At 45.4% G+C, this 288,358-nt stretch overlaps 3 protein-coding genes and 3 pseudogenes across 9 annotated transcripts; 3 read left to right on the forward strand and 3 right to left on the reverse strand.

Moving 5' to 3' along the window:
• The first annotated feature begins 3,010 nt into the window (after positions 1-3,010).
• Positions 3,011-39,653, forward strand: ZC3HC1 (zinc finger C3HC-type containing 1). Of its 4 annotated transcripts, XM_010378777.1 has the most exons (10): positions 3,011-3,235; positions 5,689-5,800; positions 14,454-14,604; positions 15,976-16,059; positions 29,954-30,081; positions 32,052-32,206; positions 33,469-33,712; positions 34,232-34,444; positions 35,428-35,634; positions 39,209-39,653. In XM_010378777.1, the coding sequence occupies exons 1-10, from the start codon at positions 3,090-3,092 to the stop codon at positions 39,275-39,277; spliced, it is 1,509 nt and encodes a 502-aa protein (XP_010377079.1). In that variant the 5' UTR covers positions 3,011-3,089; the 3' UTR covers positions 39,278-39,653. The 4 variants fall into 4 exon arrangements, with proteins under 4 accessions (XP_010377079.1, XP_010377080.1, XP_030787697.1 ...); XM_030931837.1 differs by lacking the exons at positions 3,011-3,235; positions 5,689-5,800; positions 14,454-14,604 and adding exons at positions 7,188-7,628; positions 10,386-10,443; XM_030931836.1 differs by lacking the exons at positions 3,011-3,235; positions 5,689-5,800 and adding an exon at positions 12,134-12,178.
• On the reverse strand, positions 20,806-21,224 carry LOC115898135 (annotated as a pseudogene).
• A 74,233-nt stretch (positions 39,654-113,886) lies between the features above and the next one.
• UBE2H (ubiquitin conjugating enzyme E2 H) lies at positions 113,887-236,876 on the forward strand. 2 transcript variants are annotated; one of them, XM_010378773.2, is made up of 7 exons: positions 113,887-114,363; positions 183,451-183,527; positions 184,760-184,834; positions 206,424-206,463; positions 207,796-207,848; positions 228,249-228,377; positions 232,550-236,876. In XM_010378773.2, the coding sequence occupies exons 1-7, from the start codon at positions 114,311-114,313 to the stop codon at positions 232,672-232,674; spliced, it is 552 nt and encodes a 183-aa protein (XP_010377075.1). In that variant the 5' UTR covers positions 113,887-114,310; the 3' UTR covers positions 232,675-236,876. The 2 variants fall into 2 exon arrangements, with proteins under 2 accessions (XP_010377075.1, XP_010377078.1); XM_010378776.2 differs by lacking the exons at positions 113,887-114,363; positions 183,451-183,527 and adding exons at positions 114,867-115,377; positions 115,540-115,582.
• Positions 188,893-189,268, reverse strand: LOC115898137 (annotated as a pseudogene). The gene has a single exon (XR_004057852.1). The product of XR_004057852.1 is annotated as an ATP synthase membrane subunit DAPIT, mitochondrial pseudogene (transcript).
• On the reverse strand, positions 217,114-218,067 carry LOC115898136 (annotated as a pseudogene). Its single transcript, XR_004057850.1, has one exon. The product of XR_004057850.1 is annotated as a 60S ribosomal protein L15 pseudogene (transcript).
• A 10,354-nt stretch (positions 236,877-247,230) lies between the features above and the next one.
• Positions 247,231-247,778, forward strand: LOC115898138 (60S ribosomal protein L26-like). The gene has a single exon (XM_030931838.1). It carries the CDS (start codon positions 247,283-247,285, stop codon positions 247,718-247,720), a length of 438 nt encoding a protein of 145 aa, XP_030787698.1. The 5' UTR covers positions 247,231-247,282; the 3' UTR covers positions 247,721-247,778.
• The last annotated feature ends 40,580 nt before the right edge of the window (positions 247,779-288,358 follow it).

Consider the following 288,358-nt stretch of genomic DNA (forward strand, 5'->3'; position numbering starts at 1 on the left):
AACTTAAAACTGGCTCTGATTGCTGGTTGTTACCATGGCTAACTGTATAGTCAATATTTTCTTAGGAGTGTGTCATTAGCAGAAAGGAAGTATGGATAAGTGGAAGTGTTGAAGGTGTTTGAGGAAGGAGTTACACAATAGCCATCTATGAAGGCGGGTGCAGTGGCTCACACCTGTAATCCTACCACTTTGGGAGGACGAGGTAGGCAGATCACTTAAGGTCAGGAGTTTGAGACTAGCCTGGTGAATGTGGTGAAACCGTGCCTCTACTAAAATTATAAAAATTAGCCAAGTGGCCGGGCATGGCGGCTCATGCCTGTAATCCCAGCACTTTGGGAGGCCAAGGTGGGTGGATCACCTGAAGTCAGGAGTTCGAGACCAGCCTGGCCAACATGGTGAAACCCCGTTTCTATTAAAAATATGACAAATTAGCTGGGCATGGTAGCAGGTGCCTGTAATCCCACCTACTAGGGAGGCTGAGGAAGGAGAATCGCTTGAACCCAGGAGGCAGAGGTTGCAATGAGCTGAGATTGTGCCACTGCACTCCAGCCTGGGCAGCAGAGGGAGACTGTGTGGGGGAAAAAAAAAAAAAAAAAGTCATCTATGAAAAGTGGGAAGAGAAGTGGTCTAGATAAAGGTAGTATAATTACTGCGAAGAATTAAGGTCCCACTTGAAGTCAAGAATATAAAGAGACAAGAAGTTAGTTTGTCATTTATCTTTAGCCATATTTAGTTATATGGGTACAGAAGCAGTAATACAGAACTCACTTCAACTGCGATTGAGGTTTTGTCAAGTAAGTACTATTAAGCAAGAGAGGTTCAAGGAAATTCAAAGGGTATTCAAGAACATGTATTTTTTAGCTTATGTATTTTGCTTTTTATTATGATATTGTCAAACATACTTAATAGCAGAAAGAACAATATAATGAACCCCACAATTCTATCATCCAAGTCCAATAGTTTGAAATTTTGCAATCTTTTTTCATCTATTTCTCCACATGGTTTCTTTTCCTGGATAATTTCAAAGCAAATTCCAGACATCGTATCAGTTCACCTATAAATACTTCCAGATGCATTTCTAATAAAGAAGGGCTTTTAAGAACCGTAACTACAATGCTATTATTACATATAGTGAAATCAACAATGATTCCTTCATATTAACTAATTCTCAATCCATGTTCCAGTTTTGCAAAGGAATGATGGTAACAACCAGTAATGAATTTAAGCCGGCTAAGAAAAGAAGAAACAAGGGTGATGGTGGAGTTAGGAATAGCAGAAAAGTAATTGGATCAATATGTTGCAGGTCCTGCTGCTGGGAGCATTGATAGAGTCAGGAACCCACAGGTAGGGTGCTCGAAGGATAGGAGATGATCCCACTTTCCTCTTTGCCCATTGTTTAATCATATCAGTCTTCCAACCTGGGGGGTTAGAAGATTCTGTACAGATTTCTTCCCTTCAATCTCATCCATCTCAGCTCCAGCACCTGATTTTCTCAGGAGAATGTGCAAACTAAATTAGATTCTCCTATTACAACCTTGGTGCATCTTTGAAACACTTGTAATCATAATTTTAAAACTATAAGAAAATTTATTTGACATCTAACTCCACCAAGATCTACAGCTCCTTTGCTCATGACTGTCATTGCTAGTGCCTAGAGACTATTAACAGGAGGTTTTTGGCCCGGCACGGTGGCTCATGCCTGCAATCCCAGCACTTTGGGAGGCCGAGGCAGGTGGATCACCTGAGGTCAGGAGTTCAAGACTAGCCTGGCCAACATGGTGAAATGCCATCCCTACTAAAAATTTAAAAAAAATTTAAAATTGCTGGGCGTGGAGGCGCATGCCTGTAATCCCAGCTACCGGGGAGGCTGACCTAGGAGAATTGCTTGAACTCAGGAGGCAGACGTTGCAGTGAGCTGAGATCGCGCCATTGCACTGCAGCCTGGGCAATAAGAGCGAAACTCCGTCTCAAAAAAAAAAAAAAAGGATGCTTTCAATAAATATTTGTTGAACGAAGGAAGGAGTATCAATAGTCTCAAATGCCACAGACTTCTAAATCCATAACACAGTTTCCAACAAGGATTCTAAATTATTTGCTCTTACGAGAGGGACACCAGTTCCTCGCTTGTAAAAAGATGCAACTTAGTAGGGTCGTAAGAGTTATTTTTTATTTTTATTTTTAATTTATTTATTTTTTTTTTTTTTTGAGACGGAGTCTCGCTCTGTCACCCAGGCTGGAGTGCTGTGGCCGGATCTCAGCTCACTGCAAGCTCCGCCTCCCGGGTTCACGCCATTCTCCTGCCTCAGCCTCCCAGGTAGCTGGGACTACAGGCGCCGCCACCTCGCCCGGCTAGTTTTTTTGTAGTTTTTAGTAGAGACGGGGTTTCACCGTGTTAGCCGGATTGTCTCGATCTCCTGATCTCGCGATCCGCCCGTCTCGGCCTCCCAAAGTGCTAGGATTACAGGCTTGAGCCACCGCGCCCGGCCATTATTTTTATTTTTTAAAAGGAGTTTTCCTCTTGCTGCCCAGGCTGGAGTGCAGTGGCGCAATCTCGGCTCACTGCAACCTCCGCCTCCCGGGTTCAAGTGATTCTCTATCTCAGTCTCCCTAGTAGCTGGGATTACAGGCGCCTGCCAGCACGTCCAGCTAATTTTTTCATTTTTGGTAGAGATGGGGTTTCACCATGTTGGCCAGGCTGGTCTCGAACTCCTGACCTCAGGTGATCCGCCCGCCTCGGCCTCCCAAACTGCTGGGATTAGGCATGAGCCACTGTGCCTGGCCGTATTATTTAGCATTCGTTGAAAACTAAGTTAAGCCCCTCTTCCCTGCTGAATTTGGACAGAACGCGTTCTAAAATCTCTTATCAACCTAAATATGCTAGTTGATAAAGGAAATGATTAATCAAGATTGCCCTAAACACTGCAGCCCTCCTTAAGCTCGCTCTAAGGTTCTAAAATGAGCAAAAAAGGCGTGGACCACGCGGTTAGACTTTCCCCAACAGGCTGCCTCAAGAGGCGGATATTAACCTCTCAGGACGGAAGTTCCGGAGCCTTCAAACGCTCGGGGAAGCGACTCGGCAGCGCACCAAGATGGCGGCGCCCAGTGAGGGACAAGCGTTTGCCGTAGGGGTTGAAAAGAATTGGGGTGCAGTTGTTCGCTCCCCAGAAGGGACCCCCCAGAAAATCCGGCAGCTGATAGATGAAGGGATTGCCCCAGAAGAGGGAGGCGTGGACGCGTGAGTTCACGAGTTAGCCCTGGGTCCGGCGTTGGAAGATTGGAGAAGGCTTGGGGAGGGGGTGGCGTGTCGCGTGGGGGGTTTCCCTCGGTCGGCGACTCGGGCAGTGGGGATGGCTTCTTCTTAGGATCTGAAAGATACTCTGGTTACTATGTTTGATCGGCTTTGATCTTCCCGTCGGGATGTACCGGATTCCCAACCGCAGCCGAAATTTTGTCATCGGACATTATTTTTGGAAGGAAAAAAAGGACCCTTAACTGGATGAGTTCACCTGACTTCTCTTAATTGGGAATTCTTGACCTTTTTTGGTGCCGTGGACCCCTTTGGTTCTCTGGAGAAGCTTATTAACTCTCGTAATATTTTTAAATGCTTGAAGTAAATTACATAGGATTATAAAGGAAACCAGTTAGATTGGAATGTAGTTATCAAGAGAGTAAAAGGAAAAAGTTATGCAGTAACATTCTTTTTATTAAAGAGTTCATAATATCTAGTAGTATGTCTTGTCAACCATAAAAGGTATTTGAAAACGTGCGACCACCATAATGTGGGAATATTATTTCCATTGATGACAAATTAACAGGTACTAATACTACTATGGTGTTTTTACCCTCATTCATAATTGAAGAAAATGCTAAATCTTGTCATTTAATGAGAAATAAATGTCATTTTTACCCATCCAAGTTTATGGATGCTGTGAATTTTTTTTCTTGGGGAAAAAATTTTTTTTTCCCACACCGCCTTGAAGCTCTCTATGAATCTCTGAGAGTTTTAGAATAAGTTTCTTTCTTTTGAGCTATAATCGTTGACGTAATCCTATTTTTTTTCTTTTTTTTCTTTTTTTTTTTTGAGACGGAGTCTGGCTCTGTTACCCAGGCTGGAGTGCAGTGGCCGGGTCTCAGCTCACTGCAAGCTCCACCTCCCAGATTCCCGCCATTCTCTTGCCTCAGCCTCCCGAGTAGCTGGGACTACAGGCGCCCGCCACCTCTCCCGGCTAGTTTTTTGTATTTTTTTAGTAGAGACGGGGTTTCACCGTGTTAGCCAGGATGGTTTCGATCTCCTGACCTCGTGATCCGCCCGTCTCGGCCTCCCAAAGTGCTGGGATTACAGGCTTGAGCCACCGCGCCCGGCCTCCTATTTTTATTAAAATAATGCTTGTCGCCTGGCGCGGTGGCTCACGCCTGTAATCCCAGCACTTTGAGGAGGCTGAGGCGGGCAGATCACGAGGTCAGGAGATTAAGATCATCCTGGCTAACACGGTGAAACCCCGTCTCTACTAAAAATACAAAAAATTAACCGGGCGTGGTGGCCCGCACCTGTAGTCCCAGCTACTCGGGAGGCTGAGGCAGGAGAATTGCTTGAACCCGGGAGGCGGAGGTTGCAATGAGCCGAGATCGCGCCTCTGCACTCCAGCCTGGGCGACAGAGCGAGACTCTGTAAATAAATACATACATACATACATACATACATACATACATACATACATACATACTTGTCTTTCAGCAATTCCCCCAATTCCCCGAGCACTGTTGAAATGCCTTCCACTGAGAATGAGAGAATTCCTTTGCTGAGTTTTTTTCTCCCTGATTTTTTTTTTCATGAAATCTCCTGAAGATCTTTACTTTGATTCGAATTTTCTAATTGGTTCTTTTTTTTTTGGAAGGAGAGGGTATCAAAGGTCCCTCCAGGTAGAAATATCAAAATTGTTTTTTCAGCTGTTAAGAGTCGAATTTCTGCCAGGCGCAGTGGCTCATGCCTGTAATCCCAGCACTTTGGGAGGCTGAGGCGGGCAGATCACGAAGTCAGGAGTTTGAGACCAGCCTGACCAATATGGTGAAACCCCGTCTGTACTAAAGACACAAAAAATTAGCCGGGCCCACGCCCGGTGGTGCGCACCTCTAATCCCAGCTACTCGGGAGGCTGAGGCAGGAGAATTGCTTGAACCCGGGAGGCGGAGGTTGCAGTGAGCTGAGATCGCACCATTGCATTCCAGCCTGGGCGATAGAGCGAGACTCCATCTCAAAAAAAAAAAAAAAAAAAAGAGTCTAATTTCTGAAGAGATTCAAACTGTATAATGCATACCTGAAGTCTTGAGTCTTATTTTCTGTTTACTAAAGTTATGCAAAATACTTGTGGAGAACAGTGAATGAGTGAGGAGAATAGTTTGCTAGGATTAGCGGAGCACTGTAGAGGCAGAAATTGATTGAAGTTTAGATATGGGTAAACTGTAAAGAGTTTTGAATGCCAGACTGAAGAATTTGGATTTTATTTAGTAATTATTATAAAACCATTGAAAATAATAACCTGAGGAATGACATGAGTAAAATGACTTTTAGGAAGCTTAAAATCCAGCGTTGGTGTGATTTATGATACGATGTATAGAGAAGCTAGATAGAAAACATTTAAGCAGAGGGTACCGTGAAAGGTTTACCAACAGTTTTGCCACTTTATATTAGGAAGGACACGTCTGCCACTTCCCAGTCAGTTAATGGATCACCCCAAGCGGAACAACCTTCATTGGAATCTACAAGCAAAGAAGCCTTCTTTAGCAGAGTGGAAACATTTTCTATATCCTTTTTTAGTTCGTGTGAATTGCACTTTCTGCCTGCTTCTAGAATTCCTCCAACGTATTACACTACTTACTGTAATGTTTTAAACTTTAGAATCAAACCTTCGTAAGAAGTTATATAGGAAAGTCAGTGTCCTAATGTGTTATCACTCAGAGGGACAGTTGAGGTTATCTAACCTTTTCTTTTTACAGAAGAAAAAACTAACAGCCTGAGAAAAGAAGAAATAATAACTAATACTCGTATATAGTATGTTTTTGCGTATATTATCACATTCAATCTTGACCTTAAACCTATGAAAATAAGCATTATTATTATACTTGTTTTACAGAAGAGGAAACAGTTTGGGGCAGGTTATATGACTTGCCCAAGATGAACCTGTTAGCAAATGGCAGATCCAGGATTATAATCTAATGTTTTTTAGATTATTAGAGACTATACTACGATAATGTCTCTTTCTAGATTTTCCTTTGTATATTAGCTACCTATTGCTGCGTAACAAATTGCCCTAAAACTTAGTGATCTTAAAACAACAAACATTTTTTATTTCGTAATTTCTGTGGATCAGGAATCCAGGCATGGCTTAGCTGAGTCCTCTGACTCAGGGTCTCTCACAGGCTACGATTAAGATTGGTCAGGGCGGCCGGGCGCGGTGGCTCAAGCCTGTAATCCCAGCACTTTGGGAGGCCGAGACGGGCGGATCACAAGGTCAGGAGATCAAGACCATCCTGGCTAACACGGTGAAACCCTGTCTCCACTAAAAATGCAAAAAAATTAGCCGGGCGTGGCGGCGAGCGCTTGTAGTCCCAGCTGCTTGGGAGGCTGAGGCAGGAGAATGGCGTAAACCCGGGAGGCGGAGCTTGCAGTGAGCTGAGATCCAGCCACTGCACTCCAGCCTGGGCGACAGAGCGAGACTCCGCCTCAAAAAAAAAAAAAAAAAAAAAAAAAAAAGATTGGTCAGGGCACTGTCATTTCAAGGCTTAACTAGGAAAATTGTCTCAAAAGAAAAATAAAAACGCCAGGTGCGGTGGCTCACGCATGTAATCCCAGCACTTTGGGAGGCCAAGGCGGGCGGATCACGAGGTCAGGGGATCGAGACCACGGTGAAACCCCGTCTCTACTAAAAATACAAAAAATTAGCCAGGCATGGTGGCGGGCGCCTGTAGTCCCAGCTACTCAGGAGGCTGAGGCAGGAGAATGGTGTGAACCCAGGAGGCGGAGCTTGCAGTGAGCCGAGACTGCGCCACTGCACTCCAGCCTGGGCGACAGAGTGAGACTCCATCTCAAAAAAAAGAAAAGAAAAAAACAAAACGAAATTAGCCAGGTGTGGTGGTGCTCACCTGTAATCTCAGCTACTCGGGAGGCTGAGGTAGGAGAATAGCTTGAATCTAGGAGGCAGAGTTTGCAGTGAGCCAAAATCGTGCCACTGCACTCCAGCCTTGGCAGCAGAGCAAGACTCTGTCTCAAAAAAAAAAAATAGGAAAGGGTCACTTCCAAACTCAGTCATTGGCACACTGTTGGCAGGATTCATTTACTTGTGTCTGTTGGACGGAGGGCTTCAGTTCTATACTGGCCATTGGCCAGAGATGCCCCTCCTCACTTGGTTCCTTGCTATGTGGGCCTCTCTAAAAGAAAGTTCACAACTTGGCAGCTGGCTTCCATCAGAGTGAGCAAGCCAAAGAACAAGATACAAGCCAGCCTCATTTTGTAATCTAATCTCAGAAGTGACATCTCATCATTTTTGTCATATTTTATGCATTAGAAGCAAGTCACTAGGCCAGCCAGCCCATACTCTGGAGGAGCAGATAACACAAGGACAGGGATCGCAGGTAACACAAGGACATGAATACAAGAAGGCAGGGATCATTGGAGCCACCTTAAAAGCTGCTCACATCACCTTGCTTTGAGAGAAGTCTTTAGTAGCTCCACCTGCTTTTTTTCCTGCAAGTTTGCACCCCCACCCCAGTGTGTGTGTGTGTGTGTGTGTGTGTGTGTGTGTGTGTGTGTGTGTGTGTGTGTGTGTGTAGACAGTTCCTGTGTTGCCCAGGCTGGTCTCAAACTCCTGGTCTCAAGCAATTATGCTGCCACAGCCTCCCAGAGGGTTGGGATTACAGGCCTGAACCACCAAACCTGGCCCTGAATTTCTATCTTATAAACTATTAACAAGGTCTTGACCTAGGAATCAAAAATTAACAAAATTTCAGAATTTAAGACCATGAAATAAGCCAAATCACACACCTTTTTTTAATCCAGAAACTAATACTGGCTAGGCGTGGTGGCTTACGCCTATAATCCTAGCACTTTGGGAGGCCAAAGTGGGCGGATCACCTGAGGTCAGAAGTTTGAGAGCAACCTGACCAATATGGTGAAACCCCACCTCTACTAAAAACACAAAATTAGGCCGGGCGTGGTGGCTCACGCCTGTAATCCGAGCACTTTGGGAGGCTGAGGCAGGTGGATCATGAGGTCAAGAGTTTGAGACCAACCTGGCCGACATGGTGAAACCCCATCTCTACTAAAAATACAAAAATCAGTTGGGCATGGTGGCGTGTGCATGTAGTCCCAGCTGCTCAGGAGGCTGAGGCAGGAGAATTGCTTAAGCCCGGGAGGTGGAGGTTGCAGTGAGCTGAGATGACACCACTGCACTGCAGCCTGGGCAGCAGAGAATACTTTCTCAAAAAAAACTTATACTGGAATATTACCCAAATGAAAAAGTAAGCACATACCAGCTATCACATTGCATGTTTCAGGAAGAGACATTAAGCCTTATGTCATAAGTTTATTTACAAACATACCTCGTGTGCTATATGCCTGAGATCAAGAATTTGATCCATTGTTTTGTTTCCTTTTTTTCCTTCAACTTTTTTTTTTTTTTTGAGACAGAGTTTCATTCTGTCATCTAGGCTGGAGTACAGTGGCACCATCTCGGCTCACTGCAACCTCCTCCTCCTGAGTTTAAGCAATTCTCCTGCCTTGGCTCCCGAGTAGCTGGGGTTACAGGCGTCCACTACCGTGCCTAGCTAATTTTTTGTATTTTAGTAGAGACGGGGTTTCACTGTGTTGCCCAGGCAATCCGCCTGCCTCGGCCTCCCAAAGTGCCAAGATTACAGGCATGAGCTACCATGCCCGGCCTTTTTTTCTTCAACTTTTATTTTCAGTTCCAGGGTACATGTGTAGGATGTACAGGTTTGTTACATAGGTAAACGTGTGCCATGGTGGTTTACTCACAGATCAATCCATCGCCTAGATATATTAAGCCCAGCATCTGTTAGCTATTCTTCCTGATGCTTTCCCTCCCCCGACTCCCACCTCCAATAGGCCCCAGTGTATGTCCTTCTCCCCACGTGTTCATGTGTTCTTATCGTTCAGCTCCCGGTTATAAGTGAGAACATGTGTTTAGTTTTCTATTTCTGTGTCAGTTTGCTGAGGATAATGGCTTCCAGCTCCATCCACATCCCTGCAAAGGACATGATCTCATTCCTTTTATGGCTGCATAGTATCAAAGAGATTGTGAGCTCAAACATCCATCTTAAGCAGTTGATGTATTTTTTTTTTTTTTTTTTTTTTTTGAGTCTCACTCTGTCACTCAGGCTGGAGTGTACTGATACGATCTTGGCTCTCTGCAACCTCTGTGGTTCAAGTGATTCTCCTGCCCCAGCCTCCCAAATAGCTGGGATTACAGGCTCCCACCACCACGCCCAGCTAGTTTTTGTATTTTTAGTTTCACCATGTTGGCCAGGCTGGTCTCAAGCTCCTGAAGTCAGGTGATCCACCCACCTCAGCTTCCCAAAGTGCTGGGATTACAGGCATGAGCCACTGCGCCTGGCCCAGTTGATGTCTTATAAAGAAAAGTGCAGCAAATCAGATCCAAAGTACAAGTCATCATAATTAGTAATTGCCACTTGTTTTCCACTGAAAATGGCAAATTCTTCTCTGGGCTGTCATTTTGGCACCTATAGACCATAGACGTTGTGAAGCTGAGGAGACTCTATCCCAACATGGCCAACATGGTACTGACAGGTAGCTCTGTGAAAGGAGCAGAGACTGAAGGCAGAAGAAATGTGGTACCACACCAAGTCCTCCACTTTTCACTACTTTATTCCCTGTGTGCAAGGACAGAAAGACTTGGTAGTTTTTTATGTGAGTCTTAAAAATTTTTTAATTACAGACTTACAGAAAGGTTGCAGAGGTTACAAAGAACCTTTTTTCCCTGAGCTATTTGAAAGTAAGCCACCAAAGTGATGTCTTACTACTCCCAAGTATTTCCTACAAACAAGGACTTTGTCCTATGTAACCAGAATGCAACCATCAAAATCAGAAAATTGACATTGATAGGTTACTACCCCTCTAATCCTCAGACCCCAGCTTTTTCATCAGTTGTACTAATAACATTCTTTATAGTTGAAAGATCCAGCTGAGAATCACACAGTACAGTTAGTTGTCATGTTGCTTTGTTCTCCTTTAATCTGGAACGTTTCCTCCGTTTTTTCTTGAATTTCATGATCTTGATACTTTTGAAGATTACAGAACAGTTGTGGTGTAGAATGTATGTCAGTGACATTTGTTTGATGTTTCTTTGTGATTAGATTCAGGTTATGCAGGAGTGTCGTGAAGCAGTGCTGCATTCTCCTTGCATCCTGTCAGGTGACACATGATTTCTATTTATCGCTTTATGGTGATGATCACTTTGATCACTTGATTAAGGGAGTATCTGTCATTTCTGTTGTAAAATAACTCTTTCCTCCTTTGTAAATAAGAAGTACTTTGTGGGGAGTTTCTTTGAAACTATGTAAATATCCCATTCCTTGTCAAACTTTATGTAATTGATTTATTTGTAGCAATGTGGACTCATGATTTTCTTTGTTATTCAATGGGTTATAATTCATTACTATCATTATATATTTTGATACTCCAGTTGTTCCTTATTTAGTCAGTGACATCGCCCTCAGGTTGGCTTCTGTGGCCTTTTGACATGTCCCATAACCCATGACCTCTTTATTGCTTTCAGGAACAAGTTGTTCTCGGCTTATCTTGTATTTTTCTTGCCCCATCCCTGGAATCAGCCAATTCTACAGGATCCTTGGCTGTTTTTCAGTGGAGAATGTTATTTAAAAGCTGAGATCTGAACTGGGTGTGGTGGCACACCTATAATCCCAGCACTTTGGGAGGCCCAGGCGGGAGAATTGCTTGAGCCCAGGAGAGACCAGCTTGGGCAACATAGCAAGATCCTGTCTCTATATAAATGAATGAATGAATGCCAAGATCTGGGTGCAGGGAGAACTCATAGCTACTGGGATGCCACTGTTCTCAGGCCCTGTCAGAGGAAAAAGCTAGAGAATATATATGTTTATACACACACACACAGACACACGTTGACATGTATACACATCTAAATTTACATCCATTTTTCTCTTTTTTTTTTTTTTTTTTTTTTTTTTTTTTGAGACGGAGTCTTGCTCTGTCGCCCAGGCTGGAGTGCAGTGGCCGGATCTCAGCTCACTGCAAGCTCCGCCTCCCGGGTTTACGCCATTCTCTCGCCTCAGCCTCCCGAGTAGCTGAGACTACAGGCGCCTGCCACCACGCCTGGCTAGTTTTTTGTATTTTTTTTAGTAGAGATGGGGTTTCACCGTGTTAGCCAGGATGGTCTCGATCTCCTGACCTCGTGATCCGCCCGTCTCGGCCTCCCAAAGTGCTGGGATTACAGGCTTGAGCCACCGCGCCCGGCCCATTTTTCTCTATATTTTAAAAAACAATGAGTTCCTGCTGACATCTCCAGTTGCAATTGTATATCACAGGATTCATTCTAGTTTTCTCCTTTTCCCTATTTTTCCCTCCCATATTCAGCACTGTGAAACATAATTTCTGTCATCCTCAAAATATTTACTACTTTGATCAATCCCCTATATGCGCTTCACTTAATCTGCCATTTCTGCCATGCTGCCATCCTTTCTTGCATGAATCTCTCGTCACCCCATTTAGGCCCTAGCACTCCACACTTGGCTGCCCGCAAGTGAATGCCTGGTACATACCATTTTGGTTCTGACACCCTGGGCTAAGCCGCCTCTTCGCAGCCTCCTGGGTCAGACATCTTCCTTGTTCACCATCTAATGGCTTTAAGACTAAATTGCTCAGGAAAGGGAGGGTATTTTAACCATCCTTCTACCATTGTTTCTTGCATTAAATCTTGATTTTGATACAATATTTACATCCATATCCTTTTTGTTCATTGGCTATAAATTGATCACCATTTTGGATATAATGATTATTTAACCATTACTTTTATTCTAGATAATCATGGCTCCTTTAATATTTGTATCTAAATTTTGTTTTCCAGTCTTCATTCTTCCTTTGCTGATGTTGGAATGTTTTTCAAATTCCTATATCCCTTTATAAAAATGTAGAACTTTGCTGCATCTTCTTTCATATTTTATCCTTTTTTTTACTATGCTTTGTAAAATAAGAGCTCTTCAGGTAGAATTTTTTTTTTGAGACAGCATCTTGCTATGTTGCCCAGGCTGGAGTGCAGCGGTGCCATCTCAGCTCACTGCAACCTCCGCCTCCCAAGTTCAAGTGAGTCTCCTGCCTCAGCCTCCCCAATAGTTGGGATTACAGGTACGTACTACCACACCCAGATGATTTTTGTATTTTTAGTAGAGATGTTGGCCAGGCTGGTCTCAAACTCCTGACCTCAAGTGATCCGCCCATCTCAGCCTTCCAAAGTGCTGGGGCCACCACACCTGGCCCAGGTAGATTATTAAAAACTGAGGCTGGGTGAGGTGGCTCCCACTTGTAATCCCAGCACTGTGGAAGGCCGAGGAGGACCAGCCTGGCCAACATGGCAAAACCCCTTCTCTATTAAAATTACAAAAATTAGCAGGGCATGGTGGTGCATGCCTGTAATCCCAGCTACTTGGGAGGCTGAGGCAGGAGAATCAGTTGAAACCAGGAGGCAGAGGTTGCAGTGAGCCAAGATCGTGCCATTGCATTCCAGCCTGGGCGACAAAGCAAGACTCCATCTCAAAAAACAAAACAAAACAAACAAACAAAAAAACTGAGCATTTAATATTAAGGAGTAATAGATGTTTTAGGATACCTTTCCAAATACATACTTAACAGATGCTTTTAGCTATGTAAAACACATTCTCACACATCCCCATTGATACTAGCAATCAAATTTTGAAGGGATAATTTTATTGCCTTTATTCTTTGGAAAGTAAAAATGGATGGGGTTCAGTAGGAGAACATAGGTGAGTGGCAGAAAATATTTCCGTGTATTTGACTTTGACCATCTCTTATTGTTTAGGCATATCCCAGTACTTTCACTAGTGTCTTTAAGTTCCTAGTATTTCAGATTCAGTGAAAATTAACAGATGCTATATTCTACCAGAGAACCAATAATAAACTTTTTTTTTTTTTTTTTTTTTGTGAGACAGGGTCTCATTCTGTTGCCCAGGCTAGAGGGCAGTGGTGTGATCGTATCTTACTGTGGCCTTGATCTCCTGGGCTCAAGCCATCCTCCTCCCTCAGCCTCTCAATTAGCTAAGACTACAGGTGTGAACCACCACATCCTGCTAATTTTTTTATTTTCCGTAAAGATGAGGTGTCGCTGGGTTGCCCAGGCTGATCTTCAACTCCTGAGCTCAAGCAGTCCTTCCATTTCAGCCTCCCAATGTGCTGAGATTATAGGCATGTGCCACTGTGCTTGGACAATAAACATTTTAAACACCTAAAATACATAGTACTTCTTCAATAATAAGTTAATAACTTTTCCCTCCCACTTATTACTTAAATGACCTTCATCATTCTGTGAAGTATGGGCCTGTGCATTAAAAATAGTTTTTACCACTTTTCTCATTGCCTTTCTCCTTAATGTTTATTCCTATATACATTAAGAATGAGTTGGGCTGGGCCCAGTGGCTCACGCCTGTAATCCCAGCACTTTGGGAGGCCAAGGTGGGTGGATCACGAGGTCACAAGTTCAAGACCAACCTGGCCAAGATGATGAAACCTCGTCTCTACTAAAAATACAAAAATTAGCTGGGCGCAATGGCAGATGCCTGTAATTCCAGCTACTCGGGAGGCTGAGGCAGGAGAATCACGTGAACCCGGGAAGTGGAAGTTGCAGTGAGCCGAGACCGTGCCAATTCAATCCGGCCAAGGTGACAGAGCGAGACTCCATCTCAAAAAAAAAGAATGAGTTAAGATTGTAATTTATGACTTACTCGTTTTAATATACTTGCAGTGTTCACCTGTGATTCCAGCACTTTGGGAGGCCAAGGTGGGCGGATCACCTGAGGTCAGGAGTTCAAGACCAGCCTGAGGAACATGGTGAAACCCCATCTCTACCAAAAAATACAAAAATTAATTGGGTGTGGTGGCGTGCATCTGTGGTCCCAGCTACTTGGGAGGCTGAGGTGGGAGAATTGCTTGAACCTGAGAGGGTGAGGTTGTAGTGAGCTGAGATTGTGCCACTGCACTCCAGCCTGGGTGACAGAGTGAGACCTTTTCTCCAAAAAAAAAAAAAAAGTACATATATGTATGCACACACACACACACATACACGTATATTTATACACACGTGTATATATACATATACATACACACACACACATTTATATATATATTTGCGGTGTTGTTTTTCTTAACATGGATACTCTTTGAAATGGGCAGGTAAGCCCCCCGAGCTGTCTCCACTCGTCTGTGCAAAATATGGCTGGGTCACAGTTGAATGTGATATGCTCAAGTGCTCTAGCTGTCAAGCTTTTCTCTGTGCCAGTTTACAACCAGCTTTTGACTTTGACAGATGTAAGTATAAGGTACAAATTACATTTTTCTCCACACTCAAATATGTACTATCCTGGTTTTCTGGGGCGGGGAAAAGGTCGTTTTAGTTTGATCAAAAAATGCATACTTCAATCTTTTTTTTTTAATCTTTTTTTTTGAGATGGAGTCTTGCTTGTTGCCCAGGCTGAGTGAGATACAATAGTGCAATTACAACTCACTGCAGCCTGAATCTCCTGGGCTCAAGCAATCCTTCCACCTCAGCCTCCCAAGTAGCTGGGACTATAGGCGCAGTGCCACTACACCTGGCTAATTTCTGTTTTTTTTTGTAGAGGTAGGGTTTTACCATGTTGCCCAGGCTAGTCTTGAACTCCTGAGCTCAAGTGATCTGCCCACCTTGGCCTCCTAAAGTGCAGGGATTACAGGGGTAAGCCATAGTGCCTGGCCAGTCTTTTTATTTTTTATTTTTTTTGAGAAGGAGTCGGGCTCTGCCGCCCAGGCTGGAGTGTAGTGGTGCGATCTCGGCTCACTGCAAGCTCCGCCTCCTGGGTTCACGCCGTTCTCCTGCCTCAGCCTCCCGAGTAGCTGGGACTACAGCTGCCTGCTACCATGCCTGGATAATTTTTTGTATTTTTAGTAGAGACAGGGTTTCGCCATGTTAGCCAGAATGGTCTCGATCTCCTGACCTCGTGATCTGCCCACCTCGGCCTCCCAAAGTGCTGGGATTATAGGCACGAGCCACTGCACCCGGCCTTTTTTTTAAACTAAGCTAGCTACTGCAGCATGGACTTAATGTAATCTAGGTAACAGCAGCATGTTTACTTTATTATTCCAAAATTTATACTTCTAGACAAAGAGTGACAAAGGACTTTTATGAAGGCTCACATTTGGAATGCTCTGCTTTATGAGATACATGGGGGCTGGGCGCGGTGGCTCACGCCTGTAATCCCAGCACTTTGGGAAGCTGAAGTGGGTGGATCACACGAGGTTGGGAGTTTGAGACCAGCCTGGCCAACGTGGTGAAACCCCATTTCTGCTAAAAATGCAAAACACTACTCGGGTGACTGAGGCAGGAGCATTGCTTGAGCCTGGGAGATGGAGGCTGCCTTGAGCCGAGATTGCACCACTGCACTCAAGCCTGGGTGACAGAGCAAGACTGTCTCAAAAAAATAAAAAATAAAAATAAGATACATGGTATCTCCTTTGTTGATCTTTAGGATCTCAATTTAGAACCTGTTTTGTGGAAAATATTAAGATTATGTAGTTGATAATATTTTCACATTTTAAAATTCTCTTATTTGTATTTTTAGTTAAATCTCTGCTCTTAGAGGCCATTCATTGGATTCTGAATCTATATAGTGTTTTCTAAGGTGTTGCTGTTTGTGTGGATTTCAGATAAGCAACGATGTGCTGAGCTGAAGAAAGCCTTGTGTACTGCCCATGAGAAGTTCTGTTTCTGGCCAGACAGCCCATCCCCAGGTACTTATTTTTGAGAACTCCTGTTCACCATTTTCCTTCGTCATTGCATGTCTAATATTGTCTATTTGTTGGTGAAAACCTAGTCTTTGAAGTTTCTTTTTCTCCTTTTTTTGAGATGGAGTTCCACTCTTGTTGCCCAGACTGGAGTACAGTGGTGCGATCTTGGCTCACTGCAACCTCCACCTCCTGCATTCAAGCGATTCTCCTGCCTCAGCCTCCAGAGTTGCTGGGATTACAGGCATGCACCACCATGCCCAGCTGATTTTGTATTTTTAGTAGAGATAGGGTTTCGCCATGTTGGTCACTCTGGTCTCGAACTCTTGACCTCAGGTGATCCGCCTATCTCAGCCTCCCAAAGTGCTGGGATTACAGGGGTGATCCACTGCGCCGGCTTCTTTTTCTCCTTTCTATTTGCATTTTTCCAGAAAAACTTATATTTACTTGTGTTATTACTTACCTTCATTAAGTGCATTTGACATGCTTAAGGCTTTAGACATATGTATGCATTATCCCATTTAATCCTTACCGGGGCCCTGGGAGGTAGATATTATCAACTCGGTTCTTTTTGTTTGTTTGTTTGTTTGTTTGTTTGGGTTTTTTTTTTTTTGAGACAGAGCCTCGCTCTTTTGCCCAGGCTGGAGTGAAGTGGCACCATCTCAGCTCATTGCAACCTCCACCTCCCAGGTTCAAGTGATTCTCCTGCCTCAGCCTCCCGAGTAGTTGGGTGTGCACGCCACCACACCCTGCTAATTTTAAAATTTTTTTGTAGAGGTGGGGTTTCACCATGTTGGCTAGGCTGGTCTCAAACTCCTGACCTCAAGTGATCTGCCTGCCTCGGCCTCCCAAACTGCTGGGATTACAGGCATCAGCCACTGTGCCTGGCCATAACCCAGTTCATTTAGGTGAGGAAACTAAGAATCAAAGGTCTTAAAACCAACTAGAAGAAGCTATAACAGTTTAATCTGATTTCAAACCCTCGCTTTTTCCATCACACCAAGAAATGCCATATTCTACTTAGGCTTCCTGTAGAGGGAGTACTAATAGCAATTGTGGTGGAAGTTCATTTGCTAAAGAAGACTCATGGGACCCCAAGTGAGGGTGATCACAAATCTGCAGTTTATTACAGTAAAACAGTACACCAGCACAACAGCATTGAAGTAAGGGTGTCATCACAGCCACAGGCTGCCTGTCTGGGGAGGCCAGGCCCAACCTCCTATTTCCTGTCTACATAAGGGCCATAAGAGAACATACTCACCCTTGAATCAGGAACTACTGATGTGTGCACAGAACACTTTGGAATAAGAGAGCCCAAAATGTAATCTCAACTGGGTTTTTAAAAATATTTTGTTCATCGGCCAGGCACAGTGGCTCCCAACCATAATCCTAACACTGGGAGGCCAAGACAGGAGGATCGCTTGAGTTCAGGAGTTTGAGACCAGCCTGAGCAATAAGTACAGTAAGACCTCATTTCTATTAAAAATAAAAATTAAAAAATATTTCGTTAATCATGTAGGCATATTCCTGCTAAGTAAACAGCTTCAAAGCAGAGCCCTCTGGTGGGGAATCTAAGAGCAAGTATAAAAAATTATTTAGACCCATAGTTAAAAAAGCAACACTATTCATCTGTATATTTCATGCCTTGACCAGGAATCAGTGCCATATAGGTATATATTTTATTTCAGTAGGATGGCAGGCTAATTCCAGGGTCACTGATATCTAGGAATCTTCCATGATTTATCACTAAAAGGAAAAAATAGATTGAAAATAACCAGAGATTCCCCTCTACCTTTGATCAATGAAAGGGTGATAGAAAAGGGATTATTAAATAAAATTGTTAAAGTGAAGCTGATTGCATAATATAGATTTCTTGCTGTTGAAATAGCTAGGATTTACTAGTTATTTAACTGTATTGTATAACAAAACTTGGTCCCATGAGGATTTGAATCCATCCTTGTCTAGTGTACTCAGTCCAAGTTTGTTTTTGCTTTTTGTTTTTCATTTTTTTTTCTTGAGATGGAGTCTTGCTCTGTCGCCCAGGCTGGAGTGCTGCAATGACTCAGTCTAGGCTCACTCTGCTTCCTGGGTTCAAGCAGAACCTCAGTCTCCCAAGTATCTGGGACTACAGGCACATGCCACCACACCCAACTAATTTTTGTATTTTTAGTAGAGACGGGGTTTCACCATGTTGGCCAGGCTGGTCTCAAACTCCTGACCTGAAGTGATCCACCTGTCTTGGCCTCCAAAAGTGCTGGGATTACAGGCGTGAGCCCCATGCCTGGCATCTAAGTTTTTAAGGTCTGCCCAGGGCTCTATTTGTGGTTCACAACTCTTGTCACTATACATTTTGCTTTCCTGATCTCATTCGTAATTCAGCTACCACCTCGGAGACCTCTAATTCCTATCCAGACCTCTCTTTTGAGCTTGACTCATATTTTCATCTACCTTCTAAACATTTCCACTTAATATTATAGGTACCTGGAACTCAATGTGTATAAAACTGAACTCTTCCTCTTATACCTAAAACTTTCTCCATCTCGGCAAATATCCCTGACCTCCCATCCAGTTGTCCTAGCCAGAAACCTGAAAGTCACTTTAGATGCTCTTCTCTAACGTCACCCACTTTGACCTATCCATTCTACCTCCTAAATGGATCTTAGATATGACCTTTCAATTATACAATCCCTTGGTTTGGTTCTTTAACATTCAAAGAACATTTGTGTAGATAAAAGAACACTCAATTATTTTCACTTTATGCTTAAATTGATTAAGCAAAACTACTAATTTTGAAGGTAATTTTTTTCTAACATTTACCAATAGTTATAAACTAAATTAAATTTCTTTAAACAGTATTTTAGTTTAGTTTAGTTTAGTTTAGTTTAGTTTAGTTTACTTTAGTTTAGGACGGAGTCTCACTCTGTTGCCCAGGTAGAGTGCAGTGGCACAATCTTGGCTCACTGCAACCATCGCTTCCTGGGTTGAAGCAGTTCTCCTGCGTCAGCCTTCCGAGTAGCTGGGATTACAGGTGCCCACCACCACACCTGGCTGATTTTTCCCTCCTGAGTTCAAGCAATTCTCCTGCCTCAACCTCCCAAAGTGTTATTTTTAGTAGTGATGAGGTTTCACCATGTTGGCCAGGCTGTCTTGAACTCCTGACCTCAGGTGATCCACCTTCCTCTGCCTCCCAAAGTGCTGGGGTTACAGGCATGAGCCACTGCACCCGGCCTTACCTTGACTTTTAAAGCCAACTTTGTTCTTTCTCCAGCTTTTCCCTCGGATTGCACATTCATACAGAGTCAACAAGTGCCCCAAAGAAAAACCCCTGAATTGTGAAAAAAAACAGACATATTTCTCTCCAGAAAAATCAAAGCTAGAATGTTTAGCTATGAAAATGTCTCTCCCACTTAGGCTTAGATCAGATAGCTTCACTGTTGTGGCTCAGAAAGGGGCAGACTCCTTCCTTCCAAATCACCCCGTCACAGAACACCTGTTGCTAAGTACCAAGCCAGAGGGTTAGACTGAATGCCCCATAAGAGGAGACTTCGAAGTGTTGAGACCTTCAAGTATAGCCTGTGAAGGAAAATCTTAATCTGTGAGTGACAAAATAAGTGCTTCAGGACCACTTACTCCAAATCTACATTCTGCAATACAGTCTAAGAAATAAGGCAAAGTGGTAAGGTGTGATCGCTCACGCCTGTGATCTCAACAGTCTGGAAGGCCAAGGCGGGAGGACCACAAGGTCAGGAGTTCGAGACCAGCCTGGCCAATATGGTGAAACCCCGTTTCTACTAAAAATACAAAATAAATTAGCCGAGCGTGGTGGCACATGCCTGTAATCCCAGCTACTCGGGAGGCTGAGGCAGAATTGCTTGAACCCGGGTGGCAGAGGTTGCAGTCAGCCGAGATCCCACCATTGCACTCCAGCTTGGGCAACAGAGGGAGGCTCCATCTCAAAAAAAAAAAAAAAGAAAGGAAAAAGGCAAAGTATCTGTCCATCTCAAAGCCCTGGGCCCCATGACACTTAGCACAGTTGTCCCCACCAGATGGAAATGCTTTCCATGGCATACCTTCTCCCTGTCTCCCAGGTTAGGCACAATGCTCCCAAGGCTCTCTCAGTCATCAACACTCTCACCCTTTCTTTAAGAATTTCAAAAAATGATACTGGTTTAATTTTTCTTTTGGCATCTAGGTAAGAATGTTCTTTCCCTATAATGTTTACTGTGTTCTGGTCTAGTTTCAAAAAGCATAAACAGCCATGCATGGTGGCTCATGCCTATAATCCCAACACTCTGGGAGGCAGAGGTAGGAAGGGCACTTGAGCCCAGGAGTGTGAGACCTGCCTGGGTAACATAGTAAAACCCAGTTGCTAAAACAAAACAAAACAAAAGTATAAACACACTGAAATTAAAACATAAAATATTAAGAATAAAAGATGATGTAGAGCCAAAAACCACAGATGAGGCAGTCAACAACGTGACTTAAACACACCACGCTACCTTATCCTTCCTGGAGATACCCTGAGGAAGCCACAGGTTGCAACTGCAAGGCTGCTCCAAGATTACATGCCATTTTGGCCTAACAGTTATTTGAAACAGCAACCTAATCCAACACCAAGCTGGACCGTTCTCTCCAAAAGAATCCTAACTGTCTTCTGCAATGGGATTTCTGTGCAAGTCAGCCCCAAACTCTGGGAAAGTGGTGCTGTGCTGGGGCCGGGGTTCTCCCAAAGAGCAGAGTGTTGTTTGGAGATTAATACTGAAAGATGCGCTTTCTAAATATCATCAAGAATCTGCTGTAGCTCCTCATCTTCAAATCACCCTTCTAGGCTTGGGATTAGGGCCTTGGACTCCTCAGCAGTCTCTAGGCAAAAGTTGGCCAAGCAAGGCCAACCTAAACATATGAAGCTTTTCCTAGAGCAGTAAGCTATGAACACTGGCAGTGGTCTCTCTGTTTTTGAAATGGGCTGTGTGTAGTTAAACGTTTGCATGGAGACCTTTGAGAGTTTCTATTCATCCTCTTTACTCTTGTTCTATTGCTTTTGATGCTCCAGAAGCATATGAACTTCTGAATTTAGAAGTGTCTCAGCTGCCTCAAACTCTGGGAAGGATGAGCTGTGAGGCGTCCTCCCCTAAACCACCGGCCTGCGGATCACTGTTGCCGGCTGTCATCACTGCCTCGCACACCACCACCTAGACCGCTAGAGGTGGAAGCATGGAGCCCACAGCCTACATTTTCATACTGTTTAAGCCATTTGGTTACTTATTCTATTTCGTGTCTTCCTTCTCCATCCCTCCTCTTTTCCTCCTCCCTCCTTTTCTTTTTTCCTCTTCTTTCTTCATCCCCGTCAAAGCTTCCTGCATTCCAGCCTGGACAATAGAGTGAGACTCCGTCTCAAAAAAAAAAAAAAAAAAAGCGGCCGGGCGCGGTGGCTCAAGCCTGTAATCCCAGCACTTTGGGAGGCCGAGGCGGGCAGATCACGAGGTCAGGAGATCGAGACCCTCCTGGCTAACACGGTGAAACCCCGTCTCTACTAAAAATACAAAAAACTAGCCGGGCGCGGTGGCGGGCGCCTGTAGTCCCAGCTACTCGGGAGGCTGAGGCGGGAGAATGGCGGGAACCCGGGAGGCGGAGCTTGCAGTGAGCCGAGATCGCGCCACTGCACTCCAGCCTGGGCGACACAGCGAGACTCCGTCTCACAAAAAAAAAAAAAGAAAAAAAAAGCAAATTCAGCTTAGCCCAGGCTGGAATGCAGTGGCATGATCTCAGCTCACTGCAACCTCCGCCTCTCAGGTTCAGGTGATCCCCTTGCCTCAGCCCCCCAGTAGCTGGGATTACAGGCATGCGCCACCATCCCCAGCTAATTTTTGTATTTTTAGTACAGACGGGTTTTGTCATGTTGGCTAGGCTGGTCTCAAACTCCTGACCTCAGGTGATCCACCTGCCTCGGCCTCCCCAAGTGCTGAGATTGGCGGGGCGCAGTGGCTCATGCCTGTAATCCTAGCACTAGGGGATGCTGAGGTAGGAGAATCGCTTGAACACTGCACTCCAGCCTGGGCAACACAGTGAGACTCCATTTAAAAAAAAAAAAAATGCTGGTACATTTGGGGAATGCTGAATAGTTTCACAGGGTTCACTGCAACCTCCGCCTCCCAGGTTCAGGTGAGAAACTACGAGATTTTTTGAAGAAGGAAGCCACTTCACTCGGCGGGGTTTTTGTTTGTTTGTTTGTTTGTTTGTTTTGAGACAGGGTCTCACTCTGTTGCCCAGACTTGAGTGCAGTGGCTCCATCTCAGCTTACTACAACCTCCGCCTCCCCGGCTCAAGCAATTCTCCTGCCTCAGCACCCCCGAGTACCTGGGATTACAGGTGCACGCCTCTACTGCCTGGCTAAGTTTTGCATTTTTAGTGGAGATAGGGTTTCACCATGTTAGCCAGGCTGGTCTTGAGCTCCTGACCTCAAACGATCCACCCTCCTCAACCTCCCAAAGTGCTGGCAAAGTGCTGGGATTACAAGCGTGAGCCACCGCGCCTGGCTTCTAGGCTGAATTTGAAAGACCAACAACAGTGGGTAAAAGCAAAAGGCCAAAGGATGGTACATTTGGGGAATGCTGAATAGTTTCACAGGGCTGGCTCACAGTGTCCCTGTGGGGAGAATAGAGAAGAAGACTAAAGTGTAGACAGTGGCCAAACCATGATTTTATTAAATGTATGTGATGAGAAGCTATGAGATTTTTTGAAGAAGGAAGAGATGTTATAGATAACATGAACTAGGGTAGAGTACAAACTGTAAGGGGTAAGTCTCAAGGCAAAGAACTAAACTTAGAAGACATAAAAGGACTTAAAGTAATAACCCAGCCAGGCGTGGAGTCTCACGCCTGTAATCCCAGTGTTTTGCAGGGCTGAGGTGGGAGGATCACTTGCGGCCAGGAGTTTGGGACCAGGCTGGGCACCCTGTCTCTAAAAAGAAAAAAATATTTAAAATTAGCCAGGTGTGGTGGCATACCCCTGTCATCCTAAGCTACTCGCTAGATGGAGGCAGGAGGATCCCTTTAACCCAGGAATTCGAAGTTACAGTGAGCTATACTCATGTCACTGTGCTCCAGCCTGCATGACAGAGCAAGACCCTGTCTCTTAAAAAAAAAAAAAAAAAAAAAAGGAAATGAAAGAAAAACAGGATAGAATAATATGCAGCATTAAATCGGGAAAATAAATATAAACTCAAGATGTTAAAATAGAAATCTAGCAGTGATGGCTGCATGAATGTGCATGTCAAAACTTATCAAACTATATACCTAAATATGTGCAATTTATGTCAGTTAGACCTCAGTAAGGCTGTTTAAAAAAATATCTTTTACAGTTTTGTTATTAGAAGGGGCCCAAATGCAGTAACAGCAGCACTTCTGCCCACACTTGTTTGCATTGTTAGCAACCAGATTTTGGTCCCTCATTTTAGTCTAGTATGATTAAAAGGATCAGGCTCTTTGGAGAGTTGCTGATTCCATGTCTCGGAGCAAGGACGATAAATCAACTTGGATCAGAATATCCTGTTGCTGCTAGAAAGTAAGAATGTTTTCAAGAATGCTACAGACAGGCCAGGCGTGGTGGCTCACGCCTGTAATCCCAACAATTTGGGAGGCCGAGGCAGGCAGATCACGAGGTCAGGAGTTTGAGACCATCCTGGCTAACACAGTGAAACCTCATCTCTACTACAAATACAAAAAACTAGCCAGGTGTGGTGGCACGCACCTGTAGTCCCATCTACTCAGGAGGCTGAGGCAGGAGAATTGCTTGAACCCGGGAAGCAGAGGTTGCAGTGAGCCGAGATTGTGCCACTGCACTCCAGCCTGGGTGACAGAGCAAGACTCCGTCTCGAAAAACAAAAACGAATGCTACAGACAATGCTAAAAGAATAGAATAGCCAGCTTAAAGGAGATCCACTACCCCACTTATGAATGTCTGAAACTCAAATAAGAAAATAATCATTACAATTTAAAATGCAGCCAGGCGTGGTGGCTCATGCCTGTAGTCCCAGCACCTTTGGAGGCTGAAGTGGGCAGATTGCTTGAGTCCAGGAGTTCAAGACCAGCCTGGACAATATAGTAAAACCCCATCTCTACAAAAAATACAAAAAATTAGCTGGGCATGGTTACGCATACCTGTGGTCCCAGCTACTCGGGAGAGTGAGGTGGCAAGATCGCGTAAGCCTGGGAGGTTAAGGCTGTGGTAAGCCATGATTGCACCACTGCATTGTAGCAAAGGAAAAAGATGGGGTCTCACTCTGTTGCCCAGACTGACCTAGAACTCTTGGGCTCAAGTGATACCTCTGCCTAAGTCTCCAGAGTAGCTGGACTTACAAATGCCACCTGGCTAATAATAATTAATTTTTAAAATTGATTTTAGTAAGCAGGAGTCCATCCCTCCCTCTCTCCCTCCCTCCTTCCTCCTTCCCTTCTTTCCCTTCTTTCCCTTCCTTCCCTTCCTTCCCTTCCTTCCCTTCTTTCTTTTCCTTCCCTTCCTTCCATTCCCTCCCTCCCTTCCCTCCCTTTCTCACTTCCCCCCTTTTCCCCTTCCCCCCTTCCCCTCCCTCCCTGCCTCCCTCCCTTCCTTCCTTCTGTTTCTTCTATCAAGTACATGTTTCTCTCTCTCTCTCTCTCCCAGGCTACAGTGCAGTGGCATGATCATAGCTCACCCTTAATTCCTGGGCTTAAGGAATCCTCCTGCCTCAGCCTCCTGAATAACTGACTACAGGCATATGCCACCACATCCAGCTAATTTTTTTTTTGTTTGAGATGGGGTCTCACTATATTGCCCAGGCTGATCTCAAACTCCTGGCCTCAAGTGATCTTCCTACCTCAGCCTCCCAAAATGTTAGGATTACAGTCATGAACAATTGTGCCTGGCCTCAAATACGTGTTTCTTGTCTCAATCCATGTAGGATGTCTCCAGTGGGGATGGTGGAGGAAGGGCATCTGAAAATCCTCTATGAGAGCAAAAAGAACACTTGCAAAATTATCAAAATCAACTTACCTTTTTTTTAGACGGAATTTTGCTCTGTTGCCCAGGCTGGAGTGCAATGGCGTGGTCTCAGGTCACTGCAACCTCCGCCTCCTGGGTTCAAGCAATTCTCCTGCCTCAGCCTCCTGAGTAGCTAGGATTACAGGCGCCTGCCACCATGCCTGGTAAATTTTTGTATTTTTAGTAGAGACAGGGTTTCACCATGTTGGCCAGGCTGGTCTTGAACTGCTGACCTCGTAATCCGCCCACCTCGGCCTCCCAAAGCGTTGAGATTACAGGCGTGAACCACTGTGCCCAGCCTCAAAATCAACTTTCACAGGATGATTGAACAGAGATTTCTTTAAATGCCTAGAACAAATAAGTCCCCCAGTCTTGCCAAGGAGCTCTGTGTGGTGGGGGGAGCACACTTTCAGTAGTCAAGCAGGCAGTTAGCAACTCTGTGTCAGCCTTCACACAAGCAGGACCTCAGCATCAGCCAGAGGTGAGAGCTTAGGGCCTTTTTCAGGTCTTTCCTGGGCATGTGTATAGCTCTATACTTGCACATGTGCTTCTAGATTCCAAGGAATATGTCAGAGCCTTTCAAGCCTGCCTATGGACATTTCATTTCCCAGCTTTTAAGGTTTTTGGTCAGCTTATTATTTGTTCCAATTCATACTGCTGCCTCAAAGCAACTGTGATGTTAAACAGTTGCCAATGATCATTTTTGAAAACCTGTCTGGGGAAAAGGGTGTTCTCACTGGGACAGTATGATTTCCAGGCAACTGCCACACAGATCAAATAATGATGGTTCTCTGGAAGGGGGCTTTGGAGGAGCTCCATCTCTTTTCTGTGCTCTCCAGTGACTGCTAAGCTACTGGTTTTCACCATGATCGTGGGGATGTTGGTTTTCCTTTTCTCTTTTTTTTTTTGAGATGGAGTTTTACTCTTGTTGCCCAGGCTGGAGTGCAATGGCGCAGTCTCGGCTCACCAAACCTCCGCCTCCCAGGTTCAAGTGATTCTGCCTCAGCCTCCCCATAGCTGGGATTACAGGCATGTGCCACCATGCCCAGTTAATTTTGTATTTTTAGTAGAGACAGGGTTTCTCCATGTTGGTCATACTGGTCTCAAACTCCCAACCTCAGGTGATCCATCCGCCTTGTCCTCCGAAAATGCTGGGATTACAGGCATGAGTCACTGCGTCCGGCCGGGATGTGGGTTTTCAAGGCTACCACAGACCTGAGCTGGGGAAGGGAAGATGGAAACGACAGTTAAAACATCACAAAACGGGCCGGGTGCAGTGGCTCACACCTGTAATCCCAGCACTTTGGGAGGCTGAGGTGGGCGGATCATGAAGTCAAGAGATGGAGACCATCTTGGCCAACATGGTGAAGCCCCATCTCTACTAAAAATACAAAAAATTAACTGGGCGTGGTGGCGGGCACCTGTAGTCCCAGCTCCTTGGGAGGCTGAGGCAGAAGAGTTGCTTGAACCCAGGAGGCGGAGGTTGCAGTGAGCCGAGATCGCGCCATTACACTCCAGCCTGAGCCACAAGAGTGAAACTCCATCTCAAAAAAATAAATAAAATAAAAAATAAAAGCCGAGATAGCTTTATGTGTGCTCCTAGCTAAGACAAAAATTAAGAATTCTTATTTTTAAAAAAGTAAGAATTGCCGGGTGTGGTGGCTTACATCTATAATCCCAGCACTTTGGGAGACAGAGGCAGGCAGATCACATGAGGCCAGGAGTTCAAGACTAGCCTGGCTAACACGGCAAAACGCCATCTCTACTAAAAATACACACAAAAAAAATTAGCCAGGCATGGTGGCACATGCCTGGAGTCCCAGCTACTTGGGAGGGTGAGGCACAAGAATCATTTGAACCCAGGAGGTGGAGGTTGCAGTGAGCCAAGATCATGCTCCTGCACTACAGCCTAGGCAATGGAGCAAGACTGTCTCAAAAAATAAAATAATTTTAAAAAGAAAGTAGGATTCCTGCAGGGCTGGTAAATTTATTGGCTCAGACATAGCACTAAGGACCCAGTCCTTGCAAGAAGCATGTCATCTTGTTCTAAAACTAGTTCCTCTCAAGGCAGCAGTTTGAAGAGTCATGTGCAAACACCATCTAGCCTTCACATAGTCACAGAATCCCTCCAGCCCGCTACCTTTCCTGTCTATTGACCACGACTGGATCAAATACCCCTTCCTAAATGGGTCACTGTTAAGGAAAACGCTGCTGTTGGGATTGGTAGAGACAAGTCAGGAATTTACCCTATGGGAAAGATAAGACAACAAATAAAACCTTCCTTCTGCTAGCAAGGCAGGAGCAGGAGATAGCTGGGTGAACAGCTAACAGTATCTGCTGTATCCCTATTGTACAGTCTCATAATGGTCTCTCTTTACTGTTGTGATAACACTTATCACACTGTAATCGCATTGCGTGTCTGGCTTCCATATTAGATTATGAGTAACTTAAGGATGTTGAATGTGTGTCTCATCTTTGTAGCCTGCGGGGCTGCCTTATACTGCTGTTGAACAACTAAATGTTAATTTGAGGCTGAGAAAAGACCAGTGAGTTGAGTGGCTTCCTACTTTTTAGATGATCAGGTTAGGATGACATGTTCTTTCTTCACTTTTCCTATGAAATCTCTTCCAATATGTGTTTTCATTCTTTATTAAAGCTGATTCAGGGCTGGGTGTGGTGACTCATGCCTGTAATCTCAGCACTTTGGGAGGCCGAGGCGGGTGGATCACCTGAGGCCAAGAGTTCAAGATCAGTCTGGCCAACATGGTGAAACCCCGTCTCTATTAAAAATATAAAAATTAGCCACGCATGGTGGCAGGCGCCTGTAACCCATGCTACTCGGGAGGCTGAGGCAGGAGAATTGCTTGAACCTGGGAGGCAGAAGTTGCAGTGAGCCAAGATTGCACCATTGCACTCCAGCCTGGGTGACAGCAAAAACTCTGTCTCGGGGAGAAAAAAAAAAAAAAGCTAATTCAGTGTAGTTTCTACTTATCATTCTAGACCTACTAGACTGACCTCTTTAAGAAGTAGCTTGGCGGCCGGGCGCGGTGGCTCAAGCCTGTAATCCCGGCACTTTGGGAGGCCGAGACGGGCGGATCACGAGGTCAGGAGATCGAGACCATCCTGGCTAACAAGGTGAAACCCCGTCTCTACTAAAAAATACAAAAAACTAGCAGGGTGAGGTGGCGGGCGCCTGTAGTCCCAGCTACTCGGGAGGCTGAGGCAGGAGAATGGCGTAAACCCGGGAGGCGGAGCTTGCAGTGAGCTGAGATCCGGCCACTGCACTCCAGCCTGGGCGACAGAGCGAGACTCCGTCTCAAAAAAAAAAAAAAAAAAAGTAGCTTAGCAAGGCCTTTCTGCACTCATCATTTGCCTTTGTACCAGTATACCAAATATGCAGTAGATGAATTGGGTAATGCCAGAGATAATTATACTATAGTATATAATCAGTTTCCACACTGCTTAGATTTCAGACAGATTCTTTTCCAACTTAGGTATTACCAGTAGAATTCCTAATTGAATACTTTATTTACTCTGGTACCCAGTTATGTTTCACCTTATCATGTGAGCCTTTTTGAATCTCTTGTGTAGACTTTAGGAACATGCCACTTTTTTCATTCTTAGCTCACAGTAAATTATAACTTGGTAGTTGTTATAAAATGATGGTTCTTTAAGCCCTTTCGCCTACTTAAGTCTCCATCTTTACTAACTCTGTTTTGTTTTCTCCTTCTTAAGGTAACAATTTCAAACATACACAGAAGTACACGGAATAGTATAAATAATAAAACCCCATCACTCAACTTCAACAATGATCAACTCATGGCCGATCTTGTTTCTTCTGTATTCCTAACACCCTGCCCCTCTGCATTGTTTTGAAGTTCAGTCCCACATATTATGCCATTTTATCTGTAAATATTTCAAGATATAAAAGAAACGGATTCTACTTTTTAAACGTAGTCTCAGTAGTATCATTACAGCCCCATCAAAATGAAAATCAATAATTTCCTGACACCATCAAATAGCTCATCAATTTTACTACATTTCCTCAATCATTCAATACATGTTTATTTATTTTATTTTATTATTATTTTTTTTTTTTTTTTTTTGAGATGGAGTCGCACTCTGTCGCCCAGGCTGGAGTGCAGTGACCGGATCTCAGCTTACTGCAAGCTCCGCCTCCCGGGTTTACGCCATTCTCCTGCCTCAGCCTCCCGAGTAGCTGGGACTACAGGCGCCCACCACCTCGCCCGGCTAGTTTTTTGTATTTTTTAGTAGAGACGGGGTTTCACCTTGTTAGCCAGGATGGTCTCGATCTCCTGACCTTGTGATCCGCCCGTCTCGGCCTCCCAAAGTGCTGGGATTACAGGCTTGAGCCACCGCGCCCGGCCTGTTTTTTGTATTTTTTAGTAGAGACGGGGTTTCACCGTGTTAGCCAGGATGGTCTCGATCTCCTGACCTCGTGATCCGCCTGTCTCGGCCTCCCAAAGTGCCGGGATTACAGGCTTGAGCCACCGCACCCAGCCTATTATTACTTTTTTGAGACAGAGTCTCGCTCTGTTGCCCAGGCTGGAGTGCAGTGGCGCAATCTCAGCCTTATTGCAACCTCCGCCTCCTGGGTTCAAGTGATTCTCCTGTCTCAGCCTCCCAAGTAGCTGGGATTACAGGCGCACACTACCATGCCTGGCTAATTTTTTGTATTTTTAGTAGAGATGGGGGTTTCACCATCTTGGCCAGGGTGGTCTTGAACTCCTGACCTCAGGTGATACACCTGCCTCAGCCTCCCAAAGTGCTGGGATTACAGGCATGAGCCACCGTGCCCAGCTGTGTTTTTTACTTTTTACAGTTTATACCAATATAATCTTCCAGTTTACTTTTTCCACAGACCGATTTGGGATGTTGCCCCTGGATGAGCCTGCTATTCTTGTTAGTGAATTCCTAGATCGTTTTCAAAGCCTTTGTCACTTGGACCTCCAGCTTCCTTCCCTAAGGCCGGAGGACTTGAAAACTATGGTGAGTTTTTCCTGACTAGGCTGCAAGGGCTTCCAGTTGTTGCCAGCATTTATACCTGAAGCATTTCTTTTAATGACAAGAAGATGCAATTGCTGTGAAGAGAACTGCTTATCTGTCTCTCAGCTCACTGTTTCAGTCTCCACCAGGAAGGTGACTGTTGAGAGTTCCATTTGAATGTTTAGGTATGGTTTTTTAAATGGCATGGATTCAATTTAACATATACGTATATAAGCAGAGAGTTTATTTGGACCAAGTTTTAGGGCTATAGCCTGGAAGCATAGATTCAAGTTTATTCTGAATATATGCTTCCCATAAATTCTATTTTATCTTGATTTATTACTTAAATTATTATTATTTTGAGACCGAGTCTCTTTCTGTCATCCAGGCTGGAGTGCTATGGTGTAATCTTTGCTCGCTGCACCCTCCGCCTCCCAGGTCCATGTGATTCTTCTGTCTTAGCCTCCTGAGTAGCTGGGATTACAGGTGTCTGCCACCACACCTGGCTAATTTTTGTATTTTTAGTAGAGATGGGGTTTCACCATATTGGTCAGGCTGTTCTTGAACTCCTCACCTCAGATGATCCACCCACCTCAGCCTCCCAAAGTGCTGGGATTACAGGCATGAGCCGGCTCACCCAGCCTACTTAAACTATTTAACAGAAAATACTGAAATGTGACTGCATATGGTTTATTGCACATCATTTTTCAAAGAAAGTCCAAACTCCTTTCTCCTTGTGAGTAGAAACGTTTAAATGCTGTAGTCAGCCTGGGCACGGTGGCTCATGCCTGTAATCCCAGCACTTTGGGAGGCTGAGGAAGGCAGATCATCTGAGGTCAGGAGTTCGAGACCAGCCTGGCCAACATGGTGAAACCCAGTCTCTATTAAAAATACAAAAAATTAGCTGGGCATGGTGGTTTGTGCCTGTAGTCCCAGCTACTCAGGAGGCTAAGGCAGGAGAATTGCTTGAACCTGGGAGACAGAGGTTACAGTGAGCCGAGATCGTACCATTGCACTCCAGCCTGGGTAACAAGAGCGAAACTCGGTCTCAAAAATGAAATAAAGTAAATGCTCTAGTCAATTTGTACTTTGAAACTGAATATTTACTGTTCCATTTAATCACCCTGTGGGTACTCCATGAAGACAAGCTTTACTGTAGGAAATAGTAGCCTCTTCAAATTAAGAGAGTGGTACGGGTTTTAGCATCAAACTGTTAACTTCCCAAACTCCCCTCCAAGTACTAACCAGGCCTGACCCTGCTTAGTTGCTGAGATCAGACGAGATTGGGTGCATTCAGGGTGGTATGGCCTGAAATACCACCCTGAAACTGTTAACCTCTGATGCTTATTATGAATATAACCCTGTCCCGAGCCAAGGCAATTTTTTTTCACCTGGTCATAGTTCCTTATTTTTCTTAGAACAAAAATAAAGTCTAACAAGCTTTGTCATTCTGTCAAAAAGTAAATTTAGAGCCTGGGGCATGGTGATGTACGCCTGTAGTCCCAGCTACTCGGTAGGCTGAGGTGGGAGGATTGCTTGAGCTCAGGAGTTCAAGACCAGCATGGCCAACATAGTGAGACCTCAACTCTAAAATTTTTTTTTCTTTAATATTTAAGTAAATTTGGCATCAGGCTAAGACATAAGCAGTAATTGGTTTTCACTATTTGGGTTTGAAGTTTGCAGGTTTCAGGGAAAATCTGCAGCTGATAAATTGAAAACAATTTAGTACTAACAAGAGTTTTGGCAGTTCCAGGGAGACTCCGTCTTTCTCAGTCAGCAGATTCAGGGCAATTCAGAAAGCTGTGTGATACTGTATCCCTGTCCTGGAAGTATTTATTCTCTGTGAAGAGAACTGTCTTCATGTTTGTAATTTCCTTCCTGATTTTCCGCTTATACTATCTAGGTATGTTATAATGTGTAATTTTTCTTTTTATGGTAGTTGAAACGAAGTTTTTTACTTGGCTCCCTTGTAGTGCTTGACAGAAGACAAGCTCAGTCTTCTCCTACACCTGCTTGAAGATGAACTTGATCACCGAACTGATGAGAGAAAAACTACAATCAAATTAGGCTCAGACATCCAAGTCCACGTCACTGCCTGTATTCTCTCTGTGTGTGGCTGGGCATGTAGGTGAGTCAGCGAATTTTGCCCGGAGACATGAGCCATGACAACAGCATTACACTTGTATATATCAGTCACTTATCGCATTTAGGAATCACATGGTGTTTCCCGTGACAAAAAGAGACAAAGAGAAACTGGGTGAGGGATGGCAGCGAGGAGAATGGATAATAAGAATTAGTAACAAAACCAGAATTGGAATTCAGGAATTCTTGGTGTTCACAACTGAACTTTGTTTATTGTACGGTTGCTTCTCAACTGGGAATTTGTGTTCTATAAACAGTGAACCTCCTTTCGAAAAATAGAAAGAAAATAAGCTCTTTTCTATTTTTAAGAAGGAAAAATAGAAAGGAAGTTCTTTTCTATTTTTAGAAAGGAAGAAAAATCCACTTAATTGATAAAAACTACCATAGGAAACACCAGCTGGAGTCTTCTAGGCCCCCATGTTGCTATTTCCATTCCAGCTGCTCAATTTGGCATAGACTCCCACTATCCTTAATCTACCAAAGAGAGCATATTTAAAGTAAGATTGGTTCTGACAATAAATAAATCTTGATTTATTTTAAATATGCTCTCTTTGGTAGATTAAGGAATGTTTTTCGTCTAAAGGGAAAAGACTTTAAGAGGGACAAGAGAGGCCGGGTACAGTGGCTCACCTGGCCATCATGGTGAAAGCCGCATCTCTACTAAAAATACAAAAATTAGCCGGGCATGGTGGCAGGTGCCTGTAATCCCAGCTACTCAGGAGGCTGGGGCAGGAGAATCCCTTGAACCCGGGAGGCGGAGGTTGCAGTGAGCCGAGATTGTACCATTGCACTCCAGCCTGGGCAACGAGTAAACTCTATCTCAAAAAAAAAAAAAAAAGAAGGACAGGAGAAACCTTTTCATTGTTGTTGTTGGTCAGGCTGGTCTCAAACTCCAGACCTCAGGACCTCAGGTGATCCACCCATCTTGGCCTCCCAAAGTGCTGGGATTGCAGGCATGAGCCATCGCACCTGGCCGAGAAACTTTTAAAACATGCCTGCAAAACAGTCTTACCATAAAGAGCACACTAAGAACCCTAGGTCTTTCTATGGGAAATACGTGAGAGATGATGAAGTATGAAGCTGGGGTCCTGAGATTGGAGCTCAGAGGCTCTGACAGGCCATGGTTCCCTGTCCACTGGACTGTTCCAGAAATTGGATGATATAAAGCATACTTGCGAGACATTACACTTAGTCATTTGGAAATGTTACACTTTGAGAAAATTCTCTTTTTTTTTCATTCCTATCTAGTTCCTCTTTGGAACCCATGCAGCTTTCCCTGATAACATGTTCGCAGTGTATGAGGAAGGTGGGGCTCTGGGGCTTCCAGCAGATTGAATCATCCATGACTGATCTGGATGCATCCTTTGGCCTGACCAGCTCCCTGATCCCAGGCCTTGAGGGGCGACCAGAGCGCTTAGCTCTGGTGCCTGAATCTCCTCGGAGGATGATGACGCGGAGCCAGGATGCCACCTTCTCCCCAGGCTCAGAGCAGGTATGCACTTAGCTTGTTTGGGGTGGACTTTTAAACAACATTCTTAGCAAACATGTTATTGGTAGAAAGTTGGAAATTAATGTAGGTGGATAGGCTTCACTTCCCACTACATTGGTTACAATACCACGTAGTGTTTCTGTTCACTAATGGAGAAGCTAAATTCAGCCAGACCCGGTGGCTCACACCTGTAATCCCAGCACTTCAGGAGACTGAGGCAGGTGGATCACTTGAAGTCAGGAGTTCGAGACCAGCCTGGCCAACATGGTGAAACCCCGTCTCTACCAAAAATGCAAAAATTAGCTAGGGGTGGTGGCGGGCGCCTGTAGTCCCAGCTACTTGGGAGGCTGAGGCAGGAGAATCACTTGAACTTGAGAGGCAGAGGTTGCAGTGAGCCAAGATCGCCTCACTGCACTCCAGCCTTGGAAACAAAGCGAGATTCTGTCTCAAAAAGAAGAAGATTAAAGAAAGAAGTATCATTAATATCATTCGTTTACTTCCATTATCTCCCCTTTCCTTCAGGCTGAAAAGAGCCCTGGTCCCATTGTCTCTCGAACTCGGAGCTGGGACTCTTCCAGTCCTGTTGACCGTCCTGAGCCAGAGGCTGCTAGCCCCACCACCAGAACTCGCCCAGTGACCCGAAGCATGGGAACAGGAGACACCCCTGGAATGGAGGTACCATCTAGCCCTCTGCGGAAAGCCAAACGAGCTCGCCTCTGCTCCTCCAGCAGTTCGGTGAGTCCACCGTGCATGTAGCAGTGGCTGAGCAGAAACAGCATGTTGGGCTCTCCCTGGGCAGCACAGAGAAGCAGGCATGAGTCCTTCCGTGGTCCAATGCAAAAAGTAGACCCTGTGAATAAGTTTAAAGTTGGGTGACCAAAGGGGAAAAATGTCAGTCGTTTTTTGCTCCTTTTTGCTCCTTTGGGGTGGATTCTAGAGAAATAATAGGTATTTCAGGCAAATGGAACAGCAGTGTGATACAGGGACAAACCTGATATGGCAGTGGTCCCCAACCTTTTTGGCACCAGGGACCGTTTTCGTGGAAGACCATTTTTCCACAGACCAGGGTTGGGAGGATGGTTTCGGGATGATACAAGCACATTACATGTATTGTGTACTTTATTTCTATTATTATTATATTGTAATATATAATGAAATAATTATACAACTCACCATAATATAGAATCACTGGGAACCCTGAGCTTGTTTTCCTGCAACTAGATGATCTCATCTGGGGGTGATGGGAAACAGTGACAGACATCAGGTGTCAGACTCTCATAAGGAGCCCAAAGTCTAGATCCCTCACATGTGCAGTTCACAGTAGGGTTCCTGCTCCTGTGAGAATCTAATGCCACTGCTGATCTGACAGGAAGCAGAGCCCAGGTGGTAATGCAAACAATGGGGAGCAGCTGTAAATTCAGATGAAGCTTTGCTTGCCTGCCTGCTGCTCACCTCCTGCTGTGCGACCTGGTACCCATCCATGGCCTGGGGGTTGGGTATCCCTTATCCCTTGTGATAAAGTGTAGTTTGTTTAACACAAAAGGAGTGAAAAAAAATAAAGAAAATGCGAGGAAAATGTATAGGCAAAGTTAAAGGAGAGCATAAACACTTGAAGTATAGGCAGTTGTGAGATTCTGGACTTGAGGACTAATAGCAGTGTCTCCCTGAACTTACCTAGCGTCTACCCAAGAATGCTATTTCTTTTTCTCCTTCCTCAGGACACATCTTCCCGAAGCTTCTTTGATCCCACCTCTCAGCATAGAGACTGGTGCCCTTGGGTGAATATCACACTTGGCAAAGAAAGCAGGGAGAATGGTGGAACTGAACCAGATGCCAGCGCCCCAGCAGAGCCAGGCTGGAAAGCGGTGCTGACCATCCTCTTGGCCCACAAACAGTCTAGCCAGCCAGCTGAAACGGACTCCATGGTGAGATAAGCCATTGCCTTGTGTGTGGGCAGCACTTGCTGTGTATAGGAGGAGGAGCAGAGGCTAGTCCTGTAATTAGCACCCTGCCTGCCTTCAGCTCCCGTACATCAAATTATTTGGGTTTGTTTGTTTGTAAACAGTTTGTTTTCTGAGATGGAGTTTCGTTCTTGTTGCCCAGGCTGGAGTCCAATGGTGCAATCTCAGCTCACTACAACCTCCGTCTCCTGGGTTCAAGCAATTCTCCTGCCTTAGCTTCCCAAGTAGCTGGGATTACAGGTGCCTGCCACCATGCCCGGCTAATTTTGTATTTTTTAATAGATGGGGTTTTGCCATGTTGGCCAGGCTGGTCTCAAACTCCTGACCTCAGGTTATCCACCCGCCTCGGCCTCCCAAAGTGCTGGGATTACAGGCACGAGCCACCGTGCCTGGCTTACACGTCCAGTTAGACTCATTCTGCTTTAGTCCTAGGGAATAGGCATAGAACCAGTTCGTCTTTCTGCAGTTTAGCATATGGCATTCCATCAAGTTCTGATAAATTCTTTTGTTCTCCTAAATAAATGACTCCAAGTAGAAAAGGAGTACAGAAACAGAAATAGATGAATAGGCAGCTGCTCCGGCCTCATGTTGCAGACAGCTGCTTTTTCCTTCAGTTGCTATCACTTGCACTTGGAGCCTGGCCAGTTAACTTAGCTGTTTGGAGCACTGGGCTCTGACACCAAAGTGATGGTTTCATTCCGCACGCCGGGCACATTACTCTGTTCTACAGCCCAGACTGTGACTCTGCTAGCCATTGCAGCCATGACTGCTGTGGGTTACAAATGTGGGTGACAACTGAGAAGAAAAGTCAAGTGTTTGCTCTGTTTAAAGATTGGAAGTGATAAGCTGGGCAATACAGAATCAATCATGAAAACTGGGTTCTCTCCTTGGCTGGCTAACTCCCAGATTTTCCTTGTAGCTTGTAACAATTTCTGACCTGTATAACTTTCAAGGACAAAGTAAAATAATACTTGTCAGCAGATATTTATGAGCAGCACTCCTAGATTCATAGTTTTCTAGGGTTACAGGATTCCACTGGAGGGAACTATTGTAATGCTAAAAGTCCAACAATGCATGGCCGGCGTGGTGGCTCACGCCTGTAATCCTAGCACTTTGGGAGGCCAAGGTGAATGGATCACCTGAGGTGAAGAGTTTGAGACCAGCCTGGCCAACATGATGAAACCTCATCTCTACTAAAAATACAAAAAAAAAATGAGCCGGGTGTGGTGGCAGGCACCTGTAATCCCAGCTACTTGGGAGGCTGAGGCTGGAGAATCACCTGAACCCAGGAGGCGGAGGTTGCAGTGAGCCGAGATCGTGCCATTGCACTCCAGCCTGGGCTTGAGAGAGAGACTCTATCTCAAAAAAAATAAAAATAAAAATAAATGTGTATTAGTACCCTCAGTAAATATGTAGGTGAAGGTTTTCCAAGTTTTCACAAAAAAAAAAAAAAAAAAATCTGCATTTCTCTACCTAGATCTTCAGGAACTAGTACATTGGCAGTTTTCAGTAAGACTCCTCTCTCTCCCTGCGGTATGAAAAAGAAAGCCCATGGGGTTTTGTTTTTGTTTTGTAGTGGGAAAAGTTGGCTTCATAATTGGCCCTGGATTCCAGGACTTTTTTTTTTTTTTTTTTTTTGAGACAGAGTCTCGCTCTGTCGCCCGGGCTGGAGTGCAGTGGCCGGTTCTCAGCTCACTGCAAGCTCCGCCTCCCGGGTTTATGCCATTCTCCTGCCTCAGCCTCCGAGTAGCTGGGACTACAGGCGCCCGCCACCTCGCCCGGCTAGTTTTTTGTATTTTTTAGTAGAGACGGGGTTTCACCATGTTAGCCAGGATGGTCTCGATCTCCTGACCTCGTGATCCGCCCGTCTCGGCCTCCCAAAGTGCTGGGATTACAGGCTTGAGCCACCGTGCCTGGCCGATTCCAGGACTTTTAAGATCTTTTTTTTTTTCTTTTTTTTTGGTAGTGTCTTTTAACCTTCTGACAGCTGCTGCGACTGGATGCTAGAAAGTTTAATGAGACTGTGTGGTAAAGGATCCTGATGTTTGAAAAAAAAAAGTATATACCGAGGCCAGGTGCAGTGGCTCATGCCTGTGATCCCAGCACTTTGGGACTCTGAGGCAGGGAGTCACCTGAGGTCAGGAGTTCGAGACCAGCCTGGCCAACATGGCAAAACCTCGTCTCTACTGAAAATACAAAAATTAGGCAGGCCTGTTGGCATGCGCCTGTAGTCCCAGCTACTCCAGAGGCTGAGGCAGGAGAATCGGGAGGTGGAGGTTGCAGTGAGCCAAGATCGCGCTACTACACTCCAGCCTGGGCAACAGAGTGAGACTCCTTTTCAAAAAAAAAAAAAAGAAAAACGTGTATACCATTTTTTCAACTCATGTTTCTTTCAACTTTGTCATTCTATTAAATAATTTCCCTCAGTCATTAGTAAAAGTTCAAACTTTTTCCTCCTGGAACTTACTGAAACATCCTCAAAGAGGATAGATTTTTTAAAAACTGAAAGTGGGCTGGGCGTGGTGGCTCACGCCTGTAATCCCAGCACTTTGGGAGGCCGAGGCAGGCAGATCACAAGGTCAGGAGATCGACACCATCCTGGCCAACATGGTGAAATTCCATCTCTACTAAAAATACAAAAATTAGCAGGGCATGGTGGCACATGCCTGTAATCCCAGCTACTCAGGAGGCTGAGGCAGGAGAATTGCTTGAACTAGGGAGTCGGAGGTTGCAGTGAGCCGAGATCACACCACAGCACTCCAGCCTGGGTGACATTGAACATGTCATATGAGAAACTGGAGGTAACTGTGGATCATCTTGCTAGACATTCTTTGCACTCTCACCGAAGCCCTTTCTGCATGGAACATTTGCTCTTTATTGTGACGCTCAAAGGCAGACAGAACCAAGTGTTCTGATTCACCAAGAGCTTTTGTCTCCTAAGGAATGACTTTGTCTCCCTTTACCACCATTTCTCAGAATCTCAGAGTACTTCATTGGCATAATCAGATGGCAGTGAGATTCTTCCTATTACTAGCACTGCTGGCTAAAACATAAAGCGGTGAAGACCAAGGCCAGAGCTTAAACTCACAGGGGTCATTCAACTCTGTTTTTATTACTTGGCCTTGGTTTATACTGTTAACCTCAGCTAGGCATCACATAAGTATAAATACTTATTCACAAGAAATAATGAACTAGGGCCAATTCAGCATCATGAATGAAAAACCAGTGCAAAACATGTGCTGCAGTAACGGCAAGTCAGAAGTGTCATCCACAAGTACAAAGATGAGGACAGACACAGATGCCTGAAGGGAGGATACGTGCCGTGTCTTAGAGGCTCAGAGTGTGTTAACATGAGTCTGACAGTAGAACATCAGCCCCTCGATCTGTAGTCTGACTTTAGGTATACATTATGTATAGCATACTACAAAGTGAATTTTTACTCAGTCCTAGACATACCCGGATCATTGGGGGACAAATGATTTATCCTTTGTCTCTATCAAAGAACCTAATCACTAATAATAAGCTTTTCTACCTACAGAGTCTCTCTGAGAAATCAAGGAAAGTATTCCGAATATTTCGGCAGTGGGAATCTCTATGTTCATCCTGAAGATATTCCAGCCCCTTCCTGGAGAGAGCTGGAATGCGAGTGACTTTTGGAAGAATTAAGGCTGAGTTCCTATTGGTCAGCTGACGCTAAGTTTTTCCTGTTCTGGGTTAATCATAAGGAGCCCCCTGCCATAGCAAAGGCAGGGAGTGTCAACTGTCTGCATCTGGCTGAGGGAGACCCGTTTCCTTTCAGGGATGTGGACAGGGTAAGGGCAGCAAGCCTGATTCTGCTGAAGGAGTGTGGGGTTTAACAAACCAGGAGGACTAAGGACCTGACCACCCATTTCAGGATCTTCAGTGTGGGGTGGCGTTCTGAGGACTCTTCTATCCCAGGAGTATGACAGCGTGTATTAATAAAATATTTGCTAAGATTCTCATTGTTGGAGAACTGTTTTCCCCCTTACCTTGTGGGCGGGAGACAATGTCAGTGGAACATTCGACTTTTGATTTTCAGATTGGCTTCGAAGCCTAAAATTTATGATTCCAGTCAAGGAGGTATAATCTTTCCTAAACTAAAAAAGCAAGATGATTTTCATTATGCCACCAGGAAATTTCCTGGTGTGTTACAGTGAATGGTAAGCTGATAATTTTCTCCTTACTTTGATAATAACAGAATAAAACAGTGTAATGGGGAGGAAGACACTTCAGAAGAGATCCCTGTCCATGTGCCATTGAATGCATGACTCCCTCAGTTGGGCTTCCCCAAGAATCGCTGCTTTTGGGGGATCATCAGTTTTTTTGTTTTTTTTTTTTTTTTTTTGAGACGGAGTCTGGCTCTGTCGCCCAGGCTGGAGTGCAGTGGCCGGATCTCAGCTCACTGCAAGCTCCGCCTCCCGGGTTTACGCCATTCTCCTGCCTCAGCTTCCCGGGTAGCTGGGACTACAGGCACCCGCCACCTCACCCGGCTAGATTTTTGTATTTTTTAGTAGAGATGGGGTTTCACCGTGTTAGCCAGGATGGTCTCGATCTCCTGACCTCGTGATCCGCCCGTCTTGGCCTCCCAAAGTGCCGGGATTACAGGCTTGAGCCACCGTGCCCGGCCGGATCATCAGTTTTTGTGGTAGAGAAGGTTGACCCTGAACAGCCCACTGATAAAGTAACCATGACCTAGCAAAGGCTAGAAAGTGATTATTCTCTGATATGCCATGTTTTTAGTCACTGAGATTGTTTTATTTTATACTTTTGTACTGAAGTATTTTAAAGAAAATGACAGACATAATATTTTACTCACAGTTTAATCTCTAAAAAATAGAACCTAGGCCAGGTGCGGTAGCTCAGGTCTGTAATCTAGCACTTTGGGAGGCCAAGGCGGGTGGATCACTTGAGGTCAGCCGTTCAAGACCAGCCTAGCCAACATGGTGAAACCCCATCTTTACTAAAAATACAAAAATTAGCCGGGCGTGATGACAGGTGCCTGGAGTCCCAGCTACTGGAGAGGCTGAGGCAGGAGAATCATTTGAACCCAGGAGGTAGAAGCTACAGTGAGCCGAGATCGTTCACTGTACTCCAGCCTGGGTGAGAGAGCGAGACTCCGTCTCATTTTATATATATATATATATGTATATAACTTTTCTCCTACATATTACACCCAACAAAAATTAATAATCCAACCAGGCGTGGTGGCTCACTGCCTGTAATCCCAGTACTTTGGGAGGCCAAGGTGGGCAGATCACCTGAGGTCAGGAGTTCAAGATCAGCCTGGCCAACGTGGTGAAACCCCATCTCTACTAAAAATACAAAAATTAGCCGGGTATGGTGGCTCGCACCTGTAATCCCAGCTACTCTAGAGGCAGAGTCAGGAGAATCGCTGGAACCCGGGGGCGGAGGCTGCAGTGAGCCGAGATTGCCGCCATTGCACTCCAGCCTCGACGTCAGAGCAACAGTCCGGGTCAGAAAATAAAAATAAAGGGCCGGGCGCGGTGGCTCAAGCCTGTAATCCTAGCACTTTGGGAGGCCGAGACGGGCGGATCACGAGGTCAGGAGATCGAGACCATCCTGGCTAACATGGTGAAACCCCGTCTCTACTAAAAAAAAATACAAAAAAACTAGCCAGGGGGAGGTGGCGGGCGCCTGTAGTCCCAGCTACTTGGGAGGCTGAGGCAGGAGAATGGCGTAAACCTGGGAGGCGGAGCTTGCAGTGAGCTGAGATCCGGCCACTGCACTCCAGCCTGGGCGACAGAGCGAGACTCCATCTCAACAACAACAACAAAAAAATGAAAATAAAAATAAAAATAAAATCATAAATGGAAGCAGAGGCCAGGCGTGATGCCTCATGCCTATAATCCCAACACTTTGGGAGGCTGAGGCAGAAGGATCACTCGAGTCTAGGAGTTCAAGACCAGCCTGGGCAACAAGGAGAAACCCTGTCTTACAAAAAATAGAAAAAAATTAGTGAGGTATGGTGGCTTTCACCTGTAGTCTCAGCTACTCAGGATGCTAAGCTGGAATGCTCTCTTGAGCCCGGAAAGGCAGACTGCAGTGAGCTGAGATCACGCTGCTGCACTCACTCCAGCCTGGGCAACAGAGTGAGACCCTGTCTCAAAAATAAAAATAAATTGAAGCAGATTGAGACTGTGTAATTCAAGAAACATTCTCTTTCATGTGTGAGGCACTGTGCTAGCCCTTGTAGATGAATGACTACCTAGTTTCTGCCTCTTAAGAAGTGTACAGGCCAGGCCAGAAGACACACTGGTATATAAATGTTGCACAGAACAAACTGCTAAATGCTCTAGTCTAGGAGAGGTATAAAAAAGAAAGAAGTTAATGGTCACATATCACTGGGGAGAGATTTGAGGAAGGTGCAGATTTGAGCTGGTCCTTGGAGATGAGTGGGAGATGTAGGCTCCATGAGAACAGGGACTTTGTCCTGGTTTTTTTTTTTTTTTTTGGAGACGGAGTCTCGCTCTGTCGCCCAGCCTGGAGTGCAGTGGCCGGATCTTGGCTCACTGCAAGCTCCGCCTCCCGGGTTCACGCCATTCTCCTGGCTCAGCCTCCCCAGTAGCTGGGACTACAGGCGCCCGCCACCTCGCCCGGCTAGTTTTTTTGTATTTTTTAGTAGAGACGGGGTTTCACCAGTGTTAGCCAGGATGGTCTCGATCTCCTGACCTCGTGATCCGCCCATCTCGGCCTCCCAAAGTGCTAGGATTACAGGCTTGAGCCACCGCACCCGGCCTGTCCTGGTTTTAATCTCAGCACTCGAAACAGTGCCTGACACGTGATAGACCCTCAGTTAAAAATATGCACATCCGAGACTGAGGGAGCATTGTAAGCAAATGAGCAGCATGTAGGATATGTTCCAGGAAGAGCAGGTATTCTGCTGCGGCTAGAACTCTGTGTTGAGTAGAAAAGAAAGGAAAAGAAAATGGAAGTTGGGCCAGATTAGAGACTTGTATGTTATACTCAGGAGTCTGGACTTGATTCTATAGGGAAAGAGAAACTTAAAGAATATTTGGGGCTGGGCGTGGTGGTTCATGCCTGTAATCCCAGCACTTTGGGAGGCCGAGGTGGGCCAATCACTTGAGGTCAGGAGTTCAAGACCAGTCTGGCCAACATGGTGAAAGCCTGTCTCTACTAAAAATACAAAAGTTAGCTGGGTGTGGTGACACATGCCTATAATCCCAGCTACTCGGGAGGCTGAGGCAGGAGAATCTCTTGAACCTGAGAGATGAAGACTGTAGTGAGCTGAGGTCATGCCACTGCACTCCAGCTTGGGTGACAGAGCAAGACTCAGTCTCAAAAAAAAGTGTGTGTGTGTGTGTATGTGTGTGTATATATATATAAAAGCAGGAGAATGACATTTGTGCTTAGGAAGATAATAGCCTGCATTAGGGAAGACAAGAAGGATTTAAGGGAAGTGTGAAGGCAGTGGCCATGGCAGTTGCAATGGGGCATACTTTGATAGAAATCTCAACAATGACTTCATGATTGGTGTTGGGCATGAGGAGAAGGGGAAGAATTACAGATGACCTTGAGGTTGAAGCCTAACCAAGATAGAGAACCCCTCAGGTGTTGATGGATGATAATAGTTTTTTGCTTTTACTTACTTTTTATTGAGTTCAGTTACATATGAAGATATCTGTCTAGAAATGGAGTTCAGGAGAGGAGGATTCAGTGTGCTGAAGAAATCAAAGATATTGTTTCCAATGCTTAAAATCAGCTGGGAGTGGTGGCACACACCTGTAGTTCCAGCTACTTAGGAGGCTGAAGCGGGAGGATTGCTTGAGCCCAGGAGTCCAAGAGTAGCCTAGGTGACACAGAGGACCTCGTCTTTAGAAAAAAAAAAAAAAGCTTAGGACCTATAGAGCCATGTAGAGTGAAGCTCTCAACCTTGTTGTCTTATCACAAGAGATCTTAGTGCCACCCTCTTTAACAGCATGAGTTCAAGTCTACATGTCAGCGTTTCAGGAGAATATGCTACTGAGCTGGAGTGAGTATTCTTTCAAACATACTCATTCCAGTTTAGTCACGTAATGGGGTGTTCTCAGATGGGACTGAGTGCGTGAGCTTCCTTTCCCAAAGCATCTGTTCTCTTCCACACCCCAAGACATCCTTTCAACCCCAGGCCCTATTCATTCGTCTTGTGGTTTGTTCCTGTAAACGTTTTTAGTATGGCCTTTCCAGGAACCTAGTCTTCCCGATTTGATTCTTTATTTGAATTTTTTTTTTTTTTTTTTTTTTTTTTGAGACAGAGTCTTGCTCTGTTGCCCAGGCTGGAGTGCAGTGGTGTGATCTGCCTCCTGGGTTCAAGCAATTCTCCTGCCTCAGCCTCCCGAGTAGCAGGGATTACAGGTGCAAGCCACCATGCCCGGCTCATTTTTGTATTTTTAGTAGAGACAGGGTTTTGCCATGTTGGCCAGGCTAGTCTCAAACTCCTGACCTCAAGTGATCTGCCTGTCTCAGCCTCCCAAAGTGCTGGGATTACAGGCGTGAGCCACCGCGCCTGGCCTGAATTTTTTTTTTTCCTTTTGTTAGAGCCCTTTAAAGAAGATAATTGCCTGAAATTTCATTTTTGCTACCTGACTATCCACAAAGGTAGCATTGTAAGTCGGCATTCTAAGGAATTTTTCCACTTGTGTTAGCCACATTAGGTAGCTTATGAGGATCCTGTGTGATTTCTGTGTTGTTTCCTGCTGGTAAATAGAACTTCAGCACCTTCCTCCTGACCTCCCAGGCCAGCACCTTCTTTTACAGTGCTTGGTTAGTGATCAGGACAGGTGGTGGCATGTTGAAGAGCCCTTGCCATTCCAGATTATTCATACCCCATTATGACAGTGCCCCCAACCTTCAGATTCTCCTTTCACTAATTTTCTCCACTAAATCCTCTAGGATTCTGTGTTTTAACAAGGTTGCATTCCCCATTCAAGTGGATTTTGTTTTTACCGAGAAGACTGAAGCTCAAAGACATCTAATAACTAGCTGTCATATAGCTAGAATGAGGCAGAGCCACACTGAAATCTATCTTTCCCAGCCTTCTGTTCTTTCCATTATGATACAGCTGGGAACATCTTCCAAGCACTGGGAGTCTATGATTTTCTTTCCCAAGCTCAAAGTTGAGATCTCGCTCTCACGGTAGAAAGGCATATCTTGCAGCCACTCACGGGATACTAGTGCCCAGAACAGTCTTTCCCCTGGCTCCTTTTTGATTTCAGCCAACTTTAATAGGCTTAACAGGTGGAGCATTCTCTTTGGGGCTTTCCTCACTTATACTCTTCTGGTTGTGGGTGCCTGAGAGCCCCTTCTGAATCCCTTCCATCCTATTCCATCTTAGCAACAAAAACAGCTGCACACACAGCTTGACCATCGACAAAAGTACAAACTCAGTTTTCCTTTCTATGTTTAGTTTTATTTCTATTCTAGGTTTTCTTTGGCGTTATACAGCTGCCATCTTGGTCAGTTGGCGCATGCCCTCAGAAGTGAATGCTGCATTTAAACCCTTTAATTAGAGACCATTCATTCCATCTGTATCCCATACTCTCTTTTTTTCTCGTTGCTCCTTGGCTACAGCTGTGGTGGTTATTGTTTTTCTTGCCACAGTGCCGCTCTAGTTGAACTGACTGTTGTGTGACCGAAGCCAATTAGGAAGAGAGGGAAACAGGAACATACAAAGGTATGTGTAGGACAGGTAGGTCACGGAGATTTGGTCACGTATCCACAGATAGTATCTGAGTCAGATAATTATAATAACATACTCTTTAGCTTTCTGTTCTCACTTCTTTCTATTAGCCACCTATTGATATCCCAGTAAGCAGATATGGAGGAAAGTTGTTTCCTGTAATGGGTCAGTAACAGCCCTCAAAGGGATGGTAGTAGGCACAGAAAATGTGAAGCCTGGAAGGGAATCAAGATGCACCTCCAAGGCCTTCATAGTTCTCATGGGGAAGCCATGATCACAGAGACAAGAAAATCCTTTTTAGCCTCTGTGTCCATTTCTTGGCCAGTCTTGTCCAACCTAACTAGAACCAATGCAGAAGAAGGAAAGGCACAAAGAATACCTGGATGGCACAGCGGGTTTTGAGCCAATCAGAAGTGATAGCAAAGCCAGGCACAGTGGCTCACGCCTGTAGTCCCAGCACTTTGGGAGGCCAAGGCGGGCGAATCACTTGAGGTCAGGAGTTCAAGACCAGCCTGGCCAACGTGGTGAAACCCCATTCCTACTAAAAATACAAAAATTAGCTGGGCATGGTGATGGGTGCCTGGAGTTCCAGCTACTTGGGAAGCTGAGGCAGGAGAATCACTTGAACCCAGGAGGTGGAGGTTCCAGTGAGCCGAGATCACACCACTGCACTTCAGCCTGGGTGACAGAATGAGGCTGTGTCTCAAAAAAAAAAAGGGGGGGGATAGCAAAACCAAGACTGCAGCTGGAGTCTACCTCCTACTGAGATGTGGGGAATCAGTCTTCAGAAGAACCTCTGAAACTTGATTTTACTACTACTGCAAATAGCTATCACTTGTAAGTACAGATTGTTTGCCAAGCACTGGTCTAAGCATTTTATCTTATTTAAGCCTCATAGCAGTCCTATGAGGTAGGTATAATTACTGTTCCATTTCTACAAATGAGGAAACAAAAGTGTAAGTTAATTACTTTGTTCAGGATCACACAGCCCAGTAAGTGAGGGCTGGGATTCAAACTCAGTCCATCAGCCTCCAAGGCAGACCCCACTGCCTGCCTCTAACCAAGGACATGCATGGCGATGTTTCATACCATTGTTACTTGGATTTTTGTTTGTTTGTTTTTGTTTTTGTTTTGAGACAGTCTTGCTCTGTTGCCCAGGCTGGAGTGCAATACTGCAGTCTCGGCTCACTGCAACCTCTGCCTCCTGGGTTCAAGTGATTCTGCCTCAGCCTCCCTAGTAGCTGGAACTACAGGCACCCGCCACCACGCCCGGCTAATTTTTTATTTTTATTTATTTATTATTTATTTGAGACAGGGTCTCACTCTGTCACCTAGGCTGGAGTGCAGTGGCAGGATCTCGGCTCACTGCAACCTCCACCTCCCAGGCTCAAGCGATTCTCCTCCCTCAGCCTCCTGAGTAACTGGGATTACAGGTATGTGCCACTACCGCCTGGCTAATTTTTGTGTTTTTAGTAGAGACGGGGTTTCACCATGTTGGCCAGGCTGCTCTTGAACTCCTGACCTCAAAGATCCACCCGCCTCGGCCTCCCAAAGTGCTGGGATTACATGGGTGAGCCACCGCACCCAGCCTGAGGCCTTTCTTCTGTAGATCCAGAGAAACTAGATGTCAAGGGAAATGCAATTTATCAGATATTAAGTGATAAGAAAATCTCCCCTCCTAAGGATCATGCCATCTCCCAAGTCTCCAAGAGCTGGGGCAAGTCACTGTAGCTGACTTGAGAATCAAGTTCAGGTATGAGGCCAGGCGTGGTGGCTCACGCCTGTAATCCCAGCACTTTGGGAGGCCAATGCAGGCAGATCATTTGAGCCCAGGAGTTCAAGACCAGAGTAGATAACATAGGGAAACCCCGTCTCTACCAAAAAAAAAAAAAAAAAAATTTAGCCAGGTGTGGTGGTGTCCCAGCTACTCAGGAGGCTGAGGTGGGAGGATCACTTAAGCCTGGGAAGTCAAGGCTGCAGTGAGCTGTGATCACACCAGTGGTCTCCAGCCTGGGCGACAGAGCAAGACCCTGTCTCAGGAAAAAAAAATAAAGTTCAAGAATGTGACCTCAGTGCTAGGCAGGAATGCTAGCAGTATCCATCAGGACCACTAGATGGCCCCCGTGTTCCACATCTGGCTTACCTCAATGGACTTGCCAACACAAGACATCATCATTCTTACTTTGTCCTTATTTTGTTACAGGGTCTCTCCGCTAACCCCACTTAAGCTCTACCAAGTGCAGTGATGGAAACAGAAAGAGACTGAAAGCATTGAGACAGTCAGCAGAGAGAGAGAGAAATGAGAATGGGTATTGAGGAGACAGAGAAGGAAAAAGTCCTCTAAATTTAAGGTCAGAGTTGAGGCCTTGCATCCAGGAATAGTGGCTCGAGTAACAAGAATAAGAATCAGATTGAACGCGAAGTCAACCGAAAGGGAAATCCAGGGGACTGTGAGCCATTGGCAGCCACACTGGGACACACGCAGCCCTCCCCAGGTGTCATCCTTTGGCTGATCTCAGCACCCGCACTCAGGGCTGGGCCACCCCAGGGCCAACCTGCACAGTTAGGCAAGCCACTAATGAAGCATGATGATACACTCACAGGGGCATGAACGATGTCTCATCACAGCCAGGGTGCCGCCCAGACACACCAGATGACCCTTTTCTTGCGAGGATTCCCAAGTCTGTGACTAACGCTAATTAACCCTGACTCACCGTAGCACTGAGCACACAGAGGTCATTATCTCCACTGGAAGGAGTGGGGAAACTGAGGTGTGGAGTGGGGAAGCAGCTTTGCTCCATCAGTGTCACCAGGTCAGGAGTTGATCCCTGCCCTTCTCAAAAGCCCGTGAGGCTGTCCTTGGTAATCAGGAGTAGATACTTCCGGTGGGGCTAAGGGTGGAGGGGATAGGGCCTTTCCCCACTGCTGTTTCCACGTGAGTCAGAGTCACAACTGGAAGCAGAGTTGCAGACTACTTAGTCTAATCCCTGAGGAATCTGAAAGCCAGAGTGAGGAGTGAAGGCTAAGATCACACAGCAGGTTGTGGCTGCGCCACGCCTAGAATCCTGAGGCTTCTTGCTGAGTCCCCTTGCACTACAGTCATGACAACAGAGCAGGAGAGAGGGAGTACCCCGTGAGAGTCAGGAGCACCAGCTCACTAGCCAGGAGTGGTGGCACGTGCCTATAGTCCCATTATACTAGGGAGGCTGAAGTGGGAGGATCGCTTGAGCCCAGGAGTTCCAGACTGCAGTGAGCTATGATTGCACCACTGCACTCCAGTCTGGGTGACAGAGCAAGACACCTTGTTTATAAAAAAGAAAATTAACGGGGGTAAAAAAAAAAAGCACCAGCTCTAGGTCAGGTAGCTTGGCAGGTGGATCTAGCAGGCTCTAGGTTCGATAGCCTGAGTTCAGATCCTGGATTCACTGGTCACCAGCTGTGTGTTTCTGAGCCTGTGACACCTTCAGCTTCCTCATCTGTGAAATAGGGATAATACTAGTAGCTGTGTCACAGGAATGTTTTGAGAATTCATTGACATATGTGAAGTGCTTAGAGCGGTGCCTGGCACATGAGAAGTGCTCGGGAAACATTAGCTGTTTGTTTAAGCTGGCTGTTTGTTAAGCCCAGTCACCTCTCTGGCCGAGTGTCTCCAGTTTACCTGGTCTTTTGGAACTCCTGAAGGAAGGGAGCACCAAAACTATAGGTGTTGGGATCACGAGAAAGACACATACCAGTATCTCCTCACCAGATTGTCTGTGGTCTCAGTAGGGCTCTTTCAGCCCAGCGGCCTCCATGCCACCATCAGACAGCACAGATGCTGGTGGATCAGCTCCAAGCCCAGCTTTAGAGGCATCGGAAAGCACCTAGGCAACAAGACATAAACCAAGATAACCACATTCCTGCCAGTCTCCACGGGCCCTGACTCCGGGCCTGGCGAGGTCACCCTCAGGAAGTGGTGGTACAATGATGACAGAAAAATTAATGACAGGCATCACCATGCTGGGCTGAGAATGCTGGCTTGTTTGTCCAGCACAGCTTACCTGAGTCACCCATTGTGGAGCCTGCAGCCACCTGGGCCTGGAGTTGGCCAGCGGGCTGCTTGGAGTCTGGAACACCTTCTGCAGGCTGAATCTGGCTAGGGTCGGCACTTTCTGCCTGTCCCCTCCTCAGAAAGCAGGTCGAGGCAGTTTAGCTCCATAGATCTGGCTCCAAACAGTGAAGAGCCTGGCGGGGGCTGACAACAGTCCAGAGACATAGAGCCCCCTCCGTGGGGAACAGAATGTGAACTGAGGCCTTAGAGTGTTTGGAAAATCAGCTCCATGAATCAGAGATGGACCGGGCAGCAGCTTCCCCTTCTCCTCCATCCCACGCCACACCCGTAGCCACTCTCTGCACCCCACTGGTCCTCAGGGGGCCCTGCGCCCTCTTGCCAAGTCCCAGCACTGCCCAGGCCCATGCAGCCAGTCAACAGTGACTGGGCTCAACTCCCACTAACTCAACTGGGGGTTTTCCAAAGTGAAATGAGGAACAAAATAGGTGCTATGTTTCATAGTACCAAGTTTTAAAATACTAATAAAATTAGAAAATACTTTTTCAGGCTGGGTGCAGTGGCTCATGCCTGTAATCCTAGCACTTTGGGAGGCTGGGGTGAGTGGATCACATGAGGTCAAGAGTTTGAGACCAGCCTGGCCAACATAGTAAAACCCCGTTTCTACTAAAAATACAAAAATTAGCCGGGCGTGGTGGCGGGCGCCTGTAATCCCAGCTACTTGGGAGGCTGAGGCAGGAGAATCGCTTGAACCCAGGAGGCAGAGGTTGTAGTGAGCTGAGATTGCACCACTGCACTCTGTCCTGGGCGACAAGGTGAGACTCCATCTCATAAAAAACACAAAAGAAAATACTTTTTCAAAAGGTATAAAAAATGAGAATGAAAGTCTCCTGCCCCTTCTGGCCCTTGAGGGGCTTTCTACTGGAGGGACCGTTTGTGGCAAGTTGGCAAGGACACCCTAGAAGGCCAGAAGGGGATGCCTGTGGGTAGGGACGGGAGGCACAGGAAGCAGTGTTTTAAGGTAGTGATCCCACAGGCCTAAGAAGGTGGCTGTGTTCCTCCAAGAAGGAGTACTAAAGAGCCGTCATAAAACAGTACTGACCAGGTGCAGTGGCTCACAACTGTAATCCTGGGAGGCCAAGGCAGGTGGATCACTTGAGGTTAGGAGTTTGAGACCAGCCTGGCCAACACAGTGAAACCCCGTCTCTACTAAAATTTAAAAAATTAGCCAGGCATGGTGGCATGCACCCGTAATCCTAGCTGCTTGGGAGGCTGAGGCAGGAGAATCGCCTGAACCTGGGAGGCAAAGGTTGCAGTGAGGTGAAATCGCACCGCTGCACTCCAGCCTAAGCAACAGAGCGAGATTCCGTCTCAAAAAAAAAAAAAAAAGAAGAAGAAGACTGTCCTAGGGACTTGAGATATGCAAGCTATGTGTGCTCTGTGCTCAGTGCTCAACACGAGGTGGTGAACCTGGCGTTGGGGAGCCCAAGCTGGAATAGGGAGCCTGGCTATCTGGGTGCCCCACCCTGGTAACTGACCTTGGGCAAGTCAGTTTCCATTTCAGTCCCTTTATCTTTATATTTGTTTTTTGTTTTTTTTGTAGAGACAAGGTCTCATCATGTTGCCCAGGCTGGTCTCAAACTCCTGTGCTCAATGATCTGCCCACCTCACCCTCCCAAAGTGCTGGGATTACAGGCACGAGTCATTGCACTCAGCCTTCAGTCTCTTTATCTGTCCAGTGGGGTAGTAACAAGTATCTAATGTTCGGAACAACATTAAGACGTTCAGAATATGTCAAAGAAGCTTTGGAAGACATTTGAAACTCTCTCTCACACCCCCCACATGAGGTGTAACTTGGTTTGGGCATGGGGGGTGCTCCCCCAGGTGGGAACAGCGGCTGGCACCTGAGTTGAGAACAGGGTAAGAGCAGAAGACAGAGGTAGCATGGAGAGCCAAGGACCACAGAAGAATGCTGTGAGAATCAGGCTGCCAGGCACCTGGGCTGTGGGTTGGAAGCAAGAGGACCATCGGCTGGCGACAGGCAGAGGAAGTCCTTTCTCTCAGCTGCTGCCATCTTGCCTTCTGCAATCCTGTGGGCCCACCTGGCCTGCCACCTGAGGAGCAGGAGGTTTAGGCTCTGGCTGTGCCCCATGGCTGAGCCAGAAGTGAGCAGCAGAGCCTGCAAACTGTGCAGGACGGGTCACCGCATCCTAGGCAAGGGAGACAAGGCTTTGAGAAAGAAGCCTGACGCTTGCCCCCTTGACTGCCAGAGAGGGAATTTAGTGCCATCCAGGGTCCCCAGATCTTCACCTGTGTCCAAAAGCCAGTCTGTCGTGGACAGTCACCATGGTCACCTTATATCAGATTCTCTGTCTCTGGCTTTGGCTCCTACTAGCTGACCTCACCTACCTCAAAGTCACTTGAGAGAGCCAAAGCTGCTATGTATCTGGGTGCCCCAAGAAGCTGAGTTCCTTGTCTATGTGGGGATGATAACCCCCCCGATTCAGTGCCCAACCTCATCTGTGCACCCCAAAGCTGCAGTGCACTGTCCAAGTCTCCAAACCAGTTGTGAATAGTCAGGTTAGCTTCCGACCCTCACCCCCAAACCCCAGGGACTGAATGGAGACCGAGGATCTACAGGGGAGGGGACACTTTCCTGGTCAGCCATCCTTCCCTCCACCAAGGCTGTCCCTCTGCCCTTTCCCTTGGCTCCTTAAGGCAGTTTTAGCTCCTTGGAGCCAGGACATATCCAACATCCCCATTTCAGAAGAAGCTGTTTCTTTTTGTTTGCTCATCTGTAATATCGATTTCATTGTGTCTTCCTGAAATGAAGGAACTGGGTATCCTAAAGGTATACATGGAAGCTTTACATGGGGACAGAATTCTGGTGAGAAGTTGGATTTGATGTTCCCTTTGGTCTCATCAAAAATCTTAGGACTCGGCCAGGCGCGATGGCTCACGCTTGTAATCCCAGCACTTTGGGAGGCCGAGGCTGGCAGATCACGAGGTCAAGAGATCGAGACTATCCTGGGTAACAAGGTGAAACCCCATCTCTACTAAAAATACAAAAAATTAGCTGGGCGAGGTGGCAAGTGCCTGTAGTCCCAGCTACTCGGGAGGCTGAGGCAGGAGAATGGAGTGAACCCGGGAGGCGGAGCTTGCAGTGAGCAGAGATTGCGCCACTGCACTCCAGCCTGGGCGACAGAGTGAGACTCCGTCTCAAAAAAAAAAAAAACAAAAAAAACTTAGGACTGAGTTTCTACATATCACATTACCTAAGAGTAGGAGAAATAAGTAAGACACCCGGCCGGAAGTGGTGGCTCACACCTGTAATCCCAGCACTTTGGGAGGACAAGGGGGACAGATCACAAGGTCAGGAGATTAAGACCATCCTGGCCAACATGGTGAAACCCCGTTTCTACTAAAAATACAAAAAAATTTAGCTGGGCATTGTGGTATATGCCTGTAGTCCCAGCTACTCGGGAGGCTGAGGCAGGAGAATCACTTGAACCCAGGAGGTGGAGGTTGCAGTGAGCCAAGATCGCACCACTGCACTCCAGCCTGGCAACAGAGCGAGACTCCATCTCAAAACCTATCGGAACTTCTCAACCACTCCTCTCCCCTCCACCATATGACTTTCCCGTGATGGCAGCCCTGGCATTCAGCAGGTGCCTGGCACTCAGCAGGTGCCTGGCACAGAGAAGGTGCTCAGGAAATATTTGTTACCTAAATGAACAAATACATGTTTATCACCAATGTAGGAGTTTGGAGGCGGAGCTAACTTTGCCTTGAAACCTTGGCCTGGGGACGAGGACTTCCATTCTGGTCCCTTGAAGAACCTACTTTGACAGGGGTCTGGAAGACATGACTGGCCTCCTCTTGATAACAAGAAGGCAGACCAGCGTAGGCAGTGGAAGGGGAAAGCAGCTGGAGATTGAAAAGAGGAAATTTAGGGCTATGTTTAGGCTAAGAAACGAAGAGCAGGACTGTGTGCCCCAGCAAGCATGTGGCCTGATGATAGCATTAGGAAAATTTTGGGCCAGGTGTGGTGGCTCACACTGGTAATCCCAACACTTTGGGAGGCCAAGGCAGGAGGATCACTTGAGTGTAGTTCAAGACCAACCTGAGCAACATAGTGAGACCCCATCTCTATAAAAAATTTAAAAATTAGCCACTGCACTCCAGTCTGGGTGACAAGAGACCATGTCTCAAAAAAAAAAAAAAAAAAAAAACACACATTTTCATATAACATACCCTTCTATAGCTCCTCTCCATCTCATCTGATGTTCTCAACATGGGAGAGCAAAAGAGAGAACTTACGTGGAAACCCTTGGGGTTTTTTTAATATCTTGTTTGAGACAGAGTTTCAAAAAAAGATAAAAGCCTTGTCCAAAGACTACAAACTTGTCGCCCAGGCTGGGGTGCAGTGGCGTGATCTTGGCTCACTGCACAACCTCCACCTTCCAAGTTCAAGTGATTCTCCTGCCTCAGCCTCCCGAGTAGCTGGGATTACAGGTGCACACCACCATGCCTTGATAATTTTGTTTTTTTGTTTGTTTTTTGAGACAGAGTTTCACTTGTTGCCCAGGCTGGAGTGCAATGGCATGATCTCGGCTCACCACAACCTCCGCCTCCCAGGTTCAAGGGATTCTCCTGCCTCAGCCTCCCTAATAGCTGGGATTACAGGCATATGCCACCACGCGTGGCTAATTTTTTGTATTTTTAGTAGAGGTGGGGTTTCTCCACATTGGTCAGACTGGTCTCGAACTCCCAACCTCAAGTGATTTGCCCGCCTCAGTCTCCCGAAGTGGTGGAATTACAGGCGTGAGACACCACACCCAGACTAATTTTGTATTTTTAGTAGAGATGGGATTTCACCATGTTGGTCAGGTCTCGAACTCCTGACCTCAGGTGATCTGCACGCCTCAGCCTCCCAGAGTGCTGGGATTACAGGTATGAGTCACTGCGCCCAGCCCCCTTGGGTTTTTTTAATTATTAAAATAAGGATAGCTAACCTTGTTTGGAGCCTTATAATTCACAAAACCTATATATAAGCATTGTCTCATTTGATCCTATGATACCTCTACAGAATTAGGTCAACAGACATTATTCTCAACTTTCTTTTGCAGATGAGAAAATTTTTTTTTTTTTTTTTTTTTTTTTTGAGGCGGAGTCTCGCTCTGTCGCCCAGGCTGGAGTGCAGTGGCCGGATCTCAGCTCACTGCAAGCTCCGCCTCCCGGGTTTGCGCCATTCTCCCGCCTCAGCCTCCCGAGTAGCTGGGACTACAGGCGCCCGCCACCTCGCCCGGCTAGTTTTTGTATTTTTAGTAGAGACGGGGTTTCACTGCGTTAGCCAGGATGGTCTCGATCTCCTGACCTCGTGATCCGCCCGTCTCGGCCTCCCAAAGTGCTGGGATTACAGGCTTGAGCCACCGTGCCCGGCCGATGAGAAAATTTTGAACTGCAGAGTCAGTAAACCAAGTAAGGTCTCTAACCCAGGTCTATCCAACTCAGGGCTCTGTATTCTTTCTGCTATAGTTTACCTTTTATTGATTGCATTAACACTATTACAACTCTACAACCAGTAATTAAATACAAAGGTACAGGGTTTTTTGTTTGTTTGTTTTGGAGGGTTTTGTTTTTCTGGGGACAGGGTCTTATTCTGGTGCTCAGGCTGGACTGCACTGGTGCAATCATAGCTCACTGCAGCCTCAAACTCCTGGGCTCAAGTGATCCTCCTGCTTCAGCCTCCTGGGTAGCTGGGACTATAGGACCACAAGCACATACCACCACGCCTGGCAGAAAAAGATAGTTTGAAAAGTATCTTGTAAAACATAAGGCTTTGGTCAGGCGCGGAGGCTCACACCTGTAATCCCAGCACTTTGGGAGGCTGAGGCGGGTGATCACCTGAGGTCAGGAGTTTGAGACCAGCCTAGCCAACATGGTGAAACCCCCATCTCTACTAAAAATGCAAAAATTAGCTGGGTGTGGTGGCATGCACCTTTAACCCCAGCTACTCAGGAGGCTGAGGCAGGAGAATCACTTGAACCTGGGAGGCAGAGGTTGCAGTGAGCAGAGATCACGCCATTACACTAGCCAGGGTGACAGAGAAAGACTCCATCTCAAAAAATAAAGAAATAAAATAAATAAATAAATAAATAAATAATAAATAAATAAATAAACTAGCCAGGTGTGGTGACAGGTGTCTGTAGTCGCAGCTACTTGGGAGGCTGAGGCAGGAGGATCGCTTGACCCCTGAGATTGAGACTGCAGTGAGCTATGATTGTGTCCCTGCACTCCAACCTGGGTGACAGCAAAAAAAATTGTTTAAATTTAGATACAGCATACAGTCAAAGCTACTTCTGGTCCATATGGAATCTGTCTAGCAGAGCAGGGACTGTTTGTATGGTGAGCAACCTGCCCAACTGTACGCATGTGGTGAATTATTGGGGGTGAGGTGGGAAGGCAGCATAAGATTTGAAATCACAGAATCTGAAGCTTAGCTCCAGTTCTGCCTCTATTATTAGCTTTGTTGCGTTAAGCAAGTCATTTTGCCTCCCGGCATCTGTTTCCATGTCTATGCATCTCAGACGTTAATTATACTGTTCCCTTCATCAGAGTATTTTGAGACTTAAGTGAGGTAAGATGCTGGATGAATGCTGTTGTTTTACAGATGAGGAAAGACTTGCCCAAAGTCACGCAGCCAGTGAATGACAGAGCTAGGACTCACATCCAGCTCTCCTGGCTGTAGGTCAGCTCTCTTTCTACCACGTTTGCATTTCATACATCTAGTTGGTGGTCTACAAACTTTTTGGGGAAGCGTATTATTCTTTTTTCTTTCTTTCTTTTTTTGAGATGGAGTCTTGCTGTTGTCGCCCAGGCTGACATACAGTGGCGTGATCTTGGCTCACTGCAACCTTCGCCGGGGAGGCCTATTATTATTATTATTATTATTATTTTTTTTTTTTTTGAGACAGAGTCTTGCTCTGTCACCCAGGCTGCAGTGCAATAGCACTATCTCAGCGCACTGCAACATCTGCCTCACAGGTTCAAGAGATTCTCCTGTCTCAGCCTCCTGAATAGCTGAGATTACAGGCAAGCACCACCACACTTGGCTCATTTTTATATTTCTAGTAGAGACGGGGTTTTTACCATGTTGGCCAGGCTGGTCTCGAACTCTTGACCTAAGGAGTTCCGCCAACCTTGGCCTCCCAAAGTGCTGGGATTACAGGCATGAGCCACCGCGCTCAGCCTATTATTATTATTATTTTTTTTTTTGAGACGGAGTCTCGCTCTGTCGCCCGGGCTGGAGTGCAGTGGCCGGATCTCAGCTCACTGCAAGCTCCGCCTCCCGGGTTTATGCCATTCTCCTGCCTCAGCCTCCCAAGTAGCTGGGACTACAGGCGCCAGCCACCTCGCCCGGCTAGCTTTTTTTGTATTTTTTTAGTAGAGACAGGGTTTCACCGTGTTAGCCAGGATGGTCTCGAACTCCTGACTTCGTGATCCGCCCGTCTTGGCCTCCCAAAGTGCTGGGATTACAGGCATAAGCCACCGCGCTCAGCCTATTATTCTTAATTGTTTTGTTTTGTTTTTGGTGGGGATGGATATGAGTTGTGGGTAAGTACTTCAGAGAAGGAGTTACTGGTGATCAGGCATTTACCTTAGATTTCTAGTACAGCTCATCATCCGTCCAACACCCGTGCTCCTTTATTCCTTCCCAAAATGACTGGGATAGGCTTGTTTTTGTTGTTTTTGAGACAGAGTCTCGCTCTGTCACACAGGCTGGAGTGCAATGGCATGATCTTGGCTCACTGCAACCTCTGCCTCATGGGTTCAGGCGATTCTCCCGTCTCAGCCTCCCAAGTAGCTGGGATTACAGGCACACACCGCCACACCTGGCTAATTTTTTGTATTTTAGTAGAGACGGCGTTTCACCTTGTTGCCCAGGCTGGTCTCGAACTCCTGAGCTCAAGTAATCCACCTGTCTCAGCCTCCCAAAGTGCTAGGATTACAGGCCTGAGCCACCGCGCCTGGCCAGGGGTTGGCTTGTTTACACACCCCCCTGCATTGGCAGGTAAGGGACATTCAGCATCATATCTATTGATATGATACTCATATCTACTGTATTTACCCTATGGGCAGAGGTAAATGTGCAGCCCTCACCTGGCTTCAGGGCTGGAATTTTGCAGAGTGGATATCAAAGGACCTGCATGGTCCTCTTCATTCACCCTTGTTCACCAAAGGGTGACTGGGTGCCAGTTCACAGAGAGGAGGAAGATATGAGAAAGAGCATACCTGAGGAAGAGTCAAGTGTTTCAAATGAGGGCCGGGTGTGGTGGCTCACGCCTGTAATCCCAGCATTTTGGGAGGCCAAGCTGGGTGGATCACTTGAGGTCAGGAGTTCGAGACCAGCCTGGCCAACATGGTGAAACCCCATCTCTACTAAAAAATACAAAAATTAGCCAGGCATAGTGGTACATACCTGTAATCCCAGCTACTCAGGAGGCTGAAGCAGGATAATTGCTCGAACCCAGGAGGCAGAGGCTGCTCAGTGAACAGAGATCACACCACTGCACTCCAGCCTGGGCAACAGAACGAGACTCTGTCTCAAAAAAAAAAGTTTCAATTGGATCATAGTTAACTCTGAGATATTCATTAGAAATTCATGGCTAGGCGCAGTGGCTCATGCTTTAATGCTAGCACTTTGGGAGGCCGAGGTGGGTAGATCACCTGAGGATCAGAGTTTGAGACCAGCCTGGCCAACATGGTGAAACCCTGTCTCTACTAAAAATACAAAAATTAGCTGGGCGTGGTGGAGGGTGCCTGTAATCCCAGCTACTCGGGAGGCTGAGGCAGGAGAATCACTTCAATCTGGGAGGCAGAAGTTGCAGGGAGCCAAGATCGTGCCACTGCACTTCAGCCTGACTTCGGCAAGACTCCGTCTCAAACAAACAAACAAGAAATTCAAGGCAAGATATTAAGAAAGCACTCAATGCCACGGGGGTCATCATTCTGTTATCTTTACTTTTGCATATATTTAAATGTTTCCATAATACAAATTAAAATTTTAAAAAGAAAGCAGTTCAGCATGTGAGTGTGCAGCTTCAGGAAGAAGATGCATTAGAGATGGAAACTTGGAGATCTCTGAGTACACTTGTTATTAAAGTCATGGCCTGAGGATGTCACCTACAAGAATTAAGGGACCAAGCCCAGGGACTCCTGACATTACAGATTCAAAAGATAAACCAGGTAGCCGGGCGCGGTGGCTCACCCCTGTAATCCCAGTGCTTTGGGAGGCCAAGGCAAGCGATCACTTGAGGTCAGAAGTTCAATACCAGCCAGGCCAAGATGGCAAAACCCCATATTTAAAAATAAAATAAAATCAAATAAGTACAAAAGTTAGCCGGGCGTGGTGGTGGGTGGTGCCTGCAGTCCCAGCTGCTCAGGAGGCTGAGGCAGAAGTATCGCTTGAACACAGGAAGCAGAGGTTGCAGTGAGACAAAATCGCTCCATTGTGCTCTAGCCTGGGCAACAGAGTGAAATCCTATTTAAAAAAAAAAAAAAAAAAAGAGGAAGTAGCCCATGGATAGTTTTTTGGGGTTTTTTGGGTTTTTTTTCTTTTCCAGACACAGTCTCGCTCTTGTCCCCCAGGCTGGAATGCAGTGGCGTGATCTCAGTTCACTGCAACCTCTGCCTTCCTAGTTCAAGCGATTCTCCTACCTCAGCTTCCCGAGTAGCTGGGACTACAGGTGCACACCACCATGCCTGGTTAATTTTTTGTATTTTAGTAGAGATGGGCTTCACCATGTTGGCCAGGCTGGTCTCAAACTCCTGACCTCGTGATCCATCCAGCTCAGTCTCCCAAAGTGTTGGGATTATAGGCGTGAGCCACTGCACCCGGTCAATAGTTTTGAGACTACAGAAATATCCCATCCCTCATCAAACCTCCCTCCCTGATTTAGCTTTCACTGACCATTCTTCCTTCAGTCATTTTTTAGTATGATGGGCTTTTTTTTCTTTCTTGTAGCCCAAAGCATAACCAACATATCTGATTAAATGTTTAGAATAAGGCTGGCTGTGGTGGCTCACACCTGTAATCCCAGTACTTTGGATCACGTGAGGTCAGGAGTTCGAGACCAGACTGACCAACATGGTGAAACCCTGCCTCTACTAAAAATACAAAATTAGCCAGGGCCAGGTGCAGTGGCTCATGCCTGTAATCTCAGCACTTTGGGAGGCTGAGGCAGGCAGATCACAAGGTCAGGAGTTTGAGACCAACCTGACCAACATGGAGAAACTCCATCTCTACCAAAAATACAAAATTAGCCGGGCATGGTGACGCGTGCCTGTAATCCCAGCTACTTTGGGAGGCTGAGGCAGGAGAATCGCTTGAACCTGGGAGGCGGAGGTTGTGGTGAGCCAATATCGCGCCACTGCACTCCAGCCTGAGCAACAAGAGTGAAACTCCGTCTCAAAAAAAAAAAAAAAAAAAAAAGAAGAGCCAGGTGTGGTGGCACATGCCTATAATCCCAGCAACTTGGGAGGCTGAGACAGGAGAACTGCTTAAACCCAGGAGGAGGAGGTTGCAGTGAGCTGAGATTGCGCCACTGTACTCCAGCCTGGGTGACAGAGTGAGACTGTCTCAAGAAAAAAAAAAATAAGTTAGCCAGGTATGGTGTTGAACACCCGTATACCAGCTACTTGGAGGCCGAGGATAGAGGATTGCTTGAGCCCAGGAGAGCAAAGCTCCAGTGAGCCATGATTGTACCACTACACTTCAGCCTAGGTGACAGACGGAGACCCAGCTCAAAAAAACAAAAAAAAAAGTACAGCCTGGTCCTTTCAAGCTAAAAGGAAATGCATTCTAAATGGGACTAGGGAGGAGTCAGCCTTCCATCAGGGTGGCAGAATAAGAGTGTCAGTTTCTGTCTAGCTGAAGGCCTAGGACCTTCTGGCAGGTAAGGCCTGAGAGCTTTGGAGGTACAAGTGGGGACTCAGGGTGCTACCCTCTGAGCTCTTGTTTTCTTTATAAGAAGATTTCTTCTCATTTTTCTTTGTCATTTTTCTTTGTCTCTCATCTCCACACCTACGTTTCTAACCACCTCCTAGATGTTTCCATCTGGATGCCCTGTTGTCACCTTGAGCTCAATATGACCAGAAGCTACCTCCTGTTCCTGTCAGTGTTGTTGTTTTTGTTTTTGTTTTTAGACAGAGTCAGTCTGTCGCCCAGGCTGGATGGATTACAGTGATGTGATCTCAGCTCACTGCAATCTCCACCTTCCTGGTTTCAAGCAATTCTCCTGCCTCAGCCTCGCAAGTAGCTGGGATTACAGGTGCCCACAACCACACCTGGCTAATTTTTGTATTTTTAGTAGAGACGGAGTCTCAACATGTTGGCCAGGCTGGTTTCGAACTCCTGACCTCAAGTGATCCGCCCGCCTCAGTCTCCTAAAATGCTGGGATTATAGGCATGAACCACTGCCCCTATCTAGTGTTTTGTTTTGTTTTTTTTTTTTTGAGACAGAGTCTCACTCTGTTGTCCAGGCTGGAGTGCAGTGGAGCCATTACAGTTCACTGCAGCATCGGTTCACTGCAGCCTCCAAGTTCATGTGATCCTCCCACCTCAGCCTCCTGAGTAGCTGGGACCACAGGCGTGCACCACCACGCCCAGCTAATTTTTGTATCTTTTGTAGGGACAGGGTCTCACTATATTGCCCAGGCTTGTCTCAAACACCTGGGCTCAAGTGATCCTCCCACATCAGCCTCCCAAAGTGCTGGAATTATAGGCGTGAACCACCGCTCCCAGCCAGGTGTTGTTATAATTATACCAATCACTCAAGCCGGAAATCTCAGAGTCATCTTTGATATTTGATGTCTCCCTCTCCCTCACCTCCAGCCATCAGTCTCCAAACGGGTCGCGTCATCCCTCCTGCATCCCTTCCATCCTCAAGTGTCTCCTTCCCATTTGTCTTGCTCTCCCCGAGACCAGGTCCTCACGGCATCGTGTCTAGACTGCTCTCTGGGACAGGTCTGCCTCCAGGCTTTACCCTGTCTAACCCATCTCGCACACAGTCCTGCCAGATGAATTGCTTCAAAACGCCGCTTTTACCAAGCCAATGACATTCGCAAAATCCGTCAACGACTCCTCATTCCTAGGGAATTGGGGCTTTTCCAGCTTGATTTCAACAACCTGCCTGGCGTGGTGGCTCATGCCTGAAATTCCTGCACTTTGGGAGGCCAAGGCGGGCAGATCACCTGAGGTCAGCAGTTTGGGACCAGCCTGGGCAACACAGCAAAACCCTGTCTCTACTAAAAAAATACAAAAATTAGCCGGGTCTGGTGGCACACGCCTGTAATCCCAGCTACTCAGGAGGCTGAGACACGAGAATCATTTGAACCCCGGAGGCAGAAGTTGCAGTGAGCTGAGATCGAGCCACTGCACTCCAGCCTGGGCAATAAAGTGAGACTCTGTCTCAAAAAATAAAATAAAAAATAAAAATAAAAACAACCGGCAGGGCGCGGTGGCTCACGCCTGTAATCCCAGCACTTTGGGAGGCTGAGGTGTGCAGATCGGGAGGTCAGAAGATCGACACCATTCTGGCCAACATGGTGAAACCACGTCTCTACTAAAAATACAAAAATTAGCTGGTCGTGGAGGCCCGTGCCTGTAGTCCCAGCTACTCAGGAGGCTGAGGCAGGAGAATCACTTGAACCCGGGAGGCGGAGGTTGCAATGAGCAGAGATAGCACCCCTGCACTCCAGCTTGGCGACAAAGCTTGACTCTGTCTCAAAAAATAATAATAAATAATAAAAAACAACCTTTGCCAACTTTAATTCTGTGAGAAGAGTCTTCCTCTAGCCAGCTGGTGTACGTATATACTTCCTGAACAAACTGCTTAGCGTGCTCACCGTTCCCACGCGTTTCTCCCAGGCTTTCAATGCCTTTCCTTGTGTCTCTCTCCCTATCTCAACTGTATTTACCCTTCAAGACTCTGCGCTAACCCCATCTTCACACCAGCTCACAGTTCATTGCTCAGAACTATAGAATTCATTGCCTGTAACATACACATTTATTTCATATATATGTGTGTGTGTGTGTGTGTGTATACACATATATATATATGTTTTGGGGGTGTTCTGTAGAGATGGGGTCTCGCTATGTTGCCCAGGTTGGTCTCAAACTCCTGGCCTTGCACAAGGCCTCCCAAGTATCCCAGTGTGCTGGAATTACAGCCATGAACTGCTGCACCTGACCTTTTTTTTTTCTTTCTTTCTTTTTGGAGGCAGGGTCTCACTCTGTCGCCCAGGCTAAGTGCAGTGGCACAATCATGGCTCACTGCAGCTTCAACCTCCTGGGCTCAAGTGATCCTACCACCTAAACCTCCTGAGTAGCTGGGACTACAGGCACACACCACCATGTCCAGCCAATTTTTTAATTTTTGTAAACGTGGGGCCTCACTATGCTCACTTTGTTGCCCAGGCTGGTCTTGAATTCCTGGACCCCAGCCTTGGCCTCCCAAAGAGCTGGGATTACAGGTGTGAGCCACAATACCTAGCCTGTTTCTTTTCTATTTTTCTTGCAAACACCAACTCAAACTAGTACACATATATTTCTTGCTCACATATCATCTTACAACATTTCTGTTTTTTTTTTTTTTTTTTAGACGGAGTCTTGCTCTGTCCCCCAGGCTGGAGTGCAGTGGCGCAATCTCAGCTTACTACAACCTCCACCTCCAGGGTTCAAGCAATTCTCCTGCCTCAGCCTCTCGAGTAGCTGGGATTACCGGCATGCACACCAGGCCCAGCTAATTTTTGTATTTTTGTAGAGACAGGGTTTCACCATGTTGGCCAGGCTAGTCTTGAACTCCTGACCTCAGGTGATCCGCCTGCCTTGGCCTCCCAAAGTGCTAGGATTAGAGGTGTGAGCCACCGCGCCCGGCCATCTCTGCTTTACCATAGTGATAAGAATGCAGGCACTGGAGAAAAAGGGAAAAAAGAAGGTGAACTCTGGAATCAGATTCCCTGAGGTCAAATCCCAGCTTTGCCACTTATTCACTGCGTGACCTTGAGTAAGTCACCTAATTTCTCTATGCCTCATCCATAAGATGAGGATACTCATATTATTTACCTTATAGAGTTTAATGTGATGATTAAATGATTTAATACACAAAGTACTTATAAACATACAATTACCATGTGATCCAGGAATTCTGCTTCTATGTATGTACCCAAGAGAAATGAAAGCAGGCTGGGCACGGTGGCTCATGCCTGTAATCCCAACACTTTGGAAGGCAGAGGTGGGTGGATCACTTGAGGTCAGGAGTTCGAGACCAGCCTGGCCAACATGGTGAGACCCCATCTCTACTAAAAATACAAAAAAAAATTAGCTGGGCCTGGTGGCATACACCTGTAATCCCAGCTACTAGGAGGCTAAGGCAGGAGAATCACTTGAACCTGGGAGGTGGAGGTTGCAGTGAGCCCAGATTGTGCCACTGCACTCCAGCCTGGTCGACAAAGAGAGACACCATCTCAAAAAAAAAAAAAAAAAAAAAGGAAAAAAATAACTGAAAGCAAAAATTCAAACAGATGTGAATATACCAATAATCACAGCAGCATTATTCACAAAAACCAAAGGTGGGAACAACCCAAATGTCTATCAGCTGATGAATGGATGAACAGAATGAGGTGTGTACCTACAACAGAATACTATTTAGCCTTGAAAAGGAATGAAATTCTGATGCATGCTATCACACATAAGAAACTTGAACACAGGGCCGGGCGCGGTGGCTTACGCCTATAATCCCAGTACTTTGGGAGGCCGAGGCGGACGGATCACGAGGTCAGGAGATCGAGACCATCCTGGCTAACACGGTGAAACCCCGTATCTGCTAAAAATACAAAAACTTCGCTGGGTGTGGTGGCGGGCGCATGTAGTCCCAGCTACTCGGGAGGCTGAGACAGGAGAATGGCATGAACCCGGGAGGGGGAGCTTGCAGTGTGCCGAGATCACGCCACTGCACTCCAGCCTGGGTGATGAGCAAGACTCCATCTCAAAAAAAAAAAAAAAAGAAACTTGAACACAGTATGCTACATGAAATAAGTCAGATGCAAAGTACAAGTATTGTTTGATTCCACTTACATGAGGTACCTAGAATAGGTAAATTCATAGAAACAGAAAGTAGAATAGAGGCAACCAGGGGGTGGAGGAAAGTGGAAATGAGGAATTACGGTTTTAATGGGTATAGAATTTCTGTCTGGAATGGTGAAAAAGTTCTGGATAGTGGTGATGGTTATACAGCATTACAAATGTACTTAGTGCCACCGAATTATACACTTAAAATGGTTAACTGACATATTTTATGTTACGTATATTTCACCAAAGTTTAATAACACCCCTAAAGGTGCTCAGAACAATACCTGGCATATGGTAGGTGTTGTTAACTATTTTTTATCATCTCTCACATTACCACTGTTGGCAAAGCTTAACAGATGTCAAAAGGAGAAGGTACCAGTATTCTGGGAGTCATGTTGATCTGAGGCTGTGTCCACACAGATCCAGAAGCATTGTCAGTGGATTTAGAGTTGATCAGCCTCAGAAGGCTCAACTCAAATCAAATTCTCTGGAAACTGATCAACTAGATCTCCAAATGCACATGCTCTGTTGTCCAAAGGTTCCTTAGAGATGGTCAGAAAGGTGATTAAAGTTAAATACATACACACACACACACACACACACACACACACACACACACACACACATACACATATATATATCCCTTAAAGAGTATCAGAGGCCAGGGCAGGGTCAGGGAATTTTAACCCCTGGTGGCATAAGGGACTGATAGCTTAGGGTTTCCTTACCCTCTGCAGACATAGCTTTTGCTGCCAGGCATACGCTCAGGGCTCCCTCTCCCTGTGGATCTGCCACTGGGAATACTGACTAGTTTTTGCTCTTCAGTTTCCTTTTTTCCACATTGTAAGGAGATTCCCCCACTTTCACATCCTGACAGTACATTCTTTCTTTAGCTGAGTTACAAACCCAGTAATTCACTACAAGCCCTCTTAGTTCTAGATCTGACTGCACACCTTTCAGTGATCTTGAGCATTTCCCCAGTCTTTATCAGCAACAAACTGACAAACCTATTTCAAGGGGGAATAGCTTTGCATCTGGCTGAATGTGTTCATTTTCATCTCCCTGGGGAGGTGACCATCCGAGTTCTCAGATATGCCACAGGTATCCTCTGTCTACAGTCTTTCTTTTGAGACAGAGTCTCTCTCTGTTGCCCAGGCTGGAATGCAATGGCACAATCTCGTCTCACTGCAACTTCTGCCTCCCGAGTTCAAGCGATTCTCCTGCCTCAGCTTCCCTCGTGAGTAGCTGGGATTACAGGTATGCACCACCATACCCAGCTAATTTTGTATTTTTAGTAGAGACAGGGTTTCCCTATGTTGGTCAGGTTGGTCTTGGTCTCGATCTCCTGACCTCAGGTGATCCACCTCCCTCGCTCAGCCTCCCAAAGTGCTAGGATTATAGGCTTGAGCTACTGCACCTGGCTACAATCTTTTTTTTTTTTTTTTTGGAGATGGCATGTCAGTCTGTCACCCACCCAGGCTGGAGTGCAGTGGCGTAATCTCAGCTCGTTGCAACCTCCGCCTCCCAGGTTGAAGCAATTCTCCTGCCTCAGCCTCCAGACTGCAGGCGCGCACCACCACACCCAGCTAATTTTTGTATTTTTAGTGGAGATGGGGTTTCACCATGTTGGTCAGGCTGGTCCCAAACTCCTGACCTCAGGTGATCCATCTGCCTCAGACTCCCAAATTGCTGGGATTACAGACGTGAGCCACGGCATCCAGCCTACAGTCTTTCATTACTTGTTTTAGTATTATTACTTAGTGTATCATATTATCCATTCATTCAACAAGTTTTTGGGGTTGTTTTTTTCCTGAGACATGGTCTCTCTTTGTCACCCAGGCTGGAATGCAGTGATGCCATCATGGCTCACTATAGCCTCAACCTCCTGGCTCAAGTGATCCTCCAGTCTTAGCCTCCCAAGTAGCTGGGACTACAGGTGTATGCCACCATGCCCGCCTAATTTTTTAAATTTTTTAAAATAGAAATAGGGTTTACTATGTCGCCCAGATAGGTCTCAAACTCCTGGGTTCAAGCAATCCTCCTCCCTCAGCTTCCCAAAATGTTGGGATTACAGGTATGAGCCACTGTGCCTGGCCCATAGAAACGGAGTCTCGCTCTGTCGCCCAGGCTGGAGTGCAGTGGCCGGATCTCAGCTCACTGCAAGCTCCACCTCCCGGGTTTACGCCATTCTCCTGCCTCAGCCTCCCGAGTAGCTGGGACTACAGGCGCCCGCCACCTCGCCCGGCTAGATTTTGTATTTTTTAGTAGAGACGGGGTTTCACCGTGTTAGCCAGGATGGTCTCGATCTCCTGACCTCGTGATCCGCCCGTCTCGGCCTCCCAAAGTGCTGGGATTACAGGCTTGAGCCACCGCGCCCGGCCGCCTGGCCCATTTCTTAAGTATCTACTCCGGGTCAGCCATTGTGATAGGTGCTGGGGATACAACAGTGGGCAAAATGGATACCAGCCTACCTGGTATACATAGAAAGCATACAACCTAGTGTATAGAAGATGACCATAGGCTGAGGACAGTGGGTCCTGCCTATAATCCCAGCTACTCAAGAGGCTGAGGCCAGAGGATCATTTGAACCCAGGAGTTTGAGGCTACACTGAGCTATGATCATGTCATTGTTCTCCAGCCTGGGTGACAGAGCAAAAAAACCTGTCTCTTAAAGAAGACCATAAGGCAGAGAAATTCATTTTTCTTTTTTTTTCTTTTTTTTGAGACGGAGTCTCACTCTGTCACCCAGGCTGGAGTGCGGTGGCGCGATCTCCACTCACTGCAAGCTCCGCCTCCCGGGTTCACGCCATTCTCCTGCCTCAGCCTCCCGTGTAGCTGGGACTACAGGTGCCTGCCACCGCACCCGGCTAATTTTTTTTGTACTTTTAGTAGAGACGGGATTTCACCGTGTTAGTCAGGATGGTCTCGATCTCCTGACCTCATGATCCGCCTGTCTCGGCCTCCCAAAGTGCTGGGATTACAGGCGTGAGCCACCGCGCCCGGCCTTTTTTTTTTTTTTTCAGACGGGGTCTAGCTCTGTTGCCCAGGCTGGAGTGCAGTGGCCCGTGTCGGTTCACTGCAACCTCCGTCTCCTGGGTTCAAACAATTCTCCTGCCTCAGCCTCCCGAGTAGCTGGGATTACAGGCGCCCACCACCGTGCCCAGCTAGTTTTTATATTTTCAGTAGAGACGGGGTTTCACCATATTGGCCAGGCTGGTCTCAAACTCCTGACCTCAGGTGATCCACCTGCCTCGGCCTCCCAAAGGGCTGGGATTACAGGAGTGAGCCAGCATGCCTAGCCGAAAAATTCATTTTTCTTTCTTTTTCTTTTTTTTTTTTGAGACAGAGTTTTGCTCTTTTTGCCCAGGCTGGAGTGCAATGGCACAATCTCGGCTCTCTGCAACCTCCGCCTCCCGGGTTCAAGCAATTCTCTTGCCTCAGCCTCCCAAGTAGCTGGGATTACAGGCAGGCACCACCACACCCGGCTAATTTTTTGTATTTTTAGTAGAGACGAGGTTTCACCATGTTGGCCAGGATGGTCTCGATCTCTTGACCTTGTGATCTGCCTGCCTCGACCTCCCAACACGCTCACAGGCGTGAGCCACCAAGCCCAGCTGAGAAATTCATTTTTCTTTTTTTTTTTTTTTTTGAGACGGAGTCTCGCTCTGTCACCCAGGCTGGAGTGCAGTGGCCGGATCTCAGCTCACTGCAAGCTCCGCCTCCCGGGTTTACGCCATTCTCCTGGCTCAGTCTCCTGAGTAGCTGGGACTACAGGCGCCCGCCACCTCACCCGGCTAGTTTTTTGTATTTTTTAGTAGAGATGGGGTTTCACCGTGTTAGCCAGGATGGTCTCGATCTCCTGACCTTGTGATCCGCCCATCTCGGCCTCCCAAAGTGCTGGGATTACAGGCTTGAGCCACCGCGCCCGGCCGAGAAACTCATTTTTCTAACAAACACGCAGGATCGAACTATCCAAAGAGATATTCTCCTCCCAAAGTTGTGACTTTGAGAGGGTGATACCCCGTACACACACTTCTAACAAGGGTTTTGCTTGTGCTTGTTTTGTTTTGTAGCTTTTCTCATGCAATAGCTTTGAGAACCTCTGGCACATTCTTTTAAATAACCTCAGTGATGGCAAGGCCTTAAGTCGTTTATAGCAGCTCTGACTTTCAGAAATAGCTAAAAGGCATTCAGAGTTAAGTCTGGCAAATAATTGTCCTGATAAAGCTAGGTAATAACACTGCAGTTAAATAAATATATAAATAAGACTCTCAGGAGACTGATTCTTGTCTTGCTCAAGAAATGTCTCTGGAAGCAATTCCAAAACTGGAGAGCCAAGAACGCTGGAGGCACAGCAGCATCACTGTTGAGGTTCTGAGGGTGAAAAGGGCAGCAATTATCTGCCTGTGACTGGGAAACTCCATCTCTACTAAAATACAAAAATTAGCCCAGTGTGGTGGCGGGCACTTGTAATCTCACTTACTTGGGAGGCTGAGGCAGGAGAATTGCTTGAACCAGGAAGGTGGAGATTTCAATAAGCCAACATTGCACCACTGCACTCCAGCCTCGTCGACAGAGCGAGACTCCCTCTCGAAAAAAAAAATTCCAGAATAAAGCCCACATCCTCCAACATCCCCAGGAGCTCTGTATCCTGGTACTCACGTCTGCTTAGACACCAGCTCCTTGCCTTCCTCTTGGGAACTTTTACTGTGATCATGTCTCCCCTTGTGCTTTGGTTCCCCACAGTACAAGACTCAGAGGCAGTTCCCTTTCTGGCAGGCGGGCAGCAGCAGGATGTGAGAAGTCAGCTGAGCAAGAGGCAGGGTGGGCACAGGAAACACAGGGCCCTCCGTCTTAAGTTCTCACTTCAGCTGTTTCATGGGGACCATATTCTCATGATTTAAAATAGAGCCCTCCTGGTGGCCAGGGCAAGCTCGCAAGGCACACCGCGGCCTGGCTGGTTCAATGTGGCAGTGGGACTGACTTTCACAGCCTGCCTGCCTGCCTGGTTGGCTGCTCTGAAGAGGAGTGGCTTTGTTTTGGGGTCAGGTGCTGGCTGCTGGACGCTGCAGGAGTTGCGAGGAGCAGTGCTGGAGAGAAGGCTGTGGTTCCCTGGAGCACCAACTCCTCAGAGGCCTCTCCATCACTGGGGAGACCTCAGGATCCCCAGCCAGCTGGCTTCTCGCTGGCTTGGTTCTAGTTTTAGACACTGTGGTAGGTTGGATGATCTCCAGTCGTGAACATGCTCCCAAGGCACCAGCAGAATTTTCAGCAACTCAGGGATATGTTTGTCTCTTCCCCAGACCTGACCAAAGAGCAGAAAACCAAAAGGTTACAGTAACGGGCAGAAGGTCAATGTTCAACTGCCTCTCACAAGGGCAGGTCTTGGCCAGAGGTGAATGCTGGCTTTTCATGGATGATCTGGTCCAAACCCAGCCTGCTGTGCCTAAAAAGAGATGTGATCACAGTCCTCCCAAGCCTTCTGCCCCTCCAGGGCCCAGTTCAAGGCCTCTCATAGTCTCACAGCCCTTGGATTATTATTTTTTTATTATTATTTTTTATTTATTTTATTTTTTTAGACGGAGTCTCACTCTGTCACCCAGGCTGGAATGCAGTGGTGTGATCTTGGCTGACTGCAACCTCCGCCTCCTGGGTTCAAGCAATTCTCCTGCCTCAGCCTCCTGAGTAGCTGGGATTACAGGCACGTGCCACCATGCCTGGCTAATTTTTTGTATTTTTAGTGGAGATGGGGTTTCACCACGCTAGCCAGGCTGGTCTTGAACTCTTGACCTCATGATCCACCTGCCTCGGCCTCCCAAAATGCTGGGATTACAGGCATGAGCCACCGCACCTGGCCGGATTTTTTTCTTTTTTTTTTTTTTTAAGAGATGGAGGTAGGGGTAGGCCTGGCGCGGTGGCTTACGCCTGTAATCCCAGCACTTTGGGAGGCCGAGGCGGGTGGATTACGAGGTCAGGAGATCGAGACCATCCTGGCTAACACAGTGAAACCCCATCTCTACTAAAAATACAAAAAATTAGCCGGGCGCGGTGGCGGGTGCCTGTAGTCCCAGCTACTCAGGAGGCTGAGGCAGGAGAATGGAGTGAACCTGGGAGGTGGAGCTTGCGGTGAGCCGAGATCACGCCACTGTACTCTGCAACCTGAGCAACAAAGCAAAACTCTGACTCAAAAATAAATAAATAAATAAAGAGATGGAGGTGGGGAGTGTAGGGGCACTTGTCTCAATCTCCTGGGCTCAAGTGATCCTCCAGCCTGTCTCCCAAGTAGCTGGGACTATAGATGTACGCCAACATGCCCGGAGTCTTAGGATTCATCACAGCTGAATGTTTCCCTTTCCAGCCTTCCTCAGACTCCTGCAGCAGGTCCTCAACACGCAAGTGGGCATCAACGTCACCTGCATGGCTTGTTACAAACAGATGCCTGGGCCCCACTATAAACTCGTTAAATCAGAGTCCGTAGGGTGGAGCCAGAAGTCTGAATCCTTTAACAAGGCTCAGGGTGATTCTGATTCACACCAAGCTCTGAGAGTCAAAGCCCTAATCAGTCATGTTCTCTTTGATCTTCACTTCCTTGATTGAGACTAGAAACCCCCGAGGCTCGGATCAAAGCCAACATCATTGCTGCCTCTCTAAAAAATAGTTTCTGTTGAAATTATGCAGATACCAGATCTCCAAAATGAAGGAGTTTCTATTTGCCTGGGGATTGGCATTTCCCATACATCAGATTCTGCTTTTTAAATATAAAATGTGGGCTGGGCACTTTGGCTCACGCCTGTAACCTTTGGGAGGCCGAGGCCGGCGGATCACTTGAGATCAAGAGTTCGAGACCAGCCTGGCCAACATGGTGAAACCCCGTCTCTACTAAAAATACAAAAAATTAGCTGGGTGTGGTGGCACGCGCCTGTAGCCCCAGCTACTAGGGAGGCTGAAGCATGAGAATCACTTGAACCCAGGAAGCTGAGGGCAGTGAACTGAGATCGCGCCACTGCACTCCAGCCTGGGCAACACAGTCAGACTCTGTCACACACAAAAAATATACATATATATACATATATTTTTATATATATGGAATGAAGGGTCACTGGCCAGGTGCAGTGGATCATGCCTGTAGTCCCAGCACTTTGGGAGGCTGAGGCAGGTAGATTGCTTGAGCTCAGGGGTTCAAGACCAGCCTGGGCAACATGGCAAAACTCTATCTCTACAAAAAAATACGAAAGCCAGCTGGGTGTGGTGGTAGGTGCCTGTAGTCCTAGCTACTTGGGGGGCTGAGATGGGAGGATCACTTGAGCCTGGGGTTTGAGATTGCACCACTGCACCACTGCACTCCAGCCTGGACATCAGAGTGAGGCCCTGTCTCTAAAAAAAAAAAAGGCCAGGTGTGTTGGCTAATGACTGTAATCCTAGCACTTTGGAAGGCCGAGGTGAGAGGATTGCTTAAGCACAGGAGTTCGAGAGCAGCCTGGGCAATATAGCAAGACCCCCCATCTCTAATTTTTTTAAATTTATTATTATTTTTTGACATGGAATCTCACTCTGTTGCCCAGGCTGGAGTGCAATGGCGCAATCTCTGCTCACTGCAACCTCCACCTCAGGGGTTCAAGCGATTCTCTCCCGTCAGCCTCCTGAATAGCTGGGATTATAGACACCCGCCACCACGCCCGGCTAATTTTTGTATTTTTGTAGGGACAAGCTTTCACCATGTTGGCCAGGCTAGTCTCGAGCTCCCAACCTCAGGTGATCCGCCCACCTCAGCCTCCCAAAGTGCTGGGATTACAGACATGAGCCACCACGCCCGACCTTTTTTTAGTTTTAAAATAAGAAAGAGTACATTAAGACACAGATGAAGAGGGAAGACCACGTGAAGACACACAGAGAAGATGCCATCTCCAAGCCAAGAAGAGAGGCCTCAGAAGAAGCCAATCCCTTGATCTCAGACTTCTAGCCTCCAGAATCGTGAAAAAATAAATATATGTTTTTAAGCCATCCAGTCTGTGGTACTCTGTCACGGTAGCAAAACCCATACAATCACCAATAAGAACCCCTGAAGCAGACAGCTCTGGCTTGATTAATTCGGGGACTCAATGGCTTCATTACAGACCCTGCCCTTTCACTCTTCTGCTCTGTTGTCTGCCAGCGCCCCACGTGGTTGTAGCTGGCTCTTAAAGGCACCACATTCAGACAGGATGACACTTCCTGGAAACCAAGAGGGTCTGATTCATGCCATGCATCCCCCCTTTTTTTTTTTTTTTTTGAGACGGAGTCTTGCTCTGTCGCCCAGGCTGGAGTGCAGTGGCGCGATCTCGGCTCACTGCAAGCTCCGCCTCCCAGGTTCACGCCATTCTCCTGCCTCAGCCTCCCCGAGTAGCTGGGACTACAGGCGCCCAAAACCACGCCTGGCTAATTTTTTTTTAATTTTTTTATTTTTAGTAGAGACGGGGTTTCACCGTGTTGGCCAGGATGGTCTCGATCTCCTGACCTCGTGATCCGCCCGCCTCGGCCTCCCAAAGTGCTGGGATTACAGGCGTGAGCCACCGTGCCCGGCCTATGCATCCCCTTTTCACAAAAATAAAAGTACTTCCAGAAGCCCCCAGTAGAGTCAAAATATTGGCCCTAATGTCCTCCCACGCCCAATTCCAAACCAAGCACTGGCAAAGTGGTTGGAAGCATCATAATTGGCTGAGGCTAATTAGGATTTACTCCCGAGGTGAGTGGGGCTAGGAGGAGTCACCCGAACAAAATCAGAGTTCTCCCCGCGAGGAGGAAGGCCAACGGCTGCTGGGAAGGCCGCCAACAGCAACTGCTCTGAGGTGCTGCAGGAGTAAGACAGGCGGATGTGAGAAAGAGGGGTAGGTTGAAGGACAGTGAGCGGGGGTGGGGGAAGGCCTCTCTGAGAATGTGACGTTTCAGCTGATGCCCGATTCAAGGGAAGAAGCCAGCAAGCAAAAATTGAGGATCAAAGCATTCCAGGCAGTAGAACTGCAAAGGTTGGATCAAGCTTGTGGCATGCCAGCATCAGAAAGAAGTGGAGCTGGCAGGGCATGGTGGCTCACGCCATGGTAATCCCACCACTTTGGGAGGCTGAGCTGGGTGGATCACCTGAGGTCAGGAGTTCAAGACCAGCCTGTTCAACATGGGGAAACCGCATCTCTACTAAAAATACAAAAATTAGTTGGGTGTGGTGGCAGGTGCCTGTAATCAAAGGTACTCAGAGGCTGAGGCAGAATTGCTTGAACCCTGGAGGCAGAGATTGCAGTGAGCAGAGATCGTGCCACTGCACTCCAGCCTGGGTGACAGAGCGAGATTATGTCTCAAAAATCGAAGAGAGAGAGAGAGAGAGAGAGAGAGAATCTGCTCTATCCCTCCCCTGACAAGACCTTCCCTTCCCCATCCTTGCTCACCTCTCCCTGGTCTCTGCTTCAGTCCCAACCGGAAAAATGGGACTTAATGAAGACTGTTGGTTCCTTCCACGTTCTTGAGCCATTACTAGGGGTGCATACCAGTCTGGCTGCTGCCCTAAGGATGTCAACAAGAGCAGGAAGCCCTGGACCAACCAGGCAGGCATTCTCTTCCCAGAATGATGGGAAAACACCAAATGGAAGCCTATGACAGCCTCTACCTGGCAATCCTCATTCAACCCCAAACTCAGGCCCTCAATCCCCCTGTACAGCCTATGCTCCCCAGGTTGTCATGCGGAGGGCGCTAGGTGAAAATCCTAGCCAGGCGCGGTGGCTCAAGCCTGTAATCCCAGCACTTTGGGAGGCTGAGACGGGAGGATCACGAGGTCAGGAGATCGAGACCATCCTGGCTAACATGGTGAAACCCCGTCTCTACTAAAAAATACAAAAAACTAGCTGGGCGTGGTGGCGGGCGCCTGTAATCCCAGCTACTCGGGAGGCTGAGGCAGGAGAATGGCGTAAACCTGGGAGGCGGAGCTTGCAGTGAGCTGAGATCCGGCCACTGCACTCCAGCCTGGGCGACAGAGCAAGACTCTGTCTCAAAAAAAAAAAAAAAAAAAAAAAGAAAATCCTATATAAACTGCATGCTTTTTATTTATTTTTTTTCGACAGAGTTTCGCTCTTGTTGCCGAGACTGGAATATAGTGATGCAATCTCGGCTCACTGCAACTTCTGCCTCCTGGGTTCAGGTGATTCTCCTGCCTCAGCCTCCCGAGCTGGAACTACAGGCATGCACCACCGCGCCCAGCTCATTTTGTATTTTTAGTAGAGACAGAATTTCACCATGTTGGTCAGGCTGGTCTCAAACTCCTGACCTGAAGTGATCCACCTACCTTGGCTTCGCAAAGTACTGGGATTATAGGTGTGAGCCACTGCGCCCGGCCATAAACTGCACGCTTTTTGCAAGTGGTTCTTCTGTCCAGCCCTTTGACCCTGAACTCTCTTCCATGTATGTAGCCCCCAGTAAAACCCCATGTCTCCTTTGGCCTCTTGAACCTGGTGCCTTTCCCATGGGAATCAATAGGGGTTTGACACAACACCACCACCTCAAACATTTACCATTTCTTCGTTTTGGGTATGTTCAAAATCTACGCTTCTAGTTGTTTAAAAATATGCAATAGGTATGGCGGGACGCGGTGGCTCACGTCTGTAATCCCAGCACTTTGGGAGGCCAAGGCAGGTGGATCACAAGGTCAGGAGATCCAGACCATCCTGGCTAACATGGTGAAACCCTGTCTCTACTAAAAATACACACACAAAAAAAAAATTAGCCGGGCTAATTTTTTGTGATGGTGGGTGCCTGTAGTCCCAGCTACTCGGGAGGCTGAGGCAAGAGAATGGAGTGAACCCGGGAGGCGGAGCTTGCAGTGAGCCGAGATGGTACCACTGCACTCCAGCCTGGGCAAGAGAATGGCGTGAACCCGGGAGGCGGAGCTTGCAGTGAGCCGAGATGGTACCACTGCACTCCAGCCTGGGCAAGAGTGTTAGACTCCATCTCAAACAAACAAACAAAAAACCAAAAAGAAAATATACAATAGGTTAGGCATGATGGTTCTTGCCTGTAATACCAGAACATTGGTAGGCCAAAGCGGGAAGATCACTTGAGCCCAGGAGATGAAGGCTGCAGTGAGCCATGATGGTGTTACTACACTGCAGCCTGGGCAACAGAGCAAGACCCTGTCTCAGAAAAAAAAAATAAGAAAACATACAATAAATTGGTGTTAGGCCAGGCGCAGTGACTCACACCTGTAATCTCAGCACTTTGGGTGGCCGAGGCGGGTGGATCACCTGAAGTCAGGAGTTCGAGACCAGCCTGGCCAACATGGTGAAACCCCATCTCTACTAAGAATACAAAAATTAGCTGGGCATTGTGGTAGGCACCCATCATCCCAACTAGTTGGGAGGCTGAGGCAGGAGAATTGTTTGAACCTGGGAGGTGAAGGGTGCAGTGGGCCAAGATTGTGCCATTGCACTCCAGCCTGGGCGACAAGAGTAAAACTCCATCTCAAAAAATAAAAAAAAAAATTGGTGTTAAATACAGTCACCCAACAGTGCTATAGAACACTAGAAGTTATTCTTCCTAACTAGGCGTGCTTTCGTATCTGTTAACAAACCTTGGGCTAACCCTCCTCCCAAACTATTCTACTCTGTACTTCTAGAGAGAATCAACTTTCTTAGTTCCCACAAGTGAGAACATGCAAGATTTATCTTTTTGTGCCTGACTTATTTCACTTAACATCATGTCCTCCAAGCTCATTCATGTTGCCACAAATGGCAGAATTGTCTTTTTTTTTTTTTTTGAGACGGAGTCTTGCTCTCTTGCCCAGACTGGAGTGCAGTGGTGCAATCTCGGCTCACTGAAAGCTCTGCCTCCCGGGTTCATGCCATTCTCTTGCCTCAGCCTTCCGATCAGCTGGGACTACAGGCACCCATCACCATACCTGGCTAATTTTTTGTATTTTTAGTAGAGATGGGGTTTCACCGTGTTAGCCAGGATGGTCTTGATCTCCTAACCTCGTGATCCACCCATCTCGGCCTCCCAAAGTGCTGAGATTATAGGCGTGAGCCACCCCACCCAGCCAAATTGTTTTCTTTTTAATTGCTAAATAGCATTCCATCATGTGTATACATAGGCCATATTTTCTTTATCCATTGATGGACACTAAGGTTGATTTTATATCTTGGCTATTGTGAACAGTACCACAGTAAACGTGGGGATGCAGATATCTCTTTGACATGCTGATTTCCTTTAGTTTGGATACGGGATTGCTAGATCATATGGTAGTTCTATTTTGAGAAATCTCCATACTGTTTTCTAGTATGGCTGTACTGATTTACATTCCTACCAATAATATATAAGAGTTCCCCTTTCTCTGCATCCTCACCAGCATTTGTTATTTTTTTTGCCTTTTTGATAATGGCCATTCTAACTAGGACAAAATGGTATCTCAGCCAGGCGCAGTGGCTCACACCTGTAATCCCAACACTTTGGGAGGCTGAAGCGGGTGGATCACCTGAGGTCAGGAGTTTGAGACCAGCCTGGCCAACATGGCGAAAATTCATCTCTACTAAAAATACAAAAATTAGCCAGGCGTAGTGGCAGGAGCCTGTAATCCCAGCTACTCCAGAGGCTGAAGCAGGAGAATTTCCTGAACCCGGGAGGTGGAGGTTGCAGGGAGCCGAGATTGTGCCACTGTACTCCAGCCTGGGTGACACAGCAAGACTCCATCTCAAAAAAAAAAAAAAAAGATATCTCATCGTGATTTTGATTCACATTTCCCTGAATATTAATGATCATGATTTTTTCAAATACCTGTTGGCCATTTGTGTGTCTTCTTTTGAGAGATGTCTATTTAGCTAATTTTCCATTTTCTTTTCTTTTTTAAAAATAGAGACAGGAAGGCTGGGTGCAGTGGCTCACGCATATAATCCCAACACTTTGGGAGGCCAAGGTAGGTGGATCACCTGAGGTCAGGAGTTCGAGACCAGCCTGACCAACATGGTGAAACCCCCCATCTCTACTGAAAATACAAAATTAGCCAGGTGTGGTGGTGCATGCCTATAATCCCAACTACTCAGGAGGCTGAGGCAGGAAAATCTCTTGAACCCAGGAGGCAGAGGTTGCAGTGAGCCGGGATCGCGCCACTGCACTCCAGCCTGAGTGACAAGAGCAAAACTCCGTCTCAAAACAAACAAACAAACAAACAAAAAATAGAGACGAAAGGATCTTGCCACATTGCCCAGGCTGGTCTCAAGCTCCTGGGCTCATGTGATCCTCCTGCCTTGGTCTCCTAATGTCCTGAGATTACAGGTGTGAATCACCATGCTCAGCCCTATTCTGGATGTTAATCCATTGTTGGATGAGTAGATTACAAATATTTTCTCTCATTCTGCAGGTTGTCTCTTTACTCTGTTATTTCCTTTGCTATACAGAAGTTTTTTGTTTTGATATAATCTAATTTGTCTATTAAATATATGCATTTATATTTTCATTTTAAAAGTAGTAAAAAAAAATAGGGCAAAAAAGGTAAATTTCACTGGTAAACAGGTATAATCACTTCTAAAAAATAACTTTACCTAGTCAACTTGAACATGTTTATATCCTGGAATCCAGGAATTCCAGTCCTAGGTATACATCCAGAGAAACTAATATACACTCGCACCAGATGATGTATATAGCAACAGTCATGATCACATTGTTCCTAGGAGCAAAAAATTGGCAATGATCCAAATTCCATCCAAAACAATACTGGCCAGGCATGGTGACTCACACCTGTAATCCCAGCACTTTGGGAGACTGAGGTGGACGGATCACCTGAGGTCAGGAGTTCGAAATCAGTCTGACCAACATGGTGAAACCCCCATCTCTACTAAAAATAAAAAAATTAGCTGGGCATGTTGGTGCATGCCTGTAGTCCCAGCTACTCGGGAGGCTGAGGTGGGAGAATCGCTTAAACCCAGGAGGTGGAGGTTGCAGTGATCCGAGATTGTGCCACTGCACTCCAGTCTGGGAGACAAAAGCAAAACTCCGTCTCAAAAAAAAAAAAGAAAGAAAAAGAAAAATCTCCAAACACAATATGCTCAGCACCTCATCCCACATTTTCCGTTCAAGGCTGCTCCTTCTCCACTGTGTCCCCTGTTCGTGTTCACAGCATCCCACCCTCCCACTCACCCAGGTTGGAAGCCTCTTCCCTCTGCCTCACCCCAATCAATTATCAAGTACCACAGATTCCACCTGGAGAATGTCTTGCAAGACTCTCTCCTGCCAGCGTGATTCAGATTGTCTTTACCTCTTGCCTGAATCTCATCTGTGATAGCAGCTAACTGACACTTTTTCCTCCAAGCTCCCCTCTGATCTAAACTTTACCCTACTACCAAGCTTGTGATCTTTCTAGATATGGGGTTTGGAGATTTCTAACAGACAGTTTGAAATGCGGACCTAGAGCTCAAGAGAGAAGTCTTTTCCTTCATCCTCTGCTCTACTTTAGTCTCTCAAACATGTTCAGTAAAGACGCTATAACTTTTACTGTTTTCTTAGACGGGGTCTCACTCTGTCACCCAGGCTGGAGTGCAGTGGCACCGTCTCAGCTGACAGCAACCTCTACCTCCTAAGCTCAAGTAATCCTCCCACTCAGCCTCCCAAGTAGCTGGGACTATAGGTGCATGCCACCACACCAAGCTAATTTTTGTACTTTTTTTAGAGACAGGGTTTCGCCATGTTGGTCACACTGGTCTCGAATCCCTGGATCAAGTGATCCACCTGCCTTAGCCTCCCAAAGTGTTGGGATTACAGACGTGAGCCACTGTGCCCAGCCAAGATGCTGTAACCCAATTACCGTCTCAGTGTAACCAGGACTGGCTGCCTTGATGCCTTCTGGGGTTGTACCCCACTTTAGGCTGATATCTGGACCTAGAACTGTGGTCTCTGCCCAGGTGGGATCATGATCCGGTATCCTTGTTTTTTTTTCAATATCTACCCCAATATGGCCGGGCACAGTGGTTCATGCCTGTAATCCTAGCATGTTGGGATGTCCCGAGGCAAGTGGATCACCTGAGGTCGGGAGTTCAAGACCAGCCTGACCAACCTGGTGAAATCCCATCTCTACTAAAAATACAAAAATTAGCTGGGGATGGTGGCACATGCCTGTGATCCCAGCTACTTGGGAGGCTGAGGCAGGAGAATCACTTGAACCAGGGAGGCGGAAGTTGCAGTGAACAGCAACTCTGTCTCAAAAAAAAAAAAACAAAACACAAAATTAGCAGGTATGGTAACTTACCTGTAGTTCTACCTACTCAGAGGCTGAGGCAAGAGGATCACTTGAGCCCAGGAGTTTGAAGCTGCAGTGAGCCACTGCACTCCAGCCTAGGCAACGAGCAATACCCTGAATCAAAAAATAATAAAAATAAAAATGAATGGCTGGGCATAGTGGCTCAAGCCTATAATCCCAGCACTTTGGGAGGCCGAGGCGTGTGGATCACAAGGTCGGGAGTTCGAGACCAGCCTGACTAACATGGTGAAACTCCATCTCTACTAAAAATACAAAAATGATTATTTGAAGTTGTAAGAGTTGTCCAGCTATTGCTTAATAAAATTTTGCAGATCAAAAAATAAAATAAAATAAAATAAAAAATAAATAAAAGTACAAAAATTATCTGGGCGTGGTGGCACGTGCCTGTGATCCCAACTACTCGGGAGGCTGAGGCAGGAGAATTGCTTGAACCTGGGAGGCAGAGGTTGCAGTGAGCCGAGATGGCACCATCGCACTCCAGCCTGCGTGACAAGAGTGAAACTCCGTCTCAAAAAAAAAAAAAAAAAAAAGCCAGGTGTGATGATGTGCACCTGTAGTCCCAGCTGCTCAGGAGGCTGAGGCAGAAGAATAGCTTGAACCCGGGAGGCGGAGGTTACAGTTAACGGAGATGGTGCCATTGCACTCCAGCCTGGGCAACAAGAGCAAGACTCCATTTCAAAAAAAAAAAAAAATCTCTCCCCATCTTTGAGTCTTCTCTGCTCAATCAATTTGTGGTACTTACTCATATCATCCCAAATTACCTGAGTGACTCTTCTTTCTGTGACCATTTCATTTCCTTCAATAAGATTCCTCAACCCAAAGTAAGGATCTCTTCCTTTTGCCCAGTAAATCTCTCTCAGCCCTCCAGAGAAAGGAAAATAAAGGAGCAGGTGTAGAAGATAGATGTGGGGGTGGCTGGGACTCTAATTTACACTTCCCCCAGCTGCTCTTGAAACGTGCAGGTGGCTCCTTCTTGCCTCTCTGAAATCCACCATGAAGATGTCTCTCCTTGGGCAGAAGTTCCACCGTGACAGACTTTATTCTCCCACCTCCTCCGCCCCGTGGAATCCTCTCTCTCACACACACACACCTGGACCTGAAAGGAGGCTCTAGCAGCTTTTAAATCAGGTTCTCCAGACAAGCTGGGAGACAGAAAGGAGCATTGCTCCACCCTCATGCCAAGCCAGCTGTTTAGTCCTAGGGCATCCGCTGCTCCCACCTTCGTGCCTCCCTGTGGAAGAGGTATCCTCCTGACCTCCCTCTCCTTCCCTCTGATGTCTTCTCTGAGCTCCTTCCAGGCCAGGTGTGGTGACTCACACCTGTAATCCCAAAACTTTGGGAGGCCAAGGTGGTAGGATCACTTGGGGCCAGGAGTTCAAGACCAGCCTGGGTAACATAGCAGGACCTTGTCTCTACAAAAAAAAAAAAATTAAAAATTAGCCAGGTGTGGTCCAGGCATGGTGACTCATACCTGTAATCCCAGCACTTTGGGAGGCCAAGGTGGGTGGATCACCTGAGCTCTGGAGTTCAAGAGCAGCCTGGCCAACATGGTGAAACCTCATCTCTACTAAAAATATAAAAATTATCCGGGTGTGGTGGCACATGCCTGTGATCCCAACTACTCGGGAGGTTGAGGCAGGAGAACTGCGTGAACCTTGGAGGTGGAGGTTGCAGTGAGCAGAGATCGCACCAATGCACTTCAGCCTGGGTGACAAGAGTGAAACTCCGTCTCAAAAAAAAAAAAAAAAAAAAATTAGCCAGGTGTGATGATGTGCACCTGTAGTCTCAGCTGCTCAGGAGGCTAAGCTGGAAAGATTGCTTAAAGCTGGCTGCAGTGAGCCGTGATCACACCACTGTACTTCAGCCTGGGCAATAGAGGGAGACCCTGTCTCAAAACTTAAAATCAAATAAAGAAATAAAGCTCCTTCCATCCTTACAGTTCTATCTTTCTTTCTTTCTTTTTTTTTCTTTTTTTCAAGACAGAGTCTTGCTCTGTCTCCCAGGCTGGAGTATAGTGGCACGATCTTGGCTTACTGCAACCTTCGCCTCCCGGGTTCAAGTAATTCTCCTACCTCAGCCTCCGGAGTAGCTGGGATTACAGGTACATGTCTACCACTCCCAGCTAATTTTTGTATTTTCAGTAGAGACAGGGTTTTACCACGTTGGCCAGGCTGGTCTCAAAGTCCTGACCTCAAGTGATCAGCCTACCTCGGCCTCCCAGAGTGCTGGGATTACAGGCATGAACCACCACGCCCAGCCACAGCTCCATCTCACACAACTGATTCTAAGACTCAAGCTCTTAGATTGAGCATGGGAGGAGAACAAGGTTGCAAGTATTTCCACTTTAATATTTTTGATCCTGTCACATTCCATTTCAGAGTTTTATGTTATATCTGTGTATGTTTCTAAAACCATATATTGACCTGCTTTTGTTTTTCCATTACTTGACTGAAAACTCCTTGAGCACAGGTAATGTTTCTAAATTAAATTAAATTTAAAAATACCTTTTTTCTTTTTCTTTTCTTTTTTTTTTTTTTTTTTGAGACGGTGTCTTGCACTGTTGCCCAGGCTGGAATGCAGTGGCACTATCTCGGCTCACTGCAAGCTCTGCCTCCCAGGTTCACGCCATTCTCCTGCCTCAGCCTCCCGAGTAGCTGGGACTACAGGCACCTGCCACCATGCCCGGCTATTTTTTGTATTGTTAGTAGAGACGGGGTTTCACCGTGTTAGCCAGGATGGTCTCGATTTCCTGACCTCGTGATCTGCCCGCCTTGGCCTCCCAAAGTGCTGGGATTACAGGCGTGAGCCACCATGCCCGGCCAAAAAATACATTTCAAGAGCTGAGTACATAGTTATCTTAACGGGAATCTTGGCATCAGTTGAATGGAGGCCTGGATCATGACCTTGTTCACCCTTGCTGTGTTAGGGGTGGCTTGATGGGGGCAGCCTGAAGTGAAAAGATGTAAGCTCAGTCCCTAATTGACTGTGTCAGTCACAGTATGTGGTGGGCAATTCACTTTCTCTATCATCTAAAATATTACGATTGATAACACCTGTTCTGCCTTTTTCACAGGATTCCTGTGAAAATTAAATATGGAAACCTTTGTAAAAGTCCCTTGTAGGCCAGGCACGGTGGCTCATGCCTATAATCCCAGCTACTCGGGAGGATGAGGCAGGAGAATCACTTGAACCCAGGAGGCAGAGGTTGCGGTGAGCTGAGATTGCGCCACTGCTCACCGGCCTGGGTGACAAGAGCGAAACTCTGTCTCAAAAGACAAAACAAAAAAAGCCCTTTGCAAAGTGTGTAAAATCCTGTACAAAGGTGAAATACTATGATCATCATCTAGGGCGCCAGCACTGGGAGATGGGGCTTCTACTGTTTCGTATTTGTGTAGGATACCGTGGCCCTATGTGACTTAGCTGGCTGACTAGGACCAGAGAGTGTCTCCTTGCCACCACGCCCAGCTAATTTTTGTGTTTTTAGTAGAGACGGGGGTGTCACTATGTTTTGTTCTTGTTGCCCAGGCTTGTTGGCCAGACTGGTCTCGAACTCAAGTGACCTCAAGTGATCTGCCTGCCTCAGCCACACACAGGCATCGTTGCCTATTTTCTCAGCTTGCTAATGACCCGAAGTAGTACCAGCTTGGCTGGTGTTTGACGAGAGAGAAAGAGAGAGAGAGAGAAAGAGAGAGAGAGAGAATGAATAGAGAGAAATAAATACGCAGACTTTGGTTTTAGGATTGGGATTTTGCAGGGGGGTTGTCAGAGGACTTGTATGACTGTCAGGGGTTTGGTCTGAGCTCATGGAGAAAGGAAAGAAGGAAGATGAGAGAGGAGCATATTTGAGGGGGTGTCTACGGTTTTAATTTGACCACAGTTAAGTTTGAAATACTCATTGCAGCCGGGTGCGGTGGCTTATACCTGTAATCCCAGCACTTTGGGAGGCCGAGGCGGGTGGATCACGAGGTCAGGAGATTGAGACCATCCTGGCTAACACGGTGAAACCCTGTCTCTACTAAAAATACAAAAAATTGGCCAGGTGTGGTGGCGGGCTCCTGTAGTCCCAGCTACTCGGGAGGCCAAGACAGGAGAGTGGCGTGAACCCAGGAGATGGAGCTTGCAGTGAGCCGAGATGGCGCCACTGCACTCCAGCCTGGGCGACAGAGCGAGACTCTGTCTCAAAAAAAAAAAAAAAAAATACTCATTAGAAATGCATGGGCAGGCCGGGCGCGGTGGCTCAAGCCTGTAATCCCAGCACTTTGGGAGGCCGAGACGGGCGGATCACGAGGTCAGGAGATCGAGACCATCCTGGCTAACACAGTGAAACCCCATCTCTACTAAAAAAATACAAAAAAATTAGCCGGGCGAGGTGGCGGGCGCCTGTAGTCCCAGCTACTCGGGAGGCTGAGGCAGGAGAATGGCGTGAACCCGGGAGGCGGAGCTTGCAGTGAGCTGAGATCTGGCCACAGCACTCCAGCCTGGGCGGCAGAGCGAGACTCCGTCTCAAAAAAAAAAAAAAAAAAAAAAAAAAAAAAGAAATGCATGGGAAAGGCCGGGCGCAGTGGCTCAAGCCTGTAATCCCAGCACTTTGGGAGGCCGAGATGGGCGGATCACGAGGTCAGGAGATCGAGACCATCCTGGCTAACACAGTGAAACCCCGTCTCTACTAAAAATACAAAAAACTAGCCGGGCGAGGTGGCGGATGCCTGTAGTCCCAGCTACTGGGGAGGCTGAGGCAGGAGAATGGTGTGAACCCGGGAGGCAGAGCTTGCAGTGAGCTGAGATCCGGCCACTGCACTCCAGCCCGGGCAACAGAGCGAGACTCCGTCTCAAAAAAAAAAAAAAAAAAAAAAAAAAAAAAAGAGTCAGGGCCAGGTGCAGTGGTTCACTCCTATAATCCCAGCACTTTGGGAGGCTGAGGTGGGCAGATCACTTGAGGTCAGGAGTTTGAGACCAGCCTGACCAACATGGAGAAACCCTGTCTCTACTAAAAATACAAAAAATTAGCCGGGCGTGGTGGCACATGCCTGTGATCCCAGCTACTCCGGAGGCTGAGGCAGGAGAATTTCCTGAACCCAGGAGGCAGAGGTTGCAGTGAGCCGAGATCGTACTATTGCACTCCAGCCTGGACAACAAGAGCAAAACTCTGTCTCAAAAAACAAACAAAACAAAGTTTAAAAAAAAAAAGAAAGTCAGGAAGAGTTGGGCATGGTGGCCCACACCTGTAATCCCAGCACTCTGGGAGGCCAAGGTGGGCGGATCACTTGAGGTCAGGAGTTGGAGACCAGCCTGGCCAACATGGTGAAACCCCACCTCTGCTAAAAATACAAAAATCAGTAGGGTACGGTGGTGGGCACCTGTAATCCTAGCTCTTCAGGAGGCTGAGGCAGGAGAATAGCTTGAACCCAGGAGGTGAAAGTTGCAGTGAGCCAAGATCAGGCCACTGCAGTCCAGCCTGGGCAACAGAGCAAGACTCCGTCTCAAAAAAAAAAAAAAAAAAAAAGTCCCCTGTGCACCACCTATGTATCTCTCCCTTTCCCCTAACCCTAGACAGTCACTGATCTTAAAAATTAAAATTAAAAAAAAAAAAAAGAATATGGAGTGGAAGGTCTCAGAGGTCATGAACTTCCTTACTCTGGGGGAGAGACAGAAGGACTCTCGGCCATCCTCACTGTCGGTTGAGCTGAGGGAAACTCCTCCCTCAGCTGGTTTCTTTCCCAAGTGGCCCCTATGGTGGTTGACCTAGTTCTAGAGTCACATGCAGACTCAAAAACATTTTGAAGAGCAAGAGGCACTATTTCTTTCAATACATCTATTTTCTTGTGTTTTTTGTTTGTTTGCTTGTTTTGTTTTGTTTTGAGACATAGTCTCGCCCTGTTGCCCAGGTTGAAGTACAGTGGTGTGAGCGCAGCGCTCACTGCAGCCTCCACCTCCTGGGCTCAAGCAATCCTCTGGCCTCAGCCTCCCCAGTAGCAGGGACTACAGGTGTGTACCACCACGCCCAGCTAATTTTTATTTCTATTTATTTATTTGTTTTTATTCTTTTGAGATGGAGTCTTGCTGTGTTGCCTAGGCTGGAGTGCCGTGGCACAATCTCGGCTCACTGCAACCTCCTCCTCCCTGGTTCAAGCGATTCTCGTGCCTCAGCCTCTTGAATAGCTGGGATTACAGGTATACGCCACCATGCCCAGCTACCTTTTGTATTTTAGTAGAGACAGCGTTTCACCATGTTGGCCAGGCTAGTCTTGAACTCCCGACCTCAAGTGATCTGCCCGCCTCAGCCTCCGAAAGTGCTGGGATTACAGGCTTGAGCCACTGCATCCAGCCCTAGCTAATTTTTATATTTTTAACAGAGATAGGGTCTCGCCATGTTGGCCAAGCTGGTCTCAAACTCCTCAGCTCAGGCAATCTGCCCAAAGTGCTGGGAATACTGATGTGAGCCAGTATTCCCTCGCCAGTGTCTGTTTTTAAGAGTAGAGAAATCGGCCAGGCGCAGTGGCTCATGCCTGCAATCCCAGCACTTTGGGAGGCTGAGGCAGGTGGATCACGAGGTCAGGAGATGGAGACCATCCTGGCTAACACGGTGAAACCCCGTCTCTACTGAAAATTCAAAAATTAGCCGGGTGTGGCAGCATGCGCCTGTAGTCGCAGCTGCTGGGGAGGCTGAGACAGGAAAATAGCATGAACCTGGGAGGCAGAGCTTGCAGTGAGCCGAGATGGCGCCACTGCGCTCCAGCCTGGGCAATAGAGCGAGACTCCATCTCAGAATAATAATAATAATAATAATAATAATAACAACAATAATGTTCTTGGCTGTAATTAGAACCACCTCAAGCCTACTCACCTGGATTGGAGGGAGGCCCAATATCAACTATTCCAAGGATGGGTTCCACTCCCTTGGATCATCACTAACCCTGGGCGCCTAGACAGGATCCCATGGACTCCCAGTCTTTCAGCACTTAGAGGCCCTGGTTGGCTCTCCTGTGGCTGCTCTGCCAACCAGAGCTGCTGCTTCAAATGCTGGTCCCCACCATCTCTCTGGCCATGGATGTTCCAGAGGATCCTGCAGCCTCCTAGCCCAGCTCCCTGCTCAGAGCGTAAGGATTTCTTCCACTTCAGTGTCTCCACCCCTCCCCTAGGCCCCAAGGCCTTTACCAACCTAGTTCTTCTTCCCCGTCCTTGAGATGCTCCTAGGGTCTGGCTGCTCTCTCATTTCCAACCCCTGAACATCCTACAGCTGTCTGAGACGATAAAAGCTAATCTTGCTGGTAGATTATACAAATGACTCCTCACCTCCTATGATCACCTTCTAGAGGAAAAGGTTTCCCAGAAATCAGAATAAAGCCCTGTGTACCACACTGGGAGGGGAAAAATACCTTTCATTCCTCCTAAGGCATCCACAGCAGCAAAAACAAACACGAGCTGATTCTCAGTAGATTATTCTGCTACATATATCATGTATGCATTTACATCTCATCCTAACAAACAAAAAAGAAATGAAAGAGAGGTTTCACCTGTGCTGTAATTATGCATGTTTCAGTCTTCCTGATAGCCTTAGAAATAATTTAAGGGGCCAGGTGCGGTGGTTCATGCCTGTAATCCCAGCACTTTGGGAGGTCGAGGCAGGCAGATCACCTGAAGTCAGGAGTTCAAGACCAGCCTGGCTAACATGGTGAAACCCTGTCTCTACTGAAATACAAAAATTAGCTGGGCGTGGTGGGGGGGGCACCTATAATTCCAGCTACTCAGGAGGCTGAAGGAGGCGAATTGCTTGAACCTGGGAGGCAGAGGTTGCAGTGAGCCAAGATCACACCACTGCACTCCAACCTGGACGACAGAGTGAGAGTCCCTCTAAAAAAAAAAAAAGAAAGAATTTAAGGACAGATACTCCATATTACCAATCTTTGTATTCTCAAGGTGGGTGCTTAGTAAATATTGGATGAATGAATGAATTGCCTGTCTAATTTAGAACCCTCAGTACAATATTGTATTTACTGGCCACTTTAGGAGGCTTAACTGCCAATGACTGGTGTTCTATTACCAACAGAGAGCTGCTGATTGTCAGAGCATGATAGCAGCTCATCCTCCTAGACATGGGGCAAGTTTGCATCAGGTGAATGTTTGTACTGGAATTTTCTATCGTAGGTGTCCAAATCTCTGCTACTTGTAAAGATCAGTTCCATGATTAGTCAATAGACTTGACGTTCCTGATTCCAGAAAGTTAATAGCCACAGTGTCAATTATTTAGCAAATGCAGACTTAGCTGAGAATTTTTTTTTAAACAGGGTCTTACTCTGTTGCCCAGGCTGGAGCACAGTGGCATGATCACAGCTCACTGCAGCCTCAACCTCCCAGGCTCAAGCAATCCTCCCACCTCAGCCTCCTGAGTGGCACCACCATGTCCAGCTAATTTTTGTATTTTTTGTAAAGATAGGGTTTCACCATGTTGCCCAGGTTGGTCTCAAACCCCTGGGCTCAAGCAGTGCTTCTGCTTCGGCCTCTCAAACTGCTGGAATTACAGCATGAGCAACTGTGCCCAACCTGAGAAATTTTACACCCAAGAAGAGCACTGGAAGAGCATTCATATGATTGGGTAGGTTTGTTTGTTTGTTTGTTTGTTTTGAGATGGAGTCTCACTTTGTCACCCAGGCTGGAGTGCAGTGGTGTGATCTCGGCTCACTGCAACGTCTGCCTCTTGGGTTCAAGCAATTCCCCTGCCTCAGCCTCCTGAGTAGCTGGGATTACAGGTGCCCGCCACAATGCTCAGCTAATTTTTGTATTTTTAGTAGAGACGGGGTTTCACCATGTTGGCCAGGCTGGTCTCGCACTCCTGACCTCAGGTGATCCACCCACCTCGGCCTCCCACAGTGCTAGGATTCCAGGCATGAGCCACTGCACTACAGAGGGTAGGTTTTTTGTTTGTTCATTTACTCGTTTGTGTGTGTTGGGGTAGAGGGATTGTTTTTGTTTTGCTTTGTTTTGTGGTTTGCTCCATCAAAACCCTGGCTTCAGGATGTTAAAATCAACCAAATAATAAGCAGCTGAATCAACACTGATCTTGAGACAGAGGTGCCATGAGATGAAATGTTTCCACCTGTGCTGAAAATAAACATTGTTAGCACAACTGAGCACACTGCAACTGGGGTTATTCCATTCCAGGGCACAGGACCAAGGAGGTCTCCTTAGCACAATCTTCTTAGCCCTTGTGACTCAAGATCTCCTCTTTATCCAGAAAGAGAAGTAGCTTGGAAACACACTCAGTTATCTCAGTAACAAACAAATTGCTATCCCTCAGTGAGAAAATTTAATTCCAGTGATTTGTGCGTGAGCTCAAGAGACACCACTCAAAACCCCGAAGGGTTTAAGAGAAAGATCTAACAACCAACACTCATTTCTAGAAAACAAGGTGTACCACACAAATTTATAGATTTTTTTTCTCTATTTAATTACTGATCTTGTAAGTAGCTGGAATGCAGTGGGAAGCAAACCCTTGGACTATAATAAAAAATATTCCGGGCCGGGCACGGTGGCTCAAGCCTGTAATCCCAGCACTTTGGGAGGCCGAGACGGGCGGATCACGAGGTCAGGAGATCGAGACCATCCTGGCTAACACGGCGAAACCCCGTCTCTACTAAAAAAATACAAAAAACTAGCTGGGCGAGGTGGCGGGCACCTGTAGTCCCAGCTACTCGGGAGGCTGAGGCAGGAGAATAGCGTGAACCCGGGAGGCGGAGCTTGCAGTGAGCTGAGATCCGGCCACTGCGCTCCAGCCTGGGCCACAGAGTGAGACTCAGTCTCAAAAAAAAAAAAAAAAAAAAATTCCGGCCAGGCATGGTGGCTCATGCTGTAATTCCAGCACTTTGGAAGCTGAAGCAGGTGGATCACGAGGTCAGGAGATGGAGACCATCCTGGCTAACACTGTGAAACCCTGTCTCTACTAAAAATACAAAAAATTAGCTGGACATGGTGGCAGGCGCCTGTAGTCCCAGCTATTTGGGAGACTCAGGCAGGAGAATCGCTTGAACCTGGGAGGTGGAGGTTATAGTGAGCTGAGATTGCACCACTGCACTCCAGCCTGGGGTACAGAGTGTGACTCTGTCTCAAAAGCAGAAATGAAACAATAGAAAAGCAGGTGAGGCACCCTATCTAAGTACTGATCACATCTTTACTGAGCACTTGACTGTACACTCCAGTAACTCTGCTGGGCCTTAGGAATACATCGTAAGAGAGATCTGGTTTTCACACTTGTGGAGCTCCCAGTACCATCAGAGACATTAATCAACTAATTACACAAAGATAACAGTGAACTTTAACATTCGTTTTGTTTTGTTTTTTTTTTTTTCCAAGAGACAGGGTCTCGCCTGGGAGGGGTGGCAGTGAGCCTGAGATAGCGCCGCTGCACTCCGGCCTGGCAACAGAGCGAGAGTCCGTCTCAAAAAAAAAAGAGACAGGGTCTCACTCTGTCACTCACGCTGGGTGGCAGTGGTGTGACCATAGCTCACTGCAGCCTCAAACTCCTAAGCTCAAGCCATCCTCCGACCTCAGCCTCCCAAGTATCTGAGACTACAGGTGTGCACCACCACGCCCCACTAATTTTTCATTTTTTATAGAGACAGGGTTTTGCTATGTTGCCCATGCTGGTCTTGAACTCCTGGGCTCAAGCCATCCTCCCACCTTGGTCTACCAAAGTGCTGGGATTACAGGCATGAGCCACCATGCCCAGCCTAACATTCCACAAATATTCTAGTCTCCTGGCTTTGGCCAGTGCTTTGCCTTGGCCACACTCTGATTGTGCTCTAGCTGCAGCCAAAGATAGATTTCGCCCTAACACAACATTATGGACACATCAGGAGATTTTTCCTTTCCTCTCTTAATAGCCCAGTAAGACAATCTTTTGCTAATGAACAAAATTAAGCTAATTTTTTTTTAGGTGTGGGTGGGTCATTTATCTATTTCAAAATGTGTTCGGAGGCAGGGCGCGGTGGCTCATGCCTATAATCCCAGCACTTGGGAGGCCGACGCGGGCAGATCACCTGAGGTCAGGAGTTCGAAACCAGCCTGGCCAACATGGTGAAACTCCATCTCTACTAAAAATACAAAAATTAGCCAGGCATGGTGGCGTGCACCTGTAGCCCCAGCTTCTTGGGAGACTGAGGCAGGAGGATTGCTTGAACCCGGGAGGTGAAGGTTGCAATAAGCTGAGATCACACCACTGCACTCCAGCCTGGGTGACAGAGTAAGACTCCATCTCAAAAAAAAAAAAAAAAAAAAAAAAGAAAAAAAGAAAAGAGATGCAAAAAGTTTCATCAATTGACCAACAATTAAATACATCATGGTACCTCCATATGATGGAATACTTTGTAACAGCTAAAACAATGATGGGGTAGGGGCAGGTGCTAATGATATAGTAAGTGAAAAAAGGTGATACAAACATATATATACAACATAATTCAACTATGCTAAAATATGTGAACATAAAAATAAACATATGCCAAACATTAGGGAAGTTTTCTCTGGGAGGTGGGATTATGATTTTTTTTTCTTTTATTTTTCTTTCTTTTTTCCTTTTTTTTTTTTTTGAGACAGAGTTGTCTCTGTTGCCCAGGCTGGAGTGCAGTGGTGCAATCTTGGCTCACTGCAACCTCCACCACGCAGATTCAAGTGATCCTCATGCCTCGGCCTCCTGGGTACATGGGATTACAGGCGTGTGCCACCACACCTGGCTAATTTTTGTATTTTTAGTGGAGGCAGGGTTTTGTCATGTTGGCCAAGCTGGTCTCAAACTCCTGACCTCGTGATCTGCCCACCTCGGCCTCCCAAAGTGCTGGGATTAGAGGTGTGAGCTACCATGCCCAACCTTTTTTTCTTTCATTTTTAAGAAACAGGATCTTGCTCTCCTAGGCTGGAGTGTCATGAGGTACAATCATAGGTCACTGCAGCCTCGACGTCCTGGACTCAAGTCATTCTTCTGCCTCAGCCTCCTAGTAGGTGGGACCACAGACTTGCACCACCACACCCAGTTAATTGGGAGGTGGGATTACAGATAGCTGTTATTTTATTTTCCTTTTTCCTTTTTTTTTTTTCTTAGCTTGTCACTGATGAAGCTCTAAGACTGTTCTTTTCTTTTTCTTTTTGAGATGGAGTCTCGCTCTGTCGCCCAGGCTGGAGTGGAGTGGCGCGATCTAGGCTCACTGCAAGCTCCGCCTCCTGGGTTCACACCGTTCTCCTGCCTCAGCCTCCCGAGTAGCTGGGACTACAAGCACCCTGCCACCATGCCCGGCTAATTTATTGTATTTTTAGTGGAGTAGAGGTTTCACCGTGTCAGCCAGGAAGGTCTCCATCTCCTGACCTAGTGATCCACCCACCTCAGCCTCCCAAAGTATCGGGATTATAGGCGTGAGCCACCCGCGACCGGCCTCAAGACCATATTTTCTTTTTTTTTTTTTGTTTGAGACGGAGTCTTGCTCTGCCACCCAGGCTGGAGTGCAGTGGCCAGATCTAAGCTCACTGCAAGCTCCGCCTCCCGGGTTTACGCCATTCTCCTGCCTCAGCCTCCCGAGTAGCTGGGACTGCAGGCACCCGCCTCGTAGCCCGGCTAGTTTTTTGTATTTTTAAGTAGAGACAGGGTTTCACCGTATTAGCCAGGATGGTCTCGATCTCCTGACCTCGTGATCCGCCCGTCTCGGCCTCCCAAAGTGCTGGGATTACAGGCTTGAGCCACCGCGCCCGGCCCCAAGACCATTATTTTCTTTACATGTTCCAAGTTTTCTCCACTAGGAACATATTACTTTTTTTTTTTTTTTTTTTTTGAGATGGAGTCTTGTTCTGTTGCCTAGGCTGGAGCGCAGTGGCATGATCTCGGGTCACTGTAACCTCTGCCTCCCGGGTTCAAGCAATTCTCCTGCCCCAGCCTCCCAAATAACTGGGATGACAGGAGTGCACCACCATGCCCAGCTAATTTTTGTAGTTTTAGTAGAGAGGGGTTTCACCATGTGGCCCAGGCTGGTCTCGAACTCCTAACCTCAAGTGATCCACCCACCTTGGCCTCCCAAAGTGCTGGGAGCCAGGAACATATTAGTTTTCAAATCAGAAAGGAGGCTGGGCGCGGGAGGTCACGCCTGTAATCCCAGCACTTTGGGTGGATCACCTGAGGTCAGCAGTTCAGGACCAGCCTGACCAACATGGTGAAACCCCGTCTCTACCAAAAATATAAAAATTAACTGGTTGTGGTGGTGGGCACCTGTAATCCCAGCTGCTCAGGAGGCTGAGGTAGGAGAATCGCTTGAACTCAGGAGGCGGAGGTTGCAGTGAGCCGAGATAGCGCCACTGTACTCTAGCGTGGGCAACAGAGTGACACTTCGTTTCAAAAAAAAATTTTTTTTAATTAAATCAGGAAGGATACTAAAAGTGAAAAATAATTTCAGGTCTACAAGCCGCTGTGGTTATTCTATTTGAATTCTAAATGTTCCCTCAGTTTTCCTGCCCGTCTTACTCTTTGTTTCCTTTTGAGGAACTAATGGCTTGTAAGGTAGGGGTGAGCAGTTGGATTTGTAAGTGTGGAGAAGCATCCTGGCACCTCTCTGAGAGTTTCCTCCCAAACCTCCCCAGCCTTGGCTGCCCTTCGAGGGAGTGGCCCGCATGCAGGTGAACTTCACACTCTGCAGTGTCCGGGCAGAGGGTCTTCCATTCCATTGACTTCTGGAGGAAGCCAGCAGCTCTGAGCCCAGTTGCCAGTGGGGGAGGGAAACCGAGACAGGGAACTCACTGCAGAGAGGACTCCAGGGACTCTCTTACACCTTCCCTGCCCTAATGACAAGCATTTCCCAAAGCTACTGCACCCCTTCTTCTCCCCTTCAGGGTTGGGGAGAGAGATTTGAGAATTGAGGGTAACCCTGGCCAGACATGGTGGCTCATGCCTGTAATCCCAGCACTTTGGGAGGTCGAGGTGGGAGGATCACGAGGTCAGGAAATCGAGACCATCCTGGCTAATACGGTGAAACTCCATCTCTACTAAAAATACAAAAATTAGCTTTTTTGTGTGTGTGTGAGGAAAAGACAGGAAGCCCATTTTGATGAAGACACCAACCAAAATTTTTTTTTTTGAGACGGAGTTTCGCTCTTGTCACACAGGCTGGAGTGCAGTGGTGCGATCTCGGTTCACTGCAACCTCTGCCTCCCAGGTTCAAGTCATTCTCCTGCCTCAGCCTCCCGAGTAGGTGGGATTACAGGCACCCGCCACCACCCCCAGCATGGCGTGAATCCAGGAGGTGGAGCTTGCAGTGAGCCAAGATCGCGCCACTGCACTCCAGCCTGGGCGGCAGAGTGAAACTCCATTTCAAAAAAAAAAAAAAAAAAAAGAATTGAGGATAACCCAGAAGTCAGGAGTTTAACAAGAGAAAATACCAGGCATGACAGACAAGTCCTGGCTAGGTCTTGGCTGGATGGAAGCAGGGAAGCTAACTGGTCATTGCTGGTGGCCAGGACCAGCCTTGTGAGTAACCAAGAGGCCAGGCCAGTGGTTCTGGTACCCTGAGTGTGTTTCAGAAGCTCTCAGATAAAGAATGTGGGAGGTTTACCACTTCTTTGTGCACTGGTTAAAAATCCCAGGCTAGGAGGTAGCTTAGATAATGTAGCATACACTGAAATTCTTCTGTGCTGAGACACTTATTTCCTGTCTTTATTCAATGCCAGTGAATACCAGAAAGTTTCCTTTTCGGGAGTTCAAACTTCAGGCATCAGAGAGGTGAACAGAGCCGTAAACAAAGACACACGCACGCGTGTGAATCACACAAGCACTAAAAGCCACCATGGAGGGGAGGAGGGGAAGGTGAGGCCTGGGTGGGGCCTTCTGCAAGAAAACAAGGAATAGCTGTTTAGGGGTGGGGGTGGGGAGAGAAGGAAAATAGCCTCAGGGGACCAGAAAGTCAAACACTGACTTTAGGAAAAGCAGTGTCTGCACAAACGTTCCTTCTGAGGCAAGAAGATACAGGTAATGGCCAAGCTCCGTGGCTCACATCTGTAATCCCAGCACTTTGAGAGGCCGAGGCGGGCAGATCACCTAAGGTCAGGAGTTCGAGACCAGCCTGACCAACATGGAGAAACCCTGTCTCTACTAAAAATACAAAAATTAGCTGGGCGTGGTGGTGGGTGCCTGTAATCGCAGCTATTGGGAGGCTGAGGCAGGGGAATGACTTGAACCCGGGAGGCAGAGGTTGCAGTGAGCTGAGATCGCATCACTGCACTCCAGCCTGTGTGACAAGAGTGAAACTCTGTCTGAAAAAAAAAATTGTTTGGTGTCTACATCAAAATGGGCTTCCTATCTTTTCCTCACAGAATTCAACTTACTCTCCCCCAACCCCAGTCTTAGACAACACTACTGGCTACATGCAGGACAGTCACCCCCTTTCTTCCTGCCAAGGGCTGGTGCTCACCCCTTGGAGTAGTGGAGGTTGGAAGAAGGGATAGAGTTATTTTTCTAGTACCATTCTCTCCCAGAGAGGAGAGAAGTTTCTACTCAAGGGTGCAAAGTAGAAAAGCAGGAGGGTTTATAAAGCTCCTGCCCTCAAGTAAATGCATAGTTTGCCTGTCCTGACGTGACTTCCTAGAAAACAGAGTTGGAGGCAAAGCCCGAAGGTTAATTTTTTTTTTTTTTTTTTTTGAGACGGAGTCTCGCTCTGTCGCCCAGGCTGGAGTGCAGTGGCCGGATCTCAGCTCACTGCAAGCTCCGCCTCCCGGGTTCACGCTATTCTCCTGCCTCAGCCTCCGGAGTAGCTGGGACTACAGGCGCCCACCACCTCGCCCGGCTAGTTTTTTTGTATTTTTTAGTAGAGACGGGGTTTCACCGTGTTAGCCAGGATGGTCTCGATCTCCTGACCTCGTGATCCACCCGTCTCGGCCTCCCAAAGTGCTGGGATTACAGGCTTGAGCCACCGCGCCCGGCCCAGAAGGTTAATGTTTCACTGGGGAGGGCTGCAAGCCCAGGGCAGCAAGAGTGAGGAAGAGGGGAAGCTAGGCAGTGGAGGAAGGAATGTGTTCTCATTATGGATGACAGGTCGTTGTGTTTTCATTCATTGGGGGCCTCCAAGTGTTGGAAGAATCACATGCGGACAAAGCAGCAGCAGAATGAGCCACTGCGGGCTCCTTCCAGCCTCCTTTTTCTTTTCGGTCAAAGTCCACCCCACGGTGTTAACTCCCCTTCATGTGCGGATTGTGTTACTGGGCCCCTCCCTCTCAGCAACTACTGGGGAGCCAGAAGGTCCTGGACTCCAGTTCGGTGCTGGAGCTGCTGCACCTTGGCCCTCACTCCTAGGGGAGGTTGAGGCAGTGGCTGCATGAGGAAAGAGGCCATGGCAGTGACAGCTGTGCCTGGAGGGCCACAGAAGGATGCAGCCGGCACTGCTCCCGCTACACCGGAAGCACAGCAAGACGGAGAGACCCAGGCAAGACCAAGGCCTGGGAAGGAGTGGGGCTTAGCAAATCTAAGGAGGTATATAAACTGGGTCCAGAACATTGACTTAGGGAAAAACTGTTTGGATTCTAAATTTGATGTTCTGAGCAGCCAGATGTATTGTGACTGCAACTTCTGTAGGCACTGGTTTTCATTTAAAAAGCATGTGAATTGAAAGATTTCTTGTGCTGTCTCCTCATGACAAAATGATGCAACTATCTTGTCCTGGCGTGGTGGCTCACACCTGTAATCCCAGCACTTCGGGAGGACGAGGCGGACGGATCACTTGAGGTCAGGAGTTTGCGACCAGCCTGGCCAACATGGTAAAACCCATCTCTACTAAAAACACAAAAATTAGCTGGGTGTGGTGGTGCACGCCTGTAGTCCCAGCTACTTGGGAGGCTGAGGCAGCAGAATGACTTGAACCCGGGAGGCAGAGGTTGCGGTGAGCCAAGATCGCACCATTACACTCCAGCCTGGGCGACAGAGCGAGACTTCGTCTTAAAGGAAAAAAAAGAAAAACAACAACGACAACAACAAAAACGAAGCAAGTGCCGGCAAGGCCTAGAGGCCTTCCAAATTTGCGCTGGGCTTGAAACTATGCAGAAGGCCTCGATCACGGGCCCAACCACTGTCCAGGTAACCAAAAATATGGTATTGGAACAGCCTCATTTACTTTTATTATTATTTTTTTGAGACAGAGTTTCACTCGTATTGCCCAGGCTGGAGTGCAATGGTGCAATCTCGGCTCACTGCAACCTCTGCCTCCCAGGTTCAAGCGATTCTCCTGCCTCAGCCTCCCGATAGCTGGGATTACAGGCATGCACCACCACACCCAGCTAATTGCTAATTTTGTATTTTTCTTAGAGACGGGGTTTCTCCATGTTGGTCAGGCTGGTCTCAAACTCCTGACCTCAGGTGATCCACCTACCTCGGCCTCCCAAAGTGCCGGGATTACAGGCATGAGCCAATGCGCCCGGCCTGGAACAGCATCTGTTTTTTTTTTTGAGACAGAGTCTCACCCTGTCACCAGGCTGGAGTGCAAAGGCATGATCTCGGTTCACTGCAACCTCCACCTCCTGAGTTCAAGCGATTCTCCTGCCTCACCCTCCCAAGTAGCTGGGACTACAGGCACACACCACCACGCCCAGCTAATTTTTGCATTTTTAGTAGAGACAGGGTTTCACCATATTGGCCAGGCTGGTCTCGAACTCCTGACCTCATGATCCACTCGCCTTGGCCTCACAAAGTGCTGGGATTATAGGCGTGAGCCACCGTGCCCGGCCTAGAACAGCTTCATTTTTAGCCAAACAGAATGTGATAGGAATCAAGCCAAACATCATACAGTTTGGTAAAAATTATCCTTCACCCCTTCCCCTGCTTGACGATACAGAGCTGTCAGCTGAAGGCATGATGGATCCTTTGCCGTGTGACCTCTGGAGGAAGGCCAAAGGCATTTACAGGCCAAGCAACCGGAGCACCCTGGAGAAACTAAAGAGGCTTTAGAAACAGCAGGAGAAAGTAAGAATGAGAGAAACTGAGGGAGGGAAAGAAATCAGAATCCTGCTTTCCCACTTTAGCTTTCTTTTCCTTTAGTCAACTAAGCAAATTTCTCTTTTTTTTTTTTTTTTTTTTTTTGAGACGGAATCTCACTCTGTCGCCCAAACTAGAGTGCAGTGGCTGGATCTCAGCTCACTGCAAGCTCTGCCTTTCAGGTTCACGCCATTCTCCTGCCTCAGCCTCCCCAGTAGCTGGGACTATAGGCGCCTGCCACCTCGCCTGGCTAGTTTTTTGTATTTTTTAGTAGAGACGGGGTTTCACTGGGTTAGCCAGGATGGTCTCGATCTCCTGACCTTGTGATCCGCCCATCTCGGCCTCCCAAAGTGCTGGGATTACAGGCTTGAGCCACTGAGCCCAGCCCACCCTAAGCAAATTTATACATCTCACTTTCCTCTAATGCAACCTCACTTCTCCAGCAAAATTAGCAGAGGAGTCCTGGCTTCCATTGTTGGGAATAAGAAAACTTTGGAGGCAGGGTGCGGTGGCTCACTCCTGTAATCCCAGCACTCTGGGAGGCCAAGGTGGGCAGATCACCAGAGGCCAGGAGTTCAAGACCAGCCCGGCCAACATGGTGAAACCCCGTCTCTACCAAAAATACAAAAATTAGCCAGGTGTGGTGGCACACGCCTGTAGTCCCAGCTACTAAGGAGGCTGAGGCAGGAGAAACGCTTGAACCCAGGAGGTAGAAGTTGAAGTGAGCTGAGATCACACGAAACAAAACAAAACAAAACAAATTTGGTTAAGTTTTGCCAGACTTAACTTTTTCTTTTTTTTTGAGACAGGGTCTCACTCTGTCACCCAGGCTAGAATATAGTGGCGTGAACATAGCTCACTGAAGCCTCAACCCGCCATGCTCAAGCGATCCTCCCACCTCAGCCTCCTGAGTAGCTGGCACCACAGGCACATGCTACCATGTTCAGCTAATTTAAAGATTCTTTTTGTAGAAATGGGGTCTCCCTGTTGCCCAGACTGCTCTTGAACTGCTGGGCTCAAGTCATGCTTTCACCCTGGCTTCCCAAAGTGCTAGGACTACAGGCATGAGCTACCATGCCAGGCCATACTTAACCTTTTTTTTTTTTTTTTTTTGGAGACAGAGTCTTGCTCTGTCGCCCATGCCTTAGTGCAGTGCCATAATCTCAGCTCACTGCAATGTTTGCCTCCCAGGTTTAAGCGACTCTCCTGCCTCAGCCTCCTGAGTAGCTAGGATTACAGGCGTCACCACCATGCCAGGCTAATTTTTGTATTTTTAGCAGAGACGGGGTTTCACCTTGTTGGCCAGGCTGGTCTCAAACTCCTGACCTCAAGTGATCCACCTGCCTCGGCCTCCCAAAGTGCTGGGATTACAGGTGCTCACCACCATGCCTGGCTAATATTTGTATTTTTAGTAGAGACAGAGTTTAAACATCTCTGTCTCATAACAAAAAATGATGAACATGTGAGGTGATGAGTATGTTAAGTAGCTAGATTTAACCGTTTCATCATGTATACATATGTCCAAATATTATGTTATAATATTATACCATACGATACACAATTTTGGCCTGGCGCGGTGGCTCACACCTGTAATCTCAACAGTTTGGGAGGCTGAGGCGGGAGGCTGACAGAGCGAGACCCCGTCTCAGAAAAAAAACAATAACACACACACAATTTTTTTTTTTTTTTTGAGACGGAGTCTCGCTCTGTCACCCAGGCTGGAGTGCTGTGGCCAGATCTCAGCTCACTGCAAGCTCCGCCTCCCGGGTTCACGCCATTCTCCTGCCTCAGCCTCCCGGGTAGCTGGGACTACAGGCGCTGCCACGTCGCCCGGCTAGTTTTTTGCAGTTTTTAGTAGAGACGGGGTTTCACCTGTGTTAGCCAGGATGGTCTCGATCTCCTGACCTCGTGATCCGCCCGTCTCGGCCTCCCAAAGTGCTGGGATTACAGGCTTGAGCCACCGCGCCCGGCCCACACACAATTTTTATTTGTCAATTATACCTTAATAAAAAGAAATAGCTAATAGCAGAACCATATATATTATTACCGTGTGTACATACATGTATATGCATATACATACACATAGATACGTATAAATACTGAAATTTACTTGTGTTTTAAATAAATACATATTCAAACTTAAAACATCTTAGGCCAGGCACGGTGGCTCATGCCTGTAATCTCAGCACTTTGGGAGGCTGAGGCCAGTGGATCACCTGAGGTCTGGAGTTCGAGACCAGCCTGACCAACATGGAGAAACCCTGTCTCTACTAAAAACGCAACATTAGCTGGGCGTGGTAGCACACGCCTGTAATCCCAGCTACTCCGGAGGCTGAGGCAGGAGCATCGCTTGAACCCGGGGCACAGAGGTTGCAGTGAGCCGAGATCACGCCACTGCACTCCAGCCTGGCAGCCAGGGCAACAAGAGCAAAACTCTGTCTCAAAAATAAATAGATAGATAGATAGATAGATAGATAGATAGATAGATAGATAGATAGATAGAGATAGATAAAAAGGCCGGGTGTGGTGGCTCACGCCTATAATCCCAGCACTTCGGGAGGCCAAGACAGGTGGATTACCTGAGGTCAGGAGCTCAAGACCAGCCTGGCCAACATGGTGAAACCCTGTCTCTACCAAAAAAACAAAAATTAGATGGGCATGGTGCCAAGCATCTGTAATCCCAGCTATCGGGAGGCTGAGGCAGGAGAATTGCTTGAACCTGGGAGGTGGAGGTTTCGGTGAGCTGAGATCGCATCACTGCACTCCAGTCTGGACAACAACAGTGAAACTCTGTCTCAAAAAAAAAAAAAAAGAAAAGAAAAGAAAAGAAAAGAAAAGAAAAAGAAACGTCTCGGTGGCTCCTGGGTGAGGAATAGACTGTAGGGTGAGGGGAGAAGTCACTATGGGCAAACAGCGGGAGCAGAGAGGCCAGTTAGAATGGATCGCACAGAGGATGGTGTCTCACTTTAGGTGTGGGACACAGGGAGAAGGGCTCAGGTTTGGCAAATATGTTCGGAGGGGGTCTTGTGGAATTTGCTGATAGACTGGGTATGGGGATGATAAAGAAAAAAACAGTAGGCCGGGTGCGGTGGCTCACGCCTGTAATCCCAGCACTTTGGGAAGCCGAGGCAGGTGAATCACGAGGTCAGGAGTTCAAGACCAGCCTGGCTAACATGGTGAAACCCTGTCTCTACTAAAAATACAAAAATTAGCTAGGCACAGTGGCAGGCACCTGTAATCCCAGCTACTCGGGAGGCTGAGGCAGGAGAATCGCTTGAGCCCGGGGTGGGGGGCAGAGGTTGCAGTGAGCCGAGATCATGCCTCTGCACTCCAGCCTGGGTGACAGAGCAAGACCTGTCTAAAAAAAAAAAAAAAGAAAAAAAAAAGGAAAACAGTCAAGGGAGACTCCAAGGGCTTAGTCTGGGCAGCTGATTGAATGATGGTGTCATTTGCTGAGAGGGGGAACTCTGGAGAACAGACCATTTCTTTTCAGAGGAACATTAATGTGGTTTAGAATGGCCTAGATCCTGGGCGATGAAATTATCTGTATACTACACCCTCTGTGACATGCAGTTTGCCTATATAACAAACCTGCACCTGTATCTCTGCAACTAAAATAAAAGTTAAAAAAAAAAAAAAAAATGAGTGGCCTAGTTGACTTCTGGTCATGAAGGAAGTAAAATTAACTTTCCCAACACCTACAAATTACACTGACTGAATTAACAAGGGGCACGGCAGATTGCAAGTGGCATGTGCTTTGACACTGGGAACTTGGATTTGAATCCTGATGCTTCCATTTACTGACTCTGTGACCTTGGGCAGCTTACATGACTTCTTTGAACCGAAGGTTCTTCAGCTGTGCAACGAGCAGAATAACACCTGTCCTGCCAGGTTGTTTGGTTGTAAGTAATGCACCTTGCTATAGTTCCTGGTTCAGAGTAGGTGCTCAGGATGTGAGGTTTCCTGCCACTCTATACAGACCGTTGGGAAGAATTAACTTTGTGAGCTTCTAAGGAGCTGCTTTCAGCTGTTAATTCTGTGTTACCTTTTCAGCTGGTCTTCCTTCTTCATTTCATTCATTCACTATTTGAACACTTACTATGTACCACATACTACTCTAGACATTGGATATATAACAGTGAATTAGACAAAGGTCCCTCTCTTCATGCAGCTTACATCCTGAATTAAATACATTATTTGAGTAAAATACAGTATATGAGATGGTAGTAAGGAAAAACAAAAGAAAAAGGAAGAGGATGTACTGGGATAGAATTGGTACTGCAATTTAAACTGGGCGCAGTGGTTTGTGCCTATTATTCCAGATACTCAGGAGGGTGAGACGGGAGGATCGCTTGAGCTCAGGAATCTGAGGCCAGCCTGGGCAAAATAGTGAGAACCTGTCTCTAAAAAATAAATAAATGGCCGGGCGCGGTGGCTCACGGCTGTAATCCTAGCACTTTGGGAGGCCAAGGTAGGCGGATCGCCTGAGGTCAGGAGTTCAATACCAGCCTGGCCAACATGGTGAAACCCCGCCTCTACTAAAAACTACAAAAATTAGCCAGGCGTGGTGGCATGAGCCTGTAGTCCCAGCTACTCAGGAGGCTAAGGCAGAAGAATCACTTGAACCCGGGAGGTGGGGGTTGCAGTGAGCGGCAATCACGTCACTACACTCCAGCCTGGGCAACAGGGCGAGACTCCATCTCAAAAAAAATAAAATAATAAAAAAAGTAATAAGTAAATAGGCTGGTCGAAGTGGCTCACGCCTGTAATCCCAGCACTTTGGGAGGCCAAGGCGAATGGATCACCTGAGGTCAGGAGTTCATAGACCAGCCTGGCCACCATGGTAAAACCCCGTCTCTACTGAAAATACAAAAATTAGCCAGGCATGGTGGCAGGTGCCTGTAATCCCAGCTATTCAGAAGGGTGAGACATGAGAATCACTTGAACCTGGGAGACTGAGGTTGCAGTGAGTCAAGATTGTGCCACTGCACTCCATCCTGGTTGACAATGTGAGACTCTGTCTCAAAAATAAGTAAATAAATAAGTTGGGTGCAGCGGCTCATGTCTATAATTCCAGCACTTTGGGAGTCTGAGGTAGGAGGATCACCTGAGCCAAGGCGTTCAAGACCAGCCTGGGCAATATAGCGAGACCCTATGTCTACCAAAAAATAAAAAAAAAAAGTCAGCCAGGTATGGTGGCACACATCTGTAGTCCCAGCTACTTGGGGGCCTGAGGTGGGACGATCACTTGAGCCTGGGAGGTTGAGACTGGCTGAGGCATAATCACACCACAGCACTCCAGCCTGGACGACAGAGCAAGGCTCTATCTCTAAACAATTAAAAATCTAAGGTGCTCAGGGAAGGCTCTACTGAGAAGGTGACATTTCAGCAAAGACCCAAAGGACATTAGGGAGTAGGCCATATGCTCATCTGGGGGAAGAATATTTTAGGCTGAGAAAGTAGAAAAGTGCAAAGGCCCTGAGGCCGGGGCATGCTTGGCGTATCTGAGGAACAGCAAGAAACCCAGTGAGGGCTGGTCTGAGTGCAGCGTTTACCACTATTGATTACAGATTTCTCTGTTGCTTCTCCACCCCCACTGCTTCACTTGACTAGTCTTAAAATACATATACATGTGAAGGCCGGGCACAGTGGCTCACGCCTGTAATCCTGGCACTCTGGGAGGCCGAGGTAGGTGGATCACGAGGTCAGGAGATGGAGACCATCCTGGCTAACACAGTGAAACCCCATCTCCACTAAAAAATACAGAAAAATTAGCCAGGCGTGGTGGTGGGCACCTGTAGTCCCAGCTACTTAGGAGGCTGAGGCAGGAGAATGGCATGAACCCAGGAGGCGGAACTCTCAGTGAGCCGAGACTGCACCACTGCACTCCAGTCTGGGCGACAGAGCGAGACTCCGTCTCAAAAATAATAATAATAGGCCGGGCGCGGTGGCTCAAGCCTGTAATCCCAGCACTTTGGGAGGCCGAGACGGGTGGATCATGAGGTCAGGAGATCGAGACCATCCTGGCTAACACGGTGAAACCCCTTCTCTACTAAAAAATACAAAAAACTAGCTGGGCGAGGTGGCGGGCGCCTGTAGTCCCAGCTACTCGGGAGGCTGAGGCAGGAGAATGGCGAAAGCCCAGGAGGCGGAGCTTGCAGTGAGCTGAGATCCGGCCACTGCACTCCAGCCTGGGCGACAGAGCCAGACTCCGTCTCAAAAAAAAAAAAAAAAAAATAATAATAATAATAATAAAATAAATATATATACATGTGAAAAAAGAGAAAAAGAAAAAGAGAAAGACCAGTGTGGGTAGAAAGGAGTGAGTGACAGAATCGGAGAGTGACAGAATCGTACAGAATCGGACAGGACCCTCCTGTAGGGCCTTGAATCCTGTGATGGCTTTGGCTTTTACATCATGTGAACTGGGAAGCATTTGGAGGGTTTTGAACAGTAGGGAGACAAGATTTGCTTTATAGTCAGGCTCACTGGCTTCTGAGTTGAGTACAGGGGTTGATGAAGTGAGGCCAACTGGGAAGTGATTATAGCAATCTGTGTAAGAGATGATGGCTTGATAGAGAAGGCGAGGAAAAGATTCTGGATATATTTTGATGGTAGGGCCAACAGGATTTCCTGATAATTGGATGAAGGGGCTAGAGAATGAGAAGGGTTGGGGACTATAATTCAAGGTCCTTGGCCTGAGCAGCTAGAAGAATGTATTAGGTTGAACCAAATGAAATTACCAATATTTGATAGTTCTTAACCTTAAAAAGCAATTTCTTTTTTTTTTTTTTTTTTTGAGACGGAGTCTCGCTCTGTCGCCCAGGCTGGAGTGCAGTGGCCGGATCTCAACTCACTGCAAGCTCCGCCTCCCGGGTTCACGCCATTCTCCTGCCTCAGCCTCCCGAGTAGCTGGGACTACAGGCGCCCGCCAGGTCGCCCGGCTAGTTTTTTGTATTTTTAGTAGAGACGGGGTTTCACTATCTTAGCCAGGATGGTCTCGATCTCCTGACCTCGTGATCCGCCCGTCTCGGCCTCCCAAAGTGCTGGGATTACAGGCTTGAGCCACCGCGCCCGGCCAAAAAGCAATTTCATATATTTCAACTTGATAGTTGTCATTGACTGAGATGGGGAAAAGTAAGTGAGGAAGAGGTGAGGAGGTGGTATCAGAAATTTATTTTTGGACATGAGATGTCGCACAGGCAGCTATGTATATGCCTCTAGGTTCAGGGGTGTCTTAGTCTTTTTTCTGTTGCTATAACAGAATAACACAGAGCACTCACAACCTAATCACCTCTTAAAAAAGAAAAGAGAGCTGGGTGCAGTGGCTCACGTCTGTAATCCCACCACTCTGGGAGGCTGAGGCAGGTGGATCACCTCAGGTGGGGAGTTTGAGACCAGTCTGACCAACATGGAGAAACCCTGCCTCTACTAAAAATACAGAATTAGCTGGGCATGGTGGCACATGCCTGTCATCTCAGCTATTCGGGAGGCTGAGGCAGGAGAATTGCTTGAACTCAGGAGGCAGAGGTTTCTGTGAGCTGAGATTGAGATCGTGTCACTGCATTTCAGCCTGGGCAATAAAAGCAAAATTCCGTCTCAAAAAATAAATAAATAGTTGCCGGGTGTGGTGGTTCACGCCTGTAATCCCAGCAGTTTGGGAGGCTGAGGCAGGTGGATCCCCTGAGGTCGGGAGTTCGAGACCAGCCTGACCAACATGGAAAAAACCCATCTCTACTAAAAATACAAAATTAGCTGGGTGTGGTGGCACATTCCTATAATCCCAGCTACTCGGGAGGCTGAGGCAGGAGAATCGCTTGAACCTGGGAAGCAGAGGTTGCGGTGAGCTGAGATCGCACCATTGCACTCTAGCCTGGGCAACAAAAGTGAAATTCTGTCTCAAAAAGAAAGGAAAGAAAGAAAGAAAGAAAGAAAGAAAGAAAGAAAGAAAGAAAGAAAGAAAGAAAGAAAGAAAGAAAGAAAGAAGGAGGGAGGGAGGGAGGGAGGGAGGGAGGGAGGGAGGGAGGGAGGGAGGGAGGGAGGGAGGGAGGGAGGGAAGCCAGGCATGGTGGTTCACGCCTGCAATCCCAGCACTTTAGGAGGCCAAGGTGGGTGCATCACCTGAGGTCAGGAGTTTCAGACCAGCCTGGCCAACATGGTAAAACCTCGTCTCTACTAAAAATACACACAAAAAAATTAGCCAGATGTGGTGGCGAGTGTCTGTAATCCTAGCTACTCGGGAGGTTGAGGCAGGAGAATCACTTTAACCTGGGAGGTGGAGGTTGCAGTGAGCCGAGATGGTGCCATTGCACTCCAGCTTGGGCAACAAGAGCTAAACTCCCTCTCAAAAAAAAAAAAAAAGAAGAAAAGAGGTGAAACCTTTAAGATTCCGGATGTCACTCTGTCACCCAGGCTAGAGTGCAGTGACTCGCTCGATCATAGCTCGCTGCAGCCTCCAATTCCTGGGCTCAGGTGATCCTCCCACCTCAGCCTACCGAACAGCTGAGACTACTGGCATGCACCACCATGCCTGGCAAATTTTTAAAACATTTTTATAGAGACAAGAGTCTCACTATGTTGCCCAGTCTGGACTCAAACGATCCTTCTGCTTGGCCTCTCAAAGCATTGGGATTACACGCATGAGCCACTGCACCCAGCCAATGTTCCACCTCTAAATATCATCACGTTGGCAAATTTCAACATGAGTTTTGGAGGGGACATTCAAACAATAATATGGGGCAAAGGCCCAAATCAGGAATATACATTAGGGAATCAAAGTATGGATGGCATTTAAAGCTTTGAAGTTGGGTAAAGTCACTTAGAGTATTACCTGTAGATAAAGAAGAGTAGATAGAGACCTGAGAATTGAGTCTGGGGCTTCCAGCATTTCCAGATCAGTGAGACGAGAAAGCAGTGAAGTAAAGACAGGAGGCTGCAACTGACAACAAATGGGCTCTGAACAGAGGAGCTGGCCCAAATGAGAGCTCTTTCAATGTAGGTATGAATAATTTTCAGCCTTGCTTCCTCCTTGAAGCTTGGCATTGGGGAGTGTGTGTATGTGTACAGGGGACCGGATAATACTTTATAGATGACTAGCACATCAGAGGTTGCATCATCTCCTATTTGATCCTATTTGACCTAGGCAAAGGAAGTACAGTTGCTATCATCCTGTTTTTCTTTTTTTTTTTTTTTGAGACGGAGTCTCGCTCTGTCGCCCAGGCTGGAGTGCAGTGGCCGGATCTCAGCTCACTGCAAGCTCCGCCTCCCGGGTTCACGCCGTTCTCCTGCCTCAGCCTCCCAAGTAGCTGGGACTACAGGCGCCCGCCACCTCGCCCGGCTAGTTTTTTTTGTATTTTTTAGTAGAGACGGGGTTTCACCGTGTTAGCCAGGATGGTCTCAATCTCCTGACCTCGTGATCCGCCCGTCTCGGCCTCCCAAAGTGCTGGGATTACAGGCTTGAGCCACCGTGCCCGGCCTCATCCTGTTTTATAGATGAGGAAACTGAGTCATAAAGGTTCAGTTACTTGCCTAAGTTATATATCAGTAACAGGTAAATCCTAGGCTGGAAGGGGTCTTCTGTCTCTAAGTTCCATGGGCTAACTGAATCGTGCTGCATGCTCCTGAACTCTTGACTACTTCTCTGGGGACAAACTGTTACAAACTTACATGCAGATAACTTGAAATGGGTTTTAAGCTTTCATTTCCACAGCAGCAAAGAAACTACTGACCCGATTACCTTCTAGAAGGGCCTGGACCTATGATCCCAAACGCCAAGAATGCCAGCTCAAAATGAACGACTTTCCCACTGAGAAGCAGTGAAATGGAACTGGGGCGCTTTCTACAGGGATTTTCACACTTGGTGGGGACAGGGATCAATTCACTTTGGTTCCAGAGCTGTTGGAGTTAACAGGTAACTTCAGAGACAGAGCAGCTTCTGGCCTGGGCTCTGCTACTCATTCCACCAAATAACCGGTTTCATCTTACTCTGTCTGAGTGTCTTGCTGAAAGCATTAGATTCTCTCCAAACTTGTTTTCTTGCCCTGGAGAAGCTGCTCCTGAGATCGGAGGCTTCGTGGCTCAAGCTTGGCCCTGCCCTGGGCAGAGATAAACAGGCCCTGAATACATTTCCCAGATTGCAACACTGGTGAGTCAGCCAGGGTCGGACAGCTGTTCCTCACAGGCACCCCCTGGCTGTACCTGATAAGGAAGACCGTCGCTCATTCCAGCACAGGGTGGCTGTGTGTGCACCACATATAAACAGACACTCCCAGCCGCAGTGCTGTCTTAGAGGAAACGACAGACATTCTGAATGGCAGAAAATATTGGTGAGCTTAGCAAACTCATCTCTGCTCAAGGAGGGCTCCAGTTTCATAAGCCAAAATAAGTAAAACCAGGGCTATCATTTGGCTCTGCTTTGGGACTGCTTTTTGAACCTACCTGGTCAAGGGTGGGCTCAGCTCTGGAAAGGAAAAGGAAGGATTAAAGTGGAGGGATGAGGAGGAGGTCAGAAGAGGGGAGGTGGGTTTATGAAGGAACAAATGGCAAAATGCCTAGAGAGAAAGGGTGTCTCATAAAAATGTGAACATACCTTCACTGCAAAGAGAGGGAATCAGTGCCATGGCCTCTTCAAAAACAGGAAAAAAGGCCAGCACAGTGGTTCATGCCAATAATCCCAACATTTTGGGAGGCAGAGGTGGGAGGATCACTTGCTTAAGCCCAGGAATTTAAGAGCAGTCTGGGCAACACAGTGAGACTCTGTCTCTATAAAAAACTAAAAATAAAAAAGCAGCCAGGTGTGGTAGCATAGCACGTGTAGTACCAGCTATGTGTAGAGGCTGGAACAGGAGGATCACTTGAGTCTGGGAGGTTGAGGCTGCAGCGAGCTATGATTGCACTACTGCATTCCAGCCTGGGCAACAGAGTGAGACCTTGTCTCAAAAGAAAAAAAAAAAAAAAGAAGAAGAGAGAGGCCGGGTGCGGTGGCTCACGCCTGTAATCCCAGCACTTTGGGAGGCTGAGGCAGGCGGATCACCTGATGTCAGGAGTTTGAGAGCAGCCTGGCCAACATGGTGAAACCCTGTCTCTACTAAAAATACAAAAATTAGCCAGGCGTGGTGGTGGCGCGCCTGTAATCCCAGCTATTTGGGAGGCTGAGGCTGGAGAATCGCTTGAATCCAGGAGGCGGAGATTGCAGTGAGCCGAGATCATGCCATTGCACTCCAGCCTGGACAACAACAGCGAACCTTCATCTCAAAAAAAGAAAAAAGAAAAAAAAAATCCCCCCCAAAATGAACAGACAGATCTTGAGACCAAAAAAAACAAGAGTGGCTACTCCTTAAATAATTTACATGAGTAAAAAATGGGGCAAATGGAGGATTGATATTAATAATTAATGGTAATACCACCATCGCATTATACCTTGTAATCAACACTTCACATTACCTTTATGAAAGCCATTTACAGTTTACAAGGGGTTTTTACATTCATCTTTTCCATTTACTGCATCAACACATTTGAGTGGGTAAGATATTGTGAGCTACATTTTACAGATGAGAAAATTGAGGCTCAAGGAGGATACATGAAATTAACTGAGATTTAAAAGCTGGGAAGGGGCAGGTTTGTCTTAAGTAACCCAGACCTAGATACTTACTAAAGACACAATAACTTGGCTGGGCATGGTGGCTTATGCCTACAATCCCAGCACTTTGGGAGGCTGAGGCAGGAGGATTATGTGGGGTGAGGAGTTCGAGATCAGCCTGGTCAACATGGTGAAACCCTATTTTTACTAAAAATACAAAAATTAGCCGGGCGTGGTGGTGTGTGCCTGTAGTCCCAGGTACTAGGGAAGCTGAGGCAGGAGAATCGCTTGAACCCAGGAGGTGAAGGTTGCAGTGAGCCGAGATCGTGCCACTGCACTCCAGGCTGAGTGACAGAGTGAGACTCTGTCTCAAAAATAAACAAATAAATAAAACAAAGACACAATTTTTTTTTTTTTTTTTAGACAGAGTCTTGCTCTGTCATCCAGGGTGGAGTGCTGATCTGCAACCTGCACCTCCCAGGTTCAAGCAATTCTCCCCGCCTCAGCCTCCAGAGTAGCTGGATTATAGGAGTACATCACCATGCCCAGCTAATTTTTGTATTTTTAGTAGAGACAGGGTTTTACCATGTTGGCCATGCTGGTCTCGAACTCCTGACCTCAGCTGATATACCCACCTCGGCCTCCCAAAGTGCTGAGATTACAGGCATGAGCCACCATGTCCGGCCAAAAATAACCCTTCTTTTTTTTTTTTTTTTTGAGACAGAGTCTTGCTCTGTCACCCAGGCTAGAGTGCAGTGGGGCGATCTCAGCTCACTGCAAGCTCCGCCTCCCAGGTTCACGCCATTCTCCTGCCTCAGCCTCCTGAGTAGCTGGGACTACAGGTGCTCGCCATCATGCCCAGCTAATTTTTGTTTTGTATTTTTAGTAGAGATGGGGTTTCACCGTGTTAGGCAGGATGGTCTCGATCTCCTGACCTCATGATCTGCCTGCCTTGGCCTTCCAAAGTGCTGGGATTACAGGCGTGAGCCACCGTGCCCGGCCTAAAAAAAAAACCCATCTTTAGGATGATTCCTTTATTTAAAAAAATTTTTTTTGTAGAGGTAGGGATCTTGCTATGTTGCCCAGGCTGGTCTCGAACTCCTGGTTTACAAGAGATCCTCCCATCTTGGCCTCCCAAAGCGCTGGGATTACAGGCATGAGCACGATGCCCAGCCAGATTCTTTTTCAGTGACTGCTCAGAGGGCTAAATCTCCATTGCATTTTTAAGTAGAGCAGCCCACCTTCTCCAGTATCATCTGCAACTAATTTCTCTAAACACCTCTTTGATTATTTTTTGCCTGGTAAGCATTGTTGAAGAGTAAAGCACCAGGGAAAATTTCTAGGCTCTACTCCATGTCCTTGTTTCCGAAGTGTCCCTTCCTTAACCTGTTCTGTCATAACCTAACCTGTTTCTGGACTACACACTCTGGATTCCAGAAACAACATCTTTGGGTCCTCTAAGCTTACCACTGTTGCTCTCAGGTTGGGGGAAACTGTGGGGGGCACTCAGACCTTCCCTTATTTGCATAGCACATTACGGGAGCAGTTAACTCACCTGGAGTAGTCAAACATGTATTTCGAAAGTGGTGATGCCTGCTGGAATCTTAAAGGCAGTGGTTCTCAAACTTTGGCCTGATCAGAATCATCTGGGGAGCTTGTTAATGACTTGGATGTCCAAGCCCCACCCCAGACCTTCTGAGTCAGAATTCCCAGGGGTGGGGCCTGGACATTTGTGAACTTAACAAGCTCCCCAGGTGACTCTGATGAACACCAAAGCTTGAGAACCAGTGTTAGCATTGTCTTAATCAGGTGAAAGACAGCGGGGAGTCATTTTAGGAGAGAAGGTAGCAGCAACAGAAGTGCAGAGAGCCCAACAGGAGATAGAGTCAGGAAGATAAATCTCTGCTCTGTCTTTATCTCCCTTGAACAAAGTGGTCAAATAAAGGAGGTTATAGGAAATCTCTTTGTTCAGGCCGCGTGTGGTGGCTCACGCCTGTAATCCTAGCACTTTGGGATGCCAACGAGGGTGGCTCACCTGAGGTCAGGAGTTCAAGACCAGCCTGGCCAACATGGTGAAACCCCGTCTCTACTTAAAATACAAAAATTGGCTGGGTGTGGTGGGGGACGCCTGTAATCCCAGCTACTTGGGAGGCTGAGACAGGAGAATTGCTTGAACCTGGGAGGTGGAGGTTGCAGAGAGTTGAGACCAGGCCATTGCACTCTAGCCTGGGGGACAAGAGTGAGACTTCGTCTGAAAAAAGAAAAAGAAATCTCTTCGTTCAGACGTGTCCTCCTTCTCTGTGTGGTTTTCTATGTGCAATGTATTTATTTATTTATTTTGAGATGGAGTCTCACTCTGTCATCCAGGCTGGAGTGCAATGTTGTGGTCTTGGCTTACTGTCGCCTCCGCCCCCCCCCCGAGTTCAAATGATTCTTCCGCCTCAGCCTCCTGAGTAGCTGAGACTGCAGGTGCGTGCCACCACAGCTGGCTAATTTTTGTATTTTTAGTAGAGATGGTGTTTCACTATGCTGGCCAGGCTGGTCTCAAACTCCTGACCTCGTGATCCGCCCCGCCTCGGCCTCCCAAAGGGCTGGGATTACAGGTGTAAGCCACTGCACCCGGCCGTGCAATTTATTTTTATTTTTTCTAAGGCTAGTCAAGTGAAGCAGTGGGCGTGTAGAAGGAACAAAGAAATCTGTAACTGGTTGTGATCAATTAGTTTTAAACACCACTGCACCCAGACCAGCAGCAATGTACAATTTGAAAGAACAATGCACTCCTTTCAGAAACAGCTAAAATAGCCCATCTTTTTCAGAACATAAAGAGGTTATCAAGGGCTGGGGGGAAGGGGTTATTGCTTAATGTTTGGGATGGTGAACACGTTCTGGAAATGGGTAGTACGATGGTTGCATGACATTGTGAATGTATTTAATCCTATTGAATTATACCTTTAAATATGGTTAAAATGTTAAATTTTATGTTACGTATGTTTTAGAATTTAAAAAAGGCTAGGTTTTTTGAGGCATGAAATGATAGCTGCAAAAGATGTTCAATCTTAGCGCATTGCTGCTGCCCCAGGTGTGTGTGCATAGGAGATTATGTAAGGGAGGCTCAACTCACAACACATGATCTGACAAAGTACAAGTGTATATTCATGGGAACGAGGGAAAAGATAAAACTTTTGAAATTGTAGTGAAAATCTGACATAAATATAAGCGATGCCTGGAACACTCTTCACTGGCCCTTTTGCCTGGTTGACTCCTGGGTTCCATAACACTTCTTTTGGAGGACCTTATGGGGCAGCATCTTTCAAACTTCACTGTGCGTAAGAATCACCTGGGGACCTTGTTAAAACTGCAAATTCTCATTCAGTAGATCTGAAGTGAAGCTCTAGCGACATTTCTAACAAGTTCCCAGGCGATGCTGACACTATAGACAACAGACTATACTGGGGGGTTGTGTAAATTTAGTCTTCCTTTCCTTTTTTTTTTTGGAGACAGAGTCTTACTCTGTCGCCCAGGCTGGAGTGCAGTGGCACGATCTCGGCTCACTGTAACCTCTGCCTCCTGGGTTCAAGAGATTCTCCTGCCTCAGCCTCTCTAGTAGTTGGGACTACAGGTGCCCGCCACTGTAGTGGCTAATTTTTATATTTTTAGTAGAAATGGGGTTTCACCATGTTGGCCAGGCTGGTCTTGAACTCCCGATCTCAGGTGATCCTCCTGCCTCGGCAACCCAAAGTGCTGGGATTACAGGCATGAGTCCCTGCGCCCGGCTAAATTTAGTCTTTCTTAGTTCACCATTATATCCTCACGTCCAGCAAGGTGATTAGCACATAGGAGGTGCTTAAGAAATATTTATTGAATGAATGAAGTATTTAAGGTTGGTGTAGGAGGTTCACACACTTTGTGAAGTTGCCTCATGCTCTGTAGAATAAGGATATTAGTACTAAATTATTTCTGATCTTACCACCTTGCTGTGTAAACTCTAATCTTTGAAATAGTGGCCGTAGACACGTGGATTGTGATGAACCCTGTTATGCAAGCCTGAGGAAGCCTTGCTGTGGTCTACAACCCTTGGAAACAAATTCTCTCCAGTCAAGGAGGGAGCGGAGTGCAAGTAACCTGCTGGTGTGGGAATTTCCAGATTTTGGTGCCTGAGTAATTGCTACCTTGGCCTCCTCCAAATCAAAGAAATTAACAGCTTGTTAAACAGAGTGTGTGTGGAGGTTCATTACCCTAAAATCCACGCATTTAATAATATTGCCATTATTTACTATTATCGTTTAGGATGATGATAACGACATTGGCAGTTGAGCGATGAAGTAGGTGGGGAAGTTGGGGGAGGGGACAGAGGGTGTGAGACAGCCGGAGAAAGAGGAACTACAACTCCCAGAATCCACCGGGAAAGCCCACGGCGCAGCGGCGCCCCACCCCTCTCGGCGTCCAGGCCCGCCCCCTCCGATGACGTCACCTCTGTGACGTCACGGCGCCCAGAGCGAGGCTGGGGTAGGGAGGCCGATTGAGCAGGAGTCGTCCTGCTTGTAGTGGAGGCTGCTAGGAGCTGGTCAGAGGGTGAGTGGGGAACAGGCGAGCGAGCCAGAGCAGGCAGGAGGGAGCGTCGCGCGGCGCAGAGGAGCGCCGGGGCCGGGCCGCGGAGGAACCACAGCCAGAGAGGGGCTGCCCGAGCCGGGCGCCGCGGGGTCCCCACCCCCACCCAGCCGGACAGTGCCCGGTGTTCCCCCGTGCGGGGGGCGGCGGCGGCGGCTGACGGGACCGACGGGACCGCCGGGACCGCGGGGGTGTTGCCACCTCCACCGAGGAGCCGGCGCGGCCGCGGGCTCCTCAGAGCCGGGGCCCGGGGCCCGTGACAGACGGGCCGAGGAAGGGAGAGAGGCGGCGGCGGGGAGTCGGCGGCGACACCATGTCATCTCCCAGTCCGGGCAAGAGGCGGATGGACACGGACGTGGTCAAGCTGTATCCTTCGTGGAGGGGAATTCGGGATGTGTGTGGGGGGCGGTGTGGGGATGCCCAGGGCACCCCCGAAACCACTGCAAAGGCCCTGGGGGCACTCCAGGCCACTGTCCGAGACTCCCCTCCTCCCCCAGTGCCTACGGCGGCTCCTTGGCACCTCCCAGGGGCCGAGAGCCTTTTCAGCTCGCCTTTTTCCCGCAGCACCCCGAAATACGCGTTGCTACTCGCTCTTCCTGTATCCCCACAGCCCGTGACTTTCCTCCGCGACGTTTGGACTCCCAGACGACCTTATTTCTTTTTGCAGGACCAGTCGCCTCACTCTCTACCACCGAGCCCATCTTCAGGGTTTCTCTCTCCTGTTTGCTCGCTCTGGATTTAGGGACTCAAGGCAGAAATTCCCGAGAGGGAAGCCTTTCTCCCTTTCTTGAGATGCCCCCATTTCCTCCAACCACAATGCTGCTTGAACTGGGGTCATTCAAGCGACCTCTTTTATCCCTAATTCCTTTCTATATTAGGAAGAGAGTCGCCTGCTCATGGCCCCCTCTTCTAAGAAAGAGCTCTGTGTGTTTTCAATCAGTCCCTCCTGTTAAGCTTTCTGGTCCCCGGGAGAACCCTACTGTTTTCCTTTCCACTGACAAAGCCTGTCCCACCCATAGTTGTATGTGATGAAGACCCCTAGGCCCTCCAGCAAGCCACCCTCCATGTTGTGGGTATGACAGCCGGGGAAAGAGGAGCTCCTGGACAAAATAGTCCCTGGACTGGCCACTTGGGCAAAACTTCCTCTGTGAGGGTCAGGTTCTTGGGGGAATACTTGCCCTGATGTCGCCAAGTGACACCCTTTATTTTTTGCCCCCTCCCCCCAACTTTATGCACTCTGGAGGCTGCAGTGGGAAAGCCGTAACTGATAAGAGCCCTTCAGGCAGTGGTTTTGGTTGAAGTCCAGACTGATTATTTAAGGACCAGCTAGAGAAATTCGCGAAGGTTCCTGTGACAAATCAAGAATTTGTTTTTTGAAGGGTAATTTAGAGGGTGGGGGGAGCCCAGAGTTCTGAACAGTTAGTCCTTGGGGAGGGGGGAAAGTGGGGGCTTAGGGGGTGGTAGTGTGGAACACAGTTTAAAAGTCCTGTCTCCTGTTTCTCTCCCTTCTCCCCATCCCCCCACCGTTTCCCCCTGTTGCAGGGTTTTGTTTATATAACTCAAGTTGTTTGGCTAAATTCTTCAGGTGAATTCCTTTTTTCTTCCTTTTATTTGTTGCTGTTTTTGATTGTTTTACCTCTTTGTAGAGGTCAGTGATTATTGTCAAAAAATTCAGTTAGGGAATTTGCTGAAGTTTTAAAAAAGTAGTTTTTGCATATGGTTTGGCAATGGGGGATGGGAGGGAAGTTGTCTGGGCAAGATATTTTTTTAAAAAAATCTTTTCAGAAATAAGGTGTTTTTCTCCTTGCTCAGGGAAAACTTGGCTAGAAATTAGGAGCAGTAGATAGACTTCTAAGTTTGTGGTTTGGAGTTTAGAATTTTTTGGGGGTGGGAGATTAGAGCGGAGCAACTAATAAAGTGTAGTGTACCTAATATATATTCAGGCACAAGTGAAATCAACTCCTTATGAGCTGTTTGTGGCTGTGATTGTTTTGTAAATGTGTGAATGATACCAGTAATGTTGGCTTTTCATAAGGCTGCAGGAAAACTTGTAACTGACTGTGTGTACATTTTAGACAAAGCAGTTTCAGGTTTTATTTTTGTTTAGAAACTAGGAAATGACATGGTGGCGGAATCTGATTTATTTTTATCTTGAATTGAGAGTTACTGTCACACCTAATGCGAATTTCTACCTAATGTTTAATTGGGATGGAGTGGGGAGATAGAATTCCAGCTGTTTGTGATCGTTGTCAGAGTCTCAAATTATGTACATAGACATATTTTTAAAAGATTGAGGATAAAGAGGGGGGCCTAACTTGACCTGATGCCTTTTCCATACAGTGCCTTTTGTTCATTTAGTAGTTGTGGCATCTAGAATGATTACCGCATTTAGGAGTCGGGGTGTGGGGGGTGGAGAGGGAGAGGAAAACAGACAAAGAACAGCAGGGTGTCTTTTTTTTTCTCCCCCTAAGTGGCTTATTTCATAGCTTATTTTTAGTAGAAGATGAAGAAAGGCAAAGATGCATTGGCCTTCTGTTCTTTCCCCACCTTCCTTCCTTTCTGACAAAAGAAAGCAGAGGCGCTTTAAAATTGTAGATCTGAGATAGGAGGATAACAGTTTCAAGATTTAAAAGCCAGAGGTTATCTTTGTTTCGTGTTTATTTTCTGGTATAACGGAGTTTGGAAGTTAAAATGTTTCGGATTTCCTTTTGTGTGTGTTGTGTAGGTGAGAGATTTTGTGTCCTCCTTTCTCTGTTGAATTCACAGATCAGTAGGCCCAAATGGAGCCAACAATTTTTGAGTAAGGTATATTTAGCAGAAAATTTAAGGAAAAATTCCCCAACCCTCTCTACTAAAATGAGTACAGTTGTGTGAAAAGGCTGGGGGTTGAGAAAGATGGTGGAGAGGAAGTAGGAAGAAAAGGTCTGAAGGAATGCACTTCTTGCCCCCCAGTGCCCCTTGATGATTTCTTTGGTGTGGGGAGTGATAGCTGGTTTCCTTGCAGTCTCCTGTTTCAGCCCATTTTTGGATGTCTCCTAGCGTAATTATACCACCACAATTTACAGCCTGGCAGGGAACCTATATAGTAGGAAAGTAGCAGTGTGGGGGTAGGGAGAGAAGAGGATGTGTAACTAATTGGCCGCTGCCTTCCACCACCTCGCTTGGTTCTTTTGGAGACACAGTCTCTGGTTGTTGTTTGGAGTCAGTGATATTTCTTTTGTGACGGGTTGGTAGGAGGAGAGCTGACTCCCAAGTTATGCAGGGAGTGAGTGTTTTGCACCAATGCACTTAATAATCTGCTGGGTGATTATGTTCTGAAACTCTGACTCATTCATTGTTTCTCTTCTGATCCTTTGCTCAGGGTTGTGCAAACCTCCCCAGGAGCCTAGAAACTGATTTACATGACTTTTGGATCCTTTAGGAATGTGTCCCAATGAAAAAACCTTGCAGTTAGCTCAGATCCTATGGAATGGTCTCGAATAGTGCAGCCATTTGTTTGCAAAGTCAGGTAGATGGGTGATCTGTGCTGCCCAGAGCCTGGCAACCTTTGAGGTTTCCACCTCCAACCAGCTGATTATTTAGATTGTCTGAGAGCTGGGGCTCTGGTGACCTTAAAGCGTGATTTACCCTAAAGGAATATCGGTTTAAGTTCTCCCTGGTGGAGGAACAAACAGCTCAGATTACACGGGTTTCCTTGTTGGTGGGGGTTACTCGTCTCACCCTGTTGCACAGCCCTGGTGATCCTTTCATCTGTGAACCAGTGGCCCCTGCTGAAGGCTAGAGCTGCTTGTTTTGGAAAAGCGTATGCAGGCAAAAGGCCGCAGGCACCGCTCCTCAGCGCTCATTGGCTGCCCTGTTACTACCCGGAAAAGGAGGAGGGGAGGAGCTACCAAACAGCTGATGGAGTGTGTGACAAGAGAGTGTGTTTATATACAAAAGAGGTGGGGGCTGGGGAGGCCCTCTGAGTGGTGTTACAGGAACAAGTGTGTTTTCGAGGGGTAAAAAGAGGAGAGGAAAACCTGACCTGTTAGAGTACAAGAAACGTTTAGAAAAATTAAGGCTAAATCGGAAAAGTAGATAATAATGGGGACCAGCATACACCATATGTACAATTTTGTAACACCCCCAAGAGTTTTCAATGATTCTTCTTTTCAGAGGGAGTGCAGTAATAAAGTAGGAAACACCCCTTTATTTATTTTTAATTTTGTAGAGACTGAGGTCTGACTAGGTTGCCAGGCTGGCCTCCCAACTCCTGGCCTCAAATCTTCCTCCTGCCTTGGCCTCCCAGAGTGCTGGAATTACAGGTGTGAGCCCAGTGCACCTGGCCCAGGGCATGCCACTTTAAATGCACTTAACTGACTCATTTACAGGGATTCCAAAGTATGGCAGAAATGTCAGCTTCCCTTAAAGCATCAAGAGTGATAGAAAGGGACAGTGTCTTACACTAAATCCATTGGCAGCCTGAGTTAATTTTACAGAATCGCTGGTGTCTGCTTTAGGGTTTCAGAGGCTTTCTGTAACAAATTCAAAACCTCAGATGTTGCCGAGTGTGATGGCTCACACCTGTAATCCCAGCATTTTGGGAGGCTGAGGCAGGAGGATCACCTAAGTGTAGGAGTTTGAGGGTCCAGTGAGCTAAGATCATGCCACTGCACTCATGCCTGGGCAACAGAGCAAGACTCTCTCAATTAAAAAAAAAAGCTGGCACGGTGGCTCATGCCTGTAATCCCAGCACTTTGGGAGGCCAAGGCAGGTAGATCAGCTAAGGTCAGGAGTTCAAGACAAGCCTGGCCAACACAGCGAAACCCTGTATGTACTTGTACCAAAAATATAAAAAATCAGCCAGGTGTGATGGTGCGGGCTTGTAGTCCCAGCTACTTGGGAGGCTGAGTCACGAGACTCACTTGAACCCAGGAGGCGGAGGTTGTGGTGAGCCGAAATTGCACCACTGCACTCCAGCCTGGACGACAGAACAAGACTCTTAGCTAAAAAAAAAAAAAAAAATCCTCATATGTTTGGGTACCTACTTTGTGCCAGCATGGTGCTGGGAGTTTAGTAGTGAAAAATTCAGCATGGGTGATCATGGTCCTTATGCAATTAGTTAAAACTTTTTTTAGTTAGAAAGGACAGGCTGTGGTTAGGTCATTGGTGTGTGTAGTGCCTTTCTGAGTTAACTTGCATTTACTCTTAGAGTGGACTTTTCAAGGAATAGAAAGATTAAAAATTTTGTGTGCTAGGATGTATATGGGGATCTGTACACCTGTTTAAAAAAATTACAAAACTAAAATATTAAAATATGTAGCCATTTGTCTTTGACTTAACTTTGGCATTTTGCTGTTAATCAGTAGTTATTCTATCCTTAAGTTAGTAGTCTTTGTTACTCTTTAATTTGTGTTCAGAGTGTAGATAATTCCGTAATCTTTTAACTAGTTCCAGTGTCAATTGGGAACCTGTGGTTTGCCTCTTTATTTCCTGTGGCCTCTGTTTTAGTGAGATGATGAGATGTAAGTTGGCACAGCTTTATGGTCTTCAAGCTAAAAGTTAAAGATTTGGCAACTCTCAGTGTTCTGAATTTGTCTTCCCTGCCTAGATTTTGGTGACAAATATAACATATTGGTACTTATTTTGGTTAGGCAGGAACCTACATGAGTAAGCATTCACAGCTTCAGAACCTGATTCCTGCAGTGCAGTTCTAGTAAATTACACGCAAGCATAAAAATTCAGCTTTTTGGGAAAAAAAAATATTCTGCAGATGTGACCCATAAAAGTCCCTCCTGTATTTGTGTATGTGTGTTAGAACAACCTAGATTTGTTGGGTTTTTTAGTGTTGCAATTTTCTTAGCCCTTTGACCTGCATTTTATAGATATATTTAAAATTTGGTATTCTTTTCAGCCTTAACAGATTTGATGGTTCCAAGAATCATTGGATTTTTAGGCATGTAATCCAGACCTATACATTACGTTATAATGTTTGCAATGTAACAACTTTTTACCTGTAGACCTACGGAGTGTACCTGTTAGTAAAATACTTAAAAGAACTTAGTTGGATTTCAAAAGTAAGAAGATAATTGAGGAAAACATAGGGTTACAAGAAGGAAAACTAGTCACCTGTAATCCTACCCTTTAAACAGTAGTTCTCAAACTTTAATAATCACCTGGAGAGTTTGTTAAAACAGGTTACTGCATCCCATTCCTGGAGTTTTCTAATTCATTGGGTCTAGGTTGGGGTCTAAGAAGTTCCCAGATGATGCTCCTGGTCCAGGACCACTGTTTAAGAACTATTAGCCTTAAATGTTAACCTTATGACTTTTTTCCTATGTCTTTTATTCTCCCCAGGATATATTGTTTTCAACCTGTTGATCATACTGTCTGCGTCTGCCCTGTTTTTGCTTAATATTTTTGCAATTGTTTTTTCCAGTTAAAAATAATGACTAGGGGCCGAGTGTGGTGGCTTATGCCTGTAATTCCAGCACTTTGAGAGGCCGAGGCAGGCAGATCACAAGGTCAGGAGATCGAGACCATCCTGGCTAAAATAGTGAAACCCCATCTCTATTAAAAAATGCACAAAAAAAAAAAAAAATTAGCCCAGCATGGTATGGTAGGCACCTGTAGTCCCAGATACTCAGGAGGCTGAGGCAGGAGAATGGAGTGAACACGGGAGGCGGAGCTTGCAGTGAGCCTAGATCACGCCACTGCACTCCAGCCTGGGCCACAGAGTCAGACTCAGTCTCAAAAAAAAAAAAAAAAAATGACTAGGCTGGGCGCGGTAGCTCATGCCTGTACTTCCAGCACTTTGGGAGGCCCAGGCAGGCAGATCACCTGAGGTCGGGAATTTGAGACTAGCCTGACTAACATGGAGAAACCCCGTCTCTACTAAAAAATACAAAATTATTCGGGCGTGGTGGCACATGCCTCTAATCCCAGCTACTCGGGAGGTTGAGGCAGGAGAATCAATTCGTTTGAACCTGGAAGGCGGAGGCTGCGGTGAGATGAGATCATGCCATTGCACTCCAGCCTGGGCAACAAGAGCAAAACTCCATCTCAAAAAAAAAAAAGAATAGCTCATGTAATATGCCATCCCATGACTGTGCCATCGATATAATTCTTTGCCATTTTTCTCTGATGAATAAGATTGAAATTAACATCTTCGTACATAGGCTTTTCTTTGGGTTATTTCTGTTTTCACGAAATGGAATTCTAGATCAAAGAAGGTAAACATTTGAATTAAAATATTTAATTAAAAATCTCGGCCGGGCGCGGTGGCTCAAGCCTGTAATCCCAGCACTTTGGGAGGCCGAGACGGGCGGATCACGAGGTCAGGAGATCAAGACCATCCTGGCTAACATGGTGAAACCCCGTCTCTACTAAAAAATACAAAAAACTAGCCGGGCGAGGTGGCGGGCGCCTGTAGTCCCAGCTACTTGGGAGGCTGAGGCAGGAGAATGGCGTGAACCCGGGAGGCGGAGCTTGCAGTGAGCTGAGATCCGGCCACTGCACTCCAGCCTGGGCCACAGAGCGAGACCGTCTCAAAAAAAAATATATATATATCAGAGCCCTACACTCAGCGGGCTCTTGTTTTGTTTTGTTGTGTTTTAGTTGGTATCGTTTTGGCACCGAAATAGCCTGGCATAGTGATTAAAGATGAATTCTAATTTCCTCTTTGTTTAAACTTTGATTTTTCTGATAATGGTGATCCTCAATTTAGGCATACTTTTGTATTCTCAGAGTGCATACTGCAAGTCGATAGGTTAAATATATTTGTGAGCAGATACATCTGACTAACAGGAGCTGTAGAATTAGTTTTGGCATCTTGGATTCTTTTTCCTTTTGTTTATTGAGGTATAATTGACATACAGTTAACTGTACATATTTAAAGTGATATGTTTGATAAGTTTTAATGTTATGTATCACCCATGAAGCTTATCCTTATCAAGATAGGAGACATATTTATCATCCCCCAAAGTTTCTTGTGCCCCTTTGTAATCTTTCTCTCCCTCCCCTCCAACCATTGATCTCATTTCTGTCACTGTAGATTATTTTACATTTTCTAGAATTGCATATATAAGTGGACTCATTTAGTATGTACTCTTTTTGTGTGAGTTCTTTCACTTATTCTGAGATTCACCCATGTTATTTAGTTCATTTTTTTTTAAATTGCTGAGTAGTATTCTATTGTATGGATATACCACAATTTGTTTATGCATTCACCTCTTATGCTCGGTGGCATTTGGGTTATTTCCAGTTTTGGGCTATTGCAAGTAAAGTTGCTATGAACATTGTGTGGACATGAGCTTTTTTTTCTCTTGGCTAAGCTAGATAGATCTTGTGGTAGGGTTTGCATGTGTGTGCGTGTGCGTGTGTGTTTTGAGATAGGATTTCACTCTATTGCCCAGGATTTCATGGTGTGATCTCAGCTCACTGCAGCCTTGGCCACTTGCCTGGCTAGTTTATTTTTTTTTGTAGAGAGGAGGTCTTACTGTTGGCCAGGCTGGTCTCAAATTCCTGGGCTTAAGTGATCCTCTGGCCTCAGCCTCCCAAAGTGCTGGGATTACAGATGTAAGTTGCTGTGCCCAGCCATGTTTAACAGGTAGTTTGAGTTGAATGTTTACTGATGATGATCCATATTTCAACCCCAGTAAAATTGTGACAACTGTTGTTTCACTTGAGTGTTTTTTGGGTTTTTTTTTTTGTGATGGAGTCTTGTTTTGTCGCCCAGACTGGAGTGCAGTGGCGCGATCTCAGCTCACTGCAAGCTCCGCCTCCTGGGTTCACGCCATTCTCTTGCCTCAGCCTCACGAGTAGCTGGGACTACAGGCACCTGCCACCAAGCCCGGCTAATTTTTTGTATTTTTTTAGTAGCTACGGAGTTTCACCATGTTAGCCAGGATGGTCTCCATCTTCTGACCTCATGATCCACCCGCCTTGGCCTCCCAAACTTCTGGGATTACAGGCGTGAGCCACAGCACCTGGCCTCACTTGTGTATTTTTAAGGAATCATGTTAAATTACATGCTCTTAAAGCACCGATTTTTAAAAAAATTATTAACCTTATTTTATAGTATATGAATTTTGTTAATTTTTTAATCAATAAAACGGATTTTATCTTACCACAATGATTGTGATACCTTTCGCTTGAATAATGATTTAAACACTTTATCTTCCTTTTTTTATTTATTTATTTATTTTTATTTTTTTTTGAGACGGAGTCTTGCTCTGTCACCCGGGCTGGAGTGCTCTGGCCGGATCTCAGCTCACTGCAAGCTCCGCCTCCCGGGTTCACGCCATTCTCCTGCCTCAGCCTCCCGGGTAGCTGGGACTACAGGCGCCGCTACCTCGCCCGGCTAGTTTTTTGTAGTTTTTAGTAGAGACGGGGTTTCACTGTGTTAGCCAGGATGGTCTCGATCTCCTGACCTCGTGGATCCGCCCGTCTCGGCCTCCCAAAGTGCTGGGATTACAGGCTTGAGCCACCGCGCCCGGCCTCCTTTTTTTATTTTTAAAGACAGAGTCAGTCTCGCTTTATTGCCCAGACTAGAGTGCAGTGGCACGATCTTGGCTCTCTGCAACCTCTGCCTCCTGAGTTCCAGCAATTCTCCTGCCTCAGCCTCCTGAGTAGCTGGGATTACAGGGGCCTGCCACCACACCCGGCTAATTTTTATATTTTTCATTAGAGACAGGGTTTTGCCATGTTGGCCAGGTTGGTCTTGAACTCTTGACCTCAGGTAATCCGCCCGCCTCTGCCTCCCAAAGTGCTGGGATTACAGGTGTGAACCACGACACCTGGCCAATCTGTTTTTTTTTTTTTTTTTTTTTTAATGGAGTCTGGCTCTGTTGCCCAGGCTAGAGTAGAGTGCAGTGGTGTGATTTCAACTCACTGCAACTTCTGCCTCCCGACACCTGGCCTAAAGCATTGATTTTTAGCTGAATTTGGTCACGGCTGCTCTTCTCTCACCACCCCCATTTGAAATTAGTGAATTAAATTTTTACTGTGAAATATTTCTGTTAGCCTGAGCAACATGGCAAAAGCCTATTTCTACCAAAAAAGATAAAAAATTAACCAGGTATGGTGGTATGCACCTGTAATCCCAGCTACTCTGGGGGCTGAGGCAGAAGGATCACTTGAGCCCAGGAGGCAGAGGTTGTGGTGAGTTGAGATCATGCCACTACACTGCAGCCTGGGTGACAGGACAAGGCCCTGTCTCAAAAAAAAAAATGTTTTGTGGCCCTTTGTAATTACACTTTAGGAATCTGACCCAGCGTGGTGGCTCAGGCCTGTAATCCTTGCACCTTGGGAGGCTGAGGTGGGCAGATCACCTGTCAAGAGTTCAAGACCAACCTGGCCAATATGGCGAAACCCAATCTCTACTGAAAATACAAAAACTAGCTGGGTGTGGTGGTGCACGCCTGTAATCCCACATACTCGGGAGGCTGAGGCAGGACAGTTGCTTGAACCTGGGAGGCGGAGGTTGCAGTGACCCGAGATTGTGCAACTGCACTCCAGCCCGGGGGACAGAGCAAGACTCCATCTCAAAAAAACAAAAACCATATTACACTTTAGGATCATAGTCACAAACAACTATTTTATTTTTATATTTGCTTGTAGGACTCTAGCACACTTTTTGTTGATGATATTCTTCTCTTTGTAAAGTATTGATAAGATTTTTTTAAAACATTTCTTTAGCATTTCTAGTGAAGTTTATAGCAGTTGATAAATATTTCTGGAGCACTCTGTTAAAGTCTAAATAATACCTTCAATTTTCACATGGAATAAACTTACGTGAAATGAACTAATAGCAGCAACTCAGTGACAGAAGGGGAAACAGACTGTAAGAGTTAGGGTATCCTTTGATATCATGCTTTCCTGGAATTTTTTTGTGTGTGTGTGAGACGGAGTTTTACTCTTTTTACCCAGGCTGGAGTGCAATGGCATGATCTCAACTCACTGCAACCTCTGCCTCCCAGGTTCAAGTGATTCTCCTGCCTCAGCCTCCTGAGTAGCTGGGATTACATGCATGTGCCACCACGCCTGGCTAATTTTTTATTTTTAATAGAGAGGTGATCCCCCCGCCTCGGCCTCCCAAAGTGTTGGGATTACAGGCGTGAGCCATCGTGCCCAACCTGGAGTTTTTTGAAGATTTATTTATTTTTTTGAAATAGGGTCTCACACTGTCACCTATGCTGGAATGCAGTGGTGTGATAACAGCTCACTGCGGCCTCGAACTTTCGGATTCTGAACTCAATCATCCTGCTTCAACCTCCCAAGTAGCTGGGACTATAGGCGTGTGTCACCACACCTGGCTTATTTTTGTATTTTTCGTAGAGATGGGGTCGTGCCATGTTGGCCAGGCTAGTCTCCAACTCCTGGGCTCAAGTGATCTGGCTGCCTTGGGCCTCCCAAAGTGCAAGGATTACAGGTGTGAGCCACTGTGCCTGGCCTTAAGTTAATTTTTAATGAAATGGTGCTTAAAGTTTTTTGTGGCATCTTCAGAGTTATTTGATAGGTTATTGGACACTACCATAGTAAAATTAGACATTGATTTGTAATAGTTGTTATTACATTCTTTCTGATAAATTATAAACAATTTATCTTATGGATGTTTACTTGTGTGTTGCTAAAAAAAAAAAAATTAAATGTGGGTTCAGTGGCCCATGCCTGTAATCTCACCACTTTAGGAGGAGTGCTTGAGCTCAGGAGATTGAGTGTGCAGCGGGCCATGATTATGCCACTGCACTCCAGCCTGGACAACAGAGTGAGACCCTGTCTCAAAAAAATTAATATTACTGACAGCTGGAACTTTTAGTTTGGCTAACAAAAAGGTCATCTGGCTTGTACCTGTTTTTAGTTTGGAGCAATGATAGTATGTTTGGTGAGTAGACTGTTTTGGTATTCAGACACAGGAATGGTGCCCTGAGCATATAAATTCCAGTGTGTTGGCTAGGTGCAGTGGCTCATGCCTGTAATCCTAGCACTTTGGGAGGCTGAGGCGGGCTGATTGCTTGAGCTCAGGAGTTCGAGACCAGCCTGGGCAACGTGAAACCCTGTCTCTACTAAAATACAAAAAATTAGCTGGGCGTGGTGGTGGGCGCCTGTAGTCCCAGCTGCTCAGGAGACTGAGGCAGGAGAATTGCTTGAACCTGGGAGGCAGAGGTTGCAGTGAGCTGAGATCGTGCCGTTGTACTTCAGCCTGGGCAACAGAGTGTGACTCCGTCTCAAAAAAAAAGATTCCAGTTTGTTATTTTCTAATTGCCGAAGTGTGATTCAAGTGCATTGTAGAAACTTTTGAAAACACAGTAGTCTGTCGAGGCTGTTGTTGTATTGGTGGTTCTCAATTGGGTATCACATTTGAGAAGAATTAAGTTTTTTGGGGCCCAGGTACTATGGTTATTGTAATTTCTTCTGTGTACCTCACCAGATGCTTGGGGAAGGTGTCTGGTTGTTTATAGGCTGGTGCTCGTGGGGGTATCTGCCCATGCCCAGTAGAACCCAAATCCTCAAGGGCCCAGGGAAGCCCCACATGGCAGCCATATGCTTATGAGGGAAGAAGGATCCTTTTTGCCTCTCCCTGCTGTGTAGGTATCTAGGACGTTAGGTAGGCAGTGTGAATAGTTGCTGCTGATCTTCTGACCTGTTCCTGCAGAGAAGTCAGGGAGGACTAGGTAGCCCTTGTGGAGGGAGAGGTTTGGCTGGACTTTGTCATTCTCTGGAAGACAGGCATGGTTGGCGGGTCTGTCAGTGGTAGCACTTGGAGGATCCATATTTAGGATATCAATTAATTGGGAATGGAATCTTTGTCTTTGGTTCAATCTCCTGGTTTCTAACTTTTAAACCATTTTTAGGGAAGCATTATGTGTGAAGGTGGGAGATACTCCCTGCATACAAAATCATGTTGCTAATGTTGTGAATTATGCATTTTCTTTTTAATATTAGGCACTTTTTTTCATATATCAAGTTTTTATCATGTACACTTTTCAAGGTTTTTTGGATTATGAAATCTTGGTTGATATAATATAAATAGAAAACTAGATATGGAATACATGCCTGGTTCGTGTTACCTCAGAAGCAGTTGGGCTGCCACTTAGCCTAGCAAAAAGTAAATTTAGTTGTTTTATCCAAAGGGTGCCAGTATAACTTTGGTGATCTAGATTTTGCTTTTCTTTCTTTTTTTTTTTTTTGTTTTTTTGAGGCAGAGTCTTACATTGCCACCCAGGCTAGAATGCAGTGGCTTGATTTCAGCTCACTGCAGTCTCCGCCTCCTGGGTTCAAGCGATTCTCCTGCCTCAGCCTCCCGAGTAGCTGGGATTGCAGGCACACGCCACCATACCTGGCTAATTTTTTTGTGTCTTTAGTAGAGACGGGGTTTCACCGTGTCGGCGAGACTGGTCTCAAACTCCTGACCTCGTGATCCACCCCCCTTTGCCTCCCAAAGTGCTGGGATTAGAGGCCTGAGCCACCATGCCCGGCCTGGATTTTGCTTTTCAATTTGATGATTATATTGTATAGACAATTTCTGGAAAGTTGATTAATTTAAAAATTCAAAATTTGGTTGGGCATTTCCATCGCAGCATTTGTATGTAGAAGGTTGATTGGTTAGAGTCATATCAATAAGAGATCACCCAAGTGTAATATAGTTGGATATAATGTTTTCATGGTCTTACTGCTGGATGTTTACTACCCTTTTGCTATTCTTTGAATCTAAACCTGTAAATAAATTAGTGATTCTCCTTGGCAGCAAAGCTTGGAACTACATAACTCTTTTAATTTTATCCCAAAAGAAACTGGGTAACAAATGCTCACTTTCACTGGTTGCAGTGGCTCACTCCTGTAGTCCCAGCTACTGGGATGGCTGAAGCAGGAGGATTGCTTGAGTCCAAGGCTGTAGTGTACAATGATTGTGCCTCTGAATAGCCACTGCATTCTCCCACCTGAGCACTATAGTGACACCCTGTCTCTAAAAATAAAAAAATAAAAACAGTCACTTTTATATGGCCTTTCGTTCTTACAGCTGTGAATTGTACTTGATCAGATCATTAATTCAAACTAGAGGCCGGGCGTGGTGGCTCACGCCTGTAATTGCAGCTCTTTGGGAGGCCAAGGCAGATGGATCACCTGAGGTCAGGAGTTTGAGACCAGCCTGGCCAACATGGTGACGCCCCATCTCTACTAAAAATACAAAAATTAGTTGGGTGTGGTGGCAGGTGCCCGTAATCAAAGCTACTCAGGAGGCTTGAGGCAGGAGAATTGTTTGAACCCAGGAGGTGGAGGTTGCAGGGAGCCGAGATCGCATCACTATGCTTCAACCTGGTGATAGACTGAGACTCTGTCTCAAAAAAAAAAAAAAAAAAATTCAAACTAGGAGAGCCTACAAGTACATAATCCTGTGAGGGGAATCTCGGACAGTTTGAGGTGGCTTTTTTTTTTTTGAGATGGAGTTTTGCTCTTGTTGCCCAGGTTGGAGTGCAATGGCATAATCTCGGCTCACCACAACCTCCGCCTCCTGGGTTCAAGCGATTCTCCTGCCTCAGCCTACCGAGTAGCTGGGATTACAGGCATGTGCCACCATGCCCTGCTAATTTTGTATTTTTAATAGAAACAGAGTTTCTCCATGTTGGTCAGGCTGGTCTCAAACTCCCAACCTCAGATGATCCGCCCACCTCGGCCTCCCAAAGTGCTGTGATTACAGGCTGAGCCACCGCACCCGGTCAACTTTTTTTTTTTTGCTTTTTTTTTTTTTTTTTTTTGAGACAAAGTTTTGCTTTTGGTGCCCAGGCTGGAGTGCAATGGTATAATCTCGGCTCACCGCAACCTCTGCCCGGGTTCAAGCGATTCTCCTGCCTCAGCCTCTCCGGTAGCTGGGATTACAGGCATGTGCCACCATGCCCAGCTAATTTTGTATTTTTAGTAGAAACTGGTTTCTCCATGTTGGTCAGGGTGGTCTTGAATTCCTGGCCTCAGGTAATCCACCGGCCTCGGCCTTTTAAAGTGCTGGGATTGTAGGTGTGAGCCACCGCACCCAGCCTTTTTTTTTTTTTTGATGAGACAGTTTCTCTTTTGCCCACACTGGAGCGCAGTGGTACCATCATGGTTCACTAAAGCCTTGACCTCCTGGGTGCAAAGCAGTCCTCCTGCCTCATCCCCCTGAGTAGCTGGAACTATAGTCACACGCCACCATGCCCTGCTAATTTTTCTATATTTTTGTAGAGACAGGATTTTGCCATGTTGCCCAGGCTGATCTTGAACTCCTGAGTTCAAGTGATCCTCTTGCCTTGGCCTTCCAAAGTGTTGGGATTACAGGTGTGAACCATTGTGCCTGGCCATGGATTTTTATTACAAATTATATTCAAATAGATGAAAACAGGAGGGAAAAGAATTTTCAGTATGTGTAGTAGTTTTGACAGGAGTTTTAGCCCTTTATCCTGGTGACTGATATTAATGTTGCTCTTAAGTGTACTTAATTTAAGCACACTAAAACATTGAACACAACATGTGTTTAATAACACAATTATCAAGGGAACTGAGGATAAAAGCACTCATCTTTGTATCGCAATATGACATTATTAGCATCTATTAACTTTACAAACCTGACTCATTTAATTTTCGGCAGCCACCATCGTGATAATGAATAAAGAGAAAACAAATCGTGTATTTTGTCACTCTATTCATTTTTATCTATAAAGATTTAAAATACCTTTCTTTTGAGTTAGATTGGTTTTATGGTTGGAAGAAGGAAAGGAGGTAGACCTTTGAATGTCTTGATTGCTGCTCATTTCTCTAGGCAGTGAAGAAAGGTAGCTAAAGTGCTTTCTGTGATTATCAAATGCCATATATGTGAATATACCTGTGTTGTCTGTCATGCCGTCGTGAACACTCGCTTGCTTTCATCTTTTTTATCCACGAGCTCTTGCATTAGAGTAGTTAGTAACCAGTTCTCTCTCTTGGAGTAATTAATGTGACGTTTCCCTTGTTTGAGATTTAGCTACGAGTTTTATATGTAACATATAAACCATGATATATCAGAAAGACTGTATTTGTGGTTCATAAAGACTGTAATTTCATTTCATTTTCATAAATTGTATGTTTTCAAATCTATATGTTTGGTTTTTTTTGTTGTTGTTTGTTTTTTTGATATGGAGCCTTGCACTTGTAGCCTAGGCTGGAGTGCAGTGGCACAATCTCGGCTCACTGCAACCTCCGCCTCCCCAGTTCAAGCAATTCTCCTGCCTCAGCCTCCCCAGTAGCTGGGATTACAGGCACCTGCCAACACGCCTGGCTAACTTTTTTTTTTTTTTTGTATTTTTCAGTAGAGATGGGGTTTCACCATGTTGGCCAGGCTCCAGGTTGGTCTCGAACTCCTGACATCAGGTGACCCACCTGCCTCGGCCTCCCAAAGTGCTGGGATTACAGGCGTCAGCCACTTCGCCTGGCCTGAACTGGATTATTTTAATGGACATATGTATCTTTTTATTTGCTTAATGAGAATTTGGAATTCTATTTTTAATAGAATCAGAAATTAGTTTGTGACTTGTGTGCTTTTAAATTAGGCATATTACTCACTTGAATGAATTGGATAAAACATGATGGTTTTAGTCTGCCATTTCTGGCAGTTTTATTTCTTTTTTTTTTTTTTTTTTTTTTTTTTTTGAGACGGAGTCTCACTCTGTCGCCGGGGCTGGAGTGCAGTGGCCGGATCTCAGCTCACTGCAAGCTCCGTTTTGTCAGCTCTGATGAAGTTCTGATGGCATCTTATTATTTAAATTTAAATTTTGGCTGGGCGCGGTGGCTCAAGCCTGTAATCCCAGCACTTTGGGAGGCCGACACGGGCGGATCACGAGGTCAGGAGATCGAGACCATCCTGGCTAACACGGTGAAACCCTGTCTCTACTATAATTACAAAAAACTAGCCGGGTGAGGTGGCGGGCGCCTGTAGTCCCAGCTACTCGGGAGGCTGAGGCAGGAGAATGGCGTAAACCCGGGAGGCGGAGCTTGCAGTGAGCTGAGATCCGGCCACTGCACTCCAGCCTGGGTGACAGAGCGAGACTCCATCTCAAAAAAAAAAAAAAAAAAAAAAAAAATTAAATTTTAATAGGTATTAGAGTCATAGATTTTTGCATGTGTTTATACTTGGAGAAAACCTGGACTGCAAATACTGGTATTAAAAAGCAATGGTGGCTTTCTGAATATAAGGGCTCTTAGTGTGGAAATTAATAATCATATTCTCTCTAGGCAATAGCATTCGTGGCCTTAAGTAGTAGCTTAAGAAGTATTAATGCTTGACTGTAATGCTTCAGATTAGGAAAGTAAACTCTGGTAACTTTGTTATTATTGATAGAAAAAAATAGAGGTGAAGGTTGAGAGGATACTACTTTTCAACTGTGATTAACACCAGTTTTACTAGTAGTCATATTTGTTGTGTGAAAAATAGAATTAAAACAACAGCCTAGTAATGTCTGTTAATCCTGCTTATGAATATAAGATTCGCAAACAAAAATAAAAAAGACCTAGTAGGTTTTAATTAGTGTTCTGGTACCTCTGGCACTGCATCTTTTCTTAAGGTGTCAGAATTGTATTTACCCTGTTAATTTATTTTTTATTTTTATTTTATTTTATTTTTTTTTGAGACAGAGTCTCGCTCTGTCGCCCAGGCTGGAGTGCAGTGGCCAGATCTCAGCTCACTGCGAGCTCCGCCTCCCAGGTTCACGCCATTCTCCTGGCTCAGCCTCCTGAGTAGCTGGGACTACAGGCGCCCACCACTATGCCCGGCTAATTTTTTTTGTATTTTTTAGTAGAGACGGGGTTTCACTGTGTTCGCCAGGATGGTCTCGATCTCCTGACCTCGTGATCCACCCGTCTCGGCCTCCCAAAGTGCTGGGATTACAGGCTTGAGCCACCGCGCCCGGCGTTACCCTGTTAATTTAAAGAATAACATAAGTCCTGTAAAAGTGCCTGATTTATGGAAGCTTTTGTCAGGATAAAATGGCAGCATGCTGTTTCCTTTCAAAGTTTTATGTATTTAATTACCTGAATTATATTTTCTTTCTTTTTTCTTTTCCGTTTTTTTTTTTTTTTTTTGACGGAGTAACTTGCTCTGTCGCCCAGGCTGGAGTGCAATGGCATGCTGTTGGCTGACTATAACCTTCACCCCTTGGATTCAAGCGATTCTCCTACCTCAGCCTCCTGAGTAGCTGGGATTCAGGCACGCACTACCACACCCACCAAATTTTTGTATTTTTAGTAGATACAGGGTTTCAGCATGTTGGTCTCGAACTCCTGACCTCGTGGTCTGCCCACCTCAACCTCCCAAAATGCTAGCATTACAGACGTGAACCACCATGCCCAGCCTTAAATTTATTTTTAAAAGTTATATATGCATTTATATATGTTTATGCTTCTATGTATACCTCTATATATACGTTTATTTTTACCTTTCACCTCTATTCTGTGGTGCATATATATATATATATATATACACACACACACATACACACACATATATTTTTTGTAGAAATGGGGTCTTGTCCTGTCCTTGAACTCCTGGCCTCAAGTGATCTGGCTACCTTGGCCTCCCAAAGTGCTGGGATTACAGGGTGAGCCACCACGCCTGTTTTTTAAAATTTTTATTTTATGTGTTTTTTTCTTTTTTTTTTTTTGAGATGGAGTCTTGCTGTGTCGCCCAGGCTGGAGTGCAGTGGCGCGATCTCGGCTCACTGCAAGCTCCGCCTCCCGGGTTCATGCCATTCTCCTGCCTCAGCTTCCTGAGTGGCTGGGACCACAGGCGCCCGCCACCACACCTGGCTAATTTTTTGTATTTTTAGTAGAGATGGGGTTTCACTGTGTTAGCCAGGATGGTCTCAATCTCCTGACCTCGTGATCTGCCGCCCGCCTCGGCCTCCCAAAGTGCTGGGATTACAGGTGTGAGCCACCATGCCCAGCTGGTGTATGTATTTTTATTTCAGCTCTTTTTTCTTTTTTTTGAGACAAACTCTTACTGTTTCCCAGGCTGGAGTGCAGTTGCATGATCTTGGCTCATTGCAGCCTCCGCCTCCCGGGTTCAAGCGATTCTCCTGCCTCAGCCTCCTGAGTAGCTGGGATTACAGGTGCCCACCACCATGCCCAACTAATTTTTGCAGTTTTAGTAGAGATGGGGTTTCACCATATTGGCTAGGGTGGTCTTGAACTCCTGACCTCGGGTGATCCACCTACCTTGGCCTCCCAAAGTGCTGGGATTATAGTTGTGAGCCACCACTCCTGGCCTCAGCTCATGTTTTTGTTGTTCTTTTTTGTTTTTAAAGCAAGGTCTGTCTCTGTTGCCTAGGCTGGAGTGCAGTGGTGCTTTCTCGGCTCACTGCAACCTCCACCTCCCAGGCTCAAGCGGTCCTCCTGCCTCAGCCTCCTGAGTAGCTAGGACTACAGTCGTGTGCTACATTTTAATGCCCAGCTAATTTTTGTAATTTTAGTAGAGATGGAATTTCGCCATGTTGCCCAGGGTGGTCTCAAACTCCTGAGCTCAAGTGATCTGCCCACCATGGCCTCACAAAGTGCTGGGATTACACGCATGAGTGACTGTGCTCGGCCTGTCATTGCTCAGTAATGTACTTTTCGTTCTAATACATTTCACGTTTATCAAAACTTGCAGCGTTTTTGCTTTGAGATGTTAATGGCTCACTTTCTGTGGATTAAAAATCTGGACCACACAGGTCAGTTGAAGGCTGAAGATGCTGAGATCAGAGTCAGTCCTTATCACAATGGATCTGGGGCTGACTATGGTTTCGTAAGCTTTTGTCCCTTATAGCTTTGCCTGTGTAGTAGATGCTCAGCAAACCCCTGTTAAATGGATTAGAATGAATTATATACTACTGGGTTTTCACCAAGTCCTTAGGTCATTTTTAGACTAAACTTTGGCACCTGCAATTGAAGCGATATGGAAATCTTGCAGGAAAGTGTGGAATCTTCTTCCAGTGATGGGGACTTCAGTTCTTTTCTGCGCGGATATCATTTGCCTTTTTATGTAGTGTTCATTTTCCCACATGTAACGTGCATTTGTTTTCTGAAATGGTCCTAAATGCTAATACCTTATAGGTTATTCAATGCCATTTTCAGATGGTTAAGATTGTTTGATTCCTGGTGTTTAAGATAAAAAGAAATTAAGGTTGTGCGTTGGGGAAAGAAACAGCTGAAACTTTACTTCATTTGTAAAATAGAATACTTAAACCCATCCAAATTGTGGAGATTTTTACTACTGTGTTTTATACGTTGCAAAGTGTGTCAAGTTCCTCCTTACAAATTTAGAAGTTCTAAAAGGGGCTTTCCTTAATATTTGATACTGTCACTTCTTAGTTTGCTCAGGACTTCATTAAGGACCTTTATTTTGTGTTTACCTTTCATCTGTATTCTGTGACAGAAGAGGACTTAAGAACTACTTCAGCAGCTCACACCTTCCATAAAAATAATGTGGCCTTTTCTTAGTTATTCAGAATAATAGGAAAAATACTTAAACCAGACTTTTAAAAATCTCATTTTACAGATGCAAAACCTGAAGTTTAGTGTTATATTTAAATGTGTAGACACGTAAGTATAGCTTTTGTTTTTCTTTGTGTGTGGGCATGTGCTTGGTGAAAGAGGAACAGAATTTTACTCTTTAAGTTTTTGGTAAATAACAGAGGTTCCAGCACAGGTGATGTCTAGAGCCCCCTAGGGATCCCCAAGATACTTTGAAGGGGACTGTGAAGTCAGAACATGTTTCATAGTAATATTCATTCATTATGTGCCTTTTTTGCCTGGCCAACAGTCTTCTGATATAGACATTTCTGACAGGATTTTTGATGTATGATGAAATGATGTCAACATTTGGAAGATTTGTGGAAGTCAGTGAAAACTATTTTCCAAATGGCCAGTGCATGACAGAAAAATTATGCCTGGTTAAAAGATCCATTAAAAATGCAAAGTAGGCCGGGTGTGGTGCCTCACGCCTGTAATCCCAGCACTTTGGGAGGCCAAGGCGGGCGGATCACGAGGTCAGGAGATTGAGACCATCCTGGCTAACACAGTGAAACCCCGTCTCTACTAAAAATACAAAAAATTAGCAGGGCGTGGTGGCGGGCGCCTGTAGTCCCAGCTACTCGCTACTCGGGAGACTGAGGCAGGGGAATGGTGTGAACCCAGGAGGCAGAGCTTGCAGTGAGCCAAGATCATGCCACTGCACTCCAGCATGGGCGGAGACTCCGTCTCCAAAAAAAAAAATGCAAAGTGGGCTGGGTGCAGTGGCTCACACTTGTAATCCCAGCACTTTGGGAGGCCGAGGCAGGCAGATCACGTGGTCAAGAGTTCACAGTGAAACCCCGTCTCTACTAAAAGTACAAAAATTAGCTGGGTGTGGTGTTTGGTGCCTGTAATCCCTGTTACTGTGGAGGCTGAGGCAGTGGAATCGCTTAAACCTGGGAGGCGGAGGTTGCAGTGAGCTGAGATTGTGCCACTGCACTCCAGCCTGGGTGACAGAGCTAGACTCCGTCTCAAAAAAAAAGTAAAGTAGAACAGTGGATTTTAATATAAGAATATGAAAAGTTCATTGGTACAAATTAAGATTCCACATTGCAGTTAGCCTTTAGGAGACAACCGCTTGTCTGTCAATTTTGGCATAGTATCAACAAAAAATGTCCAGAATTACCTGAAAAGTCTATTAAAGGACTCTTTTCTAATTACATTCAAAACGTACCAGATTCAGTACAGAAGCACATATGAAAATCCAGCTTTCTTTTCTTAAGCTGCACATTAAAGAGAGTTGCAAAATCATTAAAAGCCGTTATTATATTATTCTTTGTTTTGGAAATTAATTTTTTCTTAAATGATGTATACATGCATAAGATTTACTTTTAAAGGAATTAATATTTTGTGTCTCTAAAATGGTAGGTAACACACATAGAAAAGCTCTTTGAGGTCTTCAGTTTTTTTTTTTTTTTTTTCTTTCGCCAAGACAGAGTCTACTCTGTTGCCCAGGCTGGAGTGCCATGGCGTGATCTCTGCTCACTGCAACCTTCGCCTCCCGGGTTCAGGCAATTCTCCTGCCTCAGCCTCCCCAGTAGCTGGGATTACAGGCACACACCACCACGCCTGGCTAATTTTTTTTTTTTTTTTTGAGACAGGTTTTTGCTCTTGTTGCCCAGGCTGGAGTGCAGTGGCACAATCTCAGCTCACCGCAACCTCTGCCTCCTGGGTTCAGGCGATTCTCCTGCCTCAGCCTCCCAAGTAGCTGGGACTACTGGCGTGCACCACCACCCCCAGCTAATATTTTGTATGTAGTAGAGATTGGGTTTCACCATGTTGGTCAGGCTGGTCTTGAACTCCTGACCTCAGGTGATCCACCTGCCTCAGCCTTCCAAAGTGTTGGGATTACAGGTGTGAGCCACCGTGCCCTGCGTTTTTTTTTTTAATTAAATTTAATTTTTTTTTGAGACGGAGTCTCACGCTCTCACCCAGGCTGGAGTGCAGTGGGGCAATCTCAGCTCACTGCAACCCCTGCCTCCTGGCTTTATGCATTTTCTTGCCTCAGCCTCCTGAGTAGCTGGGACTATAGGTGCATGCCACCATGCCTGGCTAATTTTTTGTATTTTTAGTAGAGATGGGGTTTTACTGTGTTAGCCTAGATGGTCTCGATCTCCTGACCTCGTGATCCGCCCGCCTTGGCCTCCCGAAGTGCTGGGATTACAGGTGTGAGTCACTGCGCCCAGCTGTTAGTTTTTTAATTTTTAGTAGAGATGGGGTTTCACAATGTTGGCCAAGCTGGTCTCGAATCCTGACCTCGTGATCCACCCACCTTGGCCTCCCAACGTACTGGGATTACAGGCGTAAGCCACCACATCCAGCCGAGGTCTTTAATTTTTAAGAGTGTAGGCCAGGTGCGGTGGCTTACACCTGTAATGCTAACATTTTGGGAGGCCAAGGTGGGCAGGTTACCTGAGGTCATCGGGACTTTGAAACAGCTTGAGCAACATGGAGAACCTCATCTCTACTGAAAATACAAAATTAGCTGGTCATGGTGGTGCATGTCTGTAATCCCAGCTACTCCGGAGGATGAGGCAGGAGAATTACTTGAACCCGGGAGGCAGGGGAGGCAGAGGCTGTGGTGAGCCAAGATGATGCCATTACACTGCAGCGTGGTCAACAAGAGTGAAACGCCATCTCGGAAAAAAAAAAATACGAGGAGTGTAAAGTGTGCTGAGACCAGTGTTTGACAGCTACTACTCTAGCAAATGTATGTCGGAAGAGAAGTCATATTATGATAAAGTCTAGGATGTGCTTTAATTGTAACCTAGCACAGTTTCTGGTATATCAGGTTTTTTTTTTTTTTTGAGACGGAGTCACTGTTGCCCAGCCTGTGGTACAGTGGTGCAATCTCGGCTCGCTGTAACCTTCACCTCCTGGGTTCAAGTGATTCTTCTGCCTCAGCCTCTCAAGTAGCTGGGATTACAAGGGGCCTGCCACCACACCTGGCTAATTTTGTTGTTTTAGTAGAGACAGAGTTTCCCCATGTTGGCCAGGCTGGTCTCGAACGCCTGACCTCAAGTGATCTGCCCACCTTGGCCTCCCAAAGTGCTGGGATTACAGGTGTCAGCCACTGTGCCTGGCAATGTGTTAATATGAAATTTGAACCAGACTGGATTGAATTATTAAGTAAACCATGTCAATACACATGTAGCCAAGAAGGAAGATTGGTGGTGTGTGAAGATGGTGTTTTTATGTTAGTAAACAGTGTCTGGTTTATCTTGTATTTTATAGATTCTAAGACCTTTTTTTCCACATCTTAACATCTTTGAAATTGAGATGTCTTAAAATGGTGATAAGTCATAGTCTAATGGGCAGCTTTTTTCTTTCTTGGTGTGTCATAAAATAATGGTGTGTCATAGATGTGATGAAATGTGCTAGTGTCTCTTTTTGTGTGGAGAGGAGAAGGAAACATACTGGATAGCACTTCAATTCTTGAGCTGCAGGATATGGTGCATTAAATATTACTCTTCTTTTTTTTTTTTTTTTTTTGAGACGGAGTTTTGCTCTTGTTGCCCAGGCTGGAGTGCAATGGCGCAATCTTGGCTCACCGCAACGCCTGCCTCCTGGGTTCAAATGATTCTCCTGTCTCGGCCCCGCCAAGTAGCTGGGATTACTGACATGTGCCACCACGCCAGCTAATTTTTGTATTTTTTTTTTTTTTTTTTGAGACGGAGTCTCGCTCTGTCGCCCGGGCTGGAGTGCAGTGGCAGGATTTCAGCTCACCGCAAGCTCCGCCTCCCGGGTTTTACGCCATTCTCCTGCCTCAGCCTCCCGAGTAGCTGGGACTACAGGCGCCCGCCACCTCGCCCGGCTAGGTTTTTGTATTTTTTAGTAGAGACGGGGTTTCACCATGTTAGCCAGGATGGGTCTCGATCTCCTGACCTCGTGATCCGCCCGTCTCGGCCTCCCAAAGTGCTGGGATTACAGGCTTGAGCCACCGCGCCCGGCCAATTTTTGTATTTTTAATAGAGATGGAGTTTCTCCATGTTGGTCAGGCTGGTCTCAAACTCCCGACCTCAGGTGATCCGCCTGCCCTTGGCCTCCCAAAGTGCTGGGATTACAGGCGTGAGTCACCATGCCTGGCCCCTGAATGTTACTCTTATCAGGCACTTAATTGACTCTGGGCTCATTGTATGTATTCTATTCATAAAGCAATTATCTTTATTTCAAGCCAGAAAACTAGATTTCAGTGCTAGAATTCAAGTCTTTAAAATAAAATATAAAACTCATATTTGTGTATCTTTTTTAATATGCAGAGCCTTTTTTCTGTGTAACCGTATTGTTGATTTTTCTCATCTTTATATATATATTTTTTTTTTGTTCGTTTTTAATTGACATATTTATGGCATACAGTGGTACTTCTATAGATGTATACAATGTGTAGTGATCAAATTAGGCGTATCTGTCACCTTATGTAGCACTGCTTTGTGTTGGGAACATCCAAAATCCACTCTTCTAGTTATTTGAAAAGACAAAATAGTTTTTATTTATTATTTTTGAGACGGAGTCTCACTTTGTCGCCCAGGCTGGAGTGCATTGGTGCGATCTCGGCTCACTGCAACCTCTGCCTCCCGAGTTCAAGCAATTCTCCTGCCTCATGCTCCTGAGTAGCTGGGATTACAGGCATGTACCACCACGCCCGGCTAATTTTTGTATTTTTAGTAGAGACAGGGTTTCACCATGTTGGCCACGCTGGTCTTGAACTCCTGACCTCAAATGATCCACCCGCCTTGGCCTCCCAAAGTGCTGGGATTACAGGCATGAGCCACTGCGCCCAGCCATAAATCGTGTTTTTTTTTTTTTCCCTGAGACAGACTCTCGCTCTGTTGCCAGGCTGGAGTTCAAGCAATTCTGCCTCAACCTCCCGAGTGGACTACAGGTGTGCGCCACCATGCCCGGCTCTTTTTTGTATTTTTAGTAGAGATGGGGTTTTACCATGTTGGCCAGGATGGTCTTGAACCCCAGACCTCATGATCCGCCTGTCTCAGCCTCCCAAAGTACTGGGATTAAAGGCGTGAGCCCCTGTGCCTGGCCAAATTTTATTTTATTTATTTTTTTAAATTTTGAGATGGTATCTCGCCATGTTGCCCAGGCTGGTTTTAAACTCCTGGGCTCAACTGATCCACCTGCCTTTGGCCTCCCAGAGTGCTGGGATTACAGATGTGAGCCACTGCGCTCAGCTACAATAAATTGTTAATTACAGTCACCTTCCAGTGCACACTAAGACTTATTTCTCTTATCTACCTGTAATTTTGTATTTGTTAATCAGTCTCTGGCTACCTCCCCATCAGACTCTAGTAACCACTATTCTGCTCCATTTCTATGAAATTAACTCTTTTAGCTCGCACATATGAGTGAGAATATGCGATACATGTCTTTGTGTGCCTGCTTTATTTTACTTAACATAATGTCCCCTAAACTCATTCATGATGCTGCGAGTAAGATGGGGCTTTTTATATTTTTTATGGCTGAATAGTACTCATATATAGTATATTACATACCACATTTTCTTTATCCATTTATTTGTTGCCCACTTTTTTTTGAGACAAGAGTCTCACTCTGTCACCCAGGCTGGAGGCCTCCCGGGTTCAAGCAATTCTCTGCCTCAGCCTCCCGAGTAGCTGGGATTACAGGCATGTGCCACCACGCCAGGCTAAGTTGTGTATTTTTAGTAGAGACCGGGTTTCATGATCTTGACCAGGCTGGTCTCGAACTCCAGACCTCAGGTGATCCACCTGCCTCGGCCTCCCAAAGTGCTGGGATTACAGGCATGAGCCGCTGTGCCAGGCCGAGGCCAAGAGTTTCATTACAGCCTAGGCAACAGAGCGAGACCCTTTATCTTAAAAAGAAAAAATCATAGACTTTTTCAGATGTGTGACATTTGAAGAAGTAAAACACAGTGGAATAACTATAGGCTTCAGCCACAGATTGGATTTGTATCTCTTTGCCTTGGTTTCCTCAACCGAAAAAGGAAGGAAATACTTGTAACTTGTTTTGAGGTTATTTTATATGAAATGTATGTGAATGTATTTAGCATGTAATTGCTTACTGGACAGATCAGTTAGGAATTGTAGTTGGCTGCTAGTAACAGTTCTGGAATAATGTAGTTGTGACGGTAAGTTAGGTAGGCAGATAAGGGCGGGCTTCATGTCATCAGGGAATCCAGATTGCTGCAGTGTGTATTCCCAGCCCTCTTCAGTGCATTACTTAATCTTAAAGGAATCGCTTCTGCAGTCACCTCAGTTTCATGCAGTGGGAGGAAGAAAGGGGTGAGTTGGCAGAAGGCTAAGAGCTAGCTAAAACTATTCCCCTTCTCCAACAACCAAAGGAACTTTTCTGAGTGTCCCTCCCTACACATTGCCCTGATCATCCTGGGCGAGAAGTGTCTCGTTGCAAGAAAGGCTGGGAAACAAGGCTGTTTGACTGCCCTGAATAAAATCGGGGTTTTGATAGTAAGAAGGAGATAATAGGTATTGGGTTGGATGATGTACAGTGTCTTTCACAGCAAATGTTGTTTCACTTTTTTCTTTCATTTATGTATTTGGGAGTATTATTGTATAGGCCTAGCTATTATGAACTGTCCCACACTGTGGATTTTATTTTTTTCTTGTTTTTTTCCACCTGGAGAACACCGTGAATTTTTGTTTATGAATATCTTTTTTTCCTTTCTTTCTTTCTTTTTTTTTTTTTTTTTTTTTTGAGCCTGAGTCTCGCTCTGTCTCCCAGGCTGGAGTGCAGTGGCGTGATCTTGGATCAGTGCAACCTCTGCCTCAGGTTCCCGAGTAGCTGGGATTACAGGTGCCCGCCACCACGCCTGGCTAATTTTTGTATTTTTAGTAGAGGCGGGGTTTCACCATCTTGGCCAGGCTGGTCTTGGAACTCCTGACCTCGTGATCCACCCTCCTCAGCCTCCCAAAGTGCTGGGATTATAGGCGTAAACCACTGTGCCCAGCCGTTTATGATCATTTACATCTTTCGGGTTCTGCTTTGCTGGGGGACTGGGCTTATGTGATAAAATTACTTACTTGACTGTTAAAGGAAAACAAAAAGTTAAACTTTTTTTTTTTTTTTTTCGTTCATAGTTTAGCTTACCCTCAACCTTTAACTCAGAGGACCTGATTTGGTAGTTTGGCAGTGGTTGAAGGTTGGTAGAGGAGAGGCAGAGTGTTACCAGGAAAGGAGACTGCCTGGAGGACTGTTCAGGGCTTTCGTCCTTGGCTCTGTGCTACTCGGAGGCCTTGGGGCTTTCGGTTCCTTCTTGGGTTATCTGTGTCCTTATCTATCAAATAAGTAGTTGGTTTAGATGATTTTAAGTCTTTCCAACTTGAATATTCTGATTTTATATGTAGACATTATATATGCAACTCTTATTTTGTGTGTGTGTGTGTGAATGTAAAAGGCCTTCACAGCCATATGTATACCTGGTATTGCCTTCTAGGGAATACAGAATTGAAGATAGAGTTATGACATAAAGTTAAAATCTCATTTTGAATCTTAGTCTCTTTGCAGATAAATATGCACAGTAAAACTAGGTAAATTCTGCAATTTATTACCTTCTTGGTATGAATTTTTACTAGGGCTTTTTTAGAAGTTCAAAGTAGAAAACCTTTAACATCTTCATTTTGGATTTTAAAATGTGGCAGTGAAATATTTCACATTTAGAAACCTGTGTTAATGTTGACTAGGAAAAGTCTCAGTCTTATGCCATTAGTAATGATGTGTTTGTTATCCTTTCGTTTCTAGAAATGGATCCCTGGAATTAGATGGAGTATTATGAAAGTATAATATTAAAAAAAATGTTTTTGTAGAGACAGGGTCTCACTGTATTGCCCAGGCTGGTCTTGAACTCCCAGGCTCAAGTGAACCTATCACTTTGACCTTCTGAAGTGCTAGGATTACAAGTGTGAACCACCATGCCCATCCTGAAGGTATAATTATTAAAATGCTACCCGATGTTCATAATCTGCTTACCCAAGAATTCAAATGCTTTGTTTGCCCTGCTTAGGTCAGACTTTGGCCTACTCTGAGTGAATCAGTTTTTGCTTTTGTTACAGATGGTAGAATTGAGTCAAGATGTTAATGGCCCTTGTCCAATATGGGGAGCTAGTTAATGTCTTCTGATTCTATCCTGTGGAGTGAGAGTATCTATTTGTTCACTTGATGGAAACTTACAGTTCCCTTGTGTCTTGTTTCAGTTTTGTTTTTCATGTGAAATACATCTAGAGAGACAGTATGGTTTAGTGGATGGGACAGGCCCTTGTGAGAACTATTTCAAATGATTTTGTAATTTCAACCCAGTAAATTTCTCCATCAGCGTTCCTGATCCCTGGCGTTATGAACAGTAAGTTTCAGAAAGCTTGCATGTTTTAGAACCTCTCCTACCGGACAGTAATCACCTCAGATGTTTGTAATTTGTAATTGGAATATTTAATTATTAGGTAAGAGCAAGGTATTACCGATTCTTTGGAGTGCAATGGCTCGATCTCAGCTCACTGCAGTCTCCACCTCCCAGGTTCAAGTGATTCTCCTGCCTCAGCCTCCCGAGTAGCTGGGATTACAGGCACCTGCCACCACACCCAGCTAATTTTTGTATTTTTCGTAGAGACTGGGTTTCACCATATTAGCCAGGATGTTCTCGATCTCTTGACCTTGTGATTCGCCCGCCTTGGCCTCCCAAAGTGCTGAGATTACAGGTGTGAGCCACCACATCCAGCCAAGGTGTTATAGATTCTTTAACCTAAATTTGGCTTGTTACTTGGAAATGTTATTGAGGAAATTGGTAATCAGTTTTATGATTTTCTAAATTACTATATAACTTCTAGTCACACAAGAAGTGTCTAAGTCCAGTAGGAAGAGAGGGCTGCTTCAAATTGCGATTAATGATACTGGAGAACAAATTCTGGGTTGGTAGTAATATTTATTGGTTAAAATATAGTAGTAGGCCTTTAACATGGATATGACTGTATGTCTTTATTTTCAGCTGCCACATATTTGTGAATAAAACCAAACTTAGAAAAAGCAGGTAAAACTTTATTTTGGAAGTTAGTTGACAAGGGTAATTCAGATTGAATTGCATAATAATGGCAATATTAAGTTTCTTGTTTAACAGATATGGACTGGAAAGTTTTCTTTCAGCACTTTGGGAGGCCGAGGCGGGTGGATCACAAGGTCAGGAGATTGAGACCTTCCTGGCTAACACGGTGGAACCCTGTCTCTACTAAGAACACAAAAAATTAGCCAGGCATGGTGGCAGGCGCCTGTAATCCCAGCTACTTGGGAGGCTGAGGCAGGAGAATGGCATGAACCCGGCAGGCAGAGCTTGCAGTGAGCCAAGATCGCGCCACTGTACTCCAGCCTGGGCGACAGAGCAAGACTTCTTCTCAAAAAAAAAAGAAAAATCTCAGATACAAGCCAGGCACTGTGTGTGCACTTGTAGTCCCAGCTACTTGGGAGGCTGAGGCTGGAGGATCGTTTAAGCCCAGGAATTCAAGTCGGTCTGGGCAATATAGCAAGATCCCCATCTCTAAAACAGAACAACTCAGATACATATAATTAGAATAGTATAAATAAATACCTGTATGCCATCCTACTATATGGACTCAATATTTTGCTATATTTGCTATCATATTTTTGGTTGAGCCATTTATAATTTGCAAATACCATGAGACTTCAGCATAAATACTTTAACATGCATCTTCAAAGAATAAGGACTTTTCTTCTGGGCACGGTAGGTCATGCCTATAACCTCAGGACTTTGAGAAGCCAAGGTGGGTGGATCACTTGAGGTCAGGAGTTCGAGACCAGCATGGCCAACATGTTGAAATCCCGTCTCTACAAAAATTAGCCAGGCGTGATGACGTGTGCCTGTAATCCCAGCTACTCAGAAGGTTGAGGCTGGAGAATCACTTGAGCCTGGGAGGCAGAGAGTGCAGTGAGCCGAGATCATGCCATTGCATTCCAGCCTGGGTGCCAGAGCAAGACTCCGTCTCAAAATAAAAATTAAAAGGACAAGCACAGTGGCTCACGCCTGTAATCATAGCACTCTGAGAGGCTGAGGTGGGTGGATCACCTGAGGTCAGGAGTTCAAGACCAGCTTGGCCAACATGGTGAAAACCTGTCTCTACTAAAAATACAAAAATTAGCCGGACATGGTGGCTGGCGCACACCTGTAATCTCAGCTACTTAGGAGGCTGAGGCAGGAGAATTGCTCCGACCCAGGAGGCAGAGGTTGCAGTGAGCCAAGATCGCGCCACTGCACTCCAGCCTGGGTGACAGAATGAGACTCTGTCTCAGAAAAAAATTTAAAAAGTATAAGGATTTTTCTTACATAAACACAGTACCATTATCACACTAGAGGATATTAATAGTAACTTCAATTATATCATGTAATAGCCATACAGGAAATATTGAAATGGTGAGATGTTTCATCTAGCCACTTTCAAAGAAAGAAAGCCTGTATTTTTACATTTTAAACAACATTAATCAAACAAAATTAGCGCCAAAAAGATTGCTCTGAAACCCATGCAATGTTACTGGGCAAAATGTTCTCATGCATTCTAATAATTTATGAAGTCAGCTTTTAAATTAGTGTTTAAGTTTGCTTTTGTAGCTGCATATTTTAAAAAGTTTGCTTGAGCCCAGCAGGTTGATGTTGCAGTGAGCTATGGTTGCGCCAATGCACTCCAGCCTAGGCGACAGAGTGAGACCCTCTCTCTGGAAAAAACAAAAACTTTCTAAAATAGAAGAGTCAGTTTTTCTGCCCTTAGAAAATGTAGAATGGTGAATACAATTGGACCCTCAAGAGTAAAGACCAGACAGTGACACAGTCTGGTAGAAAATAATAGTACCTGCTGCAAAGGGTCATTGTTACCAAGTACGTGAAATTGTGTAGTAGTGGTTAGCACAGTATCTAACACATAAGTACTCCAGTGTTAGCTTTAAAAAAAAAAAATCACATGTGGAATATGTATTGATTTGGAACTATAAACACCAGGACTTTTTTTTGTTGTTTTTTTTTAAAGAGGCAGAGAGTCTCTCAAACTCCTGGCCTCAAGTGATCCTCCCACCTTGACCTCCTAAACAGTGAGTCACTTCTCCCGACCAACACCAGGACATTTTAAAGGTTGCTTTTTTTTTTTTTTTGACATCTTCTAGTTGTTTGTTCACTACATTTTTTTTCAATGACAAAATATTTTAAGCACCACAACAAATATGTGGAATAAAATAATGAACAGCATCCATTTCCCAGTTGTCAGATTTTAACATTGTCTTCAGAATTTTTTTTAAGGAAATAACACCTGAAGTCACACCAAAGCCTCCTGTGATGTCTTTCCTGATTCCGCTTCCCTCCCTGTCTTCATGAATTATCATCTTTCCATTCATGTTTTTTTATTTTCTCATATATGTATGTATGTAGTATTTTGCATGTTTATATAAATATACTCATACATTTTTATTCAATATTACTTTTAAGATTTATTGATATTATTAGAAGTATTCTAGTAGCCCTACTTCATTTGTTTCCAGTTCATTTATATTGAGTTATATGTGTGTACCATATTTTTTCCATTTTGTTAATGTACATTTAGGTTATTTCCAGTTTTTTACCATTATGTACAGTGTCATAATTAACATTTATGAGTGTCTTTTTGAGCACATATGTGTTTTTCTGGGATAGTGTTTTTCAAGCCTTTTTGTTCACTAGAAACAGTAAGAAATGTACTTTACATTGAGACCCAACATATGTATGTATGTGTATATTTGCATAATGCTTCTATATATGCATAAATATGTGTAATGGAAATTTATAGTTTCATAAAATATTTACCCTGAAAAAATATTTACCCTTATAATGTAAGAGATGCATCCTTGAGATATGAATAAATATCCCTTCATTATAAATATGCTGATCAGGACAATATTTCACAAATAATAGTCTAATGTATGTAACCTGAAGCAGAATTGCTGATCTTGATGGTGCTCATTTTCAGCTTGGCGAGAGATGAAAAAAATCTCTCTTCAAAGTGGTTTTACCAAACTCACATTCCCGTCAGGAACATGTGAGAGTTCCTGTTTATTCATATCCATACCAACATTTGTCCAGCTTTCTAATATTTTGCCTATCTGATGGATGTGAAATGGTATCCCAATGTTTTCTCAGTCTGTTTTCTAGTCACGTATTTTTAGTGCCTTCTATCTGATTTTTTTTTAAAGCTAACACTGAAGTACTTATGTGTTAGATACTGTACTAACCGCTACTACACAGTTTCACTTACTTGGTAACAATGACCCTTTGCAGCAGGTACTATTATTTTCTACTAGACTGTGTCACTGTTTCTGGTCTTTGCGAAGCAGTAAAGATGCTAACAAGAGAGGTGAGACATGGCTTTCCTATTCTAGGGAGCTTGCATTCTAGGAGAGAGATGAACTTTGTCTCCCAGTGAGTGACAAAGGGACACACAACGGGGTGCAATGTGCAGCCTGCCTGGGGAAATGGGGCTGTTACAAGAGATGAAATTTGACCTTGGTCTTGAAAGATGAGTGGGCGTTTTCAGAGAGCTGTGGAGTTGAGGGGCATTCCAGGTGGAGGGGAGACAAAGGCATAGAGCCGTAAGACCACATTATTCAAGGAACTTAATGAGTGTTCATGACTGTGTAGAGTCAGGATTGATGAGGCCAAGGGATAAGCAGAGGAGCGCCTGCAGACATGGAGGCAGGTGGAGTTGTATGCTGCCTGCACCCAGACTCATTGAAGGTTTTAAGTAGGGTGTTAACAGGAGTTTTGTTTGGTTTTGTTTTTACAAGTCTAGGAATGGATTCTGGTATTAAAACAAACTTGATGGTCAATCAAGTTTTTGTCTTAATTTCAGTTTCAAACTCATTAACTTGGCTGTTTACTATTGTCTTTTTGAAACAGGTAGATAATAGAAATTATTATACTTCCTTTGAACTAGAGTTAGTCATTTTCTGTTCTTTCCTAGCATATGACACATTTCCTTTCATCCATGTGCCTTGCTTTTGGTGGGGTTTTTTTTTTCTTTCTTTGTTTTCATTTTTGAGACAAGGTCATGCTCAGTCACCCAGGCTTGAGTGCAGTGACACAATCATAGCTCACTGCAGCTTCGACCTCTCAGGCTCAAGTGGTCCTTCTACCCCAGCCTCCCCAGTAGCTGGGACTATAGGCGTGTACCTCCACACCTGGCTAAATTTTGTATTTTTTTGTAGAGATGGGGTTTCACCATGTTGTCCAAGTTGTTTTTGAACTCCTGGGCTCAAGTGATCTACCTGCCTCAGCCTCCCAAAGTGCTGGGATTACAGGCAAGAACCACAGTGCACAGCCCTCTTTCTTTTCTTTCTTACATGTTAAACATATACATAGAGAAAGGGTCTACATTGCCCAGGCTGGTTGTGAGCTCCTGGCCTCAAGCGTCCAGCCCATACTCCTTAGTTTTAAGTGGGACAACAAATGGCCTTCACAGGTTTTTTTTTATTCTCAAATATGAATAGATATGGCTTTGTACAGGTTGGTAATTTTAAGAATTTGGAATTTGGGACTGGGCACTTGAGCCTGGCCAACATGGCAAAACCCTGTCCCTATATTAATAAAAATACAAAAATTAGCTGGGTGTGGTGGCACATGCCTGTAATCCTAGCTACTTGGGAGGCTGAGCATGAGAATCATTTGAACCCAGGAGGCAGAGGTTGCAGTGAGTCTTGATTGTGCTACTGCACTCCATCCTGGGTGACAGAGCAAGATTGTCTCAAAAAAAAAAAAAAAAAAAAAAGAATTTGGATTTTTTGGACAATGTCTTTCCTGAGGATACTTTCGGTCTTTATCTCTTACTCTTGCTACATTGTATGTAGCAAGTATGGATACAGTTAAAAGAACTTCCTTTAGAAAGCTGGAGTGCCTCCTGTTAATCAACTGTATGTGCGTGTATGTATATATAAAGGTGATGATATGAGAGATTGCTTTGGGCTTCTTGCAGCTTTTGGCATTCCTGGGCTGCCAGTCCTTTTTTAATAGGAGCATTTGTCTTGCTTTAAGACATGAAAGTTTGAGGACTGCCAGTGTCTAATTTAATAGAAGCAGTTTTCGGAGAGCAAATTATAGAGTCGTGTTTTGAAATTCTCAGTGCCTTAAAATAATAAATGTGAACCATAGCATGGAATAGTAAGCACTTATTCTCGTGTGCATACTTGATACTAGCTTTTGGTGAGAAGTCTCACACTTGTGCTAGTATTAAGGAGTGTATTCAAAGGTGTGTTGGTATGTTCATTGAGATGCAGGGGCAACACTGAGCATTGCATAGATCCTATTTTGAATTTAGGAGAATCCTATGCAGGTAGGTTAACTTTTTTAAACTTTACAGTTCAAAGTTGTTTTTTTTACCCCTCCTTTTCACCTCCTAGTTCAAAGTTTTAATTATGTTTCCTAGCTACTTGATATTTAACAATTACATACTTCCCTGCTATCTCTAAAATAAAGTCTTTTTATTAGTTCAGGATTTAGTCCAGGGAGAGCTTTTACTGTGTGAACCACTTGAGATGAAAAGAACTAGATAGAAGCATGTGTTGCCCAGTGTCCCTGCCTGTGCCCTTTCTTCTCAGAAAACCCTGGCTAGTTGATTGTCTCAGCCTCATGGTCTCCTGTTACCACCAACCTCCCTGCACCCCAGACTCTAGCAGGCACACATACACGTGGGCATACACACATGTGCACACACACACAGTTTAGCTGGCGTTAGGTCCTCAGGGTAGGGGCTGGGACTATTTCATTTTCTTTCTGTCTTCAGCAAATGTAATACATGTTAACACCTTGGCAGTAAAAGTGGGCTGGATCAATTGGATACAAGGTGACTGTTCTAAAATAAACAAAATGAAACAGCATAATCTCGAATTTGTAGGCAGCATGTGAGACCCAGCAAATGGAACTTTTTGTTTTGTTTGTTTGGAGTCTCACTCTGTCGCCAGGCCGGAGTGCAGTGGCATGATCTCGGCTCACTGCAACCTCCACCTCCCGGGTTCAAGCAATTCTGGGACTACAGGCGCCCACCACCATGCCCAGCTAATTTTTTTTTTTGTTTTTCAGACGGAGTCTTGCTCTGTCGCCCAGGTTGGAGTGCAGTGGCACGATTTTGGCTCACTGCAAGTTCCACCTCCCGGGTTTATGCCATTCTGCCGCCTCAGCCTCCGGAGTAGCAGGGACTACAGGCGTCCACCACCTCGCCCGGCTAATTTTTTGTATTTTTAGTAGAGACAGGGTTTCACCGTGTTAGCCAGGATGGTCTCGATCTCGACTTCGTGATCCCCCTTCTCGGCCTCCCAGAGTGCTGGGGTTACAGGTGTGAGCCACCACTTCCAGCTGCAAATGGAACTTTTGCAGGTGGTTTGGCCATTAGCCGTGTGCATGCTCAGAGTGTGTTTAGGCTTGGACAGGATGCTCTGTGTGTACTGTGTAACCTTGAGGCTTTGCATCTATTTCCATTTCCCTAGAAATGAAATCTAAAACAGATAGGCTGCTTTCCTTCCTCCTAGCTTTCCAAACAAAAGTAAGGCTTGTAGATGTGAACTAGACTGTTGCAAAGTGCTGGAGAGGATGGCTGTAGTTTGGGATTTGATTTTTTTTTTGGTGAGGCTTTTTTTTTTTTTTGAGTTGTTAGAACTCGAGTGTGATAAATGGCTTTTTTTTTTTTTTTGAAAGTGGGAAGAAAATACAAGATCATTAACCACTTATGCATATCCTATTTCAAATGGCTTAGAAATTTAAAGCATATTTGTTAAAGTTTATAGAAGCTGAGTGTGTTGATTTCTGTGGTGGATAAAAGCCGATGCTGTATCTGGAAACTGTTTTCCTATTTTTCTTAGATACCCCTTGAATCATATCTGTTTAATGGAAGAGGATTTCTCTATTAAGCTGCTTATAATGCCCGTTAAACTTTGTGTTTAAGATATTAGAGTCCTGGAATGAATATAATTACTTGCCTATATTAAAAAGCTGAAATCATTTGACGAAAAATTAACAAGTGCAGGCATATGAGCCATTTGAAAATAAAATGCATCTGAGAGAGCTTTCTGAGATTCACAGGGTTTTATGGATTTTTTTCTGTCTTTTAAATAATTGAACTTGATATGAAATGTACATTTTAGCTGGATGGACTTACAAGGCTGATAGAGGTAAAGAATTTTTAAATTATAGATTGTCTTTGCATTACCTTTGGTCTGTTTCTGTATTCTGAACTGATGATTGAAAGAACGACCTGTGGAACTCAACATTTTTACGAATTTTGAGATACAAAGGGAGCTCAAAGGTAACTGCATGCTGGGGATAGTAGGAGTTCTCTTGAAAGACAGGCAAGGTCTGGGCCACTTAGCCTGTTTGCTTTTCTTTGGTCACAGGTACAGGCATGCTGTTTTACAAAGAGTTAAAGTTCTGCTTCTAAACAGATGCCTTTCTGTTTCAATGTTTCTTCCTGGTGCTCTGAAAACCATATGTGGGGAAAGTAGTCTGTTCTGTTTAGAGGTTAAGGGTGTTGCCTGCCTGAAAGCACCAGTATTTAGTATAAAGTGTGAAGAAGCAGATGAAGAAACCTTCCTACCATTTAACAAAAGGGAGCCAAGCCCGCGGTTTTTGTCTCAGGAAATGTGCTTCTACCACTCCTTTAAAGCTATGAAAGTTAATTTCACAGCCTGGGGGAAAGACTTCGTTTCCCCTAAAGATCAGTTCTTGAAGTTGGAAGTTGTCATTTGGTCTATAACTTAACGCTAATGAAAAGCCTCTTGGAGTGCTTACTGTGTGCCAGACACATTAATCACAGTAGTAACAGCTGACATTTGAGCGCATCCTGGGCCGGGCACTGTGCTTTTTAGCACTTGAAATAACTTTTTTTTTTTTTTTTTTTTGAGACAGTCTCGCTCTGTCGCCCAGGCTAGAGTGCAGTGGCGCAATCTCAGTTCACTGCAACCTCCGCCTCCTGGATTCAAGCAATTTTCTGCCTCAGCCTCCCGAGTAGCTGGGATTACAGGCACCCGCCACAATGCCCGATTAATTTTTGTATTTTTAGTAGGGACAGGATTTCACCATCTTGGCCAGGCTGTTCTTGAACTCCTGACCTCACGATCCACCTGCCTCGGCCTCCCAAAGTGCCAGGATTATAGGCGTGAGCCACTGCGCCCAGCCAGCACTTTAAATATCTTCCTCAGTCCTCAGAATAACTCCAAGAGGTGGGTACTATTTTTTTTTTTCTGTTTTGAAGATGAAACCTTAGGCCCTAATCTCTTGCCAACTAAGTTGCAGAGCTGAGAGATAAACTCAGTCTGTCTAACTCTGGAGCTTTGACTCTGAATCACTAAATTCTATATTACGGTACTGATAATTCCCTGGACTGTCTGGCAGAAAGGGTGGTCTTATTTCATCAAGGGAGTGGGCTCAAAGAAGATAAGTAATTTACTGTCATAAGCCTTGTGTTGAAACCAGAACTCAAACCTGGGTCAGTTTGAAGTGAAAGCTTATGTTCTTGCCACTGAGTATATCATATGACCTCTTAGAGTACATTACTGTAATATCTGATTTACAAAGATCTTTTTATTTCTTGTGTCGGCTGCCCTCTGTTTCTGGAGGGAAGCTGTTTAAAAAGTATATTTTTGGTCGGGCATGGTGGCTCATGCCTGTAATCCCAGCACTTTGGGAGGCCGAGGTGGGTGGATCACTTGAGGTCAGGAGTTCGAGACCACCCTGGCCAACATGGCAAAACCCCATCTTTACTAAAAATACAAAAGTTAGCCGGGCATGGTGAGGCGTTCCTGTAGTCCCAGCCACTGGGGAGGCTAAGGCAGGAGAATCGCTTGAACCTGGGAGGCGGAGGTTGCAGTGAGCCGAAATTGCACCTCTGCACTCCAGCCTGGGCAACAGGGTAAGACTCTGTCCCCCCCAAAAAAAAAAAAAATTGATTTTTGAGGTGGCTGTTGGGAACTTGATATGTTGTCTGCTGGCAGCTATGTTGCACCTGGTTGTGGTTCCGAGACTGGCCAGAGCCCATTGGTACATCAATACGTGTTACCTCCTTAAGCTGCTGACACCAACCTGGCTTCCAAGATTTGCATTGAGTTTCAAGTAGTTATCTCCCTCCATGTCGGTAGCAAACTACAGAGTATGGGGTCGTGATTAAATACAGAGCCTCTGAGGTCAGACTTGGTTCTCTCACCCACTCCCTACTAGGTGACTTGAGGCAAGGCTCTTAACCATTTTTTCCCCTTGAGAGACAGGGTCTGGCTCTTGCTCAGGCTGGAGTACAGTGGCGTAATCGTAGCTCACTGCAGCCTCCAATTTCAAGGCTCAGATAATCCTTGTGCCTCAGCCTCTGGAATAACTGGGACTACAGATGCATACCACTGCACCCGGTTAAAGGCTCTTAACCTTTCTAAGGCTCGGTTTCCTCATCTGTAAAATGGATGCCCTCATGGGTTATTGAGGGGCTCGAATGAAACAAACAGGCCTTAGATGCTTGGAATGGCATCTAGACACGGTGGGTGTTCACGAAATGATGGCAGTGGTGGTGGAGATAGCAACAACTTCTCTGCTGTGTGGCCCTTCTCATCTGTTACAAAAGACCAGGACCTTTTGTAACAGGTCAAGGTGAATGCTTTCTGGAGTAGACTGTTGTGTTAATGCTCTGAATTGGATATAAAGTAAAATTGGGGATTCCCTTTATTTTGTAGGCACATGTAAGTCAATAAATTGCCTTGTAATTTAAATATTATATTGTCAAATTCTGTGCTGTACTTTTTTTTTTTTTTTTTGAGACAGAGTTTCACTCTTGTTGCCCAGGTTGGCATGCAGTGGTCTCATGCCTCTCGGCTCACTGCAGCCTCTGCCTCCCGGGTTCAAGCCATTCTCCTGCCTCAGCCTCCTGAGTAGCTGGGATTACAGGTGCCTGCCACCACGCCCAGCCAATTTTTTGTATTTTTAGTAGAGACGAGGTTTCACTATGTTGGCCAGGCTGGTCTCGAACTCCTGACCTCAGGCGACCCACTTCCCTTGGCCTCCGAAGTGCTGGGATTACAGGCGTGAGCCACCACGCCCGGCCCAATGTTGTACAATTTTATGTTGTTTAAAACCTTGACTTTTATTGGAAATGCACTTGGTTGTGTTGAACAAAATATTTGAGGAAAATTTTTAATGATTAACTTTGATAGTTAAAAATGAGCCTTTTAAGTTCTTGTTGAACTTGAACATAATGTACGTTTCATTTCTCAAATGGAGAAACTGAGGTAGTAAGTAGGGATAGGCTTCGCCTAAAGGCTATTGAGTAAAGCATGAGTGAGCAGGCTTTATAAGGGCCAAAAACAGGTTGTGCATCCCTCATCTGAAAATCCAAAATCATTTAAAATGCTCCAAAATTCAGAACTTTTTGAGCACCTACCTAATACAAGTGGAAAATTCCACACATAAGTACTTAACACAAACTTTGTTTCATGTACAGAATTATTTAAAATACTGTATAAAATTACCTTCAGACTATGTGTATATGTATATGAAACATAAATAAGCCCAGTGCAGTGGCTCATGATGTAATCCCAGCACTTTGGGAGGCTGAGGTGGGAGGATTGCCAAGCCCAGGAGTTCAAGAACAGCCTGGGCAACATTATGAGACCCCATCTCTTTAAAAAAGAAAGAAATATAAATGAATTTTTTTTTTTTTTCAGACCGAGTCTCGCTCTGCCGCCCAGGCTGGAGTGCAGTGGCCAGATCTCAGCTCACTGCAAGCTCCGCCTCCTGGGTTTACGCCATTCTTCTGCCTCAGCCTCCCCAGTAGCTGGGGCTACAGGTGCCCGCCACATCGCCCGGTTAGTTTTTTGTATTTTTTTAGTAGAGACGGGGTTTCACCGTGTTAGCCAGGATGGTCTCGATCTCCTGACCTCGTGATCCGCCCGTGTCGGCCTCCCAAAGTGCTGGGATTACAGGCTTGAGCCACCGCGCCCAGCCAATGAATTTCATGTTTAAACTTGGGTCTCATCCCAAAGATATCTCATTATGTATATGCAAATATTCCCAAACCAAAATCCAAGCATTTCTGGTCCCAGGCATTTCAGATAAAGACTGCTCAACCTGTAGTAAATATTTCAGGCTTTGTGGGCTGTATGGTCTTTTTTGCAACTATTGAACTCTGCTGTTGCAGCACAGAAGCAGCCATTGATCATACATAAATGGATGGGCATGGCGTGTTCCAGTAAAACTTTATTTACAAAAACAGGTGGTGGGCCCTAGTTTGCGGACCCCTAAACTGAGGGAACATTTTAAATTCTATCTCATAATAAAGGCCTACCTTGGTCCTGCATCTCTCTGTGTACATGTATGAAAGGTTGTTTTTCCCATAGGCTTCATTCTCAGTCTTTTCACGTAACACATCCTTTGCTATAAAATGATTCATAGACCGGGTATGGCGGCTCGTGTCTGTAATCCCAGCACTTTGGGAAGCCGAGGCAGAAGATCTGATTGAGGCCAGGAGTTTGAGACTAGCCTGGGCAACATAGACGTCATCCCTACAAAGAAAAATTTAAGAATTAACCAGGCATGTTGGCACACACCTATAGTCCCACAGCTACTCTGGAGGCTGAGGCAAGAGGATCGCTTGAACCTAGGAGTTCAAGGTTACAGTGAGCTATGATGATGCGACTGCATTCCAGCCTGGGCAACAGAGTGAGATCCTGTCTCTGAAAAATAATAATTTAAAAAAACCATATATGTGCATTTTTAGTTGAGTTGTTGTTTCCTTAACTCTAGGTTAGTGTAGGTTCCTGCCTTCTAAATATCTCTTCAAGACGATCTCAGCAGGCCCCTCAAACTTTGCATGTCCAATACTGATTTCAGTACTATTTCCTCCAAACTCTCACTGCAGTCTTTGTTTACTGATCTATTGCCCAAGTAACAACCTCCCTCATCCTGTTTGTTCTTTTTTTTTTTTTTTGAGACGGAGTCTTGCTCTGTCACCCATGCTGGAGTGGTGCAGTGGTGCGATCTCAGCTCACTGGAACCTCCACCTCCCGGGTTTGAGCAGTTCTCCTGCCTCAGCCTCCTGAGTAGCTGGGACTACAAGTGCCTGCCAGCATGCCCCGCTAATTGTTTTTTTTTTTTGTATTTTTAGTAGAGACGGGGTGTCACCGTGTTAGCCAGGATGGTTTCGGTCTCCTGACTTCGTGATCCGCCTGCCTTGGCCTCCCAAAGTGCTGGGATTACAGGCATGAGTCACCACGCCTGGCCTGTTCTGTCCTCTTTATTCTCTCCCCTCACCCTGCCCTCCATCACAACCACCACTATTGGATTCAGGGCCTCAGGACTTCACCTGGACTGTTGGAGATAATCTCACAACTTCAGGGCTCCCTGCATCTAGTCTATCTCCTTCCAGTCTGCCTTTCATCTTGGCCGCCAGAGTGATCCTGTTTTCTGTTTGTTTGTTTTTGTTTTTTTTGAGACAGAATCTTACTCTGTCACCCAGGCTGGAGGACGGTGGCGCGATCTCTGCTCAATGCAACCTCCGCCTCCCGGGTTCAAATGATTCTCCTGCCTCAGCCTTCCGAGTAGCTGGGATTACAGGTGCTCACCACCACACCTGGCTAATTTTTGTATTTTTAATAGAGACGGGGTTTCACCGTGTCATCCAGACTGGTCTTGAACTCCAGACCTCAGGCAATCAGCCCTCCTTGGCCTCCCAAAGTGCTGGGATTACAGGCGTGATCCTGTTTTTAGTATATCTGATTATACTACTTCCTGCCTAAAACTCCTTGGTTGCTCTTTAGTGCCCATGGTTTAAAGCCTAACCTTGGTATAAAAATCAGTTTGATGGAGAGGCTGATAGAGAGGTCAGTCTTGGTATAAAAGTCAGTGTGATAGAGAGGTAGTGCCTTCCTACCATTGGTCTAAGATACAGTGTTGTGCTGTATGCCTCTCCCCTCCCCTAGTCTTCTCAAGGGACACTTCCTAACTCTTCAACAGAGTCCCTTTCTCTTTTGGCTTTTTTTTTGAGATAGAGTCTTGCTCTGTCGTCCAGGCTGGAGTGCAGTGGCGCAATCTCAGTTCACTGCAGCTTCCACCTCCCGGGTTCAAGTGACTCTCCTGCCTCAGCTTCTTGAGTAGCTGGGATTACAGGTGCCTGCCACCACACCTGGTTAATTTTTGTATGTTTAGTAGAGATGGGGTTTCGCCATGTTGGCCAGGCTAGTCTCGGAAGCTCCCGACCTCAGGTGATCTGCCCGCTTCAGCCTCCCGAAGTGCTAGGATTATAGGCATGAGCCACCATGCCCGGCAACTTTTGTTTATTCAATATTCACTTCAAGCCTTGCATCTTCCTCAAAGCCTTCCTTGAACCGCCCCCGCCCCCCATATTTGTCTTAGACCCTTTTCCTGTCTTCTGTATGCTTTAATTGAACCCTTTGTTTTCCCCTCAGATAAACAGTTAACCACTTTATATAATCAGCTGTTTGCTTGTGGCTCCAACTCCCACCTCTTTCAAGCTGCTCCTTAGAGGATAGATTCTGTGTCTTATCTCTTTGTGCCTAGATCCTAGAACTGTTTGTATTGCATCTGGGCTTAAGCATTGTGAAGAATGGGTGGAAAATGGTAAATATTTATTGCTAAAGATGTGGGACCACATGTACATTTATATATTTTTTAATATAGACAGGGTCTCACTATGTTGCCCAGGCAGGTCTTGAACTCCTAGGGTCAGGTGATCCTCCCACCTCAGCCTCCCAAAGTGCTGAGATTACAGGCATGAGCCACCACTCCTGGCCCATTTTTCTGTTTTTGAAGGGTTTTTATTTCTACTCTTCCAGGGCAATTAGAATCAAAAGGAAAAGACCCTTGGACTGGAGTTTGGTAGAAAGAATGCTCAGTGGGCAGACCTGGGCCTCTGAACTGTCCCCTTGTATGTTTTTCACAGCCTTGCAGCTGACTCCTTGGAGCAGTGGTTCTTTGAGGTGTAGGTCAGAAATTCATGGGGTGCTTCATCAAAGTGTACGTGTCTGATGAATACCTACCCCCTGCTGTCCCTCTCTAGGTATCAGTGGGGTGGGGAATGTCACTCTCCTGGTGATTCTTGTACATGTTTCTTCTTCCCATTTCCAGTCATTTTTCCCACCTGACATTTTCTCCCTGCTGCTTATATTACATAGTTCTTTATGGTCTTTCTCCTGTGTTTTGTATTCCTTCTCTGAGAGAGGGGACTCCAGTTGCAGTGAGGTTCAAATGATGGTTTTAGTGTCTCAATTAAAGCTCTGAATGCACTTTTTTAGTAAAAGCATTGGTATAGATGATGGCTACTATTCCAGAGTTAAATAGTGTACTTCAGATACAATTGAGTTTAATTGGCTTTTATATCTAAGAAGTTACATTCTGAGTTCTAAGGAACGGACTTAAGAACTTTTGAAACAAAACTTAAAGCTGTTAAGGACTCATGGAGTCAGATCTGCAGTAGAGAACATCATTCTATACCTCCTGCCGTATCCCCCTCTTGTGACCCTCCATTTCTTCCCTTTACTGGTAAGAAACCCAGGAGCAGGCAGTCTTTCTTGGGGATAACTGTAGATTGGCCCCTGGAAAGTGGGTTGGAGAATTTGAAGGTAGTGCTTCTTTGTGTTTAAACAATTATTTGCTATCATATTTAGTAGTATGCTTTGCTGGTTTTTAGGTTGAGCCTATGCAGATAGTTAGCTGGAGCTGTAAAGAACCTTTTTATTCTTGAGTGACTGACTGCTTAGTAATCTACATAACAAATGAACCATTTTGCTTCAGAGATGTGAAATAGGCATCTATAAATGAATAGTTTTTGAAACTAAAGTTGTTAAGACAAAGTTCATCTTTTCACAGTAGGGTTTCTCAGAAAACCCTCTTTACTCTATTGAAATGCAGCTAGTTGAACTAGGAAAGCATATTCCAGTAATAGGCCCATGCAATTAGCCTTTAGTATAATGGAATGAATGCTAGAATTTTTTGTGCATTGTCATCAATTGATGTTAGTCCCAAACTACATAATAGCTAGAAACCTTGATTGAGAGACACAAACAAAGGTTTCTTATTCATGGGCATGCTTTAATTCTTGAAACTAGTAAAATGTTAGACTTTTAAATCTTATACTTTTTTGATAACCATCTACTGGTAAGATTAAGACATGGTGCGTCGGAATTATATCATTATTTTGAGTTAGAAGAAACGCCGAGAAACTCTTCATTTAGCATCATACCCAAGCCAAACCTTGTATAGAAATGACACGGTGTGCTGGTGAATATTAAACCACCACCCTGGGGAGGGGGATAAAGCCCTGATTTGTCATGTTTGCTGATTTCTGAGGTATAAATACTCTTATCATGGCTGGTTTCAGGCTACTAGTGTGAAGTTGCTGAAGTTGGGAAAAAATGCGTATAATCAGCTGGCTTGAATTAATCTCAGCTATCAAATGTTCAGGATTTTACAGCCTGATTTTTTTTCCAGCCGGTATTTTAATAATCAGCTTATTCTTGTCTTTACCTTTGTCCTTTGTTTTTAAAAAATTGGTCTTACTGAGGTATAATTTATACGCAGTAAGATTCAGCAGTTTTAAGTGTATACATTTGATGAGTTTTTATACATGTATACCTCACCACAATCATGATATTCCATTACCCTTTCTATACACAGTTGCCAGATTAATTTTCCTAAAATCGTGCTTTGCATCCGTCATCTACCTAGGCATAAAACCTTCCCTGGCTATGTAGTGTTCATAGGATAAAGTACAAAATTCTGTGGTCTGGCTCTCTTACCATCTTGCTTTTTGTCTACTTATCTGCCTTTATCTACCACAACCTGACTACATGGACCTCTTATTCCAATAAAACTGATCAGCTGGTTCTAGGCACAGTTCCTGCATCTGTGCCTTTGCTCTCAGCTGTACCCTGCCTACGATATTCCTTGGACCTCATATTCCTTCTTGACTGCTTGGCCTTAAAGTCTGGCTCAAGCCCCATTTTCTTATACGATCCAGGCTTTACTGATTACTCCTGCATTCCAACTGCTATTATACCATTTGTTTTGGCACTTAACTATCACAACTTGTGTTGAAATTCCAGAGATGTTTTTTGGAGTCATTTGATCTTACCCAACAAAGTTGTAAACTATGATGGGGTAGGAAACGTACAATGGAGTTTTTAGCATCTTGCTCAAGAAAAAAAAAAAAAAAAAAACCCTAATAAATGCCTTTTGATGATGATAAACCTGTAAGCAGCTCTTCCAACTCAGTGAGTCACAAATTCAGTAACACTGCTGGGGAGAATAGTACTCTGCTATACCATTGACGTAGAGACTGAAGGTTTGGTCTGTCTCAGAGCATAAATGTATAGTAATGTCTCTCAAAACTAGTATTAGTCATTAAAATGCACATTGGAGATTTTATCTCTGCCTTGAAAATTCATCCAAAGGTAGTTAGCATCATGGACTTTGGACTTTTGGCAGGGATTAAGTGTTTAAAGTAGGTCTTAAAAGAAACTTCTTTGTTTCTCTCAACCAGCTTTATTGCACTTTCTGAAGTACTGGTAAGAGGTCAGGAGGGTGTATCTCATTGGTTTCTTTACTGTCCCAGGAAGCCATATTATGGTATTCTGAAAGAACTTTTGTCTTTTTCAGTAACTTTACTATAAGCGAATTGTTTTTTTCTTTCTTTTTAAAACTTGTGTTTTTTCTGTAAGACATTGCATACTTGTTGAAAGCAGACATTAAATGATAACCTAACAAATACTTGTAGGTTCCTTTTATTCTCTTAAAATTGGCTTTACTCAGGGCTGGGCGCATGGCTCACACCTGTAATCCCAGCACTTTGGGAGGCTGTTTCGGGTGGATCACATGAGGCCAGGAGTTTGAGACCAACCTGGCCAACATGGTGAAACCCTGTCTATACTAAAAATACAGAAATTAGCCGCATGTGGTGGTGCACACCTGTAATCCCAGCTACTCAGGAGGCTGAGGCACAAGAATCACTTGAACCGGGAGGCGGAGGTTGCATTGAGCCGAGATGGCACCATTGCACTCTAGCCTGGGTGACACAGCAAGACTCCGTCTTTTTTTTTTTTTTTTTTTTTTTTTTGAGACGGAGTCTCGCTCTGTCGCCTGGGCTGGAGTACAGTGGCCAGATCTCAGCTCACTGCAAGCTCCGCCTCCCGGGTTCCCGCCATTCTCCTGCCTCAGCCTCCCGAGTAGCTGGGACTACAGGCGCCCGCCACCTCGCCCGGCTAGTTTTTTGTAGTTTTTAGTAGAGACGGGGTTTCACCGTGTTAGCCAGGATGGTCTCGATCTCCTGACCTCGTGATCCGCCCGTCTCGGCCTCCCAAAGTGCTGGGATTACAGGCTTGAGCCACCGCGCCCGGCCAAGACTCCGTCTTAAAAAAAAAAAAAAAAAAAAAAAAAATGGCTTTACTCGGGGTTTCACAGTTCATCCTTATCTCTTCGTAGGTAGTACCCCATTCTTGAGTGATTTAGTCTATTATTGCCTGAATGTGTTTTTAGAATAAAAATTCCATATCTCTTGAGCTCTGGTCTCAGATGGCCAAATGCCTACTGGACATCTTCTCTTTGCTGCTTTTCAGAGACTCCAGATTCAGCATGCCCTAAATGGAACATCTCTATAAGTCTTTTTTTTTTTTTTTTTTTTTGGAGATAGTGTCTTGCTCAGTGGCCCCAGCTGGAATACAGTGGCCCTATCGTAACTCATTGTAACCTTTAACATCTGGGCTCAAACGATCCTCCTGCTTTGGCTTTCTGAGTAGCTGGGACTACAGGCGTGAGCCACTGTGCCTGGCCTCTCTGTAAGTCTTAGGCCCCCTCTTATTCCTTGATTGCTGAATTGTATTACCATCAGCAATCCAAGTTAACTCAAGATAACTGAACTTGAGATAACTCAAGCCAGAAACCTTGGAATCATCGTTGGTTTGTCCCTCTTCCTTCTCTTTCTGTATCTGTCAGGTCCACCTCAAACATTTCTTAAAAAAATCCTTTTCCTCCTCTGTTTTGAGTTCTGGCCAACCTTATCCTTTGTTGGGAAGGGGACTCCCCTGCCTTCAAAGCATCTAATTTGTGAACTACGAGCAGATCTACTTCCGTGGCATCAGATAAACCAAGCTCATAAGTCTGAAAGGTACAACTGGAAAACCAGCATATAATTTTCATTGTGTACCAGTGTCTCTGCTCCCTGTAGGAAAACATAGTTGGAATCCCATACTATCACTGGAAAGAAGGTTATTTGAGAAGGAATTAGAACAAAAACAATGAGATAAATCAAATATATAATGGTCTGACACAATCTGATGATGCCACCATCTCATCGTAGATCTTTTGTGACCAGAAAACTCATGTCTATGAACAAAGACTACTTTTTCTCCCCTATCCAGTTGTCTCAGTGGCCCCTGCCAGTCTTTCTCTTTTTCTTTTTCTTTTTCTTTTTTTTGAGACGGAGTCTTGCTCTGTTGCCCAGGCTGGAGTGCAGTGGCACAGTCTTGGCTCACTGCAAGCTCCGCCTCCCAGGTTCACGCCATTCTCCTGAATCAGCCTCCCAAGTAGCTGAGACTACAGGTGCCCACCACCACGCCCGGCTAATTTTTTGTATTTTTAGTAGAGATGGGGTTTCACTGTGTTAGCCAGGATGGTCTCAATCTCCTGACCTCGTGATCCGCCTGCTTCGGCCTCCCAAAGTGCTGGGATTACAGGCGCGAGCCACTGCGCCCGGCCATCTTTCTCTTTTTCATTCTTCTTCTGTGCTTGCAGGGGTGACCCTTTTATGAGATACCTGGATTGTTTGCATGTCTAAATACATTGATTCTGGCTGTACTTGAATCTTGCTATGTGGGAAACCAGATTTTCTCTTTCAAATGGCTTGTACTCCCCTAAGTCATTGTGTGTTGATCTCCAGTTGAACTCTGAGGGGCCATCTTACTTCATGTCCTTGGAAAACACTTCACTGTAGCTGCCATGTAAGAGCAAAATGCTAATCTTCCATTGCATTTAGCCAGCATCACCACTCTTGAAAACACCTTTGGCTTCCCCACCTCTTGGATTAGGACAGGAGCACCTTCCGTGTGCCTCCTCAGCACTGCTGGGTAACCCTCATATCACTCTCATCTTCCTTTTTGGTAATTTATTGATTGTTCATTTCCCCACTAAACTTGGAGCTTTCAGAGGGCAGATGCTCTCTTATTTCCAGATCCTACTGTCTAGCGTAGTGCCTGGCACCTACTCACACTATTCATTTAACCAGTTTCTGTTGAGCATCCACTGACACTTAGCTGAGGCTAGGCACTCAGCTAAATGTCAGGAATAAAGGCAAATAAGGTTCTTGCCCTCTTGGAACTCGAATTTCGTTTGAGGTGAGGGAGGATGTAAGAAGACAAAATAGTACTGATGATAAAACCTACAAGGAAATAGACAGTAGAGTGAGGTAGAGAATAATTGGAATCGTCCGTTGGGCATGTACTTCAGGTGATGGGAAGGTCTCTAAGAAAGTGCCATTTAAGACACACCATAAAGGCCTGGTGCAGTGGCTTACACTGTTAATTCCAGCACTTTGGAAAGCCAAGGCAGGAGGATCCCTTAAGGTCAGGAGTTTGAGAACAGCCTGGCCAACATAGCGAGATCCCCATCTCTATTAAAAAAAAAAAAAAAAGACACACCATAAAGTGTAAGAATCAGCAAGCTATCTGTCGAAACAGGGAAATAAGGGCTGGGCAGAAGAAACAGCCATTGCAAAGGCCCTGTCGAGGAAGAGAGCTTATTGTGTTTGAGGAAATGAAAGAAGACCAGTGTGTCTAGAAAGGTAGAGAGAAGAACGTGGCAGACTGAGACTGTTTCAGGCGTATTGTGGGCTTGGATGAGTGAAATTAGACAGCTGTCGATACAGTGAGTGATTCACATACTTTAGATTCATTTGGAACTAGCACTATTATAACTTGGGATTCTAAATGTTAATTTTTCACATTCTTTTCTGGACTGTTAATACTCAAAAATAATGATTGAAAGATAACTTATAATTTATTATTTTTTAAGAGACAGAGTGTCACTCTGTTGCTGAGGCTGGAGTAGAGATGCCAGCATAGCTACCTGTAGCCTTGAACTCCTGGGCTCAAGGGATCCTCCCATTTCAGCCTCCTCAGTAGCTTGGATAACAGGTGTGTAACACTGCGCTCAGCTAGTTTTGTTTTGTTTTTTAAATAATAGAGATGGGGTCTTACTTTGTTGTCTAGGCTAGTCTCGAATTCCTGGGCTCAAGCAATCCTCCTGCCTTGGCCTCCCAAAGTGCTGGGATTACAGACGTGAGCCACCACACGCAGCCATAGTTTTAAAATTTTTGTAGGTATGGCATCTTGCTGTGTTGCCCAGGCTGGTCTCAAACTCCTGGCCTCAAGTGGTCCCCGGACCTGGGTCTCCTAAAGTGTTGGGATTACAGGCAGAAGCCACTATGCCTGGCTGAGAATTTCAGTCTTTATGTGAAATATATCCTACAGTTACAGACACTCTTTTTTTTTTTTTTTTTTTTTCGAGACGGAGTCTTGCTCTGCCACCCAGGCTGGAGTGCAGTGGCCGGATCTCAGCTCACTGCAAGCTCCGCCTCCCGGGTTTACGCCATTCTCCTGTCTCAGCCTCCCGAGTAGCTGGGACTACAGGCGCCTGCCTCGTCGCCCGGCTAGTTTTTTGTATTTTTAAGTAGAGACAGGGTTTCACCGTATTAGCCAGGATGGTCTCGATCTCCTGACCTCGTGATCCGCCCGTCTCGGCCTCCCAGGGCGGAGCCACGTCTTGCCTGCCCTGGCTGGAGTGCAGGCGTGATCTCACCGCGCTCGCCCCCGGGTTTACCCACAGCCCCCGATACTGGGACTACGCGCCGCCACTCTCCCAGCTAGTTTTGTATTTTAGTAGAGCGGGTTTCACCGTTTAGCCGGTGGTCTCGATTCTGACCTTGTCTCGGCCCCCAAGTGTGGGTTACAGCTTGAGCCACCGCCCGCCCAGGAGGTCCTTTCTTGTCTGAATTTTATCCTCAGAGCTGAAAGCTATATTGAGAGTTTTCTGTGTCATATTGGGAATTTTCACGTGGTCTTATTAACAGTTGTTGCATTCTGCTGGTTGATCTATTTTAATTTTAGCACAACTGTTGAAATAAATACTATTCATTTAATGCCACATCCTTATCTGAAAATCAGTTCAAGGATAAGCACAGCTGAGTCATTTAAGCTTGTATGAGTACAGTTTTTGAACTTCGTGGATAGTGCTTTAAACTAGTGTTTAGATTCTCTGTAGGTGCGAGGCTTCTTTCCTCCCCTGCTCTCACACATTCTGTCCCCTTGGCTGCACTGGGTTGCATATGCATTATTGAGGTTAATGGGAAGCCAAATGCAGAGCAGGGAGCCACAGTGAGTAGCAGCTCTACGACTCAATAGCAGTCTGACCTTGGACAGGGTTGCAGCCCGACAATGTATTCATTTTTTATAATGGAAACAATACTTGCATGATAGGATTGTTGAGAGGATTAGATGATATAACATATGTAAGACACTAACACCTCTTGATAGAGGCTTGGTAAGTATTTGGCACCTGTTAATCCTCAGTTTCCCCATAGGGTGAATATGTTTATCCCCACTTTTGTAAATGGTAGCAGGAGGCAAGGCTTAGAGAACATTTCACTGGCCTTAGGCTGGTGGTTCTCAGTCACTGGGGACTCTTGTTAAAATGCAGATTTTGATTCCGTTAGTCTGAAACTGGGGTGCAGTGTATTAATTTCTAACAAGCTCCTCCACCTTAAGTAGGTAGGCCCTAGGCTACTTAACCTAGGAAATGGGGCAGATGGGCCTCAAACCCAGGTTTGCTCTACTCCAAAGCCTTCCCCCGTCCCATGGAGCCTCCCTTATTCTCACTTGTGCAATGGGCTTTTTGTTTGAGATGGAGTCTCACTCTGTTGCCCAGGCTGGAGTGCAATGGCACGATCTCGGCTCACTGAAACCTCCGCCTCCCAGGTCCAAGCAATTCTCCTGCCTCAGCCTTCCAAGTAGCTAGGATTGCAGGTACCTGCCACCATGCCCAGCTAATTTTTTGTATTTTTAGTAGAGACGGGGTTTTGCCATGTTGGCCAGGCTGGTCTTGAACTTGTGACCTTAGGTGATCTGCCTGCCTTGGCCTCCCAAAGTGCTGAGATTACAGCTGTGAGCCACTGTGCCCGGCCATGTAATGGGTTTTGTTAAGAGACTTGTATTTAATCACTCCTTAGACTACTAAGATCTGAAGTTACATTTTTTTATTCATTTGCTCAGCCTTTACTTAGAACTCTTTGTATGCTGAGTTCCCTTTTTAAAGATCTACTTTGAAAGAAGTAGGACTAGGTGAAAACGGGTTAATACTTCTTAATGTTGTCTGTTGGACAATTACTTGTTGTCTCATCGTGTTAAATATGCCACATTTTTCTTCTCTGCCCCACACCCCGCCCACCACCACCAAACTTGCTCCTGCTACTTCTGCCCACCTTTTATTTTTGTTAGAACAGTGTCATTGGTCGGGTGCGGTGACTCACACCTGTAACGCCAGCTCTTTGGGAGGCTGAGGTGGGTGGATTACTTGAGGTCAAGAGTTTGAGACCAGCCTGGCCAACATGGTGAAACCTCATCTCAACTAAAAATACAAAAAATTAGCTAGATGTGGTGACGGGCACCTGTAATCCCAGCTATTCAGGAGGCCGAGGCAGGAGAATCGCTTGAACTCGGGAGGCGGAGGTTGCAGTGAGCTGAGATCGCACATTGCACTCCAGCCTGGGCAACAAGAGCGAACTCCATCTCAAAAAAAGAAAAAAAAACAGTATCATCATCTACTAGATTGGAAATATCAGATGATATTGAGTCTTTCTTCTCCCTCATATACAATTAGTCATCCAGTTCTTTTAGTTCTTCAAAATCTTGTTGAAATGTGGCTTCCCCTCCAGCCAGTCTGCTGCCTGTCAGAGCTTACCTGTCTGTGCATTAGCCCCCACCGACATTTCTCCTACCAGCGTCTCCCCGTGGCGCTGTGCAGTCTCGCTGTTGATCACCTTCCTAATCAGAACAAGCCTGAGTGTGCCACACTCCTCTCCAGAAACCCTGTGGTCTTGATAGAGAGAGGCAAATCAGGTGGTTCAAAGAACAGACTTGAACTAAACTGCCTGGGCTCCTGTCCTCCCTCCACAACTCACCAGCCGCAGATAGTGAGAAAGGTACATTTGCTGGGGAAAACATTTAAATACAAATACTCATCTTGATGTGTTTAAACATGTTGAGACAGTTCTGTCTGAGTTGAGGAACAAATTAAGGATAGATACATTGGTTTCTTATTAATTTCGTGTTTAAGACAGTGCTTATTGCCTTGAGGAAAAATACTGTAAAGAAAAAGAAAACGCCGGCTCATGCCTGTAATCCCAACACTTTGGGAGGCCAAGGTGGGCAGATCATGAGGTCAGGAGATCGAGACCATCCTGGCTAACATGATGAAACCCCGTCTCTACTAAAAATACAAAAAATTAGCTGGGCGTGGTGGCGGGCACCTGTAGTCCCAGCTACTCAAGAGATTGAGGCAGGAGAATGGCGTGAGACCAGGAGGCAGAGCTTGCAGTGAGTGGAGATCGTGCTACTGCTCTCCAGCCTGGGTGTCAGAGCGAGACTCTGTCTCAAAAAAAAGGAAAAGAAAAGAAAACTTAATCATATAATACTATGTGGCTCAGAAGTGAATATTTACACAGTCATAATATAATCTCTAAATATTGATTTGACCAACAATGGTGATGTGATTGTATTCCATGGAGAGGGAGAAGAAACATGGAGTTGAGTTGAAAATCCTGATACTCCAATGTGAGAAAGTTTGAAACTGTAATTTGATAATATTTGAAACTATAAAATCAAATAGTATATACAAAGTTATATAGATATAGAGAATTATCTTCCATGTGTTTGAATTATCTTCTATGGGATCTCACATTTAAGTAGTCAAGGGTAAACTCTATGACTTTTAGCAAACTGGAGAGTAACATATGTGTTACATTAATGTTGAATATTGAGGTCATTAAATCCATGTCATTATTTTGTGAGAACACATTATTTTGTGTGCTGTAATAGCACAGTAGTTTGGAATAAGGAGCTATTTGACATACCAGTTCCGCCTAAGAAATTAAAAATATAACTTCATATCCTATTTTGGTCATAGATTAATTTTATTATTTTAATTTTTTAAATTAAAATTTAAATTAAAAGTGATTTAAATCTAAAATCACTTTGTCGCCCAGCCTGGAGTGCAGTGATGTGATCTCGGGTCACTGCAGTCTCCACTTCCCATTATCAAGCGATTCTTCTGCCTCAGCTTCCCAAGTAGCTGGGATTACAGTTGTGTGCCACCACACCTGGCTAGTTTTTGTATTTTTAGTAGAGATGGGGTTTTGCCATGTTGGCTAGGCTGGTCTCGTACTCCTCACCTCAAGTAATCCACCTGCCTTGGCCTCCCAAAGTGTTGGAATTACAGGCGTGAGCCATGGCATCCAGCCCTATTGGGGCATAGATTTAGAAGTACAAATACTTTTTAAGTGTTTGAGGTGTAGGTAAAATACTACTCCTTGTTATTTAAGAGATGCTGTATCAGAGTAAACTCTGTCCTTATTTTTAGTATTTTTCTGATCAGGTTCTGGAGTTAACCTGTCTCACAGGTTAAGTGAGATTTAATTGATGAGCCTTCTCTTTGAGATAGTTGATGAAAGGTGCTTCATATCTTAGTAAGTTTTTGTGTATGAATCCTGAGCACATGCATGTGTTGTGTTAGAGAAGCAAGAAGGAAGGTCAGTAGAGTGAATCCTTGTGAAAAGCATGCTTTTCCCCGTGGGTCACCTAGCCAGGGCTCTGTTGGATTGGTGAACAGCCTGAGAGAAAAAAAGCACTGGGCAGTTTGAGCTGCATTTGGCAAGTGAGGTGGCGTTTAAAGGTGAACTTTGTTTTACTATAAAAGTTTTAATACCAGTATTGGTGAGAGCATGGGGGAAACAGGTCTGCTCATGTGATGGTAGTTAGAAAGTAACTGGGTGCAACCTTTTTGAAGGATGTTTAGGCATTATGTATCAAAATTAGGGATACAGCCCTTTGAATAGAAGTTCCACTTCTAGAAATTGCAAACAGATACTTGAAAAAATATACCAACAGACAATTACTGGGATGTTTATTGTAACTAATAGCAAAAAACAACAACAAAAAAACAGACAACAGCCTTCCTATTCACTAATGGATATGAAATTATGGATAGGTAAATTATGGTATATGGACATTATGCAAGCACTAAAAAAAGGAGTTTAAATCTGTATGTCCTCAAACATATCCTCCATGGATGCATGGGCAGAGGTATTTGCAGAACAGTTTGTACCTACATGTCTTTGTGTATGTGATGACGTGGATGTGTGTGTATATAAACATTTCTATGGAAAGTGCATAGGCAGTGGTAGTATCTAGGCAGTGGGACTAGAAGTTGCAGGGTGGAAAGGCTATTTTAAGCCCCAGTCATGTTTTTAAAAGACAAGAAGAAAAACGGGCCTGATCTGAAAGACAAGAAGAAAAACGGGCCTGATCTGAAAGACAAGAAGAAAAACGGGCCTGATCTAAAAGACAAGAAGAAAAACGGGCCAACACTTGATCTGATGAGGTTATTTGGTTGTATTGAAGGTGCTCTCATGTCTTTCAGGAGGGACTCTCCTCTGCACTGTGCCCTCTGATTGCAGCACTAGCACATCTCACATGGTGGCACCTGAGCCTATCAGTTCTACTTGTCTCCGTGGTGCAAACACGAGAGAAGGAAACTCAATAGTTTTGTCACCTTTTCAATGTCAAGTTTTCTTACTATACATACATCCACTGTTGTGTATGTGTCTAGGTTTGTTTTCTGTTGTTTTGCTAAATACTTGATTTTTTTCATATTATTCAATTATTTAGGAAATACTACTTCTTGTGAGAAACTTGATTTTTAATTTCCTTCTCATACTTCGTAACAATACAGCCTTTATTTTTATTGTTGATGCATATTTAAATCTCAAACTTCTACTTAAGTGATTAGGTTGGTTTCCATACTGTTTATTTATCACTTCCATATGCCCTAATTGTACCTGACAGATCATTTCTTAACTGTGTGTTAATCATTTCTGTTGGTCTTGAGCTAGCAGTTTTGCTAACATGGCAGGGTGGCTTTTTCTCTGAGATCACCTGTTGGTAGTATGATGCTGAAACTCTACCACTCTTGTAACATTGCACACCTAGATACAGTCTACTTTCACCTCCCTTGACTTTCCAGGGTTTTCTTGCTTATTTACTCATATTGATGTGATTTTCTTATGGTAGGGTGTTTCTTTAAAGCAGTTTTTTTCTGTAAAATAATTCATTTCTTTTGCTTTTCACTATGGACTTTTTAAAAAAGCAGCATTCCAGTTTCTGTTGAAAGTTTTTAATCCCATTTCTTCTATCCTAAATGTTAATAAAGATAATAAATACAGACAGCTTATAATAGCTATTTGAACATATCAAATAAGGCATTTTTCTATTAACTACACTTCTGTATAGTTTTTAAGCAGAATTTCAATCAAGAAGACACTGCTATTTTTCCATATCTCTTTAGATTACTTTTTGATTTTTTAAAACACTGTTTATACAAGTTTTTATCAAACTTCCAACAGATAATGGGTACTGCCTCTCATAAATCTTCCAAAGGGACAATGGAAGCCGGGCCCAGTTGAATAAAGGCATATTCATTTGTTTTGGAACGCAGAGTTCTCTGCGTGTAGATTGCATTTAGCATTCTGTCTAGTGTATCCATATGTAGTTTTGCTTTTTTCAGAATAAAACCTTGACAGTAATTTTGAACCTGTTACTTTCTTTTTGCATGTATTGCTTTAAAAAGTCCGAACTCTAGGCCGGGCATGGTGGCTCAAGCCTGTAATCCCAGCACTTTGGGAGGCTGAGATGGGCGGATCATGAGATCAGGAGATCAAGACCATCCTGGCTAACACGGTGAAACCCCGTCTCTACTAAAAAAGTCCGAACTCTAATGTTCTCTTCCCCTTTTTAAGTTTTATGAAATCAAGGTTAAATTGATATTAGTGCCACTTAATATTTGACGCCTGTTATGCCTAATGAACTTGAAGTAGTAAAGGGAGCAGCAGGGGTCAGCCACTCATGTTATGCAAGATAACTAGAGATCGAGCGGGCTATGATTAGAGCTTTAGACTAGGGGGTTCTAACCTGTTTATAAGAGCAAACTTATTGTTTATATATGCATATGTGTTACCTTTTCCTTTTTCCTATGGATTCATAGGTATTTATATTTGAATTTTAATAATTTTCTTGATATTATATTATAGAAGTCATTAAGATAGGGAATCAATCTCTAGAGACATTAACTGGTAATTAGCCAGTGTAGGGGAGGAAAGGAAGATGAGGCATGGTCTGGTTTGTGGACTGGGTCTTCGAGTAAGTGGCTCCATAACTTTGGAGTGTGCTGAATATAATGTAAGAGGAAGAGGGTGATGGCATGTCTAGCATCTCTTCCTGCTTATTTTTTATGATCCATTATTCACACTTTGATCATCTTTATCTGCTGAATGGGTACCACAGCTTGGTATTTATTAATTATCACCTACCACTCTACAAGGTAACTATTTGTCACTATGAAGAATGCCAAAAAAAATTTCCTCGTAAAATTTAACTGCTTACTGTGAATGATTCATTTATGCCTGAATAAAATGTCTGTGAGTAGAGATTTTTATGCATGGACTTAGCTAAATGCTATCTTCATTGAGTAGCATTGCAGTCTATATGTCAAGTTAGAGTAAAAACTATATTTAAAATGGAAAAAAAAAAGGGCCAGCCAAGGTGACTCACACCTATAATCCCAGCACTTTGGGAGCCTGAGGTAGAGGGATCACTTGAGACCAGTAGTTTGAGACTAGTCTGGGCAACATAAGGAGACCTCATCTATACAAAAACTAAAAAATGAGCCGGATGCGCTGATGTGTGCCTGTAATCCCAGCTACTGGGGTGGCTGAGGTGAGAGGATCGTTTGAACCTGGGAGGGTCGAGGCTGCAGTGAGCTGAGTCAAGATCTCGCCACTGGACTCCAGCCTGGGCAACAGAGTGAGACACTGTTTCAGTCAATCAGTAAATAAATAAATACAATGAAAATAAAATGAAAAATGGAAGCAGTGTTCTTTTTTTTTTTTTTTTTTTTTTTTGAGACGGAGTCTCACTCTGTCACCCAGCCTGGAGTGCAGTAGTGTGATCTCGGCTCACTGCAACGTCTGCCTCTTAGATTCGAGTGATTCTCCTGCCTCAGCCTCCGGAGTAGCCGGGATTACAGGTGCCCCGCCACCACATCCAGCTAATTTTTTGTATTTTTTAGTAGAGACAGGGTTTTGCCACGTTGGAGGCTGGTCTTGAACTCCTAACCTCAGATGATCCACCTGCCTCGACTCCCAGAGTGCTGGAATTACAGGCGTGAGTGAGCCACAACGCCCGGCCAAGATTTTTCAAGGAACACTGGGAACTTGAATACCAAAGGCACTACATAGATACTCCATAAAGTCATATTAAATTTAGCTTTTTATTGAGAAGTTGCTTTGTGTTGAGCACTCTGGGTGGTGTAGCAAAGACACATACAGCCCAAAAGGGGAAGTAGGATTTTTTTGTTGTTGTTTTTGAGACAGAGTCTCGCTTTGTCGCCCAGGCTGGAGTGCAGTGGCGCGATCTCGCCTCACTGCAAGCTCCACCTCCCGGGTTCACGCCATTCTCCTGGCTCAGCCTCCTGAGTAGCTGGGACTACAGGCGCCCAGCTAATTTTTTTGTATTTTTAGTAGAGATGGAGTTTCACCGTGTTAGCCAGGATGATCTCGATCTCTTGACCTCATGATCCACCTGCTTCGGCCTCCCAAAGTGCTGGGATTACAGGCGTGAGCCACTGTGTCCGGCCTAGTAGGATGTTTTTAAATAGATATTTTGGGGAGGGGGAATTGGGGGGAAGATAGATAGATGTTTTCATTAGGATTTTGCAGAGGGCCACCTGATGATTTGTATGTCTTTGTATCATTTATGGGGAAATTATATGTTGCCTATGACTTGGAAGTTTTCAAAGTGAGTTGCTCTTGTCATTTTTAAGCTTGTGATTTGTTTTCCTTGTCTTGCCAGCCTCCTGTGATTAGGTAGGTTCTGCCTTTGGAATGACAAAGTTCTTCCTGCATGTTTTTCTCATGTGCACAATGGTTTTGTTTCCCCTCCACCCTTAGAATTTGCAGGTCTAGGCCGGGCGCGGTGGCTCAAGCCTGTAATCCCAGCACTTTGGGAGGCTGAGGCGGGCGGATCACGAGGTCAAGAGATCGAGACCATCCTGGCTAACACGGTGAAACCCCGTTTCTACTAAAAATACAAAAAATTAGCCGGGCGTGGTGGTGCGCGCCTGTAGTCCCAGCTACTTGGAGGCTGAGGCAGGAGAATGGCGTGAACCTGGGAGGCGGAGCTTGCAGTGAGCCAAGATCGCGCCACTGCACTCCAACCTGGGTAACACAGTGAGACTCCGTCTCAAAAAAAAAAAAAAAAAAAAAAAAGAATTTGCAGGTCTAGGTCTTCCACCTGTGCTTCCCTTCATGTCATAGCCCCCATGTGACAGGTGCTAGAGACTGTGACAGCCATAACTAAATGCCACTTGGGACTTCTGCACAGCATGTCAGATGCACAGCTCATTGTTTGCCTCCAGGCCTACAGTTAACCAGGAAAGATTTTTGTTGTCTAATTATTTTATAATTTCCTGAGAGCAGAAAAAGTGGATTTTGATTAAGTACCAGATGTCTTTTAAGGTCCTACCTTCTAAAAGTTTTCCAAAAAGTCTTCAAAACAATTTTTCTAGATTTGGAATTTCATTGTGGACCTGTTAATGTCTCTGAAGCGTCTCATGTCTTGAGAACCTTGTAGGACTTTATTCTCTGCAGTTCAATCCAAGTTTGCAGATTTTAAACTGAATGCTTGACTAGCTGATAGTTATTTGACAGTGAGTGTCAATCTTTCCATAGAAGTAGGATGTGCTTTGAGAAAAGAAGTTTAAAAAATGATGGGGATGGGCCAGGCGCGGTGGCTCAGGCCTGTAATCCCAGCACTTTGGGAGGCTGAGGTCGGTGGATCACCTGAGCTCAGGAGTTCAAGACCAGCCTATCCAACATGGTGAAACCCCATCTCTACTAAAAATACAAAAAATTAGCTGGGCATGGTGGTGTGTGCCTGTAATCCCAGCTACTCAGGAGGCTGAGGCAGGAGAATCACTTGAACCCGAGAGGCGGAGGTTGTGTAATTGCAATATTTTGGGAGGCCGAGGCGGGCGGATCACCTGAGGTCAGGAGATCAAGACCAGCCTGGCCAACGTGATGAAATACAAAAATACAAAAATTAGCCATGTGTGGTGGCAGGCGCCTGTAATCCCTGCTACTTGGGAGGCTGAGGCAGGAGAATCGCTTGAACCTGGGAGACGGAGGTTGCAGTGAGCCGAGACCACACCATTGCACTCTAGCCTGGGCAACAAGAACGAAACTCCGTCTTTAAAAAATATATATATATAATATATATATAAAATCACTTCATCTGTCTGAGAGGGTAAAATTGTATTAAGGTCTCAGACTGACAACTTCATTCATGTGTTCATCTTATTTTTAAATTTATTTATTTTTAAGCGACAGAGTCTATCTTTGTCACCCAGGCTGGAGTTCAGTAGTGTCATCATAGCCTGCTACAGCCTCAAACTCTTGGGCTCCAGCAATCCTCCTGCCTCAGCCTCCAGAGTAGCTGGGACTACAGGCTTGTACCACCCTGCCCAGCTAATTTTTTGGTATTTTTTGTAGAGATGGGGGTCTCACTATGTTGCCCACGCTGGTCTCTAACTTGACTCCTGGGCTCATGTGGTCCTCCCCTGTCAGCCTCCCGACTAGCTAGGGCTATAAGCACGTACTGCCGTGCCTGGCTAATGTTTAAAAATTTTATTTTTGTAGAGACTGGGTTTTGTTAATGTTGCCCAGGCTGGTCTCAGACTCCTGGCGTCAAGCGATCTTTCTTCCCTTGCTTCCCAAAGTGCTGGGATTGTAGGTGTGAGCCACTACACCTGGTCTCATGTTCATTTATAGTCTACTATTTGCTGGGTACTCTTCTGTGAACAAAATAAACAATTCCTGCTCTTACGGAGCTTGTACTGCAGTAGGAGTTATAAGTAAAATATATAGTATATTGCATGGTGGGAATGTTAGGAGTATGTGGTTGTAAATAGGATATCCCAGAAGGCCTCATTGAGAGGGAGACATTGGAGCACATATGCTTTGTTTACACTTAGAAATTTAGAGCTTGATTTAGAAATTAGAAGATTGATTTGGAGATCCAAGTTTTTGATTTCTCGTGAAAATTAGACACTGTAGCAACGTTGGAGCTTTCTACTGGCTCTGCCAGGTCTATTCAGCTGTGAAGGCCTGTGAGGGCTCTGTTTAATGTCCCATAATTCCTGTGGCTGCTACCTTAGTTGAGGCCTTGAATATTTCTTTTCTACTCTTTTGCTTTAACTTTGTTTATTCCCACCTTCAGCCACACCTACACACCACAGTTGGGTTATCTTTGTAAAGCATAGGTAGATGCACTGTGCATGGAATACTATTTCCCTGTTTGCCAGATAAAATACACACTTCGGAGCCCTCCGTAATCTGGTCTTGGCCTACTTTCTAGTATTCCCTGGGGTCCAGTCATCAAAATAAAAATGTATTGTTCTTATTTTCCCGAATCAGTCCTATACTAAATCTTTGCATTAAATTCCTTCTCCCACCTCGACGTGTCCAAATCACACTCTGTTTAGGACATTTTGTAAATCCTTGCCTTCCAAAGCAGACCATCCCTATCCCTCCCTCTGGGCTGGAAGAAATCTCTCCTACTCTAAGCTATAGTAGTACTTTATGCAAACTCTTTCTGTACTTGTTAATGAACAGATCTCATGTTCGCTTGCTAGACTTCAAACTTCCGGAAGGCAGTCTCTGTGTAAGAGTAGTTTTTGTGGCTGGGCATGGTGGCTCAAGCCTATAATCCTAGCACTTTGGGAGGCTGACGTGAGCGGATCACTTGAGGGCCAGGCTGGTCTTGAACTCATGTGGTGAAACTCCATCTCTACTAAAAATACAAAAATTAGCCAAGCATGGTGGCACGCTGCTGTAATCCCAGCTACTCGGGAGGCTGAGGCAGGAGAATGGCTTGAACCTGGGAGGCGGAGGTTGCAGTGAGCCAAGATCTGGCCACTGTACTCCAGCCTGGGTGACAGAGCCAGACTCCGTCTTAAAAAAAAAAAAAAAAAAAGACAGGGTCTTGCTATGTTGCCCAGGCTGGTCTCTAACTCCTGGGCTCAAACAATCCTCCCACAAACAATCCCTCCTAAAGTGCGAGGATGGCAGGCGTGATCCATTGCAATGGTCCCTAATTCTTTATACCTATGGAGTTCATCACTGATAGAAGCCACTTCCCATTGTCTTTTCTCTATGCTACTTTTTTTTTTCTCTTTACTTAGCAAACCTTTCCCAAGATGTGTTCATTTTCTGAATAGCTTTTATTTCTGCCATTCAATTTCTCTTTTGAATAAAAGGCTTCCGCCTCTTCATTTGAAGAACATTAAAAACCCTTAAAATTTTTTCAGCTTCTTATTTCAGTCAGGAGCCTTTCTATTGGACATGACCATTTTTCCTTGTAGTTTAAGAGCATATCTTTGGTTAGGATGTTGCCCAGAGGCTGTTTGTCATGGATATACAGACACATGCTTGTCTTTCTTCTATGTGATTGAATTTTTCATAGACATCCTTATGAAGCCACTTGAACTTGTTTCCTTCAGAATGGTTAGCTGTTGATTTACTGTCTTGGCAGAGTATGCTTCTCTTTCAATGTAAAGTCTTTGTTTTTTTGGTTTTTGGTTTTGTTTGTTTTTTGAGATGGAGTTTCACTCTTGTTGCCCAGGCTGGAATGCAATGGCGTGGTCTTGACTCACCATAACCTCTGCCTCCCGAGTAGCTGGGGTTATAGGCATGTGCCACAATGCCTGGCTAATTTTGTAGTTTTAGTAGAGACGAGGTTTCTCCGTGCTAGTCAGGCTGGTCTCAAACTCCCGACCTCAGGTGATCCACCTGCTTCGGCCTCCCAGAGTGCTGGGATTACAGGCGTGAGCCACCATGCCCAGCCAGTCTTTGCTTTCTTAAATACTGGATCACTTGCTATTTTTTGTCTTCTTCAGACTGTTATATTTCAGGAAAACTTAGATTGTTTCATAAATGTTCAAGAGAGGCCGGGCACGGGCCTCATTAATAGTATCACCTTTGGCTGGGCGTGGTGGCTCACGCCTGTAATCCCAACACTTTGGGAGGCCGAGGCGGGTGGATCACGAGGTCAGGAGTTCAAGACCAGCCTGACCAACATGGTGAAACCCTGTCTGTACTAAAAATACAAAAATTAGCCAGGCGTGATGGTGCGCACCTGTAATCCCAGCTACGCGGGAGACTGAAGCAGGAGAATCACTTGAACCTGCGAGGCAGAGATTATGTATGGTGAGCTGAGATCGCGCCACTGCTCTCCAGCCTGGGTGACAGAGCAAGACTCCGTCTCAAAAAAAAAAAGTTCAAGAGAGCTCTAGTAGCTAAATTCTAGTTCTAGTTCTTGTTCTTAGCTCTATAGCTAAGCTTTATGTCTCTACAAAGCTAAACTTTTGATGATAACTATGTTATTAGGTTTTTGAAGAACTTTTACTGTATTATGGAAAACTTAAAAATAGCAAGAACAGTGTAACAGATTACCATGTGCCACTGGGACTCGATCATTAACGTGGGATTCGATCATTAACACTGCCAGCCCACTACTGTTTTTCTATACCTGTCCTACTCACACTAGCAAATCCTAGATACGTTTTTATTAGTAAATATTTCCATTTATGTCTCTAAAAGAGAAGGATTCCTTGTAAACATTTCCCCCAAAGCACTATTTTTGTGATACTTACATATTAATGGATTAACAGACATATCTTTTTTTTACCAAAAAAAAAAAGGAGAAAAAACCAAACCAGGTAGTGAAAGTTGCCAAGTTTCTTCAGCTTTCCTGTGATTCTTCTCCAGGAGAGTGGGAAACAGGTAGGTCTGAACACAGAAATCCACATGGCTTGCTTCTGCCCTCTGCACAGAAGCACGTTCTTTATGCCAGGGCCTCGTTCCCTTCCACACAGCTCAGGGAGGGCACCCTTTTATTTTATGAACACGTTATCAGTAAGTTTAGGTCTCTGAATGGTCCCTGAATCCTTGGTCCTTGACCTGTTATTGTTAATCCTAAGGCCCAGACTTCGCCTTTGGCTTCCTTTGTGGAAAGTTTCAGAACTGTATAAAAATAACTTGTAAAATTCTGATAGACATATTTTGCCAAGAATGTCATTTATCTCTTGTCAGTTTGGCATTTGCCTTTAAATATTAGATTGTGTAATCATAATGGCATTCAGGGAAAATAATGTGAGTGGTGGCACTTCAAAAAGTGAAATGGACTTGGGTTCTTGGGAATGTTAATCATTATTCTACACAAAATTTTGATACACCTTAATAGTTAAATGCTAAGTGGGTATAAAGCAGTATTTGTGAATAAGATCAAAAAAGGTGAGTATAAAATGTGATTTATGGGTTTATTTAATGAGTTTTTACCAGAACAGTGTATGAAGGATATTTTATATTTTTAAACTGTGAAACAGAGAAAGTAATGAGGAATCTTCTTTTTTTTTTTTTTTTTTTTTTTGAGATGGAGTCTCGCTCTGTCGCCCAGGCTGGAGTGCCGTGGCCGGATCTCAGCTCACTGCAAGCTCCGCCTCCCGGGTTCACGCCATTCTCCTGCCTCAGCCTCCCGAGTAGCTGGGACTACAGGCGCGCGCCAGGTCGCCCGGCTAGTTTTTTGTATTTTTAGTAGAGACGGGGTTTCACCATGTTAGCCAGGATGGTCTTGATCTCCTGACCTCGTGATCCGCCCGTCTCGGCCTCCCAAAGTGCTGGGATTACAGGCTTGAGCCACCGCGCCCGGCCTATGAGGAATCTTCTAGTGAGTCCCACCAGTCTCCCAGCCTGACCAGCACGTCCAGAAATAGATCATTATTTTTGTCATTTTAACCTGCCTTCTTACTGCCTTCCTTGCCCTTGACTTTGCAGCAGAGAGGAGAAAGAAACTCGTGGTCTCTCCCATAAATACACGTGGTAACAGCAGAGAAGTAATTATTATATTTTTTGTGGCAAGTCATTCATTCAGTGGTGATGGAATGGCTTATTTTTAATGCAGTGTTTTTCTTTAGACTAAACCTAAATTCTTTTTTCTATCTCATTTAGTGTCTGTACCATTCCAAGGCAGCATAAAGTTAGCATAGCTTCTCATTTTACCAGTTTGGTAAAAGTTTTAAAGATTTAGTTCAGTTTGCTTTTGGGTTTTCATATGAGGTAGACTATGAGAACTCTTTATGATGTGATATATAAAAACAATCCCATTGTATCTGGCATGTGGGCTGTACTGGGGATCATGGGAAAGAGAAGGCTTAGAGAATCTTCTTTATAAAATGGATGTGAGTTTGGACTAAATTCCAAACAAACCACAAAATGGAAGGAACCTCGTTTTATCACATCCAGGTAAAGGATAGAAAAGGTATCTTCAGTTTTCCCAGAAGTGACATCCACGAGGACAATTCGTGATTTTAAATGATTAAAAGTAATTGCTGTAGATCAGTGTCATTCATAGCAAATTAGTTCTTATCAATGGAGAATGCTGCATCTGTGGATTTTTATGTTATAAAATTAGTTTAAGACTTCTTTTGTTAAAGTCGTTTAATCTTCTGCACTACTCCATTCTTTCATTATCCTTGTCAGTTTTAAGGGCTGGAATATCTTTGTACAACTAAATTCAGTTGACTTCTTCTGGATACCCAAGTTGAACAGACACCACATACATTAGTGGAGCTCTGGTTGGAAAGGGCCCTAGTAGACATTACTAGTAGCCTACTGCATATAGTTTGTGTTTTTTGGCTTTTTTTTTTTTTAAGAGAAGTTCTCACTCTGTCTTTCAGGCTGGAGTAGAGTGGTACAATCATAACTTATTGCAGCCTCAAACTCCTAGGCTCAAACAATCCTCCTGCCTTAGGCCTTCCAAAGTGCTGGAATTATAGGTATGAGCCAGTGGAGCCAGCCACCTATTGTGTAAATGGCTTATAAGTCATTTCACCTGGCTAGGCATGGTGGCTCATGCCTATAATCCCAACACTCTGGGAAGCAGAGGTGGGAGGATCACTTGAGCCCAGGAGTTCAAGACCAGCGTGGGCAAAGAGAGAGACCCTGTCTCTACAAAAAACTAAAAAAAATTAGCTTGGTGTGATGGTGCCCGCTGTAGTCCCAGCTAGGGGGAAGTAGAGGTGGGAGGATCACTGGTAGAGACTGCAGTGAGCCATGATCATGCTACTGCACTCCAACTTGAATGACAGAGTGAGACTCTAGCTCAAAAAAAAAAAAAAAAAGTAACAGTAATTCATTGAACCAGTTTCTTATTAATAAATGTTTAGACTGTTTCCATTTTTAAACTTCAAATATTCCAGTAAACATATACACAGATTTATCAGAAACATGTATTTCTGTAAACTTTTTATTAAAGAATAACATATATACAAAAAGTACAGAAATTTTTATTCTTTTTTTTAATTTATTTTTTCAAGACAAAGTCACACACTGTCACCCAGGCTGGACTGCAGTGGTGCAATTTCGGCTCACTGCAACCTCTGCCTCCTGGGTTCAAGCGATTCTCCTGCTTCAGCCTCCCGAGTTGCTGGGATTATAGGTGCACACCACCACACCTGGCTAATTTTTGTAGAGAAATTATTTCTGTAATTCATTGATGAAATCTGTAAAACCCATACATTTATGTGTATCAAATTCATTCTTTTTTCTTTTTTTTTTTTTTTAGTTACATTTTTTTGAGACGGAGTCTCACTCTGTTGCCCAGGCTGGAGTACAGTGGTGGAATCTCAGCTCACTGCAACTTCTGCCTTCCGGATTCAAGTGATTCTCCTGTTTCAGCCTCCTGAATAGCTGGGACTACAGGCACCCGCCACCATGCCCAGCTAATTTTTATATTTTTAGTAAAGACAAGGTTTCACCAATGTTGGCCAGGCTGGTCTCAAATTCCTGATCTCAAGTGATCCGCCTGCCTTGGCCCCGCAAACTGCTGGGAGTGCAGGTGTGAGCCACTGTGCCCAGTCTATTTTTCTTTTTTAATGCTTTGTAATTTTCTTTTGGGTGACATACTACAGCTTATTCTTTTTGCCATTGATGAACATTTGGATTGTCTCCAATTTTTGGATATTACAAATAGTCCTGTGAACATTCTCAAACATGGGTTTCGGTGAATGTAACTATCCATATGTATTGGGCGTATCTCCGGGAGTAGCACTGACAGGCATAGGGTATGCATATGTGCAGGTTTAGTACTGCCAACAGTTTTTCAAAGTGGGTGAAACCATATCACACTCCCACCAGCAGTGTCTGACTGTTTTCAAAAAATAGCTTCATATAAGTGAAATTTGAATAGAAGAGTAAATTCATTTTAAGTTTTGGAATATAGTGCTGGATTTGTCCTCAGAAGTACTAATTCATAGTCCACTGAACACTGGATTTTATTCAGCTCTTCTGTTGTTTTCATTGTTTATAATGAAAAAGTATCTTTTTAAACTTCTTTAATGAGTTGGACGTTTTTATACTTCAGTTTTACCCATTTCAGTTTTCTTGACTTGGCTGTTCTGGCCTTTTCTTTGTTGGGGTATTTGTATTTTTTTCTTATTGCTTTGTAGTAACTTATTTTAAAAATCCACGTTTTTTGTCTTCCTAGTTTGTCCTTTGTCTTTTACAGTATAGAAGTGTTTTCCATGTCTGTTTTCTTTAAGGACTGTATTATTGATATTTAATTTTATTTTAACTGGATTTGCTTTTTTTTTTTAACCTGACACAAGGATGCTTTTTAAAAAAACTTTAAAAATTTTAAACATGTTATACTTTTACTTATTACATTAACTTTAACTTTGGAATATTTTGCAGGATGTCACAGGGTGACTGGTCAGAGTAGGCATGCATGTGTCATTTGACCAAGCAAGAAATAAGCCAATTTTCCTATATGGACAGTATTGAATTCTTTCAGTGTGCATGTTTCAAAGGTAGTTAGTTATCATTTAGAAAAGAATTAGATCAAATTAGCCTAGACTGAACTATCTTATTTACATACCTCTTGTGGATACTATTCAGGGCTCTTGAGCAAGGACTTTACCAGAATTACACCTGGCCTCTTGCGGTCAGTTCTGTGTCCCGTTGGACACAGTCTTGGAGTGCCAAATATTTAATTTCGGATCTTTAAAAATATGAGATTATTAAAACTTTTTAAATGTTTCTATTTTGTGTAACAGTATATAATTTGCACTGCCGATGGAGAAATATGAGACCGGTCTATCATGTTTTCCTTTTTAATGTTACAGTGGGATTTGAGAGCTTCCCAAAGCCTCTGTCACCTAAAATTCCTACTGAGAGAATCATTTTTGGATTTTACCACAAAGCAGATACATAGAACAGATTTTAAACCAGTAGTCCTCTCTTCTAATATGGATTAATTTGGTTTCTAGAATTGAATCTTAGCACCTTAAAGGGGCAAGGATCTCAGGGGTAGGTAAGTTTTAGAGGAAAGGAGTACAGCCATGTTACCCCTCTGTGATTAGAGCCCTGAAGCATACCAAACCTCGAGGCAAGTCTGAAGAAGGTGGAGTTTGGGGGGCGGTGAAAACAAATGCTCTGGATGAGATCTGAAAAAATTTTTTTTTGTTTTGTTGGTCTTTTGCATTTGGCAGTACTGCTTGTGGCAAGGTTGTATCATTAACTGTGTTGATTATTCCATAAGCCAAGGAGACAATTGTAGGACCTCTCTTTAGTAAATCCCTTGTTTTAGGAGCATAGCATTTCCAGTGTAGGGGAATTTGTATTTTGGTGAACATTTGAATTTGACTAAAGGGAATGCAGGGTTTATATGACAGACTCATTAGGGATAGATTGAGGAGGAGAGGGTAGAAAGGGAGAGAAAAGCTAAAATTAAGCACGTATTTTTCTTGTATATTTTTTATTTTATTTTTGAGACTGAGTTTTACCCTATCACCCAGGCTGGAGTGCAGTGGTGCGATCTTGGCTCACTGCAACCTCCGCCTCCCAAGTTCAAGCAGTCCTCCTGCCACAGCTTCCCGAGTAGCTGGGACTGCAGGCATGCACCACCATGCCTGGATAATTTTTGTATTTTTTAGTAGAGATGGGGTTTCGCCATATTGGCCAGGCTCGTCTTGAACTCCTGATCTCAGGTGATCCACCCGCCTCTGCCTCCTAAAGTGTTGGGATTACAGGCAGGAGCTGCTGCGTCTGGCCAGTTTTTTATGTATGTAGGCAAAATGCAGTCTTACACATTTTACATGTTTAACCTGTCTAATCCTCACAGAATCCTATGAAATGCTGTTTTCCCAATTTGCAAAGAGAAAACAAAGACTCAGGAAATAAATTGACATTATTTTGGCTAGGCTCAAAAACTCAGTAAATGGCAGTCCTGGGATTTGAACAGCTGTCTCTGAATCCAAAGCTCATGTGTATTCTTCTCACAAGAGTATATAGCCTCCTAAACTACCAGAATTATTATGTATATTTCATCAATGTCCTGCCAAATTTTGGTAACACTTTAAGTGGCATATCCTGGGAGTGTTATCGGTAATTCTGCCAGGTACTGTAAAGCCTGTGTAATTTCCTTTACCATCCACCTTAGCATTGAGAGTAAACATGAGGTTACGATCCTGGGAGGACTCAATGAATTTGTAGTGAAGTTTTATGGACCACAAGGAAGTAAGTACATGTGTTGGTATGTGTTCTTCTATTACAGTCTTTTACTCTATTTCTTAATAGAATATCAGAGATAGATGGTAGCATGCATAGTTTCTGAAAAGCAAGTTTAGTTGGACTCTGGAACCAGTGAGGAAATATTTCTCTTATCACAATTACTTTATATATAGTCGTCCCTTGATATCTGCAGGGGATTGGTTCCAGGACCACCTCATACCAAAATTCACAGATGCTCAAGTTGCTGTATAAGATGACATAGAATTTGCATGTAACCTACACACATCCTCCCATGTCCTTTAAATTATCTCTAGATTACTTGTAATACCTAACACAATACAAATGTTACGTAAATAGTTGTTATACTATATTTTATTTATTTTTTAAGTGAAGGAGTCGTACTCTGTCACCGAGACTGGAGTGCAGTGGCACGATCGTGGCTCACTGCAACCTCCACTTCCTGGGTTCAAGCAATTCTCCTGCCTCAGCCTCCCAAGTAGCTGGTACTACAGGTGCCCAGCTCATTTTTGTATTTTAGTACAGACAGGGTTTCACCATGTTGGCCAGGCTGGTCTTGAACTCCTAACCTCAGGTGATCCACCCACCTCGGCCTCCCAAGTGCTGGGATTAAGGTGTGAGCCAGCACACTTGGCCTTTTTTGTATTTTTTTGTGTTATTTTTAATTGTATTGTTTTTTATTATTGTTTGGATTTTTCTCTTGAATATTTTTTATCTGTGATCGGTTGAATCCAGGAGTGTGGAACCTGTAGATATAGAGGGCCGACTGTAGTTTTCTCTTTATCTCTATGTGACAGTACTAGACGTGAGTTGTAAATTCTGGGTTTTGTTATGGATGGCCACGTGGATGGTTTCCAGGAAATGTTTTTTGTTTTCTTCTTTTTGTCCTTGGAGGGGGGATGAATATGGGGTTTATTGAGATACGAGGGAAAGTAACATGGCTATTACTTACCAAATAATTGAATAGTGTTTAGTACTTTTGAAGAATCAAGTAAACTGCAGGAGAGAATGAATCTGTTTATTTTTTAACTCTGGATCTTCCCAAGAAAAGTATCTTAATCTGAACATGATGCACCTACTGATTGTAATAGATCCCTGACTCTTGAAGGAATTAATTTGGAAGGTTTTCAGAAGATTAGGGGGTAATGTTTAATTTACACTCAGATTTATTTTCGAATTTGGAGACGCAGTTCTGATGAACATTTTTACTTTTATTTCAGCACCATATGAAGGCGGAGTATGGAAAGTTAGAGTGGACCTACCTGATAAATACCCTTTCAAATCTCCATCTATAGGTATGTGACTACTTGGTTTTTCTCCTTAGAGAGTTTTGAAATCTAAGGGGGAAAAAATCCTGCATTTCAGGGGAGATAATTCCAGAAATGGCTATCTAATTGAATTTTTCCTTTTTTGGCTTTGGTTAATTAATCAGTGACTTCTGGAGGGAACTTCTATAGTGTGTTAGAAGACATTTAAATATACCCTTTGCATAATTATAATGATCATTACTTTAGATTTTTGTCTTTCAATGTCAGATTAAACCAGCTTTCAGGCCCCACTGTCCTTTAAGCTGTTAGCAGGAAAATAATAAACATATCCTAAGTCTAATTTTGAATGCCAGATTGCAAGAATGAATGCTATATAGTATGTGTTTTAATCCTATCATTTTCAGAAATCCTCCCTAGATCCTACTTTGCTTTTTTGTTCAGTCCAACTCTGAGTACCTTACAATTAAATGACCCTTTGTAGTCTTCCCACCTCCAGTCTTTTCAGCCCCCTAAACAGCAGAAGAAAGAATAGAAACCTCAGTGGAGTTGTACAAAAAGGTACTTTCTCCTCACCTTCATCTCCCTTTACCTTAATGGGTGATGTTATTTACCTGTCACCCCCATTGAGGCACTCAGTGACAGATCTATCTGATTGAAGGTTGACACCTTTAAATATTTGGAGACTGTAGAATGGTAGTAATTTAGTTAATTTAAACCAACTTTTCTTTTTTTGCTTTACTTTATACATGTCTTTAAAGTATTATAAAATATTGACCAATTTTAAGTAAGAAAAATAAAATTGTAATATATCGAGCATTCTCTGACAGACTAAGCCTCATGCTCAGAATTGCCAGAGTTCAAACATTTTGCTACTGCTGTAGGCTGTCTTTTTTTTTTTTCTTTTTCTTTTTTTCTTTTTTTTTGAGACAAAGTCTTGCTCTGTCGCCCGGGCTGGAGTGCAGTGGCACGACCTCAGCTCACTGCAAGCTCTGCCTCCCGGGTTCACACCATTCTCCTGCTTCAGCCTCCCGAGTAGCTGGGACTACAGGTACCCCCCCACCACACCCAGCTAATTTTTTGTATTTTTAGTAGAGACGGGGTTTCACCGTGTTAGCCAGCATGGTCTCGATCTCCTGACCTTGTGATCCGCCCACCTCAGCCTCCCAAAGTGCAGGGATTACAGGCGTGAGCCACTGCGCCCAGCTGCTGTGGGCTGTCTTAAGAAGTAATGCCCGATCTTTTGGAGTCTAGACCACCCCCCCACTACACCCCTACTCCTAACCAATTGAATCAGAAATTTATTTCTTGCTACAGGGGCCTCTAAGTTTCAGCATTGTGAATGGTAAAGTGGGACTGGAGCTGTGAGGTTCAACACCCGAGCACATCTGACTTAGCACCTGTATAGGTGTAGAAATGTATACGCCTTTACACCCTCTCCTTTTGAGAGGACTTTTCTGTTGTGTTGGTGGTTCCCTGTCCCCAGTTTATTCATCTTCTAACTTTAGGGTGTTTCTGTCTATTCAGCCATTTAAAACTCTTATGCTGTTTAGTGATATGAATTTAAAGCCTTTATAGAAGTCCAAACCATGCAAGTTCATTCAGATATATTTCATAAATACCTACTTACCTAAAGGCTAAAAACTGGCATGCTAAGTCTGGTTTTGTTAACCGCACATTCCTAGTCAGAAAGGAAACAGTAGAGCTTGTTGAAACTAACAGTGAACTTACAGAAATGCAATTTCATATCCTGTAGAAATGTAGTTATTTCTCAGACCTATCTTAATGTATTTTTCTAGGTAATATGATTATCTCATCATAACTTTCTAGTTAATAATGTCTAAACTTTAGGTGTTGCTTATTTATTAACTAATGACACAGAAAGCCTGCATGCTTTCTTAAATTAATGATGCAATATGAAATTTGGTTTGGACAAATGACTCAGCTAATTTAACTTCTTCATAATTTTTTCTTTTGCCTTTCTGTGTGCTTTCAAGACTTGATAATGCCTACAAATGTGTATCATCTTCTCTTAGGGAAGTAGATTTAGCTGAAATATTTGTACAAGCTGTTCTTGTTTCCTCCAGAGGAAGGTTGCATAAGAGAGTTTCAGTCAGTTGTGAGGGTGACCCATTTTCAGGTCATCAACAATGTAATTACTGTTGAGATGTGCTTTAAGCATTCGGAAAGATTGTGGCTCACTTAGAAAAGGCAAGGATTCCTTTCTGAGTTGCATAGATAGGTGTAAAATTATACAGAAGGGCGAGGAGGTAAGATAAACCCAATCTCAACATTCTTTTTAAATCTTGCACCTGTTGTATCTGGGTAGGTGTACTGTTCTTCCTGAGCCAAATTTTGAACTTTTAAACAATCAACTGTGCAAATTTAGATCAAACATCTTTAATGCTTGGATCTTGGAATTTTGCAGTGTCTGTGTACTTTGTTCTATTTTGTGTGTTTGCGTATGGATGTATATTTTAATTGTATAAATGACCCATATCCATTAGAGTAATGTAAGAAAATCTGTAAGCCAAAGTAAAGAAAAATCAAAATGTCTCATAATCTTATCCCTTAAAGGGTGTCATTATTTACATTCTGGCATATGCTCTTTAAGACATTTCTCTCTGAATATTTAAATATACATTCAGTATAATGTGATATGCTTATCTTTGGGACACTCTCCAAATATAGTTTTAGAAGGCTCTCAGTAGTTCCATGATTGCATGAGATGTCCCTTTAAAACAATTTGCATCTGCAAATGAGTTGGGTATTCTAAATAGTGGCATAGCTACTTTTTGGAAAGAAAAGGGATATAAATAGACACCTTAGGAGGTTATGAACTTACTCTTACAATGCCATTATTGTTTCAAACACTTTGAACTCTTTTTTTGGAATTTTACTTCTGTTTGAATATCATAAATGATGGCAAATATTGATGCTTTGAAGCTGGATATGAATTTTTGAAATGACTAACAGTCATTTAAGCCCAAAGAATAAGGTGCATGGAAAAACGAGTAATATCAATTGGGGTATAAAACTGGCCCTCTAGGCACTTTGAAAGAGTAATTATAAAACTCCTTTAATCAACTATAACATCGCTGAATATTTGCATAGTTTTCCAGAGAGACTGCTTTGAAATGAATCATATTTTAATCTTTTTCTGATTTACTTGAAAATTCAGACTTTTATATTTTTCATTCAGAAGCATTAGTTCTTAGAGTGCTTAGCAATGCTGCTGGGTGTTACTGTATAGGAGTTAGGAGAGTGTGATTGGTCAGTGGACTGACTGGTTATCAGGACAGAAGTTCTGGCCCTGGTTCTCCTTGACCATGAGAGAGATACTCAGCTGAACCATTGTTTTCTCTTCTAGAAAATGAGATACTAGAATTAAATGGATTCTGCATGTTTGATATGACCAGTATATTAAAACTCGGAGTACCTGGCATCCTGCTGGACATGAGGAAGGCTGTAGAAGATCTTTACTGGTTAGGAGAGAAGAGGAACATAAATACAATGCTACGTGTACTTTAATGGCATGGTTCCATTGTTTTTTAGGAGAGGTGTGAGTCAGCACCTCAATTTAGAAGATAGAGTGTAAGGAAGAAATAAATTTCTACAAGAAAGATTGTCTTCACAAAAGCTTCAGAGTTGTTGAGGTGTGCATGAGGACTTTAGAGATACTCATTCAGAACCCCAAGTAATCCCCAGTTCATGAAGATTTTGTTTTATGCAAAGAAGTTGCTGCAGAGACTGCCATAGCTCACATTTCTCCAGGTTCACAGTTTTTAGCCTTTGATACTTGCGCTCAGCTATTAAGTGAAAGCTTTCACTAAACAGACTTGTAGTTACAGTGTGGGTGAAATAAAGATGAATGATCTCATAGAAGAGGGTAATATAGTGTAATTTTTAATAAAATAAGCAGAGGATACAAAATGGTTTTATGTCTAATCCAAAAGAATGCAAATTAAAACGATAGTACAGTATATGATTTGTCAAACTGGCAGATAAAACAGTATTGGCAAAGATATTATGATATAACCAGTCTACCACTATGTATTGCTTGGTAAATATTTTATATCCTTCAAATATTTTTTTTTCCAGGTTCATAATTTATTGTACAAATTGAATTATCACATGATGAGTTGGGATAGCTTCTCCAGGCATGGGAACTTAACAGATGAGGTTAAGAACTGTAGACAGTTTAAAATCCATTTATGTTGCTTTCACAGCTGGAGTTTTTTGGATCTTAACTTGAAATACAAGACAATCAAAGCAATGCTTCCATATGTGGCCAGTACACAATTCCTTCTACCTGTGAGAGTATAAGAGTTGAAATATTTTTTAATACCAGTGAACTGGTATTGCGCATCACTTTCTGGACCTGCCATGATTTCAATCTGCCAAAGCCAAAAATTCCGCAGCTGGTGTCCTTCACCAAACGTAACCCCTTCAAATATTTTTATTTAAAAAATTTAAAATTATCTAAAAAAAATTTAGAAATGTGCACTGTCAAAAGAATACGGGAATTTTAGTATTATAATACCTAAAAGTCAGAAGCAACCTAAATGACCCAGTCTGTGATAAAGTAGCTAAGTGATAGTACATCTTAGTGAATAAAATGTTTTACGGCCATTACTCATGTTTTAACACCCTCTTCAAAGGGATGCACAGGAAAATTTTTTTATATAGTACAACTCTAATATTTTCCCATGCATTTCACATTTGAATGCCAAACTGTTGATGTTATCCATAGCTGTTCAGTTAAAGGAAACTAAAAACATACTATTCTGTAATTTCCAAATAGTCTACAATGTTTGCTTTATTATAAAAGTATTTTTAAACATATTGCAAATGTCTTTTGACTGTCCTGTCTGCATCATTGTCTGAGTCTACACTTTGCTGTCTTTTGCTTTAGAAAGCCATCAGGCTCAGCCAGAATTCCCCCCGGTAGCTTGCTTAGGACCTGCCTGACCCACGTGTTTCCCAGCAGCCTCCCTTCTTTTTTCGTTTAAATTTTAATTATGTGTGTGTGTGTAAGTGCACACACAGTTTTCCTTCCTTTGTTTTCTGCTTAAAGTTTAGAGTTTAGTCCATCTCAGATACTGTCTTTACACACAACTTTCTTCACTTCTTTCTTTCCCCTTTTTCTCTTCTCTTGGGTGGTTACCTCAAGTACTTCTCACCTTTTTCTTTCCTGCCTGACTCTTCCACTTCCCCCTTCCCTCGTTCCATTTATCTCTTCATATAAACCGAAATAGGCCCCTCTTTAGAGCTTATAAATCATAATGGGGATACTTTTGACAAGCCTAAGCGAAGGAGAAAAAATATAAAAGTCTTCTAATAAAAGATACAGGGCCGGGCGTGGTGGCTCACGCCTGTAATCCCAACACTTTGGGAGGCCAAGGCGGGTGGATCATGATGTCAGGAGATTGAGACCATCCTAGCTAACACAGTGAAACCCCGTCTCTACTAAAAATTCAAAAAATTAGCCGGGTGTGGTGGTGGTTTGCCTGTAGTCCCAGCTGCTCAGGAGGCTGAGGCAGGAGAATGGCGTGAACCCGGGAGGCGAAGCCTGCAGTGAACCAAGATCACGCTACTGCACTCCAGCCTGGGCAACAGAGCAAGACTCTGTCTCAAAAAAAAAAAAAAAAAAAAAATGTGTGTGTGTGTGTGTATATATATACATACATATATACACACACACACATATACGTATATGTACACTGTGTATATATATGTGTGTATGTATAAATTGTATGTGTGTGTATATATATATAATTAAATTCAGGGCTTCTAGCTGCTAAACATCTTGCAACATCCAGAAGTTCTCTTCTGGATCTATTATATTCTCCTTCATATCATACCTACTTTACTTAAACACTAGCATTCCAGATAAAATTAAGACGTTGTCATTTTATCTTACATTTAAATGATTATTGGCTACTATTAACAGAATTGTATCCTAATTTCAGCTAGAACTATAGAATATTTTAGAATCCTTTGTAAATAACTTTAAGAGCAGCCTAGGAACCCTGTCATCATTTATACTTCTTAAAAAATAGAAAACTGTGTTATAAGATCCAGGTAACAAGTTTAGAAACCAATTTGTGAAATGCTACCAATCTGTATCTACGTATTTTCAGTGAGGAGGACCCTCTACTAGGAGCAGGCTGTATGCATTGCATCTGGGTTGCAATTTGATGATACCAAGGTTGGGAAGGTAAGAGAAATGAGTTGAGAACAGGATTCTGGAGGAACTGCTGAATGGTTTGCTGAGCGTTGGTAGAATGGTCAGGTACAAAAGTAGCAAGCTCGTGCTGCCATAGAACTTGATGTGAGGCCAGGCACAGTGGTTCATGCTGTAATCCCAGCACTTTGGGGAGGCTGAAGCGGGCACATCACTGGAGCCAAGGGGCTCGAGACCAGCCTGAGCAATATGGAGAAACCCCATCTCTAAAAAAAGATACAAAAATTAGCCGGGCATGGTGGTGTATACCTTTCGTTCCAGCTACTTGGGAGGCTGAGGTGGAAGAATCACTTGAACCCAGGAGGCAGAGGTTGCAGTGAGTTGAGATAGCGTCATTGCACTCCATCCTGGACGACAGTGAAACTGGTCTCAAGAAATAAAAAAAATTAAAAAAAAAAAAAAAAAAAGAGTATTTGATGTCAGTGGCATGAAGCAAGAACTTGCTAAACCCATTTGAGTAAATAAATGGAGACAAAATGAAAAAGTCACGGCAATACAATAGTTAAAATACTCTGAGCTGGCCGGGCGCGGTGGCTCAAGCCTGTAATCCCAGCAGTTTGGGAGGCCGAGGCGGGCGGATCATGAGGGCAGGAGATCAAGACCATCCTGACTAATACGGTGAAACCCCGTCTCTACTAAAAAATACGAAATATTAGTCGGGCGTGGTGGCGGGCGCCTGTAGTCCCAGCTACTCAGGAGGCTGAGGCAGGAGAATGATGTGAACCCGGGAGGCGGAGCTTGCAGTGAGCCAAGATCGCGCCACTGCACTCCAGCCCAGGCAACAGAGCCAGACTGTGTCTCAAAAAAAAAAAAAAAAAAAAAAAAAAAAAAAAAAAATACTCCAAGTTATACTAATGGCCTTTAAAATTGGGTCAAACTATCAGGATGGTTCAGGTTGCCCTGTTCCACTAGACTAGACAGCCTGTCAGAGTTCCTCTTGAATTTCCCAGTCTGCCATAAGTTCTTAGTTGAAAGATACTCTGATAATCAGAGTGCCATAATTTTTTTTTTTTTTTTTTGAGATAGAGTCTTGCTCTGTCACCCAGGCCAGAGTGCAGTGGTACCATTGCAGCTAACTACAACCTCCGCCTCCCGGATTCAAGTAATTCTCCTGCCTCAGCCTCCTGAGTAGGTGGGATTACAGACATGTGCCACCGTGCCCTGCTAATTTTTCTGTTTTTTAGTAGATACGGGGTTTCACCATGTTGGCCAGGCTGGTCTTAAATGCCTGGTCTTAGGTGATCCACCCACCTTGGCCTCCCACAATGCTGAGATTACAAGCGTGAGCCACCGCACCCAGCTGATAATTTTTTTTTTTTTTTAACTCATGCAAGTGATAAAGGGAACTGCGTTAATCTTTTTCATTGTCAGAATAATAGACTGTTCTGGCATTATACATTTTTTATTTCACTCTGGCCAGAAATGACCTCACACTATTTTTGGAGTGGAGGTTTATAATATGGTATGACTAAACTAACTATAGAACTTAGACTACCATTTTATTTTATATCTTCCTAGATGGAATCATTCTATAATTACTCCCTCAAGAACTAGCATGAGTAACTTCACTGAGCAGTATTTAAGCAGGGGTGGGCCAGTATTTGGAGTAGAGAAGAGTGTGTCATTCACAAGAGGTTTCAGGTTAGTCATTTAACAAAGGCCTACTTGTACCACTGTCTTTTTGCAAATAAAATGAATTCTGGGACTGGGCACGGTGACTAACGCCTGTAATACTAGCACATTGGGAGGCCGAGGCAGGAGGATCACTTGAGGCCAGGAGTTCGAGACGAGCCTCACCAACATAGTGAAACCTCGTCTCTGCTAAAAAATACATATATATATATATATAAGTAAGCCGGGCATGGTGGCATGTGCCTGTAACCCCGGCTGCTTGAGAGACTGAGGCAGAAGAATTGCTTGACCCTGGGAGGCAGAGGTTGCAGTGAGCTGAGATGGCGCCACTACACTCCAGCCTGGGTGACAAGAGTGAGACTCCGTCTCAAATAAAATGAATTTTGGGGCTGGGGAGGCAAAATTCCATTAAGATCACCTATGTACTTCTCTAATAACCGTGGTTATGAATTTTGACCTGTCCCAAACAGTTACATAATTGCTACTCTGTAGTGATCTATGTCTTTTTTTTTTTTTTTTTTTTTTCTGATATGGAGTCTTGCTCTGTCGCCCAGGCTGGAGTGCAGTGGCACAATCTCAGTTTACCATAACCTCTGCCCCTGGGTTCAAGTGATTCTCCTGCCTCAGTCTTCCGAGTAGCTGGGATTACAGGCATGCACCACCAAGCCCAGCTAATTTTTGTATTGTAGGAGAGATGGGGTTTTATAGTGTTGCCCAGGCTGATGTGGAACTCCTGACCTCAGGTGATCTGCCCGCTTGCCTTGGCCACCCAAAGTGCTGGGATTATAGGCGTGAGCCAGTGTACCCAGCCAATGATAAGTATCTTTTGAATTCCAGTAGAGAGAAACAAGTTTCTAGTAAGGAAGGTTTTTTAAAAAAATAAATAGAGAGAATGCTATGAGAATATAAGCCACTGTTAAAAGTTCTTTTACTGGTGTTCTGAAAATGACATTTTTCAGGACACATTTTTAAAAAAATTATGTCTGTCAGCTGAGGCTTTGCCTATGGCCTACATCATTTCTTCTAATCAGTTTCACAAATTTAGTGGATACCTACTGTGAGCTGGGTGTTATTCTGGGTGCTGTGGATGCAGAAGTGAACAAATTGCTCTCTTAATACTCTATGTTCTTTTGGAGTGAGAAGATAAAGCAAAATTTAAAACTTCTTTTTTTTTTTTTTTTTTTTTTTTTTTTTTTTGAGACGGAGTCTTGCTCTGCCACCCAGGCTGGAGTGCAGTGGCCGGATCTCAGCTCACTGCAAGCTCCGCCTCCCGGGTTTACGCCATTCTCCTGCCTCAGCCTCCCGAGTAGCTGGGACTACAGGCGCCCGCCTCGTCGCCCGGCTAGTTTTTTGTATTTTTAAGTAGAGACAGGGTTTCACCGTATTAGCCAGGATGGTCTCGATCTCCTGACCTCGTGATCCGCCCGTCTCGGCCTCCCAAAGTGCTGGGATTACAGGCTTGAGCCACCGCGCCGGCCAAAATTTAAAACTTCTGATAGCAAACGGGCGTGGTGGCTCACGCCTGTAATCTCAGCACTTTGGGATGCTGAGGCGGGCGGATCACGAGGTCAGGAGATCGAGACCATCCTGGCTAACACGGTGAAACCCCGTCTCTCCTAAAAATACAAAAAATTAGCCGGGCATGGTGGTGGGCGCCTGTAGTCCCAGCTTCTCAGGAGGCTGAGGCAGGAGAATGGCGTGAACCTGGGAGGCGGAGCTTGCAGTGAGCTGAGATCGTGCCACTGCACTCCAGCCTGGGTGACAGAGCAAGACTCTGTCTCAAAACAAAAAAAAAAAACAAAACAAAACTTTTGATAGCTTTATGCAGATAATTAATGGATAGAATAGGTACCTTGGATCAGATATTCAGGAAGGGTCTGACAAAGTAAATTTAAGCTGAGACTTAAAAAGATTAAAAAAAAAAAAAAATTAAGCCAGCCGTGATCCTCCAAAATCAGGGGTAAGAGCTTTCCAGGCAGAAGAAATTTTGACTACAAAGGCCCCAGCGTGGAAAACTGTGTAAAATGTGAGGTGTGTGACATGGGCCAAGCGCAGGCAGGGTCGAATTCACAGACCGCTTTGTAGGCCAGGTTAAAGGCTCAACTTTCATTTTAAATGTAATAGAAAGATTACATAGTCTTCAGCAGGGGAGGGAAAGGTCTGATTTTGTGTTTTAATGATCATTCTACTGCTGTGGGGCAAGAAACAGTGACAGGATAGAAGCACAGTTATAAAAGCTTTTGTAGCCAGAGATGCTGGTGGCTTGGACAAGGCTGCCAAGGTCAAGAAACTTTGTTCTAGACATACACTGCTCTGAAGAAATGTGGCTCTATTAAGGAAATCATCCAAATGGGAGTGGAAGATAAAGGGATGGTCTGTTTTTTTTTTTTTTTTTTTTTTGAGACGGAGTCTCGCTCTGTCCCCCGGGCTGGAGTGCAGTGGCCGGATCTCAGCTCACTGCAAGCTCTGCCTCCCGGGTTTACCGCCATTCTCCTGCCTCAGCCTCCGAGTAGCTGGGACTACAGGCGCCCGCCACCTCGCCCAGCTAGTTTTTTGTATTTTTTGGTAGAGACGGGGTTTCACAGTGTTAGCCAGGATGGTCTCTATCTCCTGACCTTGTGATCCGCCCGCCTCAGCCTCCCAAAGTGCTGGGATTACAGGCTTGAGTCACCGCGCCCGGCCTGTTGTTTGTTTTTTAAGACAGGGTCTCATTCTGTTGTCCAGGCTGACCTGCAGTGGCGTAATCTGGGGTCACTGCAGCCTGGACCTCTGGACTCCAGGCATAGGCCACCACGCCTGGCTAATTTTTTTGCATTTTTTGTAGACATGGGTTTCACCATGTTGCTCAGCCTGGTCTTGAACTGCTGGACTCAAGCGATTTGCCCGCCTTGGCCTCCCAATGTGCTGGGACAGCAGGTGTGAGCCACCGTGCCTGGCCTGTTTTTAATTTTTAAATGGAAGATTCTGAAGGATTTTTAAGTCCTTATTGTAGAGAGATGTTAGAAAAGGGAGAGCTTGGTAATGCTGGAGTTGGGAAGAGAATTGCAGGAGCACCACCATTGAGAAGGAAGGAGAGAGCAGGATGGGAACTCAGAGGCCTGGTGTTTCAGAGGAGGGGAACATTTGTGCAAGCTGTTGAGGTAGGGAGAAAGACTGTGTGTGCAGGGAGGAGTTCAGAAATTTTTATGGAAAATGAGGGATCCTGCCAACTGACTTTGATCTTCTCAAAGAAAAGGGACGTGGCTATTTAGTGAAAGAACTGGTGGAGAGGGTTGGGGAACAAAGGGAGAGAAAGAAAGTAGATTTGCAGGGTCGTGGTAAAATGTAACAGTCATGGGAGACTGGGGGAGCAAGCCACTAGAGAAAGGAGAAGGGAAGATTGTAGGTGATTTTGATTCCATGAAAGGCTGTTGAGCATGTTTAGATAAATTAGTATATATTTGTTTACGTATGTCTCTTCTCCCTGCCAGCTCAGTAGATGTGAACTCCATGAAGACAGTCCCTGGGTCTGTTTTACTACCACCACCTCTGTCCTCCCAAATACTCACTACTCAGGGCCTGATACATTGCCCGTTCTGCAGAAGAATATTTGTGTGAGTGAATGAATGCCTACCTAGTGGTACCCTCAAGTCCAAGTTGAACAAATGTGAATGATGCTTCCGGTGGTAGATTTGCATTTTGGCATTTTGGAGGTGAGAGGACAGGAGATTTGCAGAGGATTGCTTGAGAGTGAGGATGGTGATGGCTCTTAAATCTTAAGCTGAGTAAGAAGCCAGTGAAGATAAGAGGGCTGGTAGGTGGGAAGAAAATGGGAAGATCTGTGGATTACATTTAACAGATGAAAAGAATTAGTGATTCCTGGGGTGGGAAGCTTTTGGCAAGGATAGGAGATTGATTGGTAGGATAGGAGATGTCTGAATTTGTGATTGGGAATGTTTTGTAGCCAGAGATGCTGGCTACAGAATAACAAAGGTCAAGGTATGTCCTTGGGAGCATGAAGTGGAATGGAATAGAAGAAAGGTCATTGAGAAGCTTAAGAAACAGGTCAGGCACAGTGGCTCACGTCTGTAATCCCGGCACTTTGGGAGGCCGAGGCAGACAGGATCACCTGAGGTTGGGAGTTCAAGACCAGCCTGACCAACATGGAGAAACCCCGTCTGTACTAAAAATACAAAATTAGCTGGGCATGGTGGCACATGCCTGTAATCCCAGCTACTCGGGAGACTGAGGCAGGAGAATCGCTTGAACCCGGGAGGCAGAGGTTGCAGTGAGCCGAGATCACGCCATTGCACTCCAGCCTGGGCAACAAGAGCAAAACTCTGTCTCCCCCCACCCCCCCAAAAAAAGAGAGATCCAGGTGTCAGGAGTATGGTCTGTATTGTCACCAAAAATGACAGGAGTTGGGGCAGAGAGCAACTTGGGGGCCAAGCCAGGTGCTGAAGTTCTCAGTGAGAGAAGCCAGTGGTCAAATGGGCCCTTTTAATGTGAAACCTGCTGTGAGCAGGCTGTAATGTCTAAATTCATTTACCTGCATCTTGCTATTAGCCAGAGTAAAAATAGTACAGTAGCTTTCCCACTCCCTTCCCCAGGCTGCCGCCTCTAAGGATAACCCTGCTTTTGCATGTGCTTGTTACTATCAGAGGACTTGTCCATTTCTTTCTTGAAGTTGACTTATACCGGTTTTAATTCTGCCTTTGATGGCTCATTATTATGTAATCTTTTCATTTGCTATTTAAAACTTCCGTCAAACTTGCTGCCTAGGTTAGTTCCTACTCTGTATTGGATGACCTCTAGCTTTTGAGCTGGTTATTCCTGCCATCTTTTTGGCATTAAATCTATTTCTTTCCCTTTAGGATTTGGTGTCGTAATGAAAACAGTATTTTTGGCTTCCTTTTTCTTTAAACTGAAATTCTTTTGGAAACAACAAAAGCAATGTCTTAGTTCTTTCTAAAAACCTGTTCACAGTTTGAGATTTGCTTATATTCCTGGTGTTGGTGAAAACTGTGTTGTTAAGTGGAAGTTTAGAGATTATGACATCCAATTTGCCTGATTTTAAGGATGGAAAAGAATGAGGCTGAGATGTGTGACTACTAACTAGTTGCAGAGTCCGTCTTCTGGCTTCCAGGTTAGTGTGTGTGTGTGCTCGTTTTTTAACTATACCAAATGCAGTCAGGATTTTTTTTTTTTTTAATCTAATTTTTGCTTGCACATCAAGAAAGGATGGTCTTTTTAATAATAAATATGGGGCACATGTTCTCAGGACCTCCTGGGGCTGTGTCATAGAAATAGTAAATATTAAAAATAAAAATTATAATTGTATTTTCCATTTCCAGGGTGACAGAGTTACGGGAAACATATCTCTAAATCATAATATCCTCTCATGTTCTTGACACTTGTAAGAGCATTAAGAGATGGACACATAGGGTAAATATTAATCAGTTTTAGGATGAGGACAGCAAGATGAAATTACTTGTTCATTAAACTTATTAAGCTAATTCTAACATTACTGCATGGTTACTGTATGCCAGTTACTGTTCAGATGCTTTACATATATTAAGTCATTTAATCTTCACAATTAATGATGTGTGGATGCCATTATTTAACCTAGTTTTAGGAATAAGGGAACAGAAAGGCAAAGAGATGAAGTAGATTGCTCCAGAGGCTCACACAGTGGCATTTAGGCATTCTGACTGGAGCCTGGTCCTTTTAAAAAATGTATTGTTACATCAGTTACACACATTTTTGGGGTACATGTGCTATCTTGGAACATGTATGCAATACATAATGATCAAATCAGGGTAATTGGGATATCTGTCACCTCAAACATTTATCTTCAGCTCTAAAAGAGTGGTAGAGAATTGTAGTTGCGTCTTGTGAGTTCAAGTCCAATGTGTTCTGTACTGTATTGTCTCTGACCATGAAAATAAATACTGCCTGATCCCAACAGTGTGGTTATATGAACGACCAAGTGATCGAAAGATAAACTATGGAAACAAGGCAGAAGTTAGTCTCCCAAAAATGAAACCACAGGAAAATAGGCCAAAGGTTTTTGTAATCCACTAGGTTGGTAGAAGGGTTATGCTATTGAAGGATAATAACACTGTACGTTTTCTTAGCTATAAATGAACTTTTCTTATCCATCTAGCCCATTCCTCAGACTCCATATTATCAGAGAGAAAGGAAGAAACAGAAAAGTGGACCCCTTTTTGAGTTTAGATCTCTTGAACACACACAGGATGAGTTCAGAAGTTCCCATGACACAGGGCATTGAGAGTGAGCTCTTTGCCTGGTTCCTCACCCGAGAAGAGACCGGCTCAGGTCCATCTCTCCTGAGTAGGAAAGGCTCAGCTTTCTGAAGAGATTTCTACCTGGGCACAGGCTGCCTTGGGCAGGGCCTGGCTGTCTGAGGTAAGATGAAAATCTATCAGATTGTGCAGTCTTGCACACAGCTGACCAATGGCTGTCACTAGGGGAGCTGGCAGCACCCCCCCCCCCCACTTACTCAATTGGAACACCCCAACTCTGGTCATCCTGTGTGCTAGGAACAGAGATCCAAGTATTACCCTTAAATAATTTGTAGTCTGAGATATTGCAAGGGAAGATGAGATTCAATCTTTAATAATAATATTTTAAACAATTATACTTACTCAAAAAATAGAATCAGTTTGGTTGTGAATATTCTACTTTATGTGGGCAGTTGTTGTGAAGATAGACAATCAGAATAACTTAATGTATTCACTTAACTGTTTTCTCGCAGGAATTCATAAACTTATAATTAAATTGCATCAGCCACAGCTGTCTGAGCCACCTTAGTCTAGGCTCATTTTATCCCTGGGATGTAGCTGCTGTTTTGGCCTTTGGTGCTCTTCACCTGTTTATCATAGGGTGGATTTACCTTGATTCACAAGTCATTTGTCTAACCTCTCATTTTGTCAAGATAATTCCAGGTGAAATTTCTGGTGATTGGCCCAAAGTATTTCATCTACCCACAAATTTGATCATTATCCTCTCAAATAAAGGGAACAAAGATGGAAAATAGGTGAAGCTTAGCCTCATTTATTTACATATTGACCCCAATGTCAGAAGTTACTCAGAAGTGTGTATAACTCTGTATAGACCCCTTCCTGGAACTGGACACAGAGGCTGAAATAAAAACCAGTTTTCAGCATGACTTAGCACAATGTTATTTATGTTCGCTGCCTTTTAGCCTATGGGTCATGAGATTTGTTATTCTAGAGCAGTTGAGTATTGGAGTGGAACAAGCAAAAGCAAAGCATGTTTTTCTGTTGTAATCTGTGCTTTTTATTTTTTAAGGTATATGATAATAGTTTTACATCAACTAAGTGTGATCTGGATTCCTTCTCCAGAATTATAAATTACCTAATTCCCTTCTGCTAAAAGATGCAGGACAGAGAGGGTAATCTTTTTAGCTGGACATTTATTCCTGTTGTACAATCCTCCTCACCCCCTTTAACGAGTGCTAGAACTACGCCAGAGAATAACTGTCCAAAAAACTTAAAGGAGTTCTGATTTTTATCTGGTCAAATCACTGAAATATGTCATTAGAAAAGGTCTGGTAGTGGCCGGGCACAGTGGCTCACGCTTGTAATCCCAGCACTTTGGGAGGCTGAGGTGGGTGGATCACGAGGTCAGGAGATCGAGACAATCCTGGCTAACATGGTGAAACTCCATCTCTACTAAAAATACAAAAAAATTAGCTGGGTGTGGTGGCGGGCGCCTATAGTCCCAGCTACTTGGGAGGCTGAGGCAGGAGAATCGCTTGAACCCATGAGGTGAAGGCTGCAGTGAGCCGAGATCGCACCACTGCACTCCAGCCTGAGTGACAGAGTGAGATTCTGTCTCAAAAAAAAAAAAAAAAGAAAAGAAAAGAAAATGCCTGGTAGTGAATAAAATCTTAAATCATGTAGATTAAAAATAACCTGCTACTTCTACTTATGTTGCCATAAAAGCAGTTTTCAAAATATGTTCTCTTAAAATATCTTGAAAATAGTTCCTGGTCTAATGGAAACAAGTGTTGGGAAAATTCTCCTGTTGCAGACATATTCATTAGTGTGATGATAGCATTGCCAAAAGGAAGGAGAACATGCCAGGGCCAACACACAGTCCTGAGAACATTCCTTCTCTAAATTTCTGGCCCGTTCTTTCTCTGTCTCCCTTCTCCTTGTCCAGGAGCTCCATTGTTGGCATCATTATCCAGAATGTAAATGGCTTTGCCAGAAACACTGCCCACAGCTTGCCTGAGAACAAATGTCAAGGAGATATGCTCTTTTCCATGTATTTGCATTGGATATTTTTCTAACAATTAAAAAAGCCCAAGGGCCGGGTGCAGTGGCTCACACTTGTAATTCCCCACACTTTTGGAGGCTGAGGTGGGTGGATCACTTGAGGTCAGGAGTTCAAGACCAGCCTGGCCAACATGGTGAAAACCCCATCTCTACCAGGAAATACAAAAATTAGCTGGTTGTGGTAATCCCAGCTACTTGGGAGGCTGAGGCAGGAGAATCTCTTGAACCTAGGAGGCGGAGAGGTTGCAGTGAGCTGATAGTGCACCACTGCACTCCTGCCTGGGTGACAAAGTGACCTTGTCTCAAAAAACAAAAAAACAAACAGAAAAACCCACCTGGTGTTGGAAGAGATCATTTTAGTTTAGAAAGTAGGAAGTTTCTTGATTGAGTTGGTCTGGTTGTGTTCATTCCTCAAAGGCAAGATTATAAACTGTTTCTGCCTACTTTGGAAGAGTCAAAGGGTTTGTTTTGTGGCTCTTTATGGTATTTTATCATGGTGGTGGTTTTGTATTCTCTAGAAAATTCCTGTACTTAAAAATGCTGCCTTACAGAATTAATTTCCTTTAAGGACTTTACTCTTGGATATTTCCCCTTAATTCCTCTGTTCTCAGAGTGCTTGCCGTTGTTATTAAATGCTAGATTTTTAGAGCTGATAGGGCCTTTAGAAACAGTGAGAGTGGAGAGTTTGGAGATCATGTAGTTCAGCTGTTTGTCTTCGTAGGTAAGGAAACAGACCCCACAAGGTGCAGTGCCCAGGGCCTGCAGTTGATGAGTTGCGGCTAGAACCCATGTCCCTGTTGAGTACTTTGCTCTTCGCGGTGTGATTCTGCCCTCTGTCCTAGTGCTCAGATGGTGTTCCTATACTTAGCAGGGGCACTGGAGGCTGAGCTCCAAACCATTTATTACTAAAGCATATGTTTACCAAGTCCTTTTTGGTTCTGTTATTTATTCCTGTACTCAACTAAGCCAAATCTAGATTTAATTGAAAACTGTATAGACACTGTTAATTCCAGGTGTGCTCTTCAGGCCATGTCCAATGAGGGAGGCACCTTAGTCTTTCAGAGACCATTTTGATAAACATTTAAAGCTTACCATAGTTATTTTTTTGACTTAACACCTTTAAATGCCCCGTGGCATCCCATTGTTGAAGCGTAATGCCCGGTAGGATTCCCATTTCATTTAGATTGAGATCTGCCATTCCCCAGCACTCAGGTGAGCTGATTGAGCTGTTCTCCAACTAACGTATTTTAGGACACAAGCTGTTTGTTTTGTTTGTTTGTTTGTTTGTTTGTTTTGTTTTTTTTGAGACAGAGTGTCCCTCTGTCGCCCAGGCTGGAGTCCCGTGGCACGATCTCGGCTCACCGCAAGCTCCACCTCCTGGGTTCACGCCGTTCTCCTGCCTCAGCCTCCTGAGAAGCTGGGACTACAGGCGCCCACCACCACGCCCTGCTAATTTTTTGTATTTTTAGGAGAGACGGGGTTTCACCCTGTTAGCCAGGATGGTCTCGATCTCCTGACCTCGTGATCCACCCGTCTCGGCCTCCCAAAGTGCTGGGATTACAGGCGTGAGCCACCACGCCCGGCCTACACAAGCTGTTTGTTAAGCCAAGTATGTGAATATGTCACTGTTCAGGCACTAGTCTCAGTGGCCCCCCATCTCCCTCAATAACAGCCAACGTCCCTAAAAGGGCCCCGAATACTGATCACCTCTGTGACATCACTTCTCATTTTCTGCCCCTTTCTCAAATCCCTTCAGTTTCAGGAAAAAACTTCAGAGCATCAGGCAAGCTCCTAATGTACTTTGCACTTGGCTGTTCCTGCTATAGAGACCTTCTCCTCTCCTCTTGGTACCAGGTGGCTCCTCTTTCACCTCCTTCAAAGCAACTCACCTTCTCAGCAAGTCCCTTACTGACCTTATTTAAAACTGCCACCCCGCCCCAACCTTTCCATTTCTGTTCCCCTCCTTTGCTGTGTTTTTCTCCATAATGCTGGTGACCTTCTAATGTAGGACTTATTTTTTCTAAAGACCTCTCCTTACAGGTATTTCCCCTTAAGTCCTATGTTCTCAGAGTTCTTTGAGTATTGGTTTTAGTTTATTTAAATGAAAACTTCCCAGTGCTTCTCATCTGTAGCCAGCATTGGGAACTTTTGCCATAGACGTTGCTTCATTAGGTGTTAGTTTTGAGAGTTCTCACAGAGGCAGAATTTAAGTATCAAGAACATATTTTTAATTCTTAATAGTAGCTTCAAGCAATGTTTTTCATATAGTAGGACCATTCTCTTGCCTTAAACCACATAGTGGCTCAGCATTGTTCCCTACTCATCAGAAAGCTTCCCTGCAGTAGTGATAGCAGCATGTTCCTATATATATAACTGATCTTGAGGACCATGCACCTTATAACCTGAGGTTCCTCTGGTTTTAGAGGGAGGATAATGAATTTGTATTATTTGAACAAGAGTGTTAAGATATGAGATTTCAAATAAAATGGTTGGTTTTACTGACTTTTTCTTAAAATAGTTCAGCACTAGTTAATGTTTGTATAATTAAGTCTATTTTAGAATATTTGATTCTATGTATAACTTTTTTTTTGGAAATGGAGTCTAGCTCTGGCTTCCAGGCTGGAGTGCAGTGGCATGATCTGCAAAGGCTCACTGCAGCCTCCACCTGCCAGGTTCAAACAATTCTCCTGCCTCAGCCTCCTGAGTAGCTGGGACTATAGGTGTGCCACTACATGCCCGGCTAATTTTTGTATTTTCCATACAGATGGGGTTTCACCATGTTGGCCAGGCTGGTCTCAAACTCCTGACGTCAAGTAATCCGCCTGTTTTAGGATTCCAAAGTGTTGGGATTTCAGGCGAGAGCCACTGTGCCCAGCTGATACTATGTATAACCTTTTATTTGAAAGTTTTTTTACTCTCAACTATTAAAATTACACATTGTAGAAGTGTCAGAGAGCCAAAAGTGCAAGTAGAAATAATGGGAGAATCTCTCAAAGATGACAGCCATTGACACCTGTTTTCTAGCCTTTTCCCATTGCTGTGGTCCTAGTTCTGTTCAGGTGTGATGAGATTTGAACAGTGCAGTGGAGAAAATCCTACCACCACTAAGAATTCTGCACTGTTAACTTTTGTGCTTACTTTCAGTTTCTTATTTATGTGCATATGTTTTAAACAGAGCAAATAATATACAAGCACATTGTCCCTTTTTAAAAGGAATATATTAATAGTGTTACATAAAGTCTTTTTTTTTTTTTTTTTAAGACAGCCTCACTCTGTTGCCCAGGCTGGAATGCAGTGGCGCCATCTCGGCTCACTGAAACCTCCGCCTCCTGGGTTCAAGTGATTCTCCTGCCTCAGCCTCCTGAGTAGCTGGGACTACAGGCACATGCCACCACCCCCGGCTAATTTTTGTTTTCTTTTTACTAGAGATGGGGTTTCACCGTGTTGGCTAAGCCGATTTTGAACTCCCGACCTCAGGTGATCCACCCACCTTGGCCTCCCAAAGTGCTGGGATTACATGCGTGAGCCACCGTGCCCGGCCAGATGAAGTCATTTTTAACCACTCTTTCCTGTTCTGTTCCCTATTCCCATCATGACCCCAGCCCTGGTGCCCTAACTGAAACAATTACTTTTGCAAATTTGGTACGTGTTGGTTCAGTACAGTTTTCCTATACTTGTTACCATGGAGAATAGGTAGTATTGCTTTGTTTTAGTTTATTAAATAACCTCAGGCTGTAAATATAACATCCTGCAACTTAAAAACACAAACAAACCAATCAACCTTAGCTTTAGATGTATACAAGTTGATACACATTGATCTACTTCGTTACCCTTGGCTATGTAGGACTCAAGTAGATGGATGTACTCCCCTTTATCCAACCCTATCCATTGACAGGGTTGAATTTGGCTCTTGGCTTTTATAAATAATATTGCAACAAATACTCTCATGGGTCATCTGGGACATGTGTATTAGTATTTTTCTAAAGTTATATAGAATTTTTTTACCCTAATTTTTCTCCTCTTAATACCAAGACATGAACATTTCCCATTATTAAAATGTCTTTATAAACCACATGCTTCTTACATCTAGACTTTGAAACGCCTTAATGAAAAATTAATATTGGACACAAAGCTTTTTTTTCGTCAGAGTAACTTAAACATCACATGGGCCCTCTTGATTGTGGTAGATAGAACATTATGCTGTTTCAACACAGAGCATTTAAAAACAAAAGCTAAAAGTGTGAGTGACTACAGTGGTCTAAGACTGGACTACTTGGACTTGGTATTCTTATCTCCTGTTTTCTAACTCAGGGGAAGTTTCTCAGGTTTTTGAAGACAATCTCTGTAGCACCTCACTTGAGGCTCCTCCAGTGCCATTTCTCTGCGTCTTTCCTGACTTCCTATTTTACTCCCCCTGCTGTGTCAATACTTTATTCAGATTGCAGTTATTTATTGGTGTCTCTCGTCCCACTGCCACAGTGACCTCCTCAAGAATAGTGAACTGTCTTATTTTTGTACCCTATCCAAGCACAATGCCTGCTTCAGATATTGAAAGTGTGGAACAGAATGAGAGTCCTAAAAGGAAATGAAGTGATAAGGATGACAAAATGACACCTTTGACAATGGATCTCTGCTTTAGAATGTTGCCATTTGCATATATACCGACTGATTGAATCACTGGTTTTATTAATTTCTCCTTGAAGTTTAAATGGCCGTATAACTATTAGAGTGTGTACTTGGTTTGCTAGGAAAAGTTTTAAAAACTTAAACCTCCAACAGATATAGCCAACTTAGAGGTGTTTTTTTTTTTTTTTAAACTCCTTGCTTCATTTCTTGGTTGCCCCAATTTTAATCAACACTGGGTTTCCCTGAATGAGCAGACTAATGTTAAAGGAAATATTTTGGTCACTGTTCTTATGAAATCCTTTGTGGTTTGAAGTGGTATTCCTTTAGCATTTCAACAGTTTCATTCATGTTCTGTGCATAGTGTAGCCAAGTGATACCAGTGAGCGAGCTTCAGAAGGAGAAGTTCAAATGCAGAACCTCCAGATTTAGAGCTTGAACAATAAAACTTCTGGGAGGGAGAGTCAGACTTTTATCATGACACTGGTTATGAACCATTAGTAGTATAATTTATCTTTGGGCAGTATCTTCATAGCTCAGAAAACAGTTGCTTTAATGATTATTTTGTATAAGAAGCTGCATTTCTCCCAGTTTGCTCTTTTGTTAATAGAACGCTGATGTATTCTAAGTAATTGGAACTGTCAGGAGAATATAATGTTTATCAGTAACCAAAGATGTACGGTTGAAAGTAGTGATTTATAAGTATTATCACCTTTTCCCAATACTGAAATTGTTTCCAGTACTGAAATACTTTAAAAAACTAATTGTTCTCTGGATACTTTTTGCTGCTAATTAACATCTCTTTTTACAGGATTCATGAATAAAATTTTCCATCCCAACATTGATGAAGCGTAAGTAACTATTTTAAAATGTTTAAATTTTAGCAGCAACTGCTCTTGATTAGCGTTTCTCTCTCTGTTATAAAAAGCCTCAGTTATCGTTTTGGACCTTATCAGGAGTTAGGACTGTATGAATGGTCATGTAAATGACAGAATCCAAAGGATATGAGGTTCTCAATCACTTAGTTCACATTCTGCTATTGTACCACTTAGTTTTTTCCATTGTCGTGACTGGGTCCTTCATTTTTCTTGTTATCCAGCAAACAGCAGTAATATTCCACATCTCACTTCTCTTTGTGTAGACACAATTCAGAGATGTGTTTTCAGTCTACAGATTGACTGTTTTCAGACCTTATAGTATTTTCTCGATTCTTGAGAGTAAGGCAAAATGACTATTGATTCAGTTAATGAATCTTATTTATCCCTTTCTTTCATTCTAATATTTTATTAATGATACTTTAAAATATTCCAGCATATCCTGTTTCCTACTTCTAGTGCTGTTTAGAATATATTATTATTTGGGACGCGGTTTGAATTTGTAATGGCACTAAGTTTTGCTGTCTCTCACAAGCATACCTAACAGGTTTTTCTGAACCCTGTGTGAGTAGGTTGTATGTATATATACATCATGCCCCTTAGTCCTTTAATATTAATACTTTGTTGTATCAGTTATCCTAACAAGGATATTCTCTTATCTGTCCACAGTATATGGTTGTCAGATTCAGGAATTTAACATTAATGCAATACTTTTTATTTAATCTACTGCCATATTCCAGTAACCTACTTTTAACACTTTTTTCTTTCAGTGAAGGATCCAGTCTAGAATCATACATTACATTTAGTTGTCAGGTTTCTTTAAACTACTTTAATCAGGATTAGTTCCTCAGCCTGCCCTTTTCTTTTATAAAATTCACATTTTAAAATAATATAGACCCATTATTTTATAGATTGTTCCTCAATTTGGGTTTGTCTGATGTTTCCTGTTCATTAGATTCACAGCATGAACACACTTAAGGCCAGAAAACTACAAAGTAAGATTGTATCTTTCTTGGGGTATCACATTCAGAGACATACAAGGTCTGTCTGCCCCTTGTGTTCTCAGCACCTGGTTCAGGTGTTGTCTGGTTTCTCCATTGTATAGTTACTATTTTCCCCTTTTAGTCTGTAAGGTGACACTTTAAGACTTTGTACTATTCTGTTTCTCATCATAGTTTTCCCCAATTGGGATTCTTTTTTTCACAGATCTATTAAAAGTATTTTTCTTGATAAGTAAAATGAGTTGCCAGATACATGCAACTAACTTTCTAATTTTTAAAAACATGCCATTCTTTCCATCTGTTTCAGGTCAGGAACTGTGTGTCTAGATGTAATTAATCAAACTTGGACAGCTCTCTATGGTGAGTTTGGCCATGGAATATTTTTTGGAGATGTTGAGACATTGCCTAAAAAATGTTATTTGGCTTTTCTTTTCTGGTTTAAGATGCTTTGTTGGTAATGGGAAGGGATTTTTGAGGGACCAACTGGGAAAGTTTGATCAGTGGAAAAAATATTTTCTCATAAGTACAAATATATCAGTTTAGCTGTGGAAATTTAAAATGATTTTGTGAGATTCCAAACTTAAGGTATAGTGATACAGGTGCACACACACGAATACATGTGCAAACATATATATGTATTAGAACCACGTAATATATATATATTTTAGTTTTAGAAAAAACTAAAACTACTTAGGAATGTCCCTCTGAAATGAGAGAGAAATGATATAGTAAGAGGTTTTAGGGGATCATCTTTTCAAAGGCCAAAACTTCCTTATGAAGGAAGAGTAATTTAGCCTTACCTTCAGTGCTGAAATTGACACCCCATCTCTTACAGGGAAACAACAAATGAATTGCCCAGCTCTGCAAAGTACTATGCTGAATATCACAGAGAGTTATAAAGAGCATCAGGCCTTTCCTCCTTATCACCTGGTTGGGGAGCTGAAAATATTTTAAAATACAGTCATCCCTTGGTATCTGCAGGGGATCAGTTCCCAGACCACCAGCAGATACCAAAATTCGTGCCTACTCAAGTCCCACAGTCATCCCTGCAAAACCCGCTGACATGGAGGGCTAGCTGTATTTATTGAAAACCATATGTGAGTGGACCCATACAGTTCAAACTGTGCATGGACCCATGTTGTTCAAGGGTCAGTTGTATATTTGAAGTTAATTAGGGATACAACAAATAAATCTATTTTTCCCTCCACTTGTCCAAATCTCAGGCTTTGTAGAGTCTCCCTACTCCAGTGCTCCTACCCCATATACTTCTGCTGATTCTCCAGCTGGAAGTAATCTCTGGATACCATTACATTTTATAGCTCCTTTTTTTATGGCCCACTTTCACTTTCTACTGTGTATTTGTTGTTTATGCCTATTTTTTTTGTGCTACTAGATTATTTCCTATCTTAAGGGCTATCAGGTGTATGTCTGATTCATCTGGAAGGCCCAGGATTCTTATCACAGTGCCCTTCACCAATATGGGTTGAAAGAATGAATGGTACAGGTAACAGTTGCTGAGAGGCACAAGAAAAGAAGGGAAAGCTCAGTTGAGGCTGAGCTTAACCAGGGATGGCTGCTTCTTGTTGAAGACTTGTGTGACCTTTTAATGGTCTGAGGTAGATAAGACTTCTTAGTCCAGCCACAATTTGCAAGTTACCTTTGCCAGATATCCTTGAACTAGGATGGTAAATGAGAATCACAGAGAAAGGTTGGTCAGCAGCAGAACACAGTTAATCCCTGCCTCTACCTGATTGTGCCATTCAAAAATTATTTTCTCTACCTGGAATGTTCTCCCCTGATCTTTGTGTGGTTGGCACTTTCTTCACTCATCTCACATATCACTTCCTCAGAGCAGTTTCCTTTCCCAGCCACTCCATCTGAAATGACACCCCTCCATAGCACAGCACCCTGTTGTGTATATTTTTTTAATTTTAAAATTGTTTTTTAATGCGTAGAAACAGAGTTGCACTCTGTTGCCCAGGCTGGAATGCAGTGGTGTGATAATAGCTCACTGCAGCCTTGAGCTCCTGGGCTCGAGTGATCCTCCCACCTCAGCCTCCCCAGTAGCTGGGACTATAGGAGCATACTACCAGGCCTGGCTAGTGCCCCATTTTCAGTAAGCTTCTGAAACTGGTATTTGTTTATTATTTATCTTATCCCCTTGGATTGTAAGCACGATGAGTAGGGACTTTGTCTTGTTCTTGTCTTTCTCTCTCTCTCCATCCACATGCGACTATAACAGTGCCTGGTGCACAATAAGGGTTCGACTATTTGTTGTCTTAATGAGTGAATTAATCATGTCCAGTACTGTTTAACAAGAGAGTTTTAGGGGAGATGGTGGCATCTAGTTGAGGCAACAAGAAAGAACATACACTCTGAGCTTGATTAAATGGATTCATTTTAAGATGGTTTTTTTGGTAAAAATGTCTCATGGCAGGCTGCCTGGAATATCTGATGTAATGATGTGTTTTCTTAAACTACATTCACATTTTAGAAATGTACATATCAAAATACTGCAAGCTGGTTCCAATTACAATGAGGTAAATTGATGTTTAGTTTTGCTAAAGCTTTTACCATTGACCAGAAAAGCTTTGTGGAAGATGTTTGCTGACTGTCAAGTGCCTCATGTCTCAGAACAGATTTAAAAAAAAAAAAACAGTTTCACTGAATTCATAGACATGCAACTCACCCATTTAAAGTGTGTAATTCAGTAGTTTTTAATATATTCAGTTATATGCAGCCATCACCACAGTCAATTTTAGAACATTTTCATCACCTCAAAAATAAATGTGTACCCTTTAACTATTCCCTACCTACCCCTCAGCCCTAGGCGACCACGAATCTGCTTTTTGTTTCTGTGGATTTGCCTGTTCTGGACACTTCTTAAAAATGTAATTATAGCCGGGCGCGGTGGCTCACGCCTGTAATCCCAGCACTTTGGGAGGCCGAGGCGGGCGGATCACAAGGTCAGGAGATCGAGACCATGGTGAAACCCCGTCTCTACTAAAAATACAAAAAATTAGCCAGGCGCGGTGGCGGGCACCTGTAGTCCCAGCTACTCAGGAGGCTGAGGCAGGAGAATGGCGTGAACCCGGGAGGCGGAGCTTGCAGTGAGCCGAGATCGCGCCACTGCACTCCAGCCTGGGTGACACAGCAAGACTCCGTCTCAAAAAAAAAAAAAAAAAAAAGAAATGTGATTATATAATATGTGGTCTTTTGTGACTGGTTTTTTTCACTTTGCATAATGTTTTCAAGGATGATCCGTGTTGCATGTATCAGAATTTCTTAAGGCTGAATAATATTTCATTGTATAGATAAACCACATTATTAGATAGTAGACATTTGGGTTGTTTCTGTCTTTTGGCTATTACGAGTATTATAAATATTTGTGGACAAGTTTTTATGTAGATATGTTTGCATTTCTCTTGGGTATATAGGAGTGAAATTGCTGGATAATATGTGTAACTATTTGAGGACTGATAGACTACTTTCTAAAGTGGCCAACATGAGTAAGATTTCATCACATTTATAAAATGTTAGCGTATGTTCTTATATTAACTTGCAAAGCATTTAATAAGCAGCAAGAGTTAAACCACGTTGGTCCAAGTGAACTGAAAGCAGACTTCTGTGTTACATGTGTATGAGTTATTGAACATGTTCCATAATACAGGAGTGTGGGCACACTAACAGGTAAGTACAGGAAAACAAGAAGAAATATTTTCAGAGTATAGTCAAAAGTATACTGAGCATGGGAGAATTGTTTTGACATTTTGCTCAAAACTATTTCTCAAGAAAATTCAGTATTTCTTTCATGGAAAGTTTTAGGAACAGGTAAATACAAGTATATAAAGTACCGGTAGAATATGTTCGTTCGGATGACCTTGAAGTATTTTTTCAGACTTATCTGATCTTGAGATCTGAACTGAATTTTTATTAGAAACTGTTAAAGCCTCTGGCGTTGAAGGTTAGTTCATAATTGGTGAGTTCTGAATCACTTCATTTCCTGCAGTGGTTCCTGAGAGAATCTGAGTTCAAAGGACCGCCCCCACCAACCCCTGCCCCGCCAAAAAAAAAATCTAACACTACATAACTAATAGGAGAAAGTTGGCATGTCAACATAAATATTCAACTGAAAAGCAAAAGGCTAAGCCTGGCACCTAAAACTTGTTTCAACACTTTCCTCTGCTGTAGATTCGATGAGGGAGCAGGGAGTGGATTGTGAAATTTCCTGCCCTTTACCTTGCCCCAGGGCATGTACTGTGCTGTGGGTTATACATATTTGTAGCATAACAGCAATTCACAGTTGAAATTTCAGGTTTATGTTAATCATAGCCTGATATTAAACAGCATTCATGTTAGCAGTAAATTTAGTCCTCTGTCCCCTCACACCCCTCCCCGTCGTTGATTTCTGGTAAGCCAGTTGACTCATTGCTTCTGTTCTTACCCTGTTTTCTCTTTGCCAAGTGTATGTGCAATTTGTTTATTCAGAGTTCAAAATTGGTATAATTGTGGTTTACTCACCCAGTAATTTTTAATTTTATATTATTTAACCTTACAAGAGAGCTAATTATAGTGAGGAATCAGATTAATTTTGTAAAGATGCTTGTCATCAGTATGAAGTTATCAAGTCTGAAGTTATCTATTGTTATTCTTATGACATTAAACAGAAAGTAGCAGATGACCAAATTGATTGATTTTGGCTTCCTGCAGGATAGCATCTTTTTTTTTGCATCCCTTCCTGCTCTTCCAGACAGCAGTGACAGAAGCTCTGAGAAACATAAAATGTAGCCAAGGGGATCTGGATTTCCATTTCAAAACAAATTAATTTTAAGGACTGACAGGAGAGTTCATTAAGCCACAGGTAGCTTTTTAAGCACTCTTCTACTTTCCAGTTTTCCTTTTTTTCTTCAAAATATACTTTATCTGTAGTTGGCTTATCACCCTGCACTCCTGGGGGCTCAGGTGCCTTCACTGCAATACAGCTTTAATCTCTCTCTCATCCCACCCTTCTGGACAAGGCATGCTTGATCCCTGCAAATGTGTTTCTCTCTCCAACTTTCGTTTTATTCATTCTTTTACTTGGTAAATTATGTATATGATGGATTAAGTTGTAGGCTGGGCACAGTGGCTCACACCTGTAATCCCAGCACTTTGGGAGGCCAAGGCGGGCGGATCACCTTAGGTCGGGAGTTAGAGACCAGCCATGACCAACATGGAGAAACCCCATCTCTACTAAAAATACAAAATTAGCCGGGCATGGTGGTGCATGCGTGTAGTCCCAGCTACTCAGGAGGCTGAGGCAGGAGAATCAGTTGAACCTGTGAGGCGGAGGTTGCTGTGAGCCCAGATTGCACCATTTCACTCCAGCCTGGGCAATACGAGTGAAACTCCATCTCAAATATACAAAAAAAAAAAAGTTGTGGAGAAGTGAGGTGGAAGACAGTTGTCTTATGAAATTGGGCAGTTTACATTTTCACTGTTAGGGTTTCACCCTTAGGGTTGCTAGCCAGTGGACTGGATACTTGTACTCTTATTTTGCCAGGCAGAAAAATCAACATTTGGGAGAAGTCTTCCCCTAGAGTTATCTGGGGAGTTAGTAACAGGCAAATTAAATTGACTATAACAGAAGGGAATACTTCAAGGACTTTGAGATTAGGCAAGAGATATAAAATTTCTTTCTTTCTTTTTTCTTTCTTTTTTTTTTTTTTTTTTGAGACAGAGTCGCACTCTGTTGTCCAGGCTGGAGTGTAATGGCACAATATCGGCTCACTGTGAGCTCCGCCTCCCGGGTTCACGCCGTTCTCCTGCCTCAGCCTCCCGAATAGCTGGGACTACAGGCGCCTAAAATTTCTTTTACCAGGCATTTAGAAATTTAAAATACAAATGTAACACTTATCCCATCCCCTTTTCAGTCAGATAGTCTGTGAATCTTCCCAAATAATTCAGATTTTGGAAGAAGGTGTATCTTAAAATAATGCTTTATGCTGGATTAGTGCATGCTGTTTCTAAACATTTTAGTGTAATTACACAGATAAGAAATACATGTGTGTGCATGGATGATTGGCCAATTACTATATTTGAATAGCTTGAGAACTTCGGTATTGGTCTGTCCATGTTGAATCACAAACATCATCCTGCCTTTGGAACAGCTGGATGTCATTATTTCTAGATAGAGGCCAAGTAGAGCAATTCTGTCCAGTACTATTGGGATAATGTCACCTGTTATACATAATAAAGAAATATGCTCAGTTGTGGATTTATGCTTCAACAGTACTTAGCTAGCTCTGTGACCAACCTTCTTTATCTGTCTGCTTGGAAATCTTCAGATGTGGTGTATGTGGCTCAGGAGTCTAACTAGTTATATACATAAAAATGGAGTCTTGCTTGCTTTGAACAACTTAGTGGAAATTCATTAAAAATATCACACTCGGCCGGGCGCGGTGGCTCAAGCCTGTAATCCCAGCACTTTGAGAGGCCGAGACGGACAGATCATGAGGTCAGGAGATTGAGACCATCCTGGCTAACACAGTGAAACCCCGTCTCTACTAAAAAATACAAAAAACTAGCCGGGCAAGGTGGCGGGCGCCTGTAGTCCCAGCTACTCGGGAGGCTGAGGCAGGAGAGTGGTGTAAACCCGGGAGGCGGAGCTGAGATCCAGCCACTGCACTCCAGCCTGGGCTACAGAGCGAGACTCCGCCTCAAAAAAAAAAAAAAAAAAAAAAAAATCACACTCACTGGTGGTCAGCTTTAAAACCATGGAGTGGTCCGGGCTTTTTGGATCATGGGACATGAGCCAGCCAGGGTATGGCTCTGAAAGACAGCCATAGCTATATTCTGCTTTCATAGGGGCTCTGATTTCAGGGCTTGTTTCATTCTTGATTATATGTAAATGCAACCTTGATTTGTTTTATCTTCATTCACTTGTGATTACTGAGTTAATAAAGTCTTCCCAGTGTACGGACACTTGGCTTGTAATTGCAGGAAGTTATCTCTCGTTATTCTTTTCTGATATTAACAAAAACTAAATTATTGTCTAGTAATTACAAGCTTGAATAGCGAGTTTTAGTATGCCAGCAAGACTAGCCAGCTAGCTAATTACACATTAACTGCCCTCATTTCTGGAAGGCTAATAACAAATCCTGTTACCATGTTTTAGCTTACAAGCTCTTAAAGTGAGCAGGGTCATAACAGGTTTGAACTAGGATGAATGACCTCTAAAAAACACCCAAGTAAGATGAGAATTGTTTTGAGATTAACAATGCAGCAAGAGCAGTGTTTTTGATGAACAAGAGCTTGTTTTCTTCATTGTGATCTGTGCAGTAGCGTTTATTTTCTTCTGCAGCTCTCTGAAGTTTAAATATGTTGGGGGGAAAGGGGCTACAATTAGGCAATGAATGGGAAATTACCTTTTAAGCGGGTTTGGAATGCTTTAAAACCAGTCCATGTCCTGTAACTACACACCTCAGATTGGTGACCTGGTAGCCTGGCCCTGAGCAGAATGTGGCTGGTTTTCCCGGTTTCAGCACCCTGTATTCATCTATCCATCTATCTTTTCTTTTCTTTTCCTTTTCTTTTTTCTCTTCTCTTTTCTTTCTTTCTCTCTCTTTCTATTTATCTTTCTCTCTCTCTCTCTCTCTCTCCCCACCCCACCTCTTTCTCTCTTTCTTTCTTTCTTTCTTTTTTGAGACAGAGTCTCACTTTGTCGCCCAAGCTGGAGTGCAGTGGTGCAATCTTGGCTCACTGCAACCTCTGCCACCCAGGTTCAAGCAATTCTCCTGCCTCAGCCTCCCAAGTAGCTGGGATTATAGGCACCTGCCACTGCACCTGGCTAATTTTTATAGTTTTAGTAGAGATGGCATTTCACCATCTTGGCCAGGCTGGTCTTGAACTCCTGACCTCATGATCCACCTGCCTCGGCCTCTCAAAGTACTGGGATTACAGGCGTGCGCCACCGTGCCAGGCCGGTGCCCTGCGTCTTTCATATTTCCCTTTCCCACACAGCACAGGAACACCTGTTTCTAGCTTAGAATACTTAAAAACCACAATGTTACTACTAAGTGAGATTTAACTTTTTTTTTTTTTTTTTTTTGAGACGGAGTCTCACTCTGTCGCCCAGGCTGGAGTGCAGTGGCCGGATCTCAGCTCACTGCAAGCTCCGCCTCCCGGGTTTACACCGTTCTCCTGCCTCAGCCTCCCAAGTAGCTGGGACTACAGGCGTTGGCCACCTCGCCCGGCTAGTTTTTTTTTTTATTTTATTTTTCAGTAGAGACGGGGTTTCGCCGTGTTAGCCAGGATGGTCTCGATCTCCTGACCTCGTGATCCACCCGTCTCGGCCTCCCAAAGTGCTGGGATTACAGGCTTGAGCCACCACGCCCGGCCGAGATTTAAATGTTTTTACCATGTATGTTGCAAATATGCTTTGATTGTTTGAATTCCTACTAATTTTTCTTTTTTTCATTTTTTTCATTTTTTTCATTTTTTTTTTTTTTTGAGACAAGGTCTTGCCCTGTCACCCAGGCTGGAGTGCAGTGTGGCTCACTGCAGCCTCAACCTCCTGGGCTCAAGTGATCCTCCTGTCTCAGCCTCTCAAATAGCAGAGACTACAGGCATGCACCACCACACCAAGCTAATTTTTCGTTTATACTACAGATGGGGGTGTCACTATGTTGTCCAGGCTGGTCTTGAACCCCTGGGCTCAAGTGATCTGCCCACCTTGGCCTCCCAAAGTGCTAGGATTACAGTCATGGGCCACTGCACCCAGCCACCATTTTTGAGAGGTAGGAGGGAGGTGTTTGGTGTGTTTTTTAAAGCATCCCACTTCTTTTCGGATAAGGGAGGTGTTTTCGTCTGTTTTTGTTTTTTATTTTGTTTTGTTTTGTTGCCTGCATGGCAATCTTCATTAAGACTTTATCTTTAAAAGATCCCTGTGGACTAATATGAGAAGATATGTGAATCTGCTGAGCTTAGACTTTTTATATATTTTATCCACACATGAGACCCTCTCAGTTAAGTAATTGTATGAATTCTTTAATATACCTTTTAGTATTTGGCAGCGGGTTATATTATCTTATTTGCAGCTAGTTAGCCTTCAGTAAACTAAGTGCAGCATGGTGAGCCCTGTGGCCAGCTGGGCCTGAGCCACAACACTGCAGGAAGTCTGGTGGGTTGCTTCAGCTCACCACCTGTGTGCCCTCAAAGCAGCTGGAGAAATGGGCTTTTTGTCCCTGAGGCTGAGTTCAAATTAATTATTTTATTATTTTATTTTATTTTATTTTGTTTTATTTGAGATGGAGTCTTGCTCTGTCGCTCAGGTTGGAGTGCAGTGGTGCAGTCTCGGCTCACTGCAACCTCTGCCTCCTGGATTCAAGCAATTTTTCTGCCTCAACCTCCCAAGTATCTGGGATTATACAGGCACCCACCACCAAGCCCGACTAATTTTTGTATGTTTAGTAGAGACAGGATTTCACCATGTTGACCAGGTTGGTCTTGAACTCCTGACTTCAAGTGATCCACCCGCTTCAGCTTTCCAGAGTGCTGGGATTACAGGTGGGAGCCGCTGCGCCCGGCGCAAATTAGTTATTTTAGAGAATATTACTTTTTTTTTTTTTTTTTTTTTTTTATTTAGTTTCAGTTCTCTTAAAGAATTTATTTTAAACCTATTATACCACAGTATGTTTTATACACTGACATACAACTCCCTAATAAGATAAAGCAAAGATTAAAAAGTTTATCTTATTAGAAACAAGATACACCACCACTTATTGTCTTCAAACATTATTGCACCTTAACTTTCTTAATTTGACAAAGCATTCAAGAAACAATCTGCAGACTAGTTTTAACAGACAAATAACACCTGTAAGCAGACATGACTGTCCTAAATTGTTTATTAGGTATGAATTTTACAAACTTAACTTATATTAGCGGTAATGGTGGAGCTGGAGAGTATTGCGCCTTCTCCAAGCTGCCCGGCGAGAACCACCAATAGTATGGTGGAACTTATGGCCCTTTCCAAGGCCACGGCTCTTTCAGCCTGCAGATGTCAGCCCACGTATCTCCCTGTGCTTGTGGACTGGTTTGGTGATCCACTGGGTGTCAGGATTTCTTCTGATAGCTTTATGGAATGGATCAATGAGGATAACCTCAAAAAATTTGTATGTGGAATCTTCTCCAACCCAGTAAGAATTCAGGACTCTCAGAGCCCCACAGTGGCGTCCAGCTCGCTCCTCTGCAACGGACTGAAGGCTTCCAGCAAACTTTAGCTAGTTAACACCATGATGGACAGGCTTGCCGTAAGTTGCACCCTTAGGAACTGGGCGTTTTCGGCCACCACGGCGAACACGAATCCTATATATGACGTAACCTTGCTTGGCCTTGTAGCCCCGTCGGCGCGCTTTATCAGGCCGGGTGGGGCGGGGAGCCCTGTGGAGAGCAGAGAGCTGGCGGTACTGCCAGCAGCGGACCCTCAGAAGAAAGCGCATGACATCAGACTGCTTCTTTCTCCATAGCTCCTGGATGTACTTGTATGCACCCATCTTGGCTTACCTGATGGCTGCCGCCAGACGGAAAGGCAGAGAATATTACTTTTAATCTCAAAACTGTTTCTTTGAAATCTGCCTGCCTATCTGATTGGTTTTATTGAAGTTTTCCTTGAGGGGCTGTTTGTCATCTTTTAGGGCCCTCTGTTTGCAAGGTTTTTTCAAAGATAACAACTGCTTGGTTGTGTGCAGTGTAGGACTCTTTATAGGTTTTTGACTACTCTTCCTTTCTTGTAGAATTTCACTGTCTTTTAATGTTTACAGACTGTAAGCAGGATAAAATTTTAAAATTCAACCATTATTAATATTGCTGCTTCGTAGGAGCTGGTAAAGGAGTGGAAGGTAAAGATCTATTAGTTATGGTGTCTAATACACCGTTGAGGAAAATCTGTTAACCCCAAATTATTAAGTACCTAAAGAAATCTGGAGATCTTAATTTATTTGCCCTATTTCAGGACTTAGCAACAACAACAACAAAAACTACCTAGTTTTTGTACATATAGTAGATACCCACCACCACCACCAAAAATAGTTGTTGAATGAACACGATGAAATTTTGTGGTTGGCTTTATTTTGAGCACATATTGTAAAATTCATGACTTGTGTGGCAGTTCATGACGAATTCAATACAGTTCCTAAAGTCAACCGATGGGATTTTGAAAGGTCAACAGCTGCTTTTCTCTAGTAGTCAAGGACGTGAATAACATGATCGAAATTCCCAGGAGTTTCAACTGTAATGACCAAAAGTGCAGGGAAGGAGATCTGTGTAAGTCACAGAATCATCAGTTCTAGACAACAATCAACTTATGATTTTTGTCCATCTTTTCTTCTAGGTGTGAACAGGATTTGTCTTCCTTTCCTTTCAGCCCTGTTCCTTAAAGAATTACAGAACAGATAAATACCTTGGACAGTAGTGACTATCCCTGTGATTTTCAGCTTGGAAAGCCAGGAGTCCTCCCCCAGAGGGGAGAGGGATGGTGAAAGAAGTTTGGATAGCATGCTTCTGGAGGGTGCAGAATTTTGATTGACAAATAATCATTGTACATATTCATGGGGTGTATAGTGATATGTTTTTTGTTTTTGTTTGTTTGTTTGTGTTTTGTTTTTGTTTTTGTTTGAGACAGAGTCTCGCTCTGTCGCCCAGGCTGGGGTGTAGCAGCGTGATCTTGGCTCACCGCAGCCTCCACCTCCCGGGTTCAAGCAGCTCTCCAGGATGCAGAATTTTGATCGAGGGCAAGAGGAACTTATTGTTTGTGGGAAATGACCTACATGATTGTTTTAAGGAAACTTTCTCTGATTACAAAGGCGAGAGTACAGAACCTTGAAGGCCATTTAGTAGATGACTGCCCTGATCCAGGGCTGGAATGATATATTGGGCTTGACATAGTTACATGCCAGGGGAAATAGAAGAAAAACTAGAGACATTCCTGGGAAACTGAACACATGGAAGAAATGAAGAACATCTAGCCAGATTCCTTCCAGAGGCTTGGAGCCTGAGAGCAAGGGCGTTAGAGTCAACCTACTCCCTTCATTAGGTGAAGGGAATGGGTTTTCAGGAAAATAATCTTAGACATGTAAAGTTTGATAAGACTATAAGACTCATGAAGGACCAGTTTTATGGATTTGGTAGTTACCAACATAGACGACTTCTTTTTCTTTCTTTCTTCTTTATTTAAAGAGACTGGGCCTCAACTGGGCATGGTAGCTCACTCGTGTAATCCCAGCACTGGGAGGCCAAGGCTAAAAGATCACTTGAGCCTCAGAGTTTGGGACTAGCTTGGGCAACATAGAACTTGTCTCTGCGAAAAAAAAAAAAAAAGAAAGAGAGAGACTGGGTCTTACTGTGTCATCCAGGCTGGAGTGCAGTGGTTGTGATCATAGCTCACTATAACTTCAAACTCCTGGGCTCTAGTGATCCTCCCTCCTTAGCCTTCTGAGTAACTGGGATTACAGCTGCAAGCCACCACACCCAGTAGACTTACTTCTTTAAAATTGTAGGATTGCCGGGCACAGTGGCTCACGCCTGTAATCCTAGCACTTTGGGAGTCTGAGGCGGACGGATCACCCTGAGATCAGGAGTTCGAGACCAGCCTAGCCAAAATGGCAAAACCCTGTCTTTACTAAAAATACAAAAAGTTAGCCAGACGTGGTGGCATGCACCTGTAATCCCAGCTACTCGGGAGGCTGAGGCGGGAGAATTGCTTGAACCCAAAAGGCAGAGGTTCCAGTGAACTTAGATTGCACCACTACACACCAGCCTGGGGCAATAGAGCAAGACTCCGTCTCAAAAAAAAAAAAAAAAAATTATAGGATGATGAGCTTCCCGGGGTAAGAGTGTACAAGGCTAATTCTTAAAATGCAAATACCACAGAATTTGAGCTGCTGTGCAGGATGCTGATGTCTTTCCAGATAAGTTTTTTATTATGTGTTTTTAACAAACAGGATATTGGGCTTCTGGGGGACAGATAGTAGAAGTAGAAAGGGGATGGGGTAGGTCGGTTTGAGAACAGAAGAATGGCTTTGATGGTTCTTGGCACGTGGCACCACTTGGTAGTTTTTGAGTTACAGCATTTATTTTTCAGTATTGAGTCCGAAAAACGAAGAATATTTAGGTAAAAGTCTCCAAAATGACTGCCTGTGTGCTAATTGTGGTTCCCAGTGAGGCAGAACATGTCAAGGTTTGGGTGTCCACAGGATTTTAACCTGAAGAAAGCAGTGTATGTTACAATTTTTTGGGGGGTGTTGGGTGTAGAGAGAGGTCCTTGTTTTGTCACCCAGGCTGGTATGCAGTGGCATCACAACATACTGCAGCCTCGACCCACCCACCCGCCGCTGACTTGAGCAATCCTCTCACCTCAGCAACTACTGAGCACCTACTCTCCTGAGTAGTTGGAACCACAGGCACATGCCACCATGCCCAATTATTGTTACTATTTATTTTATTTTATTTTTTGTAGAAACTGGATATCCCTATGTTGCCCAGGCTATTCTTGAACTCCTGGGCTCAGGCAGTCTTCCTGCCTTGGCCTTCAAAAGTGCTAGGATTACAGACATGAACCACCATGCCCAGCTTGAAATTTTCCATTTATTTCAAAGGAAATAGAGGAAAAAGAAATAACTTGTGGTCACTGGTTCATAAATAGCCAATAATAAAACATGAGATGTGTGATTCATCCCCTCTTGTGTTTTCTCCTTCAAGCCCTGCACCATCTCATTGTGAGTCACCTGGAGTAGGGCGATTTTACTTTAAGAGTTGGTACGTTTTTTCAGTGTAACTCTTTTTAATTAATACATATTCTTTAAGGGATACAGGTAGCTGAAATGTCTACCCTTTGAGGATGTCATATTTGTATTAATAGTTTACTTCTCTGGTGCAATTTGAAGTATATCTTATAGTCACTTTTAGTAATGTATGTTACTTCCCTGTAAGGAATAGCAATGTTATACTTCTCCTTTTGCAGTGAAGAAGTTGAGATGTAGAAAGGAAGAGACCTGCCCAAGGTCTAAGAGCAAGTCAGTGGAAAGCCTGAAATTAGACTTGTGGTCTTTTAGATTTTTCATCTGTTGTTCACCACTGAGGAGCCAGCTTTCTATTTGCTGGAGACAGTTCAGCCTAATGGAATTTGCTCTGCCGGATGTCCACAGTATGTTAGGTGATGATTCTAACCATCCCCTAACACCCATTCTCCTCCAAAGTGGCCCTTTAGTCCCCCTCCAGAACAGATCTGCTTTTGACTGCCTGTGGTGTGGCACACCTCTGCCTAGAGGTAACAGTGGTAACAGCAGTGTGCAGAAAAGAGGGAAGGGTCAGGGAAGGTCACTAAACCAGAGTCGAGCCGTTAAATGCGAACATTTTCTTGCACAAAAGAACCTACAAGCAAATGGCCCTTTCCTTCCCATCTATTTGGGGATAGGGGATCATGGGCCAGGTAGTATTTCCTGACTGTGCATTTGCATACAGATGTCTGTATCACACGCGTACAGATCCCATCCAATCCTGAACCAGAAGCCCTGGGGTAGGTGTGAAGCTGCAACCCTAGGATGCTAAGCAAGTTTTTGGAAAAACTCCACAGGTAATTGTGATAGACAAGCAGGACCTAGACTTAGCCCAGAACCACTGCTCTAGAGTAAGTGATGCTGCTTTTGATGATAAGTTGTTATGATTTGGGAGTCTTATTCCATTGCCCAGGCTGGAGTGCAGTGGTGTAATCTCAGCTCACTACAACCTCTGCCTCCCAGGTTCAAGTGATTCTCCTGCCTCAGCCTCCCGAGTAGCTGGGATTACAGGTGCCCACCACCACATTTGGCTAATTTTTTGTATTTTTAGTAGAGACAGGGTTTCACCATGTTGGCCAGGCTGGTCTCAAACTCCTGACCTCAGGCAGTCCACCTGCCTCGGCCTCCCAAAGTGCTAGGATTACAGGCTTGAGCCACTGTGCCAAGCCTGTTTTTAAATATTAAATATGAATATAAATTATATGCCTAAACTGAGATATGAGTGTTATAATTTTAGCATTAATATAAGATCAGACTGAAGAGTCAGTGCTAATGAACCACATTTTGGTTCTAATTGAGTTTAAGGCAAAAGTAAGGGCTGTTTGCTCATCATAAACCGTTTACTCAGGGATCTTGGGACTTGCTTTAGAAGTTAAGATAGCCGGAAATGGGGTCAGCTGACTGTACTCTACAGGTTTAGGTCAACTGTATTGGGCTCTCTTCCTTTTTAAAGGAAGTTGAAGGTTAATGTTTTTAGATAAAGATCTTTGAACTGACACATTTTTATTATCACTATTATCGACACATTTTTATCGTTTTATCTAACAAAAATCTAGGGGAAAAAATGTTCTTTATTTTTCTACAGATGAGTATCTTTATTTTATTATTGATTTATAGTTTTAGTCTTCTCTGCCAGTGTATTTATCTTTTTTTTATTATTATTATTTTTATTTTTTATTTTTTTGAGACAGAGTCTCACTCTGTCGCCTGGGCTGGAGTGCAGTGGCCGGATCTCAGCTCACTGCAAGCTCTGCCTCCCAGGTTTACACCATTCTCCTGCCTCAGCCCCCCAAGTAGCTGGGACTACAGGCACCCGCCACCTCGCCCGGCTAGTTTTTTGTATTTTTTAGTAGAGACGGGGTTTCACCATGTTAGCCAGGATGGTCTCGATCTCCTGACCTCGCGATCCGCCCGTCTCGGCCTCCCAAAGTGCTGGGATTACAGGCTTGAGCCACCGCGCCCGGCCCAGTGTATTTATCTTGAAAGAAGACTATCTGCACATTTGAGAGCTGCTCCTTTCAGAAGCACCCTCAGGAGTAATCACTGTGTTAGCCACTAGCAGGAAAGCCTCATTGCTTTAAGATGGCCAGAGCCATCACATCCTGGCCTCCTGAAGTTGTCATCTTCACCCAAAACTAGGCCTCACGTGTTTCCTTTTCTGCTCTTCCGTTTTACAGGTGTAACTCAGCACATCTGTAAAATGGATCAAAAATGTTTTAACACAGGAAGACGGTAGATACAAGAAGGAAGAACCAATAATTAAGGGTTCTTTGTTTGGAACAAATTCATAGGCAAAGCCTTTTATTGGTAGCTTGAGGAAACTTAAAAGTAGTAGGAAAGGGTATAAAATCTCTTTCTGGGACACGCGAAGCTCCTAGTTTTGTAACATGTTATCTGTAATATTTCTCTAGCCCTGAAGCACTTCTGAACATTACTTCAGAACATAAAACCTATGCTTTGTTTTTAAAGGTTTTTGTTGTTATGTAATAGCATCCAGCTGCTAATCCTTTTGAGCAGCACGTGTAATAATAATATGGCAGGAGGAGCCTTCCGTTCACGGTGTGCGGGTGTCTGCGGGTTGCCTCCTGCGGTGAAGCAGTGTGGAAACAAGCACACCGCTTCTGTGAATAGCCACAGAAACGCCTGAACGTCCTTTGCTTAGCATCCTTCTTTGCACTTGTGAGGGATTCTTTGGGGAGGATGTGATCATCTCTGATCCATGGATTTAGCTTCCCTGCCAACGATGGTGTGCAATTTTTGACCCAGAGACACGGGGAGCTTGTGCCTTCGTAAAAGTTGAGGCAGTGTGTGTTTTATCCATTAGCAGAGGCAGCATAATGGATAAGCTCAGGTTTGAGTTCCAGATCCATACTTAAGTTCGGTGTGCCTCAGTTTCTCCATCTGTAAAATGGTACCTACCTCATTGACTGTAGTGAAATTAAGAGTGTATATGCAGAGCTTGGAAGAGTGCCTTGCTTGTAGTAAGCACTATGTAAGCATTAACCTGCCATTACTGTTCATGGGCCGGGCGCGGTGGCTCACGCCTGTAATTCCAGCACTTTGAGAGGCCGAGGTGGGCAGATCACGAGGTCAGGAGATTGAGACCATCCTGGCTAACATGATGAAACCCCATGTCTACTAAAAATACAAAAAAATTAGCCGGGTGTGGCAACGTGCACCTGTAGTCCTAGCTGCTGGGGAGATTGAGGCAGGAGAATGGTGTGAACCCGGGAGGCGGGGCTTCCAATGAGTGGAGATCTCACCACTGCACTCCAGCCTGGGTGACAGCAAGACTCCGTCTCAAAAAAAAAAAAAAATTACTGTTAATATAACTATTGTTTGACTCTTCCCTGTTCTGGGATCACATTCAATTGTAAAACTACTGTTTTTTGTTTTTGTTTTTGTTTTTTTGAGATGGAGTTTTGCTCTTGTTGCCCAGGCTGGAGTGCAGTGACACATATCTCGGCTCACTGGGTTCAAGAAATTCTCCTGGCTCAGCCTCCCAAGTAGCTGGGATTACAGGCACCCGCCACCACACCCAGCTAATTTTTGTATTTTTAGTAGAAACGAGATTTCACCATGTTGACCAGGCTGGTCTCAAACTCCTGACCTCAGGTGATCCACCCATCTCAGCTTCCCAAAGTGTCGGGATTACAATTGTGAGCCACTGTGTCTGGCCTATAAAACTTAATTTGCTTACCTTTTGGCATTTTCTACCACTGCCTTAATAACTCACCCACCCAAGGATAAAGATAAGAAAATAAAAACGTATTCAGACTTTTCATGTTTTATTGGATATTTCAAACATACACCAAAATAGAAAGGACATATTTACAGGAAAATGTTATTTTTATTTTATTTATTTATCTGAGACAGGGTTTCACTCACTCACCCAGGCTGGAGTACTGTGGTGCAATCTCGGCTCACTGCAACCTCCACCTCCCCAGGTTCAAGCAGTTCTTCTGCCTCAGCCTCCCAAGTAGCTGGGACTACAGGCGCGCGCCATCACGCCCAGCTAATTTTTGTGTTTTTTGGTAGGTATGGGGTTTCACCATGTTGGCCAGGCTGGTCTCGAACTCCTGGCCTTATGTGATCTACCCACCTTGGCCTCCCAAAGTTCTGGGATTGCAGGCGTGAGCCAAAAATGTTGATTTTTAAAGGCAAAAGAAATGTCATTTGAAATGTGAAAAGTAGAAGTTACACACCTATTGCCTTGACGTAGCTTTTTAAAATGTTCGTCTTATGCATACGCACTGTACATAGTTGTAATTCTAGAAAACATACCATTTTATGGCCTTTCTCTACCCAGCATTCAAGTATAAGCATTTTTTTCCATTTAAAACAAGTAGTTTTCAATGGTTTTGTACCATAATAATTGTTTCCCTTTTTAAAAAAAAAAAAAACATCGGTGAAAATCTTACTGCAGATAGTTTGGGGGTTATCTAGGAAGGTGATTTTTGTTTTGCTTTTTTGATTAAGAGTGTCAGCATTTCTTTCGTGGTACGTGAGAACCTTACTATAAAGTGGCTCTTTAGGACTGTTCTGAAGTCAGCCTTATGAAGGTGAAATAAACCCTGATGAAATCACCCCAAGTCTGTGGCTTTTGTTATAAGGCAGAGCTGCTCTGTGTCAATATCTGGTGTGTGAGAACAGGACGTGGTAGCTGTCATGGGGCCCTCTAGCCCATCATTCTCTAGACCTGCACTGTCCAATACGGGATCTACTAGCCATGTGTGGTTATTTAAATTTAATTAGAATTAAATAAACTGAAAATTAATTTCCTTATTCACACTGGCCATATTTTGAGTGCTCAGTAGCCACTTGTGGCTAGTGGCTATTGATTTAGATGGGGCACATATAAAACGTTTTTATCACTGCAGAAAGTTCGGTTGAGTAACACAGCTCTAGATTATTCTCTAACTGCTCAGCTTCTTAACCTTACAGTGATAAGAGCCACCTCTTATAGGTAAGATTTTCTAGAGCGAAGTTGGGCAGACCTTGGGTACTTGTTTTTGTATATGTAGTTTTATAGGAATACAGCTACATTGATTTGTTGACCTGTACTCTGGCAGCTTTTGTGTTAACAGTGGCAGAGCTGAGTTTTGAATAGATACGACAGAGACCATATGTGGCCTGCAAAGCCCTAAAAGTATTTGACCCTTTACAAAAAGGTTTGCCTACCCCTTTTATCTAGATCTCAGAACTGATGACATTTTGGTCTAGATAATCGTTTGTTGTGGGACTGTCCTGTGCATTGTAGGTGTTTAGCAGTTTCCCTGGCCTTCACCCACCAGATGCCAGTAGTACCCCTTAGATATGACAACCAAAAATGTCTCTAGACATTGCCAAATTCCATGGGGAGCAAAATCACCCCTGCCTGAGAACCACAGATCTCAAGCAGTGTGGCTTGGCGAAGCATTCTGTAATACTGCAGAGGAGCGCCCATTGTTAAAAGAAAAATTTGATGAAAGAGTTGACTAAATTAACGAATAGTTTTTTATGCTACTTAGTATACTTCAGCATTGTCTCCAGAAACAGGAATGTTTGATATAAAACATGACAAAGTCGCTGGAGTGGGGCAGAGTCATGGAAGCATTCTCATCTCCTTCTATTTCTCAGGGGTGCCACAGTTCACTGAGGAGCAGAGAGTGGAAGTTACAGCATCTCTGAGCTGTGGGGCATGTGGGTTGTGTTATATCCAGGTTCTCAGGGCCTGCTTTTCTAAAACGCTGGGTAACTGCGGGTGTTTGTCGTTTGCTAACTGTGTGTAGATATCATCTGTGTATGCCTGGCAAGAAAGGAATTAATAAATGTCACGTCTGCAATCCCAGCACTTGGGGAGGCTAAGATGGAAGGATCACTTGAGTCCAAGAGTTCAAGAGCAACCTGGGCAGCATAGGGAGACCCTGTCTCTATTAAGAAAAAAAAAAAAAAATTTAGCTGGGCATGGTGGCACATGCCTATAGTCCAATTTCCTTGGAAGACTGAGGCTGGGAGGTTGGCTTGAGCCCAAGAGTTTGAAGTTGCAGTGAGGTATGATCACACCTGTGCATTCCAACTTGGGCAACAGAGTGAGATCCTCTCTCAAAAAAAACTTTTTTAAATAAATAAATGTAGTAGATTGGTGCTTATCTGTCTTATGAATATTTGTGGTTTTATGTGGTCCATATAATTCCTATCCTCATTACCCAGAATAGTTGAAAAATTGGTTGTATTTACCTCCGTTAGAAGTTGCAAGAATTGAATTAAATGTCAAGTCCTATAAAATTGTGTTCAAGGCTGAGCACAGTGGCTCACACCTGTAATCCCAGCACTTTGGAAGGCCGAGGCTGGCAGATCACTTGAGGTCAGGAGTTCAAGACCATCCTGGCCAACATGGTGAAACCCCATCTCTAATAAAAATACAAAAATTAGCCAGGCATGGTGGCAGGCGCCTGTAGTGCCAGCTACTTGGAAGGCTGAGGCAGGAGAATCGCTTGAACCTGGAGGCAGAGGTTGTAGTGAGCTGGGATTGCACCACTGCACTCTAGCCTGGGCAACAGAGCGGAAAAACCAAACCAAACCAAACCAAAAAAACTATCTTCAATTCTTTTAAGACCCAGCATTTGAATACCTTTCACAGTGGGGGGTTTTGTAAGCTGTAGAAAATGGCTGTGTGAAATAGCCATAGAAATAGAGTGAAATAGAATTGGGAAAATTGTCTTTCAAAGTGAGTATCAGGTATATATCTTTATCTCATTCTTCAAATTAAAATTAAAATTAAAAATTTTAGTTGGTATTGAAATGAATGTGTGATATTAGGTCACATGTACTAGAGCACACTTGTATGGAGAATCATCCCCATGTAGTTAAATATCTAAGAAGGTAAGCAGCTTGACTACTGAATGCAGGTGAATTTTAGGTGAACTTGTATTTCCTGTGCATGACATGTTTCTGTTTGGTTTTTCAGATCTTACCAATATATTTGAGTCCTTCCTGCCCCAGTTGTTGGCCTATCCTAACCCCATAGATCCTCTCAATGGTGATGCTGCAGCCATGTACCTCCACCGACCAGAAGAATACAAGCAGAAAATTAAAGGTAAGAGGGTGCGTAGTTTACCTGGAGACAAAAGAACTTAAATCTATTGGACTTCAGTCATTAAAAGTCCTTCTTAAATTACTTAGTTCCTAATACTTTTTCTCAGGCCTAAAAAGAGACAGCTGTGGGCTGAAGTAGCACTCACCAACCTCGGGTGGTAGTAGCACCAGTTTGCTCATCCTTTAGGATTTGGAATCCTATTTTCCCATTCTTGAAACAGTTTACATGCTGATGGGATGTGAGTTTGATTTAAATGAAGATAAGTTTGCGAAATAACATCCAGCTGGCCATGGTGGCTCACGCCTGTAATCCCAGCACTTTGGGAGGCCGAGGCGGGCGGATCACGAGGTCAGAAGGCCGAGACCAGCCTGGCCAACATGGTGAAACCCCATCTCTACTAAAAGTATGAAAATTAGCCGGGTGTGGTGGCATGCGCCTGTAGTCCCAGCAACTCGGGAGGCTGAGGCAGGAGAATTGCTTGAACCGGAAGGCAGAGGTTGCAGTGAGCCTAGACTGTACCATTGTACTCCAGCCTGGGTGACAGCAAGATTCTGTCTTTAAAAAAGAAAAAAAAAAATCCAAAGCTCCACCTGAGTTCACTGGATTGTCCATTTTACCTCTGTTACTTTTCATAGTGAAAAGTCTAGATACATGAAGCTCCACCAAGAAGCAAAGGAATTCAAAGTGTGTAATATACCTGCTGTTTTTAACCAATGGCAGGCATTAGTATCTAACCCGTTTTTCACATGATGGGCCCGTCTGCATAGCAGTCCAGAATGTTGGCTTCCTCAAAATGTGTGGCCTATCTGAGGTACATTTGCAAGAGGTGGCAGTAGAAGTAATTTACCAGAGCTTGAATGTGCAGGTCTTCACTCTGAAATGTGCAGGCATGAGGCAAACAGGGACTATTCATGAAACAATAGCTTTTCTTCTGTTTGTTTTCTAATTCTTCTTCCAAGGTCTTTATAGGGTATTGTTTGGAGCTTTTGTTGAGATAAAGCAGAAATAAATTTACTATAATTAAGTAGATCTCAAGTGCTTTGCAAATTAATATCTTATTTATGTAGCAAAATATATAGCTGAGCAAACATGTATTTGAAGAAAAAGGCAGTTTCAGCCAGATAAAGTGCTGTTATGAGACTATATTAAAACTTTGAAATAGGAATCACTTAGCAATGTCTGCAAACCACAGATATCTTGGAGCAGAGTATATTTCTCTAGTTCACATATGCATTCCGTCTCAACAATTTAGCAGTAGCCCTGTTTCAGTACATATCTGCTATAGTCTCATTTACAAAAAGAACCGAGCCTGCATTTATCTTAGAATGGCTCACTCCAGTGTACGGACCCCCAGCCTTAGGGAATGTTCACGTTGGCTATCATTTTGTCTTTCTTAGAAATCTGAGAAAATCATGGCCATCAGACTTGAGCTCACCCCCAGTTCCTACTGTACCTTGATGTCTTCTCCCCTCCCCCCTACATCTTTTCTTTGTTCCTGTGGGAAATAAGAGACACCCTTCCTCATTTCTCAAACTCACTCCGACCACCAACCCGTGATCTTGTTTTCCCAACCCCCGGCCCCTCCCAATGCAGTCTTCCTCCTGCACCCGCCAGAGGTCTCCCTGTTTCAGAAGCAGTGATCTGCTCCTGTGGGCTCCCTTAGGAGTCATGCTGTTTATTCCCTTCCATTTTCAAACTTGCATCCTCACCGTAAACTCCTCTCATTTTTTTCCCCTCTGCTTAATCTGTGCCCTCATTTCTTCCCAATCCTTTGGGATTCTTCTCAGGTTCCATTTTGCTGGACCTCTCTGCAAGTGTTATATTTTACCCTCACCTTTCTGGAAAATTCTCATTCCGTTTCCTAAATGTAGTCATTCACTTAGGACTTGGTCCCAGGGCTCCGTCTCTTCCTCTCACCCCTGGGGAGCTGCTTCACCTCTCACAGCTTCAGTCAGTCTCCTCCAGGGAGATGATTTCTCAATGTGTGTGTCTAGGCCTGGCCTCTCTCCCAAGCTGCTGCTGGACATTTCCATTTGTGTGGCAGTCACCACCAACTCAACACACACCTAACACAGTCAGCGTTCATATTTAGTTGGCACTGTCTTATAGTGCATGTCTGCAAACGTGTTTAAATATTGGATAGCGCATAGCACTGGGCACCATTGGAGCTGTCTAAAGCTGTCACTTCCCTGCTCACAACCCTTTGCTGGGTGACATCTTTGCCTGTCATTCAGGGCTCTCTGATACTGATACTGAGTGGAATCTACCTCTTTGCCTTTACTCCTTTTTTTTTTTGAGACAAGTTCTCAAATATAGTTCTCTCTCTCTCTCTTTTTTTTTTTTTCCGAGATGGAGTCTTGCCCTGTTGCCTAGGCTGGAGTGCAATGGTGCGATCTCAGCCCACTGTAGCCTCTGCCTCCCGGGTTCAAGTGATTCTCCGTTAGCCTCCTGAGTAGCTGGGATTACAGGCGTGTGCCACCACGTCTGGCTAGTTTTTTGTATTTTTGTAGAGATGGGGTTTCACCATGTTGGCCAGGCTGGTCTCGAACTCCTAACCTCAGGTGATACACCCACCTTGGCCTCCCAAAGTGCTGGGTTTACAGGCTTGAGCCGCTGCGCCTGGCCATAGTTCTCTCTTAAGGTTGTGTTTAAGCATCCCAGCCACTTACTTTCAACAAAGCAAAGCGTTTCCCTGGAGTGACCTCTCCTATGTCATAGCTGGCAGGACTTGGGGGTCAGTGTGGCTGGGACTGCCTCAGCCGTTTTTCTTCTGTAACTGCTTCCCTCTGGTGACACTCAGCAGCTCCTTCCTTTTATCTTCCTCTGTTTCCTCCTCCTCATTGGTGACCTTGCTCTTCCTTTCCCTATCCCAAAGGCCTTGTCCTAAGTACTTAATATACATTTGTTTCCTTGAATACATTAAAGAGGGCTGATAGTATCAAATTCTAGTGTCAAAAAAACAATGTCAATGTGTAGCTTCTACAAAGGAAGATGCAAAATAGCCAACCCATTAGAGGTTAAAAATAAAATTGTTAAAGTTTGAATAAACATTTATTTCACTCTAAAATGTAAATTAAGGTAAATTCCTACCTAATCATGGGCTACTTTAATATCATCAAAATCATTAGCATAAAGTTTTGTTATAATGAATTTGAAGGGCTCTAAGTCTCAAGTCTGCAAACCTTTTCTGTAAAGGACCACATTGACCAGATGTGGCCTTTATCACACATTCTGTTTATTTTTTTTTAAGACAGTCTTCAAAATATAAAAGCATTCTTAGCTAGGCCCTGTGCTAGTTATTCAAATCCGGTAGGCGCATTTGGCCATTCAGCTTATCTTCCTATTGCAGTGAGTCCCTGCAACTCTATAGGAGGAAAAACAAAGCCACAAGGGTGTGTTTTTGTGTGGCTTGCATTTTGAATAGGTTTCTGTCTTGTCTTTTCCTATTATGTGTAGGCTATTCACTTGAAAACAGAGTTTTTAGGAACAAGTTTGTTTATTCAGCAGTTCTTAAAAGCAGTTTCAGCAGTCTTATTCAGCCTAGGGTTCCACCAAGGCCGTAGCAGTGGAAATCTACCTTCAGGTAAATTATACATGGAAAAGCCACCCAGAGCCAAGTGGTGTCTCCATATAGCAGCTTAGTCCTGAGCAGATTGAGCGATGGTTTTGCCAGCTGCTTCAAAAACCTGACAGGCAGGATCTGTTTAGACTAAAATCGATTCCTAAAATAATAGACCTGGGCTGACTGTAATGATGTAACTGCAGATCTAAAAATGATGGGGGATTTCCTTATAAAATTACTATGGAATCATGACTAGTCCTGTCTGTACTATCTGGGAGGTGAAAGTAAAAAGAAAGCATGGGGCTCCCATTTCCCCCGTCCCTGAAGAGTTATTGGGGTGCTGCAGCGCACGTATTCCCCTGCAAGCTGAGCCTGCTGTGTTGCTCTTCCCAATACCCCTTCCCTCAGGGGGCAAAATGCAGAAACCCTGTCCCAGAGAAGTCTCCCTGTGGGATTCCCCTTAGCTGTAGTGACCATGGTTACTGTCATCTTTGTCCCCCCTGGTATTCAAGGTAAGTTTGAACCTCCCCAGCCTTGCCAGCTTTTTGGGGTCGCCAAGCACATGCCTACCCACTCACTGCCCTTGTTGTCTCTCTCCCACCTGGTGCAGAGTACATCCAGAAATATGCCACGGAGGAGGCACTGAAAGAACAGGAAGAGGGCACCGGGGACAGCTCATCGGAGAGCTCTATGTCTGACTTTTCCGAAGATGAGGCCCAGGATATGGAGTTGTAGTAGAAAAAGCACCTGCTTTTCAGAAAGACTATTATTTCCTAACCATGAGAAGCAGACTATAATATTCATATTTAAACAAAGCAATTTTTTTTATTACTAAACAAGGTTTTTATGAATAATAGCATTGATATATATATATTATATATCACCCTTTAGATCTTGATTTCTTGGTCATTTCTCAACCTGAGGTGCATAGCATATTCCCACATTCCATTTGGTAGCAATATGCGGTCCGAATGCATGCATTCATGAGTCCATGTGGCCAAGTCAGCCTGTGTGCTACTGAACTGTCAAAGGAAATAGCCGCTCTGATAGGTAGACATGAGTAAAAAGAACAGGAAAAAATCGCTTCTTTTATTGATGGTTCCAAAGAAACAAACCAAACCAACCAGCTCTTGGATGTGAAGATAAAATAGTGCTTTTTCAAAATGGAAAGGAAAAACTTGGGGAGGAAGAGGCCTGCTGTGGGGGCATTAGAGCCAGCCACATAAGAATCAGAGCCGCTCCTTCCTGTGAATCCTAGGTGGCCCTATGTCCTCTGTGGAGTTACAGTATAAAACAGGGAGCTAATTAGAGTATTAAAACGTAAAACCATTTTTTTGACTCTGATTTTAAGTACATTTTCATATGTCAGTTCCTGCCCTTCACACTACCAGGCCCTGCAGCCACAGTGTTCTGTTGGAGAAACTTGGAGAAGTATTTTCTGAACCGGTTCTTTTTCTTGGGGGAGAACTTGTAATCCAGACTGTTTTTGAAAGGATAGCACAGGAGGAGAAAAGTGACTGGGACGATGCTTCCTCTCATCCAAAACACATGCGGAGTCACATCCTCGTCCTAGTGTTTGGCAGTTTGAGACTGCTACCCTGAACTTACGAGCTTTAAATAAGAGGGTTGTGTTTTCGGGGGGTTATTTTTTTCTGGGGTGTGTGTGTATTGTGCTTAGAAAGGTTGCAGATTTCATCTTCACCTACCAAGAGGCAGCTGCCTCCTTGGACAAGCCGCTCATGGACCATTAGACTTGAGGAGAAGACCCATGTGGTAATGCAAAGCCCTGGGTACTTGGGTGTTTTGGTTTGGTTTTCCCTTTTTCTGCTGCTGTTGGCAGCAGCCCGGTCATCATCTGCTTGTGGGAGTGGGAAATGGGTATTTTAGACCCAACACAGGTTCTAAATTTAAAATGAATAATAATTGGAACAAATAAAGGTTTTTGTACCCAGAGTGATTCTATATGGGAAAAACAAACCAACTTTTTTCAGAGAGTGACCGAATAGGAAGAAGGGATTCAGAAATACGATGTAGTAGAACATGCCCTGCAGGAAGAAAATGTTTTCTCTCCTGTGTATGTTAAGAGGAAATCAGTTTAAAATGCCTGCTAATCAAATGTCGACTCAGCTAACCATATGTCCAGGTTGCTGCAGAGTTTCTTTCAAATCTCAGTGTTGCCTGCTGAACTTGGAGGGGAGTTTGGAGAAATTTTAGACAGCAGCTCTGTATTTTTTTGCCGCAGCCAATAAGATAATAGCAGAATTAGCCAATCCTAAAACCTTCTAAAGACGATTTTTGAGCATCCCACTGGGATTATTTAATTTTTCTTTTTGACGTGTGTTTTTAGTTTAGAAGTGCTGTATTCCACAAGGTTTAAGTCAGTGAGGTTGGAAGATACCCTCTCTTTTTTTATTCAAAAAGCACAATCAATCTTTTCTTTGAAAATCTATATAAAGTACAACTTGCTTTTAGCATGATTATTTTCCTAAATAAAAAGACAAAGAATTTACTTTATGTTAATTACGGGCATGAAGCAAAAGGTTTTCTTTAAAAAAAAAAAAAAAAAAAAGTGCAGTGATGTAGGGCTGTGGTTAGTTAACCGTACTGAGTTATCCATCTAGCATCTGTGGCTTGCTGGAAGGGTAGTATTAACTATTTAACATGTAATGGTGTACTTCACTCTTACCTAGCACGCTGTCTTCTCATTGCTTTGGGGGAGGGAGGGTCTCTGCTGGCACTGTCTAACTTGCTTACCTGCTGACTTTGCAGTTTGCTTGTGCTATGACATTTATTGTAGGTGCTATTTAGGGTAGGCTTAAAGTGCTGGGTGGTGATTTGAGTTCAAACAATAAAAAAATTGTATTTTTTCAATATTGTATAAACAATAGTGTTCTAATTACCTTAAAAAAAATAATGACCAGTTAAGAATTGCTTTTGATCTTGTCAAAAAACCGAGTAGACCCCAGTTTCGAGAAGGTGTGTGAGCAGTGTCATGGCTCTGCCCCTTACCTAATCCCACATCTCTCTAATGATAAGACATTGGCTCGCCTCTGACCAGAGCCCCAGCACCAGAGCGCGGAAGGTGCAGAATTGTCCAGTGACCTGCTGGGGGAGGTTGTAGGAGTTAAGCAGATTTGAGTGTGGCTGCAGTGTGTGTGTGTGTGTATGTGTGCACACGTGCGAAGAGAGTGTGAGCGAGAGAGTGTGTGTCCATCTAAGTCTGTATGATGAAGGTGGGATAAGGCTCCTCTGTTAGCGCTGGAAGCTCCTGTAATTGCCGCACAGATCCCACTATGCCCTCTTGCTCTGTGCAAGTCTGTCCTGTCTGGGCACTAACCTTGGTCCCGTGCATGTTTACATTCTGGGTGGGGCTTCGCCTCTCCACTGGGAAACTGACTTTTGCTGGGTTGAACAGAGTCTCTTCTTACGCTTTTTGTCCCTTCCCTGCGCCTGGGAGAGGTGTGAGTAGGAACCCAAAACATACAGGTACAGAAAGATCTGGAAGAAGGCCTGGCAGTGAATCTGAGGACTTGGGGGCCCCCTACAATAGATGGTAGCGTAAGTCTGGAGCAGGGGTATTTCACCACCAGATGCCTTTCCAGGCTGCCCTTCCAACACTCAGAAAAGCATCCAGATCCCTGGGCAGAGGCTGTACATTCTTGGCTTTAGAGGTGGTGGCAGTGGCAGCAGGTCAGAGCCACTTCTGGTGGTTTCCCTCCCCTTTTTAGTGCTTTAGTGCCCATAGTTTTTGGATCCTCATGTTTTACCAGCGCAAGCCATTCTTTGCCCCTGTTCGCATAACTAAGCTCAAGCTCTTGCCAAACACCAACAAGTAAGATGGTTGCAACCTGGCAACATTGAATCCACCCCCCTTAGGCTCCCTCTGGAAGCCCCAGCACCGGGGGCTTATGGGCACAGGGTCAGTGGTAGCCATCCTGGACACTGGCATTTGGCTTTGTCTTCAATCTCATCACCCTCCTTGAGGTTACTGTGCAGTTTCAACCAGCATTTTATACTAGTGAGGTCATTATCAGGAGTTGCCATATCATCCCTCCAGTACCTAACATTTCTCATCCTCTTTAAAAGCTGTTCTGACTGCCAGCTGGCTGATCTAAGCTCCTGAGGAATGTCTCCTCTCAAAGGAATTTTTCCTTCCAAAGGCCCCCTGAAGTCCTAGTTGGCATTGGCCTGGCACGTGCTTTATATTAGGCCTCCCGTTGGGATGGCTGAGAATCATGAAAGACAGATCCTCCGCTAGCCTCAATAGGTCAAGTTTCTAGACACCAAGTCTCTGGGAACTAGTGTTTGATTTTAAACGGCACGTGGCCCTTCCTTGTTTCAGTGACTTAGAAAAGTAAAAGCCACTTACAAAAGTTGGCAAGATTTTTTATCGACTTCCCACCTGGGCTCCCAGCCTTGTTGAATGAAATCAAGTATCTCTGATTGGGAGCAACGAACTGCATTTCTTTGGACTTCTGAATCCATGTTTGTGCTTTCTCTGGCCCCTTAACACCTCGGCGATTCCGTTAGGGATGGGTGAGTGGGAGGAAGCCCTTTGAGAAGGGGGAATCGGCCCTCTGGTGCGCAGGTTTTCCACTCATCTGAGGAAGAGCCAGGGCTCTGAACTTAGCCAAACACTCATCTTGGCTGTGGGCTTGGGAAGAAATGGCCATTATTTATGGATTGTATTTGGTACATATTGTGTGATACTTGAAAAGATAAAAGGGACTGCCAGCCCGTAACTGAAATCTGAAGCTTTTTATCGCTTATTTTTCCTTGCCCTGTCTCCTCCCTTCCACCTTTCTTCTTGCATTGTGATGATCTAGTAGGCACGTCTGTCAACAGGACACATGCCTCCTCTGACTATAACCTCTTAATAGTTGTGTACAATGAAAACTGTAAACTTTTTTAAATAAACGTGTATATACCTTGGCAAATGGCTGGACCTTGATCAATAAGATAATAGCCCTCATGATTACTCTCAGCTGGTTTTCTAAAACACCCTCTCTGTTCTGGCTCCTTTGAGCAGCAGACGCTGGCTTCTGGCTGAGCAGCTCTTGGAATGCAGATGACTAAATTAGTTTGGGAAGGGAGTGGCACCCTTAGGCAGTGATAACCTAGAGGCTCTGCCCAGAGGCCTGTCCTTGAACCTGGAACTCAGATGCAAGACTGCTGGCTATGAACAGGCCTGTGAGGCTCCTCCACTAGAGCCTTGTAAAGCCTGAAGGTCCTAATCTACCCCATGCCTAAACCTTCTAAGCCCTGTCAACTCACACCCAGTAAGGATACTCCGAGGCCTGGAGTTCACGGACAGTGCAGCTTCCTGCTGGGGCCGATCTGCCTAAACAGGTGGTCCTCTGCCAAGTGCTACCTGGGAGATGAGGAACGGTGGGTTTTGCATGGGAAAACGCGTAGCTGGATTAGACCAGCATTTCGATTGCTTTCTAAAGCGTTTGCTCTCGGTTACCACCAGATGGCGATACTGCTCAGTGGTTTTGTTAGCAGGACCTTAAGACAAAGGAAATAGTTTTGCTTTGTTCGTGTGTTCTCATTCCATCTCTTTTCCACTGTTTTCTCCTTGTTCATTCCCCTAAACTCCTTTTTCTCCTTCCCTACATCCTGATGCATTTTCCCCAGTTGGCCCGGCTTCATACCTACCTGCCAGATTGAATGAGGTGGGACTGCTGAGGAATGGTGTGCCAGTGCCTGCTCCCTCCCCACTGGCAGGGAACCCCCCAGCTACCCTGGATGCCTCCAGAGCCCAGAAGCAAAACGTTTAAGACACTCTTTGTGGGTGGCACTCATGGACCCTTTAGCCAAAGGACTGAACCACAGAGCCATGAGTTCGAGTCCCAGCCCTTCCATTAGCCAGCTGTGCAACTTCAGGCCCCTCACTGGGCTTTCATGGACGTTGGGTACTGAGCTGTAAAGTGACATCCCTAGACTAATAGGTTCTGACTCTGCCACCCTGTGACTCAACTCCACCCAGGCCGCGAAACAGTTCCCTGTCACAGGAGAGAGTAACAGAGAGGATGCTAGATATTAACCACGAAACACCAAGGTTTGAACACAGGTTTAGAGTTTTTAGGCCAAAGAGCTTTGGGGGTGTAGAGCACTTTCCAGCCTAAAGGGGACTTAAGAGGTACCTAGGCTACGTGAACAGTCATTCCATTGATCTCACATAAGGCAGCTGCTTTTAACACCCCCCCCCCCCCCGCCCCCCACCAAGGAGAAGTCTCAGTGCAGTCGCTGGCACTTGGGTCTCCCAACCGCCCCCCTCCACCAACCCTGGTAATCTCACCCAGCACCACTCACCCTCTCAGCCTCAGTCTAGCTGCTTCCCAAGTGGAAGGTGGCTTGTCACTACCTGCCTGAGTCGTTCCTTTCCTGGGAAGGGGACCGGGGTTTCTGAGGCACATTGTCCTGGAAAAGAAAGCTGGTGGGCTCTGAGCCTCAAAACTTTCTTGCTGGCTCTGAAGGCTGCTCTGTCCCCCTGGGAATGAGTGGCTGTGACACTGGATCTGGGGGTGTCCCACTCCCCACCCAGAACCAAGACAAAGGATTTTTCTGACTCCCACAATCCCTAGAGCTGCAGAGGCCTTGCAGCCTCCTGGCAGGCTGAAGCAGCCCTATTTGTAAGTGGCATCTCAGGTACTCACACCCCGCTGAGCCCTGGACAGTGCAACTTGGGCCCAAGCCTGCTGTCTTGGGCCTCAGGGTGTACTGTGTGTGTGCCCCCAACTTCTTGGAACTGAAGAGTTATCCCGACCAGGGATTTAATGTTAGAAGATAAAAGATAGGAGCATTTCCCTCTGTGTGTGTGTGTGGCGCGCGTGTGCCTGTGCGCGTGTGTGTGTACCTACATAGTGAAGGGTGTTTATTTTTGGAAAGAGGGCACTTCTAGTAGACCTGAGCTCCTCAGAGCTCTTTGGGGCTCAGGACTTGACTCCCAGGACCTGGTGTCAAGGGGTCAGAGGTGGCAACAATGGACTTGGACTCCCTAAGAGAAAACTGCACCCTTCTGGCTGTGCCTGTAGTTGACAGTGAACCTAGAATGGGGTGCTGGACGCCAGGTGCAGCTGCATTCAGGCCTCCCTCGGCTTCCTCTCCTGGGGTCCTGGCCACCAAGGCTGGCCAGCGCGCAGCAACAGACTCCTTGGAGAAGTTTCAGCCTCCTTGTGGGCAGCCTCGCCTCCGCTTTCCTCAGTTCTGTAAGCAGCGCTTCAGGACCTGCTGCACTCCACTTGTGTGTGTTCACACGCGCAGGACAGGGCTTTTAAAGATGCGTTTTTTTCTTTTTCTTTTTCTTTTTTTTTTTTTTTTGAAACGCGATCCCACTCTGCTGCCCCGGCTGGAGTGCAGTGGCATAATCATGGTTCACTGCAGCCTCAACTGATCCTCCCGCTTCAGCCTCCTGAGTAGCTGGGACTACAGTCACATGCCACCACGTCCGGCTAATGTTGGTATTTTGTATACAGATGGGGTTGTGCCATGTTGCCCGTGGCTAGTCTTGAACTTCTAGGCTCAAGCGATCTGCCCACCTTGGCCTCCCAAAGTACTGGGATTAAATTTTAAAACGAGTGTAAATTGTTCTGAAAAACAACTTTTTTTTGTAGGACTACGTGTCACTTTAAATGTTGAAAATGTAGCGTCCAAATTGAGATGTGCTTTGTGAAATACCCCCTGGATTTCAGGGTTAGCACAAAAGTAAGAATGCTCTAATGAGCCACTGCACCCGTCTAAACAATGCATTTCTGCCAGTTTGAAAATTATGTGCTGGTAACAAATCAGAATTCCAGAAACATGCCTTCCTCCAGAGGGGACCACCATGGGCAGGGCTGAAGACGGCTTCCCCTCGCGAGCCTCACTCACTGCAGTGAGCCCTTCGGTAAGTAGATCAGGACATTAACTGCTTATGCTGTGCCAGGTGGCTTAGTCACATAGGCCCGGCATAACCGGGCTAGAACCTGGGTCCTCAGGCCATCCATATGTGTTCCCTCCAAGAATCATGCTGTGCCAAGCTGAGTGCCTGCCCCCAGTGCCCGCTGGGGCTGTGGGTACCTGTGTCTGTGTGACCCTCATGCCACCTGGCCCCTGTGAGATGCTCCCTGGCTGACCTCCTGCCCAGGGCTCACTCTATGGGCATGGTCTCTTGAGGATCAGGGCCTTTCCCCGTACATATCCCCATTTCCACTGACAATGGTGTCCCCAACCTCCGGTGCCTGCAGTAGGGCCAGAAAATAAAACTCCAGATTTACCTCAAACCCACTTCCTAGTGCAGAAATAGAGAAATAGAATGTGATCTACATTTATCATTAAAAACATTCTAGTAAATGTTTTTAGTTCTAGTAAATCTCATTTTTAGATTCTAGTAAATCTAGTAAAAACATTCAAACCTTTTTTAAAAAAGGTTAAATGTTTCATTTAACTCAATATATCAAAAATATTTCAGCATGAGGTCGGGCGCTGTGCCTCACGCCTGTAATCCCAGCACTTCAGGAGGTCGAGGCAAGCGGATCACCTGAGGTCAGGAGATCGAGACCATCCTGGCCAACATGGTGAAACCCTGGCTCTACTAAAAATACAAAAATTAGCCGGGCATGGTGGCAGGCACCTGTAATTCCAGTTACTTGGGGGGCTGAGGCAGGAGAACCAGTTGAACCTGGGAGGCAGAAGTTGCAGTGAGCCGAGATGACGCCACTGTACTCCAGCCTGGGCAACAGAGTGAGACTCTGTCTCAAAAAACAACAACAAAAATTCAGCATGTAATTCACAGTAAAAGAATGAGATAGTTTGGATTCTTATTTTTGTGCTAACTCTGAAATCCAGGGGGTATTTCACAAAGCACATCTCAATTTGGACGCTACACTTTCAACATTTAAAGTGACACGTGGTCCTACAAAACAAAGTTGTTTTGCAGAACAATTTACACTCGTTTTAAAATTAAAAATTAATTAAAATTATATACCACGAAAAATGTGATAATAGCCACAGCTGGCTACCTATCCAGAAGCGGGGGCCCTAGCAGCCTCTCCGTGCAGCAGGGATCTTTAGAGAAGCAGGCCTGGCGCAGTGGCTCACGCCTGTAATCACAGCACTTTGAGAGGCCGAGGTGGGTGGATCACTTGAGGTCAGGAGTTAGAGACCAGCCTGGCCAACATGGTGAAACCCCGTCTCTACTAAAAATACAAAAATTAGCCGGGCGTGGTTGCACACATCTGTAATCCCAGCTACTCGGGAGGCTGAGTCATGAGAATCGACTGAACCTTGGGAGGTGGAGGTTGCAGTGAACCGACATCGTGTCACTGCACTCCAGGCTGGGCAACAAAGCGAGACTCCGTCTCAAAACAAAACAAAAACTACAAAGCAGGCAAGTCACAAGAGCAAAGGAGCAACTTTGCTTGGGAATCTAGGGCAGAACCCAGAACCTCCCAATCCGCAGATAATGTTCCAGGGACTGGAATGGTGGACGGCGCACCCAGTCCGGTCCCTGGGGGCGGACTGGGTAGCAGGGCCGGAGCTGGCAGTCAGGGGCGCCTGGGCAGCGCCTCGGTCCCCTAAAGGCCGTGACTTCCAGGACGTGAGAACGCCGCCAGCCCTGCCTCATGGGCCGGAGTCTAGCAGGCCCCGGTAAGGGAATCACTCTGTGGGTTACACCTGTCCTCCGCGGAATTCGAGCTGCCCCGGGCTCTAGGCGTGGACAGCGCAGCCCAGCAGGTGAGCAGGGCGGGGCGAGGAGGCGGATTGGGTGGGTGGGATTGGGCGGGGCAGGCGGGGTGGGGCGAGGCTGCGGAGGCCACGCGGCCGTCCCCGCCTCGGCCACCAGGGGGCGTACGTGCCTCGTGCTTCGGCACCGGCTCGCGAGCGGGTGTCTGGGTGGGGCGGGGTCGGCCGGGGCTGGGCGGTCCAAGGAGCCCGCGGGCGTGGACCCCGGAGGCCTCTGGCATCTGCCCCACCCGAGAGGTGGGAACCGGGCAGGGAGGGAGGTAGATTCCTCATCGACGTGACCATTGTAGGGAAAGAGCCCCCAAAACAGGGAGTTCGGTAGAGGCGTCAGAGCTGACATGGACACTGCCGCAGTGCCAGCCACGGCCACCAAACCCTCCCAGCAGGGCGGGGCGTCCAAGGCAAGGGGTGACGACGAGAGGGGCGGTTCAGCCCACCTCCCCACGCCGATCTGTCGGGAAAGGAGGAGGAAGGATCTTGAAAGCCTCACACATCGCTAGGAGGGGGCATCCTGGAGCAGGGGGCTGGATCAGGACCCGGCTGGATGGGAAGGAGCTGGTTAAAGGGAGGGCACCCGGGTAGGGCGTGGCCCGTGCTGTGCGGAGAGCGGGGAGTGGACTTGGGGAGGGGTCAGCGTTCTGGCTGGCCCAGGGGCACGTGACCGGGGGGCACGGTGGGAAAGGGGTGGGATGGTGGAGTATTGGCTTGGGGCCAGGTCAGGCATCAGAGGCACAAAGCAAAGGATACAGAAAGAGGGAAAGGGAGAAAGGGAGAGGCAGAGACCTGAAGCGGGAGGGCGGGAGGCGAGGACAGTGGGTGGGGCTCGGGCTGCAGGGCTGGAGCCTGGGGGACCTGGAGCACAGGGGCAGGTGGAAGGGACGGGAAGGATACCTGGGCCTGCAGGGCGTTCCCTGCGGAGATTGAGTGAAGACTGCGGCGTCCACCTTCAGGGCTCTCTCTAGCTCCCTCTTTCTGTCTCTTATCATTGCTCTGGGGGAAGCCAGCGGATTGTTTTGAGCTGCCCTCTCCTTTGGAGTGCCCCACCTGGCTGGGAACCGAAGCCCTAAACCAACAGCCAGCAAGAGTTGAGGCCTGGCGACAACCAGCGCGTAAGCCGACTGTGGATGCCCGGACCCGGTGCAGCTAGGAAAGGCTGCAGCAGGCCGCATCAGCGATCCTGAGCCGCAGCAGCCTGGGAGCAGCTTCCCGGACTCCTGACCCTCGGAAACTGGGAAAAAGATGGGAATGCGGGTTTGCTGCTTTAAGCTTCTAAGTTTTGGGTGTAATCCATTATGCAGCAATAGATACCTAATAGTCTGTGGTTTTTCGGAACCACTGTATTTTCCCCATACTGCTTATCTCTTAACTAGGTTTATGTGAGATAGAAAAATAGACCAGGCACGGTGGCTCATACCTGTAATCCCAACAATTTAGGAGGCCAAGGCAGGAGGATCACTTGAGCCCAGGAGTTCCACACCAGCTTGAGCAACATAGGGAGACCCATCTCTACAAAAAATTAAAAAATTAGCCCAGCGTGATGGCACACGCCTGTGGTCCCAACCACAAGGGAGGCTAAGGTGTGAGGATCACTTGAGCCCAGGAGGTTGAGGCTGCGGTGAGCCAAGATCGTGATATTACACTCCAGCCTGGGCTGCAGAACATGACCCTGTCTCAAAAAAATAATAATAATTTGTAGCATATTTAAGGCACTGCTATAAATTTTTTAATTTTCTACTTATTACAACTAAACCTAATCTTAAATGATTCTATAATAAAGACTGGAAATAAAGAATGGGAAATTCATTTCCTATTCTTTCTGTCTGTCATTCTAGCTTTGACTTCCATTTGCAAAGCCACCTCCTGGTTCAATATAGCTGCTGGGGCTCCAGAGAAAAAGTGCTCTTCTCAGCTGACAGTTCCTTTTTTTTTTTTTTTTTTTTTTTTTTTTTTTTTTTTTTTGACAGGGTCTCACTCTGTCATCCAGGCTGGAGTGCAGTGGTGCAATCCCAGTTCACTGTAACCTCCACCTCCCAGGTTCGAGTGATTCTCCAGCCTCAGCCTCCCGACTAGCTGGGATTATAGGCACCCACCACCACACTCAGTTAATTTTTGCATTTTTAGTAGAGACGGGGTTTCACCATCTTGGCCAGGCTGGTCTTGAATTCCTGATCTCAAGTGATCCACCCACCTCCACCTCCCAAAGTGCTGGGATTACAGGGATGAGGCACGGCACCTGGCCTGACAGCTCCTTTTAAGGAGTCTTGGAAGCCTCGCTCACGCTTCCACTTAAACCTCTTGGACCAAACTGAGCCACAGGCCCACACCCTGCTTCGGGAATGTTGGGAAATACACTTCTTCACCTGGGCACATCGCCCCCTTGAATAAAATTGGGGTTCTAGTGTAATGTGGACCTTGCATCTTTGGAACCTATTGGAACAAGTCAGCTTTTTAAAAAATTGTGAGACAATTGGGGAAATTTAAACAGTAAGTAGTATGTTATGATATGAATAAATTATTATTATTTTTAGAAAGGATCTCACTCTGTTGCCCAGGCTGGAGTCCAGTGGCACAATCATAGCTCACTGTAGCCTCGATCTCCGGGGCTCAAGGGATCCTCCCACGTCAGCCTCCCAAGTAACTGGGGCCACAGGTGCACGCCACCATCCCCAGGTAATTATTTGGGATTTTTTTAGATGTGAGATCTCACTCTGTTGCCCAGGCTGGTCTCAAACTCCTGAGCTCAAGCCATTCTCCTGCCTCGGCCTCCCAAAGTGTTAGGATTATAGGCGTGAGCCACCGCACCTGGTGATTTTTTTTTTTTATAGGTGATAAAGGTATTGTGTTTTGTGATAGTTATTGTGTTTTATATGATATTGTGCGTATGTATATATTTACTAGCATATATGTTCAAAAATTACCTGTTGGAAATACTTACTGAATTTATGGATGAAATTATGTGTCCAGATTTGTTTCAGAATAATCCAATAATGAATGGGGTGGGAAGTAATAGAAGAAACAAGGTTAGCCATGTGTTAAAGCTGAATGACGGCTACATGGCCGTTCTTTATACCATTCTCTCTTTTAAATCGGTTATACATTTTTCATAATAAAAGTTTATTTAGTCTGTTTTTTGTTTGTTGGTTTTTGAGATGAAGTCTCGCTCTGTTGCTCAGGCTGGAGTGCAGTGGTACAATCTTGGCTCACCGCAACCTCTGCCTTCTGGGTTCAAGTGATTCTCCTGCCTCAGCCTCCCAAGTAGCTGGGAGTACAGGTGCGTACCACCATGCCCAGCTATATATATATATATATATTTTTAGTAGAGAATGGTTTAGTAGAGAAGAGTTTCACCATGTTGGCCAGGCTGGTCTCAAACTCCTGACCTCAAGTGATCCACCTGCCTCAGCTTCCCAAAGTGCTGAGATTATAGGCATGAGCCACTGCACCCAGCCTTTAGTCTGTTTTTAAGTACAAGTCTTAAGGTCTATATTTGAAATTTTACAATTCTAAAAAATCAGGATTCTATTAATGTTACTAAGGAATAGGAGAGGTTGGCTTTGCCAACATATAGAAAAGGCTCTGTCACAGTGACTAGCAGTGGACCCCAGTCCTTAACTGGCAGAAATGGGCCAAATGCCCCTTGATCTGATGTCCTCCCTCCAGGCTTTGCCACCAGCTAGACCCCTCGATTGCCTGGGACTTATTGGATCCTGATGTGTGGCCAGATTTGCATTCCAGGCCTTGGAGAAAGGGGTTTAGCTGGAGGCATATGAGACCCTGGCCCCAGTCCCAAGCAGTTTATAATTTATTTGAGCAACCATCACAAAGCAACAACACCCACACTCCAAGTAATCACTCCAAGATAGCAGCTAAGTACGTGGCAAAGTACATGTGTGCTCTTTCAATGAGAAGGGTAAGGCCAAGGTGTGACACCTGGAGGAGCAGCAGGGATGAACTGGAGAGTGATAAGGAGAGGAGACCCATCGGAAAGAAGAACATGGGATCAGGAGGCTTTGCTGAGCCTCACTGCCAACTGCATGGCCAGGGGGCTGAGGGAAACAGGCTCTGTGCCTGTTTCTGGCCCTAGCAAAGGAATGTGTTGTTCAAGATAAAAAGGCGAGCCACAACGTCTCCCTGTTAACAGTGACAGTCGTAACAACAGCAACAGCAACTAGTGTTTTTAATGTTTCAGGCACCCAGCTAAGGGTTTAACTTACAGCAAGGCCATGAGGCTGGTATGATCGCCCTGCAGTGGACACCTGTTATTTCTGCCTACCCAGCATCTGTTCCGCCTTCTTCTGGTATCAGTACTGCAATGCTATTTGAGGGAACAACCCTGCCTCCCTCACCTCGTCCTCTGACCCAGCCAGCCAGTCAGGCCCCCTACTCAGTTCAGAGAGGAGCACGGGACTGGGGCTTCTGTTGAAACCACTGGGAAAGAGAAGAGCCTTTTCCCTCTGGGGCTGCAAAGCTCTGAGCTGCTGAGACTAGAGCCAGGTTGTGGAGGGCCTGCCTGAGAACCTCCCTGGACTTCTCCTTTAGGGGAAAACATCAAGCTCCTTCCTGTCATTTGCAATCAATAATCCTGAGTAATACACATCTTTGGTATTCAGGTGCAGTTACAAGCCCAAGGTTATCATGTCCTCTTAGAGTCTGCAATAGCCAAAATGGGAAAGGCCGTATCTTGAGCCTTAGGAAGAGAGTTCCAAAAGTATAGATAAAAGAATTAATCTAGGCCGGGCGTGGTGGCTCATGCCTGTAATCCCAGCACTTTGGGAGGCCAAGGCGGGTGGATCACGAAGTCAGGAGATCGAGACCATCCTGGCTAACACGATGAAACCCCATCTCTACTAAAAATACAAAAAATTAGCCGGGCGCAGTGGTGGGCACCTGTAGTCCCAGCTACTCAGGAGCCTGAGGCAGGAGAATGGCGTGAACCCAGGAGGTGGAGCTTGCAGTGAGCCGAGATCGTGCCACTGCACTCCAGCCTGGGCGACAGAGCAAGACTCCATCTCCAAAAAAAAAAAAAAAAAAAAAAAAAAAAAAAGGAATTAATCTGAACCAAAGCTTTAAATAGAAGAAGGTGGAACTACTTCAATTAAAGATGGTCAATGGCCAGGTATGGTGGCTTACGCCTGTAATCCCAGCACTTTGGAAGGCCAGGAGAAGCAGATCACTTGAGGCCAGGAGTTTGAGACCAGTCTGGCCAACATGACAAAACCCTGTCTCTACTAATAATACAAATTAGCCGGGCATGATGGCATTCACCTGTAATCCCAGCTACTCGGGAGGCTGAGACAGGAGAATCACTTGAACCCAGGAGGTGAGGCTGCAGTGAGTCAAGATCATGCCTCTACACTCCAGCCTGGTGACAGAGTAAAACTGTGTCTCAAAAAAAAAAAAAAAGATGGCCAATTGACCATACAGGTTAATCTCACTCCTCCGACACCAAAACTCCATTAAAATGACAGTAGAGGGTTACAAAAGCAGGCAAGGCACATAACCCACAGACACAAAAAGTAAGAAAGAGTAGACATCGGCAAACCAACAAAACACAACAACAAAAAGATTCTTGTTGCTTTTCCCTTTTGCGGCCATCACCGAAGCGGGAGCGGCCAAAATGAAATTTAATCCCTTTGTGACTTCCGACCGAAGCAAGAATCGCAAAAGGCATTTCAATGCACCTTCCCACATTCGCAGGAAGATTATGTCTTCCCCTCTTTCCAAAGAGCTGAGACAGAAGTACAACGTGCGATCTATGCCCATCCGAAAGGATGATGAAGTTCAGGTTGTACGAGGACACTATAAAGGTCAGCAAATTGGCAAAGTAGTCCAGGTTTACAGGAAGAAATATGTTATCTACATTGAACGGGTGCAGCGGGAAAAGGCTAGTGGCACAACTGTCCATGTAGGCATTCACCCCAGCAAGGTAGTTATCACTAGGCTAAAACTGGACAAAGACCGCAAAAAGATCCTTGAACGGAAAGCCAAGTCTCGCCAAGTAGGAAAGGAAAAGGGCAAATACAAGGAAGAAACTATTGAGAAGATGCAGGAATAAAGTAATCTTATATAAAAGCTTTGATTAAAACTTGAAACAAAGAAAAAAAAAAAAAAAAGATTCTTGTTTGAGCCGAGGAGTTCCAGGTCACCGTGAGCTATGATTGCGCCACTGCACTCCAGCCTAGCGGACAGTGAGACCTTGTCTCTAAAACAAACAAACAAATTGAAAACTGGAAAACAGGTGTACTTGTAGTAACTAACTTAATAGATTAAAAGCAAAACACTGCAAACCCCCACCCCAAAGATGAGTGGTTCCAGGTTCCTCTGATCAGTGAGGGGTAAATGAAGGACTGTAACAGGTCGGGTTGAAAGCTTAAGACAGCGGGTGCGGTGGCTCATGACTGTCATCCTAGTACTTTAGGAGGCTGAGGTGGGCAGATCACTTGAGGCTAGGAGTTGGAGACCAGCCTGGGCAACATGGCAAAACCCTGTCTCTACAACAAAATTAGCCAGGTGTGGTGGCATAAGGCCTGTAGTCTTAGCTCCTTGGGAGCCTGAGTTGGGAGAATCACCTGAGCCCAGGGAGGTCGAGGCTGCAGTGAGCTGTGATGAAGCCACTGCATACCAGCCTGGGTGACAGAGTGAGACCCAGCCTCAAAAAAAAAAAAAAAAAAGAAAGAAAAGAAAGAAAGCTTAAGACATTTTGGGGATCTAGAGCTCCTCCCCACCACTGTGTACCCAGGCTACTGACCCGTTCCCAGCTGAGCAGAAGACTAGAGGATTCTGCTAGGAGGGGATATGAATACAACTGAGGGGAAATTACCATACCAAAAATCTAGGTTTCAAGTGAAAGTTAACGTGAGGAATGGTATCACAGTCTCCCTCCCTGACTCAGCTCCCACAAGCCTGGCAGCCAGGCTTATTCCATTCAGGTGGGAAATGGAAGGGCTCCTCTGTAAGTACTCAGACCAACTCAAGAGGAAGGACCCAAAGGTACTAACATTAGGAGTTTCCCAGTGAAATGGCCCAATCAGATTACAACTGGTGAAGGTCACCGGTTGACAAGCTCACCCATGCATGCAGCTTCTAATCAGCTTTATTTTTATTTTATTGATTGATTTTATTTATTATTATTATATTTTGAGACAGAGTCTCGCTCTGTTGTCCAGGCTGGAGTGCAGTGGTACAATCTCGGCTCACTGCAAGCTCTGCCTCCTGGGTTCACGCCACTCTCCTGCCTCAGCCTCCCAAGTAGCTGGGACTATAGGCACCCGCCACCACGCCTGGCTAATTTTTTGTATTTTTAGTAGAGACAGGGTTTCACCGTGTTAGCCAGGGTGGTTTCAATCTCCTGACCTTGTGATCCACCCGCCTCGGCCTCCTAAAGTGCTGGGATTACAGGTGTGAGCCACCATGCCTGGCCTTTTTTTTTTTTTTTTGAGACGGAGTCTCGCTCTGTCGCCGGGGCTGGAGTGCAGTGGCCGGATCTCAGCTCACTGCAAGCTCCGCCTCCCGGGTTTACGCCATTCTCCTGCCTCAGCCTCCGGAGTAGCTGGGACTACAGGCGCCCGCCACCTCGCCCGGCTAGTTTTTTGTATTTTTTAGTAGAGACGGGGTTTCACAGTGTTAGCCAGGATGGTCTCGATCTCCCGACCTCGTGATCCGCCCGTCTCGGCCTCCCAAAGTGCTGGGATTACAGGCTTGAGCCACCGCGCCCGGCCAACCTGGCTAACTTTTGTATTTTTAGTAGAGACGGGGTTTTACCTTGTTGGCCAGACTGGTCTCGAATTCCTCAGGTGATCCACCTGCCTCAGCCTCCCAAAGTGCTGGGATTACAGGTGTAAGCAACCACACCCAGCCTTAATCAGCTTTAAAAAAATATTAATAAAGCAAGATTCAATTATATGCTATTTATAGGAGACATATTTTAGATTTAAGCATACAAATAGGTTGAAAAATTTTTAATGGAAAATGATACACACAGTAACCATAAGAAAGCTGCAGTGACTATACTAATATCAGACAAAATAGACTTTAAAACAAAATATGGCTGGGCGCAGTGGCTCATGCCTGTAATCCCAGCACTTTGGGAGACCAAGGCTGGCAGATCACTTGAGGCCAGGAGTTTGAGACCAGCCTGGCCAACATGATAAAACCCCGTCTCTACTAAAACTATAAAAATTAGCCAGGCATGGTGGCAGGCGCCTGTAATCCCAGCTACTCAGGAGACTGAGGAAGGAGAATCACTTGAACCTGGGAGGCAGGGTTTCAGTGAGCCGAGATTCCACCACTGCACTCCAGCCTGAGTGACGAGCAAGACTCCATCTCAAAACAAAGAAAATATGTCACTAGAAGTAATCAGGGACATTGTATAATGATAAAAAGGTCAATCCATCAGAAAAATATGGCAATTAAAAACATGTACCTAAAAACAGAGCCACAGAATATATAAAGCAGAAAACAGATGGAATTCAAGGGAAAAATAGACAATTCACAATATAGTCGGAGACTTTAATATCCCACTTTTAATAACAGATAGAGCTAAACAGGTAGATAGGCAGAAGATCCATATGGAAACAGAAGCCTTGAACAACACTATAAACCAACTAGAGCTAACTGACATCTGTAGAACACTCCACCCAACAACAAGAGAATACACATTCTTCTCAAATGCACATGGAACATTCTCTAGGACAGACTATGCGCTAGGCCACAAAACAAGCATCAATATGTTTACAAGGAATGAAGTTGTACCAAGGATGTTTTCTGTTCATAATGGAGTGAAGTTTGAAATTAATAACACAAAGAAATTAGGAAAATTCAAAAATATGTGGAAATTAAACATATACTCATAAGTAATCAATGGGTCAAAAAATAGACCACAAGAGAAATTAGAAAATACTTTGAGATGGATGAACATAAAAACTCAACATGCCAAAATGTATGGGATGCAACTAAAACAGTATTTGTAGGGAAAATTATAGTTGTACCTGTCTATATTTAAAAGGAAGAACAACCACAAATCAATACTCTTAAGTTTCTGCCTTAAGACACTGGAAAAAGAAGAAGAAACTAAGCCCCCAGCAAACAAAAGAAAGGAAATAATAAGGATTAGAGCATAAATTAATGAAATAGAGAATTTAAAAAAAAAATAGAGGAAATTAACCACACCAAAAGCTGATTATTTGAAAAGATCAACAAACTTGACAAACCTTTAGCTAGACTGACCAAGCAAAATTCAAACAACTAACTAAAGGGGCGGGGGGGAAGAGAAAAGAAAAAAAAATTATGAAAATCAGGAATGAGAAGGGGGACATTACAACCTCACAGAAATAAAAAGGATGACCTATAAAGAACTCAATCAAATTTACAAGAAAAAAACAACTCCATCAAAAAGTGGGCAAAGGATGTAAACAGACACTTCTCAAAAGAAGACGTTCATACAGCCAACAGACACATGAAAAAATGCTCATCATCACTCTCCATCAGACAACTGCAAATCAAAACCACAATAAGATACCATCTCACACCAGTTAGAATGGCAATCATTAAAAAATCAGGAAACAACAGGTGCTGGAGAGGATGTGGGGAAATAGGAACACTTACACTGTTGGTGGGACTGTAAACTAGTTCAACCATTGTGGAAAACAGTGTGGCGATTCCTCAAGGATCTAGAACTAGAAATACCATTTGACCCAGCCATCCCATTACTGGGCACATACCCAAAGGATTATAAATCATGCTGCTATAAAGACACATGCACACGTATGTTTATTGTGGCACTATTCACAATAGCAAAGACTTGGAATCAACCCAAATGTCCATCAGTGACAGACTGGATTAAGAAAATGTGGCACATATACACCATGGAATACTATGCAGCCATAAAAAAGGATGAGTTCGTGTCCTTTGTAGGGACATGGATGCAGCTGGAAACCATCATGCTCAGCAAACTATCACAAGAACAGGAAACCAAATACCACATGTTCTCACTCATAGGTGGGAATTGAACAATGAAATCACTTGGACACAGGAAGGGGAGCATCACACACCGGGTCCTATTGTGGGGAGGGGGGAGGGGGGAGGGATAGCATTAGGAGATATACCTAATGTAAATGACGAGTTAATGGGTGCAGCACACCAACATGGCACATGTATACATATGTAACAAACCCACACGTTGTGCACATGTACCCTAGAACTTAAAGTATAATAAAAAAAAAAAAAAAAAAGGATGGAGCTCAGTGCAGTGGCACATGCCTGTAATCCCAGCTACTCGGGAGGCTAAGGCAGGAGGATAGCTTGAGGCCAGGAGTCTGAGACTAGCCTGGGCAACACAGTGACACGCTGTCTCTAAAATAAAAAGAAAAAATGAAAAGGGAATACTATGAACAACCGTATGACAACAAATTAGACAACTTAGATGAACTTGAGAATTTACTGGAAAGGCATAAACTAACAACTCAAGAAGAAATAAAATATCTGGATAGACCTATAACAAAAAGCTTGAGGCCGGGCGCGGTGGCTCAAGCCTGTAATCCCAGCACTTTGGGAGGCCGAGACGGGCGGATCACGAGGTCAGGAGATCGAGACCATCCTAGCTAACACGGTGAAACCCCGTCTCTACTAAAAATACAAAAAACTAGCCGGGCGACCTGGCGGGCGCCTGTAGTCCCAGCTACTCGGGAGGCTGAGGCAGGAGAATGGTGTGAACCCGGGAGGCGGAGCTTGCAGTGAGCTGAGATCCGGCCACTGCACTCCAGCCTGGGCGGCAGAGCGAGACTCCGTCTCAAAAAAAAAAAAAAAAAAAAAAAGCTTGAGTTAGTAGTTTGAAAACTGTCTACGAAGAAAAGCTTAGGCCAAACCAGTTTCACTGGTGAACTCTACCCAAAATTTACAAAGGAAATAATACCAAATTTTGACACTCTTACCAAAAAATGGAAGAGAAAGGAGCACTTTTCAATTCATTTTATGAGGCTAATAGTATTGTAATACCAAAATCAGACAAAGATATCATAGGAAAAGAGAACCACAGACCAATATCTCCTATGAATACAGATGGAAGAATCCTCAGTGAGATACTGGCAAACCAAAACCACTAGCATGTGAAATGTATTATACACCATGACCAAGCAGGATTTATCCCAGGTATGCAAGGTTGGCTTAACATGGGAAAATCAATTAATTTAATACATGTATTACTAGAATAAAGGACAAAACCCACATAATCATCTCAATAGATGCAGCAAAAGCATTTGACAAAATTCAACACCCTTTAATGATAAAAACACCTGACAAACTAGGACTAGAAGGGAAATTTCTCAACCTGTAAAGAGCATCTACAAAGACCATCTTTTGTAGATGTAGATTTTTTTTTGTAGCAGAAAAAAAACAGAAAAAAAATTCTGTTAGAATGAATGAAGAAGTTTAGCAAAGTTGCAGGATACAACTAGCATCATGCTTACTGGTGAAAGACTGAAATCTCTCCCCTACATCAGGAACAAGACAAGGATGTCTGCTCTTACCGCTTCCTTTTTTATTTTATTTTATTGAGATGGAGTTTTGCTCTTATTGCCCAGGATGGTGTACAATGGTGTGATCTCGGCTCACTGCAACTTCTGCCTCCTGGGTTCAAGTGATTCTCCTGCCTCAGCCTCCCTAGTAGCTGGGATCACAGGTGCTCACCACCACACCTGGCTAATTTTTTGTATTTTTAGCAGAGATGAGGTTTCACCATGTTGGCCAGGCTGGTCTCGAACTCCTGACCTCAGGTGATCCACCCGCCTCGGCCTCCCAAATGAGCCACCACGCCTAGCTGCTCTTATCACTTCTATCTAACATTGTGCTAGAGGTTCTAGCCAGGGAGGTTAAGCAAGATAATTAAATAAAAAGCATTCAAATTGGAAAGGAATAAATAAAATTGTCTGTATTTGCAGATCACAGTCTTGTATATAAAAAGTCCTAAGGAATAGATTGATTAAATATCTATTAGAATGGGCTGGCAGAGTGGTTCACACCTGTAATCCCAGCACTTTGGGAGGCCAAGGCAGGTGGATCATCTGAGGTCAGGAGTTCGAGACCAGTCTGGCCAGCATGGTGAAACCCTACCTCTACTAAAAATACAAAATTAGCCAGGTGTGGTGGCAGATGCCTGTAATCCCGGTTACTTGGGAGGCTGAAACAGGAAAATTGCTTGAATCCCAGAGGCCGAGGTTGCAGTGAGCCAAAATCTTGCCATTGCACTCCAGCCTGGGCAACAAGAGTGAAGCTCCGTCTAAAAAAAAAAAAAAAAAAAAGAGGCCGGGCGCGGTGGCTCAAGCCTGTAATCCCAGCACTTTGGGAGGCCGAGACGGGCGGATCACGAGGTCAGGAGATCGAGACCATCCTGGCTAACACGGTGAAACCCCATCTCTACTAAAAAATACAAAAAAACTAGCCGGGCGAGGTGGCGGGCGCGTGTAGTCCCAGCTACTCGGAAGGCTGAGGCAGGAGAATGGCGTAAACCCGGGAGGCGGAGCTTGCAGTGAGCTGAGATCCGGCCACTGCACTCCAGCCTGGGTGACAGAGCAAGACTCCGTCTCAAAAAAAAAAAAAAAAAAAAAAGAGATTCACTAGAATGACTATAATAAAAAAGATGGACAATAACAAGTGTTGATAGAGATGTGAAGAAATTGGAATCCTCATACATTGCTGGTGGGAATGTATAATGTTGCCGTCACCTTGGCAAACAGCAATCTGGCAATTTCTCAGAAGGTGAAACAGAGTTACCATGAGGCCCAGAAACTTTACTCCTATGTATATGCCCAGGTGAACTGAAAACATGCGTCCACACACAAGCTTGTATATGAGTGTTCATAGCAATAGTACTCATAATAGCTCATTAAAAAACCCAAATGTCAACTGATGAATGGATAAATAAAATAAAATTTGTCCATACGATGAAATATTATTCAGCCATTAAAGGGAATAAGAAATAGTGCTACATGCTACAACATGGGTGGACCTTGAAAACATTATGCTAAGTGAAAGGTTCAGACACAGAAGCCCACATGTTGGTATGATTTCATTTATAGGAAGTGTCCAGAACAGGCAAATCCAAAGAGACAGAAAGTAGATGAGTGGTTGTCAGGAACTGGGCTGAGCAGTGGCGTGATCTCGGCTCATTGCAATCTCTGCCTCCCGGGTTCCAGCGATTCTCTAGCCTCAGCCTCCCAAGTAGCTGGGACTACAGGCACCTGTCACCATGCCCGGCTAATTTTTTGTATTTTTGTAGAGACAGGGTTTCACCGTGTTAGCCAGGATAGTCTCAATCTCCTGACCTCGTGATCTGCCTCCCTCAGCCTCCCAAAGGGCTGGGATTACAGGCATGAGCTGCCGCGCCTGGCCTATTTTTTTTAGTTTTAAAAATGTGTGCATTGAGAAACTTTGTTCACATAAATAAGGAGATGGGAATGGAAAGCACTTGAATACAGCAATTTCAATCAATTCCCTGAATTTTTTTCTGAATTATAGCCAAAATCATGGCATAATCTATCAGCACAAACTATTTTTAATGATCTACCTGCTGACAAATCTATTCAGTTCTCTTCTAATTTGCTGAAAGCTAAGAAGTAGAACTCACCTGACTTGCAAAACCATTTTTTTTTTTTTTTACTCAATCACCAAAGTGAATTCCCTTCATCAATTTCTGGCAAGTATACCAAGAAAGCTTAACTAAGACTTATCAAGTAGCTGTAAATTATACATGTTATTTTTTCACTTACAGGAATCTTGCTTAACCTAGAATATTCCAAAGGGTTAGGAAACTAAGGTATGCGAGGTGACTCACACCTGTAATCCCAGCACTTTGGAAGGCTGAGGCAGGTGGATCACTTGAAGTCAGGAGTTTGAGGCCAGCCTGGCCAACATGGTAAAACCTCGTCTCTACTAAAAATACAAAAATTAGCCGGGTGTGGTGGTGCACACCTGTAGTCTCAGCTACTCGGGAGCCTGAGACAGGAGAATTGTTTGAGCCTGGGAGGCGGAGGTTGCAGTGAGTGGAGATCGTGCCACTGTACTCCAGCCTGAGTGCAGTGAGACTCCATCTCAAACACACACACACACGCACACACACACACACACAACTGTAATCTTTGAGGTTACCTTCTCTACACAACAGAAATAATTTGCATCTCTCCTGAGCAAACATATGCAAGTTCACAAGTACCTTCACAGAGTGTGGTCCCTAAGCAACAGTCAAGCAGTCAAACACAGATACCTTCTCCTAGAGAACTGAGTAATCCCACGGCAGGACGCAGTGGCTCACACCTGCAATCCCAGCACTTTGGGAGGCTGAGGTGGGAGGATTGCTTGAGCCCAGGAGTTTCAGACCAGTCTGGGCAATAAAGTGGGATCCCATTTCTATTTAAAATTTTGTTTCAAGGTGGCAGGGGTGAAAAGACACACAGCCATGCTGTTGCCTTATTCCCATGTTTTGGATAATTTGTCCTTACACTCATTATTTATTGTGTATCTCTGTACTTTAATGTGTTACTAAGATGATAAATAATTTATGACTTGAAGGTTATGGGAAGAAGGTATAAAATTCCTTCAATAAATGTGTGCTCCGGTGTGTTTCATACTCCAGCGTTTCCCTTTGAGGAATAATTAACAAGAATCTTGTATTAGAAAATCAGGGGGCCAGGCTGGTGGCTCACACCTGTAATCCCAACACTTTGGGAGGCTGAGGCAGGAGGATCACTTCAGCCCAGGAGTTTGAGACTACTGTGGGCAACCTAGTAAGACTCCCAACTCTACAAAAAATTAAAAATTAGCTAGGTGTGGTGCACCTGTGGTCAAGGGGCTGCGGAGGGAGGATACCTTGAGCCAGGGAGGTCGAGGCTGCAGTGAGCCATGATTGTGCCACTGCACTCCAGCCTGGGAGCATGAGCCTATCTCAAAAAACAAGACCAGGTGTGGTGGCTCATGCCTGTAATCCCAGAACTTTGAGAGGCCGAGATGGGAGGATCACTAGATTCCAAGAGTTCGAGACAGGCCAGTCTGGGCAATGTGGTGAAACTCCATCTCTACTAAAAATACAAAAAAAAATTAGACGGGCATGGTGGTGCACTTCTGTAGTCCCAGCGACTTGGGAGGCTGAAGTGGGAGAATTTCTTGAACCCAGGAGGCAGAGGTTGCAGTAAGCTGAGATCACGCCACTGCACTCCAGCCTGGGCAACAGAGCAAGACCCTGTCTCAAAAAAAAAAAAAAAAGAAAAAGAAAGTCAGAAATAATGCCATTAATTTTGTTAGACATCATGATCTAACTTTTATAATAACTTTAATAAAAAGGAAAAGCATAAGAACTAATTAGTCTGTCAACTGGCAGATAATTTTATTTTTCCTGATGGGAGAAAATATTAAACACTTTATTAGACAAAATAAAATGAAGGTTAAGTATAATTGGAACAATATTTTCAAGTCATATTTTATGACATGAGAAGATGGGTTTTAAAATATGTCACTTATCAAAGCACATGTTCATTTAAAAAAGAAAACCCAGCTGGCCGCCGTGGCTCACGCCTGTAATCCCAGCACTTCAGGAGGCCCAGGCGGGCAGATTATGAGGTCAGGAGTTCGAGACCAGCCTGACTGACATGGTGAAACCCCGTCTCTACTAAAAATACAAAAATTAGCTGGGCATGGTGGTGGGCACCTGTAATCCCAGCTACTCAGGAGGCTGAGGTAGGAGAATCGCTTGAACCCAGAAGGCGGAGGTTGCAGTGAGCCGAGATTGTGCCACTGCACTCCAGCCTGGGTAACAGAGTGAGATTCCATTTCAAAAAAGAAAAAAAAAAAAAAGAAGGAAAGAAAACCCAATCATATAGAATTTACAAAACTGAGTTTTGGCCAATCTATCTTGAAAAAATGTGCTAGTCTCCCAAAACATTGCAATTACGTTTAGAAAAATAAGTGTCTCTAACGTATATTGTTCCAATTATTTTAGGAAAATTTTCTTCTCAGGCAATGGTCTATGTTAAGAATGGATACTGAGACGAGCCTAAAAAGAATTTCTTACATTTAAACATGGCTGGGCAGTGGGGTGGGGTGGGGTGGAGGGGAAGCTGTTTTTAATATTCAGTCTTTGTTACTGATGCCAGCTTTGCCCTGGCCCTACAGGACTTTTGCTTTTTTTTTGTTTGTTTTGTTTTGTTTTGTTTTGTTTTGAGATGGGGTCTCACTCTGTCACCAGGCTGGAATGCAGTGGCATGATCTCAGCTCACTGCAACCTCCACCTCCTGGGTTCAAGCAACTCTCCTGCCTCAACCTCCTGAGTAGCTGGGACTACAGGCGCCCGCCACCATGCCCAGGTAATTTTTGTATTTTTAGTAGAGACGGGGTTTCACTTATTTTGGCCAGGACCTCGTAATCTGCCCGCCTCAGCCTCCCAAATTGTTGGGATTACAGGCATGAGCCACTGCGCCCAGCCGGACTTTTTCTCAAAAGCAGTGACACTAGAGTATGAAAGAGGCGAAATGTCATCATCCCCACACCTCCCACCCCCATTCTACAACGTACCTGAATTCTGAAACCCCAACAAGGACCAAAGAGCAGGTTCTTTTTTAGAGACGGGGTCTTGCTATGTTGCTCAGCCTGGTCTCAAACTCCTGGGCTCAAGCCATCCTTCCCTCTCAGCCTCTCAAAGTGTTGGGATTACAGGCGTGAGCCACAAACTACAGGTTTTTGATGGTGTTGTTTTTTGTTTTTGAGACAGAGTCTCACTCTGTTGCTCAGGCTGGAGTACAGTAGCATTATCTTGGCTCACTGCAGCCCCCGCCTCCCGGGTTCAAGCGATTCTTGTGCCTCAGCCCCCCAGGTAGCTGGGATTACAGGCACCGCCACCATGCCTGGCTGATTTTTGTATTTTTAGTTGAGACGGGGTTTCATCATGTTGGCCAGGCTGGTCTTGAACTCCTGACCTCAAGTGATCCTCCTGCCTTGGCCTCCCAAAGTGCTGGGATTACAGGCGTGAGCCAGTGCGCCCTGCCAAAAGTATAGTTTTTAACCCCTGCTTCACCCTTAACAGATACACAGAAATGACAAGGAAAGGCCCAGAACCCAGAGACTTATTTGGCCTGATTAAGCTTTTGGGAGGCATCCCCAAAGCAGATTTTCTTTTTTGTTTTGTTTTGTTTTGTTTTGTTTTTTTGAGACGGAGTCTCGCTCTGTAGCCCGGGCTGGAGTGTAGTGGCCGGATCTCAGCTCACTGCAAGCTCCGCCTCCCAGGTTTACGCCATTCTCCTGCCTCAGCCTCCCGAGTAGCTGGGACTACAGACGCCCGCCACCTCGCCCGGCTAGCTTTTTGTACTTTTTTAGTAGAGACGGGGTTTCACCGTGTTAGCCAGGATGGTCTCGATCTCCTGACCTCGTGATCCACCCGCCTCGGCCTCCCAAAGTGCTGGGATTACAGGCTTGAGCCACCGCGCCCGGCCATCAGATTTTCAAATTATGCGTTTGTCTGCATCTCTGAAGGTTTTTGTACCCAGAGGCAATGAACCTCCAGAATGCCATAGATGGGAGCGGGGTTCGGCAGGGAGGCAGGCCAGGTGAAAGTGGATGTGAAAAATATTTTATTTTATTTTTAAATTTTATTTTGAGACAGTGTCTCGCTCTGTCATCCAGGCTGGAGTGCAGTGGTGTGATCATGGCTCACTGCAGCCTCAACCTCCTGGGCCCAAGCAATCCTCCTACCTCAGCCTCCCTGGTAGCTGGAACTACAGGCACGCACCACTGCAGCTGACTAGTTTATTTGTTTTAACAGAGACAGGATCTCTCTATGTTGTCCAGGCTGCTCTTGAATGTCTGGGCTCAAGGGATCCTCCCGCCTTGGCTTCCCAAAGTGCTGGGATTACAGGCATGAGGTACCTTGCCTGACTGAAAATATTTTAATGTTATCTCCAGCTGCCATATGGAATATGTATTGGCTGGGTGCGGTGGCTCATGCTTGTAATCCCAGCACTTTGGGAGGCTGAGACAGGTGAATCACCTGAGGTCAGGAGTTCGAGATCAGCCTGGCCAACATGGCAAAACCCCATCTCTACTAAAAATACAAAAATTAGCCAGGTGTCGTGGCATGGGCCTGTAATCCCAGCTACTTGGGAGGCTGAGGCAGGAGAATCGGTTGAAAATGGGAAGTGGAGACTGCAGTGACCCTATAAGGGGAGGGGAGGGGAGGGGAGGGGAGGGGAGGGGAGGGGAGGGGAGGGGAGGGGAGGGGAGGGGAGGGGAGGGGAGGGGAGGGGAGGGGAGGGGAGGGGAGGGGAGGGGAGGGGAGGGGAGGGAGAGGAGAGGAGAGGAGAGGAGAGGAGAGGAGAGGAGAGGAGAGGAGAGGAGAGGAGAGGAGAGGAGAGGAGAGGAGAGGAGAGGATTGAGTGCATGCATGGAAGCCAGAGAGCGGTGTCACAATCCAGGCTGGAGAGGTGGTGGCCTGGCCAAGGGTGGGCCAACGGAGGGGGCCGGCTTGCTTTGGAGTGGATGCGCTGGGGAGAGAAAGAAGAATTGATGATGAAGCCTGGACTTCTATTTGAGTAACCAGGTGGTGAGAATTCCACCAACTGAGATGAGAAAGGAGGCAGAGGAGGAATTTGGGGAGGGAAGGATATGGAGAGTTTAAGAGGATCACTCAGCAGGTGAAAATGTCAGGCAGGAAATTAGAGAAATGAGTCCTGTGTTCAGGGCAAGGCCTTGTGGATATATCCAGTTTGGGAGTCACTCGCACACAGATAATGCTGAAAGCCTCTGCAATTGAATGAGGTTACCGAGGGACCTAGGGAGAGAGATGGATAGAGATTCACTTTTCCTACCTCCCTGCTTTCAAACGTGCTTTCTCTCACATCAAATATTTATGTTCATTAGCTCTACTTCCAAACTCTGCATTTTGTTTCAATTATTGAAGCTTTTATTTTGCTGGGCACCATATTGTTTAAAATACTGCTATGGTTTGAATGTGTCCCTCAATGATCATGTGTCAGAAACTTAATCCCCAGTGCAGCAATGTTGAGAGTGGGACCTTTTGCGAGGGCTCTGACTTTGTGTGTGGATTAATGTCCTTATCAGCAGAGTGGGTTTATTATGAAAGCAAGTTTGGTACTCTCTTGCATTCTCTCTCTCTCGTGCTTTTTTGCCCTTCCACCTCTTGTTATGGGATGACAGACACAGCAAGAAGCCCAGATGCAGGCCTCTCAGCCTTGGATTTTCCAGCCTCCAGAAATGTAAGAAATGAATCTCTGTTCCTAGTTGGGCGTGGTGGCTCACACCTCTAATCCTAGCACTTTGGGAGGCCAAGGCAGGTGGGAGGGGAGGGGAGAGGGAGGGGAGGAGAGGAGAGGATCGAGGGCGTACATGAAAGCCAGAGGGCAATGTCACAATCCAGGCTGGAGAAGTGGTGGCCTGGGAAAGAGTGGGCCAGTGGAGGGGGCCGGCCCACCTGAGGTTAGGAGTTCGATACTAGCCTGGCCAACATGGTGAAACCCCATCTCTGCTAAAAATACAAAACATTAGCTGGGTGTGGTGGCGGGCACTTGTGATCCCAGCTACTTGGGAGGCTGAGGCAGGAGAATTGCTTAAACCTGGGAAGCAGAGGTTGCAATGAGCTGAGATTGTGCCACTGCACTCCAGCCTGGGCGACAGAGTGAGACTCTGTCTCAAAAAGAAAGAAAAAAGAAAGAAAGAAAGATATGACTCTCTGTTCTTTATAAATTACCTGGTCTCAGGTATTCTCTTACAATATAGACTAAGACTGAATACTGTTGCTTTCTCATACATCCTGATGGTACATCCTGATGGTGTGTGCCTAGATACCATTTTGTCATGATATCTGAAATGATTGCCTGGTTAGATTTATTTATTTATTTATTTATTTATTTTGTTGTTGTTGTTGTTGTTGTTGTTGTTGTTGTTGAGACAGGGTCTCACTCTCTCGCCCAGGCTGGAGTACACTGGCAGGATCTCAGCTCACTGCAGCCTCGACCTCCTGGGCTCAAGCAATCCTCCTACCTCAGCCTCCTGAGTAGCTGGGACCTCAAGCATGTGCCACCATGCCCTGCTAGTTTTTACATTTTTTGAAAAGATTAGTCTAGTTTTGTTACCCAGGCTGTTCTTGAACTCCTGGGCTCAAGTGATTCTTCCACCTTGGCATCCCAAAGCACTTGGATTACAGGCATGAGCCACCCCACCCAGCCATTATTTGTAAATACTATTTTTAAATAGGTAATACATAAACACCGTACAAAATTTCACAGCGAGGTCAGGCTCAGTGGCTTGTGCCTATAATCTCAGCACTTTGGGAGGCTGAGGTGGGTGGATTGCTTAGCCCAGGAGTTCAAGACCAGCAGTGGGCAACATAGGGAGACCCCAACTCTAGAAAACAAATACTACAACAACAACAACAACAGCAACAAAAATCAGCTGGCCAGTTTCGGTGGCTCACACCTGTAATCTCAGCACTTTGGGAGGCCGAGGTGGGAGAATCACTTGAGGCCGGGAGTTCAAGACCAGCCTGGCTAATATGACGAAACCCCGTTTCTACTAAAAATACAAAAATTAGCTGGGTGTGGTGGCACACACCTGTAATCCCAGCTACTCGGGAGGCTGAGGCAGGTGAATCACTTGAGCCTGGGAGGGCGAGGTTGCAGTGAGCTGAGATGGTGCCACTGCACTCCAGCCTGGGTGACAGAGCAAGACTCTGTCTCAAAAAAAAAAAAAAAAAAAAAAAAATAGCTGGGCGTGATGGTGCATGCCTGTTATCCCAGCTACTTGGAAGGCTGAGGCAGGAGAATCGCTTGAACCCAGGAGGTGGAGGTTGCCGTGAAATGAGATCATGACACTGCACCCCAGCCTGGGCAACAGAGCAAGACCCTCAAAAAAAAATGTACTTTTTTCAAAAAGTTGCAAAACATTCTACAGTGAAAAGCAAATCTCGCTGTCCCCACTACTCCTTCATGCTCAAATTCCTTTCCTAGAGGCAGCCAGTATTTATGGCTTCATAGATACCCTCCTACAGATGAGCCTTGTGTATACAAGCATATAGTAACAGATTTTTTTTTTTTTTTTTTTTTTTTTTTTGAGACAGAATCTCGCTCTGTCACCCAGGCTGGAGTGCAATGGTGCAATCTCGGCTCACTGTAACCTCCGCCTCCCAGGTTCAAGCGATTCTCCTGCCTCAACTTCCCAAGTAGCTGGGATTACAGGTGCCTATCATCATGTCCTGGTAATTTTTGTATTTTTAGTAGAGATGGCATTTCACGATGCTGGCCAGGCTGGTCTTGAATTCCTGACTTAAGGCGATCTGCCCCCCTCAGCCTCCCAAAGTGCTGGGATTACAGGTGTGAACCACTGCACCCAGCCAGTAACAGATTCTTTATGTGCAAATGAAAACAAATCACACATACTGCGTTGCATCTTGCTTTGTTTTACATAGTAATACTTTTATATCAGCATATATAGAGCTGCCTTGTTCTTTTTAACAGCTGTATAATTTCCATTGTGTTAGGTATGTTTAACTAACTCTTTACTGTCTTGATGCACCATATTAAGACTAACCAATCTTTTGTGGACTCAAATATTATACACCAATTTACATAGCAGCCTTATTCACAAGAGCCAAAAGGTAGAAACGACCGAAGTGTCCATCAGCAGATGAATGGATAAACAGAATATATATATACATGCAATGTGATAAATATACATACACAGTTAATATTTAACCTTAAAAAAGGATGAGGCTGGGCACAGTGGCTTACACCTGTAATCCCAGTACTTTGGGAGGCTGAGGCAGGCGGATCACCTGATGTCAGGAGTTTGAGATCAGCCTGGCCAACATGGTGAAACCCCATCTCTACCAAAAATTTAATAATTAGCTGGGCGTGGTGGCACATGCTTGTAATCCCAGCTACTGGGGAGGCTGAGGCAAGAGAATCGCTTGAGGCCGGGCGCGGTGGCTCAAGCCTGTAATCCCAGCACTTTGGGAGGCCGAGACGGGTGGATTGCGAGGTCAGCAGATCGAGACCAACCTAGCTAACACGGCGAAACCCCGTCTCTACTAAAAATACAAAAAACTAGCCGGGCGAGTTGGCGGGCGCCTGTAGTCCCAGCTACTTGGGAGGCTGAGGCAGGAGAATGGCGTAAACCCGGGAGGCGGGGCTTGCAGTGAGCTGAGATCCGGCCACTGCATTCCAGCCTGGGCGACAGAGCGAGACTCCAGTCTCAAAAAAAAAAAAAAAAAGAGAGAATCGCTTGAACCTGGGAGGTGGAGGTTGCAGTGAGCCGAGATCGCCCTACTGCACTCCAGCCAAAAAAAAAAGGAATGGGGCCCGGCACGGTAGCTCACACCTGTAATCCCATCTCTTTGGGAGGCCAAGGTGGGTGGATCACCTGAGATCAGGAGTTCGAGACAAGCCTGGACAACATGGTGAAACCCTGTCTCTACTAAAAATACAAAAATTAGCTGGGCCTGGTGGCAGGCACTTGTAATCCCAGGTACTCAGGAGACTGAGGCAGGAGAATCGCTTGACCCCGGAGGTGGAGGTTGCAGTGAGCCGAGATAGTGCCACTGCACTTCAGCCTGGCGACAGAGAGAGACTCTGTCTCAAAAAAAAAAAAAAAAAAGAAAAGGAATAAAATTCTGATACCTGCTGCAACATGGATGAGCCTTGAAACCGTTATGCAAAGTGAAACAGCCGTACACAAAATGACGAATATGGCCTGATTCCACTTATATGAGGTACTTAGATAGGCAAATTCATAGGGACAGAAAGTAGAATAGTGGTTACCAGGGGCTGAGGGAGGGAGGAATAGGGAGTTATGGGTAAAGCTAATGGGTAAAGCATTTCTGTGTGGGATGATAAACTCTGGAAATGGATGTGGTGATGGTTGCGAATAGAGAAATGTATTTTATGCCAATGAATTGTACACTTAAAAATCATGAAAATGGCCGGGCGCGGTGGCTCAAGCCTGTAATCCCAGCACTTTGGGAGGCCGAGACGGGCGGATCACGAGGTCAGGAGATCGAGACCATCCTGGCTAACACGGTGAAACCCCATCTCTACTAAAATACAAAAAACTAGCCGGGCGAGGTGGCGGACGCCTGTAGTCCCAGCTACTCGGGAGGCTGAGGCAGGAGAATGGCGTGAACCCGGGAGGTGGAGCTTGCAGTGAGCTGAGATCCGGCCACTGCACTCCAGCCTGGGCGACAGAGCGAGACTCTGTCTCAAAAAAAAAAAAAAAAAAAAAAAAAAAAAAAATCATGAAAATGGTTTATTTTTGGTTATGTGTATTTTACCAAAAAAATTATAAACGTAAAAAAAGGTAGAACATCTGATAAACTCAATATAAGAATAAGTTTGAAAAGTTAAAAAATAAAATAAAAAGCACATACCCTGGTGGGCAAGACAGATACCGGACATTTACAAACACCAGTGGGCTAGGGAAGGGCTGGAATAGAGTTGTGAGTAGGGCAGGGGGAGCGCTGGCGCCCCGGGAGGGCTCCTTGAAGGAGGGAGGCCTTAACTGAGAAGCAGCAGTTGGGCAGGCAGAGAGCAGGGGTTGGGGGAGTGGCAGGCGAATTATCCCAGGAGATCCAGGGAACAGGGAGTTGTTCCCAGCTCCTGCGGTGGGAGGCAGTAAAAGGAGGTGGAGGGGCCAGGTATGGTGGCTCACACTTGTAATCCCAGCACTTTGGGAGGCCAAGATGAGTGGATCACCTGAGGTTAGGAGTTTGAGACCAGCCTGGTCAACGTGGCAAAACTCCATCTCAAGTAAAAATACAAAAATTAGCCAGGCATGGTGGTGCACACCTGCAGTCCCAGCTACTCAGGAGGCTGAGGCATGACAATTGCTTGAACCCAGGAGGCAGAGGTTGCAGTAAACCAAGATCACACCACTGCATTCCAGCCTGGGAAACAGAGCAAGAGTCCACCTCAAAAAATAATAATAAATTAATTATTTAAATTAAAAAAAAAAAGTGGTGAAGGACAGGCAGGGCCAGGTGCCAGGTAGGGGTTGCAGAGCCAGGGTGGGAAGTGAGGAATGAATCCTGAGGTCTGGGAGCCAGGAATGGACCTGAGGCAGGAAGGAGATGGCCAGACCAGGTCCTAAGTCATCATGTGCAGAGCAGATGGTGGGCGACTCTGCAGGCAGGGAGTCCAGCTGGGGCTGTCTTACAGTCCAGGAGAGGAGATTTTAGGCTTGGACCAAGGTATAGGCCAGGACGGAGAGGTGTAGAGGATCAAAGGGCATATTGGTGGAACTAGAAAGGCCTAGCGGTCAGGAAGCGGGAGAGGCAGACGACAATGGTGGCAGCGTCTTAACTGCAGGGAATGCAGAGGTCGGGGGAGCAGATTTGGACGTGGTCCGAGGTGGAGCCTGTGGGATATGACAACTTGGGGGAGGCTGGAGATCTACCTCACTGCCCAGGTGGAGGCTACAGGCTGCCAGTGGGCCTCCCACGAGAAGTGAAGCGACTCAGCCCTTCTGAATTATCCAGCCACTGCCTCTCAGCCGTGACTGCCATTGGGCAGGTGCTGGGGAGTTGAGCTGCTCTTGCTGGCTGCCAGGGATGCAGAAGACAGGGGGCCCCGAGCCTCCACGGAGAGTTACCTGTGGCCTCCCGCAGGGCCTCTGAGCTAGGCTGAGATGCACCATGCCCTCCTCAACACCCTCCCCTCATGCCCACTTCCAAAGCTCTGAGGGCAGGTTGTGCCCTCACTCTGGTCCAGGGCTCAGCTCCCACCCTCCGTCTGCCCATCTGAGTCCCAGTCCTGCCACCACTGTCCCAAGGGTCAGATGTGATGCTAGGCAACTCCAGGGACTTGACAGGGTGGGGCACTGGGGGCAAGGCTGCCAGGTGCAGCAGGTCACACCTGGGGACCTGGCATCAGGCAGTCCATCAAAACTCAAGACCCTTGTGAAAACTTCAGCCGGAGAAGACCATTCCGGTCCCCCTGCCCCTCAGACACTGGCTCTGCCTCCTGGCCACCACCCGTCACTGTCCTCGTACAAACTCCACGCCCACAGAGGGAGGCAGCCCTGTTCAGAGTCATCTTGGGCCACACTCAGGTCACAGGTGGGTGAGCAGGAAGTGGCTTGTGCTGTCCCCCCTCCCGGGGATCGTGGCCTTTCTGAGGTCACACAGCAGGCCACCCCCACAGCCTGGGCTGGTCCCACCCTCCCATGAAGACTTGGTCTTCCCCACTTTCTCAGTGCCCTTGGCTGCCCCACACCCCCACTTCCTCCAACTGAGAGGCTGCCCTTCCTACACAGGCCTGCCCATCCCCTGGCTGGTGGCCTAATTCCTGGAGGCGCTTTCTCTGCAAGTGTGATATGAGTTCATGTAACCATGCCTTATCTCTCCGGGGAGAATTACAGGCTCTTAGGAAAAACATCTGGGGCCAGCCAGGACCTTCCCACCCAAGGGCAGCTGCCGGAGACAGGATACAGGCCCAGGACAGAGCCTGGGTCCCTCGGGGGAAACCCCAGAGCTGCTGGGAGTGAAAGGCCTGTCAGGTGGGTGCAGGGGGAGAGGCAGGGCTGAAGGTCCTTCCCAGGAAAGGAAGAATAACTGCCTCCAGTCCCAGGCCAGACAAATGCCCCAGGGCTCCCTGCATCCTGCAGGCCTGCCCCTTGAGCTGAGGCCCCCGCAACTTGCCAGTTCTCTCTACATCCAGCCATCCTCCATGCCTGCTTCATCCTGAATGCCCCCACCCCCAGGAGCCTCTGCCACTGGGCCGTGTTGCTGTCACCACACATGGTCTAGCCTGCTATGGTCTGACCAGGTCCCCTCCAACAGGATGACCCTCTGCATTAGGGCAAAAACATCAGAGCCCCAGAACATCAGTGCCAGTGATGGCCTCAGAACAGACCTGACCACGCCCAGTGAGGAAACTGAGGCCCAGCCAAGGATGGCCTCACATCTGCGCAAGGTGTTCTCAGAGGCCTCCCTGCGTCTTTCCTAACGCTTCCCATCCAGAAACCTCTCTATGAAGTGACAGTGGGAACAGCTAAAGCTCAGGACGTTGAGGAGACATCACTGGTTTGTGTTTCTCTTCATTTCGATGCAGAGCTGAGAACAAGGAAAAGTAGAGGTGTTCAATGGCCCCAGCAACACAGGGTGGAGCCTAGGGGGCAGTGGGCACCCAGGCTCAGATTACCGCCCCACTCTGGAAACAGGGCGCGGGGCCAGCAGGATCGGTGGCTATTACTAATGCATATGCTGGCTGGGGCCGAGCGGCCATCTCAGCCTCCCCAGCTGGGCCGCCGGGAGGGGCCTGGAGGCCTTAGGGCCTGGGGTCAGCCCAGGACCCCCTTTATGCCAGCCCTGGCCCTAGGGCAATGCTGAAAATGACCTGGTGGGGAGGACAGTCAGTCCCTGAAGCCTGAGGGCTCAGAGTCACAGGAGGGAGGGGTCAGGCCAAATTCTGGTCTGGTGCTCTCATGTGATGTGATCCGCTGCCCCCAGATCCTCCCAAGACACATCTGTGCCCAGCTGCCTCCCCTGGCACTGATGCCACCTCAGATTTGAATTTCATCTTTGCAAGGGAAATGTCCTGTGTTCCTGGCAGGGCCTCCACCTGGGATGTCTCCTTGCTCTTCCCAGGCTGCTCTACGCAGACCCTAGATGAGTAGCTTGCTTTTCCATAGAGGCAGGATGGAGACAATCCCCGGATCCTTGGGCACAGGGCTTTCCCGGGCTGGGCCTCAGTTTCCCACCAGGATTCCTGATGCCTTCAGTTTTATTGATAGGTCTGTCTATGCCCTGCCTTGCTGTGGAAAGGACTTCAGGCATTTTGTACCTTGCAACCCACTCAGTCTCGTGAGGTACAGAGGCCAATCTCTGGCCTGTTTTCCATGTGAGGTCACATGCTTCGGCACAGAGAGCTTAAGCGACTTGCTCAAAGCCAAACAGAACTCACCCAAGATCACAGGCCGATCTCCTTATCGCCAGCCCAGGGTTCTTTCCACCAGACTTGTATACCTTCCCATGAATTATTTGCACCTGGCTGGCAGGGCAGTCATCGACCACACCCCTCTTCTCACTTTTCTGGAACATCGACACCAGCCTCTCTGCACTCCTTCTAGCTGCTCTCTAACCTCTCCTGTGAGCTGGAGGACCTGAGTGTTTAAAATTCTTAGCCAAATCCTTACCCTCCGGAAAGAAGACAGCCAAATAATGTATCTGTCCTTCTCCAGGGAGGTCTCATCCCTCGAAAGCTGCCTGTGTCATCGTCATTAGAGTCTCATTCTAAAGTCATTCATTCAGGTCCGGCTTAAATGCAAATATGTGACATTCACACACCCACACACACACACACACATTCACATTGCAAGAGCAGCTACAATAAAACATCTTTAATTCATAATTTGACATTTGTGATAACAAAAGCAGGAGGAAATGTACCTTTGCACCCACTATGCAAAAAAAAAAAAAAAAAAGCTGGGTGCAGTGGCTCACACCTGAAATCCCAGCACTTTGCAAGCCTGAGGCAGGCAGATCCTCACCTGAAGTCAGGAGTTCGAGACCAGCCTGGCCAAGAGGGTGAAACCCCGTCTCTACCAAAAATACAAAAAATTATGTGAGCAAGGTGGCAGAGGCCTGTAATCCCAGCTACTCGGGAGGCTGAGGCATGATAATTGCTTGAAACGGGAGGCGGAGGTTGCAGTAAACCAAGATTGCACCACTGCCCTTCAGCCTGGGCCACAGAACGATACTCCATCTAAAAAAAAGAAAAAAAAGTGTTGAGTAAATAAATAGCATGACTGAGAAGAGACGTATTTAATATCCTACAAGAATCATATCCACTGGGTTCAAGGTTGCATTCCAGAGTTGTGACACGGAGACCCAAGGACAAGAATCTGTCTCCTCAGCTGAATCCTGGCCTCTGAGACTCTTTGTGTGGAACAGACCTGAGCACGATTTGGGCTCCTGCAGAGCACTTATGAGCTTCCTCTGTGTATGCTAACAGAGTCACACTTCCTAAATCCCAGGCTCAGACTGCCTCATGTGTCACCTTCCAAGATCAAGAGCCCTAATTAGGCAGCAGGACTCCAAACCTCCTCAAAGGCTGTGGGCCTCCCTGAAGTGCAGTTTGTGGTTGAATGTCTGGCTCAAGCATCAGTTCTTGGTGCCCCCACAGGATGGTGGGGGAATTTCTCTGAAATCGGGGCATGTTCTGAAAGAGACACCCAGGAGGCTTGCACAGAACAAGCCTGCAGGTACCGAACCTCTCTAAAATGCCAGAATTCACTGTTTCCAGGTGCTTCAGAAATAAACCTGACAACCCGAATGTCCACCAGAAGGGAGTAGTCACAGGGATACTCCTTGAGAAGTACATGCTTAGGTGATTTTGTCATTGTGTGAACATCATAGGGTATCCTTACACAAACCTAGATGGTGGAGCCTACTACACACCTAGGCTGCTACAATCCTGCACAGCACTGCACCGAATACCGTAGACAAGTATAACATCATGGTAAGTAGTTGTGTATCTGAACATAGAAAAAGTACAATAAAATATGGTGTTATCACATACGCAGTCCATCATTGACTAAAACATTATTTTGCAGTACATGAATGTATTTACATAATGCAATACTATGCCAGCTGGTTTTAGGAAATGGAATGAGGAGGCCGGGCGCGGTGGCTCACACCTGTAATCCCAGCACTTTGGGAGGCCGAGGTGGGCGGATCACGAGGTCAGGACATCAAGACCATCCTGGCTAACACGGTGAAACCCCATCTGGACTAAAAATATAAACAATTAGCCGGGCGTTGTGGTGGCCTGTAGTCCCAGCTACTCGGGAGGTTGAGGCAGGAGAATGGCGTGAATCCGGGAGGCGGAGCTTGCAGTGAGCCGAGATCACACCACTGCACTCCAGCCTGGGCGACAGAGCGAGACTCTGTCTCAAACAAAAAAAAAAGAAAGAAAAAGAAAAAGAAAATGGAAAGAGGAATCAGGCTATTTACTTCTAAGGAGTGACTTCCCAGATACACTAAATAAAGCTAATCAATAGGTAGAGCACTTTATTTTCCTCTTCTTTCTCATCCCTTCCCTTTCTGAACAGTTCATTCCATAAGCCATGAAGTAGGCTGAACAAGGCAGCTATCCATGCTGTGGCGAAGGTGGGGGCCTGAGCCAGGTAAGAAGGCAATGGTGAAGGAGGGTTGACCTGGGGTTCAGAGTTGGAGCAGGTAAGGAAGGGCATCACTAGCCAGTCCTGCCACCCACTACAGGTGCCAGAGTCCAAACAGGATGAGAAGGGCATCCCTAAGCGAGGCCCACTCAGCATGCAGTGTCAGAGGACAGAGTGAGGAAGGTGCCCACATGGGAGGGAAGAATCAAATGGATTCTGAAACCCAGTAGAAGTGAAGAGGCCGGGCAAGGTGGCTCACGCCTGTAATCCCAGCACTTTGGGAGGCTGAGGTGGGAGGATCACTTGAGGTCAGGAATTCGAGACCAGCCTGGCCAACATGGTGAAATCCCATTGGTACTAAAAATACAAAAATTAGCTGGGTGCGGTGGTACACGCCTGTAGTCCCAGTTACTCGGGGGGTGGAGGCAGGAGAATCGCTTGAACCCAGGAAGTGGGGGGTGCAGAGAGCCTAGATCACACCACTGTACTCCATCCAGCCTGGGCAACAGAGTGAGACTCTCTCTTTCTCAAAAAAAAAAAAAGGTAAAATATTTATAATAGTAAACTATATGAAACAACCAAAACGACTGTCAGCAATGAACTGGTTAAATAACTTACACATTTGTAGAATGATTACTATGGGGCTGGGCTCAGTGGCTCACACTTGTAATCTCAGCACTTTGGGGTGCCAAGGCAGGTGGATCACTTGAATCCAGGAGTTTGAGACCAACCTGGGCAACATGGCAAAACCCCATTTCTGCAAAAAATATATATATTAATTAGCCTGAGAGGTGAAGGTTGCAGTGAGGCAAGATCGTGCCACTGCACTCCAGCCTGGACAGAACAAGACACCATCTCAGAAAAAAAAAAAAAAGAAAAAGAAAAAAATATTATGAAGCTATAAGAAAGAATGAGGATTTTTTTAGAAATGACAAAGAAAAAGAAAACACTGACAACATCAATTGCTGGTGAGGATGTGGAGCTACAGGAACTCTTTCATTCATTGCTGGTGGGAATGCCAAATGGCACAGCTGCTTTGGAAGACAGTTTGGAAGTTTCTCACATGACTGAACTTACTCCTACCATATGATCCAGCAGTCATGCTCCTTGGTATCTATCCAAAGAAACTGAAACGTTACGTCCACACAAAAAACTGGCACATGGGTGTTTATAGCAGCTTTATTCATAATTGCCAAAACTTGAAAGCACGCAAGATGTCCTTCAGTAGGTGAGTGGATAAATAACCTTTGATAATCCAGACAATGCAATATTATTCACTGCTAAAAAGAAATGAGCTATCGGCCGGGCGCGGTGGCTCAAGCTTGTAATCCCAGCACTTTGGGAGGCCGAGACGGGCGGATCACAAGGTCAGGAGATCGAGACCATCCTGGCTAACACGGTGAAACCCCGTCTCTACTAAAAATACAAAAACTAGCCGGGCGAGGTGGCGGGCGCCTGTAGTCCCAGCTACTCGGGAGGCTGAGGCAGGAGAATGGCGTAAACCCGGGAGGCGGAGCTTGCAGTGAGCTGAGATCCGGCCACTGCACTCCAGCCCGGGTGACAGAGCAAGACTCCGACTCAAAAAAAAAAAAAAAAAAAAAAAAAAAAAAGAAATGAGCTATCAAGCATGAAAAGGCATGGAAGAACTTTAAATGAATAGTACTAAGTGAAAGAAGCTAATTTGAAAAGGCTACATACTGGATGATTCCAATATATGACATTCTGGAAAAGGTGGGCCAGGTGCAGTGGCTCATGCCTGTGATCCTGGTACTTTGGGAGGCCAAGGCGGGCAGATCACCTGAGGTCAGGAGTTCGAGACCAGCCTGGCCAACATGGTGAAACCCCGTCTTTACTAAAAATACAAAAAAATTAGCTGGGTGTGGTGGCGTGTGCCTGTAATCCCAGCTACTCGGGAGGCTGAGGTAGGAGAATCAATTGAACGGGGGAGGCAGAGGTTGCAGTGAGCCGATATCATGCCACTGCACTTCAGGCTGGGTGACATAACAAGACTTTGTCTCAAAAAAAAAAAAAAAGAATCCAGACATTACATTAATGGCTGACTCCTGTAATTCCAGCACTTCGGAAAGCTGAGGTAGGCAGATCACCTGAGGTCAGGAGTTCAAGACCAACCTGGTCAACATGGTGAAACCCCATCTCTACTAAAAACACAAAAATTAGCTGGGCATGGTGGAGCGCAACTGTAATTCCAGCTTCTCCGGAGGCTGAGGCAGGAGAACCGTTTGAGTCTGGGAGGTGGAGGTTGCAGTGAGCGTAGATCGTGCCACTGCACTCCAGCCTATGTGACAGAGCAAAACTTCATCTCAAAAACAAAAAAAAAAAAGAATCCAGACATTAAAGAGACCTGCAAAAGTATAAGACAATGTCACTCTTCTTGTTAAATAAAAATCTTTGTTTTTTAAAATAGTTATTTTCATAAAGTGTTATTTTTGTTAACATGTAATGGTTTTACTATTGTTATTTTTCTGTTCTTTTCTTTTTTTAAGACACACAGTCTCTCTCTGTCGCGCATGCTAGAGTACAGTGGTGCAACCTTGGCACGCTCCAACCTTGAAGCCCTGGATTCAGGCCATCCTCCTAAGTCAGCCTCCCATGTAGCTGGGACTACAGGCACACACCACCACACTCCGCTATTTTTTTTAACTTTTTTTTTGTTTGTTTGTTTTTGAGAAAGGAGCTCGCTCGTCACCCAGGCTGTAGTGAAGTGTGATCTTGGCTCACTGCAACCTTCACCTCCCAGATTCAAGGGATCCTCCCACCTCAGCCTCCCAAGTAGCTGGGACTACAGGCATGTACCACCATGCCCAACTAATTTTTGTATTTGTTTGGTAAGGACAGGGTTTCACCACATTAACCAGGCTGGTCTCAAACTCCTGACCTCAAGTGACCCACCTGCCTCAGTCTCCCAAAGTGCTGGGATTACAGACGTGAGCCGCCGTGCCTGGCCAATAGGGGCACGTTCTGAAACCAGGGCATCTTCTGAAAGAGACACCCAGTAGGCTTGCACAGAACAAGGCTGCAGATACAGAATCTCTCTAAAATGCCAGAATTGACTGTTTCCAGGTGCTTCAGAAATAGACCTGACAACCCGAATATCATTAACATGATGTTCATGTAATGACGAGAAATGCGTCATTAGGTGATTTCATCGTTGTGTGAACATCACAGGGTGTCCTTACGCAAACCTAGATGGTGGAACCTACTCTAATTCATAATGAGGTCTGGCTGTTTTGTCCAGGCTGGTCTCGAACACCTGGGCTCAATCCACTTGAGGTAGGAGGCAGGACTCCACTCAGGAAGTGAAACTTGATTCCAGAGGCCAGGCTGGGACACCACACAGAATTGACTTGACGAGTCTAGCTACAATAGAAATGGGGCAAAAGCACCTCCTCATATGACACACCCACAGATGCCATGGCAGTTTACTGTTGCCATGGTAACAGCCGGAAGTTACCACCCCTTTCATGGCGAGATCCCCGTTACTACCCCTTCCCATGGCAATGACCTGATGACCTGGAAGTTACCACCCCTTTTCTGAAAATGTCTGCATAATCTGCCCCTTAATTTACATATACTTAAAGGGAGCATCCATAGGAGTGCTGCCTCTGACCATAAGTCACCTCAGTAGCATAAACTCAAGTCGTATGGAAAGGGCTTTTTATCAATAACAAAAGAGGCTTCCATCACTCAGAAAATTCCAAGGGTTTGGGAACTCTGTGCCAGGACCCAGGGACAAAGATCAGATATTTTCCATATTATACCACACTGCCCATGGGGTGACTGGGAATAGAGAAATGAAATGTGGATGGACACCATCCTGGAGGGACAGACTTGCCATCAACAGTTTATGGCGGTCGTGGATGTTGGGGGTGTGGGTGACATCCCAGAACACCAGCTACATTTGTTTCCCGAGGCTACTATGACATGTGACCACACTGAGGGGCTTCAAACAACAGAAATTCGTTCTCACAGTTCTGGAGGCCAGAAGTTCAAAATCGAGGCATGGGCAGGGCCTCCCCCACCCACTGAGAGCATCTGTTCCAGGGGTCTCTCCTGGCTGGTAGGAGCTGTGGCACTCCCTGACGCTCCTGGTAGACGCGTCACTCCAGGCTCTACCTGCACCGTCACTTGCCTCCTGCTCTACTGTGTCCACCTCCCCACATGTCTCTTCTAAGGACACTTGTCATTGCACTTAGGGGCCACCTGATAATCCAGGGTGACCTTCTCATCTCAAAATCCTTAATTTAATTACATCTGCAAAAGGCCTTTTTTCCAAATAAGGTCCCATTCACAGATTCTGGGGATCCAGATGTGGATGTGTCTTTTGGGGGACACCATTCTCTCCACTACACCAACGCTGAAGAAGAAGAACCCAGGCAAAGACCCTGGCTTCCCAGTAGGGAAAGACTCTGCAGGGACAGGGACACTGTGGCCTGGTGTGATGAAGGCAAGGGTGTCGGAGATGGAGCTGGGAGGCACTGGGGTAATGATCTGCCTCTCTGAGGTCCCTCGACCTGGGGAAATGGAAGTCTGGGTGCTGAAAGCAGAGAAGCCCCTTGATGGAGGAACATCTAAGTGGGTTCCCCTACTCAGGTCATTGGAGAGCGTGCAGATGAGCACATGCCTGGGGCAGGAAGGCCCCCTTGTCCAGTTCTGATTCCCCAGGCCTGACACTGCTTTCCCAGCGAACTGTCGGGAAGAGAGTGCACACCCCACCTCATGCTGTAGATGCCAGTCATCAGGAACTCCTGCTTAGCATCTCTGCTCATGCCCTCATGCTGCAGCCCTGGCAGATGGCCCTGTGTTGGGCTGGGAGACATAGGCAGAAGGTCTTTTGTTTTATTTTTATTTTGGGGACAGGGTCTTGCTCTGTCACCCAGGCTGTAGTGCAGTGGTGCAATCTCAGCTCACTGCAGCCTCGACCTTGGCTCAAGCGATCCTCCCACCTCAGTCTCCCGAGTAGCTGGGACCACAGATGTATGTCACCATGCCCGGCTAATTTTTTATTTTTTGTAGAGATGGGGGGCCTCCCTGTGTTGCCCAGGCTGGCCTTGAATTCCTGGGTTCGAATGATCCTCCTGCCTCGACCTCCCAAAGTGCTGGGATTATAGGTGTGAGCCACTGCACCTGGGCAGCAGAGGGTCTTTTGGAAAAAAACGCACGTCAGGATTGGCGGCTGCTGCCCAGCTCCCTGGTGACAACTACATGTCTTTGGCTTTGGGGGACAGGTGGGTGGGGAGGGACCCAGCTGCCGCCTGGAAGAGACGGGCCAGTCGGTCTTGGAGCTTCATTCCCAGCCTCTGTGAACTTCAAAAGCAATTTCCTTTATTGCTGGCGCCATGGGCTGCAACTCTGGATAAGCGAATCAATGGCAGGAGCAGGTGGGCACAGTTAATACCTGTGTTCAGCTTTGTGTTTTCTCAGCGGTAAACAAAGATAACCTGAACTCTAAACAGTCAGTTCCAGGCAGCCCGCAGAGCTCGCCACCCACACTCCCTTCTCCCTCATTAGATGATGGGCTCATTTGAGCAAAAGGCCTCAGAGCCTTTCCTGGATGCCAGGACTAGGTCTGGGTGGGAGTGCAGGGTTCCAGGATGAGGATCCTGCCACCCCGGCTGGTGGGACAAGCAGCTCTGCCTGCGGAACCTTCCTGCTACCCTCCCAGCCCCCTACCTGCTTCAGCATCTCAGTGTCCCACAAGCAGGGAGTCCTGTGCCACTGCAATTGTTGCAACTGTCTTGTAACTCCTGGGGCCTCCAGGCCTGGCTGACAGAAGGGCACAGGGACACCTGGGCACCCCTACCACTTGCCCCCCATCCACTGGGCAGGGGCTGTTTCTGCATCCTGCTGAACCCAGGGCTGGAAGCTGGGGGCGGCTGTCGGCTGGGTGGGCACCTGGGCCTGTGTTCAGTCTCCTGAGGCTGCTAGAGGCAGGGTCCCTCCCCTCCCAGCCTCCTCTCCACCCATGTCTCTGAGGGCAGGACATCATCGTAACTCGGCAGGCCCTCCCTGGCTGACAGTGCACAGCCCCTCAGAAGGCGCCCCTGCAACATCCCAGATGTCAACCCCAGGCTGACCACGAGGACCCCGCAGCAGTTCCCATGGGTGTAAGCCCCCTAATTACCAGGCTTTTGAACTCTTAACCCAAATGTGCTGAATGCTTTCCATACCTGGGCCTGCAAGGCAGGCACGTTCGCCTCATCTACTCCAGGTAAGGAAATAGACTCAGACACTGGTGGGGCGAGCCCAGGACACTGAGGGGTTCCCTGAATTTTCCACCCATTGCTTTTGACCCCATGCAGCCCCTTGAGGTGGGTACGCTTGTTACGCCCTGTGCGTAGGTCAGGAAATGCCGTGCCTTGCACGAGGTCAGCCAGCCAAGGCATGGCAGCCACCATGGTGCCACGCTGCATGGACCTGAAGGAGGTTGATTTGAACCCCACATCTCCAGCTAAGGACGCCTGGACATTGGGCTTTTGATGCTTCTCTCAGCCCTGACCCCACAGTCAGCAAAACAGTCAATTCCGGAAGCCGCCTCTAGGAAGCCCCACACGCTCTCTCTCCCGTGCTCACACCCAGCATTCTCTGTGGGACTCCCGTGCTCACACCCAGCATCCTCTCTGGGACTCCCGTGCTCACACCCAGCATCCTCTCTGGGATTCCCAGCTCTCTCCTCCCCTCCTGCCCTCGGCTCCTGTCCATTCTCACTGCCTGTCACTGCCGTCCCCCACCGCCTACGGGATCACATGGAAAGTTCTTACCCTCCAAGATCCACCTTAATGTGACTTCCTGGGCCTCCTGCCCAGAGAAGGAAGGGGCTCACCAACCCAGGCCGCTCCTCTCCCACTTCAAGCCCCCGGCCCATCCCCCAGGAGGGAGGGGTCTCTCTCATCCTCAGTGGGGGGTCTGTCCCAGGTACTGCAGGAGGGAAGAAGCACTTCTGGCTGAGGGTCAGGGAAGTTTTCAGTGAGAAGCAGCTTTTCAGATGGGCCTGAAGGTGGACTGGGGGTGGGTCGGGTGGGTCCAGGCAAAGCTGAGGTAGGAAGGCTGGCTCTCTTCTGCCGCCCAGCCCAGTTGGCCCCAGGTCCCTAGATATCAATATTTTTTTTTTTTTTTTTTTTTTTTTTTTTTGAGACAGAGTCTTGCTCTGTCGCCCAGGCTGGAGTACAGTGGCCGGATCTCAGCTCACTGCAAGCTCCGCCTCCCAGGTTCACGCCATTCTCCTGCCTCAGCCTCCCAAGTAGCTGGGACTACAGGCGCCCGCCACTGCGCCCGGCTAGTTTTTTGTATTTTTTTAGTAGAGACGGGGTTTCACCGTGTTAGCCAGGATGGTCTCGATCTCCTGACCTCGTGATCCGCCCGTCTCGGCCTCCCAAAGTGCTGGGATTACAGGCTTGAGCCACCGCGCCCGGCCTAGATATCAATATTGAATCGTCCATGTTTCTGTGGGTGCGGGACCCCTGCAGCCTGAGGTGGGGGGATGGCCAACCTCGAACCTGAGGACAGACAAGCAGGACAGATCCCACCTCTCCTCCCCATGAAGAATCTTCTAGGCTCCCTAGGCAGCAGGCCCAGACCAGCCTAGCCTGTCAGCCCTCTTCGAGTCTCCGCCTGCAGCCATGGCCCAGCGCCTGCTGGAATTATGACCCAGTGTGTTGTGTGTGTGTGTGTGCACACACACACACGTGGCTTCTGTAATAGGAACCAATAAATGTTTTCGATTCGCACACCTTTGACCCGAAGACACCACTCATCAGAATGTATCCTAAAGAAATTCTCTCTTTTGCAACAGCCAGAAATTGGAAACTGCTCAGCTGTCCTTAGGACGGGCTTTGAATCAATCAGCCAAAGCCAGAAGATGAAACACTGTGCAGCTGGTCGTTGTCATAGAATAGAATTTTCCCAAATGGGAAAAGGTTACGCAGTGAGAAAAGGAAGACACAAAAACAGTGTATACAAAATGGTCTCATTTTTATTCAAACGTAGTGCACGTTGGAAAAAAGAAGGGCTGGGCGCGGTGGCTCAAGCCTGTAATCCCAGCACTTTGGGAGGCCGAGACGGGCGGATCACGAGGTCAGGCGATCAAAACCATCCTGGCTAACACGGTGAAACCCCGTTTCTACTAAAAAATACAAAAAACTAGCCGGGCGAGGTGGCGGGCGCCTGTAGTCCCAGCTACTCGGGAGGCTGAGGCAGGAAAATGGCGTAAACCCGGGAGGCGGAGCTTGCAGTGAGCTGAGATCCGGCCACTGCACTCCACCCTGGGCCACAGAGCGAGACTCCGTCTCAAAAAAAAAAAAGGAAAAAAGATGCAGGAACCTGCAGCCAACGGCAGCCAGTGCTTTTCTGGGGCTTGTGTTGTCTGCCATGGGCTTCTCTGCGATAGGCAGGACTTCTGTGATGGAGGCCAAACATACATTTCCAAAGGAAATTAGAGAAAAAAGAAAAATAAAGTCCCAAAGCATCCAACAAATTCTGCTGGGCCACACACCCAAGGCACACAGGCATGCATGGCCTGGCACCACCCCCAACACCCTCCCACCCCGCCCCCAGCTTGTTCCCGAGCTTCCCTCACTCAGGTAATGTGATCCCCCGGGGAAGGTCCCCTTCCCCAGACTCCTCTCCGTAAGGCCAGCCTGTTTCCTGGGCTCAGGCCCAGAAAGGGAAAGGCCTCCTCAGGCCTCGTCTGAGAGCAAAATTGTCTCTGCTTCCCACACATGGTACTTCCAGGAGTTATAGTGGGTCTGCAGGACCCTCTGAGTTTGGGTGGGGGGCGCTCCCTGCCTCCCCATTGGTTAATTATTGTGTAATAAGATACGGAGTTGGCTCCTGGCCAGCAGAGACAAAGAGAAGAAATATGCCTCAAGGGTGTCCCATTTCTGTGCACTGTGCTAAGAGCTTGACCTAGGTGATTGAATTGAAGCCCAACATTCTCATGAGGTAGGTATGTTTCTAGCCCCATCTTGCAGGTGAGGAAACTGAGGCTCACAGAGCTTAGGTAACTTGTTTAAAGTCACACGAGGCCAGGCATAGTGGCTCATGCCCGTAATCCCAGCACTTTGGGAGGCTGAGGCCGGCAAATCGCCTGAAGTCAGGAGTTCAAGACCAGCCTGGCCAACATGGTGAAACCCCATCTGTACTAAAAATCCAAAAAACTAGCTGGGCATGGTGGCACGCGCCTGTAATCCCAGCTACTCTGGAGGCTGAGGCAGGAGAATCCCTTGAATCCGGGAGGCAGAGGTTGCAGTGAGCCGAGATCACACCACTGCACTCTAGCCTGGGTCACAGAGCAAGACTCCATCTCAAAAAAAAATAATAAAATAAAATAAAATAAAAATAAAGCCACACGATCCAGGAAGCCAGCACAGTGCTGGTCTCCCAGGTTTGTTTCAAGTGGTGCCAGGTCCTAGCCCCTTTCCTGGGTCATCAGGGAAGAGGGACATCACTTCTGTTGCTTAGCTGAGGGCCATGGGTGGGACAGGTCTGGTGAAGCCCTCTGTTCCCAGCCCTCGTCAGCCCTGCCATAGGCGGGTGGGATCTGGGAGCCCACCTATGGACGGGCTGTTCCTGTTGCCTGCCCTTCTCCCAGGACAGAAGAGACAGGGCTTACCCCTTTAGGACACGTGCCTGATTGCCCTCTGGATGAAAGAACTTGTTCCCAGAAGTGGGCTCTCCCAAGAGGCTGGAGTGGGAGGGGCTGGAGCTTGGAATCCTGGGTTTTCCCCACATCCAGGGGAGCAGGGACCAATCCCCCACACTCCTCTCACCCCCAGGGGACCCTCTTTGGCTGTGCAGGCTGGCCCATTCGGGGGTCTGAGTCCTCAGCACCAGGTGTGCTAGTCACGCTGCTCAGCGTCACCTTGCAAGACAGCAGGGAACACAGCGGGAGGCTGAGGAGGGACTGTCTGAGGTAGACAGTAGGGGACAGGAGGGCGAGACTCAAGCAGACAGAAGTGAGAGAAACAGAGCCCGCACAGAGATTCACAGAGACACTCAAAGCTTGGGAGGGCGCCCACTGGGCACCAGCAGCCTCTGTGGGACATTTTAGCAGCAGGGACTGAGGGGTGAGCCAGGGGGTAGGACCAAGGTAGAGTCACCAGACTTGGAAATAAAAATACAAGGCTAGATGCCACGGCTCATGCCTGTAATCCCAGCACTCTGGGAGGTTGAGGTGGGCAGGTCTCTTGAGGTCAGGAGTTCAAGGCCGACCTGGCCATCATGGCGAAACCCCATCTCTACTAAAAATACAAAAATTAGCCGAGCATGGTGGTGCGTGCCTGTAATCCCGGACACTTGAGAGGCTGAGGCAGGAGAATCGCTTGAACCCGGGAGGTGGAGGTTGCAGTGAGCCGAGATCGCACCACTGTACTCCCAGTGTGGGCAACAGAGAGAGACTCCGTCTCAAAAACAAACCAAGAAAAAGAAATAAAAGTACAAGATTCCCAGTCAAATCTGAACTTCAGACAAACAACCAATACTTCCAGTATAAGTATATTCTGTGCAACATTTGGGACATACTTATACTAAAAAGTTATTCATTGTTTATCTGAAGTGCCAATCTGAATGGTGTCCTGTGTTGAACTCGGCACCCAAGACCCAGAGCCTTTTTCTTCAGCTGCAGAGGGCACTTGGAGGGCGTCTCATTGCTCCTTTGGGCCAGGGACATCCATCTCCATGCGGCTGGGAAGAGGCCTCCAGTCCTGTGCACGCACAGTGGAGGCCAGGCCTTGCCCCAGTGTGGGGAAATGCTGAGCCCCATTTCCCCCACCAGGACTCCGCCCTCAAGTGCCGGCTCAGACCTAGAAGCCACTCTACACGACCTGTGCTGCACTGTCCTATGGTCCTGGAAATATGTCAAGGAGTTTGGATGTGCTGAGGGACTAAGCCTGTGGGTTCCTCAAGGGGTGGGAGAAGTGCTCAGAGGAGACGCAGCCTCTGCTAAGGGTGTCCAGGGGCCCAGGCCCGTTGAGGAGTGATCAGGGAAATACCACCACCCTACCACCCATAGGCGGCTTGGAACAGCACAGAGTGCCCGGCTGGAAGGGAATTCCGGCCCTGTGCTTTCATAGATGAGCATCCGAAGGCCTCCAGAGGCCGCTTAGGGTCTAGAGTCCAGGCCCTGGGGCCCTAGGGGCAGTGCTGTCTGCTTGTGGTGTGGTGGGCTCCCTTACCTCGGTGGCCTCTGGCCATGACATGTGACTGCCCCTCGTGGGGGTCTAGCATTTTCTTTCTTTTTTTGAGACGGAGTCTTGCTCTGTTGCCCAGGCTGGAGTGCAGTGGCATGATCTCGGCTCACTGCAACCTCTGCCTCCAGGGTTCGAGCAGTTCTCTGCCTCAGCCTCCTGAGTAGCTGGCATTACCGGCACCCACCACTACACCTGGCTAATTTTTGTATTTTTAGTAGAGACGGGGTTTCACCATCTTGGCCAGGTTGGTGTTGAACTCCTGACCTCGTGATCCACCTGCCTCAGCTTCCCAAAGTGCTGGGATTACAGGGTGTGAGCCACCGCACCTGGCCAGATCTAGCATTTTCTACTTAGCAAAGTTCTCTCCCCTCCTCTGTCCCATTTGAGGTGCATAGCCACTCCAGACAACAGATGAACCGGCCAGCACTGCCGTGATGTACAGCTGGAAAGCGAGGCACACACATCTAGCCCAAAGTTGTACAGAGAGATGGTGGAAGAGCTCCAACCAGAAGCAGAACCCCTCTTGGCTGGGGGCAGAAGGAGGAGCCCAGGGCGACGCGTTGCTCATTCTTCAGCCAGTCAGGGGTGGCCTGGGAGCCCAGAGCTCAGAATTTCCCAGTGCCTGCTGAGCTGAAATGGATTACTTCTGAACCTCTCCCTCACCTCAGTTTTCCCACCTGTGAAGTGGGTGGAACCACGCTGTCATCTCAGGTTTGTAAGGGCCCAGAGAGATGCCCTGTTTGATTACAAAATGGATTAAAAGTATTGGTGTCCTTGATACAAGTAATTCTATCCTGCACACAGATAGTTTTGTTGAAAAGCAGGCTTGGGTGGCCTTTCACCGGCTTCCCTGCCCCCTGCTCAAGCCCCTACGGAATGGGCTGTGAGGGAGAGAGACAGAAAGGCGATAAGCTCCTCCTGGAGCCCCGGAAGTGTCGCTGTGGCTATGCATTCCTACTGAGGCTTTCCAGCTGGGCAAGGGCTTCCAGGCTGGGCCCTGATCATACCCTGCTCCTGCCCACTCTGGGAGCTGGTCTCTGTGGGAAGGGCCATGGTGGCCCTGGCTAAAGGGCTGCAGGTCAGAGGATAGGGTGCCTGTAGGACACAGGGAAACGCTTGGGTACCAACTACCTGGCCAGTGCTCCCAAATTCCACTTACCCTGGGGCACCGTTGCCAGAGCCTGTGTCTCTCCATGCGAGAGAATCCTGAGTGAAACGTGCTCAGATCTGGCATCTGGCCAAGACCTGGTCCCCTCATGTCCCCTGAACTAACAGTGGAGGAAAAGTGAGTCAACCCAGGGGAAGCAGCCACGCTGCTACAAAGGCCACATGAAGACTATTCCTTGCCACATGTATTGCAGGGGGCTGCTGGGTCAGCACATATGTAGGTGAGCATTTAATCACCACCATTTGCTTGAGGTTCCGTGTAACTCTGTCCCCTCCTTCTATGGGGCTTTTGCTATTCTTTTTCCATGAACAATTCTTTTTTTTTTTTTTCTTTTTTTTGAGACCCAGTTTCTTCATCATTTTTTTTTTGAGATGGAATCTTGCTCTGTCACCCAGGCTGGAGTGTGCAACGGCACGATCTTGGCCTACTACAACCTCTGCCTCCCAGGTTCAAGCGATTCTCCTGCCTCGGCCTCCCAAGTAGCTGGGATTACAGGTGCCTGCCACCATGCCTGGCTAATTTTTTTTTGTATTTGTTTTTTGTTTGTTTGTTTTTGAGACGGAGTCTCACTCTGTTGCCCAGGCTAGAATACAGTGGTGCAATGTCTGCTTACTGCAAGCTCCGCCTCCCGGGTTCAAGTGATTCGTATTCTTTTTGTGTTTTTAGTAGAGGCTGGTTTTCACCATGTTGGCCAGGCTGGTCTCAAACTCCTGACCACAGGTGATCTACCCGCCTGGCCTCCCCAAGTGCTGGGATTACAGGCGTGAGCTGCTGCGCCCGGCCCATGAACAGCAATGCTGCCAGTGGTCTTTCATCGTCTGCTCCTCAGAGCCCTTCTGGAAGCAGGCCTGAGATAAACAAGTACATCCACGAAATGTGTCCTAGTGGTTTTCAGGAAGTTGGACATTCATGGAGTAGCATTGTCATCTCCACAATGACCCCCTCTCCTCCTCCCTGGGGGTGGCTGGGAACCATCGTGCTGGTATCTGGGCCTCTGGTGACCTTGGCCAGTAGCAACCACAGGCTGCAAATGGCTGCTGAGTGTGGCCTGAGACAGGCACAGGCTGGGATGGCAGGGGCTGGACTGCTGATTTCAAAATGGTTGGAAAGTCCCCTGGACTAGAGACTGCTACTTTGGAGCAGAGCGGCTTTCTCTGTTGTTCGACTGATGCTGGATTGGAACACAGCTCTAGAGTGAAGTTTGAAATTCATAGTTTGTGACCAGAATCTGTGACTGACATAGCCCAACAAGGCCAAGGTGTCTCTAGAGCCCAGGATCTCAGGCTGGTTCCCTGTCCACTGGAAGCCACTGGGCTTATCCAGGGACACCCAGACTTTCTCTCCTCACATACAATGGACAGAGGGTCAGTGTGGCATTCAAATCCTGGCTCCACCCCATCCTAGCTGATTAACCAAATTATTGAACCGCCTCAAGCTTCCATTTTCTTTCTTTCTTTTTTTTTTTTTTGAGATGGAGTCTTGCTTTCTCACCCAGGCTGGAGTGCAGTGATGTGATAGCTCACTGCAACCTCCACCTCCTGGGTTCAAGCGATTCTCCTGCCTCAGCCTCCCAAGTAGCTGGGATTACAGGTGTGCGCCACCACATCTGGCTAATTTTTTTGTATTTTAGTAGAAACAGGGTTTTGCCATGTTGGCCAGGCTGGTCTTGAACTCCTGAGCTCAGGTAATTTGCCTGCCTCAACTTCCCAAAGCGCTGGGATTATAGGCGTGAGCCACCATACCCAGCCTTAGCTTCCATTTTCTCATGCATAAAATGGCATAATAATGCTAACCTCATACGGCAGAGGTGAGGAGTGGAAAGACCTACCCAATAAGACCACTTCCATCCTCTTGGGTTGTAAAATTAATCACAGTTCAGGATAAGGAAGCTGTGTTTGTTAACAAATTCCATCATTCATTCATTCAACAAACATTTAATGAATGCCTACTATGTGTCAGACAGGTACTGTCAACTCATGGGCTTTGTAAACAGCAAAGTGGCACTGTGGTGGCCAGGAGCGAGAACGCTTGGGTCTGAGCCTTCATCTGCCAAGTGCCCTCTGAGTGAACTTGGAAAATGCATACTCCCAGGAAGCCTTAGATCTTCCCGCCCTTCAGAGATTGAGGGGAAAAATAAAAAAGTGTTTGGGGCCAGGCACAGTGGCTCATGCCTGTAATCCTAGCACTTTAGGAGGCTGAGGTAGGCAGAGCACTTGAGCTCAGGAGTTCAAGACCAGCCTGGCCAACATGGTGAAACTCTGTCTCTACCAAAATACAAAAATTAGCCCAGGCAGTGGCAGGTGCCTGTAATCCCAGCTACTCAGGAGGCTGAGGTAGCAGAATCGCTTGAACTCAGGAGGCGGAGGTTGAGGTGAGCTGAGATCACCCCCCTGCACTCCAGCCTGGGCAACAAACATCTCAAAAAAAAAAAAAAAAAAAAAAAAAAGTGTTCAGGGAAGAATTTTGTGAACTGTGACCCATCTGGCCTCAGTCGAGGTTGCTTGCTTCCTTGGCCCTCTCTTGGTCCACCTGTGCCCAGTTTCCATAGTGGCTCCAACATGCCTGGAGCCCTTCATTGTGGCACCTCACTCTGCAACATTCCCCTAACACTCCAGAGCCAGGCCTTTCTTCTGTCTCCCTCACACTCAGTCACACAGGCACGTAAGCCCATGAGAAGATGCTCACATTATTTGTCATCAAGGACATGCAAATTAAAACCATGATGAGATTACTACACATGCACTGGAATGCCCAAACTAAGACATGCTAACATGTATGTGATACCAGTGAATTTGCATGGTGCACACCCCAGTTTCAATCCAGGATGTACACCATAGCAGTGAATTTGCATGGTGCACACCCCAGTACCAATCCAGGATGTACACCATAGCAGTGAATTTGCATAGTGCATACCCCAGTTCCAATCTTAGAGAAAAATCACCCCAACGGTTGTCTCTATAGGATAGGCAATGGGGGGAAGCTATTTTGAAGCAGGAAGTGACAGTTACTCCAAGATAGGCCAGGGCCAGCTGGTGTCAGGGATGGCAAGAGTGGGCAGAGGCTACTGCCCACCTCAGAGACCATCCTCTCCACTTCCTACCCTCCCTTGAAGAAGTTGGCGCCCTATCGATGCTGACTGACTAAAGTCTTGTCATTTCCCCCAAAGGCTGGCGGAACAGAGATAACTAGGGTCATTGACGCTTAGAGGAAAGATGATGGGCGAGGGGGCTCTGAGTGCAGGAGGGACCAAGAGCACGCTGCCATTCACCATGTGTGCTTGGAGCGGGAGCATATGGCTAAAAATGACCAGCTGTTCTCTGTCAATTCCAGATGGAATCAGAAAAACGGGCTTCCCCAGTAGCGAGAAACATTTAGGTGGGCCATAATGATGAACTTTCTGAGATGGTGTTTGAGAACAGTGGATGTGTATGTGCACGTCCATGCAGGTGCACGTGTGCGTTGGGGGGGTGGTGTGTGCTATCACTGGAGCAAGGGAAGATGGCACTCAGTGTAATTCTCCAGAGCACTTTAGGAATTGGAAAGACAAACCTCAAAGTGACATGAGCCTGGGTCCCTCTGGGCTGGGGACAGAGAGATGGACTCGGGCCCTTTCTTTAGGTACCTCCGAGGGCAATTAGCTAGCTGGTCCATCAGTAAGACCCCCAAACCAGAAATCTGTGGAGCCAGATGGGTACTTACTTTCATGGCCTGACCCCTCCCAGACGGCCTGTTCATTCTCCTCCCCATTAGGGCAGAAGAATCCATCCATCACCATTGCAGCTGTGATGTCACCACTGCAGGCCTCCACTGCACAGGAAGACGGTTCCAACTCCTCCGAGGCGCTAAATCATTCATGGGCCAGAAAGCCTGGGTGGCAGGAGATTTACTGCCGAAGAAGCACTTTAGGGACTTGTGGAAATCAATTCCTTAAAGAGACCCCATCAACTGGCAGGTGGCCTAGGGCTGAGGCTTGGGTTTGTGTTGGGGACCCAATGAAGTAGGGTTGGAGGGGGGCAGCTCCCTAACTCCAAAACCAAGGATGGAAGGGAGCCCAAGGCTAGGCCCAAGGTTAGGACAGATTCCTGACACCCTAGCTTGGGGAGGTGGGAGGAAGAGGAAGAGCAGTATTCCCAGAATCCAGCCCTGGCCCAGCTGCTACTCCCATCACCTGATGGCTGGACTTATACCTATGGGGGCTCTGCTGGTGAATAAGACCGAATGAGGAGGATTGTCAGCATGTGTTTGCTGAGTCTGTAGGCTCCTCAATCTCGGACCACCCCATCTCTGCTGGCAGGGGAGCAGGCCAGCTTTGGTTTCTCTGCAGCGGAGGCTGGAAGCATTATCCAGCATGCTTCCTTTTCATCTCAAGGAGAATGTGAGCTCCTCAAAGGCCCACATGGTGTCTGCTTTAAGATCCAGACTAGCCGGGTGCAGTGACTCAGGCCTGTAATCCCAGCACTTTGGGAGGCTGGGGCGGGCAGCTCACTTGAGGCCAGGAGTTCAAGACTAGCCTGGCCAACGTGGCAAAACCCTGTCTCTACTAAAAATATAAAAACTAGCTGGGGTGTGATCGCATGTGCCTGTAATCCCAGCTACTTTGGAGGCTGAGGCATGAAAATCACTTGAACAGAGGTTGCAGTGAGCCGAGATCATGCCATTGTACTCCAGCTTGGGTGACACAGAGAAGACTGTCTAAAAAAAAAAGGCTGGATGTGGTGGCTCACACCTGTAATCCCAGCACTTTGGGAGGCCAAGGCGGGCGGATCACGAGGTCAGGAGATCGAGACCATCCTGGCTAACACAGTGAAACCCTGTCTCTACTAAAAATACAAAAAAATTAGCCGGGCATTGTGGCAGGCACCTGTGGTCCCAGCTAGTCAGTAGGCTGAGGCAGGAGAATGGCATGAACCCAGGAGGCGGAGTTTGCAGTGAGCTGAGATCCCACCACTGCACTCCAGCCTGGGCGACAGAGCAAGACCCCGTCTCCAAAAAAAAAAAAAAAAAAAAAAAAAAAAAAAAATCCAGACCTGTGGGACTTGATGATTCAGTTATTGGCATAGCATGTACTAGTTTAACCAGTTAGAAGAGCACGTGACATCCAGAAGCAGCCTGGGACGTTTGTTGTCCAGTGCATATCTAGCAGTGGGCTCCGTTGGTCCAA

Source organism: Rhinopithecus roxellana, chromosome 6 (assembly GCF_007565055.1).
Source record: "Rhinopithecus roxellana isolate Shanxi Qingling chromosome 6, ASM756505v1, whole genome shotgun sequence".
Taxonomy (NCBI): Eukaryota; Metazoa; Chordata; class Mammalia; order Primates; family Cercopithecidae; genus Rhinopithecus; species Rhinopithecus roxellana.

Coding starts and splice junctions, on each gene's coding strand:
- ZC3HC1 (XM_010378777.1), top strand. CDS start 3,090: ATGGCGGCGCCCAGTGAGGGACAAGCGTTTGCCGTAGGGGTTGAAAAG. Junction 32,207..33,468: donor GTGTGTGGCTGGGCATGTAG/GTGAGTCAGCGA, acceptor ATTCCTATCTAG/TTCCTCTTTGGAACCCATGC. Junction 34,445..35,427: donor TCTGCTCCTCCAGCAGTTCG/GTGAGTCCACCG, acceptor CTCCTTCCTCAG/GACACATCTTCCCGAAGCTT.
- UBE2H (XM_010378773.2), top strand. CDS start 114,311: ATGTCATCTCCCAGTCCGGGCAAGAGGCGGATGGACACGGACGTGGTC. Junction 183,528..184,759: donor GTTTTATGGACCACAAGGAA/GTAAGTACATGT, acceptor CTTTTATTTCAG/CACCATATGAAGGCGGAGTA. Junction 184,835..206,423: donor TTTCAAATCTCCATCTATAG/GTATGTGACTAC, acceptor CTCTTTTTACAG/GATTCATGAATAAAATTTTC.
- LOC115898138 (XM_030931838.1), top strand. CDS start 247,283: ATGAAATTTAATCCCTTTGTGACTTCCGACCGAAGCAAGAATCGCAAA.